The sequence below is a fragment of the Phocoena sinus genome, chromosome 2 (assembly GCF_008692025.1).
Source record: "Phocoena sinus isolate mPhoSin1 chromosome 2, mPhoSin1.pri, whole genome shotgun sequence".
NCBI lineage: Eukaryota > Metazoa > Chordata > Mammalia > Artiodactyla > Phocoenidae > Phocoena > Phocoena sinus.
The window spans coordinates 74,251,746-74,540,103 of NC_045764.1; the positions used below are offsets into that span (position 1 = coordinate 74,251,746).

General features: G+C 39.8%; 2 protein-coding genes and 1 pseudogene across 4 annotated transcripts in view; 2 read left to right on the plus strand and 1 right to left on the minus strand.

Annotated features, from left to right (window-relative positions):
• Positions 1 to 1,101: 1,101 nt before the first annotated feature.
• LOC116748795 lies at positions 1,102 to 2,044 on the minus strand (annotated as a pseudogene).
• A 9,042-nt stretch (positions 2,045 to 11,086) lies between these two features.
• Positions 11,087 to 191,015, plus strand: RORA (RAR related orphan receptor A). Of its 3 annotated transcripts, none has more exons than XM_032622207.1 (10): positions 11,087 to 11,110; positions 153,591 to 153,676; positions 170,749 to 170,890; positions 174,866 to 175,261; positions 181,071 to 181,192; positions 182,789 to 182,921; positions 183,583 to 183,690; positions 185,458 to 185,568; positions 186,506 to 186,618; positions 188,235 to 191,015. In XM_032622207.1, exons 3-10 carry the CDS (start codon positions 170,878 to 170,880, stop codon positions 188,397 to 188,399), a joined length of 1,161 nt encoding a protein of 386 aa, XP_032478098.1. In that variant the 5' UTR covers positions 11,087 to 11,110; positions 153,591 to 153,676; positions 170,749 to 170,877; the 3' UTR covers positions 188,400 to 191,015. The 3 variants fall into 3 exon arrangements, with proteins under 3 accessions (XP_032478098.1, XP_032478097.1, XP_032478099.1); XM_032622206.1 differs by lacking the exon at positions 11,087 to 11,110 and adding an exon at positions 95,558 to 95,730; XM_032622208.1 differs by lacking the exon at positions 11,087 to 11,110 and adding an exon at positions 123,113 to 123,347.
• A 13,870-nt stretch (positions 191,016 to 204,885) lies between these two features.
• ICE2 (interactor of little elongation complex ELL subunit 2) overlaps positions 204,886 to 288,358 on the plus strand; it is a 91,118-nt gene continuing 7,645 nt past the window's right edge. The window contains 20 exon segments of the mRNA XM_032622615.1: positions 204,886 to 205,023; positions 205,224 to 205,449; positions 205,959 to 206,093; positions 208,267 to 208,337; positions 208,340 to 208,370; positions 213,524 to 213,785; positions 214,902 to 215,021; positions 229,550 to 229,687; positions 230,819 to 230,932; positions 231,106 to 231,265; positions 232,224 to 232,405; positions 240,047 to 241,043; positions 241,743 to 241,918; positions 247,002 to 247,131; positions 261,805 to 261,889; positions 263,120 to 263,170; positions 267,203 to 267,464; positions 271,237 to 273,143; positions 280,634 to 281,624; positions 282,704 to 282,830. Of these exon segments, the coding sequence (XP_032478506.1) occupies positions 206,053 to 206,093; positions 208,267 to 208,337; positions 208,340 to 208,370; positions 213,524 to 213,785; positions 214,902 to 215,021; positions 229,550 to 229,687; positions 230,819 to 230,932; positions 231,106 to 231,265; positions 232,224 to 232,405; positions 240,047 to 241,043; positions 241,743 to 241,918; positions 247,002 to 247,131; positions 261,805 to 261,889; positions 263,120 to 263,170; positions 267,203 to 267,464; positions 271,237 to 271,359 (2,943 nt within the window). The 5' untranslated portion in view covers positions 204,886 to 205,023; positions 205,224 to 205,449; positions 205,959 to 206,052 and the 3' untranslated portion in view covers positions 271,360 to 273,143; positions 280,634 to 281,624; positions 282,704 to 282,830.

Below are 288,358 nucleotides of genomic sequence, written 5' to 3' on the forward strand. Positions count from 1 at the left end.
GAGCATTGAAGCTAGAGCCACGTGTTTGACAACATCCAAGCATGTCACCTACAAATCATTCAAGTCCGTCCCTGCCCTGTTAGTAGCAAAGATAGACAATTTCAACAGATTTCAGAGGCATATAAGTAAAGCGTTTCCTGGAAAAGCATGGTGAAATATGTTGATCTTTACCTGAGTTGGATCATTCACTTATAAGATAAAACTACTCAATTCCAGAAGGCTAAGCTGGAAGTGTTGATAGTTGTCAGTTCACATCTCTGCCCAGAGCTCTCCAAGATCAAACTTAAGTTAACCAAGTAATATCTAATGGGTAACTCCATTTTCAGGATAGAGACTTGATAAAAGGAAATCAATGTGAAAGAACAAAGATTTTTATTATTCTTACTGTCCATTAGTGCTAGTCATACATTTGGCACCAGCAAGCCATAAGAGGAGAAATTACCCTCCCTAGGTATGGACTTTTCGTAATGCAGTGAATAGTCATCTCTAAAAGAGAAAGTGGATGTTTCCCAAATAACTTTAGTCTCAAAATTTCTTTCTAGGATAGACTGATGGTCTCTTGATGTTGCCTTTGCTGGGGGACCAGGAATGATGTTTTGTGCTTGGAACTGTTTTGTCAAAGATAAAGGGAGGACTTGAAGGAGTGTATAGCTCTGTCCTGCCTGCCCAAAACTAAAAGATATTTCTGGGCACATATGTCAGGAAATATGACCTAGAGATGGAGTGCAATCATAAACATTTTTTTTTTAATTCAAACACCAGAAAAAATTTCTCTTATTCATTCCCATAACCACTTTTCAAACTAAAATTAATTTTTTTGTGTGTGTTGTAAAAAGTACCTCGATTGGTAAAGGAGCTGAAGTATTATCGAAACAGCTCAACCTAGGCTCAAATCTAACATAAAAGAAACCTCATGTTAAAGTATAATTTATCTCCATAATTAGTATTTCTAAATGACTTTTAAAGGCTTTTTTTTTTTTTTTCTGCAAAAAGCTTTATTGTTTCCATTTGGTCCATGGCTTGGGAGAGGGCTCCAGTGTGGTTAACAAACTGCCTACTGGCCACAGAGCGGGGCTTCAGGCAGAAGGCCTGACACCTCAAAGGCCACTGGGCTCCGGAGGCTCCTAGTCATGCTTGAGGGTGAGCCTTTCGAAGAGATACTCGCCCAGCCCAGCCTGGGGACCAGCAGCCTGTGGAGGTTGGTCAGGTGGTCACCCATCTTCTTTTTTTTTTTTGCGGTACGCGGGCCTCTCACTGTTGCGGCTTCTCCCGTTGCGGAGCACAGGCTGCGCACGCGCAGCGGCCATGGCTCACGGGCCCAGCCGCTCCGCGGCATGCGGGATCTTCCCAGACCAGGGCACGAGCTCGCGTTCCCCTGCATCAGCAGGCGGACTCTCAACCACTGCGCCACCAGAGAAGCCCCACCCATCTTCTTGATGAGTTTCACCTCCTCATCTAGGACGTGGCTCTCCAGGAAGTCGCAGAGGTGGGGGTCTGCACGGGCACAAGCCAGGGCATGCAGATCCAGAAGGGTCTGGTTCAGGTTCTTGTCCATGTTAATGGCGGCTTCCATAGCGTCCTGAGTTTTACCCCACTCATCTTGAGATGGCTTCTGCAAGTCCTGGAAGTGGGCGCGGCCGCCGCGTTGGTTTTGCATTTTCAAGAGACGCTCGGCGCTCTCGTGCTTCTCTTCGGCCAATTCGCGGAAAAAGTGGCCCACGCCCTCCAGAGCCACGTCGTCGCGGTCGAAATAGAAGCCCAGAGAGAGGTAGGTGTAGGAGGCCCGCAGATGCATGTTGACCAGGCGGTTGACGGTGGCCTCCACCTCGGTGGAATAATTCTGACGAATCTGGGAGCTCATGGTTGATCGGTAATAAGGAGTTCGGCTCAAAAAATGGTGTTGGCTGGTCCCGGTGACCGAGGATAGCTGAGCGGCTGACTCCGAAGGTTGGAGGGTGGTCGGAGGCTGGAGGAAAGGGCGACCCTGGGTCTGTTCCGTCCAAACACTGTTGAAGCAAGAGACAGATCTGGGGAACCGCCGAGCACAATCCTTTTAAAGGCTTTTTAATGCAATTAAAAATGTTTGATTGTCGTAATGTTGCTAATGTTTTGATGCCTTCCTAGTGTTGTCCTTGGTCCCTGCAACCCTGGCACATAATTTATTTCTCTTTTGAGTGAACCCTAAGCATTAGTGTCCATTAAGAATTTTTAAAACAAAGTCCACAGATTACTTGGAGCACTTTCAATAATATGTACTGATTATCATTAATAGCTCTTTTGTCCTAGACAAGGACATTGTTTTGTAACATCATTTTGTTTGGCGAGGCCCTATTCGGGCTGTGTTCCTGATCTGAATCCTGCACTGATTCTCTCCTTGACAGTGTGGAATAGAGCAAGCTCATGGGACAAGTCAGGACTGGGGCAAGCGGGGGACACAGGCCAGCACAAAGTGATAGGTTTTCTTTATGAAACAATTGTTAGCCATTCAAAAAAAAAAAAAAAAAAAAGCCTTCATGCTGGGCCTTGATTCTTATCTCATGTTCTTACGCTGCATATAAATTGCTGTTTTAACTACCAGCTCCTTACAATGAGGAAGTGAAAGAGAAGGACAGGAGGGAACAGGTGGACCCAGACGATCTCAACCTTATCACTGTGTTTGTTGGTTTTATGGCAGGAGGGGGGGGTCTAATCTTCCAGATTTTAGTCTGAAAGTTCTGCCCTTGCTCTCAAACGTTTATTTACCAGATTATCCGCCTCTGTAACAGCAGGTCTCTAATTAATGGGTATTGCCTGTCTTCACCCAAGGGGTAGCTCTCTGTTTATCCAGTGCAAAGTATCTGCAATTAGAAACATCTTTAAAAGGAAAGAGACACTCTGCTATGTGTCCCACGTGAATGGCCTTATTTAAGTCTTACTATAAACCTGGCACTGAGAATTTTATCCCCATTTTATGGATAAGGAAGCAGAGGTTCAAGAATGGTTAAGCCATTCTCCCAAGACCACGGCTTGAATAATGGACGTCTTATTTAATGCAGGCGTCTTGTGAGGAGGGAGAATAAATCTTGCAAAGGCCTTCGTATTTGGAGCCCTCCTTTTCTAGAAATGAAACGAAGAGTTAGTGTTGTGGGGCTTGTGTACCTGCATGTAACAAGCTGGTCCATTACAGAACAGGTTTTGTTAATTATCATTCAGCTCCTCTCCTCCCTACCACACACACTCACTTGAAATAGAGAAACACTGATCTATTTAAAAACAAAAAGAAGAAAAGAAAAACTGCACAGCATCTTATTTTAGGTATTTTTTTATTGAAGTATAGTTGATTTACAATGTTGTGTTAGTTTCAGTTGTATAGCAAAGTGGTTCGTATATATATATATATATATATATATATATATATATATATAAAACATATATATATATATATATATATAAACATATATATATATGTTCTTTTTCAGATTCTTTTCCCCCTATAGGTTATTACAAGATATTGAATATAGTTTCCTGTGCTATACAGTAGGTTTCTGTTGTTTATCTCTTTTATATATGGTAGTGTGTATCTGTTACTTCACATATTTTTTGTTGTGTTTGTTTTTCTTTTTTTTATTCTAACACAGAACTTATACATGTTGCATATATCTCTGTCTCAACGCTTGTTAACTCATTGTGAGAGAGGACAAGAGAAGGCACACAGGCTGAATATTAGCAAGGTCGCAAAAGGACATCTTTGTAGCTAGGCACTTGTCCAAAATGCAGGGCCTCTGGAAATGCCATTGTGGTAATTGGTATGTCTGGGGAGAAGGAAAGATGCCATTTCTTACCAAAAAAAAAAAGTTAAAATAAACTTGGTACCCACACAATTGCCTAGAAACCAAGAGACAGTAAGAAGTCCATCAAAGAAGTTAATTGGTCCAAGATTTGGCACTGATTGGAAAAATCAGATTCTATCCCTCAAGTGCTCTGCTCTTGCCATAACTGTAACTCTGAAACTGCTGATACCCTGACAGTGATAAATTTGTAGTATTTTCATGACATTTTCTTTGCTTTACTTTGAAGCATAGTCGGCTAAATAAGAGTCAGGGAATTTTGCTGTATTAGAGGTCCTAGTTTGGGGAGAGTCGTTGTGGAGATTTTTTCTTCTTCATTTTAAGGATATTAAATGGTCAATTTAAAATTGTTATCATAGTGTTAAGTTAGAAATTACTCTAAAGCATTACCTGGGGATGTTTCTCTCTCTCTCCATATATATATATATAAATAAAATGGGCTGGGTAAGATTATGAGTCTCACAACTTTAATCAAAAGGTACCATTTTTCTCTAGCCCAGATAATTTAAAAATATCACCCAAAAGAAGTGTATCTTTTACTTATACAACGTTTTGTGGATACTGCCTTCTTTCTTCTTTGGTTTTTAAAAGCAAAAAGAAAAAAGTTTCAGGGGGTTGCCCTTGATTGTGAGAGACGTTAGATTTTTTTCACACTGAGAAGTAGATCTGGCAGCCTGTTGCTTAGAGGAAGTTTGGTTTGTTAGCTTGAAAGCACTGCAAGGAGTCATTGATCAAGGCTCTAGAAGGGAAATCAAGAAAGCGTGTAGTTCAGCTATCTCATTCTACAGATGAGAAAACTAAGGCCCAGAGAAGTTAAGTGACTTTCCCAAAACATCCAGCAAGGTCACTTTTGGTTCACGGTTTGTGAGTGCTTTGCATTTAGAGAGTTGGTTCCACCCATCACTCTTCCACAACTCCACGAAGTCCCAGTCTCTGTGGTGTGCATGCCTCTTGCTCAGTGGTCTGTTTGTGAATCTCTGGGGAAGGATCTTGGTGTCACTTTCCAGGCATTGGGAAGTATATCAAAACCTTCACAACATCTGGACTTGGTTTGACACCCTTTGGTGGTGGTGATCCAAGTCCTTTGCCCACTTAGCTTACCTGCCCATGAGCAAGTATCTTCCCTTGACTTTAGAGAGTAGAGTCCAGGGGAGTTTGGGGTCTAGAACAGAGTACACTTGCTTTTAGAAACTCGGTTCTCTGTCTTATGCTCTCCTCCAGCAGATATGAATTTTGAAGTCAGAGCCCTTGGTCTGAAAATCAGAATCCCGGGCTATGAGTCAGTGTGAAACCCAAGAAATCATGAGCAGCTATGACTTAGCTTTCAGTAGAACATTCTAATTCACCTTTGTTAAAGTAAGACTGTGTGCATTGCCCACCTTTTGTTAAAGTTAATAATTAACATTTATATCACACTTCCCACTTTGTAAAGGTCTTTACACATCCTTATTTTGTATGGATTTTCACAACAGTCTTTTGAGTAGTATTATGATTATATACAATTGTAGAGACCTGGAAATTCAGGCCCAGAGAAGTGAAGTAAGTTGCCCAAGGTCTCTTAGCCTTGGGTAGGAAAGTGGATGGACTAAGAATGTAAGTTCAGGTCAACTTGACTCCAAATCCAGTTATCTTAAAAACTGCCTTTACATGGACATATATACACTACCAAACGTAAGGGAGATAGCTAGTGGGAAGCAGCCACATAGCACAGGGAGATCAGCTCGGTGCTTTGTGACCACCTGGAGGGGTGGGATAGGGAGGGTGGGAGGGAGGGAGACGCAAGAGGGAAGAGATATGGGGGCATATGTATATGTATAACTGATTCATTTTGTTATGAAGCAGAAACTAACACACCATTATAAAGCAATTACACTCCAATAAAGATGTGAAAAAAAAAAACTGCCTTTAAAAAGTTTATTCTTTTCCACTTCTGGGTAGAATTAGAGCTATTTGCCTCCTAAACACTCATCATAATTTATCTTTAGAAAACGCAGCTCTCCCGGAATGGTCGATTCAGGGTCACTGCTAGTAGCCTTAGGTTTGGATAAGTCTTACCCCTTCCACTTGAGGACAAAGATGGACAGCGTAGACTGCTGTGATTTCAGAAAGGATGAGCTCTATGGCAAGAAAGACAGGAATCGTTCAGCCTCTGGGGAAATGAGAAGAAAGAGAAACGGAAGAAAGACCCAGTCATCCCATTTAAGGAGGAGGGGTATGAAGAAATGGCTGCTGGTTGCAAACCAGGGCACACAGACCTCTCAAGTATCTCTTTCACCCAAGCCCTGGTGGGGATTCCTGGGTTAGCTAAGGCTGGGGGACAGGACCCTGTAGGCTTAAATTAGTTATAGAGCTGACTGCTGACTGATATGCTTTGGGGAGTAAATTTTTTTTTTTTTTTTTAATATTTACTCTTATTAGATGCACTATCTATACCAGAGTTTTTCTGGTTTTTATTGAAGTATAGTTGATGTATAATATTATGTAAGTTACAGGTGTATAATATAGTGATGGACAATTTTTAAAGGTTATACTCCACTTGTAATTATTATAAAATATTGACTCTATTCCCCGTGTTGTATAATGTATCCTTGTAGCTTATTTACACGTAATAGTTTGTACCTCTTAATCCTCTCCCCCTCTCGCCCCTCCCCTCCACTGGTAGCCACCAGTTTGTTCTCTATATCTGTGATTCTGTTCCTTTTTTGTTATATTCACTAGTTTTGTTGTATTTTTTAGATCCACATATAAGTGATATCATACAGTATTTGTCTTTCTTTGTCTGACTTATTCCACTGAGCATAATACCTTCCAAGTCCATCCAGGTTGCTGCAAACTGCAAAATTTCATTCTTTTTATGGCTGAGTAATATTCCATTATATATGTATGTGTGTGTGTGTGTGTGTACCACATCTTTATCCACTCATCTGTTGATGGAAACATAGGTTTCTTCCTTATCTTGGCAATTGTAAATAATGCTGCTATGAACATTGGGGTGCACGTATCTTTTTGAATTAGTGTTTTTGTTTTTTATTCAGATATACTCCCAGGAGTGGAATTTCTGGGTCATTTGGTAGTTCTGTTTTTAGTTTTTTGAGAAACCTCCATACTGTTTTCCCTAGGGGCTACACCAATCTACATTCCCACCAACAGTGTTCAAGGGCTCCCTTTTCTCTGTATCCTCACCAACAATTGTTATTTGTGTTCTTTTTGATGATAGCCATTCTGACCTGTGTGAGGTGATATCTCATTGTGGTTTTGATGTGCATTTCCCTGATGATTAGTGATGTTGAGCATCTTTTCATGTGCCTGTTGGCCATTTGCATGTCCTCTGGAGAAATGCCTATACAGGTCTTCTGCCCATTTTTTAATTGAGTTGTTTGCTTTTTTGATGTTGAGTTGTATCAGCTATTTATTTATATTGGATATTAACCCCTTATCAGTCATATCATTTGCAAATGTTTTTTACCATTCAGTAGGTTGTCTTTTCATTTTGTCGAAGGTTTCCTTTGCTGTGCAAAAGCTTTTACGTTTAATTAGGTCCCATTTGTTTATTTTTGCTTTTATTTCCTTTGCTTTAGGAGAGAGAGCCAAAGCAAATATTGCTACAATTTATGTCAAAGAGTGTCCTGCTTATGTTTTCCTCTAGAAGTTTTATGGTTTCCAGTCTTACATTTAGGCCTTTAATCCATTTTGAGTTTACTTTAGTATATGGTGTTAGAGAATGTTCTAATTTCATTCTTTTACATGTAGCTATCCAGTTTTCCCAGCATTACTTACTGAAGAGGCTATCTTTTCTCCACTGTATATTCTTGCCTCCTTTGTCGTAGAAGAATTGACCATAAATGCATGGGTTTATTTCTGGGCTCTCTCTTCTGTTCCATTGATCTATGTATCAGTTTATGTGCCAGTACCATAATGTTTTGATTACTGTAGCTTTGTAGTATATTCTGAAGTCAGGGTGCGTGGTTCCTCCAGTTCCATTGTTCTTTCCCAAGATTGTTTTGGCTATTTGGGGTCTTTTGTGTTTCCATATAAATTTTAAAATTATTTGTTCTAGTTCTGTGAAAAATGCCATTGGTATATTGATAGGGAATACATTGAATCTGTAGATTGCCTTGGGTAGTATGATCATTTTAACAATATTAATACTTCCAACCCAAGAACACCATGTATCTTTCTCTTTTTGTGTCATCTTTAATTTCTTTCATCAGCGTCTTATAGTTTTTGAGTACAGTTCTTTTACCTCCTTAGATAGCTTTAAATACATACCATGGACTCGCTTCCCATCAGATATTAACTTTCTACAGAAAACTTTTTATTGTGATGATTAAATTGTCCTTAGTTGACCCATCTGTGAAATGAGAAGGACATTTTCTTTTTTTTTTTTTCCACTTCTGTGGAGTCAGTTAATATGAAGAACTGGAGCTTCTATAGAGAAAGGAGAGACACAAGACATTAGTGTGAGCACAGTTATTTTTCAGGAGAGGAGAAGGAAGGGAATTCCAATAAATTTTCTGATTGTTTCATTAAATTTGTCTTTTGTGTGTTCACTTTCAGTTCGTTTGCTTTTCCTAGAGAAATAGAATTTTGTCTTCATAATGGCTATTAAGTAAAAACATTGAAAAAAAGAAAATATTATGCACAGTTATGTCTCCATAATTAGGAGTTGTAATGCACTTTAAAAAATATTGCTTTTGTGAGAGGGATGTGTTTTTTAAGCCTTTCTCCATAAAAGTGTATCTATTAATTTATTGTTATGTTTTTCCTTGCATGTGATAGATATAATTTACATTTTATTTGTATAGGTTAGGGTTGCCAGATAAAATACACGATGCTCAGTTACATTTGAATTTCAGATAAACAACAAATTGCTAGTGTCTGAAATTTAAGTGTAACTGGGGATCCTGTATTGTTTCTGCTAAATCTGGCAACTCTTGTGTAGGTATATCTCCCAATTACTTGTACTGATCGCTAATTGGCAGTTAAACGAAACTGAGGGGTCGAGTTTGTGCTTTTACAGAAGTCATGCTGTCTCTTGGAGACAGAAATGAGAAGTTTTAGCTCCGTGCTGCTGTGATCTCAAGGATCAGGCAGCTTTCCTGGAAAGATTTTCAAAATCTATTATCATTATAATCGTCATGAAAATATTTGATGAGAATACTGCATCACACTGTATAATAAATTTAAGTAGAAAAGTCAAAGCAGTGGTATTTTCATCAGGCCTTTGGATGTCAGGAGAAAATAGTTCCACACTCAGCGAATATAGATAGGTCTGTTTGGGGCTGTGTTAAATCCAATTGTGTGAAGGTTCTGAATAATCAGGAGTGACAGCATAAGCACTTTCTCTTCAAAGTGATTTTACCAAAAGCATCATTTCCTAAGGAAAGTACACATATAGCTCTCATAATGCTGAAAGAGCACTAAAGTATCCGTTTATTGGCGCTGGTGTCATGAGCTGGAGTTGCAAGTGGTATTCAGATTTTCAGCTTGATTGACTGCTCCTGTTGGGGGCAGTTCCCTTCCCGTGAAAAAGCTTATTTCAAAAACTCCTCAAACCCTTTGGTTAGTTCCCATGTGAGAGAGCCTTCAAGACTCTTGCAGAAGCTTAACTTCACCATGCGAAGCCAAATCAAACACGATGAAAAACAATAGTTGTGTTTTTCTCTGTAGAAAGGGGGGGGAAAAAGAATTTGAGTTGGGCTGTGTAATTTCAGCTTCCCTAAACAAGTCCTGTGGAAATTGGTGGGGGAACAAGTGTGTGATTTTGGTCTTGGTGCACAATTTTGGCACTAGCTTTTTTTTTTTATGTCTACCATGGATTTTTTTTTAACATCTTTATTGGAGTATAATTGCTTTACGATCGTGTGTTAGTTTCTGCTTTATAACAGTGAATCAGATATACATATGTCCCCATATCTCTTCCCTCTTGCATCTCCCTCCCTCCCACCCTCCGTATCCCACCCCTCTAGGTGGTCACAAAGCACCGAGCTGTTCTCCCTGTGCTATACCATGGATTTTCATAACGGATTTCTTCCCTGTCCGATACGTTCCATAGCTAAGTAATAGGTCTGATATGAGTGCCAAATTTTTCAACAGTGTTACTTTCCAGAGGAGGGTTAAATAGTTATTTTAATAACTTGAAAGAAAAAAAGACACACAAGGTTTACCACACTTCTTAGTCACAGGCTAAATGTTTTCAAGAGCTTTATGATTTTGAGCCTATTTGGTCTCAAGAATATCCCCCAAGAAGAATGAAGCATACAGAAATCAAAATGGAGCACTTCTGAAGTGGCGATAGCACTGTTTGCATTGAAGTGTGCGTTCACGTTATCTTTCTGCGGTCTTCTGTGCAGAATCTTGCCCAGTTCCACTCTTCACCCGCTCTCTATAAAGCATCTTAGAAGTATCAAGGGTGCTGACTCATGAGCCCCTTATGTTTTCATATAGTTTTTGTTCATTGTGCTGCCATTTGCCAAGAAGTAGCCGTCATTCCCCTTCTGACTTTAACAAGTATAGACAGAGAGGTACATTTTGTGGATGTATTTTCCCTCACCATTAAAAGTGATGCTTCATGTAAGCACAAAGAGCCATTTTCATTAAAAAGTAAACACAAAATCAACGGCCAGAGCAAATTAATTGCTCTGTGGCTCAGTTCACTCTTGTCTGAGTAAGTTGGCTTCACACTCTTGTGCCTTAAATCTTCCCCACTCTGCCTATAAACATGATCGTCTCCCCTATTTAAAATCAAAAATAAGTCTTCTCCGGCTTTCCTGGTGGCGCAGTGGTTGGGAGTCGGCCTGCCGATGCAGGGGACGCAGGTTCGTGCCCCGGTCCGGGAAGATCCCACATGCTGCGGAGCGGCTGGGCCCGTGAGCCATGGCCGCTGAGCCTGCGCGTCCGGAGCCCGTGCTCCGCAACAGGAGAGGCCGCGACAGTGAGAGGCCCACGTAATGCAAAAAAAATCTTTTTAATTTAAAAAATAAGTCTTCTCTCACTGTTTCATTACTGTCCGTGCTGCTACTTTTTTACCACAGAACCTCTTAAGCCAGTAGGCCATGCTTGCTGGCTCCATCGTTAATAGTTTTGTTACACTGGGGTAGATCCAGTGATGCTGTATATGAGATGAAGATGCATCTTGCCTCTGCATCCCCATCTGAACAAAATGCATTTCTGAGTACACTGGGGATGATGTACATTCTAAGAAGTGCACACAGGCTCCTTTCTTACCTTTGTCATTGTTTCTTCTCTTCTAGGTATCTCAGTAACAAAGAAGACGCATACATGTAAGTAATGCATTTTTTTTTTTGTCCAAAGTTTTCTGAAGAGTTGGAATTCGCATATGTCTGGCTGCTGTGGCCTTTCAAGTATAAACTAATGTTTCAGCTGTGATCCATGGTCAACAGAGGTCATACTTCTCTACCTGTAGTGGTCGGAAGTGGTACATCTCCACCTGTTTGTACTGAGTGTGTGTTAAAGAGAGTCTAGACATAGTGTGATAAATTCTAGCGATTCAAGCCACTCATCTTTAGAAAAACCATAAAATCTAGCCAGGAGGATCAATTAATTACTTACTGATCACCCTTACTCTGGATCCTTCTTAGACGAGTTGGTATGTTTCTAGGAAACATCACCTTGATTTCTTTTAAACTTTGGTCTCCTTTTCCTCACCACTAGTTCACGATTTAGGCCGTTTTGTACTTGTGTCTGTGGAGCAGAGATACTGACGGGGAATCTAGGCGCTGCCGCTCGTGTGGCCTTTGGGGGCCCTGGTAAATGGCATGGGTAGTTTGATGTGGAAATGTGCGCTGGATTTATCCTCTGTATTCATTCCCACCTCTCAGGTTCAACTGCTTTCATCAACTGCCTTCATTGAACTCCACCATAAGTTTACAAACTCACGTCAGTGTAAAGTGTTGTGATCTGCATTCTGAGCAATGATGTTTGGCTGTGCCTTGATTCTCAGGATGAAACCAATACGTCATTGATGGCAGGCAGTCAACTTTCACTGTACTTGACCAGCATATTATTTAGACTTTCGATTAAGAGTGTCATTAGAATTTGATAACTATTTCAGACCACAGATAATGTGCTACCTACGAGATGTGTTTGGGCATCCTTCTAAGGCAAGCAATGGAGATATTTACGGCACAATTCAGGGCCGACAAAGACGTGTCCCCCAATTTTTCCTATTTATGCTTTGAAAATTTTTGATTTCATGTGAACAATTTGGAGGAAAAAAAAAATCTGTGTACCATCAAAGTAGTTTATCTTGTGCCTCACTTGATTCTTGAAATCTGCTCTTGGGTTTGTCTGTCTGTCTATCTGTATTTGTAGAAAACAAACATGAAAAGCAAAAAAACCAACCAAACAAACAAAAAAACCAAAAGCAACCCCATCCAATTTGATGGTTGCCTGACTTGTAGGGCCCAGTCCTGCTGTCTCTCCACGTGGCTCTCCCGTGGGCTTCAGTGGAATGTTTGAGGAAAGAGGCAAAGCTCAGGCCCGTAATGGACACATGCTCAGGACAGCACCTCGTCTCTCAACACATGGTTCCAGTTGGCTGTCCCTCCACCAGGGTAGTCTGTGGCCCTTAGCGTTTTGGGGGTTGTTTTGTTGTCGTCGTTGTTGTTGTTCTTGCTGTTGTCGGTGCATAATTGAGCTCATGATGACTGAGAGATTGACAGTGCAGGAGACTGAAGTCCTCTGTATATCCGCAGGGCAGGCATGGTACAGAGCGCTTCCTTGCACAGCCTTGCCCATGAGCTCGTCCCTGGCCTGGTGGGACCCACTCTAGAGGTGGTAAGTAATTCAGTCTTTCTGCTAGCTCAGTCCTGGGCCTCTCCTGAACAGGGGCGGATGGTTGTGCCTACTGTTTATGGCGGTTTGGGGTATGGACTCCTGGCCACCTGGCAACATACAGAAAGCCGCTGACTGTTTGCATTATGACTTGGCTCCTGGATAAGTGGACAAAAACCACTAGTTCAACTCCACTGGGTACAAAGAATACCCCTCAACAAATAGGACAGAGACCATAGATGTTACTTAATATATAGACCATCCATCCCTAAGGACCTTTAAGGAATTGTCATCCCTAAGGATAATTTCATTGGCCTATGGCAGAAATAATAACCCGTGGTTGGATTTAAATTCATGGAAGGTTGTGAGTGACAGCATGAGAGTGGTAGCTAGTGAAAAAAAGTGGCACTCCAGTAACAGGCAGTAGAACAGGTTGGTCTTTCAGCAGAGGCTTAATGAACTCTATCAGCTGTACCTGCTTTAAAACAAAATCAAGATATAGCCGGAGTGGGTAGGTTTTGAGTGCCTTTCTAACTGTGAAAATCAGCAGGAAAATTCTTAGGGATTAAGCATAATGTAAATGTAGAAAGATTTAAAGCTTCCTTTATGTAGTTCAAATATTAAATTGATAGAAAGATTTAGATCAGAAGTCATCTTGGTTTTTTTGGCTAACGTTTACTTTCATGATTTGGGGGAGAGGGCCCAAAATAAAACGGCCCAATGACAAGTGGGGGAGAAAGCTCCTGAAAAGACAGTTGACACAGAACTTTGCCCACGCCAAGGAGAAATTGAATTGTCCAAGTTGCATGTTAGTGAAAGTCTTCTATGCCACGTAAACATGGAGATTGTTTTTGTCACCCACCTCAGCAGACAGCCCATCATATTTCTGGTCTTAGCATCTCTACAGGCCCCACAACTGGTGAGAAGGAAGAAAACCAATCAGTTCTTTCTCTAATAACTATCACCCAAATGACTTCTTCTTTAGCATCTGTCGGATTTTTCTTGAAAACTGAACTGTCCTAATTTGCTGATAAGTTTTCTTGAGACGTTAAATTTCAGCTCCTCTTAAATCATCTTGACATCTGCTCTTTAAAAAGTTTCACTATCAGGGAAGTGTGCGAATTCATTTTTGGGCCGTCTCAAGACTTCCGATTTTAGCCAGGGTTCAGGAAACCTTGGTCAAGGCTTGACTACATAATCATCAACAGCTGAAGTCAGCTCACATTAGCAGTTTCAATCTGGGTTTCCTAACTGCCCGCCCAGAGAGATTGTTCCACTTACAAATGAACATGTACAGTTGCAGAATATATTATCAGACCCGAGTGTCAGCTCACAGGTACACCAGTCAGAGGTGCAAGAACTACAAGATGAACCTGAATAGTTGTGACACTTGATAATATTTTAGGCCACCTTGTAATCTGGAAAGTACAGGTATTGCTTCTTTAAAAAAATGCTTTGGGTGAGTTAAGCAAGAAATTCCCAGGAAAGGAAATCTGATTGTTAGCTTCAGAGAAATCCACAAGCATGGTCTTTGGAGAACACAGATTCTCCTGAGTTCCTGGGATAGGACCGGCAGTGTTTGTCATTAACTTCACTTGGCAGGTGGGGGAAGGCAAAGCTTGGGGCATCTTGTACGAAGTCATCATGACCAGTTGGTCAAGGAGTTCTTACATTTGCAATGTTCTTCAGTTGTTGACAGGACATATTGCTGCTGGGTTTTGCTGTGTGAACATAAAAGAGAGTTTTTACTTGTGGGATAGGGATATACTCACGAAATTTTACACTGTGGTGTAGAATTTTAATTTTTCTCGTTGATTATATAGGACCTGTATTTGATTGGACACTTTCGAGACTGCTTTTGCTTTGTGATTCACAAGTTTGTTCTGGTCTCATTCCTGCTGTAATAGTACTGTGTGGATAAGTATCTTTCTCTTGGAATCAACTGCTGTCTTGGTTTTTATTAGTTGCCACATTTTATTATTTGCCAGATCTGTTCATTTGTTCCTGACTTCTTCATCTAATTCTGCATGGGTAGTTCTGCATTCACTAAAATATTAGAAGATGACAAATATGGAGATGAAAAAGTGAAAAATGCAACAGATAATAATCAGCTATTTCAAGCTACTGGGAAGTTTGGCATCATAGCTCATCACCTTAGGGAATCTATCAGCCGACCACCAGAGCGCAGACCCGAAGGATACCTGGTCGGCCCCTGGATTGCTTCCAGAGTCAACAGACCATTGTCACTTCCTCCTGTTCTCATTCTTGTTTGTATTTCTTATTCTTTTTTTTAGAGTTTGTTTTTTATTGAATATGGTTGATTTACAATGTCATGTTAGTTTCAGGTGTACAGCACAGTGATTCAGATATAGATATAGATAGATAGATACAGATATCTATATCTATCTGTATATATCTTTTTCAGATTCTTACCCCTTATAGGTTATTATAAAATATCGAGTATAGGTTCCTGTGCTCTAAAGTAGGTTCTTGTTGGTTACCTATTTTATATAGCGTAGTGTGTATATGTTAATCCCAACCACCTAATTTGTAATCCTAAATTATATTCCTTATTCTTCTTGTTTAAGGCTCTTCTGCTTGCTTTCTTCCACACTCGGGAACTTCCAAACACATAAAAATTACAAGTTACTCCGTAAGCAATCAGGAAAATATGTCAGTTTAATCCAACTGAACATCAGTTTTCCCTAGTAAATGACAAAATCAAATATGCTTCGGAAGCTTCTGGAACTTTTAATTTTAACCCAAATAACCATTAAAAGTGAATTTAGTACATTTGCAAATGTTTGGTTGCAGCAAGCTCATACCTGAGATGTAAAATTAAAGCACTGTATTATTTATAAAGAGATTTTAGTTCTCTAGAGTAAAAATATTTTAGTACAAATCAGAATATTTCTTTGAGAAATAATCCTTTGTATTTTTAAAGAAAAAAAAGTATTTATTGCAGTCATTTAAAGTGGACTACGTTAATGTATTCACTTCTTACCCCTAGAGGCTTGGCTTTAAGTTTGACTTAGTGAAAATGAGTTTTGAGGCCTCGACCAACCTCTCCCTGGGTATTTGCTGATATCACAAAACCAACCCAACAATTTGTCACAGTTGTTGCCGTTTACTCAGGAAGCCCAAGAAGTACAGTCGCCTCATTTTCTCGTTTTCTTTTCCTTTCCTTGAGGCTATTCCTTTTGGTTGCAGACTCTTAGCAGCCCCAAACTTGGGGCTCACCCACATTATTTTCACAGTCCAGGAAAACTCAAGAACCATTCTTGGCAAAGCTAATGGAAGGTGCTTTGGTTATATAGTTAATAGGTTGCTGTGGCAACCCATGTGACTCATGGTGTGACTCACGGCAATTATAATTTCAGTTGCCAGCTGGATGTTTCACTAGGGCAGACCTGAGAAATTGCCACACTCAAGTTCTTTCAGGAGGCTTTCATCCAGCGCCTGTCCACCCATTGACAAACAGTCACAAACGGGTGCTCACAAAGTTGCCAGCAGATTCATCTCTTAGCTTGCAGACACTGAGCTTGCTGCCGATGGGACATGACCAAAATACAAGTGCTGGCCTCTTCTAGAGCTAATCAGTGGACAGTTGTTTATTGAGGACCTACTATGTACTGGCAGGTTCTTTGCCCTCAAGGAGCTTACAGACTAGGTTCAAGGTTGGGACTGCGGGAAAGTGGGGACACATAGTCACAGAAAATAATCTGAAAATACAAATGCTAAGTGTACCCTTTTCAGAAGATTTGGCTCATAAACTGGAAAGCAGACTAAGCCGGAAATGTGGGAGAGGAGAGAAGAATCAGAGAGACCTCCAGGGTTCTGACTCTGTGATCCAAGTATACAAGAGCAATGAAGGGGAAGGTAGATATTTAACTCTAGGTGCTGAAAACTACCTTTGCTCCTCCTCTTCCCCTATTCTCACCCAGAGGAACACCTATGTCATTCCTTCAAGATCAGTCAGTCCAAGGAAGTAAAAATGCCCCATGCTGTCTGGAGACATTTGCCTTGTTTAGACTTGGCCTGTATGTCTAGAGCCAAGCTTCTGAACTTAACAGGATTTCTCTGTCTCATCATATTAGGATATAAATGGATAGCACTTGGCCCTGCCAGTCAGTTCTTCCAAGGTAGAAGATTTGCATAGTCTTAAAATCCACAGTTTATGGTGAGGATCTGTGAATTCCATTTACAAATCTGAATATTTACAGGCTTGGAGTGAGTTTGCTCTGATTCATAAGATTTTTGAATAGGATTTATTATGTGCATACTCTACTGATGTAACAGCATAGGTATATACTTTATAAGTATATACACATATACATATATATTGGTGTTTTAGAGGCGACTGAGGCTACAGTAGGGTCAGAATAGTCATCTGGATCCCAGCAGATCGTTGAGCGGATTCATATTCACATCCACAGAGAGCCATCTGTAATTTTCCTAATTGTTTGAAAGGCCCTTCCTTGTCAATAGTAGTAGAAAAGTTGGGGGTGGGGGAGGGATAAATTGGAAGATTGGGATTGACATGTACACACTACTATATATAAAATAGATCACTAGTAAGAACCTACTGTATAGCACAGTGACCTCTACCCAATACTCTGTAATAGTCTATATGGGAAAATAACCCAAAAAAGAGTGGATATATGTATATGTATAACTGATTCACTTTGCTGTATGCCGGAAATTAACACAACATTGTAAATCAACTATACTCCAATAAAAATTATAAAAAATTAATTGATTAAAAACTGAATATTCAGCTAAGTGTTTCCATCAGAGAGCATCCAGTTGGTTCAAGTTTGCTGTTCACAGACCTCAGATTTGTGAATTGAATTTGGACAAAAAGTATTTCTGTTCTCATTTCAGAACATAGGTTCAAAAGGGTGTGTTGAGATGGGGAATGGCTCTTTAAAATCCACCATCACCGCTAGAAGATAAAAATGCCTAGCCTACCAAGTACTGGTGTCTACTTGATGGATTTACTGTATATTTAATGAAACTCTTGTACATGATTGAGTTGATCTTTAAAGAAGGGCCGATGTCTTTTCAGGATTTTGTGTTACTTCGAGTTCAATAATAATAATAATAAATAATAGTGTAATAATAATCAAAGTGGCGATAGGAAAGGTCCAGGTACCAGTAGTTGCTGTAGTAGCAGCCAAAGCAGGGGCTGCCACCTAATGCGCAGTTCTAATAGTCCAGGCATTATGTCGAGCGCTTTACATGCATTATCTCATTTGATCTTCTCATCAGCCCCATGAGCTTTGTCCTACTTGTACCCCCAGTTTAGATGAGAAAACTTGTCTGAGGGGGTCAGTAACTTAACTTAGAGAAGTGAGAAAACTTGCAAACTCATCCAGCTGGAAATGGGCAGAGCCAGGACTCAGAGTAGATTGACTCCTGGCATGCACACGAGTGCCACACTGTTATCTCCAATATCAGCATTAGGTAATCGTTGTGGAGCACTTACTAAGTGCTAGATGCTTCTCTGAGCACTTTGTATGTGTTAATTTATTTCATCTTTACTACAGTCTTGTGAGGGAGATGTTGCTACCATCCCCATTCTACAGGTGAAAACTGAGGCCCAGGGTTGTACAGCTAGCTGGTATGTGGTTGAGCCAGGGTTTAAAGCCAACCCACAGAGCCTACGATAAAGAACTTCATTCCTTAGAGTGGTCCTTCCACTTGCAAATATAAGAAGAAAGCCAAGCGAGCAGTCATTCCTACAATCCACTCAGGTTATCTTTTACCTTAGAACTATTTTACCTATAAAGGCTTCTAAGCTTGGTGAACCAGCTGATTATGAGAAGGAGGTATGCTATTCCCACTATATGAAAAAGTTCATTTAAATCAGTTGGCCGAAAATGAGCATTACTTATCTTTTTGACAACCTAACCTCATTCATCAAAGAACTGACATCCATTTACCATCACTATTCATTCACCTCAACTGATTCCATAATAAAACAAGAGTTCAAAATGGTTATTTTTGCTTCTAAGATAGTTGTGCCCCCCACACTAGTAGTAACATGTATTTCTTACAGCATGAACTTGTTTTCCACTGCAACAAAGCCTTTAACAGACATTAATGACATTTATAAGAAAATTGTACGCTAGCATTCTTTTGTCAGATCAACTTGATAATCCATGTATAACTTTCACTGCCACTAAGAGGTAGTATGATTCAGGATAGTGTGGTTTCCCTGAAACCTAACCAAAAACAAACAAACACAACCATGAAAGCTAAAAGTTCCTTAGGGAACTGAAATGTATATCAAAAGGATGCATAAGAGAATTAAGCGTCTAGGTTTCAAGTATGCTTGAGAGTACCTGAATTTAGGATTGGATTTACAGTTACACCAGTTTCTCTCTTTATTGAGATCTGCGTCCAAAGGACTGAAAACTGAGGAGAAGCAGAGATGTCAACGTGTTTGAAATATGAAGAAAGTTATTGGTCTACATTAACTTGCTTTCTGAATTATACAAAAAATTTTACACTAGGTCTATCAACTACACTTCCAGGAAGTTAGTGTATTTGAAGTCACATGGTCCTTTTGATTATAATTGATGTCCATATCTGCACAAACGGTGACTTTTTCATCTCCACGCATTCGATTACCCTTTCTCCTGTGACTGCCCGAGATTCCTCACAGTGAAATGTTCTCCACCCACTTCACCTCCACCTCTGGGTAAACATTTTTCTTATGTAGGAGTGATAGCTCTTTACCTTGTTCGACTTTGTTGAACTCGTAGGCATGGACTTTAGCTCCTAATGTCTTAAATAGTTAACAGCCGAGCATAATGGTCAGAGGGCATATTGAAGAGAAGAGCAAAAAATGCAAGAATGTGCAAGATTCAGGTTTGGATTCAGTGAAAGAGACTTAATCCATACATCTTTTATTAGAATTTTTTTTGTTTTAGAGGAGAGAAGGAGCAGACTATATGGTGGATGGTCCAGATACCTGCTATACGGGAACCTAAGGAAGGAAGGCTGGAAAGCAGACCACAGCCAATCTCTGTACAAAGGGCAGGCGCTGGGAGTCAGAAACATTTTATTAGCTTAATATTTCTAACCCCTTCTCTGTGTCCGGCAGTGTGTTAGGCACAGTGTAAAATAGAAAGTTTAACTCAGTCCTCACACTCCAGTAGTTTACATCTGAGGAGAAAGGATAGACCCACTTGAGGAACTTTTAGTAATGAAAGAACTGCAGGAGACTGCAGGCCTGTGATTCAGTTGGATTGTCTGTCTGAGTGGAGAACACGGGTGGGGAGCTGAGCTGGATCTGGAAGGGTAGCGAGGCTTAGGTGTGATCAGGTAGATTGATGGAGGACTTGGGTGGGGGGAGGGGTGTTGTATACACCTCTCTGACTACAGTAGAGTATTAATAAGAAAAAAAGAGGACGTGGACAACAGAGGTGAGGTTTTGGCTTTATCTCATAACCAGCGGGGAGCCACAGAATGGGTGTGAAAAATACAGTGACCTGTAAACAGTGTTTTTATTGCTGTCATTTAGTGAGCATCATAGGAATCACATGTTACATACTTCATTCCCTTCTCTGAACTCAGACAAAATTCTTACCCTCAGATCAAGGTTCTTTTCTGGTCTTCCCTCTGATCACCTGTGTAGAAAGTGCTTCTTGAGCAGGAAAGATCTAGTCCAAAAAGAGAAGCCTGTTCTAATTATTAAAGCAAACGTGTTTCATTTTTTTCCTCCATCTTCCCAGTTTGAAGGTCTAATTGTAAGACCAGTGCTTGCCATTTCATTAAAATCAGAGGAATGAAGCAAGCAGTGAAACTTGAAAACTACACATGCACTTTGAATTGCGTGGCTAATGGTTCTTTCTGCTTTCTTTCCTTCGTGCTGCTAATTGGCTGGAAATGACTGTAATATACTGGGACTCAGCCACACCTAGCTTTCCAAACATTTGAACCCCGCATGCCCCATCTTGCTCACGTAAAGTAAAGTAAACTGCATTATTATTTTTTCATAAGCACAAAGAACTATTTCCCTTACATAGCTGGACAGTACAGTTAGAAGATAATGATACTCCCTTTTCTCTTTGTTGGTCTTTCTTCATTTTCCAAGAACGAGTTTCTATTGTTTCACTTAGAGAACACCAAGGTTCAGATGAGGCTTTCTGTTGGCTGCATATTCAGAAAAGTCTTCCGTATATAATGAACTGAATCACGTTAATTTATCTGTCTCTCTCCACCATGTCTTTTTGTGTTGACAAAACTGAATATTCACTTTCCCTCACCAAGTTGGGGTGTCAGGATAATTGATTGTTACCAGTCTCTGCTGTTCTTAGACCGGATAACACCAGTGCCTCTAGAGAACAGGTGAAAACTAAACTCTGTCCCCCGAGGCCAATGAAATAGCTGTTTGGTCCCTTGTGTGAAACTTCCTAATAACTTAACTGGGCAGCCTCTGGGTCCCTGGAGGCTTTCTCCACCAGAGTATTCCCTTTCTTTGTTAAGATTGCTTATTAAAAATGATTTTATAATGAAGTTGCCTCAAATAGCAGCTCTTTTCCTGGTTGTCCTTGAAGCTGTGGTGAAGAATCTTAGAGACAACTGTCTAGGGTTTTCCTCCTTGTTAAAAACTTCTCTCTTACCACTGTTACTCTTGATTTTTAAGGAGACAAAGTCTAACTGACACAAGTCCCTCTCCAGTTGATTATGTCGCTTAAAATCCTGTGCAAGGCATTATTGCTAGTTTAGCTTGTCATTCGGGCTCAGGAATCGAATTGATCTACATGGATTCAGGACATTTAAGTCTGCGGTGGGAGCAAGGCTGTCGGGCTTCCCCGGGAAAGCAGCAGCCCAGGAACGCGATTGCTAACTCTGCCCCAACTCCATCAAAACAATGATTTCCATTTATTTTATTTCTTTGGTCCTAGGTGTCTCCTATCTGCAAACTAACCACTTTCCTGCCACAAGGGACTGTCGTGAAGGGGAATCAAATAGTAATAAAAAATTAGTGTTGCACTCTTTGCTACCCACGTACTGTATAAATTCAGACTTCTGATAAGTGTGGGCAGTTAGGAGAAAAATCACTTTTTAGTTGTTCACATCATCAGCTTGGCTTCCTGGCTTGAAAGAGCTTCGATATGCTGGTCTGTTTAACATGAAGAATGATAAAGCAGTTGTCAGTAAGGCTCACCATTGGAAACGTGTTCTTCAGACTTGGTCTCCCAGTGGCCAGATGACTCAGGAAACAACAAACTGTATAAAGCTGTTAGTGACAGATTCAGCTTGGAATATTTTTCTAACTTTAAGGCTTGTCAGGCAGTAAATCTGCAGCAGAGTACTCAAGATGCAGCTCAGCACTCCGCTTGCTTTGCTGTGTGAATACAGTAGAACACCAATAATAAGAAGGACTGTTGTGAATCTCTTAGTGGAGAGATCAGTCTTGTCTCATGGTGCTAGGGTTGTGTGCTAAGAACATGCCTTGGCTAAATTCTGTTCTCTGAGACCAGGTATATTCGAAACTACTACCTTTACATTCAGCAGTTCCTACTCCCTCCTCCCCCAGATAAAAAGCAAAGAAAAAGAAAAACTGTGGCCTGCTTTGGGATTCCACTGTCAGCAGGATCTTCTTATTCTGCCTTCTTAATGACCTTCTAGGGCTCTCCATTGCCTGAGGAGTCTAAACTACTTAATATGGCAAAGAGGGCCCTTCACAACCTGGTCTTAATCTTTCCATTGCTCTTTCCCTGACTTCTATGCCAGCAGTTTTTGCCACCCTGAATGACTAGTTCCTAGAAGACTCTGTGTGTGGGTATGTCTCAGCGCCTTTGGTTCTACTGTATTACCTTGTTTGTCCAGGAATGTCTTTTGCCAACTTCTGCACCCGTGGACGTCTTACTGCTCCACCAAAGGCCAACACGAATAGCAACTTCCATGCAAAGCCTTCTTCAACCCTACCTTGTTAAATTAATTGCTGCAGTTCCTTTGCTCCCACAGGACATTGTTAAGGTGACAGTACAGAAAATATACTATAGAATAGTTGTTGTTCTGTAGCTTTGTCCCACTAGATATGCTTTAATTATCTTGGTATATCTTGGACTTAGCAGAGTGATCGGTATCTACTATGTGCTCAATTAATTTCTGTAGACTTGATGTGTGTGTGTGTGTGTGCATGTGTGTGTGTACATACACAATTTTAGGACCACTCTTCTTGCACATTTGAATATGGAGGAAAATAATCATCTTTTCCTTGTTAAGAGCTATAAGGAAGAACAGATATTTATTATGTGAGACTATATTGTGAGATCTGTACTCTATTACTTTGGAAACCAATGCTACAACTCAAAGGGCTTCTTGATGTCTGACAATTTACCGTACGTATTTTGAGTCTCAGTTTTAGGACTGCTTGCTTTTTTTTTTTTTTTTTTTTAAGTTGATCAAATTGCTCTGTTTCATGTTTTTAAATTGTTTTAATTGAAGTAGAGTTGATTTACAGAACTGCTTGCTTTAAAGTTTCTGTTAGCAGTTTATAAGATTTAAATCAGAATCTCATCCAGAAAATTTAAAAATATTTTTATGTCATCTAAAGATGAAGAATGTGTGACCTCTTAGATACCATTTGTTTGCATTATCCATACAAGATTTTATAAACCAGATCATCAAATCTATAAAGTAAAAAGGAAAGAGACATTTTCAGTTACCATTGGTGTCTATGTAAATACAAAGGAGAAAACCACCTACTAGAGAAGAGAATTGGCTCATCTCTCCAAGAATGGAGGGTATATTCTGTCAAGGGAAATATCTTGTATTTGTCTGGTCTCTAGAGGAAAAGGTGATCCTGATATGTTAAAGAATCTGGGAAATAGATGTTCAGATAATCCTAGATTACTTACTGAATCTTAAAGTAAATTCTGAAAAGAAATGACATTTATTTATTCAAGGTCAGAACATGTGACATTGCTATGTTTGTCTGGTCTGGAATGTAAGTATGTTTCCTTAACTTAGCAGGGACCATTGATTTCAAAACCGTTGTCCACTTCATAAGTAGCTGCACACAACCATGGTTTCCGTCTGCCGTTCCTTAGAACTCTCTGTCTTTTAAGCTTTATGTGCAGCTTCCTCCCCACTCTTGTTTGTAACTTTTACTTGAGTCAAAACATGAGGAGCGAAATTATCCCCTGCAGAATCAATTCCTTGAGTGGAAAGCTTGCTTACAAATGAGAGGATGAGATGTGACCCAATAAAAGAATCTATTTTAATTTTAATTTATTTCCTGATGGCCTTTTATGCCTCCTTAGGCGATAACCTAACCAATTCCAACTTAACACTGATTTTTTTTCTTCCAAGGTCAAAAAGCACTTTAGAATGATTATAATCAGAGAATAAAAGTCCTTTGCCTCTAATGTAAAGTCCATCTCTTCATATGAAATCTAAATCCTGGTTATGTCAGCTTCACAATAATTCTCCTGTCATTATGCATCTATTAACAAGCTCAATGACAACAGGATGAACTTATGAGATCTTTAGGGACTCGGAAGTTGCTTTTTCATAGAAACACCATCTCTGGTAGTCTCTTTCATCCCTGTCCTTTCTCAGATGGGAGTTTTTAATAACGCAGGGAGAGGAGCTATCTTCATTTCGTGATGCAGTTTCACACAGCAAAGTGCAATCAAGGTAGAAACGGTCCTAAAAGGCAGCTGAACCTATGGTTTTCCAGGTTGGAAAAGGAAAAGCTGTTATGCCATCACACATACATATACACCACCATCCCTCCCCTTCCCCCCCCCCCCCCAAAAAAAAGAGTTCTGACTGATATCTCTAAATCAAAGAACTTTCCATGGCCTGATTTGTGGAAGTTACCTAATCCTGTGTATAATTGGGGTGATTTGAGAGATGGGAAAATGTTCTCATTTTCATTATGGGAGCCACTGGGGGACAGTATCATTTAAAGACTATGTTTTTATTGCCCTAAATTGCTTTACCTGAGATTCTATTGATGTGTTTCTCTTAAGTTAGGTTTCTGATGAATAAAATGACCAATATGGGTCCCATTCTCACAGATTCTCCTAGTGCTTAAGCTACTCTTTAATGGTCAATCTATCCCAGAGTCTCACTTACAGGGAAGAATTCTGAAGGGTTGGGTTAACTTCTAACCCGAGAGAAGAGCCAACTTCTAACATTCTGCATATGGCCAAAACATCCACATACTGTCCATGATTTGCCTGTATTAATACAATAGTAAAACCTCATCATGAAATTTCCTATATGGTATGATCACCGTTAAGTGAGCTCACCTCGCAATGCCAAACTTAGGAAACTTATGGAACCAACCCTCTTGGCCTCAAGGCTAGGCTGGGACTACCTCACACTGCAGAAAGTGAAGTTCTACCATATTCTCATCTAAAAATTCATCATTATTCCCAACTTGTCACTCCATTAAAGTATTCTTAAGTGAGTGGATATCTTAGATTGGGTTCCCCAGAAAATAGACGCGGAGATGCTGAGATTTATGTATAGAAAGCTGATTGGGGAGTGCACTTAGGAACAACACCTATAAGGAGTAAAGGAAACTGGATTGGACAGGAGAAATTGAACTGTCATACAGTTGCGATCACAGTTTGGCAGATGCCACAGAGAGAGCAGAAGCAGGGATACAGCCTTTGAGAGATGTCCCAGATTGAGGCAAAGGGACTGGGTATTTTACCCTGCATCAAACCAGCCACTGGATGCCAGCTGACCCCAGGGAAGGGCATCATCTTGGGCAAGGCAGCTCCCTTTAGCTAAAGATGCGGCTCAGAAAATGACTCAACTGTGAGCCACTGGCAGTCAACACTTTGGGCCAGAGGGGAAATAAGGGCTTCAATCCTGAAGGGAGGGATCTGGGTGGCACACCATAGCATCACTGCAGGGGAACCAAAATGGACATTAAATTTAACTTTTGTGAAAAACATGTTTTCTTTATTTAAAACGACACACATTTTATTGCTTAGCTAGGATTTAAACTAATAAAATATATGCTTGGCCTCAGCATTATGGTATACCAGAATTGCAAATGCTAAAGAAAACAAAAGGTTTTTTTTCTGTTGAATAAGGTTCTTCGTTAGAATTTCTGGTCCTGGATATGTGCATTATAAATCATGTGTGTGCAATTCCACATAATGTATTATTTTTCCACACATGGACGTTCCAGAGAGTTAACACATTTTTCTCAATTATAAAAATAAATAAGACATTTCCATCTCTTTGGGCTCATGTGAAATGTATTCATATAGGAACAAAGAACATGCCTGAAAAGAACTAGTTATACATATTACGTGTTACTTTTCAGATTTTAACAGTCTGCTACTGTTTTATAATTGAGATACAGTATCTGAAATATTTTGCAGGGCTGATTTATGTACATAATGTCTCTGTTTTTAGTGGTTTATGGGACTCCACCCTCATTTTGCCTGTGCGCAGCTACTTGCCAAATAAACTCAGAATTAATTGGAGATTAGTGGTGGCTGTCAGGGATGACCATCCCGAGCCAGTAATCCCAGCCCCCAACTGCTGTCATGGAAGAAAAGCTTCTCAATAGTAATGAGTGATGGAGTACAGAATGAATTTTAGTTTCAGTCCTTAAAATCTCAGCATAACCTCTGATTTAGCAAATTTTGACTTCAATTTTACTTCTAAGAATGAGAGATCCCATTCTGAGAAAATCCAGACTGTCTTCACGGAGTATTATAAATGGAAGGAAAGACCTAAGTGTTTCCACTCTTTTCACCTTGCTTCAAAATAATCCCCCCAACACGAACCCCAACATTCTAAAGCCCCAGCTTTTTCTTCATGTGTTTCTGAGGTTTCCACAGTTCAGAATACCCCTATTCCCTCCAGAACCAGAAGCTCAAGACACCTTGCAGATCTGAACAGGAGCTTTCCAGTTTCACAGATGCTGAAGGTATAAATTTCTGAACCTGTCGAGTTCAGATGGAGTCAGGGTTTATCTCAGTGGAATTCAATCTTCATGGATATTTCCACGGTTTAGTTTCTGTGCCTCTGCCTTGGAAAAGAGGGCCCCTTTCAGGTTGATAGTGAAGTTAATTCAGATTATTCTTCCCCTTATTCAAAGAGAATTAATAGATTGGAGCAACACTTTACCTTGTCTAAAAGCTTCCATGGTTCCAAAAGCTCCTACCTGGGAAAATCCCCAGCCATTATTTTGGAGATCCCTGTGTCTGAGGCCTTGTGAAAGGAATTCTGAAGCTGCCCGTGAATGTCAATGGCAGCCTGATCAGTCTGCCCCGGGTATTACCATAATAATTACAAGGTCCTCACAGATGGCAGCTTTTCAAGTGGCAAAATCATTGGGAAGATGGTCTCCTACAACTGGCTCTTGGGAGAGGAATCCCATATATATATCAAGTAACCCATCTAAATTTGCCGTTTCACAGATGATGTCTGACCCAAACCATTCCATTGCATGAGCTGTGAATCCACACTACTTCTTTACAGTACATGCTGATGGTTAGTGCAAATCACAGTGATTGTTTTAATATAAAGGTAGCTAATGAACTGACACGTAAAGTAATTGCTGTTTTCAATGGACAGGATGAATCTGCTCCTTAACTTTTTCCTGGAAAAAAAATAGCTCCGTGATTTTTTTTTTGCCAGAATTTGTGAGTGATTCACATTACTGTCAATTACACGCCCTTATTACATAGTACAGCCACCAGGCAGCTGTCCAGGAAAACACAAGTCTGAAAATGCTTCTGTTTTAAGTAAATTCATGGTTGCTCCTCGTGTGGGCATGTGCAGCAGGCAGGAAGCTTCCACTTTCTTGCCAAGGAAAGGGATAAGGCCTTGCCTACTTCACCTGGATTAAATAGCCACTCTGACATCTTGAGATACTGATATCAATGCCCCGCTGCAGGGCTTGGTTTTGGTTTCTAAATAGTCTTGTTTGTTTGTTTGTTTGTTTGTTTCACTGTGTGTTATAAAACACAGACTCGTGTTATAAAACAGTGTTTCTACTTATGAATCACAGCAGCTCCTGTGTATTACCAGAGAGGCCTAAATAGAGAAACTGTTCACCTTCCTCCTTCCCAAAAGTCAGAGTCTATGACAGTTTAGGGCTCCTAGCCCTATTTACAAAGCTGGCTGTCTTTGTTGCTGTGTTCCTTCAGATGTGTCTTTTTCGAAGTAGAGATGAAGCTGCAGATGAAAATGCTACATTTGCTATTTGGCCGCTTTACAGTTTAGGACATTCAGCTTTTATATGGGTAAAATAAAGGTCACTAGGGTTTGTCAGATGGGATTCTTCCTGGGAATGTTATAAAGTTTAAGAAAATATCTTTAAAGCATGCAGTTAAAGTTGCCCAAATTGTTTACGCGTTTGAGAAAACTATGAGAATTACTTGATATCTTTCTAGTTGTGAGTCTTTAACTACATTTGTATCTTCTTCATAGAATAGGACATTTCAAATAATGAAATATTTAGTAGCAATGAAAGTGGCCTTCACGTTATCCAGTGTGTCCAGATACACTGTGTCCAAGTAATGGTAGCGTCTAAAAGAAATATTTGAAAGACAAAGAATTGTGACCTGGGTGAAATCAGTTTCACCTCTGCCCTTGTTTTGTGGCTGATTCGAGCTAAAACTGAAAAAGAATTTTTTTAGGTGGTTGATGAAGTTTGAATATGAACTGGTATTTTAGATGATGTTAAGGGATTTTTTACAATAGTGTCAGGCGTAATAATGGCCTGGCAGTTGTTTTTGTTTGTTTGTTTGTTTTTGTTTTAATCTCTGTCAGTTAGAGATGAGTACTGAAATCATTAGGGGGTAAAATGACAAGATGTCTGAGATTTACTTCAAAATGCTCCAGAAAAAAAGTAAATTGGGGATAGGTGAAACGAGAGTGAACAAATGTTTTACCAGGGAGGAGTGGAGGAGTACATAGAGATGTATTATACTATTCAATTTTTTAATAAGCTTGAAATTTTTTTAATAGATTAACTTTTTTTCACCTTCTTGTCTGTGATTTATAAGATGATTACTTTTACATTGGAGGTTTGACCACCTTGGATAATTAGTCTTTCAGGAGAATGAGGTGACACTGATGAGCTTGTCAAATTCAGGAAGCTGATAATAATCTCTTAAAATCCATGCTTTGCTATAAAAATTATGCATGAACTGTTAGCAGGCATGTAAGAAAAATTACCTTTTATATGAAGGTTCCCTCACCTTCACGTCAGGTAGGAAAAAGGTATGAGTGTTATTTGCTCTGTTTTTAAATCTTTTCAATGTTACGGTCATAGAGGCCCAGATTTGAGAGTTGAATGGATCAGAGTTCATTTGGTGGTCCCCACCTCCAATATTTGAGATGAGGGCAGTTTCTCAGGGAAGTAGAAAGTGTCATGTTCAAAGTCAGTTGTCTTGTTCAAAGTCAGTTCCAGTTGCTTTTACAGAAGTGGAAGCAAGACTGGAACCCTTGGAAACCAGTACCCTTTTCTACTCTTCTCAGGCTACCTCAATCTTGTCCTTTAAAATACTCATTAACAATCTACTCTCTGGGGATCAAAGCAGTTTTCTAAATCCAGACCAGTGACTGTGAGTCAGATGTTCATGCCGGGTAGTGTGGCCCCAAATTATCTTTTCTTTTATTGAATACCATTTCCAAGTTGTGTGATAAGTCCCAGAAGTGCTAATGTTTAATTCTGTTCTTGTTAATGCTCTGCAGCAGGTTTGCAGCCTGTGCTTCCCCCTCTGGCTTTTCATAGACTTTCCGTCAGGGACGGGTCAATATACTCAAATGACAGTCCAGGCTGACAGGAAGATACACTTGGCCTAGTGATTCCACAAGAACCGTCAGCCTCTGCTATTAAAGCCTTTCCCAAGGCCCTTTGTAATGTAAGCTGAAATTCCAAACATCACAATTGAAATAGGGATGTTTTTCTCTAAATGGAAACATTGATCCTGTTTAACATTTCTGGCCAAAATCTTTTAAGCGCAAACTTCCCTGCTAAATTTTCTCTTCTTTGCCAAGTACGTGATAGCAGCTCATTGGGATAAAGTAGAGGATCAGACTGGCATTTATAAAATAATTTTTACCCAGTCTTTTCAAGAGTTTTACAAAGAGCAACCTCTGATTCCTAAAAACATGGTTATACAAGTAGATAGGAAAATAGAAATAGAGACAGAAGGACTGCCCTGTTGGCGTGGTCTGTGAGGAAACCAGCCACTGGGTTTGTGTGTTCATTCAGGAATTGCCCTGTGCTTACTGACCTCCTAATGTGTAGAAAGCACTGGGGACAGAGAATCTCTATCACTACCACCACCCCCTTTTATTGGAGGAGGCAGGGGTACAGAGACAGAAAAGTACACAAATGCAGAATCTAAGTGCTTTGGAGGCAAGTAATAAGGAAACAGATGACCTAGGACACCCCCCTGCAAACTGGGGGCTCCTGGAAGTCACCTGTGGTGAAGATGTAGCTAAGTAATATTTCAGAACGTGAAGGAAGGTGAAGGAAGAGCTGAGAGAACATTCCAGGCAGGGATAGATGGGAGTACGGTGCACAAACGTGGCTCTTTGTCTTGTCCAAGGTATGCCTAATCCCGAGGAATTGAAAAATTCATTTCAACTTTTCCTTTTTGTTCTCAAATTATACCTACTAAAAGACATCTACTTAACTTTCTAGAACTCAAGATAACGATCCTGTAGAGGAGTCTATCTCAGGACAAATGAAAACAGGGAAGTGCTTGGTTTCAACAACAGGCTCCCAAGAAGTTTTTGAAGGGTCCCCGCTCTCGCTCAGCTTTTCAAGAATTGGTTTTGTTGTCAATACAGGGAGGTTTGTTCCTTTTTCAGGCCTTTGAATGCCGCATAATCGGACAGGGGAATAACTCCTCTAGTCCTTGAAGGGCAAAAGAATCAGCTTCCCTTGGTTTTATTCATGGAAATATGGTTTGTACCATTGTCCAAAGCTGCTTGTGGATTCCTAGCTGGTTTTTGTCATGGAGAGGGCCTGTTGCTTCTGTGGGGTTGGCAGAAGCATCATTAGCTACAGTTAGACCCACCGAGATGCCCATATCCAAAATGTAAGGAGAAGGAGGGGAAGATGAAGAGGAGGGGGAGTGAGGGGGGAGAGAAGGAGAAGTAGGAAACACACAGGTAGCATTTGAGCTCATCCAGGGACTTTTTTCATGAGCTGACCTCCGACCAGGCAATCTGTAGACAAGGCCTTTTAACTTTGTTCAGGAAACTCTGGAGATTTGTGGTTTCTAATATTCACGGTGCTGTGTGCCAACCCACATAGCCAGTTCTGCAAGCAACTAGTGCTGCAGACACATGACCCATATTTCTCACAAATCCCACTATTCAATGGTCTTTCTTTTCTTCTAATTATACCCAAAAGAGAGTCTCTAGTGAGTAATAATCTCTCTTTGCTAATACTTTGTAGTTGGGTTCCAAACCAAGAGCTTTCCTCTATCACAGCTTGAGTGTGTTATTTTTATTTTAGAGCCAGCCACGACTAATAGGGAGGAGAGAGTGTCTTGGCCTCCTCAGGTGGTGGTCAGTGGATTTATCCTTTACTCGTCCTTCCTTTTTGACCCAGTGCCTTCTTCGGTTTGGCTTTCCTGGATAGACAGGAGATACCTGCCCAGAAGATCTCATCCAATGTGCATTGTGTGGTCTGGCTTGGTTGTTTGTTTTTTCAAATCAGATACCCAAATACGGTGTGTTGTAAAATCCTTAACTAAGTTATAGTCTAAATACTTGGTTTCAGGGAATCTTGGAAAAAGGAAGAATTTGACTATTTCACAAGTTTGATTACTATAATAAAAAAAACTGAAAAAAATGTTCAGGGGCCAGTGACTTAAAGATTCCTTTTTAATCTATACCACTTTAGTAGAGCTTATCTCTCTTTACTTTGTGTCATAATTTATATGTATATGTAATAATTTATATTTATATGTATACGTGTTATCGCCCCTGCTAGACTATAAACGCCTTGAAAGCAAGATTGGTGTCTGCTTTTATGTGCTTCAAACATGTACCGTCATCTGATGACGCAAGGCAGGTGGATATGAATATTGGATTCAAGACTCAGAAGGCCTGGGCCCCATTGCCAGAGAAATGTTGTTATTTCCTAGCCAGTGTGATCTGGGAAATGCCCCCTGAGCCTCAGTTTTCCTTATCTGTGAAGTAAAGAAGCAGGACTAGTTGATCCCCAAGGCCTCTTCCTTTCTAAATTATGACCTTAAGAGACAGCCACATCTTAAATTGGGAGAACTAGAGTTATTTTTAGTCATTATCATTAATTTTTTTCCATTCCTATATTTCAAAAGTGAATCATCTAAACCTCTCCAGTTTGGTAGAAGGTATTGATTTTACCTCTATGATAAATCTAAAAGAATCCTGAATGAGAAGTTACTGTAAATCACTAATACGATCGTTAGGTGTTAAGTTCCTCAGGAGGGCTATTCTTCAATCAGCCAGAACGGCTTAGTTTATTTTTCTTTAAATTATAAGACTTGGCAGAAATTGAACAAGCGAGAGGGTCTCAGAAAAGGTGGGGTATATTGCTGTGGTCTGCAGCCCCTGTGGCCAAAATACCTGTGGCTTGTTGGGGGTGTGTGTGTGTGTGTGTGTGTCTGAGGTTAGAGGGTGCTCTCCTTTGCTCTTCTTTAGTTTATATGAGTAAAATCTGATGGAAGTGACATCTAGGGAGGCAGAGCAGGCAGAGGTGGGGGGAGATTGACATCTCCTGTAGAAGGCTTTGGGAAGGGGGTTGGGGCAGGGGTGCAAGGTCACGATTATACACTGGCTCTAATGTCATTCATTCTACCATTTTCTTCTCTTTTTTTAAGATTTCTTTTTTTTTTGATGTGGACCATTTTTAAAGTCTTTATTGAATTTGTTACAATATTGCTTCTGTTTTATGTTTTGGTTTTTTGGCCACAAGACATGTGGGATCTTAACTCCCAGACCAGGGATCGAACCCACACCCCCTGCATTGGAAGGCAAAGTCTCAACCACTGGATCGCCAGGGAAGTACCCTCTACCATTTTCTTCTTGAGTACCTACTATATATTAGACTTTCTTCAAGGTGCTGGTATTTGGCATTGTACAGTATGGACACTGCCCCTTCTTCCTCCCTGTCTTCCTGGGGCTTTGAGTCCTTGGAAACACAAAATAGTTCTGTTTTTTTTTTTTTTTTGCGGTACGCGGGCCTCTCACTGTTGTGGCCTCTCCTGTTGGCGGAGCACAGGCTCCGGACGCGCAGGCTCAGCAGCCATGGCTCACGGGCCCAGCCGCTCCGCGGCATGTGGGATCTTCCCGGACCAGGGCACGAACCCGTGTCCCCTGCATCGGCAGGCGGACTCTCAACCACTGCGCCACCAGGGAAGCCCACAAAATAGTTATTCTTAAAGCAGTCAGCCTCTAAAGGCTGTTTATCATGCTCCATGGCCTCCTGCACCTGCTCCCAGGAAAGAGCTTGCTAGCCCTGAAGAGTTAATGCAAAACTGCATAAACTCTGGGGTCTTGTCATGGATAACTGAGTAACCGTCCACCCAGCTGAGCTTTAAAGAACTGTTCTTCTCATCCTTAGAAATAGGGAATTTTTTAAACCAAAAAATGTTGCCTGAGTTGGGTACATTCCATTCTCATGATTTCCTTCATGTACATTTTCAATTTATTCAGTAAATATTAATTTATGAGTCCATATATGTACCAAGCACTATGCTAGATATAAGAGGCAATAAATGATAAACGAGTTTATTAGTTTCCTATTGCTTCTATAGCAAATTACCACAAGCATGGGGCACAAAACAACATACATTCATTCTCTTAAAGTTCTGGAATTCAGAAGTCTGAAATCCATTTCACTGGGCTGAAAGTCAGGGTGTCGATAGGGCTAGTTCCTTCTTGAGGCTCTAGGGGAAGTCTACTTCCTGACTTTTCCAGCTTTAGAGCCACCTTTATTCCTGGCCAAATGCCCCCTTTCTCCATCTTCAAGACCAGCAACATAGCATCTTCTGGTGTCTTTCTCTCTGTCGCTCTGCTTCCATGGTCACTTCACCTTCTGTGTCTCTGACCCTCTTGCCTACCTGTTAGAAGGACCCTTGTGATTACACTGAGCCCACCAGGATAATCCAGAGTAATCTCCCCGTCTCAAGATCCTTAACTTAATCACATCTGCAAAGTCCCATTTGTCATCTGAAATAACACAGTCACAGGTTCCGGGGATTAGGATATGGACATCTTTTGGGGAGGGCCATTTTCAGCCTAGTGCAACAAAGTATACAACATTTCTAATCTCAAAGAGTTAGGTTCGGGGCTTCCCTGGTGGCGCAGTGGTTGAGAGTCCACCTGCTGATGCAGGGGACACGGGTTCGTGCCCTGGTCCGGGAAGATCTCACGTGCCGCGGAGTGGCTGGGCCCGTGAGCCATGGCCACTGAGCCTGCGCGTCCGGAGCCCGTGCTCTGCAACGGGAGAGGCCACAACGGTGAGAGGCCCGCGTACCGCAAAAAAAAGCTTAGGTTCTGGTTGCCTAGCAAGGGGGAAATGGAGTAGGTTTTTTGTTTGTTTGCTTACTTGTCTGCTTGTTTGTTTTTGATGCTTTATTCCAGCCATATAGTTTCAGTGGAGTAAATGTGGAAAATAAAATGTGGAGAAAATATGTCTGTTAAATTCAAATTGTGTCAAGTTTAAGAATAAATCTTCCTCTTACAAAACTCTACCTTGAAAACCAAACATTAATGGTACCATCAAGAACTTTAGAGTATAAATCTTAACTGTCACATTATCCATATTTCCGAATGAAAAGATTTGAATGTTGATTTACAAACGGAAGAAATAAGATTCCTCCATCCTTAGCCTATGAGAAACTTCGGTCAATGAGTCTTTATTCCATAGCTTCTTTGATTAAGATGATAGATATTCTAAATTCCAGCTATCCAGAGAGGCAGCATTCATGGCAAAGGAAGAGAAGCCACTTCTTTTTCTTTTTTTTTCTCTTTAAAATTTATTTATTTTTGGCTTTGTTGGGTCTTCGTTGCTGCGTGGGCTTTCTCTGGTTGTGGCGAGCAGGGGCTACTCTTCCTTGTGGTGCGTGGGCTTCTCATTGCGGTGGCTTCTCTCATTGCAGAGTACAGGCTCTAGGCGTGTGGGCTTCAGTAATTGTGGCACGCGGGCTCAGTAGTTGTGGCTCGCGGGCTCTAGAGCGCTGGCTCAGTATTTGTGGCGCATGGGCTTAATTGCTCCGCGGCATGCGGGATCTTCCCAGACCAGGGCTCGAACCCATGTCCGCTGCATTGGCAGATGGATTCTTAACCACTGTGACACCAGGGAAGTCTGAGAAGCCTCTTCTGCATCTTCAGTGTCAGCTGCACAGGTCGGGGTCTCCTGGCAGAATCGATACTCTCGGTGGGATTTTAATTGTCCCTAAAGTGCTTTGTAGCTTTGAAAGTTTGAACGTGAAAAGATGCTGTTGGGTATCTGAAGCATAAATTATAACATTAGGCAAATAAGAGAAACGGCTTGGAGAGGGAGGAATCTGACCACAAATAGCAGGAAATATAATATCAGAGACAAACATGAGACAAGGTGGCTAAGGCAGGGCCCAAGAAGCAGATACATTCAGACTCTGCCCCAAAAGCCGGACAGTGTCATGAGGCCCCAAAGGCACCATCGTAGGGCAAACTTCCATCTCTACCACCACCTGGAGTAACGTGGCTGTGGGCAGACTGCGTAACCTTTCTGAGCTTCATCTGTAAAATGGGGATGACGGTAATTAGCTGAATAAATAAGGTCATGTGGGTACAAGCACCTGCTTCCCCAGTGCCTGGCTGATCAATGTGTAATCAGTGTGTAACCATCATTTTGTGATGAGGGTTAGGCTGGCAGCCCTAGTCTCATTAGCCCTCCTCTCATTCCCTCTTGCACGATATCCTTCATCTTCTGTGGCCCTCTTTCAGTTTAAGACTGCTCTTGACATTCCCTTTGGCCACTGTTTGTAAGGTACACTTATGATTCACTTCCTGTCCTGGGCATGTTCAAATACACACACAAGCACAGGTTCACACTCTCCCAGAGGATGACCCTGTATCTATGACTCATACATGACAGCCAATTTTCCAAGCAAACTCAAGCACTAGACCAAGGGTTGGGCTTTGCACAATCGGGTGGGATTTGTCTGCAGACTCACAGGTCATTTCTGCTAGCAAGCTAAAAAATTCACTTTCAAAGTGGTTCATCACCTGTAGAAATGAAAGCCCATGGTGTAACATCTCATAAAAAATCCAGTGTCACTCAGATCGGGTTCACTGGCTGAACCCAGGTGATTACGGAGTGAACTCTGTTGTTGGAAACCTGCACGAGCGTCCAAGTCTGTCATCACTTTTATTGGCAGGTGCCATGGGCTCCGACGGCACGGGGGCAGAATGGGAGAACACTGCTGGGCTAGTCCAGCAGAGACAGAGAGCAAGAGGCAGCGTACAGAATTTTGACTTTTCTAAAAATGGAACTATTTGTGTAGTGGGAAGTAATTAAAACATATGGCCACGTGCTTTGTGTTAAATGTTGTGTTTCAAAATGGTTAAATGTGTTCTGTGTACTCGGTAGAAATGCGTTTCTCTACCAACTGAGTGGAGAGGAAAAAAACATGGGAGGGATTAGTTTTCTAGAAGGAAAATGAAAAGGAGAAAAAAATAATGTCATTTTACTTTTATTCTCCACTGTGGATTTTGAGAGGATTTATCTTGGCTTTTCTGGAAGGACACATATGTAAATCATAGAATCGTCGAATTTCAAGAGCAGCAGGGAGAATTGCAGTAGCCACTCTCAACTCCCACCTGTGCCCAGAATCCTCCACCCAGCATCCAGGTTAGACACAAAGCCTGCAGTAGCTGGTATTTACTTCTTCATGTCTTTGCACAGCAGCCCATTCTATTTTTGAGCCAGCCTCGTTTTTAGAAGGTTCTTTTGTTTGCTGAGCAGGAAATCTATCTCCCTACAACCTCTCCCTGTTGGTCCTAGCTATACCTTTCTTATACTGTTAATTATCTTTAATAATTTTACGGTTGGAAAAACTAGAGCTAAGACAGGTTAAGTAACTTGTGCATTATTTCATGGCTACCAATGACAGAACAAGGACTTAAATCCAGCTCTGCCTCACCGCCAATCTCCTGTTCTTTCCATATGTCACCTAGACTTTTTTTTTTTTTTTTTTTTCGGTACGTGGGCCTCTCACTGCTGTGGCCTCTCCCGTTGCGGAGCACAGGCTCCAGACGCACAGGCCCAGCGGCCATGGCTCACGGGCCCAGCCGCTCTGCGGCATGTGGGATCTTCCCGGACCGGGGCATGAACCTGTGTCCCCTGCATCGGCAGGCGGACTCTCAACCACTGCGCCACCAGGGAAGCCCTCACCTAGACTTTTTAATCTAGGTAAGAGAAAGGCAGCCTGCTGTCTGGCACAGGGACAAATCCTAAACACCGAACGAGAACTGAGTTCCGAGGAGGGAGGGATGAACCAGTGAGTGGAACCATGGAGCCAGCGGGGAAACGGTACCCGTCTCTGATTGGGGCTACACTTCCTTAAGCCGGCTGACTGTGCTTATCTCCATGTAACTCACTTCCAGCTATTGACAGCTCTCCACCTGGTGACACACTTAATGGCCCATGAAATTCTAGCCCTCAGGGCTCAAGCCTGGTACTTATGGTTCCCCACATAAACCTAAAGTGGATTGTAAATTTATCTCTCTCAGATTTAGGTGACTAAAATGGCTGTTGGAAATTCTGGACTTTATAGACATGTTGTACCAACTTTAAAAAAGATTAGGGTGGGAGGAGGGTACCTCCTGGAGTGGAAGCCTTCTTGTGTACTTGAGGGTATTGATGTCTTGGGAGAACGGAGGCCACGTAGGGAATACACATCGATTTTGTACTGTAGAAGAGATGCATAGTTTGTATTACCAAAATAAATTCTTTCATAATGAAAAAAAGGGAAGTTGTTCAGCATAGGTAGGAAGCTTTTTCTAAGCTCCAGAGTAAGCCAACTAATTGTATAGCAAGGTGTGTATATATGGTGGGAGATACCTAAAGAAAAACACTCTGCTTGTGGAAGGCTCATTCTTTATTTTTTACTTTATTTTATTGAAGTATAGTTGATTTACAATGTTATGTTAATTTCTGCTCTACAGCAAAGTGATTCAGTTGTACATATATACGTTCTTTTTCATATTCTTTCCCATTATGGTTTATCACGGGATACTGAATATAGTTCCCTGTGCTATACAGTAGGACCTTTTTCTTTTTCCATTGTCTATATAATAGTTTGCATCTGCTAATCCCAAACTCCCAATACACCCTACCCCACCCCACCTCCCCCTTGGTAACCACAAGTCTGTTCTCTATGTCTGTGAGTCGGTTTCTGCTTTATAGATAAGCTCATTTATGTCATATTTTAGATTCCACATGTGACATCATATGGTATTTGTCTTTGTCTGACTTCACTTAGTATAATAATCTCTAGGTCCATCCATGTTGCTGCAAATGGCATTATTTCATTCTTTTTTATGGCTGAGTAGTATTCCATTGCGTATATGTACTGTATCTTCTTTATGTGTTCATCTGTCCATGAACATTTAGGTTGTTCCCATGTCTTGGCTATTGTGAACAGCACTTCTGTAAACATAGGGGTGCGTGTATCTCCTCAAATTATAGTTTTGTCTGCATATATGCCCAGGAGTGGGATTGCTAGATCATAGGACAACTCTATTTTTAGTTTTTTGAAGAACATCCATACTGTTTTCCATAGTGGCTGCACCAATTTACATTCCCACCAACAAGGTAGGAGGGTTCCCTCTTCTCCACACCCTCTCCAGCATTTGTTATTTGTAGATTTTTTAATAATGGTCTGACCGGTGTGAGGTAATACTTCATTGTAATTTTGATTTGCATTTCTCTAATAATTAGCGATCTTCAGCATCTTTTCACGTGCCTGTTGGCCATCTGTATGTCTATGGAGGACTCATGCTTGCTGACATATGGGTAAACCTTACTGAGACCTTCTCCAGAGGCCAGCAGTGTGGTTATTTATGTGATTTTAGGTGTGTGCGTCCTTCAGACTTGACCCTTCTGGGGACAGCAGCTTTCTCATCTCTTGCTTCTCTGATGTGAATTTGCACCATATGCAGGATGGGACTTAAGTTTTACCACCAAGTTCCAACATGCAGATTTTAAGAAGAAATCTCTGTATATTTCCACGAAAAGATGCAGACACAGTAACAATGACCGAAGTGCCGACATTTCCCTCCGCGTCATGCACACTCCCCAGTCAAAACTCTTTCCTATTCTTCTCCAGAAGTTTCTCTCTCTTCCCACTGGTAATAACATGCTTTGTTAGGAAGGATATAGTAAGGTGCTGATGTGGCATGTTAGAAAGACCTCAGGCATTAGAGGCAGAAAGACCCAGGTGTGAATCTTAGCTTTTCTACGTATTTGTTGTGTAACTTTGGACTTAATCTCTGAGCCTCAATTTTCTAATTCATCAAATGGGGATTAAAAACACCACCCAAAACATTGTTCTGAGCATGAATGACCCTAAGAACTAAAAAGTAATAGGTTGATCAAACAAGAATATTGTTTGCAAGGGGTTGGCATCATTCCTCTTTTATTCTGGAAGACAATTTGCTTGAAAATTCAACTGTCTACCAAATCCTCCTCCCCAGGGACCATCAGAAAATTGCAAGCTCCTTCTGCACGGAAACCTTCACAAGGGTTCCACATATAGCCTCTCTCATCTCCTGGTTTCGTCTCACAAGAAGAGTCGTTCTCCTCACAGGCATGTTCACACCGTGGGAAAGCTTTCTCACCCTCTCTCTCTCTGTGGAATTTCTCTCTCCAGTTTTTGAGATGTCTTCGCCTCAAGGACAGAGCAGTAGTTTGGAAACAAATTCAAATCTATGTGCTTCCCCTCCCTCACACTGGGGTTGGGATGCTCAGACCTTCTTTTCTGAAGATACTTTGTGAGTAACCTGAAGTTGGAATGCCCTCCTGAGGTCGATGTATAAAAGCCAGCAGCATAAATAGGAACTGAGGCTGAAGTGAGCACGAATGTTCTCAAACAACTTCAATAGAGAAAGCCTTGTTTGATCCTCTCTAAACTTCCTGAAACCGAGCTGAATATTTGTTTGTTTTGTGGTAGCTCAACTTTTTTTTTCAGGCCTTGTAGTGCATGGCTGTTGGTTTCTCTGTTTAAAAGGAAAGTGCTTTTTCTCAGTAACGATGCTCGCATTCTGAACTCAGCGATACCCACTTCTAAAGGCCACTTCAACATAAAGATAAAGTTCTGCTAACTCTCAAGTCCCAACAGATAAAGGATGTGGCCAGTTACCATGACTCGTGCTTACCTCCCGAGTGTGTCATTCGGGGCACACACCTAAAAACGTGTGAACAGAAAGTTTCTAGATTTATTTTCACATTGAAGATTGGATCTCACAAGGGGAAAATATCAACGTAAATGACTATGCAAAAATGACAAAAAAGCATTTTGACCTTTCATTTGCCAGAGAAACAAAGGCCAAGTTGAGGTGAGTTTGCTATTCTCTTGCTTTTTGAGGAACCCACTGGTAATTGTAGCACTGTTGTTTATTATTTGAATATTCGTGGAACCTCAGGGCCACAGATGCCCAGTCCAAACTAGACAGACAGCCCAAGAACAGTACATGGAGAAACAGCCCAGGGGCAAAGCAGGGGGCTCATTTGCAGAAGATAGCGATGGAGGTGAGTCCTTACTTTTGGCCTCCTTTCTGGTAGATGTGAATCAACACCATAAAACCAGAATATGAGGTCGAGCTGACAACTCCTGAGACAGAATGTTCTGAAGCTGGAAGAGCTCACAGGTGGCATGTCAGGGATAAGGTGCTTGGCAGAGTTTTCAGATACATGTAGAGTCTTTTTCTATACCTTGTCTCCAAAATGCTAACATCCCCAGCTTTCTGGATGTCGCAGGGCCCCTCAAAGTGTGGGAGACAGCACTTCAGGCCGTGACAGCAATGGTCAGATATCCTGTCTGTGGCCCGTGAACACAGGGGAAATTTGCCAGGTGTCAGATGCAAGAATCTTATACGCCATGGTTTTTTTTTTCCTGGAAGCAACTGGAAACCAACTGAGTGACACTTAAGTCCTTCACCTGCTGCATTACTGTAGCCAGTGGGTGTGAGCCTAAGCAGTACCAAGAAGGGCCCTCATCTGAACAGCCGCAAGAGTTATGGACTCTGGCTTGGAGCGGAATGTTATACTATGTTCAGAGTCACGACAACTTGAACTTGGCAGCCATATCTGCTTCTGAGATTACGAGTGCCTCCTGGCCAAGTGCACCTGTGACGAGAGTTGACCTTGGAGTGGGATGTAGGTTGAGAAACCTCCCTTTTGTAGCTAACAATTCATTTGAACTCCTTTAACAGCTAGATGCTTAGGTAGCAGTTTAAGTGTTGGAATTACCTGGCACTGCTTTCCATCCTCAATTTATTGAATGTAAGATATACATGGAATCACTGAAAGCTCCCCTCCTCCCAAAAAAGAGAGGAGGTGGGCTTCCCTGGTGGCGCAGTGGTTGAGAGTCCGCCTGCCGATGATGCGGGGGACACGGGTTCGTGCCCCGGTCCGGGAAGATCCCACATGCCGCGGAGCGGCTGGGCCTGTGAGCCATGGCTGCTGAGCCTGCGCGTCCGAAGGCTGTGCTCCGCAACGGGAGAGGCCACAACAGTGAGAGGCCTGCGTACCGCAAAAAAAGAAAAAAGAGAGGAGGTGCTCAGAACTAAAAGGATGTTTCCAGAGTATCTTTTGTTTCCATCACCCAAGTACCTAAAATGAACCTTATTTGAAATTGAGATCCCTCAGTGAAGTATAAGAATAAGTGCTCCTTGCAGAAGGGCTATTTTTCAGAGGATTGTTAAGACTGTATTTCACGGGAGACATGTTTCAACATATTTGCACTTCTCAGAACACGCTACATTTCCTTTCATGTGTTGTGATTAGCTGGTTTCTGTGTTTAATCTATAGCATGTGGTATTTTTCTATAACAGTGCTTCAGTAGAAAATTTTACTCTAGGCGTATGGGAGACCAGTTATAATGCTTTGGCTTGAAAAAGATCTAACATTTCCAGTAGTCACATTTTCCTAAGAAAATGATCTATGGGCACTCAAGGTTAAAGTTCCAGAATTTTTTTTTGCATTTCCTTTTTTTTAATTTTTATTTCAATGTAGTCGATTTACAATGTTATGTTGGTTTCAGGTGTACAGCAAAATGAATAGTTATACACATATGTACTCTTTTTTAGCTTCTTTTGCCATATAGGCCATTACAGAGTATTGAGTAGAGTTCCCTGTGCTATACAGTAGGTCCTTATTAGTTATCTGTTTTATATTAGTATAGTATATATGTCAATCCCAATCTCCCAATTTATCCCTCCCTCCCGCCTTTCCCCCCTGGTGACCATAAGTTTGTTTTATACATCTTTGACTCTTATTTCTGTTCTGTGAATATTTCATTTGTACCATTTTTTTTAGATTCTACATATAAGCGATAGCATATGATATTTGTCTTTCTCAGTCTGACTTAGTATGATAATCTCTAGGTCTATCCATGTTGCTGCAAATGGCATTATTTCATTCTTTTTTTTTTCATTTTCTTCAAGTCATTTTTAAATACACTTGAGAAATTGTATTAACAATGCATCCAATATTAATGTAATTAGGATATATAGCATATTCGACTGGTAGCAACCTTCTTTAATTTGTGTGTATATATTTAAGGTAGCATGTGGTTTACTGCATATCAAAATTCCCATTTATCCCCACCTTCTTCAGGACTGTATTTGGAAGACACCTTCATATTTACTTGCATACAAATGAGACACTGTCATGCTTTCAAAAGTGTCTTCTCTCCCGCTCTCCCCCTCCTCCCTCAGTCGGCCTCATGTTGAGTTAGCCAATCAGAATAAACCTTACGTCTTCCCCTTTGGCCTCCTTCTTACATAAGCCTTGGTGGTCCCACGCATTTCCACAGCTACCGCCACACCTGGCTGGGCACCTGCAATGGCTGTCCCACTCTTCCACCTCCTCATCTGACCCCTGTGGCTGACCCAACTGCCTCCTGGGGTATGATGCCAGGGATTCTGAAGACAGCGAGGCAGGATGAGGGTACAGAGGAGGCGCTATGGAAATAATGGCCATCTTCTGGCCTGTATTCCTCTCTTGATAACAAACACTGCGTGCGAAGTTCGTTTGGGGTATAAAGCTTTAGAATCCTTTTCTCCTTCTGAACAGTTTTGGTCTTTGAATATCCCTAGTACAGCAATGGCCTCTGTGATTACAAAACAAACAAGCAAACAAAATGCAGTAAGGAATAAGAAGGTTTTTCAAAGTAGCAGCTCAACCCACTGTTTTGGTTTGTTTTTCTGTCTCTCTCCTACCTTCTCACTGTTACCTCGGGATCAGTTCTTTTGCTCAATCGTTCAGCAAAAAAATTGGCAATGAGGCTGCAGGCTCTGGCAGTGATGGAAACAGTGAATCTGCTGAGGTCTCCCAAGTGCTCAGAAGAGAGATGCGTGTCTACGAAGCCAGGCAGAGTCGGGGGGGCCACTTGTACAAGGCTTCACAAGTCCCTGTGCCTTCTGGCTTGGGGACCAACCCCTATGGGTTCACTCACAAACTTTTGTGTACCATCTGTGAACCTTGTTTCTTTTCTTTTTTTTTTAATTTATTTTTGACTGAGTTGGGTCTTAGTTGCGGCATGTGGGATCTTCGTTGCGGCGCTCACGTTTCTCTCTAGTTGTGGTGCGCGGGCTTAATTATCTCGGGCAGTGTGGGATCTTAGTTCCCCGACCGGGGGTCGAACCTGAGTCCCCTGCATTAGAAGGCGGATTCCTAACCACTGGACCACCAGGGAAGTCCCTGAACCTTGTTTCTGAGTGTGATCTGAGGGTCTGGGGACTGAGATAAAAGTTTCAGGCATCACAATACATCTGAGCATAAAGGAATCATAGAGAAAGTCCTTGGAGTCAGGGAAACTGAGGCCAAGAGGTAGCAAGCTGTCCCCATGAAGTTAGCAGCAAGGGCCACAGAATGTACTGGAATAAAAGAAATAAATATGTGGTCCTTGCCCCAATCCATACAAGTGAGCCATTTTAGGATGAGAATAGTAATTATAGTTTTGCTAGACTCTTCTTCCAGCTTATAAACATTTCATACCACAGGCTACTGAGCCCAAAGATAAATATGGGAAGAAAATCCTTTGCGTGTATGAGGCACTTTGTATTTTCTGCCTCCTTCTCAATCCTTAATTAAGCTTTGCAGCCACCCTGTGAAGCCGGTCATTACCACTGGGTGAGGAGTCCCACGGGAGCTATGTGACTTGCCCAAGCATACGAGCCAGACAGGCCGGGCAAGGTGAGACTTCCCAGTTTCTGATGCCCACGCCCCGTGTGCAATCCAGCCTCATCACCCTGGGTCTTGGCTCAGGGAATAAACAAACAAATGACTATTACATTGCTTTTACTTCTGGGGAGCAAGGGGTTCTTATTTCTAAATAGGAACAAGGGGCAAGACAAATGGCATCCAGTAGCAGAATTATTGGGGGAGAGTGGTACCCAATAATTTAGGGGCTTGGAGTTCTGCTCTTTCTGAAGCTGTGTGTCCACTTGTAAGTTTCCCTTTATTACTCACATCCCCAGGTTTTATTCTGTAAAGGACCCGTGTGTCTTGCTGGGCAGTGGGGACTCGAAAGTGGTACCCCGAGGTCTACTTTGTTGTGTGCAGGTTCAGTCGCATGTGGTATCATGTCATACGTGGTGTCTTAGAGAAAGATACATATGGAGAGATACAGAAGTTCAGAAGAAGAAAATTACCCTCCCTGAGAGTCAGGGAAAACTCCACAGATAGAGTGACATTTAAATACAATCCAGAAAGATGAGTAGGTGTTTGCTAGTTGGAAACAAGGGAAAAGAGCATTTCGGCAACCGTGGTAGAGGTTCGATAAATCATGACTTCAGAAGGCACCCCCGTCTTCAAATCATGTCCCCTGTTACCTACAGTGTAAAACTGAAACAGTAAGCTCTGCTCCCAACTCTGATGTCAAATAAGCTCTCTCTGCTCTTTGAGACATCTCTCAATGCACTTTCCCCAGGCTGCATGGAAAGCCAAGACTTTGCTGGATTTCTGAGAATTCTAAGGTTTGAGAGCGTAAGGGGGAGGCACCAGGGCTCGGTTTTCATGGTCACCTCTGGTGCTGAATTTCTGCTTTTCACTGATCCATTTCAGTTTATCCAGGGTCTTTTAGGTACATGTACGTGTACCTATACACACACATATACATACCACGTGCACATATATATATGTATACATATGTGTACATGTATATAAAATTCATCCCTTAATTGATTAAAAAAATCTATTTCACTTAACATTTTACTGGGGTGTAGAGGAGAGGATGGGTACCAAACAATGGATTTCTTTCACAGAAACACACACAACCTCAAATTGATCTTAAGAGACCTTGTTGTTGAAGCCCTCCAGCACCTGAAACACCATAATTTTTATTTTCACTTTAGCCACTTTGCCACAGGTCCTTTTGTCTTCCCCCTTTGTCCTTTTTCCCCCTCACATCTCTCATCTCTCCCCTTCTCTCTCGCCCTGAGATTCCTAGTTATTTCTTTCCTCCCTCTCCTTCTCCTTTCTCCTCCTTCACTCCACAGTCCCACTCAGCTCAGTGAAGTTGTCTCTTGGTTCTTATTGCCCACCTCATCATGGTCATGGCTTATCATGGAATCTTCCTAAGCAAAGACAGTTCCTTTCCTAAGAGAAGCTTTGATATTACAGTGGTTATAATTTCCATTCGTCTGTGACTTACATAGCATGGTCCCTGGCAATAAGTGGGCAGTCAATATAATTTGTTCTATGAATTGATTAATCAATTAAATAGTACTTTTTAAAGGTTTGTCTTATCCTAGTGTTTGACTCTACTGTAATTCTGCCCTGAATGCTGGATGAAAAGAAGACTTGCCATTTAGCAAGACAGGCCCAGTGACTGCCCACTGCATGGTGATGCCCTTCCATCACGGAAGCCTGGCTGCCTGAATACTCCAAAGGCCAAGTTCTTTAAACCAAATGGCTATTTGGTCAGGCCTGCAGAAGGGCCAAGGGTGGAAGGACACACACCAGTTGAACAGGGTTTGCCTCTTGGGAAAGAGGAAGAAAGAAGCATGGGGATAGGAAAGCACAACCATAGCATTTTATTTCTTTTAAGAATAGCTCAGGTAGCAATTGTGACATCTTGGGAATAGGACATGCATTTACCAAGTCTCCGCATTTTTGCATGTTTTAGATATTTTGTAGTTTAGAAAAGATTACATCATTGTAAAAGGGAAAAAAAATCCCATATGCAAGACGCCAGTTGAAAATGAAGTTGCCTTTGCTAATGAAGAGACATTTCAAAATATGATGCTCTTCCAAAAAGAGAGGCCCAAAGCCCCCCAAAACAGGAGATGGCTCTTAGTGAATGTTATCAGCATGAAGCGAAAACCTCAAGTTTCACGAGAAGTCTTTGTTGCTGGCGGTCTTTGTCTCTTACCACTGTAATGTGATTAAATCATTACAGGCCCGTGGTAAAGACTCCCGTACTCGTCCACAGAGGCGTTTGATGGGTGTTCCCAGCTCTTAAAAAATCCTTGGTGAAATGGTCCTCTCTTCCCTCCTTCACCCTCCCTGTAGAGGGAACATTGCAAAGGGCTCTAAGGAATTTTCTCAAACTAGTCCCGTCCCCAAGTCATTTTCAAAGCAACGTGGAACTAGTTTTTCAAAGTGAATCATTTAAGAAAAAAAAATCCCAGTGGCTTCCCGTGTTATTCTGGTAACTTCCCGGGAAGGTGAGAGAAATGTACAGACATTCCCACAGCCACTTTTATTACTAATAAGTCTCAGAGAAGCCGCGTCTCGAGGTTCTGTCCAAGTGACCACACACTGTCCTGAACCTTCCTGCTCAGTTTATTTATTTATTTTTTTCCCATTCTAGAACAGCCAGCAAATGATTTCACACCTTTTTGTTTAGCTGCTAAAAGCAACACAATAACTCCCCTCAGGGCTGCCTCTGTGGGTTCCAAAAATAAAATGGGCTCATTTTCATGCTAAGCTTGCAAAGGCTCACAGGGATTCTAATGAAAGGCGAAGGAAGGAAAGAAAGAAGGTGAAAAGAGGGCTCAGGCTGGGGGATGGCTCTGAGCAGGGGTTCAGCTTCTGCCAGGAGTTACCGGCCACCCTGCCAGAAGGGAGAGGTAAAGGGTAACAGAGAGTTCTTAGACCACAAATTAAAAGGGGAGCTAATTCACCTCTTAAACTCTCCAGCCTTATCTTCTATCCCTAAACCCAGGGTTATTTTTGGAACACAAACTATTATTCACCAAGAGAAGAAGTAGCCTGCTTCAGCCTTCCAGTTAAGAAATCTCTTGGGTAGGAAATAGCCAGTAACTTCCTTCCGGGTCGGAAAGTAAAACCGTGGATCTATGAGATTCTAGCTTAACTTTTGAAATTCAAAATCTCCTGGGCCCGAATCATTAGCAATAAGAGACTCATCATATTCTGCACATTACATACTAGAAATAACGCTGTGTGATGCAAATCACACAACATTAGACCCCACTAGTCAGCCTGGAATTTGTGAAAAGAGCTCCATGAGAACTTGCCCACCTATAATGGGAAGAATTCTTGTAGGACATTGCTGATTAGTGGTCTGCCTGTCTGAAGTTGAAACATCCAGTGACGGCACGGGCTTATTGTATTTCCAAGCAGAACTTTGCTTATATATGAGGGCAGACTGACTGCTAGAAATTCCCTTCATTTATGGCACCAAAATCTGCCTCCCAGTAGCTTCTGCTCATCAGCTCTAGATTCGTCCCAGGGCATGTGTGGGACAGCATCTTTTCATGAAAACCTCCAGATATTTGACAGTTATCAGGCTTCACTTCAGCTAGGCCTGCCTTCAGTTAGGCCTTCCCGTTTTTTTCTCCTAACAGGGTTTCCAGTTCCTTCCCTAAGATTGATCCATTTTGTACGGTGTCCCTCTCACAGCCGAGCCCCAGAAGTGGAATGAATGACTCCCTGAGCTGAATAACATGCCATTCACACAGTCTGTGCTCACCTGAGCCATTTCTTTTAGCAGATGTGTTATGCTGTGGAATCACATTCCTTTTCAAGATCTGTGAACTAAGGATGTGCTAAGCCAACTGTAAATAAGATTGTTGGGAAAACCTTAATGCTACTGAAAGGAACACAATTTTTAAATAGTAGTTTAAAAGGATCCCTTGACATGCAAATTATAAGTCCTTCTTATTTTTTTTCATTAAAGCAGATAGACAGTGTTTCAACTGGGTAAACCTAATATGAATTAGTATATGATGAGTATTTGAAAGTTTCCTAACTATATTTCTTTTAAATTGTTCTGGGATTCAGTCTTGCTGTTCAAGGTGTCATAGAACCTTTAGAAATGGAAAGACATAGAAAGACTGCCAAATCCAGTCACAAACTTTCAGGAGGTTATCATTACCCCATTTTACATACTTAATCAGAATTCATTCACCACATGCTGCCCGAGTGTTCTGGGTTTATTCAGGGGTAAAAAGTATAGTCCCCTTCATTGATGAAGTGTACATCCCCAGCGGGGGAATCAGAGAAGCAAAACTTAAAATAATTTCATGCAGTAATAAGTGCTATGAAAAAAAAATGGTATAAGGCTGTGTAGAGACTAAGTCAGGGAAGACAAATTGTACGAGAGAACATTGGACCTAACTGTTGAGAAGGTTTCAACCACAACAAAATATAGAAGGAACTTCTCCCAGGCACATGCAAAGCCCCCGAGGTAGAAATAAACTTGACGTGTTCTGGCGAGTTAAATTAGGCCAGTACAGCTGGAAAATATTAATAGAAGAAGGAAGTGATACAGATGAAGTCAAGGAGTAAAGAGGTAGGCAGGGGCCGGATCGCAAGGAGCCTCGAAGGTTGTGATGAGGTTTGGATATTAGTCTCAGTAAGAAGCCACTGGAGGGTTTCAGGTGGAAGAATGTCATGATTTAATATGCATTTTTTTTTAAAGTTCTCTCTGCCTGCTGTGTAGAGATGGATTGTACAGGGTTTAGAAACAGAAAGAGAGAAAGTAGTGAGAAAGCTGTTGCAGTGGCCTAGGCAACACATACAGTGGCTTGTACTGGCGTGGTAGCAATGGAGTTGGAGAGAAGGGGACAAATTCTGGATATACTTTGGAGGTAAAACCCAAAGGACTTGATAAGAGAAAAACAAGTAGAGTCCAGGGAAGCTTAAATGGTTTGCCTCAAAGGGGAGAAGTAGATGGGCACCAACGGAAGTTGAGCGCTTAGTAGTGCCATGTACGTTAATCCTAATAAGACTGTGAGAGATATTATTCTACCTATATTTTATATATTAGGACTCTGAGCCTCAGAGAACTTAAGTAATTAACTCCACATCAAACGTAGGGTCAGATGAAGGCAGGATTCAAACTCAGGACCATCTGACACCATGTCTCATAGTCTCTTCCCACTGTTACTACATTGCTTCCAAAGCAGTAGTAGAGAAGGAAATTGAACACAGACTCCTGAGGGGGGGGCGGATTGCCCCTTCTATATCTCTTTTCTAACAAGTTATCCATGCTTAATGAGATTTTAAGCCGATACCATCATTTGCTATATACCCCCCAGTGTGTCATTATATATTTAACCAAAACGTAGACTCCTTTCTCCCGGTTCATTCTACCCTCTTCCCTAGCTCCCCACAACCCCCAGGTCTGGGTCAGATCCTCTCTACGCATTTTACCTACCAGAGACATGAGCCCCAGTGCCTGCTTCTCTTCCTGAGGAGCTGTAGCTGGAAATTGCTTGTGCAACCTGATGACAACTTATCTATATTTAGCAGAAAAAGTGGTGGCAAGGATCTGTCCAACTCAATTTTTTTTACACTTCCAATCTTCAGAATCTCACAGACAGTCTCCTGAAAGGCACATTGGCCCTGACAGGATCTGAGTGGAAAGAATCTTCCTGCATCTCACTGGGTTATCCACTGCAAGCCTTAATTCCAAGAAATTACGTGGACATCCATGGTAGAGCAAAGACTACACATGCCTGACACTACCCCTGCCCCTGAAATGAAGAGCTACTTGTTCTGTGGGTGCTTTGATGGCTTTTAAGTCTTATTCTAAGATAGGAAAACAAGGTTTTCCTTTTCCTTTCCATGAAAGGTTTAAGGGAGAAATGGACTCTTACCTAATTGTTTATGTGTTGAAGTGATATGTACGGCACTTGGTTTTTATTTCTTTTCTATGTGGCACGGAAAGGAAATACAGAGTGTGGCTTAGGGTTTAAGAACAAAGATAAACCTGCTTTGGGGCAGGGGGATGTGAGAAAATTATACCAGGTATTCTCAAGTGCTTACAACAACAAAATGATTGCAGCCATGGAGGCTGACTGTTGCTTGTACTTAAAGTGACTAAGTTGAGGCTGAAGCACCGTTTAACTTTTCTCCAGCCATACAGAACCAGATATCGTATATTGTCCGTGACTCTGACCCCCATCACTGTTCGTCAACCAGAGAGAATTATCTACTGATGAAAAGCAGAACAATTAAGAACTAAGAAAAGAGGAGAGACCATTAAAGAAAAATGGAAAAATTTAAGACAGTAAAAGAGCACCAATTGTATCACAAAAAGGGAATTTACAAGGAAAAAAAATTGTAGCCAGTGAATACTTACTCACAGTCCTCTACTTTTTAACATGCAAGATGTATCAATACTTGGTTGTCAAGGAAAAAGAAAAAAAGCTATTGCAAAAGAATTCCTATTAGCTTTAGAAACAAAAATTTTAAGAGGTAGTTTTTCATACCTTCTTCCAGTCCCCAACCTCATTTTGGGTTAAATCTTATTCAGAGGAAAAGCACTTGGTTTAGAAATGTCCTTTCTCATTTTCTCAAAATCTCTTCTAATGAGATGAAATTTAGTGTTGCTGTGTCTATTAAGAAAAGAGGTGAAGAAATAGAAAATCCACTTTTGGTACCGTTGCACTTCTTGGGACTAAGGCTTCCAGGACTGTATTTTCAGAAGTTAACTAACAGAACATTATGAAGAAAACAACTTTTATGCAATTTTGGGGGGAAATGCAAATGTAATGAAATTAAAAAAAGAAAAAAGTCAACTATAACCCTGTCATCCTAAGATGCTCACTGTTAACAAGCCTTAAAAACAGAAAATTATTCGGCACTTACCTTATAGAACCCTAGCAGGACCATGAGGCTTCCTCTCATTTTTCATTTTGTGACAGTTTCTGCAAATTTTCTACAGATACATGGGTTGAAATCTTTACTGGTGCCCTAGAAGGTGAGATGATCTTTCAACATTAAATATCTTAATCTCCTCACTGGAAATTTTCTTTTTTTGAGGTGAATAAAAAGATACGTAACTTTCTTCTTTATATTACTGTTACTATGACTATCAAGAAACTAAGAAAGTCCTTTTCTGATTTTCTGTGTCATAGCGGGAACCCCACCCTTCATAGACACAAGAAAAACTCACCTTAGCTGAAGCCTTAGGTGAACTGTATCTTGTTCACCTGAGACCCAAAACTATAAAGGCAGAGATTCTCTTTCTCCAATAATTTTAAACGATCTTCTTTGTACATAATCTTGGCAACGTTTTAAGTGGAAAGAATGCAATATAAGAGATAAAAGAACGTCTAAAAACAAAAATTAGGGGTGGAGAAACTACTGGTTATAGAATAGGCAAAGAAATCAGTAGAAAACCCGGAAACATAATCTTGCATTTTTAAGAATAGTCTTGAATATGTATATACAGAATAGGTATAAAAACTGTGCAGAAAACAGTTGACAAGTGGTGCCAAGATAATTGATAGTTTATTAGGAAAAAAAATATTTTTTCTCATACCATGTAACAAATTAAGTTCTGGGTAGATGCAAGAAATATTATTTTTGAAAAATCGATTAAATAACTAGAAGAATATATTTCTGCATATTTATCTAGTCTAGATGGGTAAAGCTTTTCTATACATTAAAGCAATGGAAGAAATATCAGGGTAAAATGCCAATAACTTGAAATATAGAGAAATATAAAATTTTTATACCTCAAAAATAATCGTAACAAAATCAGAGGACAAAAGCAAACGTGCAAGAAGATGTGTTTTTTTCAAAAACTGGGGCACAAAGAAAGCTAATGACTGTAGTTTATAAAGTGCTACTATAAATCAATGAGGAAATGGACAGAGGTCATGAACTGATCATTCATAGATGAGAAAATACAAATAGCCTCTTATATACGAAACAATTTTTCAGCCTCACCAGTGAATACAAAGTTAAGTAACAGGGACCTGACAGAATAGCAAAGATTTTTAAATGACATCCATCAATGTAGTCAGAGCTTCAGGAAGACATTCATGTACTGTGTTAATGTAAATTGATACAACCTTCCTGGTAATATGTACTAAAGACCTGGAAAATGATGATATCCTTTGATCCCATATTTTTCTGCTTCTAGTATATTATCCTAAGGAGATAATTTGAAATGCTAAGATTTATTCACATATACAAAGTATTTAAGTATACCCTAGATGTCTAATATTAGGAAAATTATTAATAAATTATGGTATAGTCGTATGGAAAATGATACTACCATTAAAATAATATTTAAAGAATTAAGAATAGCATGAGAAAATATTTTTGGTTGATTGAACAAAAACATGGTATGTGAAATTCTGTGTAAAGAATGATCTTAATTATGTGAAGAAAAAAAGAGCATAGGGGGCTTCCCTGGTGGCGCAGTGGTTGAGAGTCTGCCTGCCGATGCAGGGGATGCCGGTTCGTGCCCCGGTCTGGGAAGATCCCACATGCCGCAGAGCAGCTGGGCCTGTCAGCCATGGCCGCTGAGCCTGCGCGTCCCGAGCCTGTGCTCTGCAACGGGAGAGGCCACAACAGTGAGAGGCCTGCGTACCGCAAAAAAAAAAAAAAAAAAAAGAGCATAGGAAAAAATACTGGAACCATTCCTAGATGTGGTTGCACGTGACTAATAAGATAAGATTTAGTCATGTTTTTGCGTGCTTCTTGTAACTTCTATATAAATTCCAAATTTTCTACCAAGTATATGTCTTATTTTTAGGAAGGAAAAATTAAACTTGAATGGGATTCAGAGTATGCCACCCCAAAATATGCCACTCTGGCATAAGGCTTATTTTGAGCTGAAAACACAATTGAGAAAAAGCAGACACAAGGCAAACTCTATGGCCTCCCCCTCACTACCAGGAAGGGCAGGCCAATTCTTAACCACCGGAGACAGCTCTAGACTCTTAACCAGCCCAGAAACTGCACCAGAGGACTCTACATAATAAACTTTGCTCAAACAATCCTTATTTTCCATTGGTTTTCCCCATATATTTACCACTCTTGGAAGCCTAAAACCCTTCTCCTTTGCATTGTCACTTCTCCATAAATTTATTGTTCTTTGCTAAGATGCCATAGAAGCCCAAGTTGTAAGCATTCCTTTGAGTTACTCATCACTGAGTATTCTGTGTGTTGAGTTCATAAACTTGTTTTTCGCTCATTAATCTGCCTTTTATCAGTCTAATTTGCAGGACCCCAGTAACGAACCCAAGATGGGTAGAGGAAAAAGAAATTTTTTCTTCCCCTACAAATTACCACGATAATAAAAAGAACCGATGGTCGGCATCCTTCTTCAGCAATCTTAGATTGCGTTCTGCTTGAGAGTAAAGATAACTGGATACTTTCAAGCCCATAAAGGTACTCCTACCTACTGTGAGTCAGTTTACTGCGAAAGGCAGATTGCTAGGTGATTTGTTGCCGAGGCGGGGGGGGCTACTTTCCCTTCTGCTTCGTCCAGGTTTAGTTTCCCCTTCTCTTTTACCCACACTTGATCTAAGTAAAAGCCAGGGAATATGAGCACCACACCCCTCCCCCTTTCCAAGAGTGGCGAGATAGGGTTGTTTCCATCTGTCCTTCCCAGCCTGAGAAGAGAAAAATGAAAAGGAGTGGTCTCCGTTAGGACCTGCGCAAGCTTCTCTGCCCTCCTTCTTGTAGACCACTTCTAAATATGCAGCAACATGCTTCCTCGGGGAGTTTATTTGAGAAACAGGCACAGGGAATGTTTAACCTAAAAATATATATATTTGGGTGTTTTAAAATGGTGACTCTTAAAGTGATAAACCCGATGATCACTACCGCTCTGAACAGCATTACAACCACAGTGAGAGCCAGATCTGAAAATAAAGAAACTGAAAATGCAGTCAGTCTTACCAGAGTTGACTTGGGTAGAGGAAGGGAGATGAAGAGGCTCAGGATTTTTCTCCAGACAAGTCCAAAGTGAATTGGGTTTATTTTTTTAAATAAATTTATTGATTGATTATTTATCTTTGGCTGCATTGGGTCTTCGTTGCTGCGCAGGCTCTCTCTAGTTGTGGCGAGCAGGGTCTACTCTTTGTTGCAGTGCGCGGGCTTCTCATTGCGGTGGCTTCTCTTGTTGCGGAGCACGGGCTCTAGGCGCGCAGGCTTCAGTAGTTGTGGCACGCGGGCTCAGCAGTTGTGGCTTGCAGGCTCTAGAGCACAGGCTCAGTAGTTGTGGCGCACGGGTTTTGTTGTTCCTGGACCAGGGCTCGAACCCGTGTCCCCTGCATTGGCAGGCGGATCCTTAACAACTGCGCCACCAGGGAAGCCCAGGGTGTTTTCTTTAGATGAAATTAAAAGCAAAATGCAGATTGTTTCTGTTTCTAAGGAAATGGAGGGCCGAGTCTCTGATTCATTTCTGTGATGCCACGCCACATCCTTGAATGAAAGCATCGCTGTCCAAGAAGCCTTGAACGCTTTTGGAAAGCCTCTGAACCTGTTCTTTTCCCTCTAAATCTTGTCGTTGCGCTCTGATTGCAGAAAGCATATTTTAAATCAGTAGGGGCAAATGTAATTAAAATCTGAGTACACAGATTTGGGGTGTCTGGCCAGAAACACCTTGTCAATGATCACAACTTCCTACAGTTTGATTATATTATTCATCATGTTTTCTTTATGTCTAGAACCCAGGAGTTAGGGAAACCTAGCTTTTTCATCTAATTTCTTTGGATTCAAAGCTCTCTTTTCTCCCCTCTCTCCAACAACAGCAACAAAAATCTGATTTATTCAAGTTGGACTAAAAGACGTAATTCAGCAATATGCCACCATCACCCTAAGGTTTAATGTTCTCTCCCCTGAAAGTAAGTAAAAATAGCACATTATCCTCACGCTTGGTGGTTAGGAAGAGAAAAATATGGGAAGAGTATAACCTAACAGCTACCCTTAAATTGCAATTTGAGGGCCACACTCATTTGCATCCCTCCACCTGCCCTGAGGCAGCATCCCACGTGCAGAGTCCTGGACACGGCAGCTTGGCTGGGATGACAGAAACCATTACACCATTACAGAGAAGCAGAGGGCCAGGCCGTGCTCCATGGGTTTCATTAGCTCACTTGTTGTGTAGGATGCAAATGATGTCTGAAGGGCCCCGGACTTGCTAACCAAAATGTTCATCGCTTAGAAACAGCGAGAAATTAGTTAGTGAGATGTTTATCAAGTACCTGGAACCAGAGCTGACTTTCTGTGAAACATCATTGTGGAATGCAAGCCAAAATCTCTCTCTTCTGAGCCTGAAAGAAAACATCGTGTCAGAATTAGTAAGGCAAAACAAAGAGAAGGGAATGAAAACAGCTGATATTGAAAAGGACTGCGGGGAAAATACCTGAGCTACAGTAATTACAGAAGAGCTGAGATTCTGAGAGGTTAAAAAAAAAAATTGGTTGCACTGCTTCTTTCAGAAAGACAAATGTCTCAAATATAGAAGGGGTATTGAGTTTCTCACGTGGGTCAGGGCGCGAGGACTGTGGTCAATAGGGTGTGATTATGAGGTGATGCTAAATGGTCTCCTTAAAATTCAGGTTGAAGTGAGTTTTAATGGGAGAGTTTGTGTTTTGTATCTTTGTTTTTTACTTATTATGAAAGTAATAAACAATTACAGTTATTTAAAAAATAAAATATATACTTTTATATATTTTATAAATGTATAAATAGAAAAGAATAGAATAGAATCAAAAGACACCAAATAACCCTATGACTAGAAAAAAATAAAATTATATCAAAAATTTTTTAAAGTTAGGGGTATTTTTCATGTTTTTAAGCATATGCTAACATATATTTCAGTGTGTGTGTGTGTGTGTGTGTGTTGTGTGTTCAGTGGCTACTTCTTTTCCTCTAAGAGCCCCTAAAAGTTTCCAACTTCCTAGCTATGGGGAGAAGGAAAGAATATCTGAAGATCATTGGTAAATAATACTTTGAATCTCTCTGCGGCTTATGAAATTGAATTTTAGTCCTATTTAAAGAAAAGTTCCTGTGGTAAAAAGTTTTTGCGTGTGTTTCTCAGGCGGGAGAAGGACAGAAGAAACTACCCACAAGACTTGGGTTAGGCAATTGATTTTAATCGTGGTTTCTATTAATTACTCAGCAATTTCAGGCAATTCTCCACTTTCACACCATCATTTTCCCTTGTGTAATGGGAAGGGTGATAGAAACTCTGAACTTGGGGACTCGGTCTCCCAGCACTGCTACAAGCTACACCTGCCTTTTGGCCAGTTCTTCTCAGCTGGGGTCACACGTTCTGCCAGCTCACAGGAGCCAGGAGGGTTCATTACCTGTGGTTTCAAAGACCTCTGAACTCTCTTGGGAAGGGGGCTGTGGAAATTCAATGTCATATTATCCAGTTCCTGAAGCATTCATTTTAGAGAGAGAGAGAGAGAGAGAGGAAGAGTACAGAGATTGTGCTGTGCTCCAAAGGAAATTTAGGAAAAGGTTTTCTATAAGTTTTAAGTTGAAGAAATGCTTCCTGGTTTGAGAAAAGTCACAATAGACTCCCACACAAATAAGATGCTTCTCGGAAATTAAATCCTTAAATTAGCTATTAATTTAAGGTCATCGAAATTCAAACTGGTGGGGTTCACCTTCTCTTCCCTTTACTAGAAGTTGCTCTGTGATTATCTCTTACCAGCACAAACCTGTATGATGTGCAGCGTTGCTGCAGGGCTTATGCTGCTATGGCATACCCTGGCTGGGTGTGCTCAGATCCCAGGGCCAGCACCACACTTCGACAGTTTCCACAAAACTGAGAGTGGTACATTGGAAGGCTGCCAACTTTATTTAAGAAGTATTATTCTTTTTTCTAAGACTGTGTCCTTCCTACTTTGGGGATATTCAAATGTTATTTTCTTTTATGAATTAATGATCATTGAAGATGGCAGTTGTGGTATTTTTAACATTCTTATTTGATCGAATTTAAACTTGGCAACCATATATTGATCTTCTCACAATTTCACAATTTCCTTTTCTTTTTACATTTTACTGCTCTGCAAAATCCAAACTCTGGAAAACATCAGTCTGTGGCTAATTCTGTCTATATGGTAATAGGGAGAATGCAGATAATCACCATTTTCAATCCAAAGTATCAAATTCTTCCCCTACTAAAACATGAGCCTCAGCTGATGGTAAGTAGGACACGCAATGTGCTTGAATTGTATTTCTCCCTGCACCCTGTAATAGGGTTCCTAAAATTAAGCCACCAAAAGGTCAAAAAAGAAGGAAGCAGAGGCAAAAATTATCTGAATAATAAATAAACCGGCTGAGTAACGGACCCAGTATTGACTTAAAATGAATAAAAATATGTCCTATGCAATGTTTGGAACATACTTACACTAAAAGTTTATTCACTGTTTATTTTTAATTCAGATCTAACTGAATATTCTGTATATTATCTGGCAGCCCTACACCCAACACTTTCTAACCCTTTAGAAAATGCACAGATAGTAAAACATGACTTCGAGTAGCCCGTACATATAAATGGCTATTAAGGAAATACACCTACGTGGCTATTAATGACATACTTTTTTGGTTATCTTTATGTTGTCTAGTTTTCTCATCTATATGTGAAATATTTAGATGATTGGGTTCTCATAAAACATAACAACCTTCAAGGCTTCCCTGGTGGCACAGTGGTTAAGAATCCGCCTGCCAATGCAGGGGACACGGGTTCAAGCCCTGATCTGGGAAGATCCCACATGCAGCGGAGCAGCTGAGCCTGTGCGCCACAACTACTGAGCCTGCGCTCTAGAGCCCGCGAGCCACAACTACTGAGCCCATGTGCCACAACTACTGAAGCCCGCGTGCCTAGAGCCCGTGCTCTGCAACAAGTGAAGCCACCACAGTGAGAAGCCTGTGCACCACAATGAAGAGTATCCCCTGCTCGCCGCAGCTAGAGAAAGCCTGCGCGCAGCAACAAAGACCCAACCACAGCCAAAAATTAAAAAAAAACAAAAAAAACATAACAACCTTCTGTTAAACCCAGGGAAGAGTAAAACACGTTAACTTGCCATCAAGTGACTTAACTTGCAAATGAGCTGATAACCAGTGTTTACAGGCAGGTGCTGCTGAGTAATTCCCTTCAACGCATGCGATGTTTCAGTATCTGAAAGTTTGTGTGTGGGAAGTGAGATGGAAAGCCAGGATTCTGTGAGGTGCTCTTCCAAGTACTCAGCCTGCGGCCAACACACTTGTTCTTTGTTTTGCCCTCTGATGTTAAAACTAATACAGAGTTAAAAAACTCTGCCTTTTGAAATAATGCCATTTGCAGCAACATGGACAGACCTAGAGATTATCATACTAAGTGCAGTAAATCAGACAAAGAAAGACGAATACCATATGATATCACCTATATGTGGAATCTAAAAAACAAAAACGGATACAAATGAACTTATATACAAAACAGAAATAGACCCACAGATATAGAAAACAAACTTATGGTTAGCAAAGGGGAATGGGAGGGGAGGGATAAATTAGGAATTTGGGATTAACATATACACAATACAATATATAAAATAGATAACCAGCAAAGACCTACTGTATAGCACAGGGAACTCTACTCTATATTCTGTAATAACCTATAAGGGAAAAGAATCTGAAAAAGAAAAATATATATTTCTTTGCTGTATGCCTGAACCTAACACAACGTTGTAAATCCACTCTACTTCAATAAAAAAATAAAATTAAAAAAATTAAACTCTACCTTTTTCACCAGACTACCTGGCAAATGTAGAGTTCCACACCTTAGCCTGAAACAAAAGTAATAATAAAACTGTCCAGTAGTGCTAGTAACCTGTCTGCTAATATTTGCAGGGAAATTGCTTTCCATCTGCAAAGTTGACTCCTATTTTCTGTTAGGGAAATGAATTGATACAAGCTGGAGCTTGGCACTGAAGTAAGAGTCCAGGTCAGATACCTGGTATATACATTTCATTTAAACGAGTGTGAATGTGGGTAGTATTTTCTTTTGTTTTTTCCCCGGCCACCTCAAGGTTATTGTGGAAGTAATGTGAGGGAGAGAAAATATATGGTGAACAGTGCTTGGTGTATTTGAATATATTCAAATGAATGTAGAGTCAGAGCCAATTTTGTGGTCAGTATCCAGGTGAGTTGCTGAGGATTGGGAAAGGAAAGCTGGGTTGGTTAGAAGGTCCCATCCTGGCTCCAAAGCCAATCTACCCAGGTGACTCTGGGCTTATCACATTGTCCTCTGGACATTAGTTTCCTCCCTTCTCAAATGAAGGGATCACAGAGGTTAATACCTGCTATCCCTTTTAGGCCTGATCTAAGGAGGTACAGAAGAGAGAAGGAATTCCTGCGTTACAAGTCGGTGAACAGGACTCACCTGCTTACCTTCTGGGGGTTCAAAGGCTGTAGATTTAAAATAGCAAAGACACATGGCTTGATCTCATGTTCTGACCTTCACATGTAGAAGTGCAGCCATTCTTCATGCCTTCCTCTGCCCACCCTTACCTTGTCAGAGGATGATTGGTTGGACCGTGTTCTTGGTCCTCCTGGGGAACCCTGTGAGCTCTGTCACCGACAGTCCCTCTGGACTCCCAGACACACAGGTCATTGTTATCTTTCTTTTTCAGGGCTGTTTCTTGGGTTGGAGGAGAAATAAGCAGAGTTCAATCATTGTAATTATTTATATAGATATATACAGATGACACATACCACTTCAGTTTCTAAATCATACTCTGGACTCAGAGTTTCTTTGCCATATGCTTTCTAGGCCTTTTCCCACTGGGCTTGTTCCAGTGGGAATCTATGAAACATCTATGAAGCATTTTTAAACTGGACTCAGATGGGAATATATATATACTTTTGGAGGTAATCAGCATATACTACAATTCTGTCCTTTGTAACCATGTAGAAAGCATGGTGGAAGTTATCCAAGATTTCAGTGGGGTCCTTTCCATTCTGAGCCCAGAAGCTCATTTTTCTTCCTGCTTCCAAAGACCGCTGTCCTTTCCTAGTACTAAATCCTAGAGCAAAAATCACATGTCTTCATCGTCCATTTTATATTCCTCACTGAGGAGCATTGACTTGAGTGCCCTTTTTTCTCCTTGGGTTTATGCCAACACCAGAGAAGTTAAACCGGGAACCCCCTTTACTTCCAGGAGCTTTTGTGTTATTCTCATTCATGGGGTACATTCTCAACTTAAAAAGACATTCCTGTGGCCCCCAGCCCTCCCTTGACCCCAGTTACTCCTTATCCCCCACTTTTTGACTATGAACCTGCGTTGGCCTTCCCAAGATGGAAAACTACTGGATCGCCTCTACCTCTGTGTAGCCCACACCTAGTACATTGCTGGCGTTTGCCCAAATTATGCCACCCTGTTTGGGATCAGCTGACACCATTGTGATCAGTCTCATGACCTGGCAGCATTCCACTGCCTACCCAGGCCATTGCTCCATCCCAGTGCCTCTTCCAGGGCTCATGGATTTTCTCGCTGTCTCATGTCTTGTCAGGCTCATCCAAGATCAACCCTTTTATTTATTCAGCAAGATAACTTGAGTACCATTATGTGTGGGTCATGTGCTCTGCCAGGGTGAATTAAAAACTACAGTCCTTGTCCTCAAGGAGCTGAGACTCTAGTGAGAAAGGCAGACAATAAAGAAATAATCATTCTAAACATTGACAAAGGCTATGAAGAAAACAAGGTTGCTGAGAGTGACGGGTGGAGCCTCTTTTTGATAATGTGGTCTGCAGGGAGAGGCCAGCCCTGAGAAGAGAGGGGTTGGTAAATGCCTTCCAGACCTTGGGCTCAGTAGGTAAGCAGACCCTAAGGCAGGAAGGAGCTGGGTGAGTTTGAGAAGTGAAAAGGGCCTCTCGAAATCCTCCCTGCTTTTCCAGTCCTTTCTTTCACATAGACGTTGCTGACTTCACCCACTCACGCTAATTAATCCATCTCCTAAGCTGCCACAGGTCGTTCTCCTGGCTCCCCTTATTTGACACATGCTATATTTTGTTATTTAACAGTGTGGAAGATCTTTACAAGGCTTGGGTTCCATACTTCATTTCTCCAAGAGCATCGATCAGGGTTCTACTTATATCGAAGGTGCTAAAGAAACACTTGAATTCTAGTCAGTTCATTAACCATGAAATCAAAAGCCTGGTCTATGCTAGGTGGTACATGCTAGGTATTTTGCTCAGTGCTGGTGTTTAAAAATGAAGAAACCCCAGTCTAACATGTAGAAACCCCAGAATGAACAACATTCTACCACATACCTTACCAGTATGCCCCAAAACTGTCAAGGTCATCAAAAACAAGGAAAGTTAAAGGAACTGTCACAGACCAGAGGAGGCTAAGGAGACATAATGACTAAACGTAATGTGGTACTTGGATGACATCTACAATAGGGGAGGACATTAGGGAAAAACTAGTGAACTCTGAATAAACTGTGAAAATTAGTTAAGAGTAACAACCTAGTGTTGATTCCTTAGTTGTAACAAAATATACCATTGTAAAGCCAGATGTTACAACCAGGCAAGGGGTATAGAACCACTCTCTGTATTATCTTTGTATCTTTTTTACAAATCTAAAACTATTCTAAAATATCTTATTTAAATTCAAAATAAATAAATAATTAAGACATAGAACCTGCCTTCTGTGAGTTTACACTCCCGTCAAGAAAGCACACATCTAAATAAACATTTGCAATACAGCATGATAAGAGCAACAGTAAAATTATGTACCAAGTACAGAAGTAGCCCAAATGAGGCCATGATTGTCACTAAGAATTTAAGGAAGGTTTCACTGAGGAGGGAAATGCCTGGAGCTGGGTTTTGAAGGATTATTAGGGGTTTGAAGAATGTGGAAGACAAGCCTGGAAAGGTTTGTTCAGGTCAACTACTTGACGAGGCATGGAATCCTTTCAAGCAGTTTGGCATTGACAGAAGAGAAATAAGGAAGAAAAAAGAGCACCACTTGGGTATTTGCTGACCAGTCTTGGTAAAATGGTTGGTAACCTCATTATTTGCGGCTGGGGCTTGAGCACTGTCCACCAGAATTCTCTCCCATCAGTCTCTGCCCTACTGTGAAGGCCACCTGCTTGGTCACCTTGGACTCTGTAGTACCCTGGGCCAAGTTTCTGGAGGGGGCTAGAAAACCAGGAAAAGGCATGAGTGCAGGGAATCACAGGTGCGGTGATATAGGGACTGAGACAAGAGCTCAGTGGTCAGTCATGGTCATTGTCTCCAAAGTGGACAGGCCAGAATGTCTGCCACCCCCATCACTGCAGGTCAAGGGGGTAGAAGGTGAATCCATGGAGAGCAAGGGCTTTGTGCTCTGTTGGTGCTGCACCCCCAGTGTCCCAGTGCCTGGTTTGAGGTCAGTTCTCAAAAACAAGGTTCTACGAGTGAAGGAGAAGACTTAACCCCAAGAGGCCTGGTAGCCCTCAGCCACAGGGAAATGAAACAGAACAGGAACCTGACCTGGGACAAGCCACCCTCGGGTCTGGAAGTGGCTGGCCACCAGTAAGGATGACCTCTCACATTCTCTCTCATGGGAATAGACGGGAGGTCTGAAGAGGAGGAGGCCGCTGAAGCCCAGAGGAGAACTTGAGATGGAGGAGGGTCTCCAAGGACCATCCTTGAAGGACTTGAGCAAGCAGAATCAATGAGTGAGCACAGTGGGCACTGAATAAGCCAACTGGTATCAGAGAACAAACATACAGGCAGAAGCTGCAGCCCTGAGGGGTACCGTGTTGTCCAGGGGCGTGAGACTGAGGGAGAGGCATGTTTTCCATTTCCAAGGGCCCCGTCGCTCTGTGGCACCCGGGACCTGCACAATGTTCTGTAAAATGGGGATAATAACAGTGACAGCATCATGGGTTGGGGGTGGGATTGAAGTGACATTATCCGAACAAAGCACTTAGCACAATGCTTAGCACCTAAGTGCTCCATGTTGTTATTTTAGAGATTGTTGTTTTATTATTCTTATTAGATTCTCATGAGAAATATTCTTATCACTCCACATATAGCCTTGTGATGAGCATCCCCTAGCTTGGTGAGTCATTGTTCCTTGCAACCCCCAAAAGACACAAAACCTAATTCCAAAATTATCACTGGTCAGACTTGCAGCAAATGTTTGGCATAGCCTAGTGGGGGTCCTAATCCCTAGGGATCATTTCCCCTGTCAGTCCTACAGGGAGGGTCCCTGCATCCTCAGGTCTATGTTTGATGGATCTGGTGCAGACAGGTACTTCCTGGTTTGGGGACTGTTAGCTGAAACAGGTGCCAGGCTGACCCACCCTGAGTTGAGCTGTGGGCAACCAGGAAAGTCAGAGACTGGGAAGCCAGGTGTTGAGAGGAACATGGGAGAGCTCTGAAGACACACCTCATCCAGCCCCACCACACAAAAATGGTAAAAGGTTCATTATTTTACTTTGGCATTTGATCAGTGGTTTCACACACATTAACATTATTTGTTTAGGTTTTTTTGGAAGGGTCCCATGGGTACATGATACAGCATTCAAAAGGATATAAAGTAGAGGTAAACCCTATCCTTTGGCCAGTTACCAGTTTCTTATGCAGCCTTCTAGAAATCATCCATTCTATGGGACTTCCCTGGTGGTGCAGTGGTTAAGAATCCGCCTGCCAATACTAGGGGACACGGGTTCGAGCCCTGGGCTGGGACGATCCCACATGCCGCGGAGCAACTAAGCCCGTGTGCCACAACTACTGAAGCCAGAGAGCCTAGAGCCCGTGCTCTGCAACAAGAGAAGCCACCGCAATGAGAAGCCCACGCACCGCAAGGAAGAGCAGCCCCTCCTTGCCGCAACTAGAAAAAGCCTGCACTCAGCAATGAAGACCCAACACAGCCAAAAATAAAAATAATTAATTATTTAATTTTTTTAAAAAAAGAAATCATCCATTCTATGAATATATGAGCATGATGAATCCAAACACACATATTCAAATATATTTATACATATATACACACACGCTGTTCTGTGTATTGGTCCTTTTCAGTTAACACTACATCTTTAGAGCTACTTTTGTACAGTGCGTACAGAGCTGCCTTATTCTTTTTCAACAACTCTGTGATACTCCGTTTTATGGATACACTAGCAGTTATGTAATCCCCCACGAATCAGCTTTTAAGTTGTTTTCAGACTTGACTGATACAGTGTTGCAGTGAATAGCCTCGAGCATATACCATTTTGTACATATGCAAATAGATGTACAGGATAAATTCCTGGATATGGAATTGTTAAGATAATGGGACAGATGCATTTGTAATGTTAATGGATACTGCAAAGTGGTCCTCCATAGAGATTTTACCAGTTTACGTGCCCACCAAGAATGTATGTGAGTGCTTGTTGCCCTGCATCCTCACCAACCCAGAATGCATAAGTTTTTTATTTAGAAAAAAAAAAAAAGATTTGGTTTTGCATCAGATATAAACATGTGGGCAAAAGCCTTTTGCCCACTTTTTTTCTGAAGCCCAGTCTATCTCTCTGAATGTCTGTCTCTCTGTTCTCATCTCCTGTGCAGGTATGTGCACTCACACAATACCTTGCCCTTACCTTGCTACAGTTTGATTTTAAAAGCTTTACTTCTTTCTTTTTCATATTGCAGTGGGTTTTCATCTTTGGTGGTTTCCATTTGCAAAAAGAAAAAGAGAAAAGTAATTCTTGGGTGAGTGTTTTCACTGAGTCCTGCATTCCCCAATGCAGAGGGGTCTCTTAATTTTTCAGAAGCGACTGCTGCTGTTACTATGCCAGGAACCATTTCTTCATTAATTTTTCCAAAGCCCTGATAATACTGAGGAGACAGATACTGGGGCCGATAATGCCCAGTAATTCTCAGTATTTACAGAGCTTCTTTGTCTGAGATCTCAAAGCACTTGGCAGCATTAAATCATCATTCCCTTGGCTCTCTCAAAAGCATCTTTGAACCTAAATGGATGATGCACAGAAATGAAAACTCTGCTTTCTAGTCAGATTGTCTGAAAGGTGACCAGGAAGAGAATACAAACGAACCAGTATAGTTTCTACCATAGCAGCACGTGATTTTGGTTACTCTAATTTTCTGACCTTTTGTGGATGCTTTTCCAGTGAATCACCTGTGTATAAGCAGCAAATAGAAAAGTCTCTCTTCCATGCATGTGGTAAAGGGGTTAAATGATATCTGCGGGGTGAATCCCTGGATGCAAAGCGAGGTGTGCTCAGGCCTTCAAGCCACTCGCATTCCCTCTGGACCGAGTCTCTGCTTGTCTTTTCTATCTGAGAAAATGTGTAAATATGACAGAACACAACTTCCACTGGCCCAGAAAAAGAAAGAAAGAAGAGAGAGACTGAGGGGGGAAAAGAGGAGTCAGGGAAGGTGAGGTGAGGGCCTAATTCAGATACGATGTTTTCATTGAAGGTTGGACTGTCCCTTATGAACAGAAAGCCCAGCCTGGCCTCATGCATTACATCGGATCCCACCAGTGAGTAATCGTCCTCAGAAAGAGATTTGCCGTCACCCCACCGTACCCCTCCCCACCTTTTCCCACCCCCTAGTCTCCACAATCTCCATATCCTACACACATCACACACAGAATATCAGTCATAGAGCAAGTATTTTAGTGGGAAAATGTAAGCAAATATCATCTCATATTTCAAATATAGAAACCAAGGCACAGAGAAGCTGTAATTTATTTAGTGACAAAGATTCTATGTTAGGCACACAAATCCCAAACTGCATCTACTGAGTCAGGAATTATCCATTGATAGGGTTGACTTTTTAAAAGTTAGTACACAAATAGCACTGAACATTGAAATCAAAGTAAACATCACTGCAATCGCACCACCTCCAACCAATCATACTGCTTTCATCCCCCCTCCATGTCCTTTGAAATTCTTAGTCCACATGCACATAAAGTAGTAACCGGAACCTAAAGAGTATAAAATTGTGGGCAAGAGCCCAGGCACTGGAGCCACGCTACTTGTGCTTATATCCAACTCCACTGTTGAGTCGCTGGGCCTTAGTTCCCCTGTCTGTAAAATGGGAATTTGTTTTGTTTTGTTTTGCGGTACGCGGGCCCCTCACTGTTGAGGCCTCTCCCGTTGCGGAGCACAGGCTCCGGACGCACAGGCTCAGCAGCCATGGCTCACAGCCCCAGCCGCTCCGCGGCATGCGGGATCTTCCTGGACCGGGGCACGAACCCGTGTCCCCTGTATCGGCAGGCGGACTCTCAACCACTGCGCCACCAGGGAAGCCCTAAAATGGGAATTTTAATAGTACCCATCTCATGGACCTGTTATGGGGAATCTATGAGATGCTTATGTTGAGTAGTTAGCAAAGTGCCTAGACTATCGTCTGCACCTGGTAAATCTTACCTGCCGCTGCTGCTTCTGTTATTATTAAATTTTGCTTTCTGCTTTTTAAAATGTATTAAAAACAAGTTAAACAAAATTGTTTGATAGATCACAAACCCTTACTAAGCTGACTGCCCACTCCTGATGGCACTGCTTCCTCTATGTTCCTGGGGGTGGGCCCTTCCACTGCAGAGGGACAGGCAGCACCTTTTAGCCCCTTTCCTTTCAGACCCTCTGCAGACCACACCTGCTCTGAGCTTCACTGCTATCCTGACCCTCTCACCCTACAAGGCTCGTTTTTAAGAAAAAAGAATAGGGTACGGATATTGTATATCAACTATACATCAATTTAGTGAAGAAGGAACCACATAAGACACTGCACTCCTCCATACTGTTCTCCATAGTGGCTGTATCAATTTACATTCCCACCAACAGTGCAAGATGGTTCCCTTTTCTCCACACCCTCTCCAGCATTTGTTGTTTGTAGATTTTCCTTTAAAAACTAAAAATAGAATTACCATATGACCCAGCAATCCCACTACTGGTCATATACCCAGAGAAAACCATAATTCAAAAAGACACATGCACCCCAATGTTCATTGAAGCACTATTTACAATAGCCAGGTCATGGAAGCAACCTAAATGCCCACCGACAGACGAATGGATAAAGAAGATGTGGTACATATATACAATGGAATGTTACTCATCCATAAAAAGGAACAAAATTGGGTCATTTGTAGAGATGTGGATGGACCTAGAGACTGTCATACAGAGTGAAGTAAGTCAGAAAGAGAAAAACAAATATCGTATACTGACACATACATATGGAATCTAGAAAAGTGGTACAGATGAACCAGTTTGCAAGGCAGAAATAGAGACACAGATGTAGAGAACAAACATAGGGACACCAAGGGAGGAAAATGGGGGGGAGGGAGGAATTGGGAGATTGGGATTGACATATATACACTAATATGTATAAAATAAATAACTGATAAGAACCTGCTGCATAAAAAATAAATAAATTAAATTAAATTAAAAAAAAAAAAAAAAGACATTGCACTCCTCAGAGTTCCCAAGGCCTAGGTGGGTCGCTGCATCAATCTGACCAAACTGTGTTCTGAATATTGCTTTTCGGAATGATGGTAATAAAAGGCTTTGTCATTCTGGTAGTTTTAAAACTAACTTAGTATTTTTTGTACTTTAAATTTTTTTTTTTTTAATTGGGGGTAGGAGTTTATTAATTTATTTTTGCTGTGTTGGGTCTTTGTTTCTGTGCGAGGGCTTTCTCTAGTTGTGGCAAGCGGGGGCCACTCTTCATCGCGGTGTGCGGGCCTCTCACTGTCGTGGCCTCTCTTGTCGCGGAGCACAGGCTCCAGACGCGCAGGCTCAGTAGTTGTGGCTCACGGGCCTAGTTGCTCCACGGCATGTGGGATCCTCCCAGACCAGGGCTCGAACCTGTGTCCCCTGCATTAGCAGGCAGATTCTCAACCACTGCACCACCAGGGAAGCCCTGTACTTTAAATTTTTTAAAAACATTTTGTGTTGGTGTAATTTCAAGGTTACAGAAACTTGCAAGAATAGCACAAGTGCCCTTTATACAGATTCACCATATGCCCTTTATCCGGATTCACCAGTTGTTAACATTTTGTCTTCTTTGCTTTATCATTCTCATTCTCTCTCTCTCTCTCTGCCCCCCCACATACAAGTGTGTGTGTGTATATATATATACAAATATACATATATGCATATATGTGTGTGTGTGTGTGTATATCTAGAGAGAGAGAGAGAAAGAGAGAGAGGGAGTATTCCTCTTTATGCTTTCTCAGAGTGGATTTCCTAGGAACATGGTCCTTCTCTTCCGTGACCACAGTACAGTGATCATAATCAGGGAGTGTAATGTTCATACAATACTGTTCTCCAACCCACAGTCTGTATTTTTAAAACCTCACTTGAGGGCTTCCCTGGTGGCGCAGTGGTTGGGAGCCCGCCTGCCAATGCAGGGGACGCGGGTTCGTGCCCCGGTCCGGGAGGATCCCACGTGCCGCGGAGCGGCTGTGCCCGTGGGCCGTGGCCGCTGAGCCTGCGCGTCCGGAGCCTGTTGCTCGGCAACGGGACAGGCCACAACAGTGAGAGGCCCGCGTACTGCAAAAAAAAAAAAAAAACCTCACTTGAAAAAGCAGGTACGGGACAAAGATGGTAAATGTACCTCACAGCCTAATTAGGCCACTTGCTCAGCTGGTGACCTTCTCGCTGGAGTCATTCTTCAAAGCCCAGCTCTAACAAGACTCCCCAGCAAGCCTTTGTGGCTTCTCTCCCACCTGGCAGAAAAAACTTCTCTGCTGGGGAGCCCTCTGTGCAGCCACAGTGATAGCCCTTCATAACATATAGCTACCATTTATACTGTCTCCACACCAGACTATGAGCTTCTCAGGGTTCCCAGGGCCCCCTTGTGTAACTGACAGATAATCGATGCTTAGGAAATGTTTGTTTAGGGGATATATGTATACATACAGCTGATTCACTTTGTTGTACAGCAGAAACTAACACAACATTGTAAAGCAATTATACGCCAATAAAAATAAATAAATAAATATTAAAAATAAAATAAAAAATGAATGAGCAAATAGACAAAAGGGAAGCATCCAGTGAATTGAACTTGATAAAAGAGTTAGATTATTTCTTTAAATCTATGAGCTGAAGATTCAGCTGTACACGATACAGTGGGTGAGATTATTCATTGATCTTAGGAACATCTTAGGGCAAGCAGAAAAAAAGCATACGTGGGATCTTGGCTCATGCCTTACTGCCACTCCCTCAAACTTTTTTCTCCTCCCTCTGCTCCAAGATATAGTATCTGCTAAAAAGAATACAGTTATGTGCCGGGGACGTGTATAGACTAGACTCTCCGAAGAGCCGTGCCTGTGAGCATAAGAAACGCAGCCCAGGATTTCAGCACTTGGCAGCCCTGGGCTTTCCATCGTTCCTGCCACGTTAGCACGCAGTAACTTTCCGTGCCGGCTCTGGGCCGGGGAGGAGGGGGGCGGGGCTCCGGGCTGTCCCCCTCGCCGCGGGAGCCACCATCAGCGGGCGCCAGGGTGCCCAGCAACCCCTCCTCCTCGGGCTATCCCGAAAAACCACATGTCCCCATCCAGGGAGCGCTCCAGCTGAGTCTGTGGCAAAACCTGGGAACTTCCAGGGCCCTTGAACTGGAGCATGGAGCTTGCTGTGTTTGCAAGAGCTGCTCCTTCTGGAAGGTGCCCATTGGTCCTGGCAGCCACTCCATCCCAGGCCCATGCTGGTTCAAGTGTCTCAAAACAAAGACCTTGGTTGAGTTCAGCCTTCACTGAGCAGGCACTGTGGTAGGTTTTGGCATTGTGATGGTATTTCATTTTCATGTTAACAAATGCCTCTGTGGCGTTTGCTGCATGCCTGGCACTTGTTTTACGAGTATGAACTCATTTAATCCTCATGACGGTCTATGAAGTTGGTACTATTATTGTTTCAATTTGGGGGCACACAGAGAGGCTAAGTAACATAAGAGGATAGGACTGGGTTTCTGCCCTTGCTTAAACTAATACTGTGATGTCTTTTTCTCTTTCACATTTTCTACACTGTTTTCACTTACCTCCTTTTCCATTTGACAATGATCTCATCAACCTTGTTGTTTGAATCAATCTATAAATATGTGTTAATACTTCTCATGCACTCCAGAGAAGTCTGAAGGATATTCCTCACTTTAAATGCAATAGAGTTTGGTTAGGGAGGTGAAACATCTACAGTTTAGCAACAAAAGGAGAGGGTGAGAGATGCTGACCATGGGAGCTTCAAGGAGATGAAAGGAAGGGGAGAGTCCTCATCTATAGGCAGGAATGGTTGGGAAGAGCCTTTGAGAAGGTGGATGGAACTCTTTGAAATCAGATCAGCTTTGGATAAATGGAACCGAGAGGATCAGCCTTGTGTGGACAATGGCTTCCTGGGCTTTGAGACCTGAAAATACAGGCAAAGATGCTGTGTACCGTGTGCAGGAAGTGTCTCAAGTAATGTCTGTGGTTCTACACCTGAAAATCATAAAGCCCTAAAATCTTGGGTAGTTTGCTTGTTCTGCCAGCTCCCGAGCCCTAGTGAAGTGTTGAAGATGGCTGATCCTTGTGCTACAATCCATCGCGATTCATATGATGAGGTGATGATACAGAGAAGTGTGGGTGAGAGCAGACCTCCAACTTGAATGTAGACAGATTTCAATGCTATGACACCCATGAAGTAGGAAAGCAGTTAATGTGTTTAAGTTTCCAGGATTGTGACTTTCTCAGTTTCTTTATACGTTATGGTATTCTTATACAGTAAAATTTAAATTTTTTAGCAATTAAAGCAAAAACAAATATTTTTCAAACCCGCTAACTACAAATGCACCCAGAAGGAATCATAATGATACATCATTTGTGATATGGGGTGGCCATATTGGTAGCCCCAAGATATCTTACACCAGAATTGGTCAAAAGAAGCTGAAATGATGGCTGACAATGCAAAATACTAAATTTGATCCTCTATAATCAGAGGACTCAGAACTTACCTTTGTCTCCAAAGAAAGATAATCTACTGAAGAAGATGTGTCCATTTTTGTAGTGGTTTTATTACCATAATCATGCTTTAAATCAAAGAAGCCATTACTGTGTATTAAATTCTGGAGAGTGCACTTTTCATTATGAAACGTTATGGTAAGCAGCATATGTCCGACATGATTGCAATTAGAGTTTAGTGAACCACAAGAAGGGACGATCCATGTAGGATACATCCGTGTAAACTCCTTTGCCAGGAACAAGTTTTAGCCTTCGTACAGCTGTTGAGGGAAAGTTTTCCCTGTGAGAATATCTGTCAAGTTTTTATTTGAACAGGGAACACCTAGTTTATGTTTTCAAAGACCACTCCCTTCTTAAGCTGAGCGCCTTTGGGTGTGTCAGCAGGAGGTGTTGGGAAAGAAAAAAAAAAGTTGCATGAGCTTCAAACCCAGCAGATTAGCAAGACTTGGGGAAATGGCAAGACAGAAGAATAATCCAAAGATATTGTCCATTCCAATCTCATATATGTAAATTTTGGGAAGTGATATTTAGAGAGTTATTACAGGGGCAGTGAGGAAGGGATTGTGTTTAAAAAATAAAATTCACAAGAAAGATGACTTTGTTCTCTTGAAATGAGAAAGTAAATTATTTTTATTTTTGTCACCAGAGTACAAAGAACATATTACCTACGTATCCTGACTTTCATAAAGCTCCTTTATGGACAATAAATACGTGAAAAAAGTTTTGTCCACATAATTTTATAGTGAATTAAAGCTTGGTAGGGTCAAATATAGCATGAGTGGGTACCCTGCCTCCTAATATTTTAATCCAGTCATTCAACATATAGTTGGCCCTCCGTATCTGCAGTTTCCACCTGTGCGGATTCAACCAACCATGGATTGAAAATATTTGGGGAGGACTTCTCTGGTGGCGCAGTGGTTGAGAGTCCGCCTGCCGACGCAGGGGACACGGGTTCGTGCCCCAGTCCGGGAGGATCCCACATGCCGCGGAGTGGCTGGGCCCGTGAGCCATGGCCTCTGAGCCTGTGCATCCGGAGCCTGTGCTCCTCAACGGGAGAGGCCACAACAGTAAGAGGCCCGCTTACCAGAAAAAAAAGAAAATATTTGGGGGGAAAAAAAGTTCCAGAAAGTTCCAAAAAGGAAAACTTGAATTTGCCTTGGACCCAGCAACTATTTACATGGCATTTATATCGTATTAAGTATTATAAGTAACTTAGAGATGATTTAAGGTATATGGGACGATGTGCATACATTATATGCAAATACTATGCCATATCGTATAAGGGACTTGAGCATCCTTGGATTTTGATATCTTGGGGGTCCTTGAACCAATCCCCCACAGATGCTGAGGAACACCTGTACTTATTGGGCACTGCTGTGTGCCAGGTGCCTGAAGTGCACAAAACACGACATGCTTCGGGATGTGTATTTGTATGTGTGTGTGTATAAGGGCTCTGTGTCAGCCTGTACTCTGAGTGTTTGTGGGAGGCTGTGTGGGTAGGTGGGGGGCAGCAAAGGGAGGAAGGTAGCAGAGGTCATCTCTTGGCCTTGGTCAGAGTTGGGAGAGGCTTGAGTCCTGCTACCCAGGCATTGCTCCATCGCTGTTCCTGAGCATGGCGTTGCCATCACATTCTTGGAGTTCTCATTTACCTCTGCCTCACCTCCAGGAACACAAGAGGGAAAATCCAGCCAAGCTAAGTCTTAATGGCCAAGAAAAGAAAAACATGTGATAATAATTAGAAGGATGTTTAACAACTTATCTGTGACCTATAATTGTCATGTCCCGATCGGATCATTAAAAACTGCCCTCAAATACAAACCCCAGTCACTTCTCTATGACTTAGTAGTTTTAAGAAGCAGAGTTTGACATACCATCATCACTCTTAAGAGCACAACACCCTTTCCAGGGATCTTTCATTCCCAACTGCCTCCCTCTTACCCCCATGCACACAGGGCCACCCCAGTCCCTTACACAATAGGGCCCTACCTCTGAAACAGCTCCGTCCCAAGTTAGGCTTAGCAACTGTTGTCAAGGACCTGAGGAAGCCAGGCTTTGTGCCCTCCATGGGGCCGATCTTCCCATCACCAGGTATGAAGACGGGGCTGTGGAGAAGCTCATCAGTCCTTCTTTACTCATTAACAAAAGGACTTGTCATCTGGAGAACTGGTTGCCTTGTGTTTATTATTAGGAGTTCAGGACAAACAGGTTCAGCAACGCACCAAAGGTTTTTGGCAAACAGAAAACATAAACGGTTTCCATATGAGCTGGACTTGGAGGGAGCAACTTCCCCAGACCCTGGTTCTCGTGCGCTCACATTCTTCCTATGCCCACCAGACACTGCCTGTCATGGGTTTTACTGGGTAAACTCATGTGCCATCATTAGCCTTCTCTTTCCCAGCTGCTGACGGAAGCTCAGGTACAGAGTCACCTGCCAGCTCCCAGTAAGTCCTTAGAGCCCTCATCCCATGAGACTTTAGGGAGAATCTTCCCTCCCTTTCTCATTTTCTACGTGTTGCAAGGTGCAGGTTAGAGATACCGGCTGGGGTGTTATTCTTTTCTATTGCCGGCCTCCCAGATAGGCAAACCTTCAGAACTTAGAAACAGTCTGTGTCGGGGCTCAGTAGAGAACAGAAGTCACCCTCTGCCCCTTTATCTGTATCCCCTGACCCCAAGCGTGGGGGATTACAGGATTCAAAATACAGGAATCAGAGCAATCAGCTCAGCCAAGTGCTCCAGCCCTAAGACGAAGAAGCACAAAAGAGCATTAGGACTTTTGACTGTGGATAATGGCAGCTAATCCACCACCATGTTCTCGGAAGCAGAGTGGGTGCTTGCGGAGTGGTGCTGCCTCTTTTCACTGGCAGCTCTTAAACCATGGCTTCCTGAGAAAGCTGTCCTGGTCCCTCCTTGTGCATAGAAGCCTGGATAGAGGCCCAACCTTAACCTTATTAATTTTCTTACTGTCTCAGGATGGGAGTTCTTATTTTTTTCCTCATCCCTGTAGCAAGAATAGGTAAGTAATTTGGGAGCTTACTATGTTCCATGCATTTTATATGTATGTGTGTGTGTGTGTGTGTGTGTGTGTGTGTGTGTGTGTGTAATCTCATGTAAACCTTATAACTATGACTGTTAAGTATAACTATGAATATTAATTGAGGAAGCGAGTTTCAGATGTTAAGCAACTTGCCCAGCCCAAATCCACATAGCTAGTGAGTGGCAGAAGTGCAAGCGCTGAAGCCCTTATCCTTCCTACTGTGCCATGCTGTCCTACACTTCCCAAGGGTTGTAGGACTAAAGCCAGAGTGTCAGTGAGCTATATTCTTTTTTTTTTTTTTTTTTTTTTGCCCACGCTGCACAGCATGTGGGATCTTAGTTTCCTGACCAGGGATCGAACCCACGCCCCCTGCATTGGAAGCACAGAGTCTTAACCACTGGACTGCCAGAGAAGTCCCAGTGTGAGCTATATTCTAAACTCTTAAATACTTGGAGCTTTCTCCAGAGGTATTGAGCTCATCAGTGCACTTTATGGATGCCTCTTTTCTTCAAAAATATACACACACACCCCCCAAAATAATCAACCCCTTAATGTTCCTCCCCGTATTACTTGCCTTATCTCTATAACTTTCTCATTTCCACTTTCCATCCACTCGGGCTCCTATTTAGAGCCCACTTTCTCTAAGTCTGCTCCCCTCAGCAGGTGGCCATTCTCCAAAATTGTCCTTCCTTCCTCTCCCTCAACTCCATCAACACTCGCATTCACTCCATGCTCTTAGGAGGAAAGTATTCCATGAAGCCAAACTTGATTTAAGTTCCATTTCTGAGATATTTACCTTTTGACCAGATAGCCCACCAACCTAAACGGGTGAATCGCCAATCATAGGATGCTCTTATTTTTCACCTAAATGTCTAACCTCATTATACAAATGATAAAGCCTATTATAGAGGAGAAAAAATGTACCCATTTTTCTCAATAACCTACGAAAAAAGTTGCCAGTTTTCCTTTTTCATGTTTTATTATACACATACGCAATTTTATGTTTTTGTGATTATAGTATAGATTCAAAGTGCTATTATTTTTTTCCTATATAATTTCTCCATATCAGGCATCACCTATTTGAAGGAAAGGCTGACTGAGGTGGCGGCAGCAGATTTTTGTCCCCTGGTGCTGCCTTTTCATGAGTTATTAACATGGGAATTTGAGGGCGCCCCTTTACTAAACAGTAAAGATAAAAGGAGAAAGTCCTTCTCTTTGACACCCCCTTTTTAGGTGAGTTTGGTGACCCTGATCCTACCACAAAAACCAGACATCAGATTTGAAATGTTATAAGTAATGATCCTCTCTTACATACTAATGATTTTTAGGATTTTCAAAGATCAGAAAGAGACATTCATTGAACACCACGTGCCTGGCACCCTGGTGGGCACATTACAGTGAGTTGTCACATTTCAATCGTACAACAGTCCTGGGGGGAAGGTACTATTACTCTCCTTTACAGATAAGGAAACCAAGGTTCAGAAGGATGAAGCTCCCTGACCCGGTGACAAGTGACAGGACAAGATTCAAAGCCCTTTTCAACTTGCCACCTGACTTTCCTCTTAGAAAAACCTTCACTAAATAAATGTTAGTCCATGTGACATTTCCAAGACATACCAGAGCAAACGTAACAAAGAAAAGGAAATGGACAAGGTTTTACAGTCAGTGATGCACACATACATTACAGGCACACAAAGAATATGAAACAAATGTAAATTTATTCAAAAATTATGAGAGAGGCAGCTGTAGTGATACATGTTAACAGGAGACCTATTACTCATAATTGATTTTACTAATATTTTAGCATCTGACCTGTTTCTCTTAATTGAATTGAAATGTCTTATGCAACACATTTGTTTTACTGACTTTGGAAAGATATAATCACCTTCACCTACACTTTTCATTTTAGAATAGAGGTCTTTAAAAAAAATAATAATTCCTGAACAGTGGCCTTAAAGAAGTAAAATGCAATTAGAGTTTTCTTCGCTAAGAAATGCCTAGAAAATGGCAGTGACTTTGTTTTAAAGGGAAAAAATAAAGAAATGGCATTTTGCACAAAGATCAGTGAGGTCACCCTGAACGAAAATAAAATACGTCCATTAAACTCTTCCCAAGAATCACAGATCAGGTCACTTGGAGTCACTACTCTGCCCTGTTTAACTTAGTCAAAATTAGTCATTCCAAAGTCCTTAAATTATAAGCTAATTTCATGTTTGCAGAAAATACTTTACCACCGGGAACAGGGTAAATCAGAGAGACACAGAGAGATTCTTACAGGAGCAGAGGCGTCTCAGATCTTGGCTTCTTAGGACAGATGACTTGCTCTGCCACACTGCAGAGAATGCCACTCTGCCGGGTTTGCTAATGCCTGGGCTGGCACTATACCGAGGATGAGAATTCAAGAACATACCAGGAGATTGTTCACGAAAGCAAGTAAAAAATGATGGCTCTCACCTCAGGCTTCAACTGGGCTCACGTCCACCAGTCTCTGCCCTGGGTTAGCTGAGGCTTGGAGAAACATGCCAACACTAGGGGAGGTTCATTTTTGTTTTTCAAGTTGGCAGGTCTTGTCTTGGAAAAGAAACCGAATTGGTATACTAGCTTTAATGGATTATAAGATGATTGAGCATTGGCCGAGAGCAGAGGGGGGATAAAGACAAGCCAAAAAAAAAAATTTTTTTTGAGAACTTGCAAGAAAGAGGTCTTGCTGGCCAACAGTGGCCCTAGGTTTACATCTGTTGTATGTTAGTTTCGAATGCGTCTGTTCCTTAGTAAATGATCTCAGAACTTCAGTGATAGCATCCAAGGGAAAATTACAAAATGAGCTTGAGGAAACATTTTTCTGGGTTCCTTCTCCCTGTGCCCAACAGGGAAAGAGCAGAGAGAAGCCCTGCCTAGTCTAACTTGAGGCCACCCATTGGCTGGTAGGACTAGGATGAAACATCAGCACCTTTAATGTGGGGTTGAAAAACGGAATGCCAGGAAGTTAAAAGGACTTAGGGGAAAATGTCCTTTGGCCTTCCGCTGCGTGACAGGATTCTGAAGTGACAGCTAGTGAGCAGAGTAGACTCAGTTAGTCCAGTCAGAGGAAAAAAGCAGCAAAACCAGAGGACCAACATCAGTAATATCTTTGAGTACAGTGATGAAAGAGTGAGGATGGCTCTGCCAGAAAGGCGGGCCTCTTCATCAGGTTTCCCAAAGCAGTTTGTGTCTCTGGGCAGCTGTCGGAGGAAATGAGCCCTGCCTTTAGGCTGGTATTTATTGAGCACCTACTAGGTGCTCAAACTAGTCTAGACCCATCGTGCAAAGAAGACTTCATCCTTCTTTGTTGTTGCCAAGTTTAAGATTGTTTGAGATGGAGACAAGTCGTGATTTTGTTTCCTACTGGGACAAAGAAAGTAAAATGTAGAATGGAATAACGGAAAAAAGCATGTTCTTGTATTGATAGGAATCTAGTAGTGTACAAACACCAAAATCTTTGAGGAGGGTTAAAGCTATGGTAAACTGAATCAGTTTTTCCCTCCATCTGTGTCCTATTCTCATGCTGATTCAGTGCTGGATGCCTGGTGGGGTATGGGATGAAGAGCCAAAGGTAATAGACAGAGGAAATCACAACCAGGCTCCAGCCACTCCTGTTCTAGAGACTCGCTTGGGGATTTTTGAGATCTGAGAGATTGAACCCATTCAAGAGTAAAGAATTCTCGGTTCCCTGCTGCCTGTGTACTAATACTCAGCCCGACAGAGTGAAGATAATCAAGTGGGAAGAGATGGTTTATTTCCCTTTGTATGCAAACTCCCTTTGACTTACCCCTACTGAGGAATACCTCCTCCCTCCCTTTTGTCCAAAATTAGGTTAATAGTTAGCACAGGAAAAACCACTGGCCCATAAACTTTTGATGATGCGACTTCTTAGCTTTACTACAAATACATACATCACTTTTGATCATCTGAAGATTTTTGTACCTTACATGAACCAATACACTCTCAACCCAGAGGTGTTATAGACAATTATCTGCATGAAAAACAGAATAATTTTTAAGTCTATATATTATATCTTCACAGTGCAATTTATCTGCATTGTATTTGAGTGAAATTGTTAGTTTTTATTCGGATGATTGCCCTGGATTGGACACAGTCTTAAAGAGTCTCTCTGATCCTTTAATTTTCTCTTTCACTCTCTCCCTTTCTCTCTGATCTGGGTGTGCTTGCTCAGTTGTGCTGTTTCTATCATTGCCTACTTAGTAACAGCAATGGGAAATGAGCCATAAAAGTGATAACCCATTGTAATTTTTTTATTCTGCTGGTCTCATAAAAAACCTACCAGTCACTTATTTTATCTCACTTATGGTTGATCAGTCCCACATTTTTCACCTCCTTACCGTGATTTTCTTTGTGCTGTGGTTCCCAGCCATGGCCTGCTTCCTGCTGAATTAAACTGCAACCCACACAAAACCAAAGAGCATATCTCTCCCCAAGTTCACTCAGAAGGTCACCCCTGGTGAGATGGACATTGCAGATGTGCTGGAAAGATTAGAGGCTGCTTTGATAAAACCCACGTCTGTTCTCTGCTCCAGGTCCTCAGAGTGGAAGATCGGATGGATTGCCATCGCCTTGCATTATTTAAGAGTTTTGATGAGCAACTCCCATCAAAATTCCCCACAGACTCTGGACTGTGCATGCGTGTGTGTGTGTGTGCATGTGTGTGTTTTAAACAGCACTTTAGAATGATTGAGATGTTCAAAAGGACATTGCCGTGTGAGCTCTTTGCAGGGCTCATGTTACATTAGGTTATCCTTCCTTGAGGTCTCTTGGTGGCCCATCTGTTCTATTTGATGGCAAATTCTGTTCATTCCAGATTGTATTAAATCCCTTTAGCAGCTTCAAACAGCTCTATGTGCTGCAGTTTTAGCATGTGGGTGCTGATCACTCCAGCCCCTGAACTTTTGTTATTTTCCACACCTTTGATGGTTTTCCTCCGTTCTTGTTTTCATTGGTTTCCACTTTCATCTCTACTGTCTGTTCGTGATGGTGTTATCTATTCATCCGAGCAAGTCCAGCCATTCAGCCCTCTGAAGAAAAGGCTATTTTCTCCCCTCTCTGGCCTGGCTGCCCCAGTGGGTAGTCCATGATTTGTGCCTTTCATCACACAACTGTGGAGGCCCCCTCTTTGGGCAACCACTTTGGTGATAGGATAAGGATGAATGTGTCATGATTTCATTTTTATCAACCTCTTCTGTGTCTTCCCAGTTTTAGTCGAGATGCAGCGGTTTCTGTTATGGCAGGTATTTTATAAATGGCTTCAGCTCTGATCATTGCAAATGATGAAAGTTAGGCCACCTCATTTCCATCTCTGGACTGTCCACAGATGTATATTTATTGTCTCTTCCTAGAGTGTGACTGAGTGATCAGAACACTGAATAGGAATGAGACCTTGAGGATTTTATCCCTGGGTCTGTCAGTATCTCTACCTGAGACTTTTACCCCTAGAGCTACCACATTTTTGTTCTGTCTAAAATCCTTGCCATAAATATTGCATATTATTTTGCCCAATTAAAATTTTCACATTTTACTTCAAAGGCCCTACTATCAAGTAATATAACTTTCAAAGGTAATATAACCTATTATGGTTCTTTAATAAATTAATTCAGTATTTTATACCAAGCAAAGGCTGGTAAGAACAAAGTTATGGGGGGCAGGATGCCAACTGAGCACCCCTTAAATGTGGAAGAAGTTTGGGAATTAATCATAGGAGTCACTCCCCTTTGCTATTGGAAAACACGTGTGTTACAGCTTGCCTGGACCCCCCTCCCCAACCTGAATAGATAAAATATTAAATGGTACCAGAAAAGTTTAAATTAATTAATGAAAAAGAGATTCATAAAAAAGAAGAGACAATTTAAAAAAAAAAAACAGAGAGAGACCTAACTTCAAAGCATACTATTCTTAACTTCTGAGGCCATTATAGTGATGATCACCGGGGTCTCTTGCAAGCACTCCGTGTATCTCTTTCACTCTGAAAGGGCAGAAACTGTGAAACAACCATCGTATGACTAGGCTTGGTTTACAACCTACGTCATATGAGCTAGTTTTCTTTGGATTGTTGTGAGATCCAGTAATTAACATTTAATTGGTAATTTATTGGTGGCATATCGTTGAAGAGCCATGTAAATTATCTCTTGTGGCAGGAATGAATAGATTACACAAACATGTATGAACTGAAAGGAAGATATAATTAGTGACAAAAGTCTTCTGAAAAAATATGACAGACTCGGGTTTCATTTTCAGAAATCCTACAGTGGAAAATTTCCCTTATACTTGCCAATCTGAATTTCTCAGAATATAAGTTCTTAAAGAATAGGAAATCAGTTTTCAATATCTAGCATGTGGCAACATTTATTGAGCACTGGACTGAAAGTCAGAAGGCCGCACTGAAGTCCCAGCTCTCCCTTTCTCGATGTCCCAGGCCAAGCTGGAAAACCTCTCCAAGCTTCATTTACCCCATCTGCAAGTGGGGCTATTGACTCTGCCTGCTGTCTTCCTGGGCATTGATGAGTGCCGAACGGTAGCCTTTAAACTGTGTTCTCACTAACGAGAACAACAACAATAGTGTTGAAGATAATAATACATTTAATAGCAATTTAGAGGTAGCCATGGTGATTTTAATGCAAAAAAAGCATTATTCTGGAGCCTGGACAATAGGTGGAGTGAAAGAGGTAAAAATCCAAAAGTACGGTCCAGGCAGTTCCGAGAGGTGGCTTCCCATTCCTCCATCTAGCTTGGAGCGGAGAGAATTCATCTCGGGACCTTCGGCTCCTGCATCGTAGAATCTGTACAATGTGGATCTCGCTGGCAGGTATAGAGGCAGCAGTTTCCATGACTCCAATAAATTAACTAGTGTTCACGGATGTTTTGCAGCTGCCCTGGAAACAGGCTAGCAGTTTTGAAAAAGGATTATAGCAGCCATGAAGAAGGGTGTTGGTGTCATGAGTGTGCATGTAAAAAGCATACTTTTAAAAACCTATCACTTCACCTGCCCTGAATGAAAACAATGCCAAGTTGTGCCGATGTTTTCCTTTTTTTTTTTTTTTTTTTCCCATTGAACTTATTGTACTAACTTTTCCTTCTCCAGAATTCCGGCAGGTTAAACATTATTATATAAATAGCCTTTACTATTATATAAATAGCAAGTATCTTAATATAATGATATATATTTAAACCTCAGCCCTGAACACTCATAATTCAAGTAAACATTTACAAAAACATTGTCGCTTGAAAAATAGAGGGTGTATTTGAACAGTTTTTATTTTATTGATATCTGGCTAATAATGAAATGGAATGAAATACTGGGGTACAAAACAGTTATTCCTACTATGGAAGCCCTTTATTTTTCCAGCCGGCTTCAGAGTATCGCTTACCAAAACTGGAATAACCTAGACCCTGTAAGGTCTGAAGTAATTAGGGTTATTATTTGAAGCATGTATATCAATGCCAGATTCACAAACATTATTAGAAAATGAGATATTCCGTGTAAATTAATTTTCTGGAATGTATCTAAGTGCCTAAACTACTTCACTCTGTTTGGTGGTGGGGGAAGCCTTTCAAAATATATTACGTAAGTCCCTGGCTTCTTAGAGTTCATGGGCTAATCCATTCTTAATGTTTCAAAGTCATTATAAACACTAATTATGATGGTGTGTACAGTATGCTGTAATACAGGATATCCTCGGAGACTTAGCAGGTGTGGCTTGTTGTTTGCCCTTATGCTAAGTAGTCCCAAGCTGCTATACTTTTTGAGTCCTTATGTCTAACTTTTTATCATTTTTTTATCTCTTCCTTCAGTATTTATTGTTTTTCCTTGCTCCTGTGAGCAGAACTCTCTATTCCTTTCTGCTGGGCTTTTTTTTTTTTTTTTTTTTGTAATATACTCTGTATACTGGAAAATCAGATATCAAGGTTGTCAGAACTGTCTTACATAAGAGTAAATAGTCTCTGAGCGAAAGCCTGAGGGATTTGTTTAAGCTCAGGCACGAACTTTAGTTATTGGAATTTTAGTGGTATCTTTGTGGATCTTTCTTTCTGTTTTCTTCCATGTTCCATTTCGTAAGGTTTTTGACTCTCAGTGCTCTAATTACGAAAAGTGTGATAGCAATTATTTATACTATTTTGATAACAGTTCTAACTTAGTGTCACTTAGATAAACATTTGCCTCACCTGTGAAAATTCTGGAACCTGCACACCTTCTACTATTCTTAATGACAGTTCTTGGTGCGTCAGCATGGGTAGGATGTTTTTAACTTTATTTTTAAAATATCTCACACAGTACCTCGCCCACAGTCTGTTCTCAGAAAATATCTGGTGATTATCTGAGATTTAAAAATAATTATCATGCACAAGCTACATACAAATGAAACTTTCAAAGAACTGTACTTGTCTTTCATGTCATGTCCTGGAAAACGCTCCAGTGCTTTTGGCACCTTAGTTAAAAAAAAAAAAAGAAAGACCAAGTTGAGCATATCATTGAGAAATGATTAAAAAAAATTGTAAAAGGGCTGAAACTAGAACTCTTCATAGATATGAGTTCCAAGTACATTGCCACTTTCCTATGCGATTATTTTGTTGATGGAAGAATTTGTAGCTCATAATTAGAAACTCATTAATTCATTCATTTGTTCCAACAACAGCATTTATCGAATGGCTTCCGGGCCCACCAGGGACGTGCAGACCTATCAGACACAATCTCAGGAAACAGACTTTTTGGCCAGAATTTGAAGGTTGCTGTGAGTCAGAGCCCAGCGGCCATATGTTAGAAGCGTCTCCCCCCAGTTAAAACTGACGCTTAACATGAAACCAGCCTTGATTACATTAGAACGATCCCAAGTATTTCATGTTCTGGGAAGAAATCTGGAGAAGTGGTGTCATAATGTTTTCATGTTCCCTGACAAGTCATTCAGTAGCCCTGTCCAAGATCATTTAAAATAGCATGGAAATAATCGGAAGTGATGTCCCTCTGTGGAAAACACTTGGAGGATGCCTGTCAGCAAATAATGTTTTAAACTCTAGGTTTAATTTAGGCCTGTGGTTAGGTTCCTTATAAGAATTTATGTGTTGAAAAAATGTCATCTCAAGAAAAGTTAATATGAATCTAATTTAGGAAACAATGAAAGTTTCATATAAAATAATGATTATTGATCCTGAGGTTTTACTATCTGTTCTGCTTTGTAATCAAATACACAAAGTTAACCTCTCTCCCTGCCTACCACTAGCTTGCTTTGCCAGTGAATCATCATGCTTTGCATCTCCTAAAGACCAACAGTCTTAAATAGTGTCACTTAGTCATATCTGATCATCATAATTTTATAAGGCAATCCGCTGTATAAATTTTGAGTGATGTAACCATTGTATTGTTTATGCAATTTCTTTTCCACAGGACCTGAGCATTTACTTTGTTAGCCTTAGTTACACGCAAAAGGATTGTGATGATTTTATAGAAATTATTGATTTTTATTGCCTTGAAATCTTAAGGGAGGTAACAGATCTTTGCAAGAAAACATTTCAGGCAGAATCATGGTATGGTTATTAATTAAATTTAATTCTTTGTTTTTTTCGGTAGTGTTTGAAAGAGAAAAAAATCTTGCTTCCAAAGAATACAAACTCTATGTTACTGCAGAGTGACTTTCAAACGTTCAGAAAATATTTTTGAAATGGAGTACGTAAATCATCAGTTGCTATGAAGATATATTCGTAGTGTATAGTGTACATAACCTTTGATCTTAAAGAGTGTGGCTTGATGGAGTGCAAAAACTTCTAAAGTGAAAAATTATCTTAACTATTGGAGTCCCCTGAGTTCATAAAGCCAAATACATGAAGAGTTGGTAGTATGTGGATGGCTAAATAAACTTGCTGTTCATAGTGTTCGTCAGTATATTTTATACTGCTCATATAGTTATAAAAGTCTAGTCGTGGTTCAGAAACCATTCCAATCCAGTGACTTGGATATCAACAGATACTAATGTTTTCAGGTTTATTGTCTGACTTTGAAGGCTTAATTTTTTTTTTTTTTTTGAAATATGGGCATTCTTTTTCCAATTTTACAGGTGAGAAAACTGAGGCTCAAGGAATATAAGTAACTTGTCACCAGTTACACAACCACTAGGTATTAGAACTGGGATGGTAAGACAAATTTTCCAACTCCAAGTCTAGTGCTCTTTCCAGCATACATGCTGCTTTCAAAGAAGCATTTGTTTATTCAACAAATATTTATCCAGCGTGTAGCATATACCAGGCACTGTGCTCAGCCTTCATGTTACAAGAGGTACAAAAGCGAATCCCTGCCTCTTGGAGTGTAAAGTCCAGTGAAGAAGACGGAAAAGAGAACAAATGATTACAAAAAACAAAACCAAAACAGTGTGAAGGATCAGGCTTACAGAAAGGGAAGAACAGGATGCCAGTGGGAGCCCAAAGCTCATCTGATGGAGGCTAGCAGTTTGGACAAGACATCCTCAAGCCTGTGACATTTAAACTGAAACTGTAGGATGGCAAGATAGATAGATAGATAGATAGATGGTAGAGTTGATTCACATTATTGGCATTGTGTATTTGCATATCTGCCTACTCAGCAAAATTTATTTATAACCCCCAAATCAATACTTGCTGCCATTAACATTACTCAGCCATGAAAAGAATGAAATAATGCCATTTGTGGCAACATGAATGGACCTAGAGAATATTATACTTAATGAAGTAAGTCAGACAAAGACAAATACTTTATGATATCACTTATATGTGGAATCTAAGTAAAACAAATGAAACTATATACAAAACATAAACAGACTCACAGACATAGTAAACAAACTTTCTCAGAGGGGAATGGGAGTATGGGATTAACAGAAACTACTATACATAAAATAGGTAAGCAACAAGTATTTACTGTATAGCACAGAGAACTGTATTCAAGACCTTGTAATAATCTATAATGGAAAAATAATCCGAAATAATATATAACTGAATCACTTTGCTATACACCTGAAACTAACACAATATTGTAAATCAACTATAATGTAAATCGATTGTACTTCAGCTATAAAAAAATTACTGGCTGCCTTTCTCATACTTAGGCAAGCGCAAAGCATCCTGACACACATGTTCCCAGCTGAGGTTGGTTGAGGCAGCGTTCTGCCTTCGTGTTTCAGCTTTCATACTGTAAACAAGTGTCCATTTCACAGTCTATTTAGTGCCACATTTTTCTAATTTGTGTGCTTTTTGTTGGTAATATTGCTGTTTAAAGTAGCCCCCGAACATAGTGCTAAAGTGCTGGCTAGTGTTCCTAAGTGTGATGTGCCTTACAGAGAAAATACGTGTTAGATAAGCTTTGTTCATTGCTGTTGGCTGTCGGTTCAGTGTTTGGTCTGTTTGTTTGTTTGTTTTGGCTGCGTTGGGTCTTCGTTCCCATTACTAGATATTTACCCAAGTAAAATAAAAACTTATGTTCTGGGCTTCCCTGGTGGCGCAGTGGTTGAGAGTCCGCCTGCCGATGTAGGGTACACGGGTTCATGCCCCGGTCCGGGAAGATCCCACATGCTGCGGAGCGGCTGGGCCCGTGAGCCATGGCCGCTGAGCCTGCGCGTCCGGAGCCTGTGCTCCGCAATGGGAGAGGCCACAACAGTGAGAGGCCCGCGTACCGCAAAAACAAAACAAAACAAAACAAAAAAACAAAACTGATGTTCACACAAAAAACCTGTACATGAATGTTCATAGCCGCTTGATTTGGGATTGCTGAGGAATGGAAACAACCTAAATGTCCTTCAATCAGGGAATGAGTAAACTGTAGACTGGAATACTACTGAACTACAGAAAGTAACAAATTATTGGTTTGCTTTTGGAGTGTATCTGAAATGCATTGTGCTAAGTAAAGAAACCAGAGTCAAAGGGCTACATTAGTATATTTTTCCATTTAAATGATATTCTTTAAAGGCTAAACTATAGGGATAGAAGAGACAAATCTGTGGTTACCAGGGTTTGGAGAAGGCGAATAAGTTGGCTACAGAAGGACACAAAAGAATTTGGGAGGAGAGGGAGATGGAACTCTCATATCTTGATTGTGTTGGTCATTATGAAATTAAAAACCTTTGTCAAAATTCGCAGACCTGTTCACTAAAAAGAGTGAGTTTTGCTGTATGTAAATTATAGTTTGATAAGACATGAAAAACAACTGAGGTCTGAAGGATGAATCAAAATACAATTCCTCTAGTTTGCCACAGTAACATCAGAAAATACTATTAAAACGTATTTTACTACAGTTCTTGATAAAACACTGTTAGTGTAAAATAAACACTATGTAGTAATTTATGTTACACCATAATTGAGCAGTGGATACAATGAACATAAAAAACATGTTTTCTTTTCTGCTGTTTTGTAGTGCTTAAATTTATTGTGGTTCTTGCTGGTTTACAGGAAGTATTTTCTTACTGGTTTTTGACAAGTGGTGAAATCTGCAAACTATACTATAACTCTAATATTCAGTATATGCATTACTCGTAAGAGAACAAAACTTTCCTTTGACTTGAATTACCCAGTGAAATGGCATATCGTCCCTGGGATAATAGAGAAAATGCGAAAAGAGAAAAAATATATCACTTACCTTGCTTATATATGATTACTTAATGATAGGCAACTGTCAGACATGGACGGTCACATCCTTGGAAGCAGGAAGACCTACCACATGACCTCTCTGAGTGTCTTGCAATTCTGATATGTCCTTTAAAAAATTTTTTCCTTGTTTACCATGGCTCTGCCACATTATCTCTGTTACATTTCAAGGAGCAAATATGTGGTAAAGTAAAAAAAATTACTTTATATTTTACTTAAGATGTGTTGTCAAAACATCTTGAGGCTACGTATGTACTATGTCTCTGTATAAATAACGAGGCCATGCATGACTATAGTCACTTAAAAAATGTAGACAATGATTTATTCAAAGTGTATTGAAAATTAAGTAGCTCTGCTTATTATACTATGGAAGCCATTTATTGGGTGATTAAAATAGGTGAAAGAAATGCTATATTATATGACATGTTGCAAAAACTATTTATAAAAGAGCAGCCGTGATACAATTTGAAAAAGTAAAAACAGTAACTATCTCTATCTTGTGCTTTTTCTGTAGAAGAGGACGAAGTGTAAAATTATTATTTTTTGTGTTTCTAACAGACTTGTTACTTTGTTTGGAGTCTTTTAGAAACACCAGCTTTGGCTTTTGTAAGTTGTTAGTTTCCTTCTATTCCTATGTCACATTCTATTGCCAGTATTTAGAGTTGTGTATTCCAAAAGTGCAAAGAATTCCCCTCAAGAGTTAATGTGTAGCAAATGTTTATTAAATGGACAAATGACAACATTGTTTTCAAACAGGATAATTACAACGGTGTACAGTATGTTTCTTCATTAGTAAGTAATTAAATAATTTACTAAATTGTGCAATAATTCATAATGACACATGCTAACCCCGCTGAATTATGAGAGCTAGTGATAAAAGAATTTCTTGCACGCATGCCTAAATTTTATTAGAGTAGTCAACTTTGATTCCTGAAGAAGTCAGCTTGCCTTTTTCAGAATACTGAGTAGTGCACAATTCAAGGAAATTTCAGAAAGTGTTTGAGAGTCGTAACGTAGTTGTTAAGGGTGCATACCCTAGATTCAGTTCACCTGGGTTTTCCTTATGGTTCCTTGTGTTCTTGGACAAGTTAATTTATCTGTGCATCAGTTTCCTCGCCTACAAAAGAGAGTTTTGAGTGAATTCAGTGTTAAAAAGTACCTGCCACAGAGTAAGTTCCAAGGAATTGTGAAGCAATAGGTGAGGTAAAAGCAGGAACAGCAGCAGTGTGATATAAGTATTGGAAAGACATTTTGATTTCAGAAAATCATCTTTGTGGAACACAAGGTCTAACTGGAGTACTCAAAATCTCATGTGAATTTTGGAGCCTCTGAATGGAATGCCTAATTTAATGAACCTCCATCTTACAAAATATAGGAATCGTTTTTTTAATTCAAGAGAAAAGTATTGATTTTTAAATGTGAATCTAATATATTTAGAAGAAATTAACATTTTTTTATGAAAACAGAAAGACACACCCAAGTCTGTTCTCGTTTCAGTCCTCACAGCATACTTCCTCAGTGCAGGACTGGACATAAATAATAAGTGTACTTCTAAGGGCAGAGAATAGACTTCTGTCCCAACATTGTCGGCCCAGTGAATTCCATCTTATGAGCTAGAGCTTAAATGTGAGCCTCAAAACCATTATTGACATGTGGTACAACTGTCTGAAATGTCACTAGTTATAAAACGAGTATTTCATAATGCATAATAATTGATTACTTTGCTTGACTGAACAGAAGCATATTTTCTCTGCGAAAGCAAAATAATGCCAACATTTTCTCCTGGGATGCTCCTAGCTGCGAGACTCAGATTTCCCGGTGAAACCCACATTACACTGTGGTCCTTGATCATGCGTGACAAAAATAGGGAAAACCATCTGTAACTGCTTATCTTCTCCCCATTATTTGAAAATACATATTTTAAGAGTTCTTAAAAAGTAACATATCACCTCTATATGAAACATCTGTATTAATAGAACTGTCTCAGATCATTTTCAGAACTGAAATGGATGAGATACGAAATCAAATAACACTCAGTTTACCTAGTTCCTGTTAAAATGCTCTGCTTAGCTTTTCACTCTGATGAAATAACACCCATTTCCAGTTTTATTCTTCCTGGGTGTGCTGTGATGTGGAACTCTTTTGCTCTATGTGTTTTATTAAGTGTAATTTAGCTTTATGACTATCAGACTAACTACTAATCCTTAGAATAAGACTATGAAATAGGCAAGCTGCAAAGAGATTTATTTTCTAAAGCACAGTTCCCTTCTTCCGCCCTCAGTTCTTTTTTCAAAACTCATTCTCTGACTGTGTATACTTTGCAAAGCTCTGTACTAGGCACTTCGAAGGAAAGTGAAAGAAATAGCTACAACCTATATTCTGAGCTTTCTCCCCTCCTCATCTATATGTACCATGATACTCTAAACCATCACTACTAGTTGTTTCTTAAGTTAAAAATGCATTTTCTGTCTCTGTCCTTTTACCTGTGTTCTGCCCTCCTTCTAAGATGTCCTTTTGCCCTTTATTCCTTTTTCTATCCACTAAAATTTGATTTGTCTTTCAAGGTCTAGTTCAAGTGGTACCTCCTCCGTGAAGTCCTTCTGCTCATAAAGTATAAGATTAACCCTGCACAGAGTAACCTCTCTTACTCTTGGCTCACATAGCACCTTAACTTAGAGTATGTGTCACACATTCTGCCTTACATTATAAGCATTGAATTCATTTTCCTACTAGATTGCAAGCTCCTTGAGGGAAGGTCTGACATCTTACTCTTTTTCCTTTCCTCTCCATGTCCCAGCACAGTGTAATGCACAGATGTTCATCGTTGTTCATTGGATGGGAACTTGCATTCTTACAGGAAACAAGACATAAAAAGCCTGCACTCTTACAGAAAATAATACATTTTAAAAAGAGGCCCCTTATGCCAAGGGGTAATTTAATATTTATCCATCTTTGTAGTCCCAGCACCTAGCGGGTACTTAATAAATGCTTGCTACACACACACACACGCACAGACACATGCACACACACACGTTTCAAAATTGTAGAAAGCTTATCAAAAGTATGTGCTGATAATCATGTCAACACATCTTTATCAAGGTCAATAATTTTTGCCAGGCGCAGGATCTGTGTGTATAACAATGTGGGAATGGTGATGGTATTTCCACTTGTAAGTCTACTAAGAGATAATCGCTGTGTCCTTTCTTTAAGTTGTTTCATTTAATCCTCCCAGTGTGCCTACGAGGTTCTACTATCCTTCTTTCACATATGAGGAAACAGAGATTTGCTCAAGATCATTCAGCTAGTGAGTAGGATGAAGGTTGGTTTGGAGCCCAGTTTTGTCTAATGGCAGAGCTCACGGTAGCCTACCCTGGGGTTCAGTGAAACAAGGAAGGCTCCTTGGAGAAGGAAGTGGACATGGCACCCCAAAGAGGAAGGGATGAAGGTGTTTCTGAGAAGGGGCTGGGACATTGTCTTGAAAGTAGTCACGGGATATTTGAGTTGCAGGAACCCTTTGAGGTCTGTTCCCATTTCTTCATTCTACAGGTCAGGGGCCTGACGGACTGAGAGGGGAAGTAACTTGCCCAAAGTGACGTAGAACGCTAGTGACAAGTGTGAAATTTGAACCCGGGGCTCCAGGTTCTGAGTTCACTTCTGCTACCCATATTCCTTTAACTTAAAAAAGAAAAGAAAAGAAACATCATTTCCTACGCTCTTTACAACAACCAAGACACAGAATCAACCTAAATGTCCATCAACAGATGAATGGATAAAAAAGATGTGGTATACATATATACGATGGACTATTACTCAGCCATAAAAAAGAATGAAATAATGTCATTTGGAGCAACATGGATGGACCTAGAAATGATCATACTAAGTGAAGTAAGTCAGACAGAGAAAGACAAATATACGATATCACTTACATGTGGAATCTAAAATGTGAAACAAATGAACTTATCTACAAAATAGAAGCAGACACAGATAGAGAACAGATTTTCAGTTGCCAGGGGGCAAAGGGATGGAGGAGGGATGGATTGGGAGTTTGGAATTAGCAGATGCAAATTATTATACATAGAATAGATAAACAACAAGGCCCTACTTTATAGCACAGGGAACTATATTCAATATCCTGTAATAAACCATAGTGGAAAAGAATATGAAAAAGAGTATATATTGTGTATCTATATATACATATATATATATGATAATCACTTTGCTGTACGGCAGAAATTAACACATTGTAAATCAACTATACTTCAATAAAATAAATAAAAATAATTTCCTGAATGCCTGTTCCACTGCCAGCTATAGGAGTGGGGTGAGGACATCTCATGGGAACACCAGGGATGGCAGCTCCTCTGGCCTCAGAGGTGAGTCTCCTTCCTTGCCGCCTTAGCAGGTGTGTGTGTAGTGAGGCACCTCCCACATACCTATTCTACGGGGGTTGCTTGGGTCTGAATGCCTGTGAACTTTACCCTTTCCCTCCTTGTGATGGGTACAAAACATCTGCCAGTTCTTGAATTTCCTAATAGATGTATGAGATGTGTGGTTCCAGAAACTCAGAATCCCTTCACCATTGTCTCAATGCAGCCAAATCTTTCACCTCTGACATCCCATTACACTAACAGCCACACTAATAATTTGCAGCCATCTATCAACTGTGAGGGGTGAAGTGCTGTACAAACATCTTTTCAGTGGGTGACTGACCAGACACTGCCTTTCTTTAGGATAAAGTTCAGACTCAGGGAACTGACTTCTATATAGTTTTCAGAGCCAAGGTCAGCTGATTAGGGAGCTTCTCAAGATCAGAGCTATTGTCTTGTTCTTGTTTGATTCTCCAGTGTAGGGCCAGGAGCATAATAAGTATTCAGTATATGTGCTTGGTAATGTGAAATATGTATGTGTGTGTGAGTGTGTGTGTGTGTGTAAAATTGAAGATGTCTCTTGCTATCAAAATATCATTCATTTCACTATATTTCATGGACTATGTATGTGCATACATACATGTACATTTAAATCTGGCATCTATATTTGCTTTAAAATCATGAATAAAACAAGTTATATTAATCTGTTCATCCCCTCCCCCTAACACACATAAATAGGGGGACCCCTCTGTCACCTTGGTCTTACGAGTATTATTCCATTTATACATGTTTCTTTATGAGACATTGGCTCCTTCCAGACTCAGAACTAAGCAAGGCTGTGATCTGCGGTAGGCAAGTTTGTGTCTACTCTGGAGCTTCCCAAGTAGTCTTGATCAGAACTAAGTCTGACCCTGTTTGGTCTGCAGGAGACCCGGTCCCCTGGCTTTATGTTGGCCTGAATGGCCCAACTCCTACAGATCACAGTGCCATGGAGGCTAATGATTCAGCTGAATCAAGCTGCCTCGGACCACATTAATCTTTCACTGATCCCTTTCTTGTTCAGCTAGGAAGAAGTTAGTTGAATTAGCAAGCTGCCACACACTGGAAAGAGAGAATCAGGGCCCAGGCGAGACAGAACCTCAGAGCCAAAATGCTCCCTCTCAGGTGCATCAGCCAACTTTGAAAACATCTTTGTACCGCGAGCCACTTGCCGATTCTGGAAAAGTTTGTCAACCCATTGTTTTGCCATTCTCCCCAATAGCACTCACTCAGTGTGTGAGTCGGTGTGGTATACCGTGAGATCAGATGCCGTTTGGTAGAAAACCAAATGTACTTTCCTGAAGTCAAGGATCATTTCTTTATTTAACCTCTGAAAGTGGGAAGATAGACACCAATTTACTGATTATACTCCAGTCTAGACCCCTGCAGAAATCCAGCAGGCTTTTCTTATAGGCATTTTGGAACAACCTGACGTCGGTCATGTCCCTCCAATTCCTTGCTAAGTAACAGATCCAATGTGAAACCCAGTACGTAGGGACACCATGTGGGGCTTTCTCTAGAGAACTCTGAGTTGAATTACATGTGTTTTAAGTATGCAGCGTGTGCCTTCTTTTTCAGAGTTTAGCCAACAGAAATATTTGACTTGAGAATGCATGTATGATATAATCCCATTCACGGTAAAGAGTTCCCATCCTGTTTAATTATCTTCATGTAAGCAATATTCTATTTATGGTGTTTTTTTTTTTCCAGAACACTTGGTAAAAATTTTTCAAATGGAAAGAGTATACTGCTTAACACTGTTTTTTCCCCCATAGCAGGCACTCCAGGAGTGTGTATTTAATGGAATCCAAATAATTATTCCTGCATTTCAATATTTAGCTGGTAAAATTTTGCACTGAAATGTGCATCTTTTTTGGCTCCAGTTTAGTAGTATTGAAGGGAAATACAGATCCTTTCATTCCTGACTGATTTACTTGGTTGAGGACGTATAACTCTGTAGAAAAGTTGTATTCCAAGAGGCTTTAAAAAACCTCTTGTTTTTACTTTTGAAGTTTCACGAAAGCTTTGTGTTAATATAAAGAACACTAATATACCCTGGGTTGAAAGCTGTGTTGAAAATAAAAGAATACATTTATTAGAGGCATGCATTACAAATAGCATCTAGCCACACAGGAAGGTTACGACAATATCTGAAATTCTGTTGCTCATTAGTTGCAGGGTGAGAATGAAATACATTTCTAAAGGGCAAGGTCAATATTACATTATCCTGGAAATGTCTTTGTGAAATAAACGTGTAAATATTTCAAATCAGTATTGTGAGAATATATTTCTAGTGGGGACATATCTATAGGATGAATGATTCTTCTTGTAATTGAGGGAGCACATGTCATGTTACATGTCATTCCCGATTACCGATTTCATTTGAAATGGCCTGGAAATAAATACCAATTACTAGTAATGTAAGACTATTTACCTTGGAGTCAGATGTCTGACAGGCAGCCCAAATGGATTTGGTCATTTTCAAAGCATTATTTTCTAAAGCAGCATGCTGTTTTAAAGTAACATTGAATTTTCAGAGTGGTATATCTGGATTCGTTTGCAGCGAGTATGGACAAACACCCCTATGAGCACGCACTCTCTGATGTTTTTCCATCCTTTAACAATACAAAGGAAAGAAAATCGTATCCAGGACCTACCAACAGGACAGCTTGGTGTATTACCCATCCTTGTTAAAGTCGTTAGGATGAGGGAAATGAAGAACCAAATATGAAGGATAGTGTGAGTGTAACTGAGGGGTGTTGCCTCACTGGGAGATGCAGTTGCATCATGGGAACGTGGTGTGACTTAATTTCATCATTATAAACATCACAGTGGGTATGGTTGATTCATTTGAAACCCTTGTCCACTTCGCTATGGCTGCACAGCTGAGTTAACATGGGTAGATCTTGACTCCATGCTTTTAGGATTTCTTATTTTTGTGGTTTTATTTGGGGAAAACTAAAGAAAAAAAACTGTTGGGATGACTTTAGTTGAAATCAAACTTTTATAAAGCTGCAGCTTGATTTAATGTACGATGAATTTTTTTTTTTTTGACCTTCTAAATCAGAGCGCTCTGTAAATTTTGCCTTGAAGGGGGATGTGGGGGTGGGAGTGTATGAATCCTAGTTTTTCCAGTGCTGATTGTCTGCATGTGTTTTAAATTATGGGCCAACTCAGAGTCAAGGACAACTCGGTTATATGGGAAAAAATGTTAGGACTCTCCTTGTTTAACTACCATGAATGCAACAACTAACAACCATCTAATATTTGTGTTGTAAATGGAGACACAGGCCATCAGAAAAGAAAGCAGAGTTGAAATTGTGTGAAAGAACTGGAGTAGGTAACAAACTTGGCTTTTGATAATTTTTTCTGCTACACTCAATACTGTTGACAAGCCTGCAGAAATTATAAATAACACAGACTATGGGTATGTAGCATCTGAAATTCATAGTAAAGAGATTCATCTGATAATAATATCATGATTTAAGTTTCCACAAGACCAGTAAAAAGGATTGTTTGGAAGGAATTAGGTCTTAGCTGCAAGTTAAAATTCACAAAGTTGACCTTTAGAGGTTGTTTGCTTTTTTGTTGCTGTTGGTTTTTTCTTTTTTGTTTTTCCTGTCCAAAGTACCACAACATCTCATTTTTAGGGTGTGAAAACTAGAACCTTTTCCACTTGTAGATTGGTTCTCTGGAGAGAATGGTGGATATATGGAAGAGCCTGGGAAATTAGTGGCTCAAATCGGCTGGCAACGAGTTCATTTAGGTGATTCACACAGTTTTCTGCTCTCCTTCCAGGCATCAGTGGTCCTGGGGGAAGGGAGAGGTGTAAACCAGGACCTTAGGTGTAGGTGTGATGAGAAATATCATCGTCTGGGTGGGCGGAGTTCCCCCTTCCCAGGCCGAGCCTCCCAGGATCTTACTGAGGAGGTGCTTACTCCACTCCCCGAGCAGTCCGGATGACTGCGTTCTCCACGGCCCCCGGAGGGGGCTCTACCTTCCGAATAAAGCTGGGGTGATCTGGGAAATTGGAAGTGAGGGTGACTACAACACCCCCCGCCCCCGCGCCAGACCGAACAAACCCCTCTTTTCCGCCAACGAGTTGGCACAGTTATCACCCCTGGGAGATCCGGAAAGAGAGGAAAGTAGCGTCGGGTTGCGCCCCTCTAGCCTAAGGGGTGCGGGAGAAAGTAGACGCGCGATCTTCCGGGCGCTGCACGCAGAAAGCGCCCGGGCGGCCACAGGTGCCCAGGGAGGCGAGGAGAAGGCCGGGGGCCCGGGTGCGGGCCGGGGGCGCGGGAGGGCAGCGCCAGCGCGGGTGCGCCCGGGAGCCGCCGCCGCTCACCTGCCCGGGGGGGCGGGGCGCGACGCTAGGGCGCCCCCGCCTCCCGCCGCCCGCCTCCCGCCTCCCGCCCGGGGAGGAAGCGGAGGGGCGCGGTGTAAACAGAGCGGCGGCCGTGATGTCAGCCGGTCACATGGAGCCTCTTATGGCTCGGGATGGCTCTCGGCGGACGGGCAGCTGCGGCAGCTGCTGCTGTGGCTCAGGCGGCGGCGGCGCGGCGGCGGCGGCAGAGGGGGCTCCGGGGTCGGACCATCCGCTCTCCCTGCGCTCTCCGCACCGCGGCTTAAATGATGTATTTTGTGATCGCAGCGATGAAAGGTGAGCCCGGGCGCCCCGCCGGGGCCGGGTGGGCTGGCTGCTCAGGGGGGCGGGGAGGCGGGCGCGCAGGGGGAGGGGTGGGCGCGCCTGCCCGAGCGCACGTACTGCCCGGGGCTGGGCGCTGGAGCCCCGCCAGGGCTTTTGGGGCCCCTGCAGGGCGCCCCCTGAGCCCGGCCGCGGGATCTGCCTGCCTCCTGTCGGGGGCAAAGGCGCAGGGGCTGGACCCCTCTCTTCTGTCCTCTCCGGCTTCTGTCAGTCGCCCAGGTCCGCCTGGCACCCGGCGGGGCGCCCGGAAGAAAGTTTGCTGGGAGTCGCCGCGCTTCTGGCAGGGAGGGTCGGGTCTGAGGAGCTCGGAGGAAGCCAAGGGGCGCCCGCGACGGGTCCCCAGGGCCCGCACCCCGGACAGCTCCGGCCTACGTAGGGAAGGCGCCGCGCCCGGGCCGGGCCGAGCGTGCGCCCGGGCGCGGTGTCATTCCTGGGGACTGGTCAGCGTCCCGGGCCTTGCACCCTGCTCCCCCCCGCCCCCCTCCGCCGCCCGGCGGCCCCGAGCGCCAGGGCGGCCGACTGCAGGGGTAGTGCGGCCGGTCCGCGCTGCGTGCCCGCCGCGGCCGCTTCCGAAAGCGCGCAGGCCCGAGCGAGACGGGCTTCTGGAGCGTGCCAAGACTCCCTGGGTGGCAGCCGCAGCGCACCCTCACTTGATACTTTGGGTTGTGGATGGATGTGGGGAGGCAACTTCTCCCCCCGCACAGGATTCGCGGGCAGTGGTGGAGGTTAGACGGCGGCGAAGGCCGGCGGGCGCTGGTTAGTCGCGGCCAGACCTCCTCGTCGGGCCTTCCGCCCTGATCCGAAGTCCTTTGCCGGGCTGGTGGCGGGATGGCAGCGGGGACTGGTTGCAGAGAGGACTGGCTTCAGGTCTTCTCAGGTGAGGAGGAAAGAAACCATGGCAAGTCAGGGGAATTTCTAATGGGAAAGCCAAAGTTTGGAGGTGCGCAGGAACTCGCCTGCGCCGTCCGGACAAGCCGAGACACGCAAACAGCCCGAGAGAAAACTCAGCCCGCAGCCCTCCGCCGGCTCGTGCGCCAGCAGGTTCTTCGGGGCCGATAATCTGCCCGCAGACCCGGCCGCTGGGAGTGGGGATTTAGAGCCCCATCTGTTTGCGGCGGACAGGGCTCCCCTCATACGCAGCAGTTTTGCAGACCCAGACTGTCCTGCGGGTTCTGCCCATCCGTGCGGGCGCGGAGCGCTCGTTAAACGTTTGCTAAGGTTGAGGTTTTGTTGCAATCCTAGATGAAGGACACCAGTTTGGTATCTGCACTGGGTTTACTTTCGGATCACCGAGCTTTGCCTTTCTTCACTAGAGATTGGGTGGCATCTCTTTTATTAATTATTAACAGGCCGAAACGTACTGGACGCTAAGATGAGCTGCTTGAGATGAAATCTTTCTGTACGACGTGCCCAGAGCAAATTTTTGTCTTTTCCCCGGTGGCTTGCGGGAAATGAAATTTAATCATTTTTAGAATATGCAACAGATAAAGGAAAGGGTAGGAGAGCTTCACGTTCTTAAGCACTTAACTTTTTTTTTCTTCCCAAAATGATTTTAAGATTTTCTTACCGACTTCTTATGTAGACGAAACGTATGCTTCTCCCCTCCCCCTCTAAAAAACTTTTACGCTATTTCCAGCGGTTCATTAATCCTGTAAGAGTAAAACGATTCAGATAGCCTTTGTAGTTAAGACATTTTCTTCCGTTTTTTCTTTAAGGCATGAAATAGATTTGGGGAGGTGTCAATGTTAGCCCTTTATTTTATTTAGTATGATTGGTGTCGACTGAGGAAGGGTGAGCAGCTGATACTATTTTCCCTAATGAACACTAACCACCAAACAATAAGGAAAGTGCGTCTGAATGTTTTAACTTGATGTTTCTGAGTACATAGGCTTTTGGTTTTGTAGTGCTAGCACAAAATGAAGTTCCATACTATCCCTTAGTGATATTACCATGGGAATCACACCGCCACTATATCCCCCAAAAGCTCTAGCCCACACATTTGTCTTGGACTGACCTCTGGCTGCCACAAGATAATAGATGCATAGCATCGTGCTTTGCGAAAAGTAGCTCAGATGTACTGGCAATTCAGTTTTTCTATAAGCTCAGCTGCGCGGGGGGGGGGGGGGGGGGGGGGGGGGGGCGGAGAGGGGAGGTGTAGAAATAAAATGCATTTAGACAATTAGAATATTTCATTCCCAATATCATAATATCCTGTGTCTTAATGGGATTATCTTGCTTTGGAGCTTATTTAAGCTGAAGAAAAATAGTTTGTGGAAAATAAGGAATGCTGTAAATGTTTCCGTATCAGATTTAAGGGGAAAAAAAACTGGCCCAGAGTCATATTAAATACTTCCCTACTGCCTCTCAGTTTTAATAGTTAAATTGGTCCCATATGTAAGAGAGTTTGTGTAATTAGGTTTTTTATACAAAACAGAAACACTCTTTACAATATAGTTTTTTGGTATGTGTATGCATGTGGCTGGGGGAGGAGAGAACAAGCCACCATAAAAGAGAAACATTCTCTTTGTTGGCTGATTTACTGATGTTTTTAAAACATCATTAAAGCAGGCCTTTTGAACTCACCAAAGAAGAAAATCTTTCCTCTGCGTTAGTTGTCAAATAAGTTTAGGCTTAAAGTGGGCTTGTGCTTAGAAGTAATAAATCTTCATTTGAGCAACTCTAGTCTCATCCTTCAGTTTTGTTTTTGTTTAATTAACAACAGAATTCCAGTACCATTTGGATTGCTTCTTGAGCAAATGGAGAGAGCCAGAGATAACATGTATAATCAGGGGAGCACTTGTTCTACGCATCATAAAAGTGCTTTGGCCAAATGTCAGGCAGCAGCCAGTGGAAGGGAAATGCGAGCGCTTCATCAGTTTTAGTAGATTATACCCCCTTTGCTTCCTAGCAGCGGAGCACTCAGCCTGTGTTCATGTAAATGGAGTTAAGGGAGCGAAGGGAGGCTTAAGGGGAATGTCTGTCCCATCATAGATTCTTCCCTCAACACAATCCATGTACAAACACAAGGCATGTTACCGCTTTGAAACTACTGTATATGTGGGTGATAAGGAGTATTTCCAACTCTAGTAAATGTGATTTTATAGTTTTAAAGAATTTGGCCTTTCTCTTTCCCAAATGAAATTTGAATTTTATCCCTCGTCTTATTTTAAGTACTGTGTCAGTGGTATCCCTTAGCTGGGATTTTTTTTCCCATTTTCATGACCTTTGATGGGTAGGATTGGAAGAGGGTGATGGCTGGATCTTGGAAAAAGAAAACTCAAATGGCTATTTCAGACCCCAGAGTGCTTAGCAGACAAGGAGAGGTCAGTTCTTTTAAAGACAAAGAGGATCTCTGAGTCCATTTGTCCACTGGGTGAGGTGGGAGCTCGGACCTTCTATGAAGTAGAGAATATTTTAGAAGCACCATTTTCATGAGCAGTCTCTTGATTTTACATATTTCAATCACATCACTTTCAATTTATCATAAGTAAACCACTTTGCCCTCGATTTGAATTGAGTACCATATAATTTCTTTAATGCTGCCCAGTTATAAAATAATACAATTTCTAAACAGACTTAGTCCTTTAAATATATATATGATTTAAATATTAGGGCTTTTTTTTTCCTTTTACTATCTAGTAGATATATTAGTAAATATATTAATAGTTCTTACTAGACTCCTTTTTTCCCCAACCTTTCCCTCCCAGCCAAGTGAATCACAATAAAATGGATGAGGTCAGCAAGTAGATAATTGCAAAGCATCAGCAGTAGCACCTAGCTACTTTGTAATTTGCTCTGGGGCACCTAAGAAAATAATATTCACAAATGACCATTTACTGGGAGAAAAAGTTACTGGATGGTTAGATACATAGATAGCTAGATCTGCCGAGGTAGAGTTGAGTTTTCTTAAAATCTTCTCAGCTTATTTTAGTAATCAATAAACCCCTTGTGTTGAACAAATCTATGAATACTTTGTCATAGAAATTTTCTGCATGGATTCTAAGTATTCACAGTGTTTATTAATAAGAAATCAAGCCCGCCTTAACCTATATATTTCATATTTATTAATTTAAAAAAACCATAATTAGATGCTCAGAGTTAGCCTTTATGTTTCTGTGCTTTAAAAATAATAATTATTTGGAGGGGTCCACCAGTGACAACACAGGTGTGAATTCACATTTGATATTATCTCAAAGACCACATATTGACCCTTTGAGGAATGATTTACTTGTTCTCTCTCCCTCCTCTAGCTCCTCCACCGACGATACCTCCCTTCCACACCAGCCCTTGAGTCATGGCCTTAGAGATTTGCAGTCAGAGATTTTTGTATCTGTCAGTATTGTCTGTGACATGATTGATCATGGTTTTTCTGTTCATTGTCAGAGTGCTATACCGGAAATAAGAGGTCTAAATAGACAGATACTAGCATATATTAGCCAACAGGCAAAACGCAAGAAAGCAGTTGAAATCTTTTGTTTCTGGATTTTCTAAGTTGCATTTGTTAGCCCTCATCATAATATAAGGAAGAAATAAGATGACTTTAAAATCTTTGTATAAAAATTAATGTCAAACCTGTTCCCTAGGTTTGCCAGCGATTTCATTTTTTGCCTTTGATTTCATTGCCTCTGAAATTTACTAAGCATTTCATAAACAAATAGCAGTTTGATGTTAATCTATATTTGTTTTCTGCTTTATGGTTTGCAGCCATTCTTGTCTCATTTAATCCTCCCTGGGAAGTCACTGACACTGTCGTGGTTTTTAGTCGAAGAAACTGAGACTCACAGAGGTTATGTGTTGGTTAGCCAAGCTTGACAAGTGAAGCGAGGGCTAGAGCCCTAATTTCTACTGTCTTCACGCTGCCTCCCCTGGAGGAAGCTGTGAAAATGTCCTGGATATAACTTTGTCTCTAGTTAGTGGAAATTATAACTCTGGCATTTATAAGGGAAAAAAATAGATTCAATTATGTAATGCTTTGCTGAGCCTAATATCTTTAAATTACTATTTAATAAAATCAATTTGGTACAAATAGGGTTATTCTTATTTGCTTACCATTAGCTCTCTTCATCCACGATTTTCATTAAGTCTGCTTCTTGTAAGAGGATATGAGTGAAATGTAAGCATTACTTTTCCTAAAGAATATGGAATACTATGAAATGCAGCTAACCTGTGTAACCTAACTCCATTATGAGAAAATCGAGCTGGAGATTTATCTATATGGTCCACTTAGCTTTAGGCAAAGGGAGCATTCACAAACGCATCTTCTAAATTTTCATATCCCTTTATGGAGTAGAAAACTAATGAATCCTTGGGCTTGTGAGTGCTGTCCTGGTTGTTTCCATGACAGCTAACGGGCATGATCATGGGCGTATTCTTGAGAAATCTGTTGTCTTTTAGAAAATCAGAGTCAAAGTTTCCAAGTAGATAGATCTGCAAAAGCTCATTTCTCACTTGATGGGGGTTTATTTCTCTGGCAACTGGATTGAGTGGTCTTTGCCTAAAAGCAAATAAGCATCATTTCATAGAGTCTCAAGGAGAGCAGAAACCTAAAATGTCATTCAGATACACACCCTCTTGGCATTTGGTTCCTCTCCACGGCGTTCCTGGCAAATTGTCTGGTTATGCTTGAAACACCTCCTATGATGGGGAGCTCACTATCGTTAGAGGAAGCTTATTCCATCTTGAATAAGAAAATTCTTTTTATTTCAAGCATAAGTCTCTCTTTTGTACTTTTAATCCCTCGATTCTGATCCTTTCTTTTGGGGCTGTGTACAATACAATTTAATTCACCTTTCATATGAAAGATTGAAAGATTGTCAGTTATTTGAAGACTAAGTATGAAACACACACACACCCTCCCTCAATCTTTGCTGTGTGTCTCCACTCCATTCTGTTCACAGTCAGCCTTCTAGCAACCTTGGTCATTTTTTTCCTCAAACACATTTCAGTTTGACTAGAACCTCTTGAATTTTTGTACCACAGCCCGAGTCCTAGTTGTGATATGATTGACTCAGCACTTAACCCACCATGTAGTAAAGAGAAAAGAATTTAAATTTTGTTTTAAATTTTTTAAGATTCATAAGCTAGGCTGTATCTTTTGAACGTCATGACTAGCCTTTGTGCTACCGTTGTGATTTGTGAAAGTGGACCTTTGACCTACTTAGAAATACTTTTGGATGAACTGAAGTTGATATTAAATATCCAAGAAAATCAAAGATATTGAAAAAATAATTAAAGGAACATGAGAAGCATTTCTGAGGTGTTTTTCGCCAAAGTAGTGTGTCAGAGCTGAAATAAGGCTGCCCTCTAGTGGTTACTTTCTCATGGAATGCTAAAAGCGGTAACAGTGCCAATGCATTTCCCATCAGGCTAGTGGAGAAGGTCAAAGGTTGAAGTTATTTTCTCGATTGCTGTGGGACTTTCTACATCAGATTCAAAAGTGTAATTTATTGTTTTGCATGGTTGTTAGAAATGCGTCTGTGGGAGAGATTATGAATGTTAAAAGTTTGCTTGGAAGGGAATTTTTTTTTAAACTTAAGATAAAGTTGATTTATAAAATTCTGTTTGGCTCCATATTAGAGTTAAATATTTAAGTGAGATTTGGTTTGTGAGTAAACAATTATGACTTTTGTGGTAATCCTTGGGTTTTTTTGTTGTTTGGTTGTTTGTTTTTAGAATTTCAGCCTCAATTCTATTCCCCTACCCTCGAATATTTTTTAAAAAGAGATTGTCAGTCATTTTGATCAGAGAAATCCGGCATCTTCCCTTTTTAAATCTAAAGCTTTTTTTTCTTTCAAAAAAGGGAAACATTTAGAAAGAAGTAGAGTATTGTTGATCTTTTTGGCAATAAAGCAATTTTTCAATGGATGCAAAACTATTAACCCGCTGGTTTCTGAAGTCTTAGGGTTAGAGCATTTTATTCACTTAAGTATATACAATTTGCCAAAGAAATTGAGTATATGTTACACAGGTTTTTAGAACATTATATCATTTATGCTTTAAAACAGTGCACAAAGTAGAGATAAGCATTTGTTTGTGTAATTTTTAGGATAATAGATAATACAAGTGAAGTGTGTGCTTAGATTTCAGTGGTATATTGAGTGTGAAACTATTATGAAACAATCTGGTTTCTGTATTGGAATCAAAGAAATAATTATTGACCTTCCTATTTCCTTAAATATCTTTTGTTACTGATGCTACGGGGAGAGATGAGAATTCAAGTTTACGTGAATTTTGCATTGCTCAAGTAGTCCAGGCTTCTGAGCTGAGCTAGAATAACCAGGGTGATCTTAATGACAGATAATCACCAGGATTTTAAAGGACGACAGTGCTTACTTGTTCCTACCGGAAAGATTAAATTGCATCTTTACATGAAAAAGAAGGAAGGGAATTTTTAAAAAGTCAGGAAAACCTGCTGTTTAAACCTTTTCATCATAGAAATAAGGTAGTGGTTCAGAGGTGAAGACTTGTGGTTAAGTTTCAGATCAGTTACTGAAGCAAACCGTTTTTCAAACTGCGCCACCCAGAAGTGTGATTCTTTCACCACATGAGAAATATTCTCTTTTTCACAGAATGTTATTTTCATTTTGCAGTCGTTGGGTTTTCTTCTTTTCTTTATCTCATGTCAAATCTTCGGTAGAACCCTGGGTATAAATAACGAAATAAAGTTGTTTCAGCAAATACTTATTAAGTGCCTATTGTGTGCTACGTTGTTTAGGTGCCACCTGTGTGCTTTTATAATGGAACAAGGACACCTTCCTCCCTATCGTGTATCTTAAGCCATGAATCAGCGTTTAAAGACATGCACTGAGAAATTGCCTGCCACGCTTAACTAGAGAAAGCTGCTTTAAGACTTTTGAGCTTATAGGTTTGTAGTTTTATGAAGTCCGTGCCATTTAAAACAAAGAGTTTGCAACACGCAACGAAACATTGCGTAATGTAATTAGATAAAGTTAATCCTTCTATTTATGTGTGAACATGATTCCCTTCCAAATAAGCCATAGGGTAGCTCTAAAATCCTGCCTAAGCAGTGGCTCTGAAACTTTGGAGAGCAACCCATAACCCGAAGAGTTACAAAGGCAGATTTCCGGGTCCCACCCACGGAGACCCTGATTCTGTCAGCCTGGTCTTCCCAACCCAGGAAGGTATTGAAAAGGTGTCTCAGGTGTTGCCAGTTCAGATGCTCCTCCTCACTCCCTCTGTGAAACCTCGCCCTTGCCTGTCAGAGCTCAGATGGGCAGCAGAATCCTCCAACCCTTCAGTGGTTCCCAAATATCATTGATCTTCACGGTTAGCTGAGAAGCATTTAAAAAAAATAAGTGCCCGGTCTCTATCACCACCTATATGGATCATGATTCCGATGGTCTGGGGAGAGGCCAAGGAATCTGAATTTGTAAAAGCTCCCCTTGGTGACTGAGGGTCTGACAGGTTTGGGAACTACTGCTCGGGTCTAACCCTCTCCTCTTACTAGTGAGGAAAGGATGCTCAGGTCAGTGATATTAAGGTAAGCCTAAACTTCCCTTCGAGGCCACTGAAATCTCCTTTCGGAGGGGGTGAGGTGCACACCATGAGCAGTTTCTGCCATTGTTTGGATGTTATTAACACATTTGAGATAGTCTTCTGATTATTTCTGGCCTTTCTATCAACCAGTGTGTAGGAAAAACGTGGGCAGGCTCCCAGTCTGTTACCCCAAATGATCCAAACAGAAGAGGCCCCTGTGATGCTTTCCCAACCCTGTATTCCTTTTCTGCATAAACCTTGCCCAGGAGCTCTGGCCTTCTAGCCCTCAGTGAGCCCCGGGGCTGGGTCTTGCCACCATTGTGACCACTCCGTGGGGCAGGCTGGGGATTGTTCCTCAAAAGTCAAGGCCAACTCCAGTGGCAACAGTGATGCCTCTTCTATGTTGCTTTTTTTTCAGCAACAAAGTCCAGGTTTTAGAGCCCTGCAGGTTGTGAATGCTTCCTATTTATAAGGTGGTGTTTCTCAGGCCCTGAGCACCTGGTGTGTATCTGCCCCCCCTCCAGGCACTGGAATGGCGAAGTTTGAATGACACAGACACCACACTGCCTTTGTGCAGCTTAGATTCTAGTCTGGTGAAACAGAAAAGTGGAACTACGCTGGCTGATGTGGAGGAAGGCCGACCCCCTTCTGCACCAACTCCAGCCCCTCCTTCTTTGGAAAATGGCGGTGCCGTAGCCCATCATGTGGCAGATGTGATGTTGCCATGGGGGCAACAGCAAACACAGCAGGCTTCACCTCTGGTCTCTTCGAGTGTATGTTCTCGTGGGAAGAGGTAGATAATACCTAAGTAAACATATAAATGAACTAGATAAATACAGATAGTGACAACAGCTCGGCCAACATAGAAATTGTAATGGCTTAGAATTGCTTATGGCCTCATGGATGAACGGCAGGGAATGAAATCCAAGAATTTTTTCTAAACAGTGATGAATGTTCTGCCGTAGACCCAAGAGGGAGTTTAGAGGTCATCTGGTCTCTTAGTTCTCAGCCTTGTCTGCCCAGTAGACTGTCTAGAGAGCTTTTTGAAAAACACCAGCCCAGGCTCCACTCCTGGAAGCTCTGATTTTATTGGTCTGAGGTGGGTCTCAAGTATTGATAATTTGTTAAAGCTGTCCAGATGATTCTGGTCGAGAAACCTCTGAGGTCCAACACCCTTATTTGACATGTGAGTCATCTGTCCCCAGTGCAGGGAAGTAGTGTTGGATGGTGGAACCCCACCCCCCCCACCCCCATGTAGGGTGGGAGAAGACATGGGTTCTCCTGCCAGGTCAGGCTACCTCAATTGCTCACTTTCCCCATTTGTAAAATTAGGGGAAATTGATAGCCATCAAGAGCTTTTCCAGCTCTCTCATTCTGTGAAAATGTTTGTCTTAAAACAGAAGGAAAGGTCTGGTTTCTCGTCCAAGACTGGGAGGAAGAAAACAGATACACTCTGGTTTCCTTATTCCTTGTCTCAACCCCTAATTGCTAGAGGTCCCTTCATCAGCTGATCGGTTCCTTTGGGGAGTGAAAATTTAAGGTAGAAAGAGGTAATTACTTTCTGCCAATTATTTAAATAAATTTAAGAATAAGCAAGCTTTCATTAATATTTATGCCCTGATTTAGTTCTCGTAAATTAGTCATACCTTATGTATCAAATTCTAGCCCAAAGCGTTTTTTGATGGTTGAGTTAAAACCAAGGAGGTCGGGGTAGGGAGGTTGCTTAAAAATGGAAGCCCTGGAATAGTCTTAACCATCACACACCGCAGTAATTTTATTCCTTACCAATATTCCAGGCCAGAAACCCAAAGACATTGAGTCTCTCCCAATATATTGTTTGCAGTTTTTTAACAAGCAGAAACAGTGTATCTCTCCTGTGTTGCCAGCTTAATAAAAGAAAACTACAAAACTAAGTTCTATCATGAAAAATATCATTCTACTTCCTCATCTGTGACCCTGTATCTCTAAGAACTTGGGTTTCGTTGAAACATTTATTCAGAAAGATACCAGTTCATTATAAACCAGCATGGTGTGATGTAAGCACGTTAACTTTATTTCCTTTTTGTGTGGAATCTCCCAGCGGGGTTTGATAATATTTGGCAGTTGCACAAATGAGAAAGGAGTTTGAAAAGTAAATCTGATGGGAGCCGTAAATGAAATCAGAGCCGTGTATTTTTCAACAGAGATTTTTTATAGGATGAGCACATTGCCTGTTTGGCATGTATATATTTAAGAAATTGACACATGTTGATATACATCCATATGTTCTCCTTAGACAGAAAATTATAGAAAGCCATCTTCCTGTAACTTAAGCTACATCCATAATAGCAAGCACCTTCTGAAAATGATACCGTTTGACAAAATAATTGGCAGAAATCTATTTCAAAAGCAATGTTTCTATCACAAGTATAATCATGTAGAACAGAAGTGTTTTGTTTCCCCCACTGCAGAGAAACAAAGTCATTTAATGTGAGTCAAGACTTCTCAAAGTTTTGGCAGACTTTCTAAGCCCCCTGTTGCTGTTGCATTCAGAATCCCTTTTAAAGTGGCTTGGAAGTTTCTGTATGATTTCAATGGCTGCTTAGGGGAAATATTGGCTAAACTCCTCATTTTGACTGTTAAGATGGCTTGAGTGTTTTCAGAATGTTTTCATTTGCTGGAAATATGTTTTGCGCTCAGGCTTCTCTTGTTGCAGAAGGTTGGTTACCAGCCGTCTGAGGACGCCTCAGGGTGTTTACAGAAGATGTGGGTGCTATAGTTATATTTGAGCACAGCCCTCCTCCAATAAAGTGTGTGGTAGTCAGCAGAAATGCGAAAACATGTACTTAAGGATTGATGCTTGTAAGAGATGTGTCGTAAAGAAAAACGGTTGTTCAGATGTACGACATGACTGACAGCTCTCCTTGTAGGCATGCTAGTAACAATAAAGTCTAGAAGTTCAACATCAAAGCGATCACAGCTTACTCCACCAGTGACTTACACATCAAAGAGAGAGCGCAAGACAAAGGAAGTGCACCGAGGTGTGTTTTTCTGCCTCGTAGCCAGATGCTCTGGGGTAGCTCCCAGAGCTCCTTTCTTGAATGCAAAGTGATTTTTTTGCAGATCAGCGTCTTCATTTCATAAATGACCAGGAATATAAAAGGAGGGCAAATGAGCTCTATAATTGCTCCCCGTCGCTCTAAGTTTGGTTAGGAGAGACTCATCGCAGGAGAGATTGGTCTCTGGTTTCCTTAAGAAGCGAACTGTGTACCGGCATGGGCAGCTCTAACTTCACCTAATAGGGTCCAAGGAATTATTCACAAAATAAGAGAGTACAAATCGGATACATCTCAAGTTGGTTGTTTTGAATTATGCTTGACATAAAACTGGACCTAAGTTTCTGGAGTTGTCCCCACCGGCACCCCCACACACACCCTTGCTTTTAAATTTTTTAACATTCGCCTTGTGGGTGGATTTTTTGCTGAATCAGGCCTGCATTACCTAACAGGTGTGTGTGATAATGAAATTTAGACCTGTTACACCGGCTGTTAATTAGTCGCCAGATCGGTGCCTCAGTTCTGTCAAGCAAGTGGTGTGCACTCCAGAATGCTAACGGTAGAACGGGAAGAAGAGTCTGGATTTGACTCCCCCCGCCCCACTTCTTGTTATTAAATTGAAAATAAAATTAACCATGCAAGCATTTTGGGTGGTTTGAAATAATGTGCTTTTTTTTTTTTTGCTTGCCCTTGACATTTGAAGTCCTTTTATAGTTCATCTTCAATAATTTACTCATCTTTAAATGCTATCGAAAAATAGTAGTGCTCTGCGTAGTCATTAATAAATACAAAGCAGCTTTCTCAAGGCTCTAGGGAGACCTAATAAACAACTGTGTTACTACTTGATGCTATACTGAGCTGACAAAAGTAGTGCATCGGTAAACAGAAGTTAGGAAGCAAGAAGTTAAAGAACTATAGGGGATTATGTAGACATCAAGGGTTGGAAATTATAATAAGGCCTCTTTAGGGGAGCATTAATTTGCATGTGGCTGAATTAGGACACCCTGTTATTTCTGAGGACACTAGGAGGAGCTCATCCAAAATACCCCCGAAGTGAAAGGTTTGGGAGGGTTGGGAGTTAGACGGGATAGAAGGGGGACTGAGCATGTCATATTTTCTATAACTCACAGTAGTTTTCCCAATAGCTTGTTAGAGTAGCTTTCTTTGTTAGGGAGAAAAATGCTGATGAACTCAAGAGTACTGCAATTTCTTTGTTCTATACACACTATTTATGTTGGATCGCCACAATGGAATTTTTTTTGAGCAGGGAGGGCAGGAATGTGGAGACAGAAATAAACCTTTTAAATCTTCTTTCTGTGAACCCCACAAGGACATAAGCATTGAGCAGATTAGAGAGTGGATTTATACTGGTACTATCCACCACAGCAGTGGTCCTCAACGTGTGATCCAGGCACCCCTGGGGGTCCCCAAGGCCCTTTCAGGGGTTCCAAGAGATTAAAACTCTTTGCATAATAACACTAAGACATTATTTGCCCTTTTGACTGTACTGGTCATTTGCATTGATAGTGCCAAAGCCCTGGCGGGTAAAACTCCTAATGCCTTTGCAGGAATCAAGGCGATAGTCATTTTTGCTATTACTGTGGACTTGCTGGTAACAAAACATTACCAAGTTCATTTGAGACTGTCCTGATGAAGCAGTAAAAATTATTAAGCTTATTAAATTTTGACCCTTGAGTACAAGTCTTTTTGACAAAATGGGAAGTACACATAAAGTACAGAGCGCTTCTGCTCCGTACCTAAGAAGGATGTTGATCTCCAGGGAAAAGTACTTGTGCCATTGTTCGAGTTAAGAGCTGAACTCACTGCTTTTTGAATGGAATGCCATTTTCTTACTAGAACCACTGACGGCAGTTGTTCAGACTTACGTGTATGTCCTACATTTTCTCAAAAATGAACCAAGTAAGCTCATCATTTCAAGAAAAATAGTTGACAATATTTATTACTAATAGATTCAAGCTTTCAGGCAACTATTAGAATTTTGTAACACTTGTACCCAACACCGTGAACCTGACAGCATCCTAATACATAAAAAATTTTCTGATGATGTAGGTGGTGATATCAATAAATGTGATTACTTGATAGAATCCCATTTGGTAATGCAACATGTCAACATCTGGAAGAGCTACATAACTCATTGAACGAATAGCTTCCAAGTGACCAAATGCATGCCATTATAAAAATATGGATGGGTGTAAAAGATTCATTCAAAGTCAAAATATACCAGTGTATTTGAATATAACAGAATACAGAAAATTACTGGTATGGTTTCAGGTTCCATATTCCAACTAACCTTTAAGAAACTACCACTTGTTGAGTTTTGGTGTAGTGTCAAAGAAGAAAATCCAGAATTATTTGAAAAATCCAGTAAAATGCTCCTCCCTTTTCTAGCTGCATATCTGTGTGAGGCCAGAATTTCTTCACATACTTCAACCATAAGAACACAACAGATTGAATGCAGAAGCAGATATGAGAATCTACCTGTCTTCTCTTAAGCCAGAGATTAAAGACGCAAAAATAATGGCATTTTTTTTACTAACTTTTTTGTTTTGTAAATATATATTTAAATACTTTATGTCAATATGTAATGAATTTATTCCTGTTATTTTCAAATTAATTATAGATAAATATTGTTAAATGTTCTGTTTTAATTCCTTGTGCAGTAATTACTGATATCTAGCCCACATAAACAGAAGCTCTCTTAAGAGCATGAAATGATCCAGACACCAAAAGTTTGAGAACTGCTCTCTACAATTTACTCTAGGAGACACAGAAGATTTTTTTTTTTTTTTTTTTTTGCGGTACGCGGGTCTCTCACCGCTGCCGCCTCTGCCATCGCGGAGCACAGGCTCCGGACGCTCAGGCCCAGCGGCTATGGCTCCCGGGCCAAGCCGCTCCAGTCGGCAGGCGGACTCTCAACCACTGCGCCACCAGGGAAGCCCGACATAGAAGATTTTGTGATAAAGCACAAGGTAACAATAGAAGGGGCTTTAAATTTATACAGATTTAGCAGATAAACCCCCAATTATATATTAAACAAAGCACTTTCAAACATGAATTCGAGAACAAATTTTCTAATCCCTGTTTTCTTTATAACGTTATTTCCTCTTTATTGGCCGTGTAAGACCATTGCTGGTGGTTACCTTTTTGTTGTTTCCTTTTTTAATAAAACAGAGGTTTGGCATAAAATTGTGGTTTATGGAGGCTTTATGATTTATCTTTACCAACTAAGAGGCACGCAGGTCTTGGTTCCATGTAGTTACCTACCAGCAGACCGTCAGTTGACTGGGAGCAAATGTATTTTGGCACATTGCGCATGGCTAGGGTCTTGCTCCTGACTCCTCTTGCCAAGAGAAGAGTTGGTACCCCTAGAGCCAGATCAGCGTCAGAGTACTGGGTTACCTCGCTCCCGACATGGTTTTATTAGCCAATTAAAGGTTAGGCTGAAACACACTCACTGTGTAAACAGTGGTTGTGCAATGGCCCAGAGTGAGGCTGGCCAGGAGAAAGAGTGCCTCGTTTCCTCTTGGGTCTGCCCAAACGCGGGAGGGCTAAAGGAGAGTGAGAGAGTGAGATGGTCTCACGTCAGAACAGCACGCAATGATGACGTGAGGGAAGGACGGGAGCGGAGAGGAAGGGAACAAAGATAGCGTCCTCTCTCCTTAGAAAGGCTGTGGGGAAGGCGAAGCCCTCACCTTTGTCAAAAGGGTTAGAGAGCGAACTGCATGCCTACTTACGGTTACAAAGAAAACAAAACTTCTCCAAATTTCCGAGATAATTAATTATCTTTGAAGGAAGATGGCTCTTTTTAGGCATTGTATTTTATTAAATTTCTCATATTTTCCTGCTAACTGAACTTAAAATAATAAGTTTTATACCTTCAGTTTTGCATTAGTCAGTGGTTTTGACCCAGGCATAGAAAGACTAAAAACCAAAAGGCATTTTTTTTCTTGATCTCAAAGTGTTTACTGTGAAAATTCGTCAAGCTTACATTTGTGAGTTGGGCCTATTTCTGTGTATGTTGCACTTCGACAAAAAAGCTTACTAAAGGGCTTCCCTGGTGGCGCAGTGGTTGAGAGTCCGCCTGCCGATGCAGGGGACGCGGGTCCGTGCCCTGGTCCAGGAAGATCCCACGTGCCACGGAGCGGCTGGGCCCGTGGGCCATGGCCGCTGAGCCTGCGCGTCCGGAGCCTGTGCTCCGCAGCGGGAGAGGCCCGCGTACCGCAAAAAAAAAAAAAGCTTACTAAACGGTGGGGGCATTCTAGTACCCTTTGTGTAAATAAGACACTCACAGTACTGAAAATATTCTCTGGACTCCAGGCTTTGGAATTTTTCACTGCCATTTAACACACATTGCGTTTATCCTCAATTTCTTCGTACCACCGGTTCACAAACAGAAGACTGAATCTGTGACCCGACAAAAGGGAAACTGAAGGCATTTGTATACTTCAAATATGTGTACAAAGCCATAAACTATATCACAATAGCCACCTTTACATTTTTCTTTTCTTTTTTTTTTTTTTTTTTTTTTTAATGTTGGCTTTTGAATGATCCAGGAGGAAGAAAGTGAATCAGAAGACACGGTGATATTGTTATGGCTACAGGAAGTTCTTCTAAGACTTAATGCTTTCTGTGTACCTTTGAGCTCTTTGCTAAGGGTTCTGGTTCTAGGTAAGGATGGCTCAGCACACTGGCTGTGTTTTCAAAGTCCATCATCTCCTATCTCAGCTCTCCCAGTGGTCCCCTGGCTTAGCAGCCCAGGGCTGAGTTGCACCACCCCCCGTCCCCCGCCCGGCTACATAGAGATCAGTGGTGCCTCTTTTCCAGACCGCCCCCTCTTCCCTCTCCCCAAACTCAGTGTTTCCATCTTGTGTCCCATTCTCTCCCAGCTCTTCCAGGTGACATGAGGGAAATGAATAAGGAAGGAATGTAAGAAATTCGGCACAAGTATAAGAGCATGGATGGATCTGAAAAATTTTCCCAATAGGTTTAAATCCCATAAATACTGCATATGCCAGCTGAAGGATCTTAGGCAAATCGTATAACCTCTCTACACCTCAGTTTTATCAGCTGTAAAATTAAAAGATAATAATAACATGGACCTCATGGGTTTTGGAAAGTAGGAAGTAACACATCCAAGGTGCTTTCTACAGTGTCTCACCAGTAAGAGGTGCTTAGCCCATAGTAGGCAGTGAACAAGCATTATGATGAATACGGTCCTCATCATGTTCACGTGGGGAATGGGACACACGCCATGTACACAGATTTGAAGTCGGGGTAATGACTTCATCCAATCTCACCTCAGCTGATGCACACCGGCATTTTAACCGGGGCCTTTGTCGGTGCCCAAAGACGTGAGTTATGTGATTTGGTCGCAAAGGGGCTGGTGGAACGGGCACCTGGATGATACTTCTCATCATACAACCTAAGAAGCTTCTAATTCTTGAATCTGCACGATCCAGGCCCTACCACTGTGAACAGTAATACAAGTCCTAAGCCTGTCATTTCTAAAGTGCTTCCCCTGTGTGCCAAGCACTGTGAAGTGGATTCCCACATTTCATACTCCTGTGAGCCTTTTACCGCCACCTCTCGGAGGCAGGGACCTACCCAATGGCCACAGAGCTAGCACGGAGCTGCCCTTGGAGGCCAAGCCTGTCTGACCCCCAAGCCCATGTTTCGAACCTCCTTGCTGCTCTGACCCAACAGCGCAGCACCACAGTGGGAGTCTCACAAAGATACATTGTTCCAGACTCTGAGCTTGGGTGCAAACTGGGATGGCAGGCTCCTTCGGAGCACTTTCATGGAGTGAGAGGTAGGCAGGATATGCACAGATATTTATTGAGCATCTGCTGTGTGGCAGGAACTGTACAAAGTGCTAGAAGCAGAGAGAAGGGAAGATGTAGTCCCTGCCTTCAAGGAGCTCACAGGCCAGTGAGGACTCGAGGCAGAAATAAAACCATGACACGGTGTCAGTGCCAGATTGGAGAAATGGGGAGTTTGTTGGGAGCACGGAGGAGCCCGAATCAGACTGAGGGCTTAGGAACAGCTTTCTGAGGGAGGCAAAAGCTTAGCTGAGCTTTGAAGCGAAGGAAGGTCTTCCCAACAAGGAGTAAAGCTTGGGAAAATTCTCAAAGGCTAGACAGGGAAGGAGGCGAGTTTGGGGCTGGCAAGTACTTGAGTGTGGCCTGTAGGGACTGCAGGAGATGAGGCAGCTAGACGAGGCCAGTGGAGTTCAGAGCATGAAAGGCCCCAGCTGTCGCTCTAAGGGAGTTTTCTTTAGGAAGGTGACGGTAAGCCCCTGGGGGAGGTCGCCAAACATTTTCAAGGCACATGGAATTCATTAGGAACAATCAGATGTTCTCAGTATCGTCCTTTCCCTTCATCATTTCAGGGAAGGAAAACAAAAAACAAAAAACGCTTTTTGGATGTTGCAAAAGACCTTTCTATGGTATGATTTGGGTTTCTGTGCAGACACTTTGCCTCTCGTATGCTGTTGAGAGATATATGAAAGGCATCAGCCACGAGACTCCTTCAATGGATTTTTGCACTTTGCTTGTTAGAAATTGATTCCGGGACTTCATTTTGATGTCGCGAAGATGAATGGGGCAGTAGTGTTTTGGCTTGCGCTGCCAGGAGGAGGGAAAACAAGGTTCTGTGGTGCCGCAGTTCAATCACGCTGCTTACAGAAGTAGGGCCATGAAAGGATGGAGGAGTGTGTCTTTGATACTGGAAGCCCTGTAGCCCTGTTGGTGCTACAAGTGAATGCTTAAATTAAAGGTTGGAGCCCGCTTTCAAGTACTGACTAGCAAGCAAAAAGCTCAGCCCACACTCATGCACCTACTCAAGCTTGTTAAAATAAAAATCCACTCTCGGCTAGGCTCGTGTCACAGCCAGCGTAATTATGACATGGAAGACTACTGTTTAAATTTGAGAGGCTGGAGCACACGTTTATTTAAAGCTACACTTGGTAATTGAATACGTGTTAGTCAGGACGTAGGCCCAAACTGCGAAGAAGTAAGTATCATTGCCAACTGCTTCTCAGGTTGTTTCTCCTTCACGTATTCAAGATCAACACTTGGCACTGGGCAGATTCATCCAGAAGAGAGGTGGTTTGACTCCCTTACCTTAGGATGGGTTACTTACCTCTCTCAGCTCTCATCCACCAATGGGGATAATCATGGCATCACCTCAGTGGATTGTTTTGAGGACTAAATGAGATAATACATTTAAGGTGCTTGGCAACCATCACTGAGTGCTTCGTGGTGTAGTTTTTTTGTTTGTTTTTTAAGGTTGTGACTCTATGTACTGACATATAGTTGATTTACAATGTTGTGTTAATTTCTGTTGTACAGCAAAGTGATTCAGTCATGTATACACACACACACACACACACACACTCACACACACACACACACATTCTTTTTTTTTATATTCTTTTCCATTATGGTTTAATCTCAGGATATTGAATATAGTTCCCTGTGCTGTACAGTAGGACCTTGTTGTTTATCCATAATGTAGTTTTATTGTCAGCATTATTTGTAGATTTTTTTTTTAAACAGTGGGCAGGAGTATGACTTAAATGCCCCTCTTTTTGTCTGGCTACCAAAGATAAAGGCAGAACAATGCAGCTATTTGTAATAGCCATGGCCTTATTAGGCCCGTTGAGTTAGAGTCCCTGCATTTCTGGTGGTTAGATAATATGCTCAAATTATCCAAGTGTTTGGGAAAGCCATGGTATTATGCTCATTTTGAGAGCGTGAGGTATTATGCTCATTTTGTGATTGGTTTCTCATGGGTTCTTCCCCTTGCCATAGATATTTCGAAGTCATTCTCCCTCCTTGCCCTGTATGGACCATGTGAAATGCAGGGTAGCATGTTCTCCAACCAGTGAATCCCCTTTATACCCACTTTATACTGAGCTGCTTTCTACATTTAAGGTATTCAACCTTGCTATGTCATTTTAAGATCCCAGAATTCAGATTACAGATACTGAGGAACAGAGAAGGGTGCGCCTAGTATCTTTTCTGCAGAATCTATGGAATCTCATGCATGGAACTTAGAGGTCAGGCCTCCGTCTCCCCATCTCAGAGTGCTGGGATTTATGACCTCTGCAGCATGCTCTGGTATCTGTAAGTTAGGGCATTATTCTATTTATATAACTCACACTCTGCACTTTTGTGTGGATTATTACATTTTTTTAAATTAATTTATTTTTTGTCTGTGTTGGGTCTTCATTGCTGCGCGCCAGCTTTCCCTGGTTGCAGCGAGCGGGGGGCCACTCCTCCTTGCAGTGAGCGGGCCTCCCACCTGAGTGTTGTGGAGCCCGGGCTCCAGGCACTCGGGCTTCAGTAGTTGTGGCACGCAGGCTCAGTAGTTGTGGCTCGCGGGCTCTAGAGCTCAGGTTCAGTAGTTGTGGCGCACGGGCTTAGTTGCTCCGCGGCATGTGGGATCTTCCCGGACCAGGGCACGAACCCGTGTCCCCTGCATCAGCAGGCGGACTCTCAACCACTGCGCCACCAGGGAAGCCCAGGGAGCAGGATTTTGACTGTGGGAGATGACATAGCTAAAAACAACAGTCCCTTAGCTAGTCAGGCATTTTATAGGATATTTGACCTATAACAACTTCAGAAGTCATCTAATCCAATCTGTGTGCTTTACACAGCAAGTACCTGGGAGATGAAATGCCTTGCCCGGGCTATGCTAGTGGCAGGGTAAGGACTAGAATCAGAGTCTCCTTACTCCTCTTCTGGAATTGTTTTCACTGATCATGTTTCATCTGAGAGCTGCAAAGAGTTTACAGTGGAATATTCTTATATCAGAGAGGGCTGTAAGTGATGTGTTAGGTCTGTTTAACTCTCTAGTAACAAAGCCATTCATTTTTATCAAAACGTCTGATTGCATCATTATTTGTATTTTCATAGAAAATGGACAAAAATTAATTCCAGCTAAGCGTAACAGTGCAGAGAAGACCTGGGCTTTAGTGTAGTCTTTAAAACGTGGAAAAACACAGGAAACCACTTCAAATATACCGTCACAATTGGTTCAGACTGTGTCAGAGAAGCCAGCAGAACGGTGTCCCTTCCTGCTGAGTGTTGTGAAAATCTATCCTCGTTGTTTGCTGTGGTCTCCCTGCGAGGGACACGTCGAAATTCCTCTCCAAGGGAAAAAAAAAATAGCAGGAACAGTAAATAACAACCCTCAGATAATACAGATGGGTAAACATTTCCAACATTGATTATATAAAGTACTGTTGACAAGCCACGAGCAGGCAAAATGAGAAGGCGGTGGAAAAGAGGACTTTTATCTGCCATTCAGCGCTGGGCTTATGAGGCAGGAAAGAGACAGAGCAAAAGACGTGATTAACATGGTAATATACATCATTGCCTGTGTAGGATCACACAGGGCCCTGAGAGTTATCTGGTCTGGGCCACTCCTGTTACTCCAGAGGAAACAGAAACTCAAAAAGGTTAAGTGGCTGGCCCAGTGTCACACGCTTCACAGCAAAGCCAGTTTTGGAGCCGTGGTCTCCTGCCTGTCAGTCCAGTGTTCCACCTGCTGTAGCATGACCCCCTAACTGAATCTATGACAGGAGCGGCATCAGGGGTACAAGATGAGGCTCAGAGAAACCTCTCTAAATAGATAGATGTTTTAAAGCCATCCCCAAAGGGCAAAAACTCGTTAATTCAATATTGTATAAAATCATAAGCTGTCATCAGATACAGAAAAGAAGGGACTCCTCATGTATATTTAGTTATGCAACACATATTTACTGAGTGCCTGTGCTGTATTTGTGTGACCCGTGGGCCATGCTCAATTATCCTCTCTCTTTTCTTGGAGCCTAATACGCAGGGGGATCACTGGATCTGTCCGCTTCACCTCCCTTCTGTCTAAGGATGTCACGCTCACATCGTTCTCTACTTTTTCCTATCCTTTTAATCTAGTCTTTAAATGTCAGTCTCTGTTCTCGTGTCCTTTTCTAGCCAGTGTGGGTTTCTCCTGTTTCTCTTACTCTCCATTCGCTGACGTATTTGCATCACTTTAGCTGCAGTTAATATCTGCTAAATCAAACCATATTGGATTGAATAGCTTCCATTGATTTGTGAACAAAAGGATGCTTCAGCTGCCCAGCCTTGCTCTCTGTCCCTTCTTTGTTACCAGTAGGGTTAACTTACTCAAAACCCTCCTTGTCCTTGTCCCTCTGTTACCCCTGTATTGTTCATCCTCCCCCTGTTCAAGCCGGCTCATCCTTTTGGACTGTCGTTACTATCAACACTATCTCTTGTTTGCGGAGGTGCCTGCTATTTCATTTACTCATTATTTACTGAACGAGAAGACCAGTTGTCATTTTTCTTTGCTGTTGTCCTGTTTTTACTTTTACCCATCACCCCTCCCCCAGATTATCGTGAGGACCACAGTCCTTATTGTCATGAGCTAAGCCATATTGAGCATCTCCTCCCTATTTGCTAAACATCTGAAGACTTGAATTTTGTTTTAAAAAAATGGAGCCTTTGGTTTCTTTTGAGAAGGGGTGCACAACGAACAAGCCACTTTCACTGATTAATTTAATTCAACCAATTTTCTCTAAATAATACCTCTCCCCAGAGGGAAATGATTAGATTCTATATGCCGAAAGAAGGAATTGTGAAAAGCACTAACCACAAAAAACAGGATTTTGTAAGTCGTATCATCAGCCTATCTATTTTACACTCCAGGAAATGCTGTAATCTTGATATTTCTTTCTTAGTTCAAAAGCAGTCCAACCTGAAATCCATATGAAAAATATCAAAACTCTTCCATCAACTTTCACCTATTTCTTGCCTTTGTCACTTAACAGTTGCCCACTCTTCACCTGCAGAAGAAGCTCATCTTTTTTTACTTATACTAGGAAAGCATACAAAATCACACTGACAGGTTGCTGATAGAGCAATAATGCGTAGATTCGAGAGAAACTTGTATTCCCGGAAAAACGAAGAAAGCTCTCAGATGAGTGAGCTCTGTGTTGGAGGCCTTAGAGTTGGAGGACCGGGAGGCCCTGGACATGGTCTGATGTGTTCTGAGGTCCGTACCTGGCCTCTCCCGGATGTTAGCGCAGCAAGCCCTGCTCTCCCCAGTGACACCCAGAGCGGACCTCGCCACTGCCTTGTTGGGGTGCAGAGGCTTTATCTGTCCTCAGAGACATTCTGACGCCACAGTTGGCCAGGGTATGTGAATGGGGAGGTTTGGGTCTTGAGTAAATCGTGTAAGTTCCTGTCTTCTTTCCCTCAACTACATCAGTAATTAAGAGCATAGAAAGAGGGGCTCTTGGTACAAATGAACTTATTTACAGAACAGAAATAGAGTCACAGATGTAGAAAACAATCTTATGGTTACCAGGGGGAAAAGGGGGGGGAGAGATAAATTGGGAGATTGGGATTGACATATACACACTACTATATTATAAAATAGACAACTAATAAGGACCTACTGTATAGCACAGAGGACTCTGCTCAGTACTCTGTAATGACCTTATTGTCCTGGAAACCCTCCTCCCCATAGAGCAGCAGTTCTCAACAGGGAGTGATTCTAACTCCTAGGGGACATTTGTCAGTGTCTGGAGACCCGATTGATTATCACAACTGGAGAGAGCTACAAGCATCCAGTGGGTGGAGGCCAGGGATGCTGCTAAACATTCTACAATGTCCAGGGAAGCTTCCCAAGATAAAGAATTATCCAGCCTTAAATGTCAATCGTGCTGAGGTTGAGAAATCCTGCTGTGGAGCATGTTCTTTACCCCATGTTCACTGTGGGCCCCTCACACATGACATCTGCCTTTTCAACCCACATACATTCTATTTAAAAGTACTTATCTTCACTTTTAAATAAAGGTATCAATGGAAAACCTCATTGGCAGGAGGGGTCCAAAAAAGGGGTAAAGGGATGTACTGGCCAAAGAAGCCAGAGATCATCAGTATGAATTAACTCATTGAAGTTAATTTATGCTGCTTGCAGTGGTAGAAAGACACGTGCTGAAAAAAAAAAAAAAAAAAAGAAAAAAAGAAAGACACGTGCTGTTGAAAGAGGACATCTCTTTAAAAGAGAAGGCACAAACCCAAATATTTAGTGCCCCTGGGCAGGTGGTATGAGTGTGGCAGAAAGAAGAGGCACCTGGGCCACTGGACAGCACATGTACCCATCTGGGGCAAGCCACCTCCCTTGGCTCTGACCAACTGTCCCCATTTAGAATAACGGGTCCACCATTGCCAGGCCTATTGATTTTTCTCAAGAAAATCTGGAGATCTGAGCTTTTATTGAAATTCCCTGGTTATTAACTGTTAGAAACAAATTTTAAAACTCATAAGCTTTGTGTCGTTGAACATGGATCAGAGTCTCTTCTAATACATGGATCTGAATAGGCTGCCCACCCCCTCCGTTCGAAATCTCTCAGTGACTTAGAAAATAAGTCCAAATTCCTTTGCAAAGTATTCGAGACCCTTTAAGATTCGGTCTCACCAAGCTGGCTACCTACTTCCCATCCGTTAGCTCCTCTCCACCCTCCTTTGAACACACCACGCATGCATATGCGGAGACCTCAGCCTGGCTTTTTCCCTCACTGCCGTCGCAGCTTTCTCTGCCTGTTGAACTGTGATATTCATTCTTCATGGCCCAGATCAAATGGCAAAGGATCTTCCTGAATTCCCTCAAAAAAATCTGGTTTGGTGTTTTATGTTATCGTGATCTTTACAACTTACCCTGCATTCATCTAGTCATCTCCCCATCTCAAGGAAAATATAAGACTTGGAGGCTGGGAACCCACTTTATTTACTGTCCTCTCCCACATGTAAACTTAGGTTTCAGTATATTTCAATCACCTTCTCCTTAACCATCCACCAGTATGCACTGTTATTAATATGGCAGTTTCTGTATGTAACACAAAACTCTCTCTCTTTCATTTCTATGGCCAAATTCTTCCCCCAAATTACAGTAACATTGAAATAAAGTTATTAACGGCAGTAAGGGAACTGTGAATTTTTTGGCATCATCTAGGACCTTTTATCAAGAGAAAAAAAGTAAAACTTCAGAGATGAGTAATACTTACTAGACACTTGGAATAGCATTAAAATAACTACTTTTACATAGTTAAATATTTGCGTCTATACTTAGATATATAAATTACTATTTTTTGAACTTGAAGTGGATTTTGAACTGTACTTGCCACAGTTATAATAATCATACAGTTTATTTGTTGAGCTATATAGACATTAACCAATTAATTCTTGATCAAATTGCCTAATAAGGAGACTTTCCTTGGGTACCCACTTTTCACAGTACGCATAGGAGTGTGTGTTAATTATAGGCCTCTGTTTTTAACTTTGCATAATATTACCCAAGTGCTTACTTAATAATTTACCAACATCGAGGGGTAGGTGGACAAGAAGCTTGTATCCGACTTAACTTCTGTTTCAAGCCAGGAGGCAAGTGACATCTATAAATCCATCAAGTACTTGGCCTGCGTTCAAGGACAATTTATTTTCTTTAAGTGTTTGAGTGGGTGTTCAAGGGGATGTGTTGACTTTCGCAATTCAGGTCACATCATAATTAGCTAATTTTTGTTGGAAAAAACAGGGATGATAGATAAATGTGTCTGAGCCAAATTGAGTTTTATTATGATCCTGGTTCTGTGTAGAGGATATAGCTAATAATTAAGTTACCCCGTTCAGTTACGCTTTCAGAAGTTGCTGTCACCTGCTGCCTGTGCCATTTAAAAAAACTACCGTACTTATTAATTTTAACATGAAACAGATCCATTTGGAGAAAATGCATTATGAAGGAGACAGAGTTGTTTGTTCAGTAACATAGGTTCAGGCTCAAGGCTAAACATAAATGTGGTACAAATGGGAAGATATTAGACAAATGCGATTTATCTCATTCTTCAGCAGCGAGGTATTCCAAATGCCTAATGAATGCATAAAAACAGATTGCGTATAACATGCACACTGTGAGTCTCATTTGCAGAATTAGTTTTGCCACCTCTGTCACTGTCTGAAACCAATCCTGTTTGAATAGCAACAGTTCTTGAGCTTCTCAAGATTACAAGAAGCAGCTCCTTTAAAGAGAAAAAAGAAAACTCAGTGTCTTATCTGTGGAATTTACCTTTATGGAAGAATTCTTGGGAATCCATCAGTTTTATCTAAGTCCGATTGTGTTGTCCTCTGTTAAACCTCTATTGTCCCTTGAAATCGGCCCACATGAAAAGAAGACAGTGTTCTTCAAAGCTCTGGTGGACGAATGCAGAGACTGAGGTTTCTGGAACACTCAGTCTCTTTGCTGAGATATTGTTAGAACATAATAGATAATATTCACTGAGCTCACGGCGAGGACACTGCTTGCCCATAGCAGTTTGTAAGCAGTTGGTTGTGGCATTGAATTTAAAAGCCCCAAAGAGTGAAGCAAAAATGTGTAATGATGCTATTATTGCCCTGGTTACAGGGTTCTAACTCGGGTGTTATTCGGGTACTGAGTGATTTAAATATCACTATATGCTCTCCTATAATTTTCTGAGAATAAGCATTATTTTATTTTTTTAATTAGTTTATTTACTTACTTATTTATCTGGCTGTGTTGAGTCTTCATTGCTGCGCATGGGCTTTCTCTAGTTGCAGCAAGCAGGGGCTACTCTTCGTTGCGGTGCACGGGCTTCTCATTGCGGTGGCTTCTCTTGCTGCGGAGCACGGGCTCTAGGCGCGTGGGCTTCAGTGGTTGTGGCTCGCGGGCTCTAGAGTGCAGGCTCAGTAGTTGTAGCGCATGGGCTTAGTTACTCCGGGGCATGCGGGATCTTCCTGGACCAGGGTTCAAACCTGTGTCCCATGCATTGGCAGGCTGATTCTTAACCACTGCGCCAGCAGGGAAGTCCCAGCATTATTTTACTTTGAGAAAATAGTGTTTGCTCTAGAATTCTCTCTGATTCCCATTCCCCCAAATATGTTTGAACAATACATCTGTTGAAAGTTCAACAAGTCGAAGATGACTTGCTCTCGTGGGCCCCCATCTTTCATGGTTAGAGGATTGTCCTAATGAGACCGAAAGGTCAGATTTACGACAGCCTAGGAGACTTCAAACACAGGAAAACAATTTTTTGCAGCCCTCCATTGTACTCTTAACCCTAGCCAGCTCCCTCCTAAGTGGAAGTAAAGGTAACCAGATGAGAGAGTGTGGGTAATTCTCTGCAAGTTATCATCCCTGCATGTTAAAAACCAGCTCCTAGTTGGAGGGCCAGATGTGTTACCATGTTAGGATAAAGTCAGCAACAGTAACAACACAAGCTGTCATTTATTGAATCTTTTCTATCTGCCAGGCCCTGGGCTCAGCAGTCAACATGCATGGTCACACTTCACTTGTAACAGCTCCCTAAGTAGGAACCAGCTCCCTAAGTTACTCTCTTTTTGCAGATGAGGGAAGCTGAGGATGAGGGAGGTCAAAGTGACTTGCACGAAGCCACATGGTGCTGTCAGCTGGGATTTGCGTTTAGGTGTCTAACCCCAGGGCCTCTCAACCGTGTCTCCACAGCCATGCTGTGTACCGATTGTAAGTGTGCACATTTCTCAGATGTCAGAGTCAGTGTCTGGACATATAGTTCACAGGCTAAAGGAATGAAGTGTGTGGTGACAAGCAGGCTTAAGTTAGAAGGCCTGCGGAAGGCTGTACCTGAGAGGACAAAGTGAAGGCTGGATGTACTTCAAGCCCACAGAGTACTGTGAGAGCATTTTACCCAATCCTGAGGGCCGTGATCACAGTTCGATAAATATATAGGCCATTGTTATCAATGTGTGTACTCGCCGTATTGGAAGAATTTCCCGATGACAACTCAAGAGTGAACCGCAGTGAATTAAAACCTATGTCCTCTGATAAACAATGTCTGTGATGTCGCCACACAGGAAAAGCCACGGTTTGAACCTCTGGGAAGCCAGTTTCCTACATTTACTGAGAGTCCTGTATCCCCCAAGCACTGTACTATCTCATTTCGTTTTTAGGACACCATGAGATGAGGTGAGTGGTAAGATCCCCCGTAAATAAGACTTTTAAAAATTAGGAAAAAATGAAGCCTCTTAATTTGTTAAATTTTCTCTTTGCTTTTCCACTGTTTGTACAATTTTCCCTAGGCTATGGGATATGGTAAAGAAGAAAAATATATATGAAAATATCAACTTAAAAAACTCTTCTTATGATGTGCTATTTATATTTACAAAGAATTTTTGTAAAGAAAAATCTTGAATATTGATATAATTTGCATCTGCATCATTCTTTGAAAAACATGAATTAAGGTGTTTAAAAAAAAAAAAAAAAAGATCCCCATACTACAAGTGAAGAAACCGAAGCTGAAGGAAATTTTCCTAAGATCTATTTGTGTAAGTGGCAGAAGAGAAATCCTAAGTGTTCTTTAGCACTACTAAAGGAGCTAAAATCTCATGAAGCTTCCCTAATCAAACTCACAAGGTAGACTTCATTTTGAAGTGAAGTGAGACACCTTCTAAATGAAAGCCTGTTTAATATCTTCTATCCATTAGAATAAATGTACACTTCAGCCACAATACAAGGAGTGGAATCCCACATGGAAAACCGCAGGCATATCCAGTTAGGCAGAGGAGCACAAAAGGCTGGGCAGTTGTCTGGCACACCTGGTATTTGCATAATCAGGATCTTGCACGTAGTAGGTATTCAGCAAGTATTTGTGGTTTGTTTCAGGAACAGGGATTTTTGTCTGAATATTTGAATACTCACCTCATTTCGGATTTGCTTCGGTAGGCTGACTCTGTGCTCACTTTGGGAGAATTTCAACTTCTATGGACATAGTTTTGGATTGACATTTACTTTCCTTCTGTTTTTCTTGACCCTTTTTAAAAATGCATTGGTATTTTACGATTTGGAATCTATGGAAGGGGGTCCAAAACCTTGGGAGCCATCTTGTGGTTAAAGCATCTTCCTTAAGTTTTCCTGCATCTACAGCACTGGGTGAAATTCTTGTGTTCATTTCAAAGTTAAAGAGTTTAAATTTTTCTGTATTACTTTTTTATCACAATTGCAATTATGTCTCAATTATTTATAAATATTTGCATTTTCCAATATTAAAAAAGTACAAATTAAAATCCTGTGTATGGAAGCACTTGTATTTTAAAACATTAAATGTTTTAAAACATGTGTGAAGATGTATGTATAAAGGCATGTACATATTTAAAACTTTGATTATCTCTAGGAGTGAAGACTGTGAAAACATATTTTTTATACTTTTGTTTATTTTCTAAATTCTGTCCAATAAGCCTGTGTAACTTTTAAACGGAAAGAATATTTAGCCTAAAATTGCAGTTAAATATTAGCAGCTGCTGCTAAGGGCAAATCAACAAATTGTCCAAGCAGCCACATTAGAGGGAGGATAACTACTTGAATCTAGTTATTAAGCACAAATATTAAAAAAATGGCATGGCAGCTCAGTTCCTGTGTTAACAAAATATTAAGGGTGTGGCTGGGGCAAGTTGACCCTGGTTGGGTCACATGATTTTTTATTGTTTCAGAAAGCACTCTTGGAAACAAAAAGAAAAGCAAAAGAAGAGAAGAGAAAAAAAAAAACTTAAGCACTCTTGTTACTTGGTGTTTTTTAAGTGACATACATCGTAACATATAGTCAGAGTGCATTTCGTGGCTGTATAATCATTTTCAACCTAAATCTCCTTAAGTCAAATTCTCTAGAGAGATTTAAAATTAATACAGTCTCATAGGAAACATAATAAAGACTTGCTCTGATAAACTTATTGCTTTGCCAGATATGAATGACACATGATTGGTTGGCGGGGTCCGAAATGAACTCAGACCACACATTCAGGTCATTCACAGACATCTTGTTATAACTTAACCCCTTAAGAAAGATCAACTATAGTAACTTTTGACTATCTGTAACAAAATAAAAAAGACAGTAGCCAGAATTTATCAAGTCTCTATATTTGGCTTGGAATATTTGGGGGGGAATCATAAAATTTGTCTTGCTAAAGTAATAGCGAATCAATTTGCTGTTCCTTAAAACATATCTACTCGAAGGCATTGAGAAGGATCTGAGAAACTTTCTCAAACTTAATGTGCTTTCGATAATTATCAAGCCCTGATGCCAGTAACAGAAAGGTGAGTGTCATACTCTCTGCACACACTTTCTCTGGGTATCTTGAAGAACATGGTCTTACAGTCACTCTGTTTGCCTTCCTACGGTAGCAGTACTTCACCTGTGATAAATCTGTCCTCTTGCGACCTCTTTTATCAGGAACCATCTGAGGCCTTAAGCGGTAAGCAAACAGGCCTTTGGGTTGCCAAAACAAGAGTCCCAAATTCCAGGCACAACAGCTCATGTACTTGACTCAGAGGAAATCCCTGTAGACACGAGACATCCTATTTATAATTGGTCTTTATACAGGTCCTCTATATAAAGTTTGGGTGTCAGGCTGGGTTCCAAGCACATAGCGGATTCTAAGATGAAATATTAGTTATAAGTAAGAGTGCCTCATGACATGTAGCATATGGCTACAGATGGAAGGAAAACAACTGATAAAGGGGAAAAAACTGTAAAAGGGACAAGAGACTAGGGCATTTAGCTTTGGGGCAAAATGTCATATAAACCTTAGAAGGCCCTCAGAGTATTACAGCATATAAAATAATTTTGTGCTGTTTTGATAAGTTTCTAATAAGTTTTAAAAATAAGTTTTGAAATACTACTTCATCATCAAGAAAGAGTAAATTATGTTCCAAATACTCTAAGAAGAAGAAAAATATATCATGATTTTAGAAATATTCCATAAAAAAGATTTACGATAACTACCCCCTTTGTTTTGATGTGCTTGCTTGGATAAAACTCCAGCTATGAGAAAATTTAGCTTTACTTAGTAAAGCTCTAATCAGCTGAGATTCATTGCCGTTTGCTCTGGTGATGCTCTAAAACACATAATGTTCACAAAAGTTTTCTGCAGGTAGGAGAATTTACTTCGTTGAATTCTTTGAGAGAACTATGTAGAAAATGACTACTTGTTTCCAATTTGCAAGATGTTTCTCTTGTAGCCCAAGGACATATGCTCCCGATGAATGGTGGGCTTGACAGGCTGGAGGATGGAGGACAGAATTTCGTGTGTTTATCCTCCCATCCCAGAGTTTTAACAGTTGACTCTGGTTATTTAAACTCAAGCAAAGCTGAGCTTGTACTTCATTACATAATAGTACAAAGTTAGTTACTTAGCCAAAACACAGTGTTCACTACCCTGGCCCTTCCTGTCATGTAACCACGACCTCTGTGATTTTCGCTGCTTCCAAGTGAAGGCCAAACCACATCTTACACATTCTCTTCTAGGGCCGAAAAGCCCCACTCTCTAGTTCCCAGGTAACCATAACGGTTGTGTTCAATTTAGATCTTACTTAATTAAGAAAGTGGGTTAATTTTAGATATGACTATAGAGGAACAATGCACATTCTTCCATGGCAACTTGAACTTCAGCCTTCCCAGAATCAAAGAGTACTGGCCAGAAAGAATACTTTTTTTGGTAGCAAAAAAATTATTCCTGCCAACAAGGAGAAGGAGGAAGAGGAATTTCTTTAGAAAAAAGGAGAAAAAGACATCCAGTGACAGTGGGAGTAAATCAGAGAGTCGTCGGAATTGGCCATTTAAAGGGTATTTATGGGGTACTTATTGCTGTTCAAGCATTTGGGGATGTTCATTTGGAGATGATACAGAAATATATGCTCCAATAAATCTGTTCCTTGTCATTTATCGTTGAATTAGGGTGGACATACAAATGTTCCTGGGGGGAAGGTGGGAAGGCAACATGTTCACAAAAGGAGGATAAGGAAGTTCACACTGGCTTCATGAATGGTGGTGGGAAACATCTGTTGTAATTTGCAAGGTTTCTTCATTTTACAAGACTTTCAGGAGGATGTAAGGTTTGAATCAAACGTAGCCTATGGCAGAACCCGAAATGATGGGTAGAGAGGGGAACCCATGAACTTCTAGGCGTAGAGGACCTCATTAGTGGCCAGTGGATTTGTGGATGCTGACTTGGCCCACAGCACTTTCTCCTACCCCACCTACTCAGAGTGTGGGGAGTAGTCAATGGCACTGTCTTCACCTACAGAGTAAATGGAACCAAGAAGATAGCCTGGATCCTCAGAGTAGGAAAAACATTTCCCTAAAATATTTAGAGGAGTAATACAGAACTTGTTTTCAGATAACTGCCTTAGTTCTCTATTTTTTTTTTTTTTAAGTTATTTTTGGCTGCATTGGATCTTTGTTGCTGTGCACAGGCTTTCTCTAGTTGTGGCGAGCGGGGGCTACTCTTCGTTGCGGTGCGCGGGCTTCTCATTGCGGTGGCTTCTCTTATTGCGGAGCATGGGCTCTAGGCACGCAGGCTTCAGTAGTTGTGGGACACGGGCTCAGTAGTTGTGGCTCGCGGGCTCTAGAGCGCAGGCTCAGTAGTTGTGGTGCACGGGCTTACTTGCTCCGCGGCATGTGGGATCTTCCCGGACCAGGGCTCGAACCTGTGTCTCCTGCATTGGCGGGTGGCTTCTTAACCACTGCGCCACCAGGGAAGCCCCTAGTTCTCTATTTTTACATGATGTGCTCGTGAAATAAGAGGGGCCTGGGAAGAGGTGAGGATCAATGGTATAAATTCAGAAGTTGTTACTTAGGCCAGATTTTTTTCCTCCCTGTTCCTATTCATGAAACTATCCATAGCACCTTCAGTTTTGAGGATAGATTTCATTTGGAGATGGCGAGGGAACAGAGAGCCTCCCACGCACAATTGGATGCATCTAAAGGAGAGCGAGCATGAAATAAAGATGAGAGACACCCAAGAGGTATCCCGTTTTTTTTCCCCTAAACACTCACCTGAGATGCCAGATGCTCTAAAAGCGTTCATTACAGATAATGCGAAACCCCTCTGTTGTCTGTGCTTCTTGGGCACATAGATGGACCCCTCTTTCAAGTGGGGGAGATTTGTGTAACAGAAAGAAATAGCAGAAAATAGGTCAACAGAGTCAAGTGACCCACACAGATGGGTGCTTTGAGATGTGTAAGCTGTGGTTCCAGAGTCACTACCCAGATTCACTTAAAGTAAAGGCCGGAAGTGGAAAAATATTCTCTGGGCAGGTGGGAGAGGGGAATATGGAGAAGTAGGTTATCATTCTTCTTTCAAGTAACTACTACTTGAAACATTTTTTTAAAGTTTCCTTCAAGTCATTTTGCTCATCAGACGACAGTATTTCTCAGAAAAGAAGCAGAAGAAAATGTCAAGCAAAGTGAGTGTTCTCCCAACCTTCCCTCTCTTCCCACCTGTGAACACAAAACAATTCCTTTGTCCTTTATTGGCCCCGTTCTGCTTGGATATCGCAAAGTCGTGCAGTCACATCTTGTTTGAAACAGTAACCTAATACCAAACAATTTAAACACAGCCACTAATCCTTTTGAACAAGGCTGTGTTGGCAATTATGAAACAGGGCAGACGTTGGCAAGCGCTTTTGGAATAATTATAGGGTTCCTTGAGTAGTACAGTATAAATAATTGCGGGTTCAAAAGCAGTATTGTGAGCAGCAATTTTTACTAAAATTCATATTTGCTCCTTGAAACCAATATACGTCAAGAGTGCCTTGCTCCCACCCCCATGTCTCCACCTTGAGATCTCAAGGGCTTTGGAAGCTTTTGATTCCATTGCACTTTTAAGTCAGCAAGGCAACTACAGGGCACATCTGGGCTGTAGTGAACAAGGGTAAGAGTGATGCATTTAATAAACGGGCATGAGTGAAGTAATGAAACTCTTCCAGCTCTGGCCACCCGGCATGCTCCCAGGGTACTGGCATGCAGAAAGACCATTTTGGTACAGAGAGAAGCTAAGAAGTGCAGTGGTATCACTTTTGCCTGGCAAGTAGGGCACACCAAAGAAGATTATCGCCTCCTCTTTGGCTGATGATGGTGTGACTGCAAGGCACAGAGGACTGAGGCATGTCCACTGCGGAAACTCATGGAGATAATACAGCTCTAAAATAGCCACAGAGACTTATTAAAATATCTGTTTTCCTCTCTGTGGAGATTCTCATTTTATCCTATGCCACAGGAAAGATGGGTAGGGATGTCAGGAAAGTAGGGGGTGGGGCTGGGATGGGGGTGGGAGAAAGCCAGGGTGATGGAGGGAGCTGGGGTTTTTTTTTGCTTTTTTTTTTTTTTTTTTTTTTTACATCTTTATTGGAGTATAATTGCTCTACAATGGTGTGTTATTTTCTGCTTTATAACAAAGTGAGTCAGTTATACATATACATGTGTCCCCATATCTCTTCCCTCTTGCGTCTCCCTCCCTCCCACCCTCCGTATCCCACCCCTCTGGGTGGTCACAAAGCACCGAGCTGATCTCCCTGTGCTATGCGGCTGCTTCCCACTAGCTATCTACCTTACGTTTGGTAGTGTATATATGTCCATGCCACTTTCTCGCTTTGTCACAGCTTACCCTTCCCCCTCTCCATATCCTCAAGTCCATTCTCCAGTAGGTCTGTGTCTTTATTCCTGTCTTACCCCTAGGTTCTTCATGACATTTTTTTTTTCTTAAATTCCATATATATGTGTTAGCATACGGTATTTGTCTTTCTCTTTCTGACTTACTTTACTCTGTTTTTAAAGGGCTCTGCTCTTGGGGTGAATGCTGAATAGAGGCCTTTCTTTTTCCAAGTAGGTGACTGTACGTGGCATCTTCTTGTCTTTCTCTTGATCCTAGTGGCTTCTCTTACCCAGGCTGAGAACTCCCCTGAGATGTTCACATCCTGAATGTTTCTCACCAAGCTAGCTAGTGTCCTCAGATAATGTGGTTTTTGTTTCAATTGCTGTTCCTGGTTTCTGCTCTCTAAAACCCTTTTAAACCATATTTTCCATGATTGTTCAGTGCTGGCTTTGGTATTTAAATAAGGCTTTCAATGGGTCATTAGCCCTGTAATTAATTCCAGCTATTTTTAAATGGTGCCTTGGTTATTAAAAGAGCTGCCATATACTCAACAGCCTTGTCTTTCTTGAAGCATCCCTAAGCATTAGCTGATCTTTCCCTTTTTTTAGTGCCAAAAATATGGTAATTTTTTTTTTCTCCTTTCAAGTATATTCTTCATGGGTAGGAAGAGTCAAACTTTTTGAAGGAGGACAGAAAATATTGAGCTGTTACACTTCTGCATGACAGCCTCGGGCTTTTATTTTTCTTTCAGATGATCTCAGCAGATAACCATCAAGGACTTCCTGTAGGCCAGGCCCTGCCTTATGTATTTTTCACTTATGTTTTTAAAATCAAGATTGGTAAATCACAGGATTTGAATAGAAAGTGATTTTATGGAGAAGAAGTGGCTGGAACAAAATCACTTTAGCCAGTTAGTTACAGATCTAGAGTTAGAATCCAGACCACCTGACCCTTAGCCCCTTCTTTCCGTTTCTTTGTGCTTTGTTATGTAATATTAACATAGCTGTTGATCTCTGTGACACTAGGAGAGGCTTACCGATTCTAATATTAGCACCAGTGAGCGTGGCCCCATACCCTTGGCAGACAGCACAGTCAACCACAGCACAATGCATCACAACCAACATCTCGGGGATCCACTAGAAATCCATCTGACTTGGAAAATGAGCTGAAACCCACTTGCCACCTTGACCTTATAGTAATCCCAGGATAAAGCAGTGATGCCTGGTTCAGAAAAGCAGATGGAGATTAACTTTGATTATTGAGTATTATCTGAGATCAGATAAAAATACCAATAGCTCATACAATAATAGTTAATAGGGCTACCGTTGTGTGCCAGGCACTGAGCTAGTTGTTTAGATGTCTTCTTGCATTGAGCCTCCTAACAACCCTGTGAAATCGTTACTATTACCTCCACGGTACAAATTACCATGAAGTTAAATAACTTGCCCGTGATCACTGAGCTAAGAAGTGGCCAGCTCAGCTTTCGGACCCAGGTCTCTCTATCTCTAAAGCTACTCCTTGCCATCTGACAGCCCACACAGGGTATCCATGTTCTGACCACTTGTGGACCAGCCCTCGATGTCAGAAGAATATTCCTACATTTCTCGTCCTGAGACTCCCCCTTGCCTCCACCCCCAGCCCCAGCCTTTTTTCTTTCAATCCTGTGAGGTTCTAGTAAATGGAGTTCCGAAAAGAATGCTTGCCCCAAGTGATTTATGTTTGTTTCATCTTTTCTGATAAATTAGGAATCCTTTCATTTATTTTGGTTCTCGCCATGGTTTCCATTGCTAGAAGGAAATGCCTAGGACTGTCTAGGATAGCTTTAACAACCCTTTCATCCCCTCTAGGGTACCAGAGAGTACATGCTAGAAGCAGGTGATAGAATCTCTAATTTATTCATTCTTTTGGAGCCCCTGCTGTGTGTCAGGCACTGAACTAGGCACTGGGGATATTGGATAAGGAAAAAAGACTCATCCCTGCTCTGTACCCCTTCCATTCTCAATGTGTGGAGACAGCTAATAATTATGTAGCATTCCAGGGAGTGATAAATGCGATGAAGAATGAATCCAAGTATTATAATGGTAGATGACTTGGGGGTAGAAGGCTAGGAATGCCTCTGGTTTTTTATTTCCTGTGGACCCTAGCACAAATATTAAGGGAGACTTTAAAAGGCAAGTTAAGCTTCTGTATCTCTAGATGTGTCTGCAGTGCACAGTGGCCAGGACTGAGACTGGGGGAAAATGTCCAGTGGACACAGTTTTATTTCGATATAATCTTCCTCTTTGGTACCACCATCATTTTTTCAATCTGCCGGGACCTTATCTCCCTGATAGCTCTCTCCACCCTCAGCTGCCCGGCATTGTGTCTGTGATGCCAAAGCTCTTTGTGTCTCCCTACCACCACCACGGTGAACCATGAACGGTCCTGTGTTTTGTGTCATCAAGGTCAGGCCCCCTGCGGCTGCCAAGCCCTTGACTAGCCACCCTGATAAATTAACCTCTGCTCACTCCTCCCAAGTGAGTGATTTCTGTTGACACTGGTTCTGTTCTTTCATCTGTGAGATGGGGAGGTTGGGGTAAACCTAGTTGGAAAGATGGCAGGAGAGTGAGCACATGTGGATGGAAATCTCTCCTGGGTTTCCCACCAACTTGGTAATCTCGGGATGGTCATTTTACCTCTCCGAGCCCCAGTTGTCTTGGCTAAAGAGTCAGGCGTGTGATTGGGTGATCTCAGAGGTCTTTACCGCCTGGAATTCTGTAATCTGAAACGTTAGGTTTAGCTCTTTAGAACACACTAAACAAAACAAAAGCTATGATTCACAAGAGGTGAATCATACCTTTATTGTCTAACCCAGAGAAGGAGTTTCAGACGAGGAAGGGGGCCAGCAAGGTATCATTGCAAGGGCAGTAGGAGAAATTATTTGAGGTTTTCTAACTTCCCTTCCTGAGAACAGTCAGTGTGATGGAATCTTATTGAGATTGTTAATGAAATGAGAACCGAGATGACTCTTCATATACCCAAACTATGTTTAATATATTAAACCTTGGAAATAGCAGGTTTTACTTAAGTCTGCCACATCTGCTGACCAAGATGTGGGAACTGAGCAGAGGCCAGAATGAGCCAAAGCATCAAACTCACTTACTTGTGTAAGTGACCAGCTCCTCCTTCCTTGGTGTCTGTCATTGTACTCCACATTGAGATCAGAGTGGTAAAGCCCTTATGCAGTATACGTTTCCTTTTGCCTAAAAGATATGAGATTATCAAGACAACAGGCAAGGGCACTGAATCACTCTTACCAGTACTTTCCAAATGCTGAAGATAAATGCATCGTGGATCTAGTCTACAAGGGTATATCAGTGTGTTGCGTATGCCTTGTATAGCTATAATTATCACTCAATTGATAGCACTTATGGAATCCTGAGACATCTCCTTGGAGAAATCTGAAAGATGAAAAGATGCAATGTAATTCATAGCTGTCTTGTCTTCTTCTAAAGGTGTTGTTTTAGTGTGTTAAAGAACAGGTGGTCCACACAGCGCATCTTCTGCTCAGACTAAATTAGCAGGAAGAGCAGCAAAACCAGTGTGGTTCTGCAGAGTGCTCCCCTTGTTTTCTGTAAGTGTGGTAATGATTTCACACAACTGAAAACTTATTTCTGTAAGCCTGTGTTTGGTGTAATATTGAGGTGTTAATTCAGTCATTCATTGCTTGAACTGTTATTGTTTTAGAATTAAAGCAGCATTATTTAGATTCCTTCTTCATCTCTTTTGAGAGTCACCATTTACCTGATAATATATACCCCCATTTACATCTTTTTCTGACTGTCCTTGAGAAAAACAATGTCAAGAAAAAGATTAATTCTTTTCCAGTGAAAGCTTATTATACACTGACAATAACTTTAATCTCCTTAATGTCCAAATGAAGAGGATTGATAACTGATAACACTTCCATTGATGTTTTCCAGAAATGATTCTATAGCAAAAAAAAAAAAAAATTTTACTGCCTTTTTGGTGAGCACTAAAGGAAGAAACCATTGATACATAATTATAAATTCTTAGCCTTTAAACATTATTTTTTTGAAATGAATGTGTTGTGAATTTTGAAACTTTAGAATGCCCATCCAGATTTCAAGCCTTAGATATTCCTTGCCTATATTTTTTTACTAGGTCAAAAGCAGCTCAAATATAAACAGTTATGTCCTTTGGTCATTTAGGTTTCAAATATCAGCTATATTTTGTTTTATAAAGTGATCTACGTTGTCCTTGTGAGTTCATTCATGGCTGGAAGAAAATCAGACACTTTGTATAAAGCAAAACTTGCAAAACCCTGGAGTCCTATTTGTGGCTGTTTCATAATACAAGTGATAAAATATAAATTTTTGTTTGTTTTGTAGATTAGAAAGGACATGGGAGAGGATGGAGAGTGACACTGTAGTTTGAATTTATAATTTGAAAGAAAGCATAGAAAATAAGTGATATAAAAAGATTACCATAAAAGTATCACCATTTTGCCACCCACCCTGCCTCCAACACCCAGGCGATCTGTGAGAATTCACCTTGGCTGTTTAAAACTCATTGCAATTAAAAAGTGATATTAAAAATAGTATAGTACCACTTTAGCCAGTACAACACATATGTGATATCCCGGGAAATTGCAAAACATCTTCTAATCCAAAGTTTGGTACCTTGCTCTTAGAGTTTTGCAACCAAGGAATATAGCAAATTACTGTTTTACATTTTCACCTATTCCCTGATGCTTTGCTTGTTTCCTAAATTAATTCATGGGCAATGCATGGCGGGAGGAAAATAAAGAAAGCAAAATACACTGATGATATGATAGCAAATACCACTTCCTAACACTACCAACCTAAGACAATAGCTTTATTTTCTTCTCTCTGGTGCCCTGCTTGATTGCATAGAGCAAAAAAATAGATGGCAACTGTTTTCTAATGTACCGTTAATTCCCTCCCAACCCAATATGCTTAATTCCTCACTCTTCATACCTTTGGGATGAAGTATAGTGTTTTGTTGCTTGTTTACAGTATAGTCAGGCAACAGACACCGTACATAAAAGGTGCTACATATCATCAAACATATCAGGAATGCCAGAGAGTTTTGCTTTCATCAATAAGACTGTTACACTGTACATATCAAGAAGTTCAAGGGGAGCAGTGTAAAGCTACTCTGCTGTTGTAATATTTTTATCCACTACATTTTTTTTTTTTTTTTGCGGTACGCGGGCCTCTCACTGCTGTGGCCTCTCCCGTTGCAGAGCACAGGCTCCGGACGCGCAGGCTCAGCGGCCACGGCTCACGGGCCCAGCCGCTCCGCGGCATGTGGGATCCCCCTGGACCGGGGCACAAACCCATGTCCCCTGCATCGGCAGGCGGACTCTCAACCACTGCGCCACCAGGGAAGCCCCACTACATTATTTTTGAACCAACTCTCTGTACCTTTAAATGTAGTATTCATACTTCTTGCCTTCCAAAGTTTGAGGATTTCATCATTCACTTGCGGTATTCCTCAGAAAGGAACACGTTCTCTTGTGGAAATTATTGGCTAACATTAGCAAATTCAGGCCACCTGTTCATTGAAGAGTGTTGTATTTATTGGAGTACCTAGAATGGATTGCCCAGAGGTTCTCTTTTGGAAAAGTGCCAGCACAGTGCCCGAAATACCAGAGGGTGGGAAAGTCGTGGTCTGGACGGGGAGTGACTGCTGCACTCATGAAAACAGTGTTTGCGCGTGGCTGACATTAATGACAACCGAGGGCTGTGCGCTCACCGAATGTTTTCATTTCAGAAGAGCATCAAAACCACCGAGTCCTTTCAAGTCATCTTCTTTTACTGCGAAACCAGAAACCATGCCGACAGCGACTTCCAGTAATAACCTGGGTCCCAGCTGCAGGCTGTATTGAACTGCGTGTCGTATAATTTTCTAATTTGTGTGTAGGTAGTTGTAGCGAACAACTTAGTTTATTTCAGAGCATGACATCAGAAAGCACATTTTAATGCAGCAGTGATGGGTCATGAAGTCAGAATTTCCACAGAATCTGCTCGAATTGAACAGTAACATAAGGAGGAGGAGACGGGAGACTCAGAGGTTCCTCCCAAAGTCATTTACATTATTAGGTAAGGAGGCTGATTTTAGTTTAACAAATGTACTAGAAGGTATGCTTCCACGGGAACTTTGCCCTGTCAAAGCAGTCAACCGGAGAGGCTAAACCTCTGTACCTAAAACACTGTCACGGCCCAAAAACTAATATGTGATTTCTCTTCTGGAACCTCTTTCAACTCCTTTAGCAAAGTTTTAATGTTCTCCATAGTGACCACTGTTCCTCTGAAAAAGTGAATTTGATTTTTGAAAACAACCAACAGTTACTGCGAGGAATAAAGAGAAGAAACCAAGCCAGGCTGTTTTCCTTTAAAAAAAAAAAAGTGACTCTAAAGTGACAAAGGTGTCTTTCTCCTCTCATCTCATTGGCACTGAGAGCAGTTGCCAAAGAAGGGACTCAAAGTAGTCCTGTAGCAACGACAACATCACTACTTTGAAGATCAGTGCTTATTCTGGGGTAGAGGCTGGTGCCAGTGATTTTGCTGGAAGAAAATACCGGCCACTAATTTTCTTCCTCCAGAATATTAATATGGTAGATAATGGCCACAACAGAAACAAAGGATGGTCAAAGGCCATCCTCTGCCACAGCACAGGAACACCTCCACACATCCAGTATGTGTCCAGGAGCCAGATGACCTTACCCTGATCGTACATGTTTTCGGTTGTGTCAGAATTACTATTCCCCTGACGAACAAAATTGTACAGCAAGTGTCAAAGGTGGGGAGTCAAATGGAGGAAAAACAAAAGGGAAACTCCTGCCCAGGAGGACCATGGAATGGTGACTTTCATTGTCATAATCTGATGGTGGTCACAGGAGAATTCTGACTGCAGCCAGCAGTTGAGAAATCACTAAGACGAAGCAGGGTTTGGTTGTGGGGCAGCTCGGTGCTTTTACTGCAGTCAACACAGAGTTCCGTGGTTCCGGGCTGGGTGAACCTCACCTACTCGGCAGGGTTCAAGACAAGGGCACCCTGGGGAATTCGATGGAAACGTGAGTTGTGGCATTGAAGTTTTCTCCATGAGAAGTCCTTTGGAACTACCCATGTTTTATCCTGTTTTGCAGTTTGGTGTGTTTGGGTGTATAAAAATGGGCTTTCTTAAAGTTTCCTTGCTTTTAATGTCTGTGAAATGCTACTGGATGGTATGCAGAACTGCTACCTATCTTCTTGTCCCTATGCCTTTCTCGCAGGGGTTGTTTTGACTCGTTGCAGTTGGAGAAAAACAACCACATGGGAGTGAAGGGAGCAGCAGCAGAGTCCTGGAGGAAGCATTCTTACATCTGCCCCTCCTGATCTCAAACCCCTTGGCTCACTAAGCCCGCTGCTAAAGTCTTTGTGACTAATCTCCCCCAGTTTAGCAATTACTCTCTCCATAGGCTGACCAAACATTAATTCAAATAACAATTAATACGAATTTAAATTCCTAGATTATTAAAATACATCATTCGTTTAGGAACTAAAACCATCGGGGTTTTTAGCTTTCTCCTATATCATCCTTTCTTCCTCCCCGTCTCGCGATTGTAGTTGAATAGAACGTGGGCCTGATAAAGTCAGCAGGGATGGAGAAACCACACAGCTGTTTATCAGGTTAGACGAGGAGTGAAGAAACGTGGTATCCAGTGGGGTGAAGGCTCCCCAGCCCTTTGACCCTTTGACGTATGTTAGACTAAAGGCAGCCTGATCACCACTTTCAAATTTTGGTTTTCTCCATTTTAATCTCTTCCTGAAAGCCCCTTTAAGGAAAGCCCCTGGAATGACGCAATATAAAAGTCACACAGACCTTTTTTTTTTTTAAAACATCTTTATTGGAGTATAATTGCTTTACAATGATGTGTTAGTTTCTGCTTTATAACAAAGTGAATCAGTTATACATATACATATGTTCCCATATCTCTTCCCTCTTGCATCTCCCACCCTCCCTATCCCGCCCCTCTAGGTGGTCACAAAGCACCGAGCTGATCTCCCTGTGCTATGCGGCTGCTTCCCACTAGCTATCTATTTTACGTTTGGTAGTGTATATATGTCCATGCCACTCTCTCACTTTGTCCCAGCCTACCCTTCCCCCTCCCCGTATCTTCAAGTCCATTCTCTAGTAAGTCTGTGTCTTTATTCCCATCTTGCCCTTATGTTCTTCATGACCTTTTTTTTTTTTTTTTCAGGTTCCATATGTATGTGTTAGCACATGGTATTTGTTTTTCTCTTTCTGACTTATTTCACTCTGTATGACAGACTCTAGGTCCATCCACCTCACTACAAATAACTCAATGTTGTTTCTTTTTAATGGCTGAGTAATATTCCACTGTATATATGTGCCACATCTTCTTTATCCATTCATCTGTTGATGGACACTTAGGTTGCTTCCATGTCCTGGCTATTGTAAATAGAGCTGCAATGAACATTTTGGTACATGACTTTTTTTGAATTATGGTTTTCTCAGGGTATATGCCCAGTAGTGAGATTGCTGGGTCGTATGGTAGTTCTATTTTTAGTTTTTTAAGGAACCTCCGTACTGTTCTCCATAGTGGCTGTATCAATTTACTTTCCCACCAACAGTGGGAGAGGGTTCCCTTTAACCACACCCTCTCCAGCATTTATTGTTTGTAGATTTTTTGATGATGGCCCTTCTGGCAAGTGTGAGAGGATATCTCATTGTAGTTTTGATTTGCATTTCTCTAAAGATTAACGATGTTGAGCATTCTTTCATGTGTTTGTTGGCAATCTGTATATCTTCTTTGGAGAAATGTCTATTTAGGTCTTCTGCCTATTTTTGGATTGGGTTGTTTGTTTTTTTGATATTGAGCTGCATGAGCTGCTTGTAAATTTTGGAGATTAATCCTTTGTCAGTTGCTTCATTTGCAAATATTTTCTCCCATTCTGAGGGTTGTCTTTTCATCTTGTTATGGTTTCCTTTGCTGTGCAAAAGCTTTTAAATTTCATTAGGTCCCGTTTGTTTTTGTTTTTATTTCCATTTCTCTAGGTGGGTCGAAAAGGATCTTGCTGTGATTTATGTCATAGACCGTTTTGCCTATGTTTTCCTCTAAGAGTTTGATAGTGTCTGGCCTTACATTTAGGTCTTTAATCCATTTTGAGTTTATTTTTGTGAATGGTATTAGGGAGTGTTCTAATTTCATTCTTTTACATGTAGCTGTCCAGTTTTCCCAGCACCACTTATTGAGGAGCCTGTCTTTTCTCCACTGTATATTCTTGCCTCCTTTATCAAACATAAGGTGACCATATGTGCATGGGTTTATCTCTGGGCTTTCTGTCCTGTTCCATTGATCTATATTTCTGTTTTTGTGCCGGTACCATACTGTCTTGATTACTGTAGCTTTGTAGTATAGACACAGACCTTTTTAAATCATTGCACTCTCTATGCCTGAGAACTCCCTACCTTACTGATGCAATTATGTTTTTGCAAAGTGCGCTGAACTTTGGTATAGGTTCTCAAAGAATATTTGTAAAATTATGCCCGAAGAAAACATTCTTTGAAATGAATTAGTAATGTCCAAAAGTCAAGAAAGAAAGGAAGGAAGTAAAGAAAGGGAAATAATAAATTCACTTTAAAATGAACTGTACTGTCTAATTGAGCAATGAAGTGTATCTCTTGAGCACCATTTAGCTCGACAGACCAGAAGAGGGGAAGGGATTGCTCTTTCATAGATGAAGTAATTCACTCTCAAGAAACATTTTGAAATGGACTGATATTTCTCTGGTAGAGTTACCTGCTTTGGTAAATTTTATGGTAAAGTAATCAGTTCATCTTGTCTAACTGACAACTCAAAAAGCTGATTCCAAGAACAGGAGATTGGCTTCAATAGAAGTACTATTTGTTTATTTTAGAGGGTGGGGATGGGTAAGGACCCGGTCAAGCTTACTCTCCTGACTTATTTTAAAGGATGTTTTAAATGAATAATAATTCCTCATAAGTCATCCTTCTGATTATTGGTGGGTGTGTTTGAGGTGTGACTGATTTTTTAAACAAACCTACCAAGGTTATGCACCTAAAAAAATCCTGTTCCATTCAGAATTTCAATTTGAAAGTCTGTACACTTATGCAACTTATTTTTTTCTAAGCCTTAATTTTTTTTAAGCTCCATTTTTTGGAATTGCTTTCAGTGACTGGTTTGGTTTCCCTTTAAATAACAGGAAAGGCAAGAAGATCAGGGCAGGTCATGGTGAGTAGTTAGGTTGATTTTCCTGGAGCACTGGAATGACTCCAGTCACCCCTCTGGGCATTGGTTCCTCAACATCTCACAGGGAAGGCTTCTGTCTGATGAGTACATTTTGGTGTTACCACCAGACCTTGCTTCAGAATTTACTTCTCTATGTCCTAATGGTCCCTGACATGGCCTTGGACTTGGTCCTTTACATTTAATGCCTTAGACAGTTATAGCTGGGAACCATGTAGCTTGAGGGCCCAAAGTGCTTCATTGGTGGCGACGGTTTTGTTTTGAAAAACACATATCAATGGGAAATAGATTTGCATTACTGATGCTACCTGCCAAGGGCTTTGCCTCTGTGGATTTAAAGCAAAACGTACCTATTGTGGGCTTCGACAAATAAAAAGCACCAAGCCCCTGCACAACCAAATAAATAAATAAATATGTAAAAAAAACTGCACCTAATTCTGTCCCAGAACCGTCAATTGAAATTGTTTACCTTGAAAGGAAAACCAAATACTTTATTTTCCATTCACACCATGTTAGCATTGTGCTGCCCTGTCTCTTCTGTCAATATATGGCAGGGTGTGGTATTGAAAGGAATTCTCTTTGACAGTAATAAACACTATTTTTTTTTTTTTTTTTTTTTTTTTAGTAAGGCCAAAAAAAGGAGGGGACAGGTGTGTAGAAACAGAGTGTTCTAGCTCCAATGGGTATTATGCCGGAGCTTTTACTCTGGACCTTGACGAGAACATTTCAGTGTGTTCCCTTGTCTAAACCAAAATGCAATTAAAATGGGCAGAGTGGTTGCCAGATGGGCTTCTCTGTCACAGTCTGTGACTACTTTTCCTGACTAGTGACCCCTGGTGGGTTTCACTATTGAAGAGATCCCAACTGTTGGGGAAATGACTGTTCAACTCGCTCGCAATCATCATATCACCGTGTAACATAGCAGGACCGGATCTGGCAGTTTATCTGGTGCAACACTACACCTAGGGGCAGGGAGTAGCTACAGTATTCCCTAAGAGGGAAGCTGAGCCCTGAAGAAAGAAGGTCACAACGTTTCACACGTGTCTGGTAAATTTCACTTGCTAGCAGGTAGTTTTAGAAGCTTTGGAACCCTGCAGCTGAGTCCCTTCCCTACTTCACCACACAGCTTTTAGAAGCCTGGCTCCCACTTCCTCTGCTTACCACCTCTTCAAGATGCCAGCCTTGCTGTGGGCTTTACTTAGAAAGTGGGGGAGCTGCTTAATACCCAGTGGTTTCTTTCCGTCATGCTTTGTACCTGCTTAGTGTTACTTCTCATATTAGGCCTCTGCATTAGAAACAAAGCCGCTGGGACTTCCCTGGTGGTGCACTGGTTAAGAATCCACCTGCCAATGCAGGGGACACAGGTTCAAGCCCTGGTCCGGGAAGATCCCCCATGCCGTGGAGCAACTAAGCCCGTGCGCCAAAACTACTGAGCCTGCGCTCTAGAGCCTGCGAGCCACAACTACTGAGCCTGTGTGCCTTGAGCCCGTGCTCCGCAACAAGAGAAGCCACCGCAGTGAGAAGCCTGCGCACCGCAACTAAAAGTAGCCCCCGCTACTAGAGAAAACCCGCGCACAGCAATGAAGCCCCAACACAGCCAAAAATAAAATAAATTACTTTTAAAAAATTTAACAAAGAAAGCCACTGAACTCCATGTCTTTATCTGAAAGGAATATAATGACCTATCCCTCTTCAATCCTCTTGCTCATTCCCACAACTCCAGTAGCAGCTCTTGCCAAATACTACTGTCCTTGAAAGATAGGTGGTGTTGGTGATGATGATGATAGCTCATGTTTATTGACCCCTTACTATGTGCTATGCACTGATTCTATAAGCACTTGGTTACCCTATAATAAGGACGTAGGGGTTATTTTAAAGGCTAGGAAAATAAGGCACAGAGATTAAGAAAGCTGTCCAAGTTCACATAGCTACTAAGTGACAGGGCAGGGATTCAACCCCAGCCTCTAGCACTTGCAAAGTAAGCCTCTCCACTTTACTTCAAGGTTGTACTTTTCTTTCTTCTTTAAAAAAAAAAATGTCCACTATCATCCTTAATTCACATACAGTGAAGCTAATGTAACAAGATGACGTGGGCCAGTGGGTTCTGTGTACCCTCTTGTCATCCGTGGTGCCTAGTCGTGCAGGTTACCAGCAAGTGGTGGTAGGACTTACAGCTGGAGAGACCTGTGTGTAAGGGTATGGAATGTGTGTGTGTGTGTGTGTGTGTGTGTGTGTGGTGATTTAAGATGGTAGCAGCCATTGGCATTAAAAAGGACCTGCTATTCTGAGCTCTGGCTGTGACAGTAAGATGCGCCTGTAGCAGCTGTTAGCAATCAGAGTGTCTCCATCTGATGTGAAATGTGCTGCCATCACTTGTGAAGTGGATTTCAAAACCTCGCCGTCCTGAAGTACCAAAGTGTGTGAATGGTGCACTTTTACTGCAAATTAGAAAGAGTCATTTATGCCAGTGATAGTGTCACACTCACTCAAGCTCTCTTTAAGTGACAAAGACGCACATTGCCAAGTGCTGGCTAGCTGATAGGCGTATGTGCAGGACAGTCATAAAATGTCATCTGAAATGTTTGTCTGCAGGCAAAAGGAGCTCCTCGGATTGGAGGAGCAGAAACTGAAAATGGAAGAGGAAGGACAGGGTTGTGAACCTTATTTTGCTATCTTTCCATGGCTGTGGCATTCTTACCCCACCCCTAGTGCATGACTTACATAAAGATAGATAGTTTCAAGGTAAACCCCCAAGATATACATTTTCTGTTGTAGGGAAGAATGACATTCATTAGGTGTTACGGTCTGGGAATTGATGCTTAGATGTCAGACCTTCTTAAAATAAATCTGACAGTCTCTAAGCTTGGTCCAGAGCATCCCCTCTCCTCCTGTCTCACAACTACTTAATATCCTCAAGGCCCTGCTGCCTTTTTCTGTATTTGCCTTTCCAGTGAAGAAATAACTAGAAGCTCCTGCTTTCCCCCCTTGGGAATAGACATAGAAAACAACTCTACTTCAGCTATCAGCCCGTATTGTTATCCATTGTCTAGTTGATGTTATGTATTATAACTAAGAATGGAAACATTTCTTTAATAAGCAAGTTTAAAGAACACGTGTTTAGGTAGTCAGAAAAAACTCCTTCGGGCACTTGTCTGGTCATTCCTGTGTCCAGCTAAACTGGTTGTCTTAGAAAAGCATTATAAAAGATAATTTTTTTTTTTTAAATTACCATTGACCTGCAGTCTAGAAATACGTGATTGATGTTTTCAAAGGCTGAGAACTTGCCATATCTGTTGTTTAGACATCATTGGCTATGTCCTGGAAATTGGAGGTGGAGAATCTAGTAGAATTTGTCTTCTAGGAATTGGTCACTCATCCTTCAAGATCTTAGAATCTTAAAACAATTAGTGTGACAACATCTACACTTCCGCTTCTGGCAAGTCTAAATAATTTGCTTGTGATTTTTAACAAAAACCAGACCTTTCCCTGGTCTCTTGCCCAGAGTTCCATTCTCCTTATTAATTCTAGGGAGACTTTGTGAAGTGGGAAACAGCACAAAGGTAGAATGGGGATCTGGGCTGTGAGATAGTCCTCACCCACTCAAATGACCTGTGGACCAAGAAATTTTTGGTATCACCAGTCTGTGTTCCTGTGGCTATGGATGTGTTGTCATCTTAGTTCTCAATGGCTTAACATAGAGGAAAGCAAATGTATTTTCAAGGTTTAAAGTTGCAAGTTATTTCCAGTTTTTTTGCCATGAATCCAAACAGTTTGGTTAGGGAATATTTCTTAAATGACATGGTCTAATATTCAATGAACAGTAATTGATCTTCACAAAAACTACCTAAGCTAATGGAAAGAAAGAATAAGTTCCTTTGCCTGGTGAGCTATGATGACTTAACCTGGATTCTTGTTATTTTGACCCACTTCTGCACATCTTCAGCAGGTGATGGCACCGTTAAGGAGTATAGAAATTGTGCAGTTACAATTAGCAATCAGTAGCTGACTTTTTAGGCAGGAGACTTTGGCCCTTTAAAGAGAATTCTGAGACGAACAGAATATTTGGATTGATTTATTCAGTGAAGTATGATGCTATGTGCTAAGCATACAATGGACCAGACTCATAGGAAGCCATAGAACAAATAGATTTAAACAGATATCCTACTTGTTTTAAGACCCATTTCTGTGTCAATGGATTTTTCTGTCTTTGGACTTTGTAATTGAATCACCAGGTTTGTTTCTTTTTGTAACATTCTGTATATCCATTGAAAAAATACAATCTTGTAAATTGAAGTACCAAGATCATACAATACCTGTAAGTTGAGGTGTGCATAGGTAGGTGCAAAGTTAAGAGGGCTGTAAAATGGAGTGCTTATCTCTTGGGCTTAGGTGTGAGAATTTGGGGGTAATGGTGTAAAGTAAGGTTATTTCATAAAACGCAGTAAGAGTAATTTTGATGTTTTTGGTAAAGCAGAAACTAGATAAGATCTCCAGATTTGGTTTGGTTTTAAAGATGTTCTTCTCTGTTGTTGTGAAAAACAGACTTTGAATGATGAAAGCAAAGAGCTGACCCCATTGCTCTCAACTGTGAGCAAAGGAAGACGTAACCTAAATGTGGCACAATTGCTCTTGTTAAGGGAAAAAAAGGAATTGGTATCTAGAGTGAGGTTGATCGCTAGAAAAGATTAGCTGCAGTTCTGTGAGTCAGATGACATTTTTTTGGGTCTAGTATTATCCAGAATTATATAAGGGACACATACCTATTGTTGGAAAAGAAGTTTTTAAGAAACTCTCTTGATCATAATCTAACAACTTAGTAAGATCAGATGGATTCTTTTTCCTGCTGATATGAAATGGCTTAACCCACCCTGAGAGATTCAAGAGAAGGATTTTGATTAGACATTTGTGATTTCAAGGTCCAAGAATATCTGCAAGAACTTCATATTGAAGAAATGTGGTTAACTCTAGAATCTTAGAAGGACCTTGAGAATAATTGAGAATAATTGGCTGAATGGCCAGTTACCTTTGTCTTAGTCCCTGATTTCACATAACCCCAGAAATCCTCAACAACAGGGATGCTCCGTTGTTCACAAAAGTGATAGAGATTAGATTAGGAAAGACCAAAAAAAAAAAAAAGAGAGAGAAAAGTATTTGTATTGCTGTTCTTAATGGCATCATCTTTTGTTGGGTGAGAATTTCTTCAGTATTTGACCTACTGGATAAGTGAAGTGGAGTATGAGGAAGCAGCTTCTCTTGCTGTTCAATAATTTTATTCAAGGTCTAATTGGTCGCCAGGTAATTATCAAAAGAGATAAAGAGTATGTTGCCTTAAATTGAGGTCTTCTGTGCATGACTATGTCGTAGGAGAATTCTAGAGAGAACTGGATCTAAAAATCAAAGCCCTCCACTGTTCCTCTATATGAAAAATCTGTTTCTTCTCTGATTTGACAGAATTTCCCCATCTAGGGACAAAAGTACTCATTGGGATTTTGCTTTTAGCAGAGATACGTGTGCATCAGGGAACGCGAGTCAGTTTCTCTGGAAAGCTTAATCCAGTAGAGATTGAAACATATTACAAAGGATTAATATTCAGTTCCCATTGTCAGAACTACCTGCATATTCACAGAAAGCCACATGACAACACATACTTGTCTTCCTCATTCTTCAGATATTTCCTGCGTACACAGCTCAGCTTTCTCTGAATTCATATGGGCTTTAACTCCTAGGCTCCTAAGTCTCACATGTGTAAAGCCTGAAGGAAATAAAGTTTCAAAAATCTAGTTTTGTCATATTTTAGCTTTAGTGTGCAAATGCTTGATCTCTTGAAGAGTTTGAGGTGTGTTTATGTGTATGTATTCGGCAAGTATATGTAACACTTTTTATTTTAAAAAATGATTTTTAAAAAGCTGTTACATTTTCAGCAGAAACCACAATCCAGTTAAAGCTTTTAAGAAGTAGCTTTAAACAGTATGTAAGTTGTAGGACTTTGCTGGGGGGAGGCAGAGTAAGGTAGAGGACCTGTTTTTGGATGGCTGTAATTTGACAGGGTCCTTTGAGTCAGACATGAACTTAATACCGAGGGTCAGAATGCCGGAGGGCAACCTGTGTGTTTATTGTGTATAACAAGTGAGAATCATACCATTTCCAGGATACCTCTGCAAGACAACTGAAGCCCTGGTGAAGGGCTTAAGTTCAATGACTTTGCTTGTGACGGCTGTTACAGAGAGGTGACTTCTCCATCTATGTGCTTTTTCTCTGAAGCCGAGACAAAGATAGTAACCTCTGGACCCATGAGTCCCTCAGGAAGGCATTTTGGAAACCAACAATTAAAAAAAAAAGTTTGAGTCTCGTTAGCAGATGAAGATTACAATTCTGCAGATTTTTCTTTATTCTCTTGGTGGCAGAGCCTGTAGTGGGTAGTAAGGGCACAGCGTCCTGGTCCTTGCCAAGAATGATATGCCAAGCTTCCTAAAGCTTCCCATCTATATAGGTCTTTTCATCTTCAAAGGGCTTTCTGAGCATTCGTTTACCACCACCTGCCTGGGAGATAGGAGTTATTCCCATTTTATAGACGGAGGGAGTGGAGGTGTAAGTGACTTGCTTGAGGCCACTCAAGGAGTTGAGGGTCAGAGGGAAACGCAGGAGTGCCAACGCCACTTTTTAGCTGGATCAACCTCCAGCTCTTTCTCTCTCGTGGCATTTCCCCTTGAGAGCCCCAGATTGATGATAACGTAAATCTGAAGTCATCAAATAATCCTGAGCAAAAAGAGACACCAAGTCTGTCTTTTTTTTTTTTTTCTTTGGTGGCTGCCTCTACAGTTAAACCCTGGGAAACCTAGACCTAGAGAAGAAGCCATTTAACCCTCCTGAGGTTCACTTTCCACATCTATAGAATGGGGCTAATAAGACCCATCTGCCTACTTCAGAGTTGTTGTGAACACCAAAATCAAAACAGGGTAGTGAGGACAAAAACTTTGAAAACCGTTACAGAGCTCTGCAAATATCAAGCATTATTGTTGTTGCCAGAAATGACCACAAGACTGCTCTACCAAAGGGGTAGGACTTTTCTAATTAGGGGGCTAACTGCTTTGGTGATGTTCAACTAGGATCGAGTACTATCATGAAAAAATCCAAAAATCAGTAGAAGAAAAGACTGTACCAGGGACACATACCAGTATTATATTTAGTATATATTTAGTAGAAAAAAATGGCAGAACATGTTGATTTTTAGTTTGCAGTGTGTAGCTGGAACTCAGCCCTCCCCACCCAGGATGCCTATTGAACATGCCTGCACTGTGAAACAAAATCCATGTTATACTCCAGGCCTTAGGTCCAGGGACAGAGTGTGCCAAACTGTTTGAAGCCCACAGTCTGTTCTTCCACCATGAAGATGTATTGCGAGCTCTCTGCAAACCCTGCTGGTGGCCTGGGGCCTCCAGCAGCAGCGCTGAGAGAGTAGAGAGAGAAAAAGGCTCCCTCCCTCCAAGCTGTTCCAGCCACTCAGCAGCAGGGCTCACAGGCAGGCGAATTTCAGCCCCTATTTTTGCCCCCTTGGCTGAGCCCCATGGGGCAGAGTCCTTGGAGACCCTGGAACTAGAGGTGGCCAGACCCAGAGGGGCTACAAAGCTCTAGAAATCAGGAGTTGCCGAAGTCCCTCCAGGAAACCAGGTGAAGACTCCCTACTCCCCACCCCCCACCCCCCGCCCCCAGCTAGCCTTGACACACAGGCCAGACTGCCATCCAGGCAGCTGCAGAAGCCTTTAATACCCCAGCAGTTTTAAACAGGGGATAAAATAAAGTGACTAATCCATAAAGGACTCAAGCCATTTTGCCGAAAATAAAATCAAGCCTTAGGGTTTTTCTTTTTAATCTTTATTGGTTTTTCTGCTTACAAAAGTAATACATGCTGGTTGTAAAAAAATTCAAACGTTAGAAAAATATGTTAACATAGCAGGTGAAAAGTCCTCCATATTCTCAGCCTTCCAGGAAAAACACGGTCAGCAGATTGGTATAAAGATAGGGCTTTTTTTGTTTTTTGTTTGTTTGTTTATAGCAGCAGTTCTTGACAGTTTTTGCAAGACACACAAAATTGCTTGGCATTCCTATGTGTGACATAGTGTCATGGGTGTACCCAAGGTTTGGCCATTTCCTGGCAAGCCAGCAGTAACCCCACCCTGTTCCGTCCAATTTGAGAAAGCATATGGTTGTGCAAGTGAGCTAGAGTGAAAGATCTTATGGGGATGATCTTAGGTCCATGTTAGTTTATTTTTTTATATGAACCAGTAAAAAAACTTTATTTTTTTTTTTTTTACTATTATTAGCAACAAATGCCTTGTGACACATCCCACACTGATTACAACATGCTGCTATGTTGTAGCAGTTAAGTGCCAACGTTGTAAAGGATCGCTGTGGTAGCTAGTATGAACTGCCTGTCATATTAGCTGGAGGCTAAGCCGCTTTTCTCTATCCCCGCTTTGGAAAGAGCTTAAAGTCTGCAGAAAAGAATTTCATTTCGCTATAAGGCAGGATTTCTTATCAACAATAACAGTAATAATAACAACTGTGTTTTGAGTGCCAACTCTTTCTGAGGATTGTGTGTGATGTGCATATATATAGAATACATGTATAAAATAATCATAATGTGCTGTGTCATTTATACATTATATCATTGAATCTTCAAATAGAAAACTGAGACTCAGAGAGGTAGGTGGAGTAATTTTCCCAGCCTTAAGAATTGTTAAACATTGGTATTGGTCAGCCTAAGGTCAAAAACTCGGAATTTTATAAAATTGAGAAGAATGGTCTTAGAAGGTTGATGATTATTTCCATTTATAAACTAGTCAAGTAACTCGCAGAAAGACATCTTGACATCAGTTCTGAGTAGTATTAAGTTTAACCAGATTACTTGTGAGATGTCTTTTGATCCTTGGGTAATGGTTTCCTACCAAGAGCAGTATATTCCCGATGTTTGTATTGGAGTGATTTAGCTCGGCTATTCAGTATGATGAGAAGGGGGGTAGGGTGGAGAGGGAATAAGCTTTTGAGTTAAGAGAAAAAGACCAAAATGTGTCCAAATTCCAGCCTTACTTCTTCCAAGCTCTCTGACTTTGGGCAAGTTATTTAGCCTTTCTGAGCTTCAGTTTTCTCATCTAAAACAAATGCAGATAATGATGATAATGATAATGATACCACCTACCTCATAGAGTTGTTGGAGCAGCAAATTAGATAATGCCTGAGACTTTATAAGCCCAAATACATGTTCAGTATTATTGATTATTATCAATCTACTTAGACTATCATCGAGACATCACTATTCACCCACAGAATGAAGTGATGGGTACAACTCTTGTGCAATTATATTTTTTAATACTTGGGCAGAATGGGCATTTTTCTCTGGACCACGATAAATCCAGAAATAGGTCCTGAGGAGCAAGTGAGGTGTTAAGGATGCCAGTGTCTTGTTACCTTTTATAATGAAAAGTAAAAAGCAAACTCTTTTACAGAGGTACAACGGTAAATGCCCACGCAGCCTAAGGACCACTTGGCTAATTAGCACACCTGCGTTCCAGGATTTCCTGATGCCCCTCCGCCACTTGTTGTCAGCTCCTTGAAACTGCAGAAATTTGCCTGTGCAGGTGTGGAGAGCCTGTTTGAATTACTTAGGGTGCATGAAAGAGCAAATTATTTAGGCAATAGAGCTGAAAATGTAGGCAAATTAGAATTTTTCATAGCGAGATTGTTCATTGTTAAGCCAATTCATGATTATATGTGTGCGTGCATCTTGCTTCAGATATTCCGCTACAAAATAAACCTCTTTGCTGCAATGAATATGGATGTGGACTAATTTAATCAATATACTTGTGACAGTTGTGGTGTCTGACAGATTTCATCCTTTGAATACTGGCTGAGTCAATGTGTGCAGTATATATATGGGCCAAGACTCATAATTTTTGTTACAAGAAGATTATTTTGAAAAGACACAATACTGCCTGTCAGAAAATGGAAAAGCCTGAGGGATAGAAAGCAAAGGGCAAGGGGATTTTTGTCCTGTTCCCTCTTACTGGTCTGAAAACTCAAATTTGTGAAACTAAACTGCTTTCCTTTTTAAAAATTTGTAAGGCATTGACTATTTTTCTTCTCCTTGATACATTTGAATTCTGTAAATTGACTAAAAGGTGAAGGGAGGTGGATTTTGTGCGTTGTTGGATGAAATGGAAGATTGAGTAAGTGCCCTACTCCGATCAGCAAATGTTTACTTTCTGGAAAGATCAACACATGTGATAGATCACTTTCAGAGAATTTGCTTTTTAGAGCAAGTGGATTTTAGTCATTTCCTAAAGAGCACTTGCACCTGAAATTGTCTTCTAAGATAAGAGAGCCACCAAAGGGGGTAGGCTAGTAGAATAGTTTAATGCAACCAATCAGAATATCAGAACCTGGCTTTGGAGAACCCTCCCATCACCTCACCATGAGATCCCTAGGGAAGCTTGTTCTAACTAATTTGGAATCTTTGGCCAGCATTGCCCACTGGAGCCAAGCACAAACACAGTGCGGCAGGGGGCAAAGTTCTAGGCAAATGGCCCCTCACTTGAAAATGCAGGTCAGTCTACAGTGAGTCCATTCATACTAAGCATCTTGGCCTCCATGAAGTCTCGTAAAATATGCCTCAGCTTGAGTGCCCTGCAGATCTGAAAGACCCTGAGAGCTGAAGGAAGGCTGAAGACCAAGAGTTTAGGAGCCTGACTCAGACCAGTGGTCCTATGAAGTAGTGGCACCAAACTCTGGATTTATACTACAGTGACTTTCCCAACCCTCACTCCCACCCTCTCCCCAGCCGGCTGAGAGCCATTCCAAGGGTGGAAGTGCTGGGCCAGGATGTCAATCCCAGGGGCACCCCCATCATGATCAGACCCCTCCCTGCCAGACCTCCAGATCACTTGCAATGTTACAGGAGCCTTTAGTAGGCGTTTTGGTCACTGCCTTAAAGATCATGATGTCACTTCTCATGGGTCATCCACTAGGAGTCCAGGCAGAGTGAACAGCGATACACCATTTTCCATTTGCTCCAGATACATACGGTTTTACTCAGTGTTCCCTGTCTGGCCTGCCCAGAGCTTTCCTATCTTATAAAGGACTAAATAGATTTGCTTAATCTCTCCATTACTAAGATGGAATGAAAATAACTCTGGGAGGCCCGAGTTTAGTGTTAGTGTTGCTTTTAGTTTTGATGCTGACTTAAACTATAGGCCTAATGAGGTTTGTCTAATTTCTGTGACTACACCTTGAGGTGAGACATAAGCAGAAGCAGCTCAGTGTCTGTCTTCTTTATTTCTTGTATGAGTTTTATTTAATAGGTGGTCCAGGTACTTTGTGTTGTCTAATTCTTCTCTTCCTTAGGGGTTGGGTTTGGGGTTAGGGCTAGGGTTAGGGTTAGAGGTTTCAGCTGATATCACCTTTCAGAATTTCTTTACTACCACTTGGCTTTTATGAGTCTCTGAAAAATGTGGGGCACAGCCATCTCTCTGGAGAGCTGCAGACAATCTGTGGCACAAAACTTTGCCTTAACTATGTATTAAAATATTGGAGGAGGGCTTCCCTGGTGGCGCAGTGGTTGAGAGTCTGCTGCGGATGCAGGGAACATGGGTTCGTGCCCTGGTTGGGGAAGATCCCACATGCCGCGGAGCGCCTGGGCCCGTGAGCCATGGCCGCTGAGCCTGCGCGTCCGGAGCCTGTGCTCCGCAATGGGAGAGGCCACAACAGTGAGAGGCCCGCATACCACAAAAATATATATATATTGGAGGAGCCTAAGTGTGAAACATTATTAGAGTTTAGATTTCATAAAGAATTTTCCTTGAAGAAATCAAGCTAGTCTCTAAGATGAGGAGGCCGACTTGAAGATGACGGTTTTTGTCAAGCGTGATCTTATAACGTATTAAGTTGCATAACTCAGATAGACATTTAGATAGTGTACCAAAGATGCCACTATTGGTGTATAGAAGGCTTGAGGATTATGGCACATTTATTGGAGGTGAGATTTTGAACAGTCTCTAACTCTGGATAGTGAAACTCAGGATGTCAACACTAAAAGTGACTGGTAGGCAAAGGACTCACTAAAGGCACTGCAGTACTTGTGGTCCCCTTGAAAGGAGGTTAGCAGGGACACATGGTTTATAATGAGGTTAAGTCCAGTAATTTAACGTGTCCTCTTTTGAAGTATTGAATACAATATTGTATCAAATCCAGAGTAGGTGGCTGTGGAAATTACCCCAGGATATGAAATCACATTGGAAGAAAGGGCGGGCTCTGTGTATGTGTGTTACTTACATCGTGCGATACGTTCGTTAGACTAGTCATTGCTTTGTGTGAGGCATGGCACTAGGTAGGGGCTTTATGAAAATGAAATATACTTGGGCACTTGCAACTGCCTTTGTGTGTGTGACTTAGTAGGTAATCTGACATGATATCCAGTAGTGATAACCATGGAAAATAAATTTAGTGTAATGGAGCATTCCAGGTAAACGGGTGAAACTTGTCATCCTTTATATGCAGCTCAGTGTTGGTTCTTTATTTCGCATATAAATTGTATTTAATAGGTGGTCCAAGTACTTTGTTTTGCCTAATTATTCTATTCCTTAGGGGTTTTTAAAATCCTTAATTATACTCTTTCCAACTCTGCTCAAGATATAATGTGTTTTCTTAGAAACGTGCTTTAACATATTTGAGAACTTTGATGTAATATGTATGAATTATTTGGTTATTCTTCCAGTATGAGGCAACTGTAAATAATCAGTTGGATAGAAACACACGCACGCTGTACCAGAAAATCAACTTCCAATGTAAAGAACTCTGAAGCTACATATTCTATTTGTCCGGATTCATCATTTTTAAATTCAAATAGGATATGAACTTTATGGTTGAAAGGTTTTGATTGTACACAAGTCGACTAATTTTTAACACATGGCAGGTACATTAATTTAAAAAAGATGAGTAAGGAATTCTTACCTTCATATGTAACTTATTAATATTTAGAGTTGAATCATTTTCCTGAGTAGTTTTGGCTTTTTGGAGTCTATTTTTCTCCACCAGCCGAGCTACAATGCTCAGCCAAGACAGGTTTATGACCTTTTAAAAATAATGATGGAAAATGAGATCGGTGGAAACATTTTAGTATCTGCTTTGCTCTGAGGCCTAAACTGTGAACTCTCCAGTTCTTGAAGGCTTTGAAATGCTGATTCCAGTCTTCTTGTGGGTTCTTAAACACCTCCTCAAATGACCCATTTTAATAACCCGAAAGCTATTATATAACGAGCAGCCATAATTTAGTCCAGGGCTCTAGGGGGACCCTCACAGTTCAGCAATGAATAGTTAATGCAGTATAATGTTTAGCAGGTTATTAGTTTTCACTATACAAATGCTGATCAGGGAACGCTTTTATAAGGTGTTTAAAATAAAATGTAATTAACTGGTTGCGTGCTTCTGTTGCAGCTCAAATTGAAATTATTCCATGCAAGATCTGTGGAGACAAATCATCAGGAATCCATTATGGTGTCATTACATGTGAAGGCTGCAAGGTAAGCCTTTTTAATTGTTGTTGTTGTTTCTATTAACGTTAGGATGTATCTTTGTGACTTCTATTCTTTACTTCTACTATGCCTAAAAATTCAACTCCTCGGCATTTTGAGTGACGAGAAACGACAGGACAGAATAAATATTTGGGTGTTCATTACAATCAAGGAAGTTATATATATATTTTATGCCTCCCATCACAATAATGAGAGGCTGGAGAATAGTATTCGAGCATGGCTTGTTTGTCACTTCCAATCCCAGAACTGATTGAACTGATGAAAAAATATCTTGGGTTATCTTTTTTCAAAAAAGAGATGACTCTAGACTTCTGTAAGGTCCCTGTTATAAGCTTTATAAGAAGGCGTTTCCAAGAAGTTTAATGGGAATGTGATTGAAAGTCTTATTGCTGGCTCACAGATGTTGACACGTCTGGCCAAATCATGGCAGGGTTTTTAGAAAGCACTGAGTTCTGGTCCTGGGGCCGCCCTTTGTCCCTATTGTTTTGGGCATGTCTTCATCTTTTAGTGACTCTGTTTCTTCATCTGTAAAGTGGCATTCTTCCTACCTTTTAGAACTATTCCAAGAATAGAAATAATAACTGTGAATGAAAGTCCTTATAACTGAAAAGTGCTATTTAAATCTAATAGTCTTATTGCTGTTGTTACTATTTTAATTATTACTGATGCTGATCTCAGGGCAACATGGACAGCACATGCATAATGTGGGAGTGGAAAATAGAGATGTTTATCCTAATCATTCAAGACCCCCGAACTTAGATTGCCTCCGTTATTCAAATTTCAATTCATTAAGATTTAAATCCTCCTGCTTATCTTGGAAGGGCCTTGAGACAGCTTACAGGATAAAACAGTGCAAAATAAACAGGAGAGAAGCTATTTAGACATGCGTGAGGCCTCTGAGACAGTTGTTTGCCACTGAACCAGGCCTGAATTAGCCCTAAAGCATTTGGAGGCTGAAGCAAAAAATAAAATCCACAAATTTGGTTAGCTTTCCTTTAGTGAAATTAGAAAAATACAATGTCAAAAAATACAAAACCACCTTCAGACACAAATAACTACTGGGAGACTTCAGGGAAATTTGCCTTGTAATTTCCTTATGTCTTTGTTTTACTGTTAATCATCATAACACTTGCCACTTTGTACATATACAAATGCTTCATATTGATCGTATGTTGGGGAAGCTTGAGATTTTTGCACACCACCTACCATACTTCATTATTCAGAAATCCATCTCGGAACAGAAAAAGGACATTATCAGAAAAACTGATGAAATCCAAATAAAGTCGGTGGTTTAGTTAGTAGCACTGCACTGATGTTAATTTCTTAGTTTTAATAAATGTAGCATAGTTACATAAGGTGTTAACATCAAGGGATGCTGGATGAAGGGTAGAATGGAAATGTCTGTGCAATCTTTGCAACTTATTACTAAATTTAAAATTATTTCAAATTAAGCAGTTTAACAAAATTAAAAAAAAAAATTCACCCACCTTTAGCAATAGAGAGCTTTATACTCAAAGGGGATTTTGAATTATTCATCTCTGTGGTACCCTCAAGACCTCAGGTTCTGTATTACCAAGGAAAGAAATTATTTCCTCAATTTGCCCTCCCTCCAAATTAATTAATAAATTAAAATTAAACACAATAAAATCAACGGCCTGGCCTGTGTTATCCCAAGATGTAAGTAAGAGAGGTACCTGCCTGTGACAACTGTCCCTCCATTGATTTGGGGGGGTTAATTCGGCTGATGTGGCTGGGCCCCTGTCACACTTCACCGTCACCCACTCTGTGTACGCACCTTCTTATCACTGGTAGAGGGTGGCATGGTCCTTCTTGCTGAAGGGTGTATAGACAGCAGTGCTCCCCTACCAGGAGTTCCAAGCAGACTTGATTTTTGTGCATTGCCTATCACCTAGGTATTTTCTTAAGTGGTCTGGGTCCCAGGGATTAACCACGTGTGTACCATCATGCTGTTCACGAAACTGATCGCTCTCCCTGTGTCTCTCAGTAATGCCACATGTAGTATTATGTGGCAAATTGAATACGATACCTAGGAATGGCACGCAGGGCAGGACCAGGGAGAAGATGGGGGCTACTTCATAGGAAACACCTCAACAATTCAGAAGATTAATTAACAACACGCTATTCAATAAAATCTGAATTCTCTGAGTACCACTGTGTTTACTGAGGCATAAACAATGTGTGTTTTCTTTTTAACACAATGTTTATTTATGACAGAAATAAAAGCAATAAGAAAACAAAGGGCAGCTATTATTTCACTGTTGTCAGTTTTCTAGATTCCCTTCCAGATCTTGTACAGCCTCGGTGCCAGTGTGTTTTTCGGTCATCTGCAGTTCTGCTTCTCTTTCCTATTGACTTTATACAATGGAAATCACAAAAGCAATCAATTAAAACTTCATTTTATTAACAGATTGAGCCTGTACCCAGCCTGGGACCTATATGGTAGCATGTGTTTATATTCGATGCATATAGTATTTGCCCTGCGTCATAGTTTCCGCTACAACTAACATTTTTTTTTTTAATTGAAGTATAGTTGATTTACAACGTCATGGTAGTTTCAGGTGTACAGCACAGTGATTCAGAATCTTTTTCAGATTCTTTTCCCTTACAGGTTATTACAAAATAATGGGTAGAGTTCCCTGTGCTATACAGTAGGTCCTTGTTGGTTATCTATTTTATATGTAGTAGTGTGTACATTACAACTAACATTTTTATCTCTAGTTGCAGTGAAGTCAAGAGACTTCTTTTGCCACTGATGTTAATGATTTATCATGTTCTAACCAGGTGAAGGTGGTTGTATCATGACAAATTATAAATAATTTGTCTCTGTAATAGTATCATTAGACTTAAGGAAAATTTCTGATTAGATATATAAATAGAAATCTAATGAGAGAGAAAAAGTGACTCGGTCATTTTCTGAGCTAATCGCTTTGTGAATCTATTTTAAATTGCATTTTAAAATCAACAACCTGAAACCACAAGAAACCGGAGAACCTATTTAATTGCTGAAATGCTTCTCTTTCACCACATACTTGCTCAAATAAGCATTGCACATGAACAGCAAAAGTGGTGGACGTTTTGGTAGCTCTTTTTCTGGTTCCTGAGTATTCCCAGCTCACCCCCTCCAAGTCCCTTTGGCCACGTGTAGAGAGACGGTATAGTGTCAGGCTTATGCCCTGACTGTGGAGCCAGACTGCCTGGGTTCAAACTCCAGTTCTGCTATTTACCAATTTGAGCAAATACGCAACCTCTCTGTGCCTCTGTTTCCTCATCTGTAAAATGAGGATAGTAATTGTAGTTACTTCATATGGTTATCGCGTACATATAGGTAAAGCACTTACACGAGTGCCAGGCATGTAACAAGCACACATTGAGTGTTGGCTCTTGTTATTATCATTCCTGGGCAAACTCCTCATGTCTGAGTAAATGTGCTGTGTAGAGTCAGACACTATTTCCAGGATATCTGTGGGTCCAGTCTTGATTTTGTGACCATTTGTGATTTGTAATGTAGACTCTGCCAATAAAAGCAACGAAAATATGAGCACCCCCTTGGGTGTTCTCTAAGCACTATTAGGAGTCCAGAGACATAGAAGACCGAATCCTTCCCTCGAGCAGCTTACAGTGTAGTTGTAGAGATGAGGCCTTCATAGCAAACGAAGAACTAAATACTAGAGTAAGGCCGCGGTCCGTGATGTGACCCAAGAAGCACACATCCACTAGGCAGCCAGAGCCTAAAAATGGGGAAGTCTTGGTTGTATAACCCGGTTTGACTGGAGCAGAGAGTCACTTTCTGCAGATAGTGGAAGATAAGGATAGACAAGTGGGCCACTCCCAAATTCTTAAGAGCTCTGTTATGCCAAGGTTTTCATTGTAAAATTATTTTCCTTGTTCTTTGGAGATCATGAAGGAACAGTGTACGAGCACTGGGCCAGCCCTGAATATTGCATTTCAGAAGACCGTTGAATCCAGGCCTGCAAGGGCTTAGTGCTGCCAGTAAAGATGTTCCTGAGCTCTTGGAACAGAATTTAGTCCCAGCCCTGGGTGAGCATTAGCAGGGGGTGTAAGGTAAGCTGGGTAGGCCTGCCAGGGAGGAGGGGCCCGGTCATGGAGCACGGGGACAGCAGAAAAGGCCAGGAATAAAATGAAAGGCGGCAGATGTTAGGGTTAAGGTTCGATCTTCAAAGTGAATACAAATGCTGAAGTGCCTATAGAAAAATGACGACTGGTGGAGGCTTTCTTTCGAGAAATGGTTCTGTTTATCATTCAACTTCATTTCCTAGCTTCAGTATTAGATACAGTGGCTGCTTAGAGGAGGAGGGTGAAAAATCTATCTCAAGATTAAAAAAACACACACACAGAATTTTTAATCCATATCTATTTAGACTTTGGGCCTCTACCATAACGTTTTCCCCCAATTTTGTTGAGAAATAATTGACATACGTTACTGTATATGTTTAAGGCATTCAGCATGACGGTTTGATTTACATATCTTGTGAAATGATTACCACAATAGTTTCAGCTAGCATCCATCTTCTCATGCACAGTTGACCCTTGAACAACATGGGTTTGAACTGCATAGGTCCACTTACTTATACTCACATGGATTTTTTTATTGGAAAAAATCATAAATAAATATGAATTTCTTTTTAACATTATCTTTTCATTTTTGATGTCTAATGTTGGTAATACATATAACATCTCCTTTATCGTATATGACAATATGGATGTAGATACTGACAGACAATTCACCTTGAAAACAAAGGACATAAACTTATGGTATTGATAAATACAGTACAGTACTGTCAGTGTATTTTCTCTTCCTTATGATTTTTTTAATAACATTTTCTTTTCTCTAGCTTACTTTATTGTAGTGTTTTGGTATATAGCACATACAACATACAAAATTTTTGTTAATCAACTGTTTATGTTATCAGTAAGATTTCCGGTCAACTGTAGACTATTAGTAGTTAAGTTTGGCGGGAGTCAAATTAGGATCTACTCTTGTAGTAGCTTTCCTTTATATCATAAAGCAGTGTTAGCTATGATTATCATTCCACTATAGCTTCTTAAATAATAATGTACAGTTGAGTATTGAAGTTAGTGAATTGATTTCTGATTACATCTAAGACCCTTTGCCTCGTGGTAAGTCTAAGAATAGAGTCCATTCATGTGTCAAATATTTATTCATCAATTAATACACTTAAGATGATGTCTTATGCAAAGCTTCCTCTTCCACCCAGGAAGGGGAGAACTTGGAATAGTTTCGTCACATTAACAAATATGCTCTCTGAAATTAACAATAAAAAGTCTTTTCAAAGATATCCAGAATGTATAATGGGTACTTTTTTTTTCCTGAAAGAGTTAAAGCATTTTCTGGAGCTTTTTATGTATTAGGTTAAAAACCATATCCATAAATGTTCCTTTTAGGCCCAAATTGTTTTTTAAAGGATTCTAACATTTTTATTTCAGTTGTAAAATATCACTAGCCCTGGATCAGCTTGTCCACTTTTCAGCATTGGTACGTCCATGCTCCACATTTTTACTTTAATATTTTATAACACTTGGCCCCAGTATTAGAGCTAGCCATTTAAAATGAAAATTAGACTTGGCTTTTATTACATCCTGTGACATCAGAGTTTCACTTCTGTTATATACAGGTGATAAGAACAAATTTTTTATTTAGCAAAATCTTCCAGGCCTGTGATGAAATAAATGCACAAGTGGTAGGATGTGTTAAACCCCAACTTGCATCAAGATGATTTGAGGGTTTTTTTTTTTGTATTTTCCTGGTTTCTTTGGTTTGGTCTTAATCATGCCTCAGCTCACAGAAGATGCTGGGCTTCTGACCTTGTCATAGATAGGGTCTAACATGTTGTCTGGCTCAGAGTAGGGCCTCTCATGCTTGCTTGGGAATCACTGTTGCTGAATGTGCCCACTGGATTGGATCTGAGGATGGCACATCACCGTATGGCAAAGCAGACATCTCCACTTACCAGACAGAACACACGAGGTCAGCTTTAATCAGAGATCATTTGCATATACAGTTCTACAGGGAGGCCAGTCACTACTGAACAGGAAAGTAGTTGAGGAGATCCACACTTCCATGGCTTATTGCTGCCCGATGCCTGAGTGTGGGACCATACCAGCTCACTTTGGAGAATGAGGTTTCCTGTTTTGTTTTGTTTTTTTCCTAAAGAACAAATTTCCTTCTTATTTGCTTCCTTGGGGACTGTTATTCCTGTCTCCTCCCCCCATTTTAGTTTTATCATTTCTCCTGCCTCTTCCTCTCTCTGATTTTAATCCGTGCATGCCCTCTCTTTCCCCCTCAATAAAATTAAGTTGCCAGTTATCTTCTCTCTTAACTTTAAATCCTTAACTTTCTGCCCACGTTTATCCAAAGATATTTCTTGTTCCTCACCCCCATACTTCCGAACATTCCAACAGAAACTTCCCAAAATAAAAAAAACTGAAACAGAGTTCATGCCTCTCCAACTAGGATTCTCAGCTCATCTCAGCCACAGAAGTGGAATGAGAGGGATTCCCACGTCCATAGTCCCCCAAATACCAACATTTCCGTTGGATTGGAAAATACAATAATCCGCCCAGGCATATGAGCATTCACCATAAATCATAGAGTTATGAATAAACCTTGGTTGTCAAAAGCAAATGTGTAGCCGTTCCAACGCGTCTGCCATTAGAATTCAGCAAGGCAGCTGTCAGCTGTTTTCTTGTAATTAAACAGCCAATGAGCAGCTAATTAAGACATATGTGTATACAGAAGTGGAAGTGGGTATGTTAATGAACTGTAGGAATCAATTCATTAAGTGAAAATTGTCAAAAGACCAAACATCAGATCAGCATTTCAGCCTGTGCCTCACTGGGAAGGAGCCCCGAGCCGGAGGGGAGCCCCTCAGAGCTACACCCCACTCCACCCCAGCACCTTTCCAGCCACACCCACAGGTCTCTGTGCAGCCAACGCCCGCTTGGGGGCAAAACGATTAATAACCCCAATAGGGAATACCATGTCTGTTTCAAAGCTTTTTATCAAGGAGACCTAGCAAAGGAGAGCGTTTTCCTACTTGTGTAAGCCTGGTATTCGATACCCTATAAAATGCCGTCTCCCTCACCTTGTGTTTGAACCATTACATGGAACTTTGTACAGCTGAGAAGTGGGGCATTTTTACTTGTCTGTTTTGTTGTTTATCTGTTTCTGTTTGGTCTGCCCCACATGTTTGTCTGGATGACTTTTGGATAGTGTATTAAGAAGTCTCTGGCCTTTGGGTTAAGATGCACCCAGGGTTCAGGGATTCAAATCCTGGCTCCTCTCCTTACCTGCTGTGTGACTTTGGATACATGGATTAACCTCTCTGGAGTGTCGTTTTCTTATTTGTAAACAGATATAAAAATACCTACTTTGCAGTGTTGTTGTGAACTGCAAATAAATCGTGTTTGCGAAGTGTCCTCCACGGTGCCCGGTATAGCATAGGAGCTAAGCATGTGATTGTCACCACTGTTTTTATCACTGGCATCATTTTTCCTCTGGTCATTCATTTCACAAGTGTTTGTTGACTGCTCCAAGTACTAAGTTAGCTACTGGAAACAAAGAAACAAAGCTGTCAGTGAGGGAGACAAATTAGTAATACAGCAAGTTAAGGGCTATGAGGGGGATAGCTGCAGGGCTCTAGGGGTGTACATGGGAGGGACCCCTCAACCAGCCTTGGGAAGGGCAAGGTCAGAGAAAGTGAATCCTCAAGAGAAGAGAACTTCCAGGAAGGTTGCGGGGCCGGGGTGGGGGTGTGTGTGGAATCCTTTGAGGAACTGTGGACACAGTGGTTTAGGCTTGGCCAGAGTGTGACTTCGAGAAGAGGAGAGAGCTGCCTGGACAGGTGGTCATAGCCAGGTCATCAGTGAGGAGCCACTGAGGGCTCCTAAGCAGGGAAGGGACTTGATCAGGGTTCTGTTTTTAGAAACAGAACATCTTCGGTGATTGTGTGAGGATGGATTGGAGGGAGGGAGGATGGAAGCAGGGAGCAGTGGGGAGGCTGTGTAATAACCCATTCAGGAGATGGTAGATGTGGGAACCTGAGAAAATTGCAGTAAAGATGGAGAAAGGTAGCTGGATTGGGGAAACATGAAGGTGACCAGAAACAGCCTAACTTAGTGAGTGCATGGATGTGGGTGGCAAGGAGGCCGGGAAGCCCACCTTTGTGCCTTGAGTATCTGGGTGATGGTGGTACCCTTGACTGAACAAGAAAACACTGGAGGAGAAGAGGCTGGGAAAATGGTCCATGGGTCGGGAAATGTTCTGTTCGGAATGAAGATCAAGCCATTCAGTATGTATTGAATGGGTAAACAACAAGGTCTTACTGTATAGCACAGAGAAAAACTCTACAGTATTCTATGCTGAACCATAATGGAAAAGAATATTTAAAAAGAAGGCATATATATATATTATATATATATATATAATATATATATTATATATATATATAATATATATATTATATATATATAATATATATATTTTATATATATATAATATATATATTATATATATATAATATATATATTATATATATATATAATATATATATATAGCTGAATCACTTTGCTGTACAGCAGAAATTAACACAACATTGTAAATCAACTCTACTCCAATTAAAAAGAATAATAAAGCCATTCAGCTGAAGTCTCTGGAGAGTGTGTGTGTATGTGTGTGTTGGTGATGGGGGTGACAAGGCTATGGAAGGCCAGGCCACAACTTTGGGTTTGTGCCTGTCCAGAATACAGGGGAGCCACTCAGACAGCCTGGTGAGAAGCGAGGGGTCCAGCAAGGACTGGACTCAGTCCAGTCACGTGATGGTCAGTTTTTAGCAGCCAACAGTGTCTATATGTATGTCCATAACTTTAGTGTATATGTCACTGATGTAATTTCATACATTTTATAAATAGTAAAATCGACAATATTATAAACAGAGAATATAGTATATAGTGTGTGTATATATATATATATGTATATATATATATACACACACACACACACACTATATAGTATATATATAGACAGCCAATTCTCACGGAATGTGCACATTGATTTTTGCTGAACTCTCATATCCATACCTGTGGTTGCAGCTGACGAAAGACTGTAGCACCAACGTGATTTTTCGTTTACATTAATGAATAAGAGGAAAGTGAAACAAGGAAAAACATGTTTTGGAACTTCACTCATTCGTCAGTGATGACTTGAACAACTTCTTTGCTGAATCAGATAATAGTTTTTAAAAACTGGAAGAGTATTTCTTTACATTCTTTCTTGTGCTCTTCACAATGTGATGGCTACAGACATGACATATTTTTAAATTGAACCCACATCATTATCCTTTTCTTCATCACTTTTTAAAAATTTTTATTGAAGTATAGTTGATGTACAATGTTGTGTTAGTTCCAGGTGTACAGCAAAGTGATTCAGTTATACATATATGTACACATATCCATTCTTTTTCAGATTCTTTTCTCATATAGGTTATCACAGTGTATCGAGTAGAGTTGCCTGTGCTATACAGTAGGTCGTTGTTGGTGATCTATTTTTATATAGTAGTGTGTATATGTGAATCCCAAACTCCTAATTTATCTTCATCACTTTTTAAATCTAGACGGTAAGCAGAGCCATAAATCAAGCCCTGATCCACAGCACTTGTCAATTTCTGCGGCGTGAATACTCTCAGCACCTGGTCAATTTCAAACCTCCCCACACGGCATCTCACTGCAGCAGGATAAGGAAGAGGTGCACAGTGGCACACCCTTATGCAGGGAGCTACCATTCAGATATAATTGATGTAAATAACCTCAAAAACAGGGACAGTAGCAAAATAGTAATAAAATAATAAGTTAACGTTTAATAATGGTGATGTTTAACAGTTGGTTTACAAAATTCCTGAAATGTTAACATTCAGCTCTTGCAACCTGGTATCAGCCTTCTCCCACACCCATGGCCTCAGTCCCTGTGCTGGGGAGCTCCAATCTAGTGGAATCGATGAAAAATTTCATAGCATACATCCAAATTGTTGTGTTTTTTTTAATTAGGAAATAAAATTTTCCGGGGCTTCCCTGGTGGCACAGTGGTTAAGGAATCCGCCTGCCAATGCAGGGGACTCGGGTTTGAGCCCTGGTCCGGGAAGATCCCATATGCTGCGGAGCAACTAAGCCCATGCACCACAACTACTGAGCCTGCACTCTAAAGCCCGCAAGCCACAGCTACTGAAGCCTGCGTGCCACAGCTACCGAAGCCTGCGCGCCTAGAGCCTATGCTCTGCAACAAGAGAAGCCACCGTAATGAGAAGCCCGCGCACTGCAAGGAAGAGTAGCCCCCACTCACTGCAACTAGAGAAAGCCCACGCGCAGCAACAAAGGCCCAATGCAGCCAAAAATAAATAAATAAATTTATTTATTTATTTATTAAAAAAAATTTTTTTTTCCAGAGAATAGAGGCAGAAATCAGGAATAAAACTCAAGGAAAGGCACTTTGAAAGACTTGGTGAAATAAGGGGAGATAAACTTGAGAGTTCTCTTTGAGGCAGCAGGAATGGGGGCAGAAGGCTGACATGTGTGAGGAAATCAAGACTGTGTGACATCGGTTTTGTTAGCCCAGCACTGCAGGAGAGATGCTTACGTGGGAGGACACTGCACTTAAAATTAGGGCACTGGAGTTTGAGTCCCAGCACTAACACGTAGCCATGGGAGAGCCTTGGACAAGTCACTTACCATTCTGAGCTTCATTTTTGTTATCTGCAAAATCAGAAAACTAGACCTTAACAAGGGAAGGCAGCCGAGTCTTCGGAAAGCTTTGTTAAAATGTTTGCCATACAAAATGACATTTCTTCTTTATTGACCTATAAAAATGGTGCTTTCACATTGTTCAAACTAGTTTGTATGCCTGCGACTATACTCCCAAAGGTTGTAGTTCAATAGATCTCATGTGTATTTTCTAAAAGCTCCATGGGTGATTCTCATACACCATCAGTTTGAGAACTACTGAATCTGATAATCTCTCTACTTCATTTCATCTCTAAAGGCCTATTTGTATTGTTCTAATGTACTGCAACAACTGCATGTGAGTATGCTGCCACTAGGTGGTGGTAGTGTGCCACAGTCACACCGAGTGCTGTATCTTACCCTGCAATTCATCATGGTGGCCCTCTCTGCTCAAGCCCACCATGTTTATAATGGCACATCTCCGTGTATCTTGACATCCATAAAAAGTGAACTTTTAAGAAAGCCAAAGAAGTCATTCATTAGCTCAGCTTTTAGAAATAAAACTCCAAAATTGTGTACTTAATATCTTTCCCAGCTGACTCACAGCTTCAGCACTTTCTTCTTTATGTATACCTCCTCAGTTCCACCCCAGAACTCCAAGTGCTGCCTTGTGCTGTCATTGCTCTCTGTGTGGCCTCAAGCTTCCCAGCCCCTAGAACTGGTGTCTCAGCTTACTCATTTCTCAGTGTGACCCTCTCCAGGATTGCTCCCCAGTCAGTCAAGATCCTGCTTCTGCATTTATGATCATACTTCTCCCTTGAGGAAGGAAGGTACCTACCACACTTTCTCCCTTTCTTCCTCTTCTTTCTTGCTCTTCTAATCCTTCTCCTCTTAGGTGTTCATCAGCTTTAAATACTTTATCAGTTTAACTGCCCAAATCCTCTGAGAAACCCCAAGGAATACTGAAATGAAAAGTTTTTTTGTTTGTTTGTTTTTAAGGGAAAAAAGGGAGCAGGAAAGGAAGACCAACCTCATTCTGTCTGAAATGCAAAGTTTAGTGTATCTGAGTCACCCAGGCTTACCCTCTTTCTCCCTTCACAGCTCTCACCTTATAACCCCACCTGACCCCTCCCACTTGGTATTTGATAGCTAGCCTTGTGGGCATGAATGACTCTGTCGACTTAATCCAAAAGAAAGGTCTCTTCTCTGGTTCTTAGCACTGCCATTCTCTGAACTTTCCACAGTCATTTGCTCAAATGACTCAGTGAGAAATAAATGGTGTTGTAACGAGTAAGGTGAAGCATCCATGAACAAGAAACTGTATTTAATATCCTGTGATAAACCATAATGGAAAAGAATATTTAAATAAAGAATATATATATATGTAAAACTGAATCACTTTGCTGTACAGCGGAAATTAACACAACATCGTGAATCAACTGTACATCAATAAAAAACAAACAAAAAACAAAGCTGAGGCATCCGAAGAAGTGTAGTCCTTTTCCAAACGTTGGTTCCAGCCTCAGTGCTGTCGCTCCAAGAGCATGTGGAAAACCTCGTGGATTTGCCTTGCAACTGATGGCATTTCTCAAACATCTTTAATGATAGTGATTGTGTGTCCTTGAAGTCAGTTTGTTGTTGTTATGTTTGTTTTCTAAACAAGCCAGAGTAAAAGTAACTTGAATAAATGGGGACATAATCCTCCCAGTCAGAAATGAGGGAAAAATCACGAAATCGTGAGACTGGTTTCCTCATGTGAATAACCCACATCAGGAGGTGGCAGTAGAAGAGGAATCTGTAAAATGCCTGGGCATTGGCGCCGTGGCCAGCCAAAGGGGCTAACCTGAAGGAAAACGCTAATTTCAGAGCAGATCAGTCTCGCTCTTTTGTCATGCATACCTTGTGTCTTGACACTGCCTCCTTTCAGGATTGCCTTCTATGAGAACCCCCAAGTGGGAATCCTTCTGACACCCAAAGGAAGCAGAAAAATAACAAAAGGGATAAACATGTGAGTTCTGGAATTAAACCACCTAAATTCAGATCCTGGCTTTACCCCCATGCAGGGGGGTAGGGGGGGAAAGGGGTGGGGGGCGTTCTGAGCTAGTGCCTCTCTCTCTAAGCCTCAGGTTCTTTGACCTAAAAACCAGGAAAACGATAGCAACTGCCTCGTGTTGCTCTTGTCAAGATTACGTGATGAAATCCATGTAAAGCACAAGGTGCCTAGCAAATAATAAGCTCTGTTTTAACGATTCCTGGGATTGGTTTTAATCGAGTAGGTGAGACATATAGACAAAAAATGACTGCTGTGAAGAAGGAAGTTTGTCAGATTCACAGACTTAGAGAGTGAATTTGTGGTTACCAAGGGGGAAGGGTTGTGGGGGGATAGATTGGGAGTTTGGGATTGACATGTACGCACTGCTATATTTAAAATGGATAACCAACAAGGACCTACTGTATAGCACAGGAAACTCTGCTCAATATTATGTAACAACTTAAATGGGAAAAGAATTGGAAAAAGAATAGATACATGCATATGTATAACTGAATCACTTTGCTGTACACCTGAAACTAATACAACATTGTTAATCAACTATACTCCACTATAAAATAAAAATTTTTTAAAAGAGAAGTTGGTTATAGCATAGGTCCCTTGAAACAGGAGGCACAGCATGCCACACAGAGGACCACAGTGGAAAGCACCAGGGTCAGTCAGGAGGCAGATGGAATGAGGAGGAAACATCGGAGGAGGTGGCTGGATGTTAGGGCTCTGGATCGGTTGGTCTGCATGTAAAAGGTGTGCCCCCAGGCAAGTTGTTTGCTATTTCTAGGAATTAGGTAGTCCTGGGAAGCATAATCTCTCCTGGGTCATTTGCTCCTGGGTTATCAAGACCTCAAGATGTCAAAGCATTAAAAATACAGAATAAAAAGATATGATTAATATAGACACTCATTAAGATCTCTCTTATCATCATCATCATTATCATTATCGTTATGCCCTCCCAGAATTCTCTTGTAGCAGAACAAACTAGTGGTTGTATATAGCGTCTGTGCTAACATCCTGGAATTTCATTAGTGGTGGTTTGATGTTAACTTGAGTTTAGTATGTGAAAACTAAAGAGTAGCCTTTTTTTTTCCCTTTGATAATGATCCAAGCATTATTCAAGAGCTGTGTCTAGGGGCTTCCCTGGTGGCGCAGTGGTTGAGAGTCCGCCTGCCGATGCAGGGGACACGGGTTCGTGCCCCGGTCCGGGAAGATCCCACATGCCGCGGAGCAGCTGGGCCCGTGAGCCGTGGCCGCTGAGCCTGCGTGTCCGGAGCCTGTGCTCTGCAACGGGAGAGGCCACGACAGTGAGAGGCCCGCGTATCGCAAAAAAAAAAAAAAAAAAAAGAGCTGTGTCTAGTCCTGGATTTCAGATTTTTTAAGAAAGTGGAGAAACTGGAAAGGATCCTAAGAAGAAATACTAAAGGTACAAAAGAACCTAGAAAGAAAGGTGACAGATGCTGTGATTCGGTCTGCAGACAAGGTACTGGGAGATAACTTGACAGCCTGCAAGTACTGGTTCCATTTAAAGAAAAAAGAGAGATTGTGTAGACATTCTTCATATTCGACGATTATAGAACGAAATGGAGCAGGCTCATTCAGCCTCAGTTAAAGGAGAAGAAAAATTCAGCGTCAGCTAAAGGAAAAGCAAATAATTCCTGATCCTAGGCACCTGCAGTGACAGCAAACATGGAGGGTCTGAAGGTGGTGGAGTCTCAAGAAGGTAATAAACACCTTTCAGCTTTGACAGAGATTATGTGTCTCCGACTCAACTGAATACCTAGACAGGTGACCTCTTGGTATCTCTTTCTAAGGATTATCTGCCTCTGTTACCATTTATATTTTCTTGAATTCTCTCCACTAAGCCCCAAAGAAAGCTTTACTTCTCACTTTCTTGTCAACAGAGAAAAAAAAAAAAAAAAACCCACAGCTTTTTAGATATTTTGAGAAGAGAGAGATTGCCTCACAGAAGAGGCCAGACTTGATATCAGGGAGGTTTGAAGTACAATAGACATTCTGAGACCCTGGGCCCCCAGCCTTGCCCATGTTGGTCAGTGAGCAGCCTGGCAGAGAGGTGGTAAGAGGTCAGTGCCTGTCCCTCCCATCCTAAGTTGGTTTCCAAAAGGAAAGAAATGGGAACTGAGGTCATATCCATCATAACCGTGACTTAATCCACCAAGTCCCCAGCCATCACAGAAGAAAGCAGATGTACTGAATAGTTCTTCCTGAGTAGCTCACATACCTTTCTACCCACATACTGTAGAAAAATCAGAAAGCACAGATGGACAGAAAGAAAATTAAGATCACTCATGCCCCCACCAACCAGTGCCAGCTGTTCTTTTCACTCGAGGGCATAATTTTCCAAAGTTTCTTCCATGTTAAATATATGGATTTTCCCTACAAAATTGGATTATGTTGTGTTTAGTTCTTTAGCTGTTTTTTTTTTATTCAGAAGTATATTTTTAATAACCTTTTTATGTCAATAATTGTATTTCTAAAACACCGTTTTTAAAGGTTGTTGAATGTATAGATATCCAGTATGACTCTTAACAATTCACTACTGTTGGACATTTAGCGTCTTTCTAATTTTTTTTTTCCCTTACCGATAGTGCTGTGATGAACATCCATGTAGGTAAATCTCTGTACCCTTCTTAACATTCCTTTAAAATATATTCCTTAAAGGGTAATTACTGGTTCGATGGATAGGCATGTTTTTAAGGAGTTTGATAGAACTGCCAAGTTGGCCTCTAGAAAAATCTTCTGGTGAGAGAGTGCTCTTATCAGTTTGCCCAGCACTCTGTCACTCTTGTTAGTTCTTCAGGATTTTACCTTACCTTCTCCACTAGTGTCCCCTTGGTTGGGATCATCTGTCTTTGCCATTAAAGATTTGAAGGTGACTCTACTCTTGTGTACCTTCCATGGCTCTGCTTCATAGAAATGACTCTGGTTACCTTCTTTTTTTTTTTTCAGAGTACATCCCTAGTTTGGAAAACCACTGAGAGATAAGTAAACAATCAAAAGATAACCAGAAACAAACCCCCCATATGTTTGGAAATTAAGAACTGTGCTTGTATAGATAAACAACAATATCCTACTGTATAGAAGAGGGAACTATATATATATATATATATATATATATATACACACACACACACACACACACACACACACACACACATACATATATATGTAACTGAATCACTTTGCTGTACACCAGAAACTAATACAACATTGTAAATCAACTATACTTCAACTTTTAAAAATGTGCTTTTCAAGAACATATGGATTAAAGAAGAAAGCTGTTGAAAACTAGAGCATATTTCAGGTTGAATAATCATGAAAATACTGCATAGCAGAACTTGTGGGTTGCTGCCAAAACGTAACTAAAAGGAACCCTTGCAGCTTTAAGAAAAGAAACAGCAGTGAAAATTAATGAGCTACTAAGAATCCAGCTCAAGAAATCAGCAAAAATGAATGGATCAATGAGTGAATGAATTAGTGAAATCCTTGAGGTCAGTACTCCTTACGCATCTTAGTACAGCTCCTTATTTCCAAAACAGTGCTTAGTAAGTGGAACTTGATGAACATCAGATTGGATTTGTTCAATCTTCAAGGCCATGATTCTAAACACAGGGTATTTCCAAACTGTCAAGGGTAGAGTATTCCCAGTCTGATTGATCTGCCAAGATAATCCTTCCAAGTGTCACTTAACTTCTTGGGGCAGTAGATTCTGACTTGAGGAATGGAAGACGCCTAAAAGATGGTGGATTTACGTGGTCTGGTTGAGATGAGCACAGTGTACCAGGATCGCAGCCACCTGGGTTATGGTGAGGCTGCATCTTCTTATCTCTGGACACCCCAGAAGAGTGTTTTGTGTGTATTCTACTAAAAATGTTTTGGAGATAAAGGTTAAAGATAAGTGCCTTGGTACCGTTTCATTAAGCACACAGCCTTTGATCATCAGAGACCAAGAAGAGGGCCCAATCCTGTGCCTTCTACATAGGCAGCTGTCTGCTGCAGTTAAAGAAAGCTTTGCATGTGTAAGGGACACAGGATTGGGCTCTGGGGATCAATTTTACTCGAGGAAAAAGAAGTGACTTTAATTTCATTAATGGTCTCCAGGATGACTGTGCTACCAGTTTAATTCTCCATTAAATGTGCATGCTGCGTGGCGCTCCGTTTCTTGCCTTTAGTATCATTCAGCTCCAGCTGACACTAACCTGTTTTCTATTTCATAACTGAATCACAGGGCTTTTTCAGGAGAAGTCAGCAAAGCAATGCCACCTACTCCTGTCCTCGTCAGAAGAACTGTTTGATTGATCGAACCAGTAGGAACCGCTGCCAACACTGTCGATTACAGAAATGCCTTGCCGTGGGGATGTCTCGAGATGGTGAGCACCCGGATCTGCCAGAATATGTCCCCTCTGTCCCTCGACCCCCTCCACCCCTCCCTCCTCTGGCGGCTTTGTGGGTGTCACAGCAGTTACTTCTCCTCCATAAACCATTCCAGTCAGTTCACTGGCTGATGGGGGGCTGGGGGCAGGGGTGGCATGGAGGAGAATTGTCTGTGTGGTCAGAACACCTTCAGATTTTTGACGTTTAAAACAGGGGTCCCTTGGGCTTCCCTGGTGGCGCAGTGGTTGAGAGTCCGCCTGCCGATGCAGGGGACACGGGTGCGTGCCCCGGTCCGGGAAGATCCCACATGCCGCGGAGCGGCTGGGCCCGTGAAGCCATGGCCGCTGAGCCTGCGCGTCAGGAGCCTGTGCTCCGCGGCGGGAGAGGCCGCAACAGTGAGAGGCCCGTGTACCGCAAAAAAAAAAAAAAAAAACAGGGGTCCCCAACCCCCAGACCATGGACCATTACCAGTTAGGAACTGGGCCGCACAGCAGGAGGTGAGCGGCAGGCCAGCAAGCGAGTGAAGCTTCATCTGCCGCTCCCTCATCGCTCGCATTCCCGCCTGATCTCCCCTCTCCCCCGTCCGTGGAAAAATGTTCTTCTATGAAACCAGTCCCTGGTGCCAGAAAGGTTAGGGACTACTGGTTTAAAACATTACATGTGGATGAATTGATGGAAGGTAAGTGTTAACCTGAGGGTCTTAAAAAGGATACCTTCTAGAAGCATTTTTCCCCACAGAAAACACAAGCCAGAGCTAATTGTTACATGTCTTACACTAGTAAGGTTATTGGCAGTTGGGATGAATTAGCTTTTATGCTAACTGGATGCAAAGTCAAACGTTTGTACATACAGTATGTGTGAAAATAATGCAAAGCATGCCCAAGTGACAAATGTTCTTTTCATTAAGCGAAGCTATTTTAAGAACTAGAGACCATCTACCATTTATTTGCAAAACAGTTCAGGATCTTCCTGGAAAACTGTCTTAAGTGCACGGAATAATCAACACCAGATTTCAAGACTATTCTTATATAAGGAAATTGGGCAGTTAGTGTAGTGGATACATTTTAAGGACTTTTCCAAATATACTGGCTGGCTGGTTCTCTTGAGAGATCTCTTTGAAGGAAACATCTCTTCCAGTGGAGTTTCAGCCTGTGGAAAAATAACTTCAGACTGCTGGGCAGGCATTCTTTTTTTTTTTTTTTTTTTTTTTTTTTTTGTGGTACGCGGGCCTCTCACTGCTGTGGTCTCTCCCGTTGTGTAGCACAGCCTCTGGACGCGCAGGCTCAGCGGCCATGGCTCATGGGCCCAGCCGCTCCGCGGCACGTGGGATCTTCCCGGACCGGGGCACGAACCCGTGTCCCCTGCATCGGCAGGCAGACTCCCAACCACTGCGCCACCAGGGAAGCCCTGGGCAGGCATTCTGAAGGTCTCCTTTCCGCATAATCAGATGTTCTTGGGGCCTGTGGACCCACGCAGGCACAAGTTGTACACAGGGTGACCTCTTAGAATTTGTAGGACCAAAGTGAAGTTTTGGGGATTGGAAGATGCAAATCACAGAACTTACACAGTATTCTCAGAAATCCTGTGATACGCAGCTCTGCAGATTTCATCTTCCAGTGGCACTAAACTCACGAAATTAGGTATATCTCTTATGAATCTGTAAGTTAAAAATCACAAGTTGTGTGTGTATTTTCTCAAGACCCAATCCAGGGACTTCCCTGGCAGTCCTGTGGTTAGGGCTCTGGGCTTCCACTGCAGGGGGCGTGGGTTCGATCCCTGGTCAGGGAACAAAGATCCCACAAGACGCACAGCACAGCCAAAAACAAAAAAAAGCCTGATCCATTCATTTCACTTATGGGTTGGTATGATTACTGTTGTTAATATTAAGAAAACAGTTAAAACACAATTCAGAGTCATAGCAGAACAAATTTCCCCTATGGGTATTAATCCCCTTGGGGGTTCCAGAGTATTCTTTTCAAAAAAAATTAAGTACCTTCAGTATGCCTTGTGGAGATTTCTCGTATAAGTGACAGCACACTTTGTTGTGGACTTGGAGTGAGTCTGGGGACTTATACAATTATAGGCCTGAAATTCAGAGCCTACATCAGCCTGACTGCTATCTAACCAGCCCCACCCAAGTTTGTCACCTGAGTTGTGGAAACTGGAAATTGACCAGAATCCAGCTCACTTGTTTCCTCTGTACAAAATGAAAGCACATCCTCCTTGGCAGGAAAAAGATCCACCAGCTGGCCTGGACAGTGGGCCCTGATTCCCAACTTCACTTCCATCTATCCTGCCTCCTGCCCCAAGAGTCATAGCATTATGTTGATGGGCAGATGGGTGAATTCATCCACCTGGTCAGGTATCAATTTAACCATAATCAATTAGGAGGTTTTAATCCGTCCAGCAGCGGCTTTATCTACACATACAGAGTCAGGCTGAGAAATAAATGGGTTAGTGGGGGGTTCAGACCAGGAAATCACAGGATTTTTTTTCTCAATTATCTGGGTGTTTTAGGAGAAATCATTTGGGATTCTAAATGAACTGGAAAATTACTCCAGTCACTGTTCCACTTTAAATATGGGAACACATCTCACGGAGAAGGGCTGCACACACAATTTCTCCCAATGGGGATCTTCCACAGAGTCTGCCCTTTCCAAAATTCTGATATTCTTTTTACTTGAGGCTAAATGAGTACAGCAGAAAGTGTCCTTTAAAGACGGATCCAAGGCATGGAAGCAACCTAAGTGTCCGTCGACAAATGAATGGATGTAGAAGATGTGGCACATATATGCAATGGAATATTACTCAGCCATTAAAAGAAACGAAATTGTTATTTGTAGTGAGGTGGATGGACCTAGAGTCTCTCATACAGAGTGAAATAAGTCAGAAAGAGAAAAAGAAATACCGTATGCTAACACATATATATGGAATCTTAAAAAAAAAAAAAAAAAAGGTTCTGAAGAACCTAGGGGCAGGACAGGAATAAAGACACAGACATAGAGAATGGACTTGAGGACACGGGAAGGGGGAAGGGTAAACTGGGACGAAGTGAGAGAGTGGCATGGACAAATATATACACCACCAAATGTAAAATAGCTAGCTAGTGGGAAGCAGCTGCATAGCAGAGGGAGATCAGCTCGGTGCTTTGTGACCACCTAGAGGGGTGGGATAGGGATGGTGGGAGGGAGATGCAAGAGGGAGGAGACATGGGGATATATGTATACATATAGCCGATTTACTTTGTGATACAGCAGAAACTAACACACCATTGTAAAGCAATTATACTCCAATAAAGATGTTAAAAGAATAATAGTAATTTTAAAAAGACAGGTCCAAGGGTCTCACAGGGACCTCAAGACCCAGGAGCAAGAGAGGGCATAGACTCAAGAGATGTAATTCATGGAATTGCAAATGCTTCGTCCAGTCTGTTGAGCTTTCTCAAGGAAGCCCCAGATTTGGCCGTTTGATCAGGAAGAAACTCATGTGAGCATACGGATTAGTGAAATGAGTGCAAGTTGAGGTTTGACTGCTTGTGCCCAATAACACCTCCGTGAGTCTGTGCGTCCCTGTGCTCTGGTCTGAACACTGGGAAAAGAAACATCTAGACCATCTACCTTGGGTAGAGAGGGAACAAGCCCATTAAGTCGCATTTCAGTAGCTCCTACTGAGCCTGGGATTGTGTGACAGCACAAAAACGTAGGTGGTCATTGCTCTGGGTCTCTTGTACCAGCCCTGGGTCTGTTTCTGAAACGCAGCTGCTCTGGGATGTTTCTTTGCTGTTTGGGATGTGGAACAAGCCTGTGTGAGGTGGGACCATTTATTTTCACCTCAGGATCACGTCCTTACTTTGTGGTTGTGTGGTTTTTGATGGAATTGTCTGCAACTTCAAAGGAACTCCTAAAGCATGTTGGAGAGGATCATGGAGAAAAGCGTGTTGTATATGGTGTGTCTTGGCTTTTTTCTTCCAGCTGTAAAATTTGGCCGCATGTCGAAAAAACAACGAGACAGCTTGTACGCAGAAGTACAGAAACACCGGATGCAGCAGCAGCAGCGAGACCACCAACAGCAGCCTGGAGAGGCCGAGCCGCTGACTCCCACCTACAGCATCTCGGCCAATGGGCTTACGGAGCTTCACGACGACCTCAGCAGCTACATTGACGGGCACACCCCCGAGGGCAGCAAGGCAGACTCTGCCGTCAGCAGCTTCTACCTGGACATACAGCCTTCCCCGGACCAGTCAGGTCTTGATATCAACGGAATCAAACCAGAACCAATATGTGACTACACACCAGCATCAGGCTTCTTTCCCTACTGCTCTTTCACCAATGGAGAGACGTCCCCAACTGTGTCCATGGCAGAACTAGGTAATGGCTTCCGTGTTTCCATTGGGATGGACTACTTGTGCCGTTTGAAGGAAATGGGATTTGTCTGACTTTCCTTTAATGAGTTATGTTATTAAAATGATGCATCTAGAAGGGCGAGTCACCTTTACCATTTGGACCACTTCATAATTCCAACCTGCCCCCTTGGTTTTGACTGTCCACTGTTTCCCATCATATATCCAAGAAACTCAGTGACCGCTCAGCATCAGAGCTGAGACAATATGAACTTAAAGCAGTCTTTAAATTCCACAGAAAACTGTAAGTTCAGGGAATGGCCCCATTAACTCCACTGATTTAGTTATGTTCTAAGTATTGCTTTATACCAAAAGTTATAAAAATAGCAACCCACAGACTTAACCTGGCACATAGACATGGGTTTTTGACCAGTGCAGAGCTTTACAATTTTTGAATTGGTTGCTAAAATTTTAAACCTGGACAATTCCACCTGAAAGTTCAGATTTTCAGTTTCTTGTGGAAGGAAAAAAAAAACATGATCTAGTTACACTGGACCAGCATTTGGGAATGGCAACAACCAACTGGTACCACTTAGGGCCTAACGCCTTGAAATGGGCCCATCCCACTCTCGGCATTTATATCCCTGCTCAGTCCCCGTATGCATCTAAGTTTTGCAACTCTGACACATTCTATAATCGTTAAAGGGAAATTGGCTTCTTTATTTGCCAAAATGTTTTGGTGATGGATATTAATGCAAAACTGATGTATGTCATAGAAGACTCACCATGCCAAAAAAAACCCCACAAAAACCTGTCATTTCCTTATTCCTGTGACATTGGTGCTTCTTGGGAGATGTGACCTAGAAATGTTAACACAGACAATGGAAAACTTTTCATTTCAAGGAAGTTGTGTTATAACATCCTCTGTTATATTTAATCGATTTTTAAGTACAGCACTATTATTAGAGAAACTTTGATAAGGACCTTTACTGTTTGAGAATTTGATCTACTCCTCCCCATGGTTCCTCACACAAGGTTATAATCCTTTGGGATATTTCAATTAGTTGCTATGAAGATGACTAAGTTAAGACGAAGAGAGAAGGAAGACTTCACATGGAAAAGAACCAGCAGGTTCTGACTTGAGCACAGACGTCCTTAGTTCACAGAAATAACAGTTGTGTTCTTTAGACGGTTTCTCCACCTCTGTACCCCATAAAACATTTTTAAAGTGAAATTTATATTTCCAGTAAAATCTTTCTCCAAATAGAACAAATTGAATGTTCTTTACGGTTTTTACACAAGCACCTCTTTATGGGTCTAAATTTAAATCCTCAGGAGCAGGGACATTTTAAGCCTGGTCTTTAACCACTGAACAGCATTAAAGGTGTATCACAGCTCTTTTGATTAACAGAGAAACCTCTGAACTAGAAGCCAAGCTGAGCCAGAGCTAGGCTTGATTTTTTTTTTTTTTTTTTCTTGAACTAGAACAAAAACCTTCCGTTTTTGTCGTGAGATCTTGGTTGACTGAGCCTTAAGCAGAGCTGTAATGAAAGTAAAATTTTCAGAAATGAATAAGGATTTGATTGAAAACTGACATGATACAGTGAAAAATGACCTAGCTCGCTTTAGGTTTGCTTCTACTTTATCATAAATACTAGTGAATCTATGCCATTTGCTTGTCGAATGTTCAACCCAGAAATAAACTCACACCGCTTGGCCTAAGTGTGTCCCTTGAACATGGCACTTGGGCTAAATGTGCACTAATACCTGAGTGGAGCCAGAAGTGGCTCAGCCGATTTCCCCAGCCCCTCCTTCACCCACAAATCCCTTTCCTCTTCTACAGCTGTCACCTCCCAGTGAGTCTGAGAGCCCTGTGCCCTCATCCATTCTCCATGTTCTCCTAAGCTACGGATTTTTCACACGTAATTGTGGCATTTTTTTCCACGATGAATAAAACTAACTCATCGCTAGGATTTGCCCCAAACCCAAAACTAAACAAGAATTTTGTTGAAAGGGATATAATGGAGCTCTGATTTTCTGTCCCATTTAGAGGTGCAAAATAGTTTGAGGAGCTAAGAGTAGCGTAAAAGCAGCCAGAGACCTTGCTGCTACTTCTTCAAAGCTCTCTGAAGTTCCCTGACATTTCCTTGGGGGCTTAAGTCCGACTCTTTCTTTAACTAACTTGACTTCATTTTAGGCTAAATTTTATCATCAGATTTGAAACAAATGAAACCATTTGTGCAATTGGAAAATAAATTGTAAATTAACATATCCTAAGCTCAGTTCTATCTTTCAACAATAGTACCTACTAATCCATTACCATTAGTGGAAATACATCTGCATTCCTGGCTATGAAATTTTGCCCTTGATGTACACTTAGTACCTGAATTATACATTCCAGATAAACTACCTAGGTTCCTTTTTTAAAAAAAGCTAACTGGGGAATTCCCTGGCAGTCCAGCGTTAGGACTCAGTGCTTTCACTGCCATGGGCCCAGGTTCCATCCCTGGTCGGGGAACTAAGATCCCGCCAAGCTGAGCTGCACAGCCAAAAGAAATAAAAAATAAAAAAGCTAACTGCACTTATGACTATAATTAATAACTAAAGCCTTGTACATAAGAGATAACAGATATGTTGGGCAAAGCATGAGACAAGAAGTCAGCTTCTGTGGGTTGTGGTCCTAGCTTTGCTGTAGGTTGTACAACCTAGTATAAGTCATGTTACCTCTGCAAGCTGCAGTCTCCCTACCCATGGACTATAAAGATTCAGAGCATAGACTCTGGAGCCAAATTGTGTATGTTTGAATCACTGCCCACTTGCCAACTATGACACCTTGAAAAGTCACTTTACCTCACTGTGGCTTGGTTTTTTCATCTGTAAAATGGAGATAATACTAGTATCTTCCCCCTAGAGTTGTCGTGAAGATTAAGAAAAGATTTTTGTGTGTATATATATATATATATATATAAAATGTATATATATATATATATATATATAAAATGTATATATATATAGATGTAGTAGGTATATTATATTAGTCTGTTATATGAGTCTATGTTATATAGAGTTTACATAGTAAACTCTACCTAAGTGTTAACTTTTATCATCATTGTTAATGTTATTATCTACAAAGCGATGAGAGTTTGGACTAGATGATACCTAAAGTTCCATACCACTGTGAAAATCTGTGACTTTCTCAGAAGACAGGATTTTCCATCTGAAGTATCTAGACCTTGGCTGTCCTGATGAAGCCATCATAGTTGAGGAGGTGAACTGATTTGCCTGTCACAAAGTGAGTTACCCAACTGAGCTCAGAACAGAAACCGGGTCTCCTAACTCCTACCTAGTTCCAAGGTATTTCACTATTCCAGACTGTTTGTCTGAGAGACCACACTAACTTCTTAGCTTTTACTCAGTCTGACCATATTCTCCTTTGCTGAAATGGAGACTTAAAAACAGCACAGTGTCTAAAATCTTACACTTGCCAAATCAAGTATGAATTTTGATCAAAGGCAGCTGGTGAGAATGCAGCCACTGCCCTCTACTGGTCATTGGACATTGCATCATTTGTTGTCGCTTCTAAAAGCTGGACTCAAATAGGTAGGGATGGGTGGGGACAATTTTTAGGATGAAGTGAAACAAGAAGATGCTGACCATATTAACTGGAAACAGAGCATGATCTGGAAGAGAATACTGTGAGCTTCTTCCCATTCTTCCCTTCCTAGGATTCTCCCAGCTTCCCTGTGAACACTTTGCCTTCATCATTTCTTTCATATTTACAAAAATTGAATTTACTATGTACACACTTATTTTCTTGTTTCTGATTCCCCATTATTTTGTCTTTATTCCCCTCTTCTCTTCACACACGTCACTGATTCTAAAACATAGACATAATTTCTTTCTCTCTCTCAGTTTCTGTCTCCTTTTTTTTCTTTTGTTTATGTTTTATTTTTTATGATATTTACTTATGTTGTTTTCATGTCTGTGTGTCGCCAAGTAGAGCTGTTAAGGTTTATTGTGCTTCAGTGTTTCAGAATCTCTGAGGAGGTTCTAGTCTCGAGCTTTGTTTAGGTGAACCTGCTCTGTTTTCACACAAACAAATCTGATTCTGTTTGACGTAAGCAGTAACAAATTTCCAAACAGACACTCTTACTAGTGTTGCTAAGTTTGCCCTCAGCACCACTGTTTTAAATAACTTTCCTATTATATATTCAAGACCCTGGGAGGGGCATCACTTTGAGGTATGGTTTTGTATTCTTGGAGTCTTGTCAGTTCTTCTTTTAAAATACTTCTTGAGTTGTCCTTCCCTTCCATAACAATTATTAGCAACCTATTTCAAGCTCTTAGTCCCTTACATCTAGATTTCAGCAGCCTTCTAATTGATCCTCCTGCCTCCAGTCCACCAATGACAAAACTGCTTGTTCTGTTTCCCCAAATACAGTGTTCAGCATGTCAGCTCCCTCTTGAGACTCCTGCTGACTCCTTTTGTTGATCAAGTCCATACTCTCAGTCTCAACATTCAAGATCCTTCAGGATGTGGACTCTTCTCTACCCATATTTCTGTTTTGACACCATCACTTTATCACATCTTCCTGTCTCCTGTAGATGCCATATCCATTCTTTCATCTACCATCCCTTGAACGTGGAACTGGTCCACTGCCTCACACACTGGCCTCTGCCTACCAAATCCTCCCCTTCCTTCAGGGGCCAATCCAAATGTTCCTCTTCTGTCAAGAAGCATCCCCTAACTCCCCTCATCTCTCTGATAGCACCTATTATGTTTTTATTTTTCTTTCTCTTCTAGTAGAATTCAACTTCATGCTTTATTGTCTAGTGTCTTGAATTGTCCTTTCAGCATGTATGTACATGTTCACCAGATTATAAGTCCCTAGAGAAACTTATTTGGCATCTATTTCTTTTAATGTCTTCAAATTCGGTACACTTCAGGATAATAAGAGCAAATGTTTATGTAGCAGATGCTATGTTATCCTCTCTATTCTAAGTGCTCAACTCACTTAATTTTCACAGATGCCCTATGATAAATAGGAAATTAGGTACTATTTTCCTCATTTTACAAATAAAGAGACCTAAGCGCAGAGAGGTTAAGTAACTTACCCAAGATCACACAGCTACTAAGTAGCAGAGCTGAGATTCAAACCCAAGCAGTCTGGGTCCAGAGTCCATCTCATCTCTTAACCACCACACTAATATATATATATATATATATATATATATATATATATATATATATATATATGTGTGTGTGTGTGTGTGTGTGTGTGTGTGTGTATGTGTATATATATATATATATATGTGTGTGTGTGTGTATGTATATATAGTGACATAGTAGGCTTCAGTAATGCTTGTTCTGCCATTTTTGCAGGAAAAACGAAAGAAATACGTAGTTGTTGTCCCCCCAAAAATACCATTTTCTAATTTTTCAAGAGTAATCCTCCACCAGTCAATGTATATGGCAGATCTGTCTTCATAAAAATACCAAATACAGGTCATGTCAGTCATTTTTCACACTTCTCTAGGTCAATATTTTCAACTCCAACATTCACTCCCAGATGCTGGTGTAAAGGCACAGAGAAGGTCAGTTCAGGAGGGTCTTTGAAGATGCCAAGCCTTATTGCTAAATGTTGGCTTTGCCTGTCCTTTATCCTCATGTCCCCAAATATAGAATAGTTCCAAATTGCTTACTTAAATATGTCGAGCTCATTAAAACTGGTTCAGCCATGTTGCTTTATAGTTGTTACTTTTTAAATCAGATATTAAGTAAGGAAAACCCTGAAGAACTTGGCTTTTCATGCTGTGATCTCCTGTTTTCTCCTTAGAACACCTTGCACAGAATATATCTAAATCACATCTGGAAACTTGCCAATACTTGAGAGAAGAGCTCCAGCAGATAACGTGGCAGACCTTTCTGCAGGAGGAGATTGAGAATTACCAAAACAAGGTAGACTGAAGAATTTTACCTAAGATTGAGGCAATGTTGGGAAGGGTGTTTGTGCAGGAGGTTTGAATACAAACAGACCAAAGAATGAATGTTTTTCATCAGATAGCAGATTTCTATTTAAAAATCTTTTTTCCAGAGCTGATCACGTTCTTGGGGCTTTATCACCTTATTGAGATGTCAGTGTGCGAAATTTCAGAAATAGCACACAGATTCTATTGTTCCTATAACTATACACATATGTCCTATCATTTGTCAACAGGGAGCTAGATTAAGGAGATTCCAAAAGGCTCAAAGAATTGGGATTTGTCCCGATATCACAATGGAAGATTTCACGGTCCAGAAGTTGATGTAAAATAATCTCAGCCTCATGGTTCCGAAGTTTAAAAGGAGGAGTTTAGAGAATATGTGTAAGAAAAAGTTTGGAAGCTATGATTCTAATTCCAGTCTGAATCTAGCAACGTGAGGCTGACGAGTAGTACTGCCAGTTACCTTTTTCTGTAAAACAGTCTGATCAACAAATTACCTAAATGGGAGGGCAGGGCTGGAGAAGGAGGACTTTTAATTTTCCATTCTGCCTTTAGTAAAAGAAAATGCTGTGATTTTTCCCAATAATCATAGAAATTCAGGCTTAGGAAGTACCGTAGAGATTATCAAGGTTAATCCTCTCCTTCGTTTTACATATGAGGAAACGAGCATCCCTTGGCACATGGCTGAGAGTGAAAACATCAGGACTAGACCAAGAGTCCTGGTTCCTAATTCAGTGTTTCTTCCATCCTGTTGTATTGGTAGAAACAGTCTTAAACTAAGATTGGGGAAATAAGTGAGCAACAAGATGGATCCAGGTTAGCCTGTAACTAAATTGGAGAGTGGGTATATAAAAGGAATTAAACAGGACAGGTTGCGGGAATAGCAGTGCATCACCTTGTTTACCTTTGAGATAGCAGGTAGCACCAGCCACCAGAATTACAAAGGGAAGCAAGAAAGCAGTAAACAGCAGCAAGGTGTGTGAAATGGGATTCAGAGTCAGAAATGCTGGGATTTGAATCCCACCTCCAGTACCTCTTAGCTGTGAAACCTCTGTGAGCATTTGTGTCCATTTATGGGAAATGGAAAAACATTCTTGTGAAAATGAAACGAGACAAGGATGTCATAAAGCACTCAGCTCATAGCAGGTGCACAATAAGTATAACTGACTCCCCTTTTCTTCCCTTCCCCCAGTAAAGTGGTGTGAAATTCCCCAAGGCAAAATAATTGCTTATAAGGAGATGCTACTTTGCTACTCTCCGTGGCCCAGGGTTAAATCAGTGGCGTGAGTTGCTTTCTTGACTCCCGTTTTCATCTTCTGCTGCATGTATGCTCATAACATCTTCCCCCTGTCCCTTTGCCACCAAAATGGTAAGAGAGGAATTGGAGGAAACCAGGAAGAACTTGGAAGCAGTCATTATAACGGAAGTAACTGGCCAACTGATTATTTTTAAATCCTCTAGCTTTTTTGGATCCATTTCCAAAGAAGGATTTTACACAACAGGAACAGTTAAAACAACTGTGTCAAGGGTATGGGTAATGGGGATGTTAATGTGTTTCCCTCTTCAACAGCAGCGGGAGGTAATGTGGCAGTTGTGTGCCATCAAAATTACAGAAGCTATACAGTATGTGGTGGAGTTTGCCAAACGCATTGATGGATTTATGGAACTGTGTCAAAACGATCAAATTGTGCTTCTCAAAGCAGGTATGTGCTTTGCAAGTGAATTTTGAGATCTCTGACTAACCTGCTTTCACCGGCTTATTAAAGAAATGCTTGGTAAGGAAGGTGTCGAGAACAGTTTTTCTCCAAATGATAATAGCTCAGTTTCTCTTAGCAGAAACTGAGAGGTTGTTTTTTTTTTTTTAAAGGTTTTTGAGCTATTTGTAGGAAACATTCCCTCCATTTTGCTTCTCCTCTGGGTGAAAAGATTAATTTGAAAGACACCTGCATTCCACAGTTTTAACCATCACCTGTGTTTTGTTTCTGTGCCCCAGGTCCTCAGGAGGTTTTGGTAAGCTGTTAGGAAGAAGGCTGTTTGTGGAACTCAGAGAGACATCCCTGGGTTTTTGTTTGTTTTAATAACAGGAGTCCGTGTTTTTCTCGCAACTCTGAGATTCTGTATTATTGCAGGACAGAGAAGTGCCCAAGAAGTAGTTCATAAATCAGTCTCTCTTCAGTAATACAGGCCTTAGCTTTGGCACAAGTCTTTAATTACTACTCTAATGAACTCTGCTCTTTTAAATAGAGAGCTAAGGTGACTGAGAGCCTGCTAGTTAAGCCCAGCCCCATTGACTCAGAAAGGTGTCTCTGTGGTCAAAATCAACTCACCAAGACAATAACCCACCCCGTTTCTGCCTTTGCTCAGGTTCTCTGGAGGTGGTATTTATCAGAATGTGCCGTGCCTTTGACTCTCAGAACAATACCGTGTACTTTGATGGGAAATATGCTAGCCCCGACGTCTTCAAATCCTTAGGTAAGGAAATCTCTGGGTGTTTTGTCTTCAAATCAGGACTAGGGGAAAAGATGGGAGTTGGGTGAAAGCTCTTCTTGAACAAAATGGAGATTGGTTTTTTGGACACAAGAGTTAAAGGATTTTATACCTATGTTACTTTATAGTTAATCACCATAGAAAATATACACAGCTCAAATGCTTTTTGTCTATGTTACACGTAAGGGTCTAGAGTTTCATTTTATCTAATTGGTAATCGAAGAAATTTATGTTCTATATCCTTCCAGTTCCCTTCCAGATTTTAAGAACCAGGTTTGCAGGGGATATATTATTCAATAAACTAGAGGATGTGATTTGCTACATAAAATCAAGCAAGGAGCTAAAAGTCTGCCCTTCCATACCCGTTAAATAGCAACCGTTAATGAGATATCAAAGAAAGAAAGTATAGCTAAGTGAAACTGTGACATATACTTTAAAAATAAATTATTTTAGATTTCTGTAATTTAAAGTAAGACAAAGTCATTAAGAAGAATGGGACGGTATCCAAGATATGTTAAGTGATTTTAAAAACAATTAAATGACGGAAGGTATGTATACTTGGGGAGAGCCCGTTGACACTTTTTTTTATTTATTTATTTTTGGCTGCGTTGGGTCTTCGTTGCTGCGCTCAGGCTTTCTCTAGTTGCGAGGAGCAGGGGCTACTCTTCCTTACGATGCGCGGGCTTCTCATTGCAGTGGATTCTCTTGTGGCAGAACACAGGCTCTAGGCGCACAGGCTTCAGTAGTTGTGGCACGCAGCTCAGTAGTTGCGGCACACAGGCTCGAGGGCGCAGGCTCAGTAGTTGTGATGCATGGGCTTAGTTGCCCCATGGCATGTGGGATCTTCCCAGACTAGGGCTCAAACCCATGTCCCCTGCATTGGGGGGGGACCACTTAACCACTGCGCCACCAGGGAAGTCCCTAGCCTGTTGACATTTAACTATATGTACATAATATGGAAATCTGAAAGAACAGACCCCAACTTAACCAGCTTTGTGGGGGTGGGTTTTTATTTTATGGGACTTTCACATTCTGTGTTTTCAGTTCTGTAATAGTTACAATAGGGACTTCCCTGGCGGTCCATGTGTGAAGACTCTCTGCTTCCAGTGCACGGGGCATGGGTTCAATCCCTGGTCAGGGAAGTAAGATCCCACATGCCATGTGACACGGCCAAAAACAAAAAAAGTTATAATGGTTTTACCACCATAATGTGTCACTTGTTTTCACTTTTAAGCGTGTTGTACATAGAATAGAGTAGAAAACAAAAAAATGAGTGACGTTAACATTTCAGTTAGATTATAGCTGTTAGACTCTGTTGGTTAAGAGTGTGGGCTCTGAAGTCAGGTAGCTGGCTTTGAATCTCAGGCTGTCACTTCCTACTTGTGGAATCTTCAGCACATTCCTTTTCTTTCCAGGTCCATTTCCTTGCCTTTAAAATGGGGATAGTAACAATAATACCTCCCCCATAGGGCTGTTGTGAAATAGTAGAATCCTCTCAGAGCAGCACTTGTCACAGTAATCGCACAGCAGAAGTTCACGCTCATTATTGCAGATGATGATGGTGGTGGCGATGCTGGTGGTAATGGTGATGGTGGCTAAACTGATTTTTCTTTTAACATTTGAAAGTATTAAACTATAGAAATGTTATTACTATTGCCTCTGATCTTCAACTGCTAGATCCCTCTTCACCTTCTTCCATATTTTTCTCCTAGGATAATAACCAAACTCCTAACCTGTCTTTAATTTTGGCAGGTTGTGAAGACTTTATTAGCTTTGTATTTGAATTTGGAAAGAGTTTATGTTCTATGCACCTGACTGAAGATGAAATTGCATTGTTTTCTGCATTTGTCCTGATGTCAGCAGGTAAGATAGCCAAATACGATGGTTTTTAAATTGTCCAGGTAAAGAATTTCTACAAGTACATAACTTACAATGGCTATAGACTATTCAGAGGGACTGCCACCCTTATTAAGTCTAATTTTAAGTGTTTCAGACAACAGTCCCCTGCTACACACATACATATACATGTATGCTTCTAAGAAGACCTCATGCTATTCTGATAAAATCTTAAGAAATGAGAATTGAATAAAATCCCATCTACAGTTAACCTCCTGCTACCAAGAGAAATGCTGTGGTAGAGTAGGTGTGCCCTTTTCAACACCAATCTCCAAGATAACATGGTTTTTAAAACATTCTACTTTTTAAAGAAAATCCATTTGGATGTCATCCACAAGCCTATCTGAATTTAATGTATGTTTTCAACCAGTACTGCCTCTTGGTGATAATCACTTTTGCAAATTTGCTAACTTTGTTTTGGAATTCTTAAACATAAAGACTTTATCCTAAATTAACAATCCTAATTCATTTGGCACTCTCTTGACAATTTCAGTTGCCTTGGACTCTAAGGCAATTTTCATATTTGCCAGAAAGACTTAGCAGGATTGGTATGAGTATGTCATTCAGAAACATAACTATTAGAAAGGCTTAAGGGCCATGGTGGTTTCATTTGCACTCGTCCGAGCATGGCCTTAGATTTAAATGGCTGTCTTTTTGGAAAGGGAGGATCCTTCCTTCTTTCAAGTGTCAGTAAAGATGGAAATGCTTAACACTCTGTTTTGTAACTGTCCTAGATCAGTTTTTCACTCCTTTAGGAGCAAATTTTGAAAGAGGGGTGAAAGTGGCCTGTTAGTCCCTGACTCTGCAGTGTGGTGTAATAATCTGACTCTAGGAGTCAGGAGGAGTTGGGGTATTCTGACACCATGTTGGAAGAATACTCAGGAGTATGGTTTTTCATATTTAGATCGCTCATGGCTGCAGGAAAAGGTCAAAATTGAAAAGCTGCAACAGAAAATTCAGCTAGCTCTTCAACACGTCCTACAGAAGAATCACCGAGAAGATGGAATACTAACAAAGGTGAGAACCAAAGGTTTCCAACTGACAAGGCTGAATTATCCCTTGCCCAGATCACGCCAGCCACGTTTATAAGTCATGCCACCAGACCCCAAAAGTATCAATAAGCAATGGGAAGTATCCTCATTTCAAAAAATTATCTTGGGCCAAAATTCAGGTTAAATTCTATTTATTATCATTGGTTATAAAGTGTCCTGGAATAATAGAGCAATGATTGAGTTTTTTTTGAAGCATTAATTCATTCTGAAAAATCCTCCACCTATCCCATCAAAGATAGGCAGAAGGCAGAGTTAATGTTCTGCCGTGATATAAACTAGAGAATTTAGAATTTAAATCTTTGATTTTAGAAAGACGAAGTCATGAAGGACTAAAACAATAGAATTAATCTATTCTAATATTAGTTCTAGTTCCATTAAAGTCATTAGTAATCAACAGTAAATGACTTTTGTATTTTCTTCATCAATTTCTCATTACTACCGTGTATTCAAAGCATAGGGTTTCATTTTTGCTAATTACTGTCTTAATAAAAATATAATTAGGATGTCAATTTAAAATATGATAATATCCTTCAGTGATAGTGCTGGTAGTATGTATTTGGTCTTAGAAAAATCAGCCCTATTCTTTCTTGGATTATTTTATGTGTTCTATTGTTCCAGAAGATGATTTGAAAGGTTTGGATTTTTCTTCCCATCTGTTTTCTTTCTTTTCTCCTGATAGCTAGGTTAGGTCAGAAAGGGGAAGTTGGGGGGTTAAATGTGGTTTTGTTTTTGATTTTGCCCCTGTTAAACGAGACACTGAGGCAGGATTGGGAAAGAGTAGGAAAAAGAACTTTCCTCCATCTTCTTGCCCCAGTGCAAGGGTACCATTAGGGTCTTTGGTTTTAGAGAGCACCTAACACATGGCCAAGGTCGATGCTCTGGTGAAAATGTTTCTTAGGATTATTCTGGGTGGAGATAATAAATATTTTGTGCTGTACAGTGCTTTAGAGTTTAAAAAGCATTTTTGCAAGTCATGTTATTATACTCAACAGGTAAATAGTCAATGCTGAGACTTCCACCAGGCCTGCTGACTAGTTTTTTTTTGTTTTCCAGTCAGGGCCTTTTGCTCAGACCCAGAATTGCTTTGTTCTAGGCAGAGCTCTTTCTCCAGAAGAAACTTGTTGTCACTGGAGTCGACTAGTACTCATTTTGCATAAAATATGTAGGTGATGCCATCATCTCTAGTTGCAGTGACCTCACCTACCGGTGGCTGTCCCCTTGCCCACTTCTCTATTACCACATGCCTGCCTTTTCCCCAGTGGTAGAGGGCGGGGTTCAGGATGGTAGAGCAAAAAGCATGTTTGAATAGGAGGAGGAGGTGAGACACTTGGGTTCTCTTGCTTATGAACATGTTTTGGGGTTATAAATTATTTGTCTTCAAAATCATATTTAGTGTATACCTGGTATTCTGTGATATGACTATATCATCATTTATTTTTACCCTTCCTCTATTACTAGACGTTTAAGTTGCTTCAGGTGTGTTTCACCGTTGTAAACAATGTTGAAGATGATCCAGATGCCCTGATTTTTGATTCTCACGTCTCTTCTCTCCTGACCCTATGTCCTTTCTTCCACTTACAGTTAATATGCAAGGTGTCTACATTAAGAGCCTTATGTGGACGACATACAGAAAAGCTAATGGCGTTTAAAGCAATATACCCAGACATTGTGCGACTTCATTTTCCTCCATTATACAAGGAATTGTTCACTTCAGAATTTGAGCCAGCAATGCAGATTGATGGGTAAATGTATCACCTAAGCACTTCTAGAATGTCTGAAGTCCAAACAATGAAAAACAAACAAACAAACAAATTAACCAAGACACTTTATATGGCCCTGCACAGACCTGGAGCGCCAACACACTGCACATCCTTTGGTGATCGGGGTCAGGCAAAGGAGGGGAAACAATGAAAACAAATAAAAGTTGAACTTGTTTTTCTCATGCATATGATTTCCATTATGCCTACAGATACGGACCCTTTTTCTGTCTCGACTTCTTGATCATTGACCTCTGTTTACAACAGAAGGCGGGTACTAAAGTCAGAGGATGTCCTTTTTTTGTAGCTCACTGCCCACAGACTTTCTACATCTGTCGGTAACAACAGAGAGTCCAGCACTAATCGGTGACTGGTGTGCATAGCGGAGGTTGCGGCATTACTTTGCACAACTTGCTCTTTGTCTCATGAAGGAAGTTTTTATTTTTTCACCGATTATTGCCAGTCAGCAGGATGGCACGAAAAGGGTCCATAGCACTAGCAACAATAGCATTATAATATATTACAGGGTAAATGGGCATGAAGACTATATATAGCTAAAAGAGATATTGTTTATATATTGTTTTAATTAATATAAAATGTAGTTACTGGTGTAGCTTTTCCTGTTGAATTGATAAGGCACTTTCATTTTGCACCTTTTTTCTTTAAATTAAATGCTAGCGTGTTCACTGTCGTGTCGCATGTGCACCAGAAACACAAGTTTAACTGAGAAGGCTTGGAAGGTACGTCGGGAGGTATTTATGCTGCTGTTTACACAATTACTTTTAAAAGACTGGCTGGTCATATCTAGAAATCACGCTGTTGGATTAATTTTTTTTTTTTTACACATGAATTTGGAATTAGAAACAGAACTCTCCCTAAATTGAACTTTGCTTTTGGGTCAGTTTAAGGATAGATGTGTTTATGCTTCATACAAAGTTGAGTGATTGATTGATTGGTGCTGTGGACTTACACCCTCGCGCACAGTATTTTTTAAAAGCTTTTGAAAATGCCACCTCATTGAGGCAGGGGAAGGGAGGCTCATTTTGCACAGCTGCGTAGTTATATAGACTCAGCCTCAACTTGGAGTTCTTAGGCTTTAAGAACAGATCAGTAGCCAGAATATTTATCAGAATCTAGCTTTTATTAGAAGAAAGACCCAAAGATTATATCTGGAGCAAATGCACACTCCCCATGTGAAAACATGAAGCATTTACTTTGTGAATGTTTATGTTCTTGGTATAATCTAGGAACCCTGAGAGTTTATCTCAGAGTGAATGGTTTCTAGACTAACTGCCTCTAGATGGTGTCATTCTAGAACACTGTTCTCCATATTTCATAGTCAATGGATAGGAGGGCAAAGGAGGCGTGCAATGTTGAACCAGTTTCTCTTATTTAAGTATTAAATATTTTAAGCCTTTTAAGTGAAGTCGATGCAAGCTGCAAACATTTACTTTTGTATTTATCTTCACTAGAAAACTGTGGACTGTAATTTATTTTATTAAATCTTTAGAAGATTGTTTGGCTTTTGTGCTCAGGTGAGAAATATTGAGTTGTTTTTTTTAATAATTTTTTATTAATAATTCCCAGTGGGGGAAGGGAAAAGGAACAGTCTGTTAGACAAGTGTGCATATTTTAAAATAGGTGACCTTTGGGGTTGTAGGCATTTAGATGATGATTTTAGTCACACTCGGAATGGGATTCAGACTTCTGGTCTGCCGTCGAAGACCATGTTTGTATAGAAAAGAGAACATTTCCCGTAGTGTAAAGGTGGGAATTTCCAAGCAGCCCGGTTACAGCGAAGAAAGCATCTCCCCTACCACCAGGGTCCCTCCCAAATCTTCTGCAGGAATTCGGCTCCTGCTGTCGTGCTGGGTCATCAAGCACGAGTTTCCCAGAGTCCTCCACTCTGTTTTTAACTCCACTGGCTTTCTGAATTGTTTCCTGAGGGACTTGGAAACGGGGAAGGAATTATTCACACCGAAGTGTGTATGAAGCCTAAATGACATCTAAAAAATTGTTTTTTCAAAAATATAGTAAGGGTTTCACCATAAACAGAAGACGAGAGTAATATTTAAATTTCTTACAAGCATATAAAACTTTATGGGACTTTATATAGAGAGGTAACTATCAGCATATAGTATTTATATTTGGGCAAGAAGAGTTAAATCAAATTTTTTATTTAAATAAGCATAGTTCCTTGAAAGATCAATAGTATTTATACTCTGAAAAGAGTACCAAGCTTAGTTCAGTTATTTATTTATCCATTTTTTTTTTCCTGTTGTTTCTCCTTTGGGGGGAAATGGTGTGTTTTTATTTTGGTTTTGGTTTGTTTTTTCTTTTTTTTTGGTCATTCTGATTCACTAAATTTGGGGATGGTTTTATTAAAGTCTATTAACTTCTTTTTAACCAAAGCTTTCTGAATATGACCAGCCTCAGGTGCTAGCGCATTAAAGAGCAACTAAACCTAATTCCAGTGTCCATTTGTGAAATGATGAGAGCTAATTGAACTTCTCTGAGGGTGAGAGAGAACACAATGTTGAACTTAAATTCCTTTTCCCAGAAAGGATTTTGCATGTACCTAATGCAAAAAAAAAAAAAAAAAAAAGATGCTCTAATCTCAGTAATAGTCACACCATGGTGACATTGCTTTTAGAGTAAACCAAGATACATTGACATGATGCTGCTACTAGGTCTTTGTGAAAGAAATACAGGGTGTGAGACTTGACTAAGTACATCGACAGTGTAGGAACAGAGTAGAGAGTAATAGAGGCGTGCTAGGTGAAATGAGGGAACAACTGTTATTCGGATCGAAGTTGGGATCTGAAGTTAAACAATAATCTCTTGAAAAAAATATGAGGTACAAAGAAGGATGTGAAAAACTTTGTATTTTTATTTTCTTCCTTATTATAGAAACACCTGTGTGATGACACAAAATACTCGGTGATATAGAACAATTATTATTAATCGTTCTTATAATTAAAATTTCCTAATCTTAAATGTCCAATAGTCTTTTAAAGATTGGAATCACATCATTGTTATCCCGGCTGCTGTAATGCCTTTTATACAATATTTTAACATAGGGTAAATAAGGCTTTTGCACAGAGCCTGAATACCTTCGGTTACAGTGGTGTCCAAATGATTGCATTATATTGTGAAGAAACTGGCCGTGGTCACAATGAAATCAAAAGTGCAGGTGAAAGTGCTTTTGGGGGCAGTTTGCAAATTGCAGTTAAAGCTATGGATTTTTTTTTTTTTTTTAAGTGTTCAGCATCCTAATTTGCTTTAAAGGTGTGGGTTTTTTTTTAAGTCTTCAGCATCCTAATTCACCCTTTCTAACTTAAAGAAAACATGACTTAAGACACTGCTTCTAAGTTTGGTTGTTCTTTATAGTGTGGATATTCAGATCTCTGTGAGTGTATGGGGGTGGGCTGAGGGTCAGATGAGGAGGGAGCGTGTGTGTGTGTGTGTGTGTGTGTGTGTGTGTGTGTGTATGTGTGTTTATGTCTGTGTGTATGGTTTTCGTGTGTATGATGTGTGTGTGTGTCGAACCGCTTCTAGGCTACTAAGTGTCAATGGAAAAGAAAATGTATTCAAAATACTTAAATCAAAACTAGAAGATGGAAAAAAAAGATTTATTCTATACAAAGCCTTGTCTGGACCACTTTAGAGAGACTTCTATTTTTTTAACCCTTCTATAAATATTTGATGGCACTTGAAATATTCCTGCAATAAAATGTGATTTGTGTAAAGAAAAAAAAAAAGATTTTGTAATGTGAAACAAAGAAAGAAAGTAATGTAATTTTCTAAAAAAAAAAATACAAACAAACAAACTTTGTATTATTTTCTTGATGGAATTTGTCTATCTGTCTTTGGAAAACTTTTTATTTCATTGAATGTGCCATAGTAGAAATACGTGTTTTTAGTTTTAGACTTAAGGAATAGCTGTTTGTGTTCCGACATTCCAAAATGCAAAACAACCTAGTAGAATCTTTAATGAAAAGGTTTAAGTAGGATGTAAGCTTCTCTCATTGTTGCTTTTTTGCACATGTTCTTCATTCCTCTCTAGTGCAATATGTACATAGAGCACTTGCGGGTGTACCTTGATCCCTCAGGGAAAAATACATATTTGTACAGTTTTTTTTGGTTTTGTTTCTTGTTTTGTTTTTTGTGGGTTTTTTGCCTTTTGGTTTTGGCTAAGGAATGTCGACTGAATCACTTGTTATTGTTGAGGGGCAGCCAGATAATAATCCTAAAGCCACTGTTTCAAACATTGATTGTTTAAATCATGTGTCCTTCCAGTGCTATTATTTGAAGATAATAATAATAAAAAGTTATTTTCTGACAGTTCTTTGTGCTGATTGGTGAAAGAAAAGGGTAAATAAGCACCTTACAATTGACTTACTGTGAATGACAATCCATCTTGATATCAACAATAGAAGCCCTATCACTTTGGAGTTGGGGTTAAGAGTCAGAAACAATGTGCTCAGGGATCTTCTAAAACTCTTAAAACAGGGTGGCCAGTACTACTGGGACAAAATTGTGTTTTGTATTGTTAATAATAATGATAACACTATCCCTCCAAGGCACAAGTGAACTGTGTAGAACTGCGCGTGTGTATAAACTTCACTGTTGTTCATTTTGTTTTGTTCAGAATGTATGCGTTCTTCAGTCTTGTATGCTTAAAAACATTGAATAACTTCCAGAGCAGTACAAAGTGATGCCAGTATGTTCAAAAGATAAATTAATAGGTCATATATCAACAAAGAGCACCACTCAGAGTATAGTCCTGCCTACTCCACTTACCATTTCTCTAATAATTAAAATATTCTTGATAAATATATTTATAGCATTATATGTTAAAAACTATTATTCCAAATCCTATATAGCATGGATAAAAATTTTGTAAAGCACTAATGAGAGCCCTACCTATCAGTGCAGTGAGAGAGGTAAAAGATGAAACATTGTGGGTTTTTTTCCCCAAATACCAGCAAATAACTCCCATTTTCATCATGTCCTCCTCTAGAAATAAACCAGAAAAATCTCTTTATGTAACACGATTCTTCTACTTACCGCATTTGTAATCTGTACGAGAGCTAATGTTTAAAGACAAACAAAACCCACCAGTGTAACAGCAATGTGAGCCAGCTTTTAGTGTTACATTTTACATTTTTGAAACATTTTGAAAGTAATATTTCGATATATTACTTTCCATAAGGTCAATGAACATCACTGTAATTGTTGGCTTTGGTTCTTGCAAACCTAAATATACTTTCAGAAGAAGCTTTACATGTGTTCTTACCACCATGGAAAAGCAAAATTTAGGATAACTTTCCATGTGTTTAGATTAAAAAGAAACCATCACTTTGTTTTGATGATAAAGACTATGGGAAATGGCAGATCTCTCTCGATCTCTCTCTCTCTCTCTCTCTCTCTCTCTCTCTCTCTTTCTCTTTCTCTCTGTCTCTATCTATCTGTATATACACACACAGACGTTATTGACGTTCGTATTATAACAGTTGGTTGCCACTTCTTACAAAGATATGACACAGCAGAACCCCATAAAAACAACTTTATACTGTGGATCTAATTATATGCCTATAAATGCAATTGCAACAGTAAATCTTCATCTATTACTAAAAGTCTGTGATATGGGTCTTAATTGTATTCCCAAAACAGTAGTATTGTTAAAGAGGTTCCACCAGATTGGACAAAAGAGACTTTCCTATTATTGTTTATTCTTAAGAAAAGAGCAGGCTGGCAAGCAATTTCTTTACAAAGCAGTTGGTTTCACTTTTGGGTCTGTTTGCTCGTTTGTGTAATTGTGATCATTTTTGTCAGCCTCTCAGTACAACTTTTAAAATAATCCAGAAGCCTGGCTTCATACCAAGGAGACATCGTAGATGTGGGGGGGGGGGTGGAATCTCCATGTTTAACCAGACCTTCAGAACTTAGAGCAATAAATACATTCAGTCATTTATTTATTTATAAATGAATGACAGAATATTCAGTCCAAATAGAAACAATGTTTTTTCAGCAATGCAACATAACATGGAGTCTTATGTTAAGAAGGTGAATATGAGAATATTAAGTAGATGCCTAGAAAATCCACGTTTGCTGTTGACATTTAGTGTGTTTGCCACATTAGTAATATCACACTTCTTTTTCCCTTCTAAGAACTGATGAAAGATCTCTTGCTGTTAGCTTTGACATGCTGCACGTGCCATTGTGTTGTTCTCTAAGAGCAACTAACTTCTTTGCAGTATTCGTGTGTGATTCCGTTCTCCCTCGTTATTACTTTAATGTGGATGAATACTATCTCTAGGAACTTGGTTATCATTGAACAGATTGCATATGTAAACGCAGATAATTCTTGAGCAATATAGTGAATCTGATTTCACACACACACACACACACACACACACACACACACACACACACAAAATCCGTATGTACTGTACACATCTTCCTGAATCCAAAACTCTCTCCTTATCCACAATGGTTTGAAATCTCATATAAAACAGTGGTAAATTTTTAAACATTAGGACATTAGCTGGCTGCTTCTTGAAATGTACCTGTATTGTCTGCCTGCTCCTTTTGTGGAGATGTGTTTTTGTATTGGATGTTTGGGCCAATGGGAGGCTTCAAGCTACAACATATTTTCCCAGTTTAAATATATTTAACATACGACAAACCCCAGACAAGGCTTTTAATATGTATAAAGAACTGCAGTGTTAGGTGGTTTATTTGCAAACCGTTTTCAATGTTGTCCATTTTTATGGCACCTTTAACAATATTCTTGTTTCCAAAGTACAAAAAAAAAAATAGGTTAAATAATCTAGCCATAACTGAATGTCAAGCAATAAAACAAATGACTTCTGTGCATAGACTTAAAAAAAGTACAAATTTTAGACATCTGCATGTAAATGCAATCTCTTGTTTACTGCTTTCTTCAACTTGAGCAATTGATTCCTTATTTACTATTAACTTAAGAACTTGTAATGGCCTGTAAACATTTTCTCTCTTACTCTTCTTTCAAATTTACCTTCGTCCCTGCTTTTGAGTCATAATATTTAATGTTGTTCTGCACATCTCTATACAGTTAACTTTTTGGCTTTCATTCTGTATAGATAAGAAAATGTTATATTATAAACAGCCTACTCAGTGCAAATATTTATCTGTTTATCAAATCCACAATATGCTGTATGATACTGGTTTTACTATATAATCTATTTTAGACATAGCTGTTTAGAACTAGAGTGTGCTATTTTTGTGTTTTTCTGATGTGTGGTGCTAGATAAGTTACTTTTGTGAACAAACAAACAAAAAAACCCCCTTTTATTCCTAGACAATACCACCTTTGGGTCTTGTTAATTTCACTGAGTATAACTATATATTTGTATATATATATATATATACATATATATATATATATATGTATATATATATATATATCTACCTGTGCCCAACTGGCAGCTGTATCAGAGTGCTGGATTTGGGACATGCTTTTCTCTTTAAATACATAATATCATTATATAAATTATTCTAGAGTGTATTTAATTAGGATAAAATTACTTCCTTAGTATGGATATTTGACATCTATAGGGTGAATTTGTTCATAAATATGGATATATAAAAACGTATTAGCATTTACTTTATGTTTGCTACTTGGCTTTATACCATATCTCCTAAGCTGAAAAATAATTTGCCAGGCCTTCAAGGTCCTAAAGAAACACTCTAGTTTAATGGAGTAATATTTTTTTTTTCTTACTAAGGCACCTTATTATTGGCACCTGGCAGAGTTATGTATTAGCTCCTATTATAGATAATAGGCACTTATATAAAGTATCCTTGGTGGCTTGATGGCAGAATAAACCTTTCCCCTCCTACCTGAGCCATGAGAAGTATATAGACGTCTGCTATCGTGGCAGAACATTGGCCATAAAGCAACTTTGACAAGGGGTGTTCCGTGTTAACATGACCTCAACCAGTTCCATGAACTGAGTGAAGGACGTTCATTTTAAAAGTCATTTAGTAATGAGCTTAGTTAAACTCTTTCACCTGTTCTTCCAAGACCTATCGGCATTGTTAAAACATCAAAGTATATCAAATATCTAACTAAGGATGTAGTTAACCTTATTAAATATTGATTAGAATTGTTCTGTAATATTACTGAATTTGTAAGATCTTTAGCAAAGATTTTTGAGCAATTTATAAATATAGAGCAAATGTTTCTGTTTATTGCACTTTTTGTAATTGAAGGTGATAAATCCTCAAGCCATGGTTATTGGCTTCCATGCACTGAATATTTACCCACAATTCTAGACATTTTCCATTTTTATGGAAGAGTTGCTGTTACCTTAATTATAAATGCAATCATGTGGTTAATGAGAGCTAATGCTAATAGTTAACCTTTTAAAGTGAATTGACTACAGTTTAGGGAGAAATCTCTTTTAGTACAAATCACGTCATTCCTTATTGCTTCGCTTAGAAAGGAATTGAAACCTTTTTTTTTTTTTTTTTAAGCACCATTTAGTATCCTAAGCTTCCTGAGGATAGAGATTGTATCTCTTTGTGTCTGCACAATGGCCAGAACATGTCAGCATTTGATCATTGTTAAATGACAAAAAGTATGCCCCAATTCAGACTTTTTTCCTGGGTTGTTTTGGAAAATTTATAAAATATGCCAAGCCTTATGGTTAAAACTTTCTTCTACAACTAAGTATTAAAGCCACATTTTAAAAGACCACATGAAATGCTGATTCTAATTGTGTGTAGGTCTTGAGGATTAAGCACACAAATTTCACAAAACTCTGTGAGTAACAAACTCAGCCTTCTGTAAATATACATGCAAGTTTGGAAACAGTAATACTGTACCTATAAATATATGCTGTCTGTTTTGTGTACAGTATGTAAAAACTCTTTTTCTGCCACACTAAAAATGCAAGCCATTTATGGGAATCCTAAAGATAGTATTGTACTAAAACTTTGCTAATGATCTTTATTAGAGGATCATCCAACTTTTCACTTACATTGGGTTTTCTTTTCAATTCACTCTTACAGTAGTCTGCTTATTTCCAGCTGTTTGTTATTTTATTGAGTCCTGAATTTAAAAAAAATATTTTGATTCATTTTGTACATACAAGCTGTAAAAAAAGAGAGATTTAATGTTGTCTTTTAAATACTCCGATTTTCATTCTAATATGAATGTTGTTATATTGTACTTAGAAACTGTACCTTTAATATTACATTACCTTTATTAAAAGTGCATTGAACACATCAATTTTAGATGTGCTTTATGTACTGTTATCCTATAATAAAACTTCAGCTTCTAATGGAACACTTGCCTTGTTTTTCTTCTTTTTTCTTGGTTCTTGAGTTGCATTGTACAGTTTTCTAGCTTACATCTTGTCTCCAGAGAATGGAGTAGTAGAACCTCGCTACTCAAAGTGTGGTCCACAGACCAGTAGCACTGGCATCACCCGCGACCTTGACCTTGTTAGAAATGCAAAATCCTAGGCACCACCCCAGACCTGCTAAATCAGAATGTGCATTTTCACAAGATCCCCAGGTGATTGGTTTACTTATTAAGGTTTGGGAAGCACTGGTCTATAGTGTAGTACTTTAAAAAATATAATTCATTTCTATTTTGCAGGGGACAAAACACATATACAAGGATCAAACTACCCTTTGATCAGAAAAGGGAAAGAAAGAAACTTCAACTTGTGAGTTAACGTCTATTGATTGATAGTAGCTGCCAGAAATGCAGAATTGAGGATTCTTAAAGGAGGGCCATGACTGATCAGTGATACCTGTCCTGAGTGCAGGAGGGGAGAAATCCTGAATGCACACCACACTTTGTCATTTTTGCTTTAGAAATCGTTAAAATAGAATGTCAGAATAATGCCAAAGACTTTTAAAAAATCTGGCTTTACTGGGCTGTCATTGTACCATCCCAGCCCCACCCCCTTCTCTTGAGTAGATCAGATAAGAGTAAACCATCAGGGTTAACATCAGCTAAATATCACACTATTTTAATGATGCAAAACCTCATCATAAATTATTTCCAAAGTAATCTCAAGGACATTCAAATTATAAAGTATTCAGAAGTCAGAACAAAGGCCCCTGAGTTGGGCTTTTCCTCCACCCTCATTCTATAATACCTAAACGTCTCTTGCACTTTATAAAATAAATATTGGAAACGATCCCAAAAGTCATTGCGTATAACAAATGTCATGAATCACATTGATGGATCCCCAGCTTTTCTGAAGGCAAGCCTATATTCCCAAGAGTGGCAGAAGCCTCTTGCTAGATTAACAGGCACTCTATCCTTGCCCTGTACCACCAGTTGTGAGCTGGAGAAAAATCCCATTTTTTGCTAATGTCATTTATCTATGATGTAAGGAGCTAGCAAACTAGTGTTTGTGTGTTTACTTTGATTCTGGATTTTTTTCTCTCCTTTGAAGGGGAAATATTGACTCTAGTAAGGTATAGTCATGTCTCAGTAATCCATTTGTTGTTTATCTGCTTGATAGACTTCTCAAACAGTATTTTTAATTCCAGAATGATTTCTTTGTGGGGGGAAGTTGCTTCAACTATGAATTGTTCTGTGCTTAGAGAACAAAAATTAATTTTAGCCTCACAATTAATTATGATAGTCACCTCCTAACAAGTCTCACATCCATCCTCTACCATTCTCTCTTTACCCCTCCCATAAAATGCACACTTTATTGTAAAGACAAATATAAATAATTATTTAGTTATCCTACTTGGAATTATTTCTGCTATCATCACCTTCTCTCTGTGGGATAGTTAGGTGCTACCTGTAAAAGACCAGCATTCATAAAGAGGGTGTGGAGAAAAGGAAACCCTCCTACAATGGTGAGCATGTAAATTGGTGCAGCCACTGTGGAAAACAGTGTGGAGGTTTCTTAAAAAACTAAAAATAGAGTTGCCGTGTGATTCAGCAGTCCCACTCCTGGGCATATATCTGGAGGAAACTCTAATTCAAAAAGATACATGCATCCCAACATTCATAGCAGCACTATTTACAATAGCCAAGACATGGAAGCAACCTAAATGTCCACTGACAGATGAATGGATAAAGAAGATGTGGTATATATCTAATGGAAAACTATTCAGCCATAAAAAAGAATTAAATAATGCCGTTTTCAGCAACATGGATGAACCTAGAGATTATCATATTAAGTGAAATAAGTCAGAGAAAGACAAATACCATATGATGTCACTTATATGTGGAATCTAAAATATGATACAAATGAACTTACTTACAAAACGGAAACAGACTCACAGACATAGAAAACAAATTTATGGTTACCAAAGATGAAAGAGGGTGGGGGAGGGATAAATTAGGAGTTTGGGATTAGCAATTACAAACTACCGTATATAAAATACATAAACAATAAGATTCTCCTGAATAGCACAGGAAACTATATTCAATATCTGTAATAAACCACAATGGAAAAGAATATGAAAAAGAATATATATATATTTTTATTTATAACTGAATCACTTTGCTTTACACCAGGAACTAACACAGCATTATAAATCAACTATACTTCTATTTAAAAAATTTTTAAAAGAAGACCAGCATTCAGATGAGCAGTTGTTTCTGGGTCTTTTTTTAGCCCAGGGACAATCTTATACAGAATACAACAAAATATACTATAGAAATTATCATCTTCTGAGTGGAAAAATTTGAATACGTTAGCCATTCTCTTCTGACACAGTATATCCCAAACACAGCATAGCCAGTATTTTTCTGGTTTGCAGGAGTAATAATAATTCCTCCCCACCTGAAATACCATTTATTGCTGAAAAGCCTGATTTGAACAAACTACTATTGGCAACAGTATTTCCCCCACTAGTTTCTGAATCAATTACTAGATTGAAATCTCTTTGCTAGAGGGCTATTTCTGGATTCTCACTTTGAAAGGGCCTTATGGATGATTGTAAATTCATGAAGTAATTCCCTGAGTGAAGTAGTTACCAGCCATAAACTCTCCAAGGCCAAGTTCACCCCAGATCAAGCAAAGGAAGCTCGTCAGCTGAGAGGTAGGAAAATAACTTGGTACTGATAAAAAATAGATGATCTTTGCACATTTCTCTGTCTTGATTTGGTCTAAAGAAATACACATCTAGAACAACTCTGATAACTTCACTTAGCCAGGTGCTTGCAGTTTTAAGAGTTATTTTTGAAATTGTGGTCCACTGAAACATAAACTCAAAATAAGTAACTACTGTTATCAATTCTTTCAAAAAGAGATTGGCTTCTCATTCAACTCCCAAGTTTGTTTATTTCTCAGTTTAGAAGAAATGGAAACCAAATCTTTTTTCTGCTTGAACATCCACAGAATAAAATGGAACAATCACTTTGGAAAACCGTTTGGCAGTGTCCTGAAGTGTTGAACACAAATTTACCATACAACCCAACAATTCTATTCCTAGGTATCTGCCCAAGGGAAATGAAAACACAAAGTTCACACAAAGACTTGTATGCAAATGTTCATACCAATATTACTCATAATAGCTATATATATATAAAGTGGAAACCATCTAACATCCATCAAGTGTTGAAGGGATAAAATAATTGGGGCATATACATAAATGTCATTCTACTATTCAGCAACAAAACAACTGCTAATGCTTGCTACTACGTGGATGATCCTCAAAAATGGATAATCTACTAGGAGAAAGAATCTGGATGCAAAAGACTATATCTTGTATGATTTCATTCACATGAAATGTCCAGAAAAGGCAAGTCTGTAGAAGCACAAGCAGTTTAGTGTTTGTCCTGGGGCTGGGGATGGGAAGAGAGATTAACTACGAAGGAGCACACAGGAGTTTTCAAGGCAGTGGAAATGTTCTAAAACTTGGTAGTGTTGATGGTTGCACAACTGTACATGTACTAGAAATTAGTGAATGATAACTGAGTGAATTTTATGGCACATAGATTACACCTCAATAAAGCTGTTTTACAGACACACACACACACACACACACACACACACACACAGTGGTTTCCCTATCACCCAGAGAATAAAGTCCAAAGTTCCAAATTCTCTAGCATGGCATGAAGACCCTCTCAGGCCCCTCCTCCCCTGTCCGGTCCAATGGCCTCCACTTCCCCCACAAGGCAATACAGTAGCTGTTCCCCTCCCTGCAACACGCAGCACTGTCTCACACTTCTGGGCTCTTCACACCCCCAAAACCACAGCCCCTTCTCAACCCAGTGAACTCCTACTCATCCTTCAAGACCCAATGTAAATTAATTTTTTTCTCTGAAGTAGTCTATAAATTGTCAGAATGAGTTCCTTCCTCATTGTGTTCCCATAGAATCTATAATTTGTGTGTGTGTGTGTGTGTGTGTGTGTGTGTGTGTGGTCGACTGAAATAGAAACAACATGAGAGCTGTGAGTTTCAATTTTATTTAGGGACTTACTGAAGAGTATAGCCCAGGACACAGCCTCTCAGATAGCTCTGAGAAACTGCTCCAAAGACGTAAGGGGAGAGGTCAGTATATACGTGATTCTGTCAAAGTGGGGTATGTGCAATCAAGCACATGTCTCGGTAGAAGGTTGCTGCCAGTCACAAGGAACAGACAGCTTAGGGAATGGTTTTAGGGATTTTCTAAGTATGGGAAGATGCAAGAATCCAGGTTCATAAAAAAATTCTCCTGAAAATATCTAACTCTCTAAAGGCTTGCTCTGCCAGTTTTCCCAGAGCACAGAGTGTCTCATTCCTGATCTCTGCCCTGAACTCCTTTCAGGGTGTGTTAAAGGTCAACGGCTACAGTGGCTAATTACCTAATCCTTGTAGAGCCAGATGGAGAGCGACATTCTTTAGTTGGCAACGTATTATCATTTCCTGTTTATACTGTATTATAATCATTTGTTAAACAATGCCACCACCACTGTGAGTGGTCCAATGTATTTGCTTGTTTGTCTTTGGCATGAAAGTGTATACTAATAGCTACTACTTGTTGAGCATTTACTCTTTGTAGTGAAATTTTTACATGTTACTTCTAATCCTTACAACAATCCTGTAGGTGAGATATTACCTCAGCCATTACCCAGATGAGGAAACTGAGGCCCAAAGAGGCAACACAACATGTCTGGGATCACACTGCCAGTAAGCAGGAAAACTGAGATACAAACCTATATCTGCTGGACTCCAAAAATCCATGTTCTTTTCATTAAACTGCTTCTGGTTTACAGAGTAGCGTGTAAAGAGGGAAGGATGCATAGACTTAACATTTTAATGGCAAGAGTTATGAGACCTGATTTGTAGTCTCAGCTTTACCACTGATCACGTAAATGTTGGAAAAGTCACTTGACAATGTGGGCCTCAGTCTCCTTATCAGGAAAACGAGAGAGTTGGACTACATAATCTCCAAAGTTCCTTCTTGTAACCACTGGCACTCAGATACACTGGACCAGAGCAAACTGATGATAATCTGTAATCTCAACACAGGCCATGTCTGGTGACGTTCCCATGCCACACTACTATGGGCTGGTGCACCCCAGCAGCATGAGTGCTTCAACAATTCTTGAGCAGTTTTTTTTTTTTAAAGGAAATATTTAATTTTTATTTTATTGATGCATAGCTGATTTACAATGTTGTATAAATTTCTTCTGTACAGCAAAGTGATTCAGATATATATATATATATACACACACATTTTTTTTTAATACTCTTTTCCATCATGGTTTATCACAGGACATTGAATATAGTTCCCTGTGCTATACCATAGGACCTTGTTGTTTATCCATTCTCTATATAATAGTTTACATCTGGTAATCCCAACCTCCCACTCCATCCTTCCTCCATGCCCCCTGCCCCCTGCCCCTTGGCAACCACAAGTCTGTTCTCTCTGTCTGTGAGTCTTCTGTTTTGTAGATAGGTTCATTTGAGTCATATCTTAGATTCCACATGTAAGAGATACCATATGGTATTGCTCTTTCACTTGAGCAGTTGCTGAAGACTAGGACATGACTCCCAACTCCGACTGCATGCTTTGCGAGATAGTACCCAATTCTTAAACTTCTACACTGCCTTGATGTCCGTCTCTGTCCTAGCGCGTGAGTCAGCATCGCTCACCTAATAAGAAATGCTGCCCCACAGTGCTGGGCACTGCACCAGTTGATTTGCAAGCATCCACAAGCACTGTCTCCTAACTGGCCTCTTCCCTACAAATCATTCAATACATTGCCAGATGAACATTCCTAAAACACAGAAGCTCTGATTGTGTCATTCCTCTCCTTATAAGCTCCCCTCTCCCCTCAGCATCCCATTTCTTATACAATAAAATCAAAATCCTTACTCTGGCTTATAAGGTCTTCTGTGTTCTATTCCCAACCTAATTTTCCAAACCCTTTCCTCTATTGCTCTTCAGAGACCTTGTAATGCAGGCAAAGTAAATTACCTAAGGGTCCCTGTATTCAAGGGAGATTTTTCACATACGTGTGATTTCTATGTAAACATAATTTTAAACAGTATCACAAATCATTCTAAACTTCAGAACATGCTTTCCTGCTAGCACACAAACCGGACTCTGTTCATGCAGTAGGTATATGCAGCTCCCTGTGCTGGTCTCTATCTAGAACCATCCTTTTCCATCATCCACATACCTCAAATTCTTCAAATAGGCTGACATGTCAAGTGCCCAAAGTGGTAACTGACATATAAGTGCTCAGTAGATGTCTTTAGCTAGTCAAAGCTGCTTTCTGTTTCTCTCACTAGTGATTTCTCTCCCTCCCTGAACTCACACAATCTTTTCTATAATACCTTTCTTATGTAGCTCATCACTTTGTATTTTATTTTGTAATTATTTAATGTGTATATCTTAGATTCCCAATGATCAAAAGCTCTTGGAAAAACCAGTATTGGCTCCGAGTCCTATGTGTACGCAGCACCAAGCACAAGTTATAAGTGCTCAATAAATCTTTCCTGAGTGAGTGAAAATCTTACACTTAGTGAGTGTAAGAGCCAGAGTGACCGCTGGTAGAAAATGACATCTAAAATGGGAGGAGAATGGAGTGGAGATGCTACTGCGTGCCAGGTAACTGTGCTGAGCACAGCTTCATCCCTTATTTCATTTAATCCTTTCAAAAAACCCTGCTAAGTAGGTGCTTATGATATCTCCATTTTATTGATGAGTCAGTTAAGACACTTAAGGTCACAACCAAGTCTGGGTCTTTCCAGTACTGTACTGTACTGTCCTCCTTCCAGTTTATGATCTCCTCGAGGTCGAGGACTCTCTAGGACAATACATAGCCCCCCAGCCCTCAAGGTGAACTCCAGCAACCCCTGTCTCACAGTTTCCAGCGGAATCTACCAAGAGTCCGGGGGCGGGGAGGAGGCGGGAAGGGGGCGGGGGGAGGAGGGGGAGGCGGGGGACGGCCCTCTCGAGTCGCACGGGCCCCGCCCGCTGCGTCGCTGATGACGTCATCACGCAAGGCCGAGGCGGCGCGGCCATGTCCTTTAAATAAGGCCTTCCCGAGGCGCGCGACAGAGAGGTGTGCGTTGTACTGGCGTGTGATTGTTTCGCTAGGGTACAGGTCGCGGTTCGGGGCGGAGGCGCCGCGGACCACGAGGTGGGCGGCAAGGCTGCTTTGTTGCAGAGACTCGGCGGGGAGGGCGCGCTTGTGAGGGGCGGGAGGAGGGAACATGGCGGCCCCTAGGCCGGGCCAGGACCTTTCGCACCTGGTGCTGGCGCGGTCCCCTCCCCTGTCTTTGCTCACCGATTTACAGCATTTCTAGAACCTTGTTTTTCCTTTGGTTCCCTTTCCCTCAGCCTTCCCTGTGCCTTCATCGGCTCTCCCGCCCCAGCCCTTCACCGGGCAGAAGCGTGGGAGGTGGATTAAGTGGGAGCAGGTGAGGCCCGCCCGCTACTGAGAGATCGACTCCTACGTTTGACTGTCCGTTGCTCACAAACTCTCTAACCGCACGGGGTGGCAGGAGAAGCACTGAACATGCAGTGTTGACGTTCAGGCCAGATGCAAGCCAGATTTCTAGTGCTGGTGAGTCCTCTAATTGATCCCGTGAAATGTCACTTAAGTTATCTGGCCCTCAGTCTCCTCCAAAAGTGAGGTTCTCTTTGAAAGATTCTTGACATCCAGATAGCTTTTGTCCTTCGTTGCTTGCCAGAATCTGCCCCATAATAATGTATGGTTGGGAAAATGGAAGCAAGATTTATTTTGACAATAAGGGAGTCGGGGCAGGGGACTGAGTCAAGACATACAGCCCATTCTGGGATCTTGTATGTGAGCAATGAGAACACCATTCTGTTTCGGTCTTCTTTCGTGACGTTCCTGGAATAAGTTAAATGGAGAAGGACTGATCCTATGTTAGCTTCGCTGTTCTGCCTCAAAGACCTTGGGAATATTCGCCTGTCTGCCCTTTTCTATTTTACGTGTCTGTGTCGATTGAGGGTGGTTGTTAGGAACAGGTTCTTGACTCATCTGAGTTAACAGTATCTGGTCCAGCCAATCACCTGCTTTTGTTCTTGACCTTTGGTTTTTTTCCTCAGTTGAGTGAAAATTCTAGAGACATCCTGCCTCCTTAGGAGCCTACACTGCCAGGCAGCAGAATTGTGAACTAGAGTGAAGCAGAAATCTAGGAATATGAGCTCCATGATGGCCATGGGTGAACCAAGGCTGAACTGGTGAGTTACATCTGTTTGTAATCTAAAGAGGATTGAAGTGGGTCTGGTGTCTGCATTAGGAAAGGAGGGTGTCTGGCCTGGAGAGATTTGGAGGAAACAGAAAGAAGATAAGTACAGTGGCTTAGAGTTTACCCCATTCTCATCTACCCCGTTCTCTTTTTTTTTTTTTAATTATTATTATTTTTTGCGGTACGCGGGCCCTTCACCGCTGTGGCCTCTCCCGCTGCGGAGCACAGGCTCCGGACGCCCAGCGGCCATGGCTCACGGGCCCAGCCGCTCCACGGCACGCGGGATCCTCCCAAACCGGGGCACGAACCCGTGTCCCCTGCATCGGCAGGCGGACTCCCAACCACTGCGCCACCTGGGAAGCCCTACCCCGTTCTTATCTACACCTGCTTGGCACTTTTGAGTTATCTTTGACTGCACTTCCTCTCCTAAAGTGATAACAATTCAGCACTTAGATTGCTTCTAGGTATAACTCCATCATGTATTTATTGTTGATCTTAGTAAAGGAAAGATGCTGGAACTTTCCTGCGTTCAACAACCTTTTTTTAAGAATAGGCAAGCTTCTTTTTGTTATATTGGAATTTATATCAAGTGATAATGTAAATGCGTAGACTATTTTAGAAGTGTATGAGAACTTTACAAATAGAGAACTTTATTAAGTAATATGGTGGCTATGTAGAAATCTAATGTGTGTGCTGCTTTAGATCAATTTAAACACACATTTAGTGAGCATCTACTCTACTAGCGAAGGAGTTTTGCTAGGGAGGAGAATACAAAAGTTACAAGAGACTACAAAGATGACTGAAATAGTACCTGACTCAGAAGATTCAATCACTACATCCTCTAGTATAATGCATATAGACAATGATATTGTCTATAATTATGTAATGTGATAAATATTGATTCAGTGGCAATCATATTACAATATAGAAATGTTATCAAAGTAACATGCTGTACACCTTAAATTTACAAAGTGTAACATGTCAAGTTTATCAAATAAATACAATCAGTATGTGTTCAATAAGTATTTGTTTATTGAAAACAGTGTTTCCTCCAAGGAGCTCACAATTCCTGAGGCCCATGACTTTGTTTTTGTATGTTATGCAAAAACTTTAGAATTTAGTGAGATGTCACAGATACAGCACAATAGCAAGTACTAAGAAACTACCCCGGTGCATAACAAATAAGACTTTTTAGATTTATCGTTAATACCTTAATTATTGTTTTTTAGATAAACACCTTTAAAACAGTAAGAAATGAGTATGGAGCAAATATGCGAGGAATTTCCCATTTTAGTAATGGGCCAGCCACAAGGTGCCATTTGACTAGATTTTTCTGTTGTAAGTTTTAAGAGGTACGCACATTTATGCTCCTTGCCATAAAAAATGTGTTCAAACGCAGGACAGATGCTCTTCTATATCATTGACGTTGTGAAACCAGACGTGGTTTAGAGCCTCTGCACAGTATTACAGTCCTTGGAATGGTCCTTTTCTACAGAATCCTTCTAATGTTTGTTCTCCCTAGATTAATTGTTCTCAGTGTGTTTAATTTTTAAATTCTTTCGTTCAACCAGCATTATTGGATGCTTACTATACAGAAAGCATTGACTATAGTATGATAGTCTGTAAATTAATTACAGTATAGAAAATCATATATGGACCTTGCAAGTAGTTTTAGTAGAGGCACACCATTTATCACATTTGCCAAGTTAACAAAAAACGTTGGATAATCAGTCTTTGTAGTGTTTTTTGGCTGAGCACAATAGTGAATGAGACCAAAAATAGGTTAAGAAGCACTTTCTTCAGCAATCAAACATCTTAATGTTATGCCACAGAGCCTGAGGTGAGCCTTGCCCCTGACAGACCCTTTATGATACTTCAGTCTGTTCTATCTTTAACTCTCAAGTATCCTCTGGCATTTAGTTGGGTACTAAAGGAAAAGCAAGGCTGATTGTTGGAATGGAGAATTCAGAATGGGCCTAGGTTAAAAACTATCCAAGAAGTAAAACATCTAAACTCACACATGAAATTAAAATTATTAAGAGGTGATTTCTGGAAAGGGGATGTAGGGGACGTGTAGTTTTAAATTACAATTGTACCATTGTGCTTGTTTAATCTAGCATGAAATTTTGAATTGTCAAATTCAAGTAAATTACTTTGTTTTACAGGGATGTTTCCCCCAAAAATGGCCTTAAGACATTTTTCTCTCGAGAAAATTATAAAGATCATTCCATGGCTCCAGTTTAAAAGAACTATGTATTTTATCTAGCAGGTAATACGTTTATTTATTTGGTTATTTATTTCCATATTTGATTGTTATTTTCCTGATAGTTGAAGTTTTGTATATATCTGTATCCCACCATGATAAATTCAAATTATAGAAATGTAGAAATTAAAAAATAGAAGAACTCAGTACCAAAAAGCGACCACTCCTTTGGTGTGCATATGTATCTTTTCTAGACCTTTCTCTCCACTCATGAACAGATACATATTAAAACAAAAATGGGGGGACTTCGCTAGCAGACCTGTTGTTAGGACTCCGTGCTTTCACTGCTGAGGGCCTGGGTTCAATCCCTGGTCAGGGAACTAAGATCTGGCAAGCCGTGTGGCATGGCTGAAAGGAGGGGTGGGGGAATCACACCATAAATACTGTAAAATGCTGTAAAACACTATAAAACTATTTTGCAGTTTGCTTTTTTTCATTTAAAATAATAGTTTGGGTATTTGTGCCTCTACATTAACTCAGTCTTCTAATGGTTGCATATTATTTTACTATAGAGAGATACTTTTAATTCTTTTAGCTAGTTTTACATTGCAAAATGTTTGTGTTCCTCTTTCTTTGGAATTTTAAACAGTAACATTTATAAAGTTCTTGTAATTATTTCTGTAAGATAAATTCATAGAAATTGAATTGTTTGGGCAGATTCTATAAACATTTTATATTTTAATAGATACCACCAAATTGCCATAGAGTTTTTTTCTGGTATGAAAATGCCTGTTAAGTGATGATTTTCCCTTCTCACTGCTTACTTGCTTGTAACAGCTCTTCTTTCCTTTGTGATTACCTGTTTCAACTCTATTGTGGATGAATCTTAAAACTAATCAAGTTTACTAGAAAGCAGTGAAAATATGCCAAATGAGGAATTGGGGAGCTCCCCTAGGGGAGCTTAATTTTTAACTTTCATCCTTTCTCCACTCCTTTTGCAATGGAGGAATCATACTTGTAACCTCTGCATGGAATGAGACCCCATCTTTTCCTGCCTTTTCAGTACCCTTTCTGTCAATTAGCAAACCCTCTTAACTCCTGTCTCTCTTTTTTTTTAAGCCATGCCGCTCAGCTTGTGGGATCTTAGTTCCCATACCAGGGATCAAACCCATGCCCCCTGCAGTGGAAGCGCAGAGTCCTAACCACTGGACTGCCAGGGAAGTCCCTCTTTGTTCTCTCTTGACCAATATTTAAACATGCTCAAGTTTGTCCCATCTCAGTCCCTGGGTTCCACATTCCCTCCTAGTTGCTTTCTTAGCTCTTCTCTCATTTGTACTTAGACTTCTTTAAATACTTGTATATGCTTCCTGGGAGGAAATGAGGGACAAAAAATCTATAAGACATACCAAAAACAATTAACAAAATAACATCACTGAGTCCCTCCCTCCCAATAATTACTTTAAATGGATTAAACTCTCCAGCCAAAAGACAGATTTGGAGAATCAATTTAAAAAACAGGATGGAGGGCTTCCCCGGTGGCGCAGTGGTTGAGAGTCCGCCTGCCGATGCAGGGGACACGGTTCGTGCCCCGGTCTGGGAAGATCCCACGTGCCGCGGAGCGGCTGGGCCCGTGAGCCATGGCCGCTGAGCCTGTGCATCTGGAGCCTGTGCTCCGCAACGGGAAAGGCCACAACAGTGAGAGGCCCGTGTACTGCAAAAAAAAAAAAAAAAAAACAGGATGGAAAAAAAAAAAACCCTTCCCTTTATTGCATATCCCATTGCACTTGCTTTCACTGAACATTCCACTGTAATCTGCCTTTTGCCCTCACTAGGCTACTAAAACTGCTCCTCTTAAAATCATCAATGAGTTCTTGACCATAGAGATATCGCACTCTAATTTTCCTCCTAGTTTTCTGGTGACAGTGGTATTTCTTAGTGGAATCAATTAATTGCTACCACTGATACTCATTTAGGTTGTTTCCATTCCTTTACTGTTACAAACAATGAGCATCTATTTTTTTTTTGGCTGCATTGGGTCTTCGTTGCTGCGCGTGAGCTTTCTCTAGTTGTGGCGGATGGGGGCTACTCTTTGTTGTGGTGCGTGGGCTTCTCATTGCGGTGGCTTCTCTTGTTGTGGAGCACGGGCTCTAGGTACACGGGCTTCAGTAGTTGTGGCTCTAGAGCGCAGGCCCAGTAGTTGTGGCGCACAGGCTTAGTTGCTCCGTGGCATGTGGAATCTTCCCGGACCAGGGATCGAACCCATGTCCCCTGCATTGGCAGGCAGATTCTCAACTACTGGGGGGAAGTCCCTTGCTACTGCTTCTTAATTATTTTATGGTCCTTTTCAAATCCGGTTCTATTCAGCATATCCCAAGCGTGGGTTATAGTCTGAAATTTGTAAGGGAGAGGACATCCTACTGGAAGTTGAGTACACTCAACACCTAAAATCTTTTTTTCTTAGAATATCACTTGTTTTTCTTTAGATTTCTATATAGCACAAAATAATTTGTTAGTATAATACACCTTTTAGCATAGAAGAAATAAAGACACAAGTCATTGATTTCGTATGTTTCTAGTCTTTTTTGCTAACCTTTAGTTTTATTATAGTAAGAATGGATTTTCAGACTATATTAAATTACCACAGTTTTCTTGATGAAAAAACCAGGAAGAAAAAAACAAAAAAAGACTCGGAAGAATGTAAATTTATTAGCCCTAATTTTGTATTTTGTGTTCTATAAAAACATATTTGGGAAAATATTGATACCTCTAATTATGCTACTTTCAACAATATGAGGTTTTTATTCAACCCTTTTCCCTCCACTAAAAGGTAAATATTTGCCTTTTAAAACTTAGTTTCTGGGGACTTCGCTGGTGGCGCAGTGGTTGGGAATCCGCCTGCCATTGCAAGGAACAGGGGTTCGAACCCTGGTCCGGGAAGATCCCACATGCCGCAGAGCAACTAAGCCTGTGCGCTACAACTACTGAGCTTGTGCTCTAGAGCCCACGAGCCACAACTGCTGAGCCCGCGTGCCACAACTACTGAAGCCCATGTGCCTAGAGCCCATGGTCTGCAACGAAGAGAAGACACCGCAATGAGAAGCCTGCACAGCCCTTGCTCGCTGCAACTAGAGAAAGCCTGTGCGCAGCAACGAAGACCCAATGCAGCCAAAATTAAAAAAAAAAAAATTAGTTTCTGGTTATTCATATTTATAACTGAGTTTTAATCCAACAAAGGGGAAAGAAGCTTCAAATACACAAAAAAGAAGAAAAAGAAGAAATTTTAACATGTTTAATGTATATAAGTAAATCAAATTCAGGAGGTACAGGTAGACTTTAGATGGAGGCTAAAGAAGCTACCCAAACCAGGAGACTTAAAGCATAGGAAACGAAAACTTTTGAATTCTGCCTTTTTTTCATAGAGACTTAAAGTAAAAAAGGAGAGTTGACAAAATGAAGGGAGAAAACTTCAAACCATCAACTTAAATAAAATATAATGCTGTAAATGTGGATAGAAAAACCCCATCAGATGCTTTTGGCTTGCACCCTGATGAAGATTTTGACAGCGCTGCACACAGAAATGATCTTGATGTGCTGCCGTTTCATTCTTTGCTGAATGTAGCCAATTTAAACTGCTAGAATTTCTTGACATTCCTACTCTGGCATATCTGAGTCAGCATCTTGTTGCTACAGCAGCTTAATTAAATTTGCCAGTTTGTGTCACAAGGACAGACATGTTCTCATATTCAGAGAGACAGCTGTGAAGCAGTATTGTTAAGAATTGCGGACACAATACTGTTAGGTTTGAATAGCTCTCAAGACATTTTCTAGTGAGAAATCAATTTGCTGTAATACATTTCTCCCAAGATCAGCAGTTAACATTCATTTTGTTAACCTAAAATATGCTTATTTTTATGCAGTTATTGGAGAAACTTTAGTAGCTAAGTATGTCTTCTTTCACCTGTATTATTTTCAGAGCCAATCTAAGCATCCTTATTTTAATTTCCAAAATTCTTTTTCCATTTACTAACCTGTTCTCTTGGTTAGTTTTACATCCAGAGTTTAGCTCTAAAAGAGTAATCTTGAATATTTTGCCTTACTTGAGGGCTCTAAGTCTTTTTTTAAAGAATTTTGGAATTTTTATCGTATTTATTCTAATATTTTAACGTTGATCTAAAACAAATTAATGGTAGCTTTGGATGGGGCTTAACTCACCCTTTTTAATTTGGAACCAAATCATTACTGTGGTGGAAATTGAAGTTGTAGAGGCTAAGGAAATGTAGTTTGGTGTGTGTGTTTGTGTGTGTGTGTGTGTGTGTGTGTGTGTGTGTGTTTGTGTACTTTAAGACTTTCTTATGAAAAATGTAGATTATAACACTGAATAGCAGCAATAGAGACAGATTATTTACAAGATAAGAAATTTGTATTCATATACCTTAATTGGGGTAGTAAGGTGATTTTTTTTAAAATTTGGGGTAGCCTTTCATAAACAGACAGGGTAACAGGTTCTCTAGCTACTCACCAGTTTTTCCTGTAGTGTATTTCATTACAGATGTGCCAAGATTTCTCTTTTGTATCTATACAAAACATAAAGACATTTCCATAAACTCAGCCATGTGCATGAGTGATAGAGGATTATACAACTTTTCTAAAACCACTGTTATTTCCATAAAATATATCACAGAGTGTTGGGATTTTCTTTTTAATTCTTGAGATAATTAAAGCAGAGGAAACCAGAAAATTTAGAATCTCAGTGAATTTGTGAACTTCAGGTTTGTGACCCCAACATATCCTGCTCTTAGTGGCTTTTGTTCACTGCATTAACTGATATATCTTGCTGAAGACTTTATGTATTAAAAAACAACTTGAATTGTAATAAAATGTAAACACAAAATACCTGCATATACAACTAGCAAGAGTGATTTACCCCTCTTCAATAAAGGGAGGAAGCTTCCAAATTGAATAACTTGTCTAAGGATTTTGCCTCTTCCTCTCCATCAGGTAATTGAAGGTAAACTTGTAATGTGATCCTATCCTGCAGAATACTTAATTTATACTGAATGGCTAAACATCAAAATGCAGGTGGCAGAGTTAGATAATAATCCAGAATTTACTCTGTTAATCACTCTGTATTCTCCCTGGTGATTGAGAATCATGAAGTTTCATGATAGTAATCTTCATGTGAAAAGCACATATTTGTAAATTGTATTTTTTTTCCCCAGACGTATAGGAGAAAATTTGAATGCCTCAGCAAGTTCTGTAGAGACTGAGCCGGCAGTTAGTTCAGCAACTCAAGCAAAGGAAAAAGTGAAAACCACAGTTGGAATGGTTCTTCTTCCAAAACCAAGAGTTCCTTATCCTCGTTTCTCTCGTTTCTCACAGAGAGAGCAGAGGAATTATGTGGATTTGTTGGTTAAATATGCAAAAATCCCTGTGAGTTCCAAAGCTGTTGGAATAAATAAAAATGAATACTTGCAGTACTTGGTATGTATTGTTTTCTTCAGCGTCAGTTAAAAAATATTTAAAAGTTAGGAAATATTTGAAATTTGCTTTTATGTTTTTAGGTGCAATCACATTAATAAAAATGGAAACTATAAGGAGTTTAATTGACAGAACATTGGTGCTTTAATTCTATTGTTTCTATTATAGTTGAGGCATTTTGCTCTAGTTCTGAGTATATTTCACCCCAGTTCATATTAAGTACTAGCAGTAGAACTTTACCTTGCACCTGTAACCACTTTAAAATTTTTGTTAATTATTACTTTAATTAAGTAGTTTCCAAATTCTCGATTAGGTAAGTGATGCTGTGCTGAATGTCATTGTTGCAAACTGTTTGTTCATATCTATGATTGTTTCCTTAAGATAAATTCTTAAAAATATAATTACCAGATCAAAAGCTATACATGGGGGCTTCCCTGGTGGTGCAGTGGTTGAGAGTCCGCCTGCCAATGCAGGAGACACTGGTTCGTACCCCGGTCCGGGAGGATCCCACGTGCCGCGGAGCGGCTGGGCCCATGAGCCATGGCCGCTGGCCCGCGTACCACAAAAAAAAAAAAAAAAAAAAAAAAAGCTATACATGTTTTTAAGGCTTTGATTTGCAGTTACACATGAGTAAATTGTTCTGAAAAAAAGTTTAAACCAATTTGTATGTACCAGTACTGTAAGAAGGTTTTTTTCCAAAATATCTTCACTAATAATGAACATTTTTTTTTTGCCTCTAATTTGATATGGAAAAAATGGCAATCTCTTGTTTTATATTAACTTACAGTGGTTACTAATGAAAATAAGCATTTTCCATGTGTTTATAAGCCATTTCTAATTCTTCTTTTGTAACTTGCATATTTATATGTTTGCTTATTTTTCCATTTGGGTGTTTGTCCTTTTTATGTTAAGAGCATTTTATAAAATGAGCTTCTTAATTCCTAATCATATATTGTAGCATTAGTCATTAGCTTTTCTCTTTTTGTGGAATGAACTTTTTTGTGATTTCTGCTTTGGACATGATACTTTAAGTCCATATTATTAGTGCAGCAACTGAGAAGTGATTGTTTTTAACCAAGCTTCTTATTCTAAGATATGTCTACTTTTTTTCAAAATCAGGATATGAAAAAACATGTGAATGAAGAAGTTACAGAATTCCTAAAATTTTTGCAGAATTCTGCAAAGAAATGTGCACAGGATTATAATATGCTTTCTGATGACGCTCGTCTCTTCACAGAGGTAAAAAAAAAAAAAAAAATCACATTTACTTAAACTGCCAAGTAATATGCAATAGCAGCATTTTAAAATGTGTGATGATTTTCCAAAAGCACATGTTAATATTGTCAAATTAAAGACCAAATTTCTGTAGGTCTTTTATTCGTCATGTATTTAAATAATAGAAATACTGACACCTCAAAATCAGGTACTATAGTATATTCATGTTTTTTTCTTTTAATGATCTACTGTATTTGAGTTATATTTTACTTATATGGATGGTTTGATCTGATGCACTGATTTCCCTTGCGAGAGAATGGGGTTTAAGGAGTTATATTGGTCCTTAAAAATCTGTATGGTCCTTTAGAACCTAGTCATATAAATTTATATTCACTATTTTCATGGTAACCAGCCACCGGATGATAAATTTCATCAAATAATTTTTTGATACTTAAATTATTCATGCAGGTTTATTTTTAAATTTTTTTTGAGGGCAATTATCATTTATTTTTTTAATGCACCTTTATTGGAGTATAATTGCTTCACAATACTGTGTGTGTTTCTGTTGTACAACACAGTGAATCAGCCATATGCATACGTACATCCCCATATCCCCTCCCTCTTGAGCCTCCCTCCCACCCTCCCTATCCCACCCCTCTAGGCTGTCTCAAAGCACGGAGCTGATGTCCCTGTGCTATGCTGCTGCTTCCCACTAACTATCTGTTTCATGCTTCCCACTAACTATCTGTTTCATGCACATTTATTAGCAAAGCATGTAAATCCTCCCATCATGTAGTGGGCGTAGGAAAACTTTAGAGTACACTACTTGAATAGTAACTTAATAGTAGAGTTGTAGTAGAATTCATCTAGAAACACCAACACCAGTCTGAATTTTTTTTTAAGCCTTTAAAACTAGTCAGGGCTTCCCTGGTGGCACAGTGGTTAAGAATCTGCCTTCCAATGCAAGGGACACAGGTTTGAGCCCTGGCCCGGGAAGATCCCACATGCCGTGGAGCAACTAAGCCCATGCACCACAACTACTGAGCCTGCGCTCTAGAGCCTGCGAGCCATGACTACTGAAGCCTGCGTGCCTAGAGCCCGTGCTCCACAACAAGAGAAGCCAGCACAATGAGAAGCCTGCACACCGCAACAAAGAGTAGCCCCCGCTCACGGCAACTAGAGAAAGCCCGTGCACAGCAACGAAGACCCAACACAGCCAAAAATAAATAAATAAATTTTAAGAATTAAAAAAATAAACCATACATGATAAAATTGATAAATTTGAAATAAATAAATAAACTACTCACTGTACAAGACAATGTGATATACTTAATAGTATTGAATGCTACACTTAATGGTTAAGATAGGACTTCCCTGGTGGCACAGTGGTTGAGAGTCCGCCTGCTGATGCAGGGGACACGGGTTCGTGCCCCGGTCCGGGAAGATCCCACATGCCGTGGAGTGGCTGGGCCCGTGAGCCATGGCCACTGAGCCCACACGTCCGGAGCCTGTGCAACGGGAGAGGCCGCAACAGTGAGAGGCCCGCGTGCCACAAAAAAGGTTAAGATAGTAGGTTTTAAGGGTATTTTAGCACAGCTTTTTAAAAAAGTGCTCATTATAAATTGGAGGACAGCAGAGGGTATAAGTTCTACTTTAAAACAAACACTTTTTTTTTTTTTTTCCGGTACACGGGCCTCTCTCTGTTGTGGCCTCTCCCGTTGCGGAGCACAGGCTCCGGGCGCGCAGGCTCAGCGGCCATGGCTCACGGGCCCAGCCGCTCTGCGGCATGTGGGATCTTCCCAGACTGGGGCACGAACCCATGTCCCCTGCATCGGCAGGCGGATTCTGAACCACTGTGCCACCAGGGAAGCCCACAACGATGGTTTTAAAACATAAATCACATCCCCTCATTTTGCTGGTTTCAAATGGCTTCTCATCTCACTCAGGAAGAGACAGTCTTTAGAAAGTTCTGCAGTGCCCTACATGATCCTGCCTCCTCACCACCACCACCCCAAGCCTGCTTCATCTCCTGCGTGTTCCTCTCAGTTATTCCGTTCCAGCCTCCTGGCCTCTTTGTGTCTCTTGAATACATCAAGCACGGTCCTGCCTTAAGGCCTTTGGCTGTTCCCATCTTTCTGGCAAGCTGTTCCCCAGATACTTGCATGGATTAGTTCCTTGATTCCTTTAAGTCTCTCTCTGTTCAGTTGCCAGCTATCACTGAGGATACTCCTAATTACTGCATAAAAAGTAGCATCACCCTCAGCGTTTCCTTTACCATGTTTTGTTTATTGTCTTTCTCCCTAACACTTGTATGTAAGTACTGTTTGCGCACTGGGGTGTTCCCAGTCACTGGAATAATGCCTGGCACACAGTAAGTGCCCAGTATAATTACTTGTTAAGTGAATATAAAACTGTTTATGAACAGAGTACATTATTTGATAGCTAGCAGTCAGCATTAGGTCTTGCTTTTTAGCCAGGTTGACTTGGCAGCACGTTGTCTTATTACACTTTACATCTTACCCCAAAGACTCACTGATCTTTTTCTAACCTTTTTATTGCTTTAAAATTTTAATTTTATATTATGAAATGTAATTTACCTATGCAAAAGTATTTAGAACAAATATGTACAGCTTAACAAATAATTATATAGTGAACACCTATGTAACTCTCTTCCAAGTCAAGAAATAAAACATTACCGGTAACCTAGAAGGCCCCTGTGTATCCCTCCTAGATAATAACATTTTCCCTTGTTGAAGAAATAATCACTGCCAAGTTTGGTTTGATCATTTCCATGCCTTTAAGAAAATTTTTTTTGATAATTCAAGTTTTCTTTTGCCTGTGTTTGAATTTTATGTGAATTCTTTTGCTCTTTTATGTGAACAGAATTCTTCCTTTACTCAATAGTATGTTTGTGAGATTCATATGTATGTATGTGTGTAGTTGTATTTCATTCATTTTTATTTCTGTACATCCATAAGTAAACTGGTTTATTCTGTTGATCAAAATCTGGGCTGTTCCCAGTTTTGAGCTATTCTAAGCAGTGCCCCTATGAAAATTCTCATACATGTCTCTTGCTGCACATGTACACACATATCTACTGGGTATATGACTAGGAATGAAATTGTTGGGTTATAGAGTATGCATATCTTCAACTTCAATAGATAATGTTAGACTGTTTTCCAAAGTGGTCATGCCAGTTTACATTGTATCCAGCAGTGTTTGAGAGGTTTTTACTCCATATCCTCAACAATTGATACTTACAGTCATTTTAGTTTTAACCAATCTAGAGGATAGGGTGCTATATTTATAAGACTATACCTTTTCCTCTGTTTTTAGGTCATTTCCTGTGAATTGAGTGTTCAAGTTTTGCCCTTTATTCTACTTGATTTTCCATCTTTTTGTTACTGATATGTGGGAGGTTTTGTATATCCTAAATACAGAAGTTTTATGGGTTATACAGTAGTCCCCCCTTAATCTTGGTTTTGCTTTACTCCGTGTCAGTTACCCACAAATGGAAATTCCAGAAATACTTCATCACACACCATTCTGAGTAGTGTGATGAAGTCTCTCACAGTCCCGCTCCACCCCACCCACAATGTGAATTATCCTTCTGTCTAGTATGTCCCACCCATTAATCTCTTAGTAGCCACCTTGGTTATCAGATGGACTTTCAAGGTATCACAGTGCTTGTGTTCAAGTCACCCTTATTTTACTTGATAATGGCTCCAAAGTGCAAGAGTAGCGATGCTGGCAGTTTGGGTATGCCAAAAAGAAGCCGCAAAGTGTTTCCTTTCAGTGAAAAGGCGAAAGTTCTCAACTTAGTAAGGAAAGAACAAAAATCATATGCTGCAGTTACTAAGATCTGCAGTAAGAACGAATCTTCTATCCATGAAATTATAACAAAGGAAAAAGAAATTCGTGTTCTGCTGTCACACCTCAAACTGCAAAAGTTACAGCTGCAGCGCCTGATAGGTGCTTAGTTAAGATTGAAAAGACATTAAATTTGTAAGATATTTTGAGAGAGAGAAAGTTACCACATTCATATAACTTATTACAATATTGCTATAATTGTTCTGTTTGTATTTTATTATTAGTTATTGTTGCTAATCTCTTACTGTGCCTAATTTTTAAATTAAACTTTATCATAGGTATGTATGAATAGGAAATGATATTCAGTCTTATCCACGATTTCAGACATCCACTGAGGGTCTTGGAATATATCCCCCATGGATAAGGGAGACTACTGTATACATTGGGAGTTTTTTCTTTTATTTGATAAAACAGTTTTTTTAATCTACAAGATCCTCCTCCATATTTTTTTTCCTTAAACTTTATCTTTTCGAAAACCTGGGTCATTTGACCTTTCGAGTTTCCCACAGTCTAGATTTTGATAACTGTATATTCATGTTGATGTTCAACATGTTCTTTTTTCCTCTATATTTCTTACAAATTGTGAACTGGATCCAGAAGCTTGATCAGAATTATAGTCTTGCCAAAGGGTTTGAACATATAGATGGTGGTGTTTTCTTTAATCAGGTGGCACATAATGTCTGATTGTTTTTTGTGATGTTAGTAGCTATTGATGCTTAATGCCAGATTTATTCATTCACTGGGGTTTGAAAAATAGTAAGATTCTAATTGCGTCATTTATTTTTATTCATTAGTTGGAATAATTTTATTAAGATATGTTTTTCCTCATCTACTCTTTGGCTTTCCATTTCATGTAGCAGAAAAAGTGCTAGATTCTTTATATACCAGTTTTGAAAAAATTAATTGGTTCCTTCTTATTTTACAATGGTGATCACTTTTTAAAAAAATATTATTATTGAATCATGAAGTTAAACACATTTGATGGGTTTTAGTCCACTACAATTATCCTTTTTGAAACTCAGATAATACCAACTTTGACCAGTGATGGGGTCTTCATACTGGCTTTTGAGTCCTTTTGAGTCACTCTAGGAGTCTTTGAGGCTTATTTTGTACATTTCCTATCCCAGCCCTGGAAACATTTTCTAGAGTCTTTGTTTGTTTTAGTGCGAAATGGCATTTCAAGACTACAGTCTGGGCACTGGGGATGCTCACTGCACCTGAGTTGATCAGTGTTTATGAGACTTTTTCAGTAGATGGAGCTAGAAAAAGTACATTTAAAGAAAAAATTACCATGTGTCTCATTTGCTTTATCCCACATTATACTCACAACAGCCTCAGAATAATACAATTGCCACCAATCAATAGAATTTCTGAAAATAGTTTGAAAAAATTTTTTCATATGTGCTCACCATGAAAAAATTTTTTCATATGTTCTCACCATTCTCCTGTACTTTTTTTAGTACTGCATTTATATTGTTAGAACATGTAGCCATTACGTACTAAATAAACTCTGTCTTTTTTTTTAAGTATAGTTGATTTACAATGTTCTGTTAATTAACTGCTGTACAGCAAAGTGATTCAGTTATACATTTTTTACATTCTTTTTTAAAATATATTCTTTTCCATTATGGTTTATCATAGGATATTGAATATAGTTCTCTATGCTATACAGTAGGACCTTGTTGTTTATCCATTCTGTATATAAAAGCTTACAGCTGCTAACCTCAACCTCCCACTCCATCCCTCCCCCAACCTCCTCCCCCTTGGCAACCACCACTCTGTTCTCTATGTCTGTGATTCTGTTTCTGTTTCATAGATTGCTTCATTTGTGTCATATTTTAGATTCCATATATAAGTGGTATCATATGGTATTTTTCTTTCTCTTTCTGACTTACTTCACTTAGTATGATAATCTCTAGTTGCATCCATGTTGCTGCAAATGGCATTATTTTGTTCTTTTTTATGGCTGAGTAGTATTCCATTGTATATCTGTACCACATCTTCTTTATCCATTCATCTGTTGGTGGACATTTAGGTTGTTTCCGTGTCTTGGCTACTGTGAATAGTGCTGCTATGAATATAGGGATGCATGTATCTTTTTCAATTATAGTTTTGTCTGGATATGTGCCCAGAAGTGGGATTGCTGGCTGATATGGTAATTCTATTTTTAGTTTTCTGAGAAACCTCTCTACTGTTTTCTTTCTTTCTTTTTTTTAATATTTCTTTCTTTATTTATTTTGGCTGCGCTGAGTCTTAGTTGTGGTATGTGGGATCTTCATTGCGGCATGTGGAATCTTTTAGTTGCAGCATGTGGACTCTTAGTTGCAGCATGCGAACTCTTAGCTGCAGCATGCATGCAGGATCTAGTTCCCTGACCAGGGATCGAACCTGGGCCCCCCCACACATTGGGGGCTCAGAGTCTTACCCACTGGATCACCAGGGAAGTCCCTCCCTACTGTTTTCCACAGTGGCTGCACCAACTTAACATTCCCACCAGCAGTGTAGGAGGGTTCCCTTTTTTCCACACCCTCTCCAGCATTTGTTGTTTGCAGATTTTTTAAAGATGGCCTTTCTGACCAATGTGGGTGGTACCTCATTGTAGTTTTGATTTGCATTTCTCTTATAATTAGCAGTGTTGTCCATCTTTTCATGTGCCTATTGGCCATCTATATTTCTTCTTTGGAGAAATGTTTACTTAGGTCTTCTGCCCATTTTTGGATTGGCTTGTTTGTTTTTTTGTTGTTGAGTTGTATGAGCTGTTTGTATATTTTGGAAATTAGGCCCTTGTTGGTCACATTGTTTGCAAATATTTTCTCCCATTCCGTATGTTGTCTTTTCATTATGTTCATGGTTTCCTTTGCTGTGCAAAAGTTTGTAGGTTTGATTAGGTCCCATTTGTTTATATTGTTTTTATTGCTATTGCCTTGGGAGACTGACCTAAGAAAACATTGGTACAATTTATGTCAGAGAATGTTTTGCCTATGTTCTCTTCTAGGAATAAACTCTCCCTTTTTAATCTATATTTAACTTTAAATCAGTTTTACTGAGGTAAAATTTACGTACAATAAGAATCGATTTTAAGTGCATGTCAGTGAGTCTTCCTGTGTAACCATGACGCCAGCCATGATATGGAGTATTTCTTTCTCTTTTCTTATAATTTTTTATTTTTTAAATGTATTTTATTACTATTTTTTTAAATTTTATTTATTTTTGGCTGTGTTGGGTCTTTGTTGCGGCAAGCGGGGGCTTCTCTCGTTGCGGAGCATGGGCTCTTGGCACGTGGGCTTCAGTAGTTGCAGCACGCGGGCACTAGAGCACGTGGGCTTCAGTAGTTATGGCACGTGGGCTGTAGGGTGCTTGGGCTTCAGTAGTTGTGCACGGACTCAGTAGTTGTGGCTCGCGGGCTCTAAAGCACAGGCTCGGTAGTTGTGGCGCACGGGCTTAGTTCCTCCTCATCACGTGGGGTCTTCCCAGACCGGGGATCAAACCCATACACCCCTGCATTGGCAGGTGGATTCTTAACCACTGTGCCACCAGGGAAGTCCTGATATGGAGTATTTCTATCACACTAAAAAGATCTCTGTGCCTCTTTCCATCCATGGCCCTAGGAAACCACCGATTTGCTTTCTGTCACCATAGATTAGATTTGCCTTTTCTGGAGTTTTATAAAAATTGAATCACACACAGTGTATTCTTTTGTGTCTGACTTCTTTCAGTCAGCATTTTTGAGATTCATCCACATTGATGCAAGTATCCATAATGTATTCCTTTTTGTTTTATTGTATGGTTATACCAAAATTGGTTTACCAGTTCAACTGTTGATGGGCAGTTGTGTTATTTCCAGTTTGGGGCAATTTTGAATAAAGCTATTAAGAACATTCTTGTACAAGATTTTGGGGGGGCATATATTTGCATTTTCTTGGGTATATAACTAGGTATAGTATTTATAGATCATCTGGCAAGTGTACAAAGTTAAATTTTATTAGAAACTGCCAAGCTGTCTTCCATAGTGGATGTACTACTTTATACTCCCGCCAACAGTGAATGTATAAGAGTTCCAGTTGTTCTACACTTTAGCTAAAACTTAACATTGTTGATCTTTTTAAATTTTAGCCAACCTATGGTGTGTAGTAGTGTCTCATTATGGCTTTAGTTTGCATATCCCCAGAGAGCAGTGATGTTTGAACATCTTTTTTGTGTTTTTATTGGCTTTTGTGAAATGTCTGTTAACATCTTTTGCTAATTTTATTGGTTTTTATTTTTATTGATTTTTGAAAGTTCTTTATATATTCTGAATACAAGCCTGTTTTATATATATGTGTATGTGTGTGTGTGTGTGTGTGTGTGTGTGTGTGTGTGTGTATATAGTTTTCTCCCAGTTTGTGACATGCTTTTTAATTTTTTTTAATAGTCTCTCAAAAACAGAATTTTAATTTTAATGAAGTCTAATTTTTGCAAGTGTTTTATGGTTGGTGCTTGTATGTGTTCTAGCATAGAAATATTTGCCAACCCCAAGTGGTTCTTATCCGAGGTCACTTTTACTCCTTTACCCTTGTGCCCACTCCCCACACAGGGGACTTCAGCAGTGTCTGGAGATACTTTTGTCACAGCTGGCAGAGAATTACTCGTATCTAGTGACTAAAGGCCAGGGTTGCTGTTAAACATCCTACAATGTATATAACATCCCCCACAGCAAAGAATTATGGAGCTTCAAATGTCAGTAGTGCTTGTGTTGAGAAACCCTGATCTAGAGGTTTTATAGTTTTAACTTTTATGTGAATGTGTGTATGTTAATTTCAAGTTATTTTTTTGTGTAAGATGTGAGGTTTGAGTCAAAGTTAATTTTCCTTTCATCTGGATATCTCGTTGTTCAAGCACAGTGATTCTCTACTGAGAGTGATTTTGCCTCCTACCAGACATATGGTAATGTCTAGAAATATTTTGGGTTCTCATAACCGAGGAAGGAGTGCTTCTGGCATCTAGTGGGTAGAGCCAAGAATGTTGTTAAATATCCTGCAATGTAAAGGTTGCCCCCCCAACACAAAGAATTATCTGGTCTAAAACGTCAGTAGTGCCAATGTTGAGAAATCGTTTTGCGCTATTGGATGAAAAAGCTATTTTTTCCCCTCATTAAATTGCCTTTTCACCAATGATGTGTGGGTCAATTCCATGACTCTAATCTGTTTCATTAACCTATATCTCTGTCTTTATGCCAATACCACCATGTCTTGTAGTGGAAGACTACAAGAAACCATCTGGTAGAAATCCTACAACTTGGTGCTTTTTTAAAATTGTTTTGGCTTTTATTGGTTCTTTGCATTTCCATGAAAACTTTGGAATCAGCTTGTCAATTTCTAGAAAAAGACTACTTTGGAATCAAAATTTCTAAAAGAAAACTAAGTGGGACTTTAATTGGGATTGCTTTGAATCTATAGAACTTATATTAAAGTTCTGTAGATTCTATAGAACTATAGAAATAATTTTTAATTATGGAAACAAATACCTCTTAAAATGATGTTTAGCTAGAGTGCCTTTTTAAATAAGATCTGACCATCTCTTGCCTATTAATTAAAAAGTTGAGTCATTTACATTCATTGTGATAACTTATGTATATAAACCTGTTTATGATTTCTATTTGTCTTTTTCTAAACTTCTTTCTTTGACTTCTTTTGAGGAGATTGACTTTTTCCCCCTTCTTTTTTCCCTCTCTACTGATTGGAATTTATACATTTTTGATGTTCTTCTTAGTGGTTACTCTTGAATTTTCACAATGAATTTTTTCCTTATTGAATTACCTCGTCACCATTGACCTATGGGTAAATTTCTCAACTCTATTTAGTTCTATTAACCTATACATCTACAGAGACCATAGAGCATTTTGACTTTCATCACATCCCTCCTCACTGATATTATTGTTTTGATGCTGTCTCTTTTTTAAACCTAGGTAGGTTTAAAAACCTAGGTTTTTAAAGGTAAAAAAACCTAGGTACATTATTATTTTAGATGAACAATGTTTGTCTTCATTTATCTACAAATTTGGATCTTTTTTCTTTCCATCTCCTCTTTTCAAATCTACTTTCTGAAATCCTCATTTTTCCTGAAATGTTGTATGTTCTAGATGTTCCTTTGGTGAAGGTCTCTTGGTAATGAACAATCTTCTTTGTTACCTGGAAATATTTTTATTTTGTTCTCATTCTAATAAGATAGTTTTGCTCCATACGTAGTTCTAAGTCGACAGTTTGTTTTATTTCTCAGCGTTTGATAATATAATTCTACTTTTTCTGGCTCACGTATTATTATTGAAAAGTGTATTGTTTGTTTAATAGTCATTTCTTTTAGGGAATCTGCCTTTTCTTTCTGACCACTCTTAATTTTTGGTGTATTACAGTTTCATTACAATGTACTTTATTAGAACAAAATTCTACTTGTTTCATTGTGTGTCTTGTATCTGTAGATTCAAATCCATCATCAGTTCTTGAAAATTCTCAGCCATTTTCATTTATTGCTTCTTTTTTGTTTTCACAACTCTCTCTCTGGAATTCCCAAACGTCCTAGGTTTCAGTCTGTCTTCCATTTCTCTTTTTTTTTTTTTTTTTTTTTTTTTTTGCGGTACGCGGGCCTGTCACTGTTGCGGCCCCTCCTGTTGCGGAGCACAGGCTCCGGATGCGCAGGCTCAGCGGCCATGGCTCACGGGCCTAGTCACTCTGCAGCATGTGGGATCTTCCTGGACTGGGGCACAAACCTGTGTCCCCTGCATCGGCAGGCAGACTCTCAACCACTGCGCCACCAGGGAGGCCCCTCTCTTTTTTTGGTGTGGTAAAATATATATAACATAAAATTTACTATTTTAACCATTTTTAAGGATAGTTCAATGGCATTAAATACTTGCGCACTGTTGTAAGTGGATTTTCATCATCCATTCCCCAACTTTTCCATTGTCCCAAACTGAAACTCTGTATTCATTAAATAATAACTCATCATTCCCTCTTCCCCCAGTCCCTGACAACCACTGTTCTATTTTTTATTTCTATGAATTTAACTTCACTAGGTACTTTATATAAGTGGAGTCATTTCAATATTTGTCCTTTTGTGATTGGCTTATTTTACTTAGCATAATGTCTTCAAGATTCACCCATGTTATAGCATGTGTCAATATCCTTCCCTTTTTTAAAAACAATTTTTAATTATGGTAATATACACATAACATAAAATTTACTGTCTTAACCATTTTTATTATTTTCTTAATAGATTTTATTTACTTATTTATTTATTTATGGCTGCATTGGGTCTTTATTGCTGCGCATGGGCTTTCTCTAGTTGCGGCTAGCGGGGGCTACTCTTTGTTGTGGTGTGCGGGCTTCTCATTGTGATGGCTTCTCTTTTTGCAGACCACGGGTTCTAGGCACGTGGGCTTCTGTAGTTGTGGCTCACAGGCTTTAGAACACAGGCTCAGTAGTTGTGGTGCACAGGCTTAGTTGTTCCGTGGCGTGAGGAACTTACTGGACCAGGGATCAAACCTGCATTGGCAGGTGGATTCTTAACCACTGCACCACAAGGGAAGCCCCTTAACCTTTTTTTTTTTTTTTGCGGTATGCGGACCTCTCACTGCTGTGGCCTCTCCCATCGCGGAACACAGGCTCCGGACGCGCAGGCTCAGCGGCCATGGCTCACGGGCCCAGCCGCTCTGCGGCATGTGAGATCTTCCCGGACCTTCCCGGACCGGGGCACGAACCCGTGTCTCCTGCATCGGCAGGTGGACTCTCAACCACTGCGCCACCAGGGAAGCCCTTAAGGGGAGTTTTATGGAGATTTCATTTAGTGGGCATGCTTGATTAAATCATTGGCTGCTGGTGATTAGCTATCTGTGGGCCTTTTGTCATCTAATTAGCATAAAAAAGACATTCTTATCACTTAGGGGATTCCAAGAATTTTAGGAGCTGTGTGTCAGGAACCAGGGACAAACAGGAAATATTTATTTATTATTGTGCCACTCACCATGCTACTTTCTGTGTCTGAATTTGTCTATTGTAGGTACCCCCATATGAGTGGAATCATATAGTATTTGTCTTTTTGTGACTCGCTTATTTTACTTAGCATAATGTCTTCAAGATTCATACATGTTCTAGCATGTGGCATAATTTCCTTCCTTTTTAAGGCTGAATATTCCATTGTATGTATATGGACATTTTGTTTATCCATTCTTCCATTGATGGACATTTGGTTTGCTTCCACCTTTTGGCTGTTGTGAATAATGCTACTGTGAACATGGTTGTACAGATATCTGTTCAAATCTCTGCTTTTCAAGCCTTAAATGTAGGGCTCTCCTGTTCAGCTCCCTACCTGATCTTAGAACTGGTTGAGGCATTTGCCCTCAAACCACTTCACCTTTCATGGGTTTTCTTACTGCTCACAGCTCCTGTTTCTCCTCATTCTAGATGTTTGGCGTTTATTTATTTATTTATGGTCCTTGGAGATTCTCCTCGCTTTTACCAAGCCCAGCAATGCATGAAAATTGTTAGTTGTAATTTATCCAGCATCTCGTGTGGTTTGGATAGGAGTGTTCTTCAAGGTACCTACTTTACCATATTGCCAGAAGCAGTATCTGTTAAATTTTAAGCTTCAAACATGTATGAAAACATATTATATTTTCTCTTTCTGGAGCATAGTTATTTTCATCTTTCTTTGTAAATGATAAATGTGTTTTTGGTGTTTTTAACTTTCAAGATACTTTGAATGTTAAATAACATTTGGGAGTGGGTGATGATGGGGAACAGCCTGAATCTCTTAACCTCCTTTGTTCACTCTTAGCAGTTTTTCAAACATAAGTAAATTACTAATTAAAATTTTTAATTAAATATATTAAATAATGATCCTTTAGTTACTTAATATCTACCAGTTGTGAAATACCTTTAATACTATGTAGTGTATCTGAGTATAGGTATAAAGCTGTCTTAGATTTTCCCTTGAATTTTTCTCTTGCCATAATTACTGAGTTAAGTGAAACTCACTTAAAAAGCACTGTAACATCTAGCATAGTTTTACCAAGAAAGATGTGCTGATAAATATCTAATCAGAGTAGTCTATATGTCACATAGTTCTTATATATTGCTTTCCTTTGCATGTTTAGATTTTTGTAATGACTTCTATAGGATAGGAATATTAGGGGTGAAAGTTGACTAATATTATAAATGAGGAGCAAAGATATTATGCAGATCCGAGTTTGCGGTTTCTTAGGGTTTTTAAGAGCAAACAGAACTTCTTCATATTAACCTATATCTGCCTTAATTGCAAGTAATATCCTGATTAAATATCAAGGTCATTATTGAAAAGCGTAGAATTGAGGGGGGAAATGTGAAAGATGATAGAGAGTGAGGATTAAAGAAAGAAGAGGATATGAAACTATAGATAAAAAGATGTACTGGAGTAATGTTATTGATTTGTAGCTTGACACACTTTATAAATATCTGAAGGGAAAGAGGGTGTAAGATATAAAAATATGCTTATTGGGGCTTCCCTGGTGGCGCAGTGGTTGAGAGTCCGCCTGCCAATTCAGGGGTCATGGGTTTGTGCCCCGGTCCAGGAAGATCCCACATGCCGCGGAGCGGCTGGGCCCGTGAGCCATGGCCGCTGAGCCTGCGCGTCCAGAGCCTGTGCTCCGCAACGGGAGAGGCCACAACAGCGAGAGGCCCACGTACCAAAAAAAAAAAAAAAAAAATATATATATATATAATGTATATGTGTATATATATATATATATATGCTTATTGCTAAAAGCTTTTGTGATATAAACTATATTCTAAAAGGTTCAGATTAAGGTTCATTGAGAGAAGAAGAGAAAACACATACATTTGGCCCTCCATATCCGTGGGTTCTACATCAGGGGATATGGAGGGCTGACGGTACTATACCATTTCAAATAAGGGATTTGAGCATCCTTGGATTTTGGTATCCATGGGGGATTCCAGAGATGCGAGGGACAACTGTATCTTAAAGATAATGTAGTATGTATGGTTTTATAACTCCCCTACCCCCTCCAAAACTGCTGTGCTTCTTTGAGTTATTTACATGTTATCACATGCTTGGGTGAAACTGTGAATTTTTCTTCCTTATTACATTTCCTGGTAAGTCATTAATATTTTGAGAACGTTTTGGAGAGAAGAAAATACTAAATACTCCATCATTTGAAGTAGTTATAAAATTTCTCATTTATTTTTTAGATTGAAGGTTAGAATGACCTGTAAGATAACTACTTCATTAATTCATTGTGCTTGGGGATCTTTTTAGGGTATTAAACTTACTTATTTCTAATCATTCATGTAACCGCTTTTATTCCCATAAAGTGTGTTAAAATTTTCACGTGGCTTTATTTCTTTGACAGTTTCTTAAATAGCAGAGAAAATATGATGTGTCTTCTCTAACTTTAAATTTTAATACAATTGCTAATTTTAGTATTATTAAACATCAATGTTTTAAGAAATTAGGTTAAAAAGAATTGTTACGAAAAATAAGAGTTTAAATCAAGTAAGGAATATACAGTGTGCCTGGATTGTTAGAAGTTTGGTTAATGAAATGAGGCTCATATTTGAAATGAATGATTATTAAGTCACATGTGACTAAGTTATTTTTGTTGCATTATTAGAGAAGTACAAAAAAATGAATTTCTCTTAATTTTTATTTTTTAGCAAATTTTAAAAGCTTGTATTGAACAAGTGAAAAAGTATCCAGAATTCTATACTCTCCATGAAGTCACCAGCTTAATGGGATTCTTCCCATTCAGAATAGAGATGGGATTAAAGTTAGAAAAAACTCTTCTTGCATTGGTAAGGTTTACCATAAGAAAATAAAAGTAAACTTATTTTTGTCTGAAATATCATCTGTATTTCACACAGAAGCATAATTTAGACATATTTCAGTATTTATGTTTAAATTTTGAGCAGTAACGAGATATACTTTTTAAAATACGCAATACAAATGTGTCCCCTTTTAATGTATGACTACCATTACTTGATGTTTTAAAAAATATCACTACTGGGACTTCCCTGGTGGTCCAGTGGTTAAGACTCTGCACTCCCAGTGCAGGGGGCCTGGGTTCAATCCCTGGTCAGGGAACCAAACCCCACATGCCGCAACGAAGATCCCACGTGCCACCAGCTAAGACCCGGTGCAGCCAAATAAATAAATATATATTTAAAGAAAAAATAAAAAGTTAAAAAAAATATCACTACCAACTTTATTTCTTGATTTTCTTTTCTTAGTTTCCATCTCTTTTATGTTTCTGAATACAAGCAGAAAGCTCCTTTTCTTTTAAGGGGATTTTACTCAATATCATGTTGGAAGTAGGTGTGTGTAAAGAAGATATTTTAGAGTTTCTCTTATACCCTGCTCTGACTTGTACTTCATACAATGAGAGGTTAGATTTTAAAATGACAGGGAAGATTTCATGGCACCCTTATCTTGGACCCTTTTTTTAAAAAAAACCTATATGGGGGACTTCCCTGGTGGTACAATGGTTAAGAATCCGCCTTCCAGTGCAGGGGACTCAGATTTGATCCCTGGTCGGGGAACTAAGATCCCACATGCCGCAGGGCATCTAAGCCCACGTGCTGCAACTACAGGGCCCATGCACCCCAACTATAGAGCCCACGCGCTCTTTAGCCCGCGCGCCACACTAGAGAGCCTGTGCACCACAACGAAAGATCCCATGTGACCTAGCTAAGACCCAATGCAACCATAAATAAATAAATAAATAAATAAAATCTTTAAAAAACAACTATATGGTGGTTGTCAAGTAAAAACATTAAGGTCTTGTCTTAAGACGGCTCTAAATTTGATATTTGCATTTAGTACAATGAAGAATTTTAAGTTATAAGTTTCATATGATGAAAAGATACTTCAGGGAAAAAATACATCAAGATTTCTGCAATAAAACATTCATTTTTTTTCTTATTTAGGGCAGTGTAAAATATGTGAAAACAGTATTTCCCTCAATGCCTGCAAAGTTGCAGCTGTCAAAAGATACACCTACCACTGAAACACCAGAACAAACAGCTGCAGCTATGCATTATGTAAGTAGTAAAGTGGTTTTGGATCTTCCTAAGCAATCTTCTGTACCTCATAAAGTACATGTAACCTGGTTGTTCTAAAGTACCCTTCCTGAATTTCTCCCTTCTTTTCATTATTTAATCAAAGAAGTTTCTAATAAGTGTAATCAAGTAACAAGTTTCATGTTGTTTTTCAGGACATTAGTAAAGACCCAAATGCAGAGAAGCTTGTTGCAAGATATCACCCTCAGATAGCTCTAACTAGTCAAGCATTATTTGCCTTATTAAATAATCATGGACCAAGCTACAAGGAACAGTGGGAAATTCCAGTGTGTATTCAAGTAATACCTGCCACAGGTTTGTGATTTGCCATGTCAAGTAACACTCTCAAAAGAGGAGTTGAAACAGTTCTATTTCAGCTGTCTGATTATAGTGGTCATTTGTCAAATACAAAAAGCTAAGTTTTGATTTAAGGAGGATGTAAATTTGACAATTACATGCAGTAGAAGAACTTTTTAATATATAGTGCTAAGTATACAATTGACACTCATAAATAAGTTATTAGATTTACAGGACCTGTATGCATGCTGGGTGTGTGAGAAGTAGAGAAAAAATTATAGTTTAGGGTGGCCAAAGATACATGACATGGTGAGGTTCTTCTGTCTTTCACTGAAATAAAAGGAATGCGGTACTTTATTAGACAGCCTCAAATGGGTTAGTTTCCAGGGTTTATTTACTTACCTATTATTGGAATTCAGATTTAAATAAGTCTATACTTATAAGATAGTCTCTCTCTTAACAGTAAAATATTTACACATAAATTCTGTACCAAATATTATTCCCCTTCTATTTTTGTTCATATTTAATAATTTTCTCATATCTTTTAGAATTAATATTCTTGTATGTAATAACATAATTGGAGTAAATGAAGGACTATGTCTAAAAACAAAACTACAAATTAGAGTTAAATGTAATATATTCTCCGTGGTAAACATTTTATCACTTTTTGAAAGTATAACCCAAGAGGAACCGAGTAATAATGACAGTAAAAGTATAACAATAAAAAACAGAAAATCTTTTTTTAAATTGTTAGAAAAAGAACATATTTTTCTTGCCAGTAAGAGTCTCTTGCCCTTAGATCTCTAAGGGACTTTAAAAATCTTTTCATTCAAGGCACACGTATGGGACATGTGCTTCCAGTTTCTATCCTGTGTCTCTTTGTTTAGTAATTCTTCTGTTATACATCCTGGTTTTTTTTTTTTTTTTTAATATGACTACTAGTAACTAATCACTTCCATTCTTTTTCTGTGTTAAGGTTCAAAACCAGTTAAAGTAATTTATATTAATTCACCACTTCCCCAAAAGAAAATGACAATGAGAGAGAGAAATCAAATCTTCCATGAAGTTCCCTTAAAATGCATGATGTCCAAAACCACAACTGTTCCAGTCTCTGCAGTATTTATGGACAAACCAGAAGATTATATATCTGAAATGGAAGTATGTAATGCTTTCTTTTCTTTTCCTTAAGAGAATGTACTTGTTTATCCTTTTGAAGAATCACATTTTATTGCAAGTCTCTAAATCTGGTAGTTAAAAATACAGACTTTAGATTGAAACTTAAAATTGAACCCCACGTGGATCTAGACTTTAGACAACTAATTTAACCTCCTTCAGCCTCAGTTTTCTTCTTTTATAAAAGAAAGATGATAATACCTACTTCATAAAATTGCTGTCAGGATTAAGTTTGATATTTATACGTAAGATGCTGAGCACAGTCTTTAGTACATATGTACTAAAAATTCAGTCAGTAATGGTGATCATAGTGGTGATGGTTTTATTTAATTAGTCTCATTTGTATTCAAGAGTTTTTAAGTATGAAAAGGAACAGATGAGTTTGACTGGGGCAACAAGAATTTGCCGGATTGTTAATCCTTTTTAGTGTATGCTTATCTGCGTGACCGTAGGCAAACTACATTATCTCTTTGTGTCTAGTTTGCTCTGTCTGTAAGATGGGTATCATGATAACCTAACTCATAGAATTCTTGGGGATTAAATGAGTTAATACACCTAAAGCATTTAGAACAATGCTTGGTGCTCCATAAATACTAGCTTTTATTATTTTGTGTATTTTGAGATATTTTCCCATGATTATTAGAGCAAGGCATTCTGTTTATACAAAACTTTATTCATCCATTCCACAAATATTTATTGAGCAGATACTGTTCCATGCACTGAGGATACAGCAGTAAATAAAGATGAAGTCTCTTTTCTTTCAGAACTTACATTAGTTTCAGAGGGCACAGATAATTAAAACAGTATCAAAAAAGCACACATTGATAAATGCTATGCAGAAAAATGGAATAGGTTAAGGTGAAAGAGATGGGAATGGGATTCATGATCAGGAAGGCTTTTCCAAGGACAGGAAATTTGAACAGGGACTTGAATAAAGTGAGAGAGCAAACAAAATTAGAAAATAAAATAGAAAATTTTTTTCTCATTTACATATAAGAGCTCATACTATTTTAAGAATATTGGCCTTTTGTCTTTCATATTTATTGTTTTTTGGTTTGCCATTTGCCTTTCAGTATTTTTATGATGTGTATGTCATAAAGCACTTCCAACTTAAGTTTTTTGGAGGTATTTTTTTGTTTTACATTTTTAAATCTATCTAAAATTTATATTGGTATGAGGTGAATGTCAGTAAGTAACAAGTGCTATGAAGAAACATGAAGTAGGTTAAGAGGGATGAAAAGTGACGGAGTAACTTCTTTCAGTAATGGCAGACCGAGTAATTTGGGCCTTCCATTACCGATGACAACTAAAAAAAGCTGGACATATTATATAAGTTTATTTCTTAGAATCATCAAAGACCTAACAAGATAGGGGGTACTATCTGAGGGCTGAGATACTAAAGAGCACAATCCAGGTTGGTAAGCCTGTCACTTAGGGTAGTCTTTGCCCTGAATGGTATTTGCCAGTTCTGAAGAGGCAACAGAGAATGTGCTTTTGGCAGCATCACAGGACTAGGAGGACAAAAGTCAGAGTTCAGTTTTCCACCATGAGCTTGGACCCTGCAGGGCTATACCCCAGGAGTAAGAGTGAACAAGAAATAAATCAGCTTTCTTGTAGATTGTATTCTGGGTTTTCAGGCCTTGAACTTGGATTCAGATGTTTTTGGATTGCTAGTGTCTCTAGATACCTAGCAAAAGCAAGTGACAATACTTCTTAGAGGAACAGAATGTCATTTTGAGCCTCAAATTATTTCTACAAACAAGTTTTTAAATATAGCATCTGGAAAACATTTAAAGATAACTAGACACTGGAGGAGTAAATAAAAATTAAGTTTCTTTTCATGTACTGGATACTCTGAGCAACAACCATCACAAACAATGACCAAAGAAATAGACTCACAGAAATGGATCCTAGAATTATCAGTCACAAACTGTGAGCCAACTCTGCTTAATTATACAGCATGCAAGAAAATTAAAGCCATGTTTTAATTGGAAGGAATATGCCTTGCAATGCAGGGGACGCGGGTTAGATCCGTGGTAGGGGAACTAAGATCCCACATGCCGTGGGACAACTAAGGCCGTGCGCCACAACTACTGAGCTCGTGCGCCTCAACCAGAGAGCCCACGTGCTGCAAACTAGAGCTCACTTGCTTGGAGCCCGTGCATCACAACTACAGAGCCCACATGTCCTGGATCCTGCACGCTACAGCTAGAGGGAGAAAACCCACATGCTACAACTAGAGAGAAGCCCACACGCCGCAACTAGAGAGAAGCCCGTGTGCTGCAACGAAGACCCAATGCAGCCAAATAAATAAATAAATATTTTTTTTTTTTTAAAAAAAGTACAGTTAAGAATTCTGTAAAGGGGATTATTAGCACATTAGATAAAACTGATAAGAGAATTAATAAACTGGAAGATGGGTCTGAAATGACTATAATGAAACAGGCAACAAAAAGAAAATATGGAGAGTAGGGCAAGAGGTATAGAGAATGTAGTGAGAATGTCTAACATTTGTGTACTTGCACCCAAAAGAGAGGTGTACAAGAGGTAATGGGACCAAACCATACTTGGAGACAAAGAAAAGCTCTTAAAAGCCACCAGAGAAACAAAAGGCACATTAGCTATAAAGGACTGAGAGTTAGACTGGCAGGTAACTTCTCAACAACAACGATGGAAGCCAGAAGACACTGGGACAATATATTCTCCTGAGAGAAAATAACCCTCTTACTAAAATTCTCTAACCAGTGAAATATCCTTAAGTAATAAAAAATTAAGAAAAGATATTTTCAGATAAAAGCTGAGTTTGCTACTAGCAGACCTCCTCTAATGGATGTTCTTCAGGCACAAGGAGAATAATCCCAGATGGCAAAAGGATGGTGAAAGATGCAAGAATGAATAAGAATAACAAAAGTGAAAATAATGTGGATGGGCTCTAATTTGTAGGTGAGTGCAGGGGCACTTGGGAACTTAAATAGTTCTGAGATGACCTGGGTCCTAAGAACTCTAGAAACTAACCAGCCAAAGTTCCTTCCAAGACAAAAGCCTTGGCTCAGGAAAATTCACCAATGGTAAAGTTCATATTGAGCAGAACAAGGACATTAAAGGTAAAGGAAAAATAAGTTTTCAGATAATTGTGGGAGAGGGAAATAGAGAAAGCAGATATCAGAATGTACTAAAGATTTTATATGAACACACAAACACACGTAAACCTACATGCATACATACATACATCATGGTAACAGTGAAGCATGAGCTTAGAGCCGTGAAGCTAAGAAAGCTATCCTGGCACACTCTCACACAGGATTGTCCTCCTGCAGGTGTGCCCATCTCAATTAAACATGAGAAACAGAAGAGGATTGTTGATGGAAATTCTTACAAAGTTATTAGAGGAAGAAAAGATAATTGCTATAACATTTTTACAGTCAAATGAAGAGAGATGTACCCACAGAACAGATGAAAACTAATGTGTTCATCCTTTGCCCTAGAAATCTCACTTCTAGAAATGTAGCTCAGAAGTACACTAGGAAAAGAATAAAATATTTGTGCAGGGTATTCACCGCAACTATAGGTATTCATTAGAAACAGTCATCATGTCCCTTAATAGGGTATTTATTAAATAAACTGTACATCTTCAATAGCGTACTATGCAACTATTACAGGCATACCTTGTTTTATCGTACATTGCTTTATTGCACTTCAAAGATGCTGCGTTTTTTACAAATGGAAGGCTTGTGGTAACCCTGCATCAAGCAAGTCCATCATCATCCTTTTTCCAACAGCATTTGCTCACTTCATGTCACTGTGTCACATTTTGGTAATTCTTGCAGTATTTCAGACTTAGTCATATTTGTTAATGGTGATCTGTGATCATTGATTTTTTTTTTTTTTTTTTGCCGTACGCGGGCCTCTCACTGTTGTGGCCTCTCCCTTTGCGGAGCACAGGCTCCGGACGCGCAGGCTCAGCGGCCGTGGCTCATGGGCCCAGCCACTCTGCGGCATGCGGGATCCTCCCAGACCAGGGCACGAACCCGTGTCCCCTGCATTGGCAGGCGGACTCTCAACCACTGCGCCACCAGGGAAGCCCAATCATTGATTTTTTGATGTTACTATTACAACTTGCTGAAGGCTCAGAGGATGGTTAGTGCTTTTTAGCAGTAAAGTATTTTTCTTAAGACATGTACATTTTTAAAGACATAATGCTATTGCACACTTAATAGACTATAGTGTAAACATATCTTTATATGTACTGGGAAACCAAAAAAATTTGTGTGACTCACTTTTTTGTACTATTTGCTTTATTGTCATGGTTTGGAACCAAACACACAATGTCTCCAAGGTATGCCTATAAAAAGAATAAGAAAGCTCTAGGTATGCAACTGTAGTGTGATATCCAAGATATACTGTTTAAGTGAAAATGGTCACTCAGAGAATTAAGTGTCTATACATCCTTAAAGATTTATATCCTAAGTTCAAAAAGAATTGCCAAATATCTTAAACTACATTTAGTAATCATATTATTAGTAATGATATTGCTGTTGTTATTTTGGACACATTAGATAGTATGATAAAGCAAATAAGTACTTATATTTATATTAGAAACCAAGCATTTTAGCATAAGAAATACAAATGCCAATCAAAGGACTTAAGTAAAAACCTTATAATAATATTGGAATTATATAAAAAAGATGCCAGTGCCAACTTGAAGGGTTTCCCATTGGCCAGAGTGTGTCAGTTTGACCATGACAAAGAATAACTGCAGTGGATGGAAACATATGAAATAGTTAAAATCCATGAATTCATAATAATATCTTTTAAAAAAAGTATTAGTCACCTTTGGAGGGTGCTAGTGTATCAAGTCATTTTCTGAAAACTGATTTTTGAAAATTCAAGTATTTGTCTTACTTTTCCAGTACAAACTGTATTTCAGATAATGATGAAATACGACTGTTACCATTTTGCAGTTCCTAATGAAATAGTGAATCTAGGCAGTGATCATCATCAATGACTGCTAAAAGCATTAGAAGATTAACAAGGAATTTTAATGGGTAGATTAGTTTGTTGACCCTTGATGAATCAACAGAACTGTTGTAATATCACAAGAAGAAAGATAAGCAGACGACATTAGCCTCCTGATTGAAGTGGGAAGTACACAGTACCACATATAACATGTTCAGATTTTTTTAAATGTGCCTGAATCTGATCAAGCTACTAGATCATTTTAATAGGAAATGTAGGGGAAGAGTGTGTTAAATGATATCATGGGGATGCAAAATCCAGAATATGGAAAATTTTATAGGATAACTCATCTAGTTTCTTCTACAAATACCTGGTGGATATGGGAGTTGGCAGAGTATGGGGGAGAGGCATTTGAGAAATAAATTTGAGAGACATCACCCAAATGCAGTGTAGGGATCTTGGTTGGATCCTGATTCCAATAAACAATTGTAAAAAGAAATTGATCAGACTAGGAAATTTTAACAGTGATTAGATATTTCCAGCCATTAAGGAAGTGTTAATTTATTGATACAATTAATGTGTTTTACCGAAGAATCTTTTTATAACCACATACTAAAATATTTACAGATAAACTGCTGTTTTTATCCAAATTTGTCAGGGGTTGAGAACATTGTTTTTCAATTCATTAATTTTGGTTTTATATTTATGAAATTCCTTCATTTTATTATTATAATTATATTATTCTTTTCCTGTTTCTTGAAAAGGCTATGAATGATGCTTCAGATTTTTAATGTCCAGTGTTCTCATTTTTATTGCTTTTTAAGTATTCTGTAATTATCATTTTAATTTCTTCTTTTATCCAATAATTTGGAGAGTTTTTAAATTTCCAAGTTCTTGGGTTTATTATTGTTTGTTTACTTTTTTCTTAATGATTTCTAATTTTATTTTCTTCTAAACAGAGAGTCAGACCTTAACAGATTCTGCTTTATACTATATTGATGTTTTCTTTGTGTATTAATTTATAGTCCATCTTTGGAAATGCCCCTTCGATCCTTGGGAGGGAAAAGGTATATCTTTGCAGTCTATATGTATGTTTTCAGTCATTCATGTATCTTTGTTTCAGTCATTAAATATTATTCATACTTTCTACATCCTTATATTTACTAAGAGACAGTGTATCAATGACCAAGTACAGTTGTGTTTCTGTCAAATTTTCCTTTTATTTTTCAGTTTTGACAATTCTGATGATGTTATTTGACATGTCACAGTTCATTATCTATTCATCATGGATTGCATCTTTTTCAACATAGGATTCCTTTTTCTATCTAATGCTTTTTGCATTGACTTCTCTCTAACACTTAATATTGCTAGTCCTTCTTTCTTTATTTCTTGGTGTCATGTCCCATTGTTTTGTTTTGAACCTTTTTGTGTAAGAATGCCTCATGTAAACAGAGTATAGTTTAATTTTATTTTTTGACTAAATATGGTAGTCTTTTTATTTTAGCAAGTGCTACCATTTGCTGAGAAACTGCTTACTATGTACAAGGACTATGCGAAGAAACTTTCTATATATAATTTCTCATTTAATCCTTAGAATAAACCCAAGAGGATAACCCTATTATCCCTATTTCAGAGATGAGGAAATTGAGTTTCAGAGAGGTAAAGTAATTTACCCAGGTAGACCTTTCTTACTCACTACCTGAGGCTGTCAGAATATTTTTCTCTCAAATCCTAAACTGTAATCCAATTCCATGGTATTTATCTAAAGTGCTCTGCCAGACTGAGGAGAGATGTTGCTACCTAGGGAGAAGATAATTTATTCCTGAATAAATTAGAACTGTCTGTAGTTCTTCTGTTACCCAAACAGTACATGAAAAACTATAACCTCAGTGGCTTCATGTCCCAGAATACAATAAAACCACTTCCTATCCATTTCTCCTCTTATTATTGAGAGTTGTTTTCCCTGAGTAGATGTATAAAGAAAGTCACTGATTGATGTGAGAGGCTGTTGACACTTCCCCAGTTGCATTAGAGAGCAGCTTCCTTACCGTGGCAAAGACGCTTTCCTCCTGGTCAGCTAAGTCTCTGCAAGACTGTATAAAGTGGGTATGAATGAAGATCTTTTACCTTCCTATTTGGCCTAACATTTCTTCTTTGTGGTCCTGTCTGGTTTTTTTTTTTTTTTGCGGTACGCGGGCCTCTCACTGTTGTGGCCTCTCCCGTTGCGGAGCACAGGCTCCGGATGCGCAGGCTCAGTGGCCATGGCTCACGGGCCTAGCCGCTCCGCGGCATGTGGGATCTTCCCGGACTGGGGCCCGAACCCGTGTCCCCTGCATCGACAGGCGGACTCTCACCCACTGCGCCACCAGGGAAGCCCCTGTCTGTTTTTGATTAGTGGAAATACCTCTTGAGATGTGGTAGTTCACAAGTATTCCCCATTTCCTGTGGTATTGCAACTTGGCAATTTTTTCTGTGTTTCATCAACATTTCAATGGGAAGGTAAGGTTAAATAAATTAGGTGCTAGTAGTTTGTCAAAGCAAGAACCTTTCAAAGCCATTAGACTTTTCTTTCTACTTTTAAAGAGTATGAACTATGTTTGTGATGGGACATTGATGGGTCAGGGGTGGCCTGGAATTTTTGCTAATAGTTTGCCAATATATTTTCTTAAGATGTCTTATGAAGTTAATGAGTGCCGAAAAATTGAGACCCATGAAAACTTGGATCTGGATTTTGATGATGATGTCACAGAACTTGAAACTTTTGGAGTAACCACCACCAAACCATCAAAGTCACCGAGTCCAGCAAGTACTTCCATAGTACCCAACGTGACAGATATGCCCCCAGCCCCCAGCATAGCAATCAGATCTGAGGCACCAATTGCACCAGACATTACTGCTCATTCTAGAAGTATATCTCAGATTCTGATGGAACAGCTGCAGAAGGAGAAACAGCTGGTGACTGGTATGGACAATGGCCCTGAAGAGTGCAAAAACAAAGATGATCAGGGATTGATCCCCTGTGGTGAAAATGTATCAAATTCTGAGAAGTCTTTGGTACAAGATAGTGACTTGAAAACATCTGATGCCTTACACTTAGAAAGTTCTTCAGAAATTGAAACCTCTAATAAAAATGATATGGCTTCTGATATGGAGTGTGGTGATGCAAGAGTGAATGTTCCAGAGAACACAGACAATAATTCAAAGGAAAAGCCTGTTACATCAGAAGCAGCTAAAACTGAAGATGTAATTCTTTGCCATAGTGATACAGATGAAGACTGTTTAATCATTGATACAGAGTGTCAAAATAATAGTAATGGAAAGACTGCTGATCTGGGTTCTAATTTAAGTTCTAAACCAGCTAGCCTAAATTCTTCCTCAGGACAGGCTTCTGTAGGAAACCAGACTAATACTACTTGTAGTCCTGAAGAGTCATGTGTTTTAAAAAAACCTATCAAACGAGTGTATAAAAAATTTGATCCAGTTGGAGAAATTTTAAAAATGCAGGATGAACTCTTAAAACCAATTTCCAGAAAAATACCTGAAATGCCGCTGATGAATTCAGAAAATTCTAAACAACCTCCTAGTTCTGAGCAACCCTCTGTTACTTCAGATGCCTCTAGTTGGCCAAAATCTGTATGGCCTTCTGTGTTTCAGAAGCCAAAAGGACGTACGTAAATATTTACAAAGAATTTTATGTTAACTGTTTTGCTTGTTCCTTATCCTTAGGTTCCCCCCCTTCCCCTACTTTCTCTTCGTTATAATATGTGTATGATCTTTATATAGTCATTGAGAGTTCATTTTCCAGTCTACTGATCAGTATTTCAGCTTTCAAAACCTTCACTCTAGCGATGTACCCACAGTTGTATGGATTTTTGTAACCTGTGTTTATCCGACATTTACGATGGCTGCTAAGCTATAGATAATGTGGTTTGCTGAACTGATGAAGGGAAAATCCAGCAAAAATAATGATAAATACTTATTAGTCTAAATTTACTTATTCTTGGTGTTTAGACTGTAGTTTTGTACTTTTTCATTTTGTGAAATAGATGTAAGGCTGCACCTCAACTCTGCCTCGATTATGAATAACACTACTTTTTTAAACTTTTTTTTTTTCTTCATATGTTGTCTTACAGATTTATACTTTGGCTAGGGTTAGTGAAGGTAGTAGGTAAAAGGAAGAGAACCCTAAAGCTTTGATTTCAGCTCTTGCTGGAGTTCCAGTAAAAGTAAACAGAAATGGTAATAGTGTAATGATCAACTCAGAGGAGACAGAAGGTTGATAGTTGAATTGTTTTATCTTGGATTATGATGGATAAAGAGCTAATGTATTTTAAAATAAAAATGACAAATATAATTATTTTTAAAGGATTGCCATATGAACTTCAGGACTATGTTGAAGATACATCAGAATATGTAGCTCCTCAGGAAGGAAATTTTGTTTACAAGCTATTTAGCCTACAAGACCTGTTGTTACTTGTGCGATGCAGTGTCCAGAGGATAGAGACCAGACCACGTTCTAAAAAACGGAAGAAAATCAGAAGAGTAAGTTGTTACCTGGGGAGTTACGGTGTGGTAGCATAAGTAGATGATAAGCAAATATTTAACATGCCATTCTTACGAAGTTTAATTTTAAATTGTTGATCACTCTTAGAGTAGTTTTTTCAGGTTGAGTTTTTTTAGTAAAATACTGAAAACACTTTTAATAAAGTGTTTAGTTCAATGTAATAGTCATGAGTGCCAATAACATTCTTGCATGGAATATATAAACTTTGTGAAAAACGGCACCATTGTAGATATCGGCACCATTATAGATATGACCTAGACTGGCACGTATGTTCCAGCTTTCTCTGTGAATTTGGATTTCCTTTATGACATATTAGCCTCTTTATTTCTTACTTTGGGAATCTTTTTGAGTCATTTTAGAAGTTCACATTTTGAGAAGTGGGCTTTCATACACATTTGAAATGTCTTCCCAGGACTGTTAGAAAACCAAATGTCTTCCTTTCTTTTTCCCCTATTGTTTCTTTTGGGATTTGATATAAATATTTCCCTCAGTTAAAAAAGTTTTTGCTACAATTTGAGTAATTTGTTCTTTCGGCAGATTGCTATATTTGATATTTTAAGGCCTCTTTCAGATTAATTTGATTTTTGTGTGTGTAACCACTGAATTCAGGTAAATAAAGAGGAGCTTTTATGGTATAATTGATTACGTAAGAAATAGTGAAGTCTCTTTAATTTTTTCTTAAGAGATTTTTTCAGTTGTATCCATTATATCATAGTTCACTTTCCTTCCTTCCTCCCTCTTCCTTTCTTCCTTCCTTCCTTTCTTCCTCCCTCCCTCCCTTTCTTCCTTTTTTTTTTAATTTAAAAAAATTTAATTTATTTATTTATTGGCCACACCGTGTGGCATGTGGGTTCCTAGCTCCCTGACCAGGGATCGAACCCACGACCCCTGTATTGGAAGTGTGGAGTCTTAACCACTGGACCACCAGGGAAGTACGTTCCTTCCTTTTTTTAAATTTTTTTTCCCGGTATGCGGGCCTCTCACTGTTGTGGCCCTCCTGTTGCGGAGCACAGGCTCTGGACGCGCAGGCGCAGCGGCCATGGCTCACGGGCCCAGCCGCTCCGCGGCATGTGGGATCTTCCCGGACCGGGGCACGAACCCGTGTCCCCTGCATCGGCAGGCGGACTCTCAACCACTGCGCCACCAGGGAAGCCCCGTTCCTTCCTTTTTTGATGTCTCTGTTTCTTGCTATTTAACCTACCACCCAATAAGAATCCTCAGTGACCACTTTAGAATGTCAGTATTTTGGATTAGGGAACAGGTGACTCAGGAACAGTGATGTTCCAGCATTGACCCTTATGGATCAAGTCCCTGACTACTACTTTACCATATTAAGGTATAACTGGAAAAAAATTTTTAAAAGAAGAAGAAGAAGTGCCAACCTTTCTGAGCTGCTAATAGCAATAGTGTGAGGGTCTATCATGAAAAACCTCTAAGGCTAACCCATCAGGATCAAGGATGTATACGCTGTCCACCAAAATCCAATGGACCTAGTGGATCTTTTGCTTGATGATACTTTTGTTCTTAGAAGGAAGACTGTGAATAAAATTTTAAATTTCTGATTCTCGTAATTTGGTATTTCATCACTGGTTCAGACTTGAAATTATAGAAACCAACTGGTTTTGAATTAAATATATGGGGGAGTGTTTTTTATAAGAGAATGTCAGGAATGATGAAATGCTATAGGTCTGATTTTAGTCTCCTCCTAGATAAATACAAATATTTCCTGTATTAAAAGATTTTACTTTATTTGCTGATTTTTTCCTGTCTCATCTGTATTTAATGGCCATAGCATGCATACATATCTTGAATACATATAGTGTCAGTGCTATGGACTGTATTTTCAAGGTTTTATTTCATTAATTCATATTTGCTATCTGATTTATTTGGGGACTAACCTCATTTCTTTCATTTTCTACTCTGTGAGCCCATACCACTCTGTATTGATCTGCCAGCTTACAGCACTTAGAAATTATTGATGGCCAGGATGTCTTAAGTAAGAATAGCCTAGGGATATTTTTGGACACTGGTTTAATTGTTGAAAGAGACAACCTGTTAAGGACATTGTCATTCACTTGACTAAAGTGAAATTTGTAAATATTAAGATAAAACCTTACAGGAGACAATTCACTCTTCATCAAAATATATCAAAAAAGTCAAGCCCCAAAGATTAGCTAAATAGGAGCCTTCTATTTCTGACATGTCAAACCTGGAGTAAAATTTTAAATTTTTCAGTGAATGCTTATCATATTATACCTATCATTATATGTAATCATTTAGTACACGTGGTTTAAATTCCTTTGTAGAATTTATTCCCTTTGGAATCATCTCCTCTTCATCTCTGTTTCTTTCAAATGTTTTATTCCGTAGATACTCAATAAATAGGTATTGAATAAATGAGAAAAACTGAGGCGTGAGGAGAGAGGAGGGTGTTGTTAAGGAAGGGAAGTTGAGGCACTAGCTGAGAAATTTTGAAGGTAGTGTTTAAACTCTAGTTAGGTAAGAATGCATCTTCATTAACATTTCCTTCTTAAAAACCAACTTGTTTAGGTAAAGCTTTAAAATACTCGGAAGTCTCTTCAACCTCTGCTCTGCAAGAACCTCATCTCTTCTTTTTTTCCTTTGGTTCTTCAATTCTGTGTTATTGTAGCTGAGATTTTACTTTCCAATATCATTTATCCCTTCTCATCAAAATTCTGCTTAATAAGAGCTACATGACAGAGGAGAACTTAAAGCAGCAGCCAGTCTCAAATGATGGCATGAAATAAAGAGGGCTAATTTGGAACACAAGATGAAGCTAGAACTTACTGAGTTCTACATATAATTATGACATCCAGACCACGTACCTTTGAATGATTTAATATTATGTTATCGTCTGTCTCTGTTAACCAAATTTCCTAAGAGTTATATTCTAAAGTGACTCAAAAATTTAGATCCAGTTATATTAAAGTTTATATTGGCATTCTTGGGCCAGAAAAAAAGGATCCTGAAGGTGCTTGAATATTAGGAAAGAACAGAATGTACCTATTGGGATTACTGACAGGATACTAGCTTTGAAATATTTATTTAGGAATGTATGTAAACGTTTGGAAGGTTTATGTGAGAAATTGGAAGACAGAGAAACAAAAGAAGATTTCATTTAGAATAGGAGTGACCAATAAGGGATAAAGGAAATAGTAAATTTAATTTTTATAATTTGAAAACTTTGTACTTAAAGTTTCACTTTAAATTTGGAATACTGAGATCAAATATTCAGACTTTTCTTTCCCTTGGTTTCCTGGAGATGGCAGTAGAATACATATGGAAATTAATACCAGGTTCAGGATTTAGTTTTATAGATATGACAGTATTATCAAAGAAAATCCCCCAGAGTACTTTCTTCAGAAAGAGTAATATTTTTTAATTTGAAAAGAAATCTTGAATTAATTCTGTTACCTGTTCATGATCCAAAAGGGGATATTCTTTATCAATTATTCTTTTTTTTTTTTTTGCGGTATGCTCTCACTGCTGTGGCCTCTCCCGTCGCGGAGCACAGGCTCCGGACGCGCAGGCTCAGCGGCCATGGCTCACGGGCTCAGCCGCTCTGCGGCATGCGGGATCTTCCCGGACCCGGGCACGAACCTGTGTCCCCTGCATCGGCAGGTGGACTCTCAACCACTGCGCCACCAGGGAAGCCCTATCAATTATTCTTTTTCTGACTCTGCTGTAAACTGGTTATCTCTCCTTGAGCAAATATCTTAGCCCTCTGGGCCTTTATTTCTTTATCTCTGGCTTCTATTGGCAACTATAAGCAGCCATAAATGCAGATTACCAGTTGCTGAAAAATTATTATACAATTAAGTGCTTTTAGCAATGAAATTACCCTATTCATAATTTTTTTTTTTTTTAAATTAAGAAGACACTGTAGGGACCTTACTACTCAAAGTTTGGCCCCTGGAACAACAACTTATTAAACATGTAAAGCCTTGTTTTTCACCTCAGATTCTGCATTTATTTTAAAATGGTTATTCACACACACTGAAATTTAAGAAGCACTGCTGTAGAGTTTTACTACGTTCAAAGGTAATAATGAACCAAAGTTAATTGTTAACAGAAATTTTACTGGATTTCAATTGTTCTTACCACCATTGTGCTAATAAGCCCACTAAATTTGCTACTTTATGAAAATCAGTAATTCTGAAACATTTATGAAATATTTTCAGGTATAAAAGTGAAACACAGCTTAGTATAATTTCAAAAGTACTAACCAGTTATATCACTTTAAGTTCCTTAAATCATGTGTTTCTCCTTCTGCAGCTGGAAGTGAAGAGACTGCTATTAAGATTAGAATTTTCTTTGACTGAAATGAGATAATATGAGCACAGTGAACATGACTAGCACTATGTTATTTTACAAACATGTATTTCCTTACATATCCTCCTTTAAGGCTAGTAGAGGGTATAGTCATTTTGCTTAATCTATTTAGTGTCCTGACCAATAAACGCTAAATGGCTAATTTGCCAGGTACTTAGTGTCTGGAATAAAGCCTTTTGTATTAATGAAGATAGCAACATTCACAGATATTAATGTAGGTGTTAGTGCTCATACATTCATAGAATGAAAACACAGTATTTAAGCCTGAGACAATGTGACTAATGCTTTAAAGGGGCAAAAAATTCCTACTTTTTTTTTTTACCCTCTTGAGAATTATTAGTATGTATTACAGTCATGGTTTTCCAGCTTCTAGCTTTGAACCTTGGGCCATTATGTATCCGAGGCTTTGTTCCAAGGATTCTGTCAGTCACGTTCTGTGACAGAAATAAAATATGTGCATGTGTGGAGAGGTATGTTGATTTTGGTTGGGGGGGGGCAGCCTCTGGTTCACGATCTCTTATTTATCCACCATTTGCCCACATCGACTAAGGGTTCTATCCATCTTTCTGTCTGAATCCTACTGTATTTGAAAGGATGAAATAAGATTACTTGAAAGTGTTTTGAAAGTGGCAAAATTATATAGGCAAATGTATTTACTGTTAATAGTAAATTAATGGAGCTTTATAAGAGTATAACCTTGGATTGCAGCAATTTCCAGTTTACGTACTACCAAAAGTGGAGTATCAAGCTTGTTATGGAGTTGAAGCTCTGACTGAAAGTGAACTTTGTCGCTTATGGACTGAAAGTTTATTGCATTCCAACTGCTCATTTTATGTTGGTAAGTTATGCAAGAGGCTTTGCTCTCCTTTTTAATTCCCTTGTAAATATATACAGTTCAATTCATTCATAGATACTTCCATTCTGTACTTTTAATTTTCAGTTTTCTGACATATTAATATTTCTTTCTATTAAAACACCATTCCTACTCAAGAGTTAAATGGCAGGGTGGGAGTAGTGATTATCAAATGTTTTAATTTCTCTCTTATTCCCTTATTGTACATGAATGCCAATGTAATCGTTGTATTTTTAAAATACTTATTTAGGAGTGTAACTAAAAATGTAGACATGTTTTGTAACAAGCGTTTTTTAAAAGTACTATTTAATTGGCTTTAAAATAAATAATAAATAAATAAATAAATATATATATATATATATATATATTTTTTTTTTTTTTTTTTTTTTTTTTTTTTTTTGCAGTACGCGGGCCTCTCACTGTTGTGGCCTCTCCCGTTGCGGAGCACAGGCTCCGGACGCGCAGGCCCAGCGGCCATGGCTCACGGGCCCAGCCGCTCCGCGGCATGTGGGATCTTCCCGGACCGGGGCACGAACCCGTGTCCCCTGCATCGGCAGGCGGACTCTCAACCACTGCGCCGCCAGGGAAGCCCTAAAATATATATTTTGAAATTTTCTTAAAATTATAATGACATTGTTTTTTAAACCTCAAATATTACCTTGATGAAATAGTTTTTTACTTTGTTTCTGTTTTTGTTTTTTTTGGGGGGGTAGTTAGGTTCTTAATTTGTGTTGGCTGTGTTCATGTACAGTTAACATAGTTCACATGAAGGATTACTTGCTAATCATTGTTGATACTGTTCTGTTTCATTTGAATGCCTAATCCTATGCTTCTCTATTCATCCCGTACATCTCATGCCAGTTATCTCCAGCTGCCCCTCCATGACGTAATTTCCTTCCTTTGAGCTCTCAATGCGCTTTTTTTTTTTTTTTACCACTTTTATGATTTGTTGCTTTCTACTTAATTGTTGGGTTTTTTTTTTTCTTTTTTTGCGGTACGCGGGCCTCCCACCGCTGCAGCCTCCCCTGCCGCGGAGCACAGGCTCTGGACGTGCAGGCCCAGCGGTCACAGCTCACGGTCCCAGCCGATCTGTGGCACGCGGGATCCCCCCAGACCGGGGCACGAACCCCCGTCCCCTGCATCGGCAGGCAGACTCTCAACCACCGCGCCACCAGGGAAGCCCTAATTGTTGTTTTTTAAGCCTATCCTATCTTCCCCGTAGACAATAAGTAGTGTAAGGTCAGAGTCTGATGAAACTTTATGTTCTTATAGTGCTTAGCATAATTCCTGGTGTGCCATAAGTGTTATAAGTGTGCTTTTCTTGCTTAATCAAAAAAAGTTTACTCACTTGAAAACCTTTTCCATATTTTGGTTAATCAGTATTTTGTCTTCTTATTTTGTGAGAGTGTTAATAAGATCATTGATTCACTCTCTTTACATAACCCAAAAAGGAAGTGGCTAATGTACTACTTGGTGGCCCTAGCCTCTTCGTCCCCCTTCATACACACTGCCAGAAGTTTATTGTAGTAGTTTTCAGCCAATAACCACAATTTCAATGTTCCTCCAAAAGACCTGTTGCGTGACACATACCAACAGTCCTCGTGTAAACTACTTGAAAGCAATCGCCAACCACATCCATTTTAGAAAAGCCCCAAACAAAAACTTATCATTGAAATCCTCTTTAAAGTACTGACAGAAAAGACATTCCTGACTAAAACATTTAAGGTTTTTTTTTTTAATGTACAGTTTAACAGATAAAACTACCATCATCTATATCTACATGGCTTACTTCATCGAAACTATAGTAGTCTCGCCTTAATTGCAGTTTCACACTCTGTGGTTTCAGTTACCTTCAGCCAGTCAACCATGGTCTGAAATATTAAATGGAAGATTCCAGAAATAAGCAATTTATATGTTTTAAATCTCACACCATTCTGTGTAGTACCTGGGACGTGAATCATCCCTTTGTCCAACTTATCCCACCCATTAGTCACTTAGTGGCATCTCAGTTATCAGTGCTTATGTTCAAGTAACCCTTTTTACTTAATAACAGTCCCAAAGTGCTGCAAGTTAGATATGCTGAAGAGAAACTGCAAACTGCTTCCTTTAAGTGAAAAGGTGAAAGTTCTCAACTTAATAAGGAAAGAAAAAAAGTTGTATGCTGAGGTTGCTAAGATCTGTGGTCAGAACGAATCTTCTATCCATGAAATTTTGAAGGAAAAAGAAATTCGTGCTTGTTTTGCTGTCAAACTGCAAAACAAACCTCAAACTGCAAAAGTTATGGCCACGGTGCAGATAAGTACTTTGTTAAAATGGAAAAGGTGTTAACTGTGTTAAGATATTTTGAGAGAGAGTGAGGGAGAGAGACACCACATTCAGAAAACTTTTGTTGTAGTATGGTTAAAATTGTTCAATTTTGTTATTAGTTATTGTTGTTTATTTCTTACTGTGCCTAATTTATACATTAAACTTTATTGTAGGTATGTATGTGCAAGAAAAAACAGTATATGTCAAGTTCGGTACTATAGTTTCAGGCAGTATATGTCAAGTTTCTACTGGGGGGGGTCTTGGAACGTATCACCTGTGGATAAGGGGGGACTGCTGTGTTCTTTAAAGTCATAAGTAGTCATCCCCTTATGTGCTATTTATCGTCGGTAAATCCTATCCACTGATAAGCATTCATTTTAATGTAATGGGGTGGTGTATTTGGTATCTTTGACAACAGAAACAGTGATGTCTGTGTCTCACTGTTTGGTGAGAAACATGTTGCATTGTTATATGGTTGTGTTTGCTTTGTTTGGGTTTTTTGTTTTTTATGTGGGGGTGAATGTTTTGAAGTGCTATTTTAAAAGCATCTATGAGTTTTGAGGGTTTTTATTTATTTTATAAATTTATTTATTTATTTTTGGCTGTGTTGGGTCTTCGTTGCTGCGCATGGGCTTTCTCTGGTTGCGGCGAGTGGGGGCTGCCCTTCATTGCGGCGCGCGGGGTTCTCATTGCAGTGGCTTCTCTTGTTACGGAGCACAGGCTCTAGGCATGCGGGCTTCAGTAGTTGTAGCACCTGGGCTCAGTAGCTGTGGATCGCGGGGCCTCAGCTTTTTTGTCTGTATGTAATGGACATAATAATAATTTGTTCAGGGAATTCCGTGGTGGTCCAGTGGTTAGGACTGAGCACTTTCACTGCTGTGGCCCTGGGTTCAATCCCTGGTCAGGGAACTAAGATCCCACAAGCCACGCGGCACAGCCAAAAAAAAAAAATGATAATAACGTTTTGTTCGATCTATCTCAGGGACTATATGCACAAATCCTTTTTCTTCCAATGATTACATAATATAATGCCCTAAAAGTACACTTCTCCTTGATGAAAATAGATACCACAAGATAATGAAGTGATACTTCGTGTATTTCTGCACTGAGAAAGAACTAGCTATTAATCTAAAATTTAGATGAAAATATGGACAATCATCTTTATGATACAAAAGTAAAAAAGGATTTCTTAACCAAAGATTAAAAGTGGACTAAAACAAAACAACTGGTAACTTCTCTATATTTACACATAATTTTAAAAATGTCTACATAGTACTCCTGTCATAAAATATTGTCAGTTGTAAAATACATCTTTGATTTGATAATGTTTTCTTTTCCATATGCAACTTTTTAAGTATAATATACATTCAGAAAAGTGAAAAAAGTAAATGTACAGCTCAAGGAATTATAACAAAAGCCAGCACCTCTATAATTTGCACCCAGACCAAGAACTTGAAAACTGCCAGTGCCCGGGAAGACCCCACCTTGTGCCACTTCCCAACATAGCTATCTTCTCTTCTCCAGGGGTAACCACTGTCCTGCCTTCTAATGTAATCACTTGGTTTTTGCCAGCTCTATACAAATGGAATTATAAAGTTCTTTTGTTTATACCTTCTTTTACTTAACACAGTTTTTGAAATTTATGTGCGTATAACAGTAGTTTTTGACATATTCCTTTGTAAGAATATACCACCATTTATTTATCCATTTAACTTTGGGAGCCTGTTTAGGTTGTTTCTATGTTAATGCAACTATGAACATATTGTAAGTGTCTGTTAGTGCAATGGGTACATATTGCTGTTGGGCCAATACCTAGGAATGGAACTGTTTGGTCAAATTATTGGGTCATAGTTTAAGCTTACATTTATCTTCAGTAGATAATTCCAAAAAGTTTTCCAAAGTGATTGTACCAGTTTACACTTATATTAGCACTGTGAGGGTTACATTTTCTCCTCATCCTTGCCCACACTTGGCCTTATAAGTTTAATTTTAGCCATGCTGGTGGGTAGGTATTATTAATATCTCATTATTGTTTTAATTTGCCTTTCCTTGCTTATTTATGAAGTTGGACACTTTCATGTTAATAATCATTTGGATGATCAGTTTTGTGAATTGCCTATTCAAACCTCTTTTTCTGTTGTCAAGTTTTTGTTTGTTTGGTAGTTCTTTGTTGGTTTTAAATGTTACAAATATTTTTCTCATACTCTGTGGCTTGCCTTTTCAGTCTCTTAAAAGTGGCTTTTGAACTTAATATAGACCAATATTTAGCCATTTCCTTTATGGTTAGTGCTTTCTTTGCCCGGTTTAACAAATCTTCCTTACAGCAGCATCATGAATATAATATCTTCTAGAAGGCTTTTTAAAAGTATTTTTAAATTTCTAGATACACAGTTTATGTGGTGTTTATTTTTGCATGGAATATCAAGATTTCTTTTTTTCAGTTTTCAGCACTGTTTATTGAAAAGACCACCCTTTCTCTGCTGCTCTCCAGTGTTACTTGTGTTGTAAATCATATATGTGAATCTAATCCGGACTCCCTATTTGTCTATCCTTGAGGCAGTACATGTCTTAATTACTCTAGTTAGAGTAATTACTCTAGCTAGACCTGTCTTAATTACTCTAGCTTTATAAAATCTTTTACTGTTTGGTAAAGTAAATCTTGTCAACTTTTTTAAAATTAATTTTTACTGGAGTATAGTTGATTTACAATGTTGTTAGTTTCTGCTATACAGCAAAGTGAATCAGTTATACATATACATATATCTGCTCTTTTTTAGATTATTTTTCCATGCAGAGTATTGAGTAGAGTTCCATGTCAACTTGTTTTTCTAAAAGAATTTTTTGGCTATTCTTGGCCCTTTTGCATTTACAAATTTTGGAGTCAACTTGTTAAGTTCTCCCAACAGCAACAGGAAGATTGGGATTTTTGTTAGGAAGTGCATTGACTCAATGTGGAACAAATTGACAGCTTTACAATAACAAATCCTTCAATCTGTGAACTTTAGATATTCTTCTATTTATTTGTATCTTTAATTTCTATTAATATCTTTATGATTTTCTTTGTAGAGATCTTGCACATCTTTTATTAAATGTATTTGTTGATAATTGATTCTTTTATGTTATAAATGGTATTTCTGAAATTTATTTTATGGGTTGTTACTAATAATATGGGATTTATTTGCATATTGATTTTGTATATTGATATTGTATCTTAGTAACTTTGCTAAGCTCATTCTTTCTAGTAATTTATATTTTCTAATTAAATAATTATGTTCTCTGCAAATAATGACCATTTTATTTCTTCTTTACAATCATTTTACTTTTCTTTTTCCTTGCTTTCTTTGCCTAGAATTCAAATAGAAGGTGAATAATGGGCATCCTTGCCTGTGTCTAATCTTAAAGGGGAAGATTAGACATTTTGTTTAGTATTTTGTATGGGTTTTTGTAGATAGCATTTATTAGAAGAAAGCGGTTCCTTTCTATGCCTAGTTTAAGAATTTTAATCATGAATGGGTAAAAAAAATTTATCACATATTTTCTCTGCATTTATTGAGATTATATGATGGTATAACTTTTGTCTTTTATCCTTCTAAGGTGATGAATCATGTTAATTAATTTTAAAATGTTAATCCAATCTTGTATTCCTGCCATAATTCCATCTTGCTCATGATATATTACTCTTTTTATTTATTGGTAGATTTAGCTTGTTAATATTTATTTTGCCGTTTGTGTTTATGAGTGAGATTGGCCTGTAATTTTCCTTGTGAGGTATTAGTATTAAGATTAAGTTTATGCCATAAAATGAGTTGAGATTTATTTCCTCTTTTTCTGTTATCTGGTAGAATTTCTATAAAATTGGTATTATTTCTTACTTAAATGTTTGGTAAAATTGACCTGTGAAGCCTAGAGTTTTCTTTTTGAAAGTTTCTAATTATCAATTCAATGTTTGCTCTTTTTTTTTAATTGAAGTATAGTTGATTTACAGTGTGTGTTAATTTCTGCTGTACAGCAAAATGATTCAGTTATACATATATACATTCTTTTTTATATTCTTTTCCATTATGGTTTAATCATAGGGTATTAAATATAGTTCCCTGTGTTATACAGTAGGACCTTGTTGTCTGTCCATTCTGTGTATAATAGTTTGCATCTACGAACCCCAAACTCCTAATCCATCCCTCCCCCACCCCATGTTTCCTGGCTTCTTTTGTTTCTGTTGAAAAGTCAGCTGTTTGTCTGATTTATGCTCTTTTGCAAGTAATATGTCTCTTTTCTTTGGTAGACTTTAAATTTTATCTCTCTCCCTTTCAACAGTTTCCGTACATTGTGCCTGTGTTAGGTTTTCTTTGTAAATATTCCTTTTTACATGTTCATTTTATAACATTGCTCCTTAATATGTGATTTGATGACCTTTATCAGTTTGGGAAAATTCTTGTCATTACCTCACCAAACATCACTTCTTCCCCATTCGCTCTCTCTCTCTTCTGGGATTTCAGTTGTATTATGTTACATCTTACTGTATCCTTAATGTCCCTTGCATGCTCTTCTGTATTTACCTTCCTTTTGACTCTTTATTGCATGATTCTCAATATTTTATTCTACTTTACTAATTTTCTCTTCAACTATCCCTAATATACTATTTCACCCATCACCTGAGTTCTCAGTTTCATTTATTGTATTTTTTGGTTCTAGATTTTTCATTTGATTCTTTTTTATACATTATAGCTTTCTATAGAAATTCTCAATCGTGTCTTAAGCATATTAGGCAAAATTACTTTAAAGTCTTTCTCTAATACCTCTGTTATCTAGATTCTTTGTGAGTCTTTTCTGTTATTTTTTTGGTGTTAGTTTCCTAGTGCTGCCATAACAAAGTACCACAAACTGGGTGGCTTAAAATAATAGAAACTTCCTGTTTCACAGTTCTGGAGGCTGGAAGTTTAAAATGAAGGTGTCACAAGGCCATGCTCCTGAAACCTGTAAGAGAGAATCCTTTGTTGCCTCTTTTTCCTTCTGGTGTTTGCCAGCAATCCTTGGCATCCTTGGCTTATAGATGCATCACTTTCATCTCTGCCTCTGTCATCATATGAGATCTCCTTCCTGTGTGTCTCTATCCTCTTCCTATAAGTATACCATTCATATTGAATTAAGGATCCACCCATCATAACTAATTACATCTACAACCATTCTACTTACAAAGGAAGTCAACGTTCTGAGGTAGTGGGGGTTAGAGCTTCAACATATATTTTTACCGGGACACTTCATTCCATGGCATGTTGTTTTCCTGTCCTCTTTTTTATTCCATGTTTTTTCACTGTATGCCAGAATATTCTTTATCAAGGGCCAGGTATTGTATATGAAAAATTCTAGAGCAAATATAAGAGCTAAAATGTTATCTTCTTCTCGATAGGATTACTTTTGACCACACTAGCAATCCGGATTCACTGTAATCCAGTTACAGGGATTTAGGTGATTTGAAGCTTGACTTTGGACCCTAGATAGGCCAATCTGTTTCCCCCTTATTGCTAGGATGTTGCCATTCATGGTCTGACATTGCCAGTCTTTGGAAAAGCTTACTTGCAAGTCTGGCCCCTGGCTGGTATCTGGGAACTTAGCTAGTAAACAGTTTTCTACACTGAGGTAGAACTTCCTTTAGCTGATAAGGAGAGTTCATTGTGCCTACACTGTTTGTATAAACAATATGGCTTATTCTGAACATCTGCTTTCCTTCTCAGAGTCTGGAATTTTGGTATGTGTTAGTCAGAGGGTGCCTACATGATGAGCTCCCAATAAAAACCTTGAGCGCTGAGTCTCTAATAAGCTCTGGTATAAAAAGAAAATGTTGCTGGAGGAATTAAGTGAATCTTGTGTGACTCCAATGGGAAAGGCCTCTTTTTTTTTTAAATGTGGTAAAATATATGTAATATAAAGTGTACCATTTTAACCATTTTATGGTACAATTTACTGTACATTTTTTAGCATATGATTTAGTGGTATTAAGTACATTCACAGTGTTGTTCAGCCATCATCACTGTCCATTTCCAGAGCTTTATCATCATCCCAAATAGAAACTCAAGAGAGGACTTTTGAAAATTGCATCTCATTTCCTCTGAACTTCACCCACACTTCTTTTCCTTTTGGTGTTTCTCCTTTTGCTTGTATCCTTTTGCTATAACAAATCTTACACATGACTGCAACTGTATGCTGAGGCTATGAGTCCTTTTAGAGAATCACCAAGCCAGGATCCCAACTCAGAGCTTGTGTTTATCTAATTCACAGACCCTGAACTCCAGTTTTTGTTCCTCTAATCCTGAGAGACTATTGAAAGCTCTGGTTCATTTCCTAGCTTCTCAGTTGCTTTTTCCACATTAACAGGTACTCCTAAGAGAGAAGCACCCCTAAGTGCCAGGCTCACATCTCTGGGTTTCTTTCTTCCTCTGGTTTGTTGGCTCCAAATATATCCTCAATCCCTTTTTCTGGTAGCCACTAACAAATTATGTAATTTAATTAGTCATGATATTTATTGCCTGTCTTTGTCTCTTTTTTTTTTTTAACATCTTTATTGGGATATAATTGCTTTACAATGGTGTGTTAGTTTCTGCCTTATAACAAAGTGAATCAGTTATACATATACATATGTTCCCATATCTCTTCCCTCTTGCGTCTCCCTCCCTCCCACCCTCTCTATCCCACCCCTCCAGGCGGTCACAAAGCACCGAGCTGATCTCCCTGTGCTATGCAGCTGCTTCCCACTAGGTATCTACCTTACGTTTGGTAGTGTATATATGTCCATTACTCTCTCTCACTTTGTCACAGCTCATCACCCTTCCCCCTCCCCATATCTTCAAGTCCGTTTTCTAGTAGGTTTGTGTCTTACTCCTAGGTTCTTCATGACATTTTTTTTTCTTAAATTCCAGGTATATGTGTTAGCATATGGTATTTGTCTTTCTCTTTCTGACTTACTTCACTCTGTATGACAGACTCTAGGTCTATCCATCTCATTACAAGTAGCTCAATTTCGTTTCTTTTTATGGCTGAGTAATATTCCACTGTATATATGTGCCACATCTTCTTTATCCATTCATCCAGTGATGGACACTTAGGTTGCTTCCATGTCCTGGCTATTGTAAATAGAGCTGCAATGAACATTTTGGTACATGACTCTTTTTGAATTATGGTTTTCTCAGGGTATATGCCCAGTAGTGGGATTGCTGGGTTGTATAGTAGTTCTATTTGTAGTTTTTTAAGGAACCTCCTCTTTGTCTCTTTTGTTTATTGATATATCCCAAGCACCTAGAACAGTATCTGGCACACAGAGGTGCTCAATAAGTATTTTTAGAATAAGTGAAGTTGGCTTGGATAATTGATTGAAGGAACAGTAAAAGTCAAGGAGAAGGGAAATGGTAGAAACCAAGCCATAGAATTTATATACTTTATTCTTTTTACTGTCCCTAGATGTATGTAAGACAAACCATTGGGATGCAGGAAGAATATATTATAACTTATTTTTTGTATGAAAAATTAAAAATTTAACATTACTCATATTAAGTATGTGGATTGACAGGTGGTCCTCTCCTTAAAAACAATCAGTGTCATGCTTTAGTAAGCCAAGCATGAGGCACTTGTTCCATTTGGATCTATGTATCATTGTGGGTATCTTTTTTTAGCAACGGCAGCTGTTAAAACCTATATAGCAAAATGAATTGAACTTTACAGCCATCCTTCAAATAGTTGTTATCGCACAGAATTAAGCCAAGATTTTTCAAAACAACAAAGCATAGTTAATTATATATTATATTGCATATTATTTTATTCTTTTCAAAAATTTTCATCTGTTTCAATTTCTATTAATAGTTTTTAATGTGTGTTGACTGCTGCTCTAAATAAAAGAGAAAAATAAAGCTCAGAATGATTAACTTACATATAGATACAGACTCCATCAGCGGCAGGATCAGAATTTAGTCACAGTCTTTTAAGTGTTTATAACTTTGCTGTAAACCTAAAAAGGGCTAGGGAAAAATTGGTGGGGGGGGGGCGGGGAGGTCAGATATAACAAAACGGAAGCACTGTGTGTGTAACAATGTTAATCAGTGTGACTTAAGGCAGATGATTCATTGTGTCTTAGAAACTGGGACCTTAAAATCCTAACCAGAAGATCTCCACGTGCTCATATTCTCTTTCCCATGCAGTCATGCACCATAGTCCTTTCTCAGTTGTGGCCTGTGTTTCCCTCACTCAACCGTTGCTAACCACTCCTCCATTTAACTTAAGCATTTCATTGTCAGTTTTCCCTGCCCAGCCCTATGATCTCAGAATTTCAAAGAAACTTAAGACAATCTCTTCTCAGAAATCAAAGTTGGAGACCAGTGCATTAGATCTTTTGGAGAGGACAGTAAGGGTAGAGTTTACGTGCATGGTTCAGAGATTCAGATACAGCATATCTTACGAGACACAAGTGACATAGAATCTCATTTATTTAACTGAAGAGCATATTGGTTTATAGGACTCTAGTTCAGCAATTTTGAACTAGAGTCCTATAGTCTCTTTTTCAGGTAGAATAAACATACTTGTTTTTTGTTTGTCTGCTTTGCTATGAACGTGTTCTCCTGTTCCTTTAGATTGCAGTATTCTTTTTATCCTCCTGCCCCATAAAAACATTAAGATGTATTCCTTAAGGAAAATTCCCAAAGTCATCTTATCACAAGTTCTGTATCTACTTTCCAGTTCTCTAATATATATCAATTTTGTATAGTTGACATACAGGCAGTCCTTCCTTTGCACAGTTCTGATACACACAAATTTCAGTTACGAAGGTATTTAACTGTGAGTAATTACGTAAAGTACAGACGTTACTGCTGACTCTTCAGTCCACAAATCACTACATAAGTAACAAATGCACATCATGACCAGTGACCAATCATGTCACTTCTTTCAAAGTCTGTCAGTGATTGTTCACTACGCACCTGTTACTGAGTTGATGCACAGGAAGCAAAATGTGTAGTTGTGTTCCCTCCTTGTCTCCCAGTGATAAACTCATGTGATGTTTTACAAAAGTGGATAATCAGAAGAGGGAATTGGCCAACAAAGATTAAAGCACAGCAAAGAAACAAAAGGTGATACTGCTGGAAGTGGAATTTGAATTGAGCATAAATGGAGTTACAGAAGAAGTAGCTGACAGTAGAAATGTTGACACTGGTGCAGTTCAGGAGACCAGATATGCCAAAAGAGGAACTTAACGAAGGTGAACTCATAAATGAGGAAAGTGCTTGTGGCATAAAGGATGAAGAAGTGACACTGGCATAATATTTTACATTAAAAGAACTCTTTGAGATATATCATGATATTAAAAGCACAAAGGCTATCATGTTGGAAGCTGATCCAAGGAGTGTGACCATTCACCACAGCATAGAAAAGGTGCTTGCTCCCTATCATAAGTTGTACTAGGAGAAGGCGACAAGCACTATTCAGACTGCTCTTAATGAGTTTTTTATAATGAAATAACACTTTAAATCTCAATGTTTTTAATTTACAGTATACTAAATAAAGATTACTTTTTACTGTTTTTTCATTTCTCTATACGTTTATAACTGATGGGGAATTTATAATGTTTTGACCAAAAAAATCTTAAAGGTAATGGAACAGTTTTAATTTTTCCCATTGATTTTTAAAATTGCTTCCATAGTTCTGGCTTATGTGTGGTTATTTTTCTCATCCCATACTGCATGCAGAGTAGGAACTGCCTATGTATATGTGTGTGTGCACATAAATATGTATGAATGCGTGCATGTATATAAAGCCTTGATTTGTATTAAATAACCTTCCCAAACTTGACACACATAAAAAATATTTGGATAGCACACTGTGATATACAAAAGAGATTGCTGTGGCTGAGGGGTAATGTCCAGGAAGCTCTTGCCATCCCACACCTTGCTCAGCTGCCCCAAGGACTGAGGAGATAAATATCTCAAAGACACATGTATACTCATTTAAAGCCCACAGGTTAAAACGCTCCAATGTTGAGAGAATTGTAGACTCCTTGAGGAGGTGGGCCCTCATAGCACTTAGTATGGTATTCTCTGTATATTTTTTGACCTAATTGTATTTGACATATACTATATAATACATAGTTTTCATTGAGATTGCTTTAAAAAGGTAAGAACTGTTAGTGATTTTCCTCAAAGGCACATTTAGTAAATGTCTAAAAATGTTGTATTGTACATGATATTCCCTTTCTACAGTTATTAACCATTGAAATGTGTCCTTTTTATTAGAAATGTCACTGTATAATGAGTGTTAGGAATGCAGAGGTGAAACTGAAACTTGGCACAGGAAATGATAAGTAGGCGTGGGAAAAACAGATTTGTTGTAGAAGAAAGGTATCTGGTAAAAATGTTTCTAATTCTTTTTATGAGCACAAAGCAAATGAAAGGGGACTAGATAAGAAAATGCGATATTAAATTATGTGCATTTTTTTGTTGCACAATGATTGATTCCAGGTCATGTATTTTGATAACCAAATATTGTAAGCTGAAAAAAATTAAAATCAAAATGTTATTTTCAGCATTGTTGAGTATTATACTCTTATGCTATTGATGTATTTAACTGCTGTAATAACATGATTTTTGTATTGACATGGTTATATAACATTTAACTAAGAGCTGTCTTTTATATCACTTCCTTGGAACATTTCAGGACTTCAGTGTTGTCTCTCAACCTGTTTTGTTGTAGAACATACGCATTACTTTTTAAAATGGAAGTGTAATCTTGAGAGTTTTCTATTTTGTTTTTTGGAATTCTAGAATTAGGTCATGTTTGTAAGAAAGTAAGTCTTTGAGCAGACTTTTGATTTTTTTTTTAAACCAGAGGAAATGTTATGGTGTGCTTTAATTTAAAAATAAGCCAGATTTTTTTAAGGTTTATTGAGATATAGTTAACTAATAAAATTTTAAGATATTTAAAGTATACATCATGATCATTTGATATATGTATACATTGTAAAAGGATTCCTCCCATCTAGTTAAATTAACACATCCATCACCTCACATATTTATATTTTTTCTTTTTTGTTTTTTGATGAAAACATTTAAGTTCTACTCTCTTACTAAATTTCAGTTATATAGTACGGTACTATCAACTGTGGTCACCGTGTTATACATTAGATCCACAAGACTTTATTCATCTTATAGCTGAAAGTTTGTACCCTTTTAGCCCCCAACCCCTGTGAACCACTTTTCTACTTGTTCCTGTGAGTTTGACTTTTTTTTTTCCAGATTCCTCGTGTAAGTGATACATGCAGTATTTCTCTCTCTCTTTCTGACTTATTTTACTTAGCGTAGTGTCCTCAAGGTCCATTATGTTATTGCAAATAGCAGAATTTCCTTTCTTCTTATGGATGAATAATATTTCATCGTGTGTGTGTGTGTGTGTGTGTGTGTGTATCACATCTTTATCCATTCATCCATTGATGGACACTTAGGTTATACATGTCTTGGCTGTTGTGAATGAGTAAGCCACATTTTTGTAATCTAAATTTTACCTTAACCCAGACTGTCGTAGAAATTTGTAGAGCATGCCCAAACTATAAATTTAACTTTATCTGCTTGCTTTCATAATAGGTACATATTTCTCTAAAAATTTAATTTCCATAAAAATGCAACTTTAATAAAAATTAGAAACACCACTATTTTAACAGTTGTTATTCTTATGATTTTTTTTGCTATGGACATGTGTAAACTTTTCTATGTTAAGCAAATATTTTAGAATTAATACATATTTCTTTTATAATCTGACTTATAATTCATTTTATTTTATTTTTTCTATAAATTTATTTATTTATTTTTGGCTGCTTTGGGTCTTCGTTGCTGTGCGCAGGCTTTCTCTAGTTGCAGTGAGTGGGGGATACTCCTCCGTTGTGGTGCACGGGCTTCTCATTGTGGTGGCCTCTCTTTGTTGTGGAGCACAGCCTCTAGGCACGCGGGCTTCAGTAGTTGTGGTTCGCGGGCTCAGTGCTTGTAGCTCAGGCTCTAGAGCACAGGTTCAGTAGTTGTGGCACACGGGCTTAGTTGCTCTGCCGCATGTGAGATCTTCCTGGAGCAGGGATCGAACCCACGTCCCCCTGCGTTGGCAGGCGGATTCTTAACTGCTGTGCCACCAGGAACGTCCCTAATGTCATTTTAAAATACATCTTTAGTTAATAAACTTAATAAAATGTCTATTTCTCCTCTTTTTAGAATATAAAGTTACTTTACAATTATTACAATTTTGTAAAAACATCTTTAAAGAGACTGGATAACTTGGCTTTTTTGTTTTTTAAATACTGCAATTGTTCTCTTTAAGTTTGATCTTTTATTTTAGGACATATTGATACATTTACTTCAAAGCTTTTTCTGCTAGAAGAAATCACCTCAGAAGAATTAAAAGAAAGACTTTCAGCACTCAAGTAAGAAGCTTTACTTTGTGTTGGGAATTTAAAAACTTAATATGATCACTAATTTTCCTTTATCTGTAAATATTGGTTAAGTTTAAATTATTTATTTTCAAGACTTTTAGTCCTTTTTTACATTGAGGTTCCCCCCTGACCCAGTTTGTGATCCATTTCACATTAATCATTTCCATTTCCAAATTAAATGTACTAGTGACACTAGTATTTCTACTTAAGACAAAGGAGGTTAGAACAACAGAGGAGTCTTCCGTCTTGGTAGTGTATGGAAGCCTAAGACTCTTAGCTCTCAGGGATGTATACACTCATTTGGACACCCTAACTTCTAAAAGTTTGTTCTTTTACCAACTATTACTGTACATCAGATTGAAATGAATTTAATTTGCATCTCACAACTTTCCGGGAAGGACTGGTGGTAGTTTTATCTCCATTTTATATATGAGGAAACTGGAACTTGGAATGACTTTCCCCAGAGCATACAGCTGAACTAGGGTGACAACCTTGGTAGTTAATATGTTTGATTCACCTTGAAGGATGGGAAATTGTCCTGACTTTTATTACTTCCATAGTTCCAGTTTTGGGGCTTTTCATAGTTTTTGAAGCCTCCAGATTCAAACTTGAATTCTCTGCTTATACTTAAAAACATCTACTTCTATTATAAGGATTGCTTCTTTTGAGGAGTAACTTTTTATTTACATATGTGAATAGAAAAGCTTTTCTGTGCATTACTCACTGCCTGCTCTACCTCTTCCAATGAAAACCATTTTTAAATAAATAATAAAGGGAAAGAATTTAGGTCTAGAAGAGATACTAAATCTATATATTTCATTTCCCTTTATTCATTTAAAGTACCTCTCAATTTCTCTGGTTACCACCACCATTTCTAAAAGGCAAACTCTTCTGCAGATTAGTTCTACTAAAGGCTTTTTAAACTTTAAAAATATTTTAAACTTATAAACTTCTTAAAAAGTTTATAGTTTCAGTGTAAAATATTGATCTCTTTACAGCTGCTCTCACACAAGCCAAATACTTTATGATTTTGAAGAGAAATCAGAAAATGGCAAAAAATATTATAAGTGAATCAAATTAGAAATAAATTTTGGTGTTTTACATTATTTCATCTGTTGTTTTTTTCTGCTATTGACGATATTTCTCTTTCTGAGGAGCTAAAATTGTTAAGAGTAAGTTTTCTTGTCGCTTAATTTTATATAGATTTCTTCTGTTTAATAGGATATCAAGTTTATTTAACATCCTTCAACACATTCTAAGAAAATTAAGTAGGTAAGTACTTTGGAGGCATTTTGCATTGATATGTCTAATTTTCTTGGGTGAAAATTCATAGAAACTTTGAATATATGTTGTTAGGAATAGATAGAAAATAACCTAGAAATACAGAATTTATTCTACTGTGTCAAAGTTGAAATTGTGAAAATATAAATAAGTAGGTAATATAATAGTCTCTGGCTTCAATGAGCTTGCAATTACATTTTTCTGTAAGGCTATTGTAATGGTTTCCTATTGCCACTATAACAAATTACCACAAACTTAGTGGCTTTAAATAACACAAATTTATTCTATTACAGTTCTGGAGGTCAAAAATCTGAAATCATAAAAAAAAAAAAAAAAAAAAAAAATGAAATCATTTTCAGTGGACTAAACTTGTATTAACAGGGCTGGCTCCTTGTGGTGGCTCTGAGGAGACAGTTGTTTCCTCACCTTGATTTTCAGCTTCTAGTGGCTACCTGTATTTCTTTTCTTTTTTAATTGAATTATAGTTGGTGTATAGCATTATGTTAGTTTCAAGTTTACTACATAAACTTGCAAGTGATATGATATTTGCAAACATTGTGAAATGATCGCAATAAGTCTAATAACCATCTGTCCCCATACAAAGTTATTACAATAATATTGATCATATTCTTTATGCTATGTGTTACATCCCTGTGGCTTATTAGTTTTATAACTGGAGGTTTGTACCTCTTAAATCCTGTTCGCCTATTTCTCCCTACACACACCACCCGCAACCGGCTACCACCCTTTTGTTTCTGTATCTGTAAGTCTGTCTTCATTTTGTTTTGTTTGTTTCTTTTGTTTTTCAGATTCCACATATAAGTAAGTCATGTGGTATTTGTCTTTCTCTGACTTATTTCATGTGGCATAATACCCTCTAGATCCATCCACGTTGTTGCAAATGCAAGATTTCATTTTTTATGACTGAGTAATATTCCATTGTATATATATCACATCTTCCTTATCCGTTTATCAATGAACACTTAATTTGCTTCCATATCTTGGCTATTGTAAGTAATACCGCAGTGAACATTGGTGTGCATATATCTTTTTGAATTAATTTTTTTGTATTCTTGTGGTAGATACCCAAGAGTGGAATTGCTGGATCATATGGTAGTTCTATGTTTAATTTTTTTGAGGAACCTCCATACTGTTTCCCAAGTGGCTGCACCAATTTATAATTCCTGTTTATAATTATTATTATTATTATTATTTATTAATAAATAATAATAATATTAATAAATAATAATAATATATTAATATAATAATAATAATAAATATTATATTATTATAAATAATAATAATTATTATTAATATTATTTATAATTCCTGTTTATAATTACACTGTTTATAATTATAACAGTGTACAATGGTTCCTTTTTCTCCACATCCTTGCCAACACTTGTCTTTTTGATGATAGCCATTCTGACAGGCGTGAGGTGGTATCTCATTGTGGTTTTGATTTGAATTTCCCTGATGATTTAGTGATGTTGGGAATCTGTATGTCTTCTTTGGAGAAATACCTATATATCTTAACTTGTAGCCCCTTACTCCATCTTCAAAGTACATCACTCAAATTTTTGCTTTTATTGTCACGTTGCATCCTTAATTTCATTTGCAAAGCCATTGATGGGTAACATTCACAAGTTCTGGAGAGAGGATGTAAACATTCTGGGGGAATATTAGTCAGCCTTCCATAGCTATATTGTATACATTTTCAAGGTGAGGAAGCAACATAGAGGCTAGTCACTCGGTCCATAGCAAATCTTAGAATATAGATTCTCTCTGTGATCATTTATCAAATCGTTTCATTATACAAACCTTTGCACTCCTTGTCTTACGCCCTTACCAAAAGATAAACTAAAAAACAATTCAAGAATTTGAACAAAAGGTCAAAAACCTCAAAGTTCTAACTCTCCTACTTTTTATGCAACTAGATAGATGTCAGTTTCCTTATTTATAAAATGATGGTGTTGAGTTCGGTGATTTTCAAAGTACTCCTCAGTTCTGAGATTCTGTGACAAGATTTTTGCTTTATATATTCCATTCTTCATGTGAAGTACAATGCTTAAACACTAAATTTGCCAAGTGCTTTTTGAAACTTGAATATCAATATCTTAGCTTATGTATTAGTTTTCAACTGCAGCTGTGACAAATTGCCACAAAATTAGTGTTGACAACAGGAATGTATTATCTTGCAGTTCTGTGAGTCAGGAGGCTAACAGGTCTTCTCAGGCTGAAATCAAGGTGTCATTTTTCTGCCTTCTTTTCTGTAGGCTCTGGGTATGGTCTGTTTCTTTGACTTTTGTATATTCTAGAGGCTACCTGCATTCTTTGGTTTGTGGCGCTCTTCCTTTCCTCCCTTTTCAGACTTTGAAAGGCGAGTTGAGTCCTCCTCGCATCACACCACTCTCACCTCTTTCAAAGCCGTAATCTCCCTCTGAGTCTCTTCTGCCTCCCTCTTCTACATTTTAAGGACTCATCGTTACTGTAAGCCCAGTAAAATAATCTAGGAAAACCTTACATTTTAAAATCAGCTGATTAGGAACCTTGATTTCACTTTAATTCCATCTTAATTCCCCTCTACCATGTAATGTAGCATATTCACAGGCTCTAGGGTTTGGGATGTATGTTTTTGGGGGAGGCCGTTACTGTGCCTACTGATATTTGTAGCCATCCATGTACATTGCTGCCCCCATGCAGCACTTTTGAGATATTCTTTCTTGAACTGTCTCATTCTCCATGAATTCTCTCTGTAAACCAAAGCATTCTTCTTTTTTAGTGAAGGTTAAGATATAAAGTTTCACTGATAAAAGCTCAGTGTTTGAAATGTTACTTATTCCCACTGTCAAATCAATTATTATTCATTTCTTATATATGGGAATAGAAAATGATTGGGGAAAAAATGCTCTGAGAATAATAGTTCTCTGAACCACTTTTGTCGATACCTATTACTTTTCTGTTTAAAAACAGTAATGAATTAATGAAAAACTTATCAGGTTTGTAGGAAGATCCTTGTAAGTATGACTAGTCCTTATTTTTAATGATAGATTGTGGGAAAGAACTGATATCTTCCATTGTACCTTTGAGCTAGAATGTAAAATCCCCAAAAAAACCCAGTATATTAATCGTATCCCTTTAGCTCTTTATGTTGTTACACTGAATTCCTTAAAGCTTTCTAAAGAGAAAGGGAAAATGTAGATTTGACAGAACTTATTATTGTGACAATAGAGGATCATAATTAAGGGTATGGCCTTTGGTGTTCGACTGCCTGGGTTTATATCCAGGTCCTGCACTCAGAACTTTGGGCAAATTACTTAGCATGTCTGATTTTTGTTTATGTCAAATATGAGGTTAATAATTAATATTATTCCTTAAAGTTTTGTTTTGGAGAATTTAATGATGAGATGGGTATAAACAGTATTGTCGTCGTTGGCTCATGATAAACATTCAGTACCTATTAACTGCTTTGGTTGCTATTATTCTCATGGCCCCTCGTATTGTGATTGTTGCACTGACTGTTTCTGCCACTTTATTTTAAACTTCTCAGTGTAGTGAATTTGTCACATTCACTTTTCTATCTCTGTTCACCTATTAGTAGACAGAAAGTAGGTACAGTGTTTGTTTAATTAATTTAAATGTTGTGTATAGGAATGGTATGTATATGTACTTATGTACTCATATGTATATGTACTTTTCCATATGTGTTGTCCATGAATTAGAGAATTAGGCAGACTGTCTGTTTCCCATTAAATTTTTGAAATTTTACAATTTAACTGATGTAACAGTGAAAAGAAAATAATTATATATCCTGAACTTGGAATAAGAACTAAAATGAGTTGCTGAAAAGGCATGAAAATAGTTTAAAAGATTCTTAAATCTTATTTGGTCATAAAAGTGTTATTAGAGTTGGTGTCCCATTCCCCTAATTGTTTTCTGTTCTATTAATATATTATGATTAAGAAAGTGCTGTTGAATTTGACACAGTGAACCAATGAGTTGAGTTTCCTTGTGTGGATTTAGCTTGCAGGAGGGCTCCTACTTGTTGTCTCACGCAGCAGAAGATTCTTCACTCCTGATCTACAAGACCTCTGATGGAAAAGTTACTAGGACAGCGTACAATTTGCATAAAACACATTACAGCCTTCCTGGTGTGCCTTCCAGTCTCTCAGTTCCCTGGGTCCCGTTAGACCCCAGTCTCTTATTACCATATCATATCCATCATGGAAGAATACCTTGTACTTTTCCACCTAAATCACAAGGTCCCACAACACAACAACAAAAGGTAAGATCTTTTTGAAATTAAATGTTTGATTAGGTTGTTTATTATTAATCTGTTTCACTGACTATAAAATATTTCAACCTGATGTCCACATTTGCCATGTTAATCACAACACCATTCTAAAAATAATATCTATAGGAAGTATAGATAAAGTTGTACGCTCTACTGAACCCAGTCATCATGTCAATGGAACTTTTTATTTCTGTAAGGTTTATGAGTCAACTAAAGAAAATTCTATTAGACTCCCCAGTGAGGGCATGGGTAAGGCAACCACATAGTTAAATGCCTATGTGCCTATGAAAAGAAAAGTTATAATTTTTTTGCAAGTTTTATTCATGTATACTGTTTCATTTCATTAAATATTTGAGGCAATTTGCAGAATACATGCAATAAAATTACAATGATACAATTAAAAATTAATAAGTAGGATAAGGGAAAATATAAAAGCAAGTGTTAGTAATTAGTGACTGCAGTGCCTTATTAAAAGTACAATAGGGACTTCCCTGGTAGCACAGTTGTTAAGAATCCACCTGCCAATGCAGGGGACAGGGGTTCGAGCCCTGGTCCGGGAAGATCCCACATGCTGCAGAGCAGCTAAGCCCGTGCACCACAACTACTGAGCCTGCACTCTAGAGCCTGCGCGCCACAACTGCTGAAGCCCGTGCGCCTAGAGCCCGTGCTCCACAACAAGAGAAGCCACCACAGTGAGAAGCCCGCACACCGCAATGAAGAATCATCCCTGGTCGCCGCAACAAAGACCCAATGCAGCCAAAATTAAATAAATAAATAAATAAATAAATAAATAAATAATTTTAAAGTACAATAAAATGTTAAGATGTAAATTGTGTTTTAACGCTAAGTATTTTATCACTCAATATTTTAGTTATAATTAATGTTATGCTCTTTATAGAATCCTTCCCCAGAAATACCAGTTGAATGATATTTCTCTATCTGAAACTTTTGTAAAACCATGGTTTAGAGATACTCTTTACCATGTCACTCATTCTTTATATCATGTAAGAAGTTCCAGTTTGAGTTTAGTTGAAGGAAAAGTTTTATTCTCTACAAGTGAATCTGACTGTTCAGTCAGCAGTAACACAGTACATTTTCCTTCCCTGCTGCCAAAAATCTTTGAACCAAAATTATTGTCTGAGTTCTCTACTCTTCTCAATATGTTTACCACAGAACATCTATCACGTGTATGTTTTTCACTTCTCCATTCTAATGTTATTACTGAGAGGATCCTTTTAGAAATGACAACTTCTTATACATTCTTAGTTGACTTTGGCCAAGAAAATATATAAATGTGGTTAACTAGTTGGGACAAGTGAAAGAATGGAGAAAGTGAGTTATTAGTATTTTAAGCCATTTTAGCTACAGTTTTTGTTGGCTATTTCCAGTTTAAATTTAATATAAGTAGTGATTTTTATAACCTCCTGAGGCAACATTTTCTTAACTTAAAAATAATAATTGAAAACTTTTTTTGAAGAGTTTATGTTATTTCTAAGAGAATGATTTTGTTTTAACTTAGAAAAATCTGATGATAGTTTCACCTGTAACATTTAACTGTGTGAGTGGCTTATTCCTCTTTAGTGAAAATGAACAGTTTAATGTCTTGACACAATTCCATGTTTTCAGGATTTGACCACATAAATATAAACAGCTTAATTATGTATATGCTGAGCATTTGTTGATTTGTGTTTTTTTGAAGATATTTCATGCATTCAGTCCAAGGACAAATCCTTAGTGAGATTGTCTAGGACCAGGTTGTTGTACAGCCAAACATTAGGTACAGTAGACAATTAGCTAACTAGTGCTTGGTTTGATGTTTTTTTAAGCCCATGGAAAGTTTTTGGTGATCTCTTACACATCTCCCTACAATCTGGGCCTACATATGTAGGAATTGCCCCCATCTTTCTCCCTTACTTTCTCCTAGAGAGGCCATGGGAATGAGACTTTCTAATCCTACCAAGCTAATAAGCACAGACAGGGATTCCAGCTTTAGCAGCAAAGGAAAAGACAAGAGCTTCAGGAAACCCTGGGACGTAAGATCTTATATGAAACAGAAATGATCTACTTATTTCATGATGTAAAAACTCATATGACAGATATCTCTGCCTCTAATACTATTCCTTAGTCCCTAGTCCACTTGAACTCAGATGTCACCTTTGTGTAGTAGTACCTTAAGCACTAATCCTGAGAGATACCTCAGTAGAGCCTGTGTCTGCCTCTTCTTGCATCAAGCAGAGCTTAATAGGAGGATCCCATTTGCTTCCTGTGCTACTCCAGACTTCTGATTCTAGTCTTTTTATAATGGCTCTGTGCCTATCCCTTTTCTCCTTCCACAACTTCTGCTATAAATATGGATCTCTCTCTCACACACACACACACACACACACACGCTCATGCTCATACACACATACACATATAGGGTCAAAATGCTTGCAATGTGGTAGATATAATTAGTGTGGTCAGTATACTTTTATAGTAAATACCAGTTGAGTGGGGAGTGGTATACATAATCTAAAAATCACAGCAATTTTTTAATCTATATGTTAAAAAATTCTTCAGATTCAGACAGACAGACTGGCAGACTCAAACCCTAACTCAAATTTGTTTTTTCTAACCATCTAATTGTAAACCAAAAAATGCCCCTAAAGAGACAAGATACTAGGTGAGGGTAGCTGGAGTTTGATTCATTCTTAGTGAGCCAGTAGCCTCTTGGGGCAATTTCTGTTGTATAAGGAATATGAGAGAGTGTGATTGGAATTACAATCATTTCCAGGTCTGAAACACACTGGAGAAGATGTGAGAAATAGAAGGGGGTGCAAGGTCACTAAAGAAAATAGAGGTAGATATGGACAAGTTCTGGGAAAATGGTTTCAGGCTGTACAGCTTTTGTCCTTCTCTGTAATGCCTGGCTTTCTCCATTATCCCATTTTAAAAATTTATACCTTCCAGTGGCCAAGGGGATGACAGTATTTCCAGACCTCATCTTCAGTGGGACTGCAATTAGCAAGGGATTGCATCCTAAGAATACACTCTCTTCCCTAGACTGTGTGAGCTAGAAAGTGGGATTGAGTAGCAACTTGTGCTGAGGAAGAGTAGATATTAAGGTAGAACCAGCACCCCAGCAAAGCTTCTTCCCCCTGCTTCCCTTCTTCCTCTTTTCCCATCCTCTGTAATTACCTTCCAATTTTTCCTTTTCCCTTTTCTTTCTTTCTTTCTTGCTCTTCCAGCCTCTCAACTCAAATTGGGGTCTTTTTTCTTTTCCCTTCGTTTCCCTTTTATTCTTTTTATCCTCCTTTTTTGGACTCTTCTGTTTTTCTTACTCTGTCTCTCTCCATTTCATAATTTCTTCTCTCTCTTTACCACCTCTGACCTTCTTGTATTTCCTTTCCCTCCCTTCCTATTTTTCATTTCTCCTGCCCTTCAGTTTCATTATTGTAAGCACATTTCTCTAAAGGCCTGTCATTCCTTCATTTTCTCATTTAGCGTTTCAAACTTTCCTAAATCTAGCACAAAGTGTGGTTTTCCTCTTCACTTCTCTCCGTTTACCCTTATGTATCTCCTTCCCTGATTGTTATTTGAAAGTTTCATACTTTAAAACTCTGTCAGATTAAAGCTTGCTTAGAAGCAGTTAAGTGGCTAGGGATTAAAAATATATAAAGGACCATTTGCAAGGAAATTAGTCCATGTGTAAATAATAGAGTTGACTGTGTTTAAGAATGTTGTAAACATGTTAAGCCATCCTGTTCTTTGCTTCATCTCTTAGGTTGGTGGAACAAGAATGCCTACCCGCAGCCGCAGGAATTCAGTTTCCATGGAAACCAAAAGTCTGCCTGCTCAGCAAGTTGAAAATGAAGGAGTGGCTCCAAGTAAAAGAAAAATAACTTAAGGACTGTACCATGGAAAAGAAGAAAAACCAGTTATCACGACAATCAATTTAGAAAAGTTTGAGGGGAAATATACCTGAAAGATCTGTAGGCAAGAGGAATGTTTTTCTTTTACTGTTCTTGAGAGTTTTTATAGTGCCTTGAAAATACACATTGACTATGTGAAGCAGTGATCCAACTAAAATGGAATGTTGTGCTCTTAACACCTGATGTTTGAGGAGACTCCAGATATGGTTTAACATTATCGTGGCAGGGAAATAAAGAGAGAAGAAAATATTTTTATAGTAGACCTTTTGCAAAAAATTTTAAGTAGGAAAATAATTTGCTTTTTTTCGAGAGCAATATTTATCATTATGTATTATGTTAATAATTTGAGTTGTATTGCTGGTCTGTTGAGGTTGGCTCAAAAGGTTAAATCTTGCCACTGTCAGAGATAATTTTGAACTACATAAACCTTATTTGTGACCCATTTGACAGTTTTTATATACTACTTTAAAATGATGATTGATGCAGGTTAAAGAAGTTAATATCTTGAAAAACTTGGTGAAATTCCATTGCAGAAGCCAAAAAGGAAAATAAAAAAGCCTCTGCCTCTGAAAATTCACAAGTAAGTTAACAGCTTTTTATTGGGCAGTCATCAGTTTAAAAAGAAAAAACTCTTGTGGTGTAACAGGTTCGGGGACGAATGCCTCTATCTCTTGGCACAAATCCTGGCTAAGTGTTGAAATAGGCTACTAAAAGCAAAGAGATGAGTATAGTTTCCAGAAAAATCTCATATTTCAACCAACAAGGCTAATGTGTGGTAAAACGGAAGGTATTTTTCTTCATCTACACTGATTCATTTAAATTTTTCAGGACCGTGGAGATGAATTTGGAAAAAGGCATGATCAATTGATGTTATTGTAGTCAATAATAAGAAGGGATGGACTTAAGAAGGGATGGACTTATTTAACTTTTGTATTCCTCTTCTTTAATGTGCACTAAGTATGTGCATCTTTTGTAAAATACAAGCTTTGTAATATAGGGCAATATTTGCTGTGTTTTTGGAATTTTTTATGCATTTTATATTAATATAAGAAACTAGTCCTAGAAACCTTCTCAACTGTTATAAATAGCAGTTAAGTATTTTATTTACTACCAAGTTTTGATTTTTGTGGTTGGTTATAAAATTTTTTAAAAATTAATGAGCAATTACTAGTAAAATTGTTTTATGCATTTTAATATATAGTTTCCTCATCCTGCCATTCCCATTTTAAAATATTGAGCTTGGTTTTCAGTGGTCTTGATCTTTTTTTAATTTTGTCACATACCCATATTTCCCAGAAATATTCCAGCTGTGAGTTATTTGGCAGTGAACCAAGGGAGAGGCAGGGATTCCCTTGGAATTTGCTCTTTTAAAAAAACTAAACAATGATGGCTTCAGACTTCTGAATACCAGAAAGAGTTGGCTTTCATTTTTTTAGTATACTTTTTACTTAGTAAAATGTGTGATCTTACAGGTGGTTATTTGGAAATTATCTTAGCCATCTATCTGAGTAACCGTGATAATATAAAGCTAGACTTTGTTTTCCACTTGTGCTTTATCAAGCCTCTTTTTTCTAATGTATATTTGATCTTGTATTGTGTTCTTTTTCTTGATTTTTAGTACTGAGAATGTATAAGCAAGAAAGTGACATTGACAGTATGAGCAAAGATTTAAAAAAAAAAAACAGACTCAATGTTGGCAAGGATGTGATGAGCCTGACCCACTTATATCTCTGAGGTGAAGGTACAGACATTTCGTTCAGTAAGTGTATGAGTGCATCTGTACTGTATGCCACACAACCTAAAGTAGGTCCTTATGTTTACCCTCTGATAAAATTCTTTTTTCATATATCACAATATTTGTTTTCTTAACTTACTGTCTTTCTTCTTGAATAGAATACAAGCTATGCCAGGGTAGGGCATATTTGTTTTGTTCACTAGTATGTAACAAACACCTAATACAGTGTCTGTTGTAGTTGCTCAGTAGATAGAAGTTGAATGTAGGAATAAATGAATATGTCTGGGTATCGAGGATAGATTTTTTTTTCCTCAGGAGCTAACATTCTAGTGGAAGACACATGCTGATCTATGTGATAAGTGCCCTGATAAAGGACTATAAGAAAGTCATCTAATCTGGACCTGATAATTAAGGAAGGTTCTGAGATAAACCTTGAGCTGAGTCTTTTAAAAAAGAGTAAGAGTTATAAGGAAAGAATGAAAGATCTTCCACAATGAAAGAAAGCAGCCTATGCAAAGGTGAAAGATGGCCAGATTGTAGGCTGTGAACGTGGAGATGAGAGAAAAAGCTATAGGACACAACAGACGTGCCATGCTATGACATTTGAATTTTGTCCTGTGCAATGTGGGAACCAGTAGTGATTTTTTAATAAAAATAAATAACATGATCAGATATATTCTTCAAAAAGTTCTTATTGGCATTAATCTAGAGAATGGAATGGAGCTGGGAAAGACTATAGGGAAGGAGAAAAGTTGCAAAGGTATGTTATCAAAATTGAAAAATGGTAAAGGCCCTGAACTAAAGCAATAAGAGTAGGGATGGGGAACTTCCCTGGCAGTCCAGTGGTTAAGACTCGGTGCTTCCACTGCAGGGGGCGCAGGTTCAATCCCTGGTCGGGGAACTAAGATCCCACATGCCGTGTGGTGCGGCAAAAACAAAAAAAAAGTAGGGATGGGCTCAAGTGATGGAAGAAAAAAAATGATAACTTGGTGATATAGTTGGTAGGGAGAGTCAAATATGACTTCCAGGTTCCTCATATGGGATACTGGGTAAATAACTTACTTACTGAGAAAGTACGAGGAGGAGTGTGATTAGAGTGGAGAGAGAGCCCACTTAAAATGGTCGTTTCCATTCACCACTTGTATTCCTTGGATTCTGGGTCTGGGTGTGCCATTATGGCCTCATAACAAGTTACCCCAAAACTTACTAGTTAAAACTACAAATAATTATTATCTCAGAGTTTCTGTGGGTCAGGATTCCAGGTGCAGCTTAGCTGGGTGCCTCTGGCTCAAGGCCTCATAAAGTTGCAGTCAAGCTGTTGGCTAGGGCTGCAGTCATCCGAAGGCTTGCGTGGGCCTGGAGCATCTGCTTCCAAGGAAGCTGTCTCGTGGTATCAGTGGAAGTTCTCAGTCTCTTGTTGGCTGTTAGCAGAAAGCCTCAGGCTCACCACATGTACCTCTCTATAGGTCTGCTTGAGTGTCCTCTTGACGTAGCAGCTGCTTACCCCAGAGAGAGCAATCCAAGACAGAGCAAGGAGGAAGCCACAGTGTCTTTTAAGGCCTAGGCCTGGAAGTCAAATACTGTCATTTATGCCATAGTCTCCTTGTTAGAACTAAGTCCACACTCAGGCTTCACCTCGTGAAGGAAGGAGTATAAAAAGATTTAGTGAACATGTTTTTAAACCTTCACAAATGCCATGAACATTTTAGGCATACAGAAGAAATAGGTTTACGGTGGAGAGAAAAAGAGAGGACACGTTTAAAAAATTCCTTATTACCAACATGTTAAATCTGACATAGAGATAGTTGGTGTCAAAGATAGTTGCTCATTTGAGTTTTAAACTCAAGAGAGAGAAGCCTGATCTCTTTAGTACAGATTTGGGAATTGTTGGTGTATCTGTGGTGATTGAAATCAGAAAAAAGGATGACATCGCAGTAATGAGTGAAATGAAGAAAGGACCATGAATAGAGCCCCAGGAAGAGCCATAGTACTTCAGTAAAAGGAGAAGTTTCGTAAACCTGGCTACAATGGAAGTCAGATTTATGAATGTTAAGGAATGAGAAAGTGAGGTGGAAACAATGAAAATCTTTATTGCAAAACTTGGAAATAGCTCTGTTTGGATCTTCTTTTGCAACTGCAAAGGAAGTTAACCTATTCCTTTCCATTTCTACTTGGATTTTGTGTTTGGACACCATGAACGTTTTAGAGATAATAGAAGGAGGCACAGGTTTAAGGTAGAGAGGGGAGAGAACACTTTTTAATATTTTATTACCAACATGCTAAATATGAAGTTCTTGATGGACATGCTGGTAGAGATATTAAGATGTTTTTCATGTTTTATAGGCATATGGTAGGTACTTTTTTTTTAACATCTTTATTGGAGTATAATTGCTTTACAATGGTGTGTTAGTTTCTGCTTTATAACAAAGTGAATCAGCTATACATATACATATATCCCCGTATCTCCTCCCTCGTGGTCTCCCTCCCACCCTCCCTATCCCACCCCTCTAGGTGGTCACAAAGTACTGAGCTGATCTCCCTGTGCTATGCGGCTGCTTCCCACTAGCTATCTATTTTACATTTGGTAGTATAAAATAAAGTCCATGCCACTCTCTCACTTTGTCCCAGCTTACCCTTCCCCCTCCCTGTGTCCTCAAGTCCATTATCTACATCTGTGTCTTTATTCCTGTCCTGCCCCTAGGTTCTTCAGAACCATTGTTTGTTTGTTTTTTTTAAGATTCCATATATATGTGTTAGCATACGGTATTTGGTATTTGTTTCTCTCTTTCTGACTTACTTCACTCTGTATGACAGACTCTAGGTCCATCCACCTCACTACAAATAACTCAATTTCATTTCTTTTTATGGCTGAGTATGGTAGGTACTTTTTAATCAAACCTTAAGAGTATTTGATGTCAGGATTTATCGAGTTTCTCACTGAGATGTGGAAATAAAGGGTATGCATTTCATTGATCCTTCCACTCTTGCAGTCTTCCCGCGTCTAGTGTCCAGACTTCTTATGAAAGTACATAAGGGCAGACACACAAGCATCTATCTGGGGATTGGGTCCGATCTGCTAAGCAAAGCTTACTGAAAGAGTCGAGGCCCAGACATATATTTCTAGGATTGGTCTCCAGGTTGCTTCAACAAATAGGAAGATTCAGTTACTTTGGCGTATATGTTTGCTTTCAGTATATGAGCTACTGTTAGAAAGTGATCAAGCAAGGACCTACCAAGGGTTAGTTTTTAATTGTTGTACATGCATGGTATAACACGGTTAATTCTCTAAGGAACTGGGGTTGGGGGGAAGCCTGAATGAAAATTAATTGCTGTTTTGAAAGTGAAGAAACCTAAAGAATCTGTGGTTAGTGGCTTGAATTACTCCTTCCCTTTTGCATGTTACTCTTAAAAGGCACACTCCAGTAAGGCAGTGCCACACAATTGCCATGGGTCTCAGGTCTCTCCCAAGCCCTGCATTAATGCAACATCTGCTCCAGTTAGGCTTTACCAACACAAAAAGTAGCCATTCTTGTCCCTACCTGCATGCTTTTACACGTAAAGCTACATCTGCTTGCATTTATTCATGCCTCTCAAAACTTTGCCTGTCCTCTGTTGAATTGATAATGTGTATTTGAGCATCTATTGTAATACATTATACCAGTCTCTTGAGATTTAAAGATAAATAAGATTGGTTTCTGCCTTAAGGGTATTACCTAATCTAGTTGGGGAGATAGGTATGCACAATTAGCTATAATACAGAGCAGAATATGCAAGTGACGTAATAGTGAAGGGAGTAAGAAAAAAGGATACTTGGAAGTAAACAGAAACTCATGGTAGAAATGACTTTTAAGCTTTGTTTGAAAGACAAGTAAAATATCACTGTGGATTAAAAGGAAGCAAAGCATTAGGGCATGAGGGAAATTCTTATGAAAAGAGCTAGTTTTAGGAAATAACGAATATGCTTATATAATAAGCATGGAGGTAAAGGATGATAAATGGAAGATGAAGTTGAAGAGGTAAGTTAAAGCTTGATAGCGGAAGGTATTGACTGTTATTTCCAGATAGTTTGATTTGATTCTAAAAACAATGAAGAGGGCTTCCCTGGTGGTGCAGTGGTTAAGAATCCGCCTGCCAATGCAGGGGACACGAGTTCGAGCCCTGGTCCGGGGAGATCCTACATGCTGTGGAGCAACTAAGCCTGTGTGCCACAACTACTGAGCTTGCACTCTAGAGCCTGCGAGCCACAACTACTGAGCCCGTGTGCCACAACTACTGAAGCCCTCGCGCCTAGAGCCCGTGCTCTACAAGAGAAGCCACGGCAACAAGAAGCCCATGCACCACAACAAAGAGTAGACCCGGCTCACCGCAACTAGAGAAGTCCCGCACGTGGCAAAAAAGACCCAACCAGCCAAAAATAAATAAATTTATTAAATCAATCAATCAATCAATAAAAGCAATGAAGATTTATTGAAGGCTTTTTGAGCAAGATGACATGATCAGTTTTAGGAATTACAATATAAAGGTTTATTTAGAAAGGAAAAAGTCTTCATACTATTTTACAGTATGAAAATATCGGAGAACATGGATGGGGTGAACAGACAACTAGTTATGTTTTCAACCAAATGTTGGCAGTACAATTAAGGTGATATCCTACAGAACCTATAGACTGAAAATGTGGGTCTGCAACTTAGAAAGAAACAGGAAGGTGGGGACCCACCTTTGGGCTGACATACCAAAAAATTGCGGCATTTCTGCAACCAAGATGGCTTTTTTTTTTTTTAACTCTTTTTTCTTCCACTTCCCCTTTATTTGAGTCAAGGGGCTAGGAGTTTGGTTACATACCAGATTAATTGAACAAATAAATACATTGAGAATAATGGGAAAGAGGAAGGCAAGAATAAACCCTGTAGTATTGGTTTGGAATTGGAAATGAAATCATGGTACTTAATATATAGAGAGATGGAGACATAGATGTGTGTGTGTACATATGCATACATATTTCCTAATTCTGCTGAAAGGGTCTAGAAGCAATGGCACTCTAGTAGTAATGAGCACACCTAGCATCAGCACCCAGATCTTGGTTTCCAAGTCCCATTCTTCACTTAAAGAAACTGGGGCTCCTTGGAGAAATTACTAATTCCAAGAATGGGGAAGGGAAGCTGTAAGATGAACCTGGAAGTGTGAAAATGCTCAAGGAATGATGAGTGCATGTCAAAAGAACACAGGAGCTAGCTTAAAGGAGTTCCCAGGTCGGTTGTAGTTTGAGCATGAAATAATGAGAGTAACAGATTGAAATCCTTTGAGTAAAATAGTAGTCCACAAGCTCATACAGATATGAGTGAATTTAAAAATGGGGCAAAAGAGAATATTATGTGGTAGAATGCCAATCAGTTAATCTAGAGAGAATGATGGAATTAGAGAAGTCACAATTTGCAACCATTATAATAATAATAAAGCTAAAAATCATCAAAGGATAAATGCAGTGGGTGAAAATTTGATGGCAAATAGGAATACTTCATAGTCTTAAAGAACCTCACTGCCAGATAGTTATTAATAAGTATAACATGCTTATTAGTTTACTTAATGCTGAAGAAACCTGGCAGAAACTATTTTAACCAAGTAACTAAAGTTGATATCACCAGTAATGAGACAAATTAACAATGTGTGTTTCTAGGTATGCATGAAGAAGAACACAGCATCCCTTTTGTGGTATGTTCCTGCCAAATATGCGTAAGTTATAAGGAAATACCAGAGAAACGCAAAGGCACATAGTCTGTAAAGTAATTGGTCAGCAATCTTCAAAACTGACAGGATCATCAAAGACAGAGAAACACTGGAGGACTGTTTTACTTAAAGACTAAGTTAATGGGACTCATAATCCTGGTTTGTATGTATAGTCCAGTAAAGGACATTATTGGAACAACCAGCAAAACTTGGAATTTGTAGATTACATGGTAGTAATGTATCTATGTTAATTTCCTTTGCTGTGGTTATGTTAGAGCATGCCTTGTACTTAGGAAATAAACACTGAAGTAAAAATTGGTAATGGAACATCACGTCTACAACTTAGTCTCAAATTGGAGGACTTGGGCAGAGAAACGTTAACAGGGTGGCTTGGTGAAAGGTATATAGGAGCTATATGTACTATTTCTACAACTTCTTTATAAATTTGAGATTATTTCAGAATAGAAAGTTTGTGAAGGTAGCACAGTGGTTAAGAATCCGCCTGCCAATGCAGGGGACACGGGTTCAAGCCCTGGTCCGGGAAGATCCCACATGCTGCGGAGCAAGTAAGCCTGGGCACCACAACTACTGAGCCTGTGCTCTAGAGCTCGTGGGCCACAACTACTGAAGCCTGCACGCCACAACTACTGAGCCCGTGTGCCATAACTACTGAAGTCCATGCACCTACAGCCCGTGCTCTGCAACAAGAGAAGCCACTGCAATGAGAAGCCTGTGCACTGCAACAAAGAGTAGCCCCCGCTCACCGCAACTAGAGAAAGCCCACATGAAGCAACAAAGACCCAACACAGCCAGAAATAAATAGAAAATTAATTAATTAAAAACAAAGAAAAGTTTGTGAAAAATGTATTGTTCAGTGTCAGGTATTATAGGAAGGTCAAGGAGGATGAAGACTGAAGAGAAAAGTCTATTAGATTGAATAATCAATCAGGCAGAAAGAAGAATCTAAATGAAGTGGCAGGGGGTGGGGGAATCAGGGACTCCTGTTTTTAGGGTCCCGGGCATGAAATTTTCCTTACAGTTCAAAACCCTAAAAACAAAACTTTTCTGCTTTAAATTCCTACTGTACTTATTATAATACCACAAATTTTGAATCTCAGCTGTTACCTGTATTATTCTCTTTCAAGTATTTTGCAAAAGTCCCTAAACAGACCACAAGCTCCTCACAGGCAACAATTATGTTTTTATACAGCTGTGTGTCTAACCCAAGGCCAAGCACAGGGCAAGGCAGCCTCCAGATGCTGCATCAACACGTAAATTGTGCTGATACCTCGCCACATACCAGCATGTGGCTAAGTTGTCTCTAACTCAGTCTTAGATCCCTTACTCATAAGGGCAAGTCTATGGGCAGCTATGAGCCCTGCACAAGAAAAGAAATTTAAAAACTTGTATTTAGGGAAACCCTTGGTGGTCCAGTGGTTAGGACTCCACACTTTCACTGCTGAGGGCCCAGGTTCGATCCCTGGTCGGGGAACTAAGATCCCGCAAGCAAGCAAGCAATAAATAATAAAAATAAAAACTTGTGCTTATTAAAGGCCATGCCAGTCACCTATCCAGAAAGACTGAAGTTCCATGTTTTGGATACATTTTTACAATACTGTCTAACTCACAATGTTACTATATGTCATTTAAGAGCAACAAGGTAAGTATAAATTCAGGTTAGATTTAACAATTTGGAAGACACTGTATTTAAAACCTCTTCAAAACATTCTATCTAGCACCCAAAACTTGTTTGGACATGAATATGTAATCTGTGATTCTTTCTGCGGCAGAAAAACAGAAAAGAACAAACTTCCCTTGTCAAAGAGTGAGACCCATGTCCAGTCACCGGCATGCTGAAAAGAAGCCTGCTCCATGGCTCTGGGGTTGTGTGAATGCCAAGTAAACTCAGCTCCTCCCCAGTTTGCAAACTGCTCTTTCAACAAAATTCTGCCCAACTTAGACTGCAGAAACTAAACTGTAAGGAAGGTATTTTGATTTTAGCCTGTTAGATAGGACTGCAAATAAATAGGATGTTGTGTCCAGGAAGACAGTCTTACTGACTGCATCATCCTCCATGAGACAATATTTAAATTTACTCCTGAAAGTTTTAAACTGAAAGTGAGAAATGAGTCCGAAATAGGTAATAAAGTGATTACAATCTCTTTGTTTAATTGAATGAGAAAGTTAACATTTCTATAAAACTAAGAAATAGAATGTATTTTATGGAGTTTGTGTTTTATGTTCAGCTAGTCTTGGGTCCCAACAATATGCAAACAGCAGTTTTACTAATGTGAAAAATAAATAATTGAATACATTTTACAAGTATATTATCTGCCCTCTGCCCCACTAAAAGTGATGCAAGTTATAGTTTCCCAAGTGCCGTAGTGGGCAGCTGGAAATAGTCTCTGTCCAGTTATACAATGAGTTCTTTTGAGTTCGGGAAGAGGGTGAGGGAGACTGAAATCACAGTGCATCAGGCTTGAATGTCTTTGTATACGTGTGTGTTTTGGGAAGCTAATAAAGTGGTAGGTCAGTCCCTAATTCAGTTTGGCTTTTTTTAATGCTACACTCTAGTGCCTGAAAACTTTTACTCTTAAGGAGCAAGGACTGTGTAACTTACTAAGTGCCTAAGGCCAAAGTGTCATTTTGCATATGAGGGAGTGCTGAGTTTGCTGTCTGCCAAGCCTTCTGCCTCCCAGGAGCCCCTGCTAGACTTAATTCACGTCCAGCAGTTGGGGAAGTCTTCAGAATGTTAAAGACTGTCAGCTGCAACTTGGAGAGGTAAGAGAGGCTGAGTCTTAGAAGTAGCCAGTCCAGAGTTTGTTGGAAGAGGCAAGCGATGAGGGGGTAGCAGAGAGCACTGAGTTAGTCTCAACTCCACCATTTGCTAAGGCTGTATCGCTCCCCTCTTTGAGCCTGGGTCTTTTCAACTGTAAAATCCAGAATTTGATGCCTTCCCAGCATATTCTACAGGCTCTAGTGGCCTTCCAATAAATAATGGATATAAAAGTTCTTTTTAAACTGCAAGTCACTGTATAAATGTGAAGAATTGTCAGATCACATCAATTGGAGATGTCACTTGAGTTAAAAGTTGAAAGGAGGGGCTTCCCTGGTGGCGCAGTGGTTAGGAATCTGCCTGCCAGTGCAGGGGACATGGGTTCGAGCCCTAGTCTGGGAGGATCCCACATGCTGCGGAGCAACTAAGCCCGTGAGCCACAACTACTGAGCCTGCGCGTCTGGAGCCTGTGTTCCGCAATGGGAGAGGCTGTGACAGTGAGAGGCCCACGCACCGTGATGAAGTGTGGCCCCCGCTCGCCACAACTGGAGAAAGCCCTCACACAGAAACGAAGACCCAACATAGCCAAAAATAAATAAATAAATTTATTAAAAAAAAAAAAAAGTTGAAAGGAGTTTGTCAGACTGGAAGGGAAATTTCAAGCTCAGGTACAAAGTATGATCTATGCTGCAGAGATAGAAACATGCACAGCATGTTGTAATGGCAGGATATCCAGGGTGCCTAAGGCCCGCCCAGGGTAACTATGGTGAAGAGACCAAAAGGAACCTAAGAAAGTGTACTTGGGAGAACTTAATAAAAAGCCCTGAGTGCCTTCTCAGAAACAGGGTATTGTCTTGAGATGGGGAGTAATCGAAAGCTTTTTAATGAGGGTGGCAGTCGAGGTGGGCAACATGATTAAACTATAATGGAAAGTATGGCAGTAATATGTCAGATAGATTGGGAGGCAGAATGGACAGTAGGGAAGCCTGAGGGTGGGGGAATCAAGGGAGGCTATTTTTCAGTCTAAACCTGAGGTTATGGTGATGAACGTTAACCGGCCATCTGTTCACTTTTGTTTCTGCAGTACCAAATATGCCTGCCAGATTTGTGAGAATGTGGCCGAGCCAATGAGATAGAAGGTGAAGATCTTAAATCTACTGGAGTTGGACACGCCAGAAATGGATAATAAGTACTACAGATCCTCACACAAGGTAAGTCAGATGCCTCTCCTTCCTCTAGGGCTCAAAGCTAAACGGGATAAGGGTTCCTTTACAAAAGTTGTTCTTTGGGGAATCAAATTCCAGTTGTATCACTTGGAAGTGGATTCTAAATCTGCAAAAAAAAAAAAAAAAAGGTAGTATCCTCCCAAGAAGGTTGCTTAATAAAGGATGGTTAACTCTTTAAATGTTACTTTTACCTAGCTGGCCTCTCCTAACCTTTTAAAGCTTGGAGTCTGGAGTCTAGGAAAGAAAAAGAAAGTGAGGCGCAAGCAGCAGTGCCCAAATTGAAGCCCAAGTTGCCCTCCCTCAGGGACTTGAGAATCTGTGTAAATCACAGCATGACCTCCTCCCCAGAACGTTTCAATGTTTACGTGATATTTATGTTAATGTTTAAACGTTTAAAATGGATACTACAGCCTTGAGAGAGAAAGTTGACCGTAACCCGTTAAAACTTAATAATAATATGGAGACCAACATTGCTAACCCATGTGGGTCTCAGGACATGCCCCCGCCCCCCATTCCTTTTCAGTTTGGTATCAAGTGTGTTCATGCTTCATGTATTTTTTTTTTTAACGATACAAGGTGGATGATTCTTTTTTTTAATGTTCCTAACTTATAAATAGACCAACTTGTTAAAAGACTTAACAAAAGCAATATTAACAATTCTGAGAAATGATTTCTGTTTATGAAGGAAGAATAACTGCAGCTCCAGGAGAGTAGTCAACCTTTGTGAGAACTGGCTGGTAGAGGTCTCTGGGGCAGCTCTGTATCCACCAACTCTGTGCCTTTTCCTTTTCCTCTGGGGTTCTGTCTAGGTTTGTTCCAGCTCTCCAGAATGCCCACATGCATACCACTGGCTCTGGAAGGGGAAAGGGACTGACGGTATTAACTGAATTCATTTTGCTGGAGACTTACAGGAGGCTGATGTCATTCACTGGAAACTGCAGCAAACTTGACTATTCCCTTGCCCATGGGAGTATTGGGTTTTTGAGAATTTTTTTTGTTATATAAGTACCTCATCCATAGATATGTCATTATTGAAGATTCCACCTCAATCCAGTATATTTTTGGACATTTTTCACCAAAAACATTACTTTTAAATAGTATTACATAATTTTGAATATTTAGCATCTCAGGAACTTTGAAAACTTTATTGGGCTGATAGCTATCCACTTCAGACCTCATATCAGAACAATCAAATTTCCTTAAAACTAGAAAAAAAGTACTACTGAGTCCATTGAACAATGTAATCAAACGAGGGCCCGATCACGCCTTCATTTGTTTTTAATCCTAGTTGGAGGTATTCTCTCCTCCTGCTATTTTTTGCTCTCTTAGTCATGGACCTTGTCTCAGAGTGACCTTTAGCTGTTCCTCAAAACTCCTCCCAAGTGACCAGGATTTGCCTTAGGCTCTGAGGAAAATACTTAAGTGGAGAATTTCCAAAAATATTTCCACAGTTTAGACAATGGTGCCATTAAATAAATATACACCTTCTCCAGTGACTAATCTTCTTTACCAGTTTTTATAATTGAATGAAATTTTTTTTCTTTTTTTTAAAATTAATTAATTTTATTTATTTATTTTTGGCTGCATTGGGTCTTCGTTGCTGTGCACGGGCTTTGTCTAGTTGCGGTGAGCAGGGGCTACTCTTCGTTGCAGTGTGCGGGCTTCTCATTGCGGTGGCTTCTCTTGTTGCAGAGCATGGGTTCTAGGTGCACAGGCTTCAGTAGTTGTGGCACGTGGGCTCAGTAGTTGTGGCTTGCGGGCTCTAGAGCGCAGGCTCAGTAGTTGTGGCGCTCGGGCTTAGTTGCTCCACGGCATGTGGGATCTTCCTGGACCAGGGTTCGAACCCGTGTCGCCTGCATTGGCAGGCGGATTTTTAACCACTGAGCCACCAGGGAAGTCCCTGGAATGAAATTTTTAAAAATTAACAGCCACATCTCTCTACATTGACGCCTCCCATGGATATGGAATACTTTGGTATATGGTACATTTCCTGTTTTATGATTGCACAATGACTTCAAATAGCTATGAGTAACTGTGAATGCGTTGACCGAGAGGGACTATCTTACTTCCTTTCTCTAAGGGTTAACTGCTGCTGGGCTCCCCTAGCATTTTGATTTCATTTCTGATACATTTGTTAAATTACAATTACTCATTTACCTCCACCAGATCTTGAAGTTAGAGTTAATGTGTTTTCTCCTATTACACATCTGCTATGCAGTCTTACCCTAGTACCTGGTGTATAGTGAATACTCAATGTTGGTTAAATTAAATGAATTTACCCTGATTTCTATAGTCAGATAGATACTGGTAGCTTTCTCAGGAACATGAGTGATCAAAATCAAGTAGGCTTCTATCTATACTAGATTAAGCATTTTACTAATTTCATAGAAAAATATGTGTAAAACAATAAACAAAACATTCATGTAATTGATAATTAAAGAGAAAAGATGGGGGCACCGGATATAGGGAAACCTGCTGGGAAAGATTAACAAGTTAGGAGTATTGTGACTCATATTTTTTTTTCATTGTTTTACAATATTAACAGCTTTTCTTAGATTCCTTCCTTTTGAGCTGTGGCATAACCTGAATATTAGGGTTGTTTTTTTTAACCCCACCCTGGTTGCTGTAGTAGATGTGTCATAGAAACCAGAGAAGGGAAAGACCAGTGAAATCATCTGGTTTATCTCCAAATTAGGGAGTGGAGCGTTGGGATTTGGGGAAGACTAACCTCTCATTTGAAAAGACAAAAGGAAAACACTGCAACTAGAGCTGATTAGAGCAGCTCACCCATCTGTTTGCCTTTTGCTTCTAACACAGTCCTGAGATCCACCCTGTTAGAAAGCAATCAGGAATTCTTATCAAGGGCCCCAGGAAAACCAGATGCCAAAGTGTTGAGGAGTTGAACCAAAATTCTACGGCCTGAATAATAAAGTCGGATTATGAATCTTTCAGTGATTGTTTTAATGGAGTCTTACAGAATTTGAAAGTCTGTTTTTAGCAAGGTCTTATAAATTTAAGAGCTAGCAAAAGCCTCACAGAAGATCTGGGCTAAAATGCCTAGTTCCCAGATGCAGAGACTAAGGTGGAGATGATAAGAGATGATAGGTATGCCTAGGTCAGGAGTACAGACTGTCAATCCCTTTCTCTCTGTGTCACAGTTGCACAGTATCCTCCCTCACAATGCTCTCCTCCACTGTCATCGTCCTCCTCTTCTCCTCCTTCTTGTTCTCCTTTTTTGCATTGTTGGCTGAAGCAATGGCAGAGACGGTTCAGCATCCGTGTCTGCTCTTCATGTTAACCAAGGCTGACCCCCAGGTATCACATGAGCTTGGGCCACAGCAGCAAGTGGATGCCACTTCAGCCTCACCTGCAGCCTGTCTACCATGCTTCTTGCTCTCCTCCTACTTCTTCTGTGTCGTTCCAGCTGCAGAACCTTGGCCTTATCTCCTGTTCAGACTTTGCCCTTGTCCTTTGAAATTTTTAACAAATCATAGTGTCCTCACCTTCCCCCTTGATACCTAGCTTAGCTCTCCCCCAACTTTTGATGATCCATAGCATCCCTGCTCCAACTTTGGCCTCTTGGGTTGCAGAACCGGCTTCATACTGCTTGCTCTTTGCCAATGTCCCCTTACAAAATGGGGAGGACTCTTTGAACCTTATCAATGCTGATAGCATCTGTATATCCCCAATGTAAATCCCCATATCTAGTTATCTGAGTATGTTATCACAGGTTCACTTTATTAGAAATCTAAATTCCTTTGCAACATTAGAGATATTCAACAGTTGCCTGTTATTTTATTTTGATAATATTCTAACAGACTTATTTTACTTTAAAGTGATTTTTTTCAGTCACAGCTATACATTTAAATTAACTTAGGGACTAAAAACATGTTAGGGTCTCATGACCCAAAGACTCTGAATGAAAACAACAACTTTATATGGATATATTCAGTTATGCAAGGGGTATTCTTCCCAACTACAAAAATGGAATGCAGAGAAAGAAGTTGGCCAGTTGTATTTGATAAAAATAATCTATTGATCTCCTTGCAAAGAGATATAATTTTGTTATTCAACGTATCTCCATTTAGAAGTCCTGTTGGGTCTGTTTGTTTGTTTGTTTGTTTTTTGCAGTACTCGAGGGGCACAGGCTCTGGACGACGCGCAGGTTCAGTGGCCGTGGCTCACAGGCCCAGCCGCTCCGCGGCATGTGGGATCTTCCCGGACAGGGGCACGAACCCGTGTCCCCTGCATCGGCAGGCGGACTCCTAACCACTGCGCCACCAGGGAAGCCCTGTTGGGTCTGTTTTAATGAGTAGATAAGACCTGTTTACGTTTAGTAACATCCATGTGCCTATAGACATTAATGTGCCTAAATCAGTTACATTTGAATATTAAGGATTGAGTTTTACAGCTAAAAGAGAATTTGAAGATTTTCTAGTCAAAGCCCCTCATTTTCCAGATAAGAAACGGAATCATAGATCCTGGGTAATTTGTCCAAGTAAACTCAATTAGGATAGGAGCTAGGACCAAAACCTCTGCTTCCTGGGGTTGATGATGACTAGCACAGGACTCAGCGATAGAGTACAGTCCAGCAAAGTCAGGTCTTTAAAGATGCAGAGCCTGTCATGGGCCCACACTGGGCGAGGTGCTGGAGTTGCAAAGATGAACAGGGAGCTCCCTGTCTAATGGTACAGCCTGGTACGTAAACAACCATAGTGCCATGGGATAAAGAAGTACTGCAAATAAGACAAAGTTTACGTGAATAAAGAAGTCTATTCTACCCTTCCCATAAACCTCATGCCCCGAGGTATCTTATTTATTATATTATCTTGCTTAGCAAACCTTTTTATTTTTTCTATATAGTATATGAACTGTGTAAGCTTTGGCCCTACCTAAGTTATATTATCATAAATTATGATTAGAGGAATCAAAATCAAATGAGGGACTTCCCTGGAGGTCCAGTGGTTAAGACTCTGCACTTCCACTGTGGGGGGCACAGGTTCGATCCTGGTCAAGGAACTAAGATCTGATGTGCCATGCGGCGTGGCCAGAAAAAAAAAAAAGAAATGTTGGTTTAAAAAAATCAAATGAAATTTTACTGTATTGAGTGTTTTCTGCAGAGGATGCTGTGATATCCAACTTTTACTCTATAGTTTTTTTAATTGTATTTTCTTGAATATATTTGAAAAAATACCATCAAGAAGATTGAAGTTTTCCCCAAAGCCTGCCACAGGCTGTTATAATCTTAGTGTGTAAGATGGAAGCCCTCTTTTCACTATTTCTTTTTTCATCTGTGTTTAAAATTATAGAAGTAATATGTATTCATTGTTAACAAAAATCAAATAATATAAAGAAGTGTATAAAAGGTGAGCATTCTCCTTTACACATACACACCAATCTTCTTTCCCAAGAGCTAATCAATATCAGCTTGGTGTATATCCTTCCATATATTTGCATGTGTGTGTATATACACATTTATACACCTACACACATATGTAAATATGTAAATGTAC

Excerpts from the sequence above, each read along its gene's own strand:
- RORA (XM_032622206.1), top strand. The coding sequence starts at position 95,700 with ATGATGTATTTTGTGATCGCAGCGATGAAAG. Across the intron at positions 95,731-153,590 it reads TGTGATCGCAGCGATGAAAG|CTCAAATTGAAATTATTCCA; the intron begins GTGAGCCCGGGC and ends CTTCTGTTGCAG. Across the intron at positions 183,691-185,457 it reads CGACGTCTTCAAATCCTTAG|GTTGTGAAGACTTTATTAGC; the intron begins GTAAGGAAATCT and ends TAATTTTGGCAG.